General features: G+C 38.8%; 2 protein-coding genes across 19 annotated transcripts; both read left to right on the forward strand.

Annotated features, from left to right (window-relative positions):
- Nucleotides 1–55,867: 55,867 nt before the first annotated feature.
- On the forward strand, nt 55,868–183,495 carry LOC106086181 (ammonium transporter Rh type A). 2 transcript variants are annotated; one of them, XM_059370693.1, is made up of 9 exons: nt 55,868–56,720; nt 89,981–90,149; nt 100,473–100,638; nt 108,735–108,996; nt 151,185–151,375; nt 164,666–164,884; nt 171,131–171,224; nt 171,568–171,905; nt 183,231–183,495. In XM_059370693.1, exons 1-8 carry the CDS (start codon nt 56,564–56,566, stop codon nt 171,666–171,668), a joined length of 1,359 nt encoding a protein of 452 aa, XP_059226676.1. In that variant the 5' UTR covers nt 55,868–56,563; the 3' UTR covers nt 171,669–171,905; nt 183,231–183,495. The 2 variants fall into 2 exon arrangements, with proteins under 2 accessions (XP_059226676.1, XP_059226672.1); XM_059370689.1 differs by having other exon boundaries at nt 171,568–171,876.
- On the forward strand, nt 171,921–228,899 carry LOC106086182 (uncharacterized). 17 transcript variants are annotated; one of them, XM_059370731.1, is made up of 3 exons: nt 171,921–171,938; nt 200,890–201,567; nt 228,455–228,899. In XM_059370731.1, the coding sequence occupies exons 2-3, from the start codon at nt 201,316–201,318 to the stop codon at nt 228,680–228,682; spliced, it is 480 nt and encodes a 159-aa protein (XP_059226714.1). In that variant the 5' UTR covers nt 171,921–171,938; nt 200,890–201,315; the 3' UTR covers nt 228,683–228,899. The 17 variants fall into 17 exon arrangements, with proteins under 17 accessions (XP_059226714.1, XP_013106190.2, XP_013106189.2 ...); XM_013250736.2 differs by lacking the exon at nt 171,921–171,938 and adding an exon at nt 196,468–196,636; XM_013250735.2 differs by lacking the exon at nt 171,921–171,938 and adding an exon at nt 196,468–196,614.
- The last annotated feature ends 23,648 nt before the right edge of the window (nt 228,900–252,547 follow it).

Raw genomic sequence — 252,547 nt, forward strand, 5'->3', positions numbered from 1 at the left:
CACCATGTTCGCAAATGGGAAAAAAGTGTGCCTTTAGAGGTCCGCGGAAGTCAATTATAAAGTTCGAGTTACATGGGTGGTATCTTAATACCCTTCATTATTGTCCTTTCTGTGCAAATTGTGATAACTAATCCTTATAAGTGTAAATTGGCTGTATCTGAATGTGAACCGGTTTTCACCAATATTAATAGCGTTCGTCATTGGTCTAAAAAAGTGATATATGCAAATTTTCGTGATGGTTGGAAAACAAGTGCGATCCCCACCTTAGTTACAAACGAGTAAAAACGTGCTAAGAATCTTGGGTACCCACCACCATGGATTCCGTTAAAAATGTACCTTTATTAGCTGAGTTTGTATTTGAATTATTTTAGTTTCAAGAAGTCATATTGGGATATCGGTACTTAGGGGGGCCTATATCACCATATTGACCGATTCGGATAAAACATGGTACTGATGTTATAAGTCATAAGATCGGTTTTTGGGCCAAATTTCAGCCAAATCGGATGGAAATTGAGGGTTCTAAGGGCTCAAAAAGTCAAATCCGGGGATCGGTTTATATGGGAGGCTTTATCTGTTTAAAGACCGATTCTGATCGTACTTGGCATAAATGTTGGAAATCATAACTTAAATTTTTGTTTCAAATTTCAGCCAAATAGGGTGAAAATTGTGGTTTTTGAGGGCTAAAGAAGTCAAATTTGGGGATCGGTTTATATGGGGTCTATATCCAAATCTGAACCGATATGATCCATTTGTAATCCTCAACGACCTACATCAATAAGAAGTATCTGTGCAAAATTTTAAATGGCTAGCTTTACGCGTTCGGAGGAGCGCAGAGGTTAGCATGTCCGCCAATGACGCCGAACGCCTGGGTTCGAATCCCGGCGAGATCATCAGAAAAAATTTTCAGCGGTGGTTTTCCCCTCCTTATGCTGGCAACATTTGTGAGGTACTATGCCATGTAAAAACTTCTCTCCAAAGAGGTGTCGCACTGTGGCACGCCGTTCGGACTCGGCTATAAAAACGAGGCCTCTTATCATTGGGCTTAAAACTTAAATCGGACTGCACTGGAATGTTCATGGGCAAAATTTGAAATTTATTTGCTTTACACGTTCGACCTCTATCGTGATTTTGACAGACGGACGGACTGACGGATATGGCGGATCGACTCAGAATATCGAGACGATCCAGAATATATATACCTTATGTGGTCGCAAATCAATATTTCGAGGTGTAGATTAGTATACCCCCATAGGATGATGGTTATAAAAATTGTTCCACTATTTATCATTTTTCCACAAATTTTGACTTTGATGAGCCATAACTAAGCACCGAAAAGGCGTTACATCTTTTTCAAACATTAATTTCATAGGCTGATCACTTATCTATTATATGCCGTTTAAATTTCAATTCAATTATCTTATTCGGTTCAAAAGATATGATTCTGCAACGAAAAAACTTAAACCATGCGACTATGCGACGTTTGGCATAAATAACTTCTTAGACAGCTGCGAGGCTAGGAACTACCCACATTCCGGTGGAATCTTTGGGTATGGCTCTAGTGACATGTAAGGTAGGTCTTATGGATCAGGCGCGAAGAGCAAAGCATGACAGATGGTCACAAAAGGGGTGTATACACTCAAAGTTTATACTTATGTTTTTATATGCTTATGAATTATTAGTTTGAAAATCATGAATTCGTAGTCTAAAACACATGAATTGTATAACGGTTAAAAAGGCACTGAATCGAAATATAAATTCCATGAAAATTTACTAAAAAAAGATACGAAAAAAGAAAAAGATGGCGGGCTTAAATAGCTAATCTCGGCCACTTCGTTAGCAGCAGCATTCGAGTCAGCAGCAAATTGGTAAAATCAGCCTAACTCCTTGTTTAACTTTCCCCCTTTTTTTATTCCGCTCTACGGGTAACCTCTTTGACCTGGGTATATTGGTGAGGAACTGTGAGTCTGTTATCCCACAATACGTTCTGGACATCTCCCCCAGTTTTATTCAGCAGGATTAGGAACACTCCAAAATTATGTGACCTTATCTAGATTTGAAGACGTCGCTTTAGGCTCTCATTTCTTTGAGAACTTGTCCGATTTAGCGGATGTAAACATTCACAAGTTGTTGGTCTTTATAACGCGAACTGTATGGTTCAAGGGTGGGAAGTATGTTGAGACGATCAAACTTAAACGAATATTTCTAAGTGTTACAAATGGAATGACTAGATTAGTATAACCCCATCCTATGTTAAAACTATTTTTTTGATTGGCAGGGGATTTGAATCCGGGATTGCAAGTACTCAATGGCATGGGCGTCTTGTGTGCAACTTACTCCACAAAATTCTTTGTGGAAAATCCACAAAATTTAAATTATTTTGTCTAAATGCTAAAATTCGTTGAGAATTTAAAGTTGATGGTTCTTTCTTAGAGTTATTTATTTTTGTCTGCGTACCAACATCCTACCATTGGTCTTCGTTGAATGTGTTTGCTAAGCGGACGGATGGTTAGGGTGGTTCATTGATACAATCGATTTAAAAAGTAAATAACATATGTATATCTTCTATTCTATTTGCAGGACAAATCTTGGACTTTCTTCGCCATAAAGTTGGTAATTCTGGGTTCAATTCGCAATTGTTCGCAATCAAATCTTTTGATATTCCAAAGTCAGCTGTCGTCGTTGGAAAAGTTTAATGCGTAAGTTTTGGCTCGACCGTAGTCGCTTTAGGAAATATATTCTTATATTATTAAGTGAAACTAATCCTAAAGACAATACATTTTAATACCCTCTACCATAGGATGGGGGTATATTAATTTCGTCATTCTGTTGGTAACACTTCGAAATATGCATAATGCATTGTGCGGTCCGCTGGCCATGTCTAGTATCCCTGAACATACATACATCCTTACATCAGGAATAAGAAGACGAATATCAGACGAATACACACCATGAAAGTACTGATAGAATAGCGTACCAAACAACCCACATTGCGACGATGATGAAAGGAGGCAATAGAGATGGATGTCCCCAATCAACGTAGCTCCAGACATAATTTTGAAGCTCCAGCCCATACAAGTGAGATTTACTCCATTTTCGGCCTTAGATGTTAAGAAGACCAGATGTTACGAAGATCAGATGTTAATAAGATTAGACGGAGTGAAGTAATTCTTACACCGTTTAAGGAAGTTTAAAAACTTGAATGCTTCTTTCAACACTTCAAATACATGTTTAGCCCAACGGACATCGCTTTGTATTTTCATGCCCAGAACATCAAGAGCTTCTAATTGCTCAACATCTACACCGTTGATAGACGAAGATGATCGTAATGGGTCAGCGAGTCGTCTGTGTGACAACAAGCAGCACTGAGTCTTCCGTGCATTAAAATCTACTCGATTCATTCGTCCCCATTCAGAAATGGCCAGCAAATCCTGGCAGAGTGTATCGTCCATAACCCGGCTCTTGTCCTCAATCTCTCGAAAACTCGTCCCATGATCGAATGAGTATGAATGACAGAAATTACTGTCATCCGCAAATTAGTAGATCGGATTCGATGTCTGATCCAACGGATCGTTGATGAAAATAAGAAAAAGGGAAAGAACAGAGCCCTGTGGCGGTCAATTTATGCTCATTGGATGAGAACCCATCTATAACGACTCGAATAGTGCGATCTCTGAGAAAGCTCGAAATAAATCGAACGAAGCCATTACCGACACCAAATGCGACAAGCTTTGATAGTAGTGCACCGTGCCAGACCCTATCAAATGCCTTGGAGATACCCAGAGCCACAACCTTACTCTCACCAAACTGGTGGATTGAGCGACTCCAACGTTCCGACAGAATTGCCATGAGGTCGTCCGTAGAACGATTTCTGCGGAACCCGTACTGTTGGTCGCAAAGAAGGCCATTAGACTCTAAATACCTCACAAGATGGTGATTAGCCATGCTTTCCATGACCTTAGAGAGAGCGGAGCATATCGCAATTGCCCGATAATTCGCAGGGTTGTTTGCCTCACCCTTCTTGCGTATTGGCTGAACGATCGCAACCTTTCAACGCGCCGGGAAGACTCCCGCACGGTAGTCAGGGTTGAAAAGGTTACGTAATGGACGAGCGACCGTCGAAGAACACTTGCGTAAGACAAGTGTTGATATGCCATTCGGGCACGGGGATTTATTTACGTTTCGATTCTCAAGAACCGTTTTAACTCCACGAGTTCGAAAAATTATTTGGGGCATGACGTTAGATAAATTTTCGATTGAGGGGAGTGGTTGATTGCTATCCGGCAGGGAAGAGTTCCCTGCAAATATATCAGCCAACAGGTTAGCCTTATCAATCGGCTCTGTGTACGTTTGATCATCCTTAACAAGAGTTGGAATAGATGAAGAACCTTAGTACGCAGACGCTGTTCATAAAGAAATTTTTCACGCTTAAGCACATTGGCATACGATGATCTTGCCTGCTGACGCACTTCAGTATTGGCATTTTATCCAAGCGCCAGTTCCTGAATGCCACCTCTTTCGATCTGACAGCATCTCTGCATGTCTGGTTAAAGCAACTTTTGTCGTCTGATTTAGCCGTTATAGTGTTAACTGAAATAAATCTCCCCATTCCATTTAAAATTATCTTCTCAATCATTTCAGTAGTAGCATTTATATCGTCATCTAGAAAACATAGTATCCAATTAAAAAGCTGAAAGAATTCATTGAGCTCAGCCCAACGTGCTTTTTCGTATAAAAATATTGACCGCTCCGGGACTGGAAGCAATACGAAGAGCAGAATACGAAAAAGATGCTGAAACAATGCAGTGATCGGGGTTACCAAGAGGTGCAAGAGTATTAACTTCATACTTTTCAGGGTGTGAAGTTAAAAAAACGTACAGAGTTTCATTTTGATGCCCTTGGACACATGCATTATGTGTCAGTTCGTTCACTAGTTGCGCCAAACCATTGTGCGCAGCGAAAAGCTCAACGTATTGGCCCTCAGGAGTCGTATGACTCGAATGGGAAAGCCAGTAGGGGTTGTGGACATTGAAATCCTTGAAATTCTGCACAAATACTTTTTATTAGTGTAGGTAGGTTGGGATTGTAAATGGGCCAAATCGGTCCATGTTTTAATTTGGGTACCATATAAACCGATCTTGGGTCTTGATTTCTTGAGCCTCTAGAGGGCACAACTCTCGTCCGATTTGACTGAAATTTTGGACGTGGTGTGCAAAATACCATTATTGCTTGAAACAACTGTGCCTCATATGATTTAAATCGGTTCATAATCTGATATAGCTGTAATATAAACCGAACTGGGATCTTGACTTCTAGAGCCTCTAGTGGGCGCAATTTTTATCCGATTTGACTGAAATTTTGAACGTGGTGTTTTGGTATCACCTTCAACAACTGCGCTTAATATAGTTCAAATCAGTTCATAACCTAATACAGCTGCCATCAGGGACGTAGCCAGGGGGGGGCCTTCGGCTACGTTCATGATAGCACAAAATTTTAGTAAAACTCTTTAAAATGACAAAAGAGAGAAAATGTTGATCAGACCAGGACCACATTAAAATTATTTTTCTGGAGTTCAAAATTTTAATGAAATTTTTATCAAAACAAATTTTAATGAATTTTTTTTTAAACAAATTTCAATGAAATTTTTTCGAAAGACAACATTTTAGCATAATATTGTGAAAGACAGAACATCATCACTCTCTTCCTGAAGACTAAATTGTAATAATTCAGTATAACATTCTCAACAGCCCGGCCCCAAAATTTCGTTTAAATTTTTCCTAAAGACAACGTTTTTCTAAAAATTACATTTTAATGATTTTTTCTAAAGACTATTATTCAGTGATAAAGTTTCTAAAGACAAACTTTTGACTACCCCGAAAATATTTTATTAAGCCAAAATTTCAATAAAAATTATTATGCCTGATCAACGCATTTTGTGACACTAAATTTTTAATTTTATGTTCATTTAGTCATTCCGTTTCACACATCGAAATATCAATTTCCGACCCTACATAGTACATATATTTCAGATCAACGTACAATTCTAAGACGATTTAACGATGTTCGTGTGTCTGTACGTCTGTCCGTCCGTCTGTTGCAATCAACTCCACAGCCTTCAAAAATTGAGATATTGAGCTGAAATTTGGTACAGATACGTCTTTTTGATGCATGCTGGTTAAGTTCCCGAACGGGCCAAACCGGACCATATTTGAATATAGCTGCTATATAGACCGATTTTCCGAAAAAGGGTCTAATGCCCATAAATGCTTTATTTTTCATCCGGTTTCGCTGAAATTGGAAACATTGACTAGTTTTAGGCTTTCCGACAACTGACCAAATATGGTCCGTATCGGACTATATTTACATATACTTGCCATATATACCGATCTGCCGATAAAGGCCCTAAATCCCATTAAAAGCTTTATTTATTACCCGATTTCGCTGAAATTTAGAGCAGTGGGTTATTTTAACCCTCCTGACATCTTGCTCAAATATGGATCAAATCGGACTATATTTAGGTATAGCTGCCATATAACCAGATCTCCAGATAAAGGGCCTAAATTTAGATATAGCTGTCATATAGACCAAAGTGCCGATTAAGGGTCTGAAGCTCATGAAAAATTTATTTTTGTACGCGATTTTGTTGAACTTTGAAATACAAAATTCAACAGTGACTTATATTTATTAGACCACTAATCCAATTTTCACCGGATTGTGACGAAAGAGGGTTTTCATATATACCCGAGGTGGTGGGTATCCAAAGTTCGGCCAGGCCGAACTTGATGCCTTTTTACTTCTTCATTATTCTTTGTTTGCCCAAAAAGAGATACCGCGTAAAGAACTCGACAAATGCTATCCATGGTGGAGGGTACAAAAGATTCGGCCCGGCCGAACTTTGCCCGCTCTTACATGTTTTAATGTTATTGAAAGTTCCAGTTATTGAAAAATAATGTAACTCTAATGTACACGGAATGCAAAAACAATCTTAGTTATGTCAACATGCCCTATCGTTATTAATTAATTCGTTGTTTATCTATTAATTATTAATTAATTTGCTTTTAGATTTTTTTGTATCAATATACAGATTTAAACGATGCAATGGATAAACAAACAATGCAATGCAATGGATAAACAATGCAAACATAAACAAACTCCATATGTATATGCTGATCTAGCTCAGAACGAACTCTTACCAAGTCGAAAGTGCAAAGCAACAGCAAATAGCCTTAGTGTACTTTAGAAAACACACATATATGTACATAAATTTTGATTTGTTAAATTTTGTTGGATAACTGGAGTTGTTTTTGTTAAATGCGTTAATTGCTATATAATGCAAAACCATAAAAAATTGTTGTATGTATGAATATCGATGGTGGTTACAAAAACAGTTGCACCCACCTTTTTGGCAAATGTAACAGGCGCTCAGAATAGCTAGCACAGTCATTAAAGTAAATCTCATTGTATACACACACACACACACTCTTTAATGACATACATGCATGCGTACACAATGTAAGAATGATAAACATTGTTGTTGTGATATGGATGCGTAAGAAGAAACTGATACTCATGCAACAAAAACAATTTGCCAATTACTCACCGACTGTTTCTCTTCGATGAGAGATGTGACAGAGATGGGATCATTAAATGAGTCATACCTAGGGACATATTTGTCCATCTAATGATGAGAGGAGAAAAACTCAGCAGCACCAAAAATTGCCAATTGTCCACAGAACTGTTCTACTTTTTTGAAATAACATACAGAGATGTGCTGATTAAATGCGGCATTATGTTAGGTCATATTAGCATCTAATGACGAATGTAACTTATATTTTGTTGTTTATTGATCATATTTACATACTTAAAAGTTTTTTTGAACTGTAACAGCGGATTTTCTTGACTTTAATTTTTTACAAAAATATACTTATAATATTAATAAAACACTAAAAATCTTTTGTATGATAAAACAAATATTAAAAAAAAACTTTGTAATTTTTTCTTAAGTAGAACAAATGTTATGTAAGTATGCGGTTACGTGCTATTGTATTTGATTATAATCACTTAGTGTTTTCTGGGAATTTCACGAAAAACATTAGAAGATGTTTTCCAACATACTCGTCAACATACATCAGACCACCCTAATATACGAGCACCGCAGACTTTAACACTGTAGCTGCTTGTTGCTGCGTTCTGTTTGCCTGGTATTTTTGAGGTTTTCGCAAATCTTTTCTGTTTTTGCTGCTGACGGAGTTGATTTTTAAGAGAATGTGAAAATACCAAGCCATCATAAAACACATACGCTAAAAACACTTAATTAATTTGTCTAGTTTCTAGTTACAAGCTAAAAATTATGGTTGCCTGGTATTTTAAGGGGTTTGAAAGAAATTGTGCAGGCAGGCAATCATAAAATAAAGAAAGTCAATTTAATATGTATATGAATTTTATTAAAGTAGCGTACTTTCGATTATGGCTTCTTGGTATTTAAGCAGGTCCTTAATGAAATTTTTTTGTTCGATGGCCGGCCGAGTTTCGAAAAATGTTTCAAATTTATGAGAAATACCAGGAGCCCATAATATAACAGCCGGGCGGGCCTTAGCAGATCGTGTGCAGTGATGCCAAATATCAATAGGCCATCTTCTACTGGCATAGAAGTTACTAGTGAGACGATTATGGACGCCTAGTATTTTTACAGGTTTTGAATTTTTTTTTTGGCTTCACACACACAGGCGGCGGAAATTAAAAAAATAAATTGAAAATTTCAAAATTAATAAGAAAGTTTTATACAAACCACCAGGCTCCCATGGTTTAAAGAAGCACGACAGACTTAAAATTTTTTATTTATTTTGGGCAATGTTGCCAAATTTCATGTGATAAATACTACATAACATTGTTGGTGTTTTCAGTTAAATTATGGTTAGCAGGTTTCTTTTAAAAATCGCCAAAAACACAAAGTGGGTGGGCGATTCAATAAGTGAGTTCAATGGTGTAAGTATATGTTGACCGACCGACGGACTAATTTGTTTATAAGAAAAATCATGTAAATATAAAACATATACCAGGCTATCATAGACTTCAGAAGAAAGACATTTATTTCCACTATGATGGACAAGCTGCTGTGTTGCTCAATTTTAACCAATAACAAGTAACTGTTTACACTGCGGTGAGGGGTGGGATGAAAATGTATATGAATGTGTGAGTGTGTGTGATATTTGTCTCTAAAAATGTCCAAAAATACCAGGCGGCCAAAATAGAGAGTAAGGCACCTTTGCTGTCTCCCAAAATTTCAAGATTCCTCTCCTCGTTGATATTCATGCATGGGTGTGTAGTGGCAATGCAAAGTTCCATCTGGAAGCGGGTAATGGAGGGGAGGGATAGTGGTATGTGTTGTAAGTATTCTGCAAAAAATACAAGAACATAAATAATAAAACATATTAATAAAAACAATAGTAAAACTTGTCTACGGACATAGGACAAAGAAACAACAAACATTAATTTTTGAAGAAACATATTGCTAAATATATCAGGCGCTCAGAATAACAAAGCCATAGCTCGCATGGGTCATACGCATAACCATTGCAAACATACATACATGTTACCTTTTGATGAACTTTGTTGTTGTCCTACATCTTCTATTATATAAAAATGAAATTGTTGCGCTTTGTTTGTTTGTTAGTTTGTTTGTCTGTTCCGTATAGACTCAAAAACGGCTGAACCGATTTTCATGAAATTTTCACAGATGGTAGAGTTTGGGCCCCCGGTGAAAATAGGGTACTACATTTTTTGATATCCAAAGGTATCAAATCCAATATGGTATCAAATGAAAGGTATTTAAGAGTAGAGTAATTGGTATATTACTCTACATTTGGTATACAAATTTCACTCGTAATTTTCGGGAGTGTCCCCCACCCCCCAAAAAATCCCCCAACAGGACTCTTTCACCACTTTGGGCAATATGGGTATCAAATGAAGGGTATTTAAAAGTAGAATACAAATCTGACATTAAAGTTTATCTTTTGGTAAATAAAAAACAATACCAAACAGCCATGTAGGACGACCGAAAATATATTGTATTCAAATGAAAAGATGTGTCAAAGGAAACCCCCCCCAAAGGCAAAATTCGATTCGGACCATGCTTGGTTATGCTGTTGGAGTAAAAGTAATTGTGCAAAATGTCAGCCAAAATTGAATAAGAATTGAGCCCTATAGTGACTCAAGAAGTAAAATCGAGAGATCGGTTCAAATGGGAGGTATGTCAGGTTAAGGACCCATTCAGACTATATATGACAAGTATGTGGAACGTCGAAAGAAAAGTCGTTAAATAAAGTTTAGGCAAATCGCATTAGAATTGCGCCCTCTAGAGGCTCAAAGAGTCAAATTAGGAGATCGATGGGGAGATATGGGAGCTATATCAAGTTGTAAACTGGTTTGAAACATACCTAGCACAGATATTGGAAGTCATAACAAATTAACTTACACAAAATTTGAGACAAATCGGATAAGAATTGCGGCGTTCAGGGGCTTAAGAGGTCTAGATCCAAAATCGGTTTATAATGTAGCTAAATCAAAACATAGACAAATATAACCCATTTGAAATCCCATCTGACCTACACTAATAGGAAGTATTTGTGAAAAATTTCATTCGCCCAGCTTAAGCCCTTCAAAAGTTAGCGTGCTATCGACAGATGGACGGACCGACATGGCTAAATCGACTTAGAATGTTAAGACGATCAAAAATAGACATACATATATACTTTGTTGGGTCTCAGGTGAATATTTCGATGCTTTACAAACGGGTAAGCCAAAGATGCTTACACATGGGCAACGGTGACATTAGGTAGGCCGACAAAACTGGAAATACGATTGAATTCAACAATAGATAAAATTATGACAGTTGATCAGTTATAATGACATAATAGGACACTGCCGCCATACCTCCAAAGTTATGACGTTCAGTGTGATAGGAGCAGTTGCAAACCTTAACGTCATGGTGGCCGCCATTTTTAGCCAAGGAGCCTTTTTTCTCATACAAATCCAAGCAACGTGCTGATGGGCGATACTTTCCTGATATATACATAACTTAGCGAATGCAAAGAGTAATTGAAAAGAAAGTTATAATTCATATGGTGCAAAAGGAAGCACAGCGAAGCCGGCCGGGTTCGGCTAGTATATATATGTAAAAACTAATTTGTGTTTGTTTGTATGTTTGTTTGTTTGTGGGTTTGTAAATTTGTTTGTTCCGTATAGACTCAAAAACGACTGAACCGATTTCTTTCAAATTTTCACAGATTGTGGTGAGTGGTCCGGAAGGAGTAATAGGCTACATAATTCATTGACGTCGGTAGGGAGGCGGACCCTCCCCCTTACCCGTAAAGTACGACCCCAAAATAAAAGTGAACCGATCGGGACAATATGGGATTCAAATGAAAGGTATTCAAGAGTAAACTACGAATTTCATATTAAAAATTGGATCCAAGTGACTGGGGTACCGCCCGACCCCAAAACCCCATAAAATTGGTTTATTGGACGATAATGACAATTTGCGACTCGAATGAAAGGCATTTGGGAGAAGATTACGAAAATGCTCAGGAATGAGGAAAAGGCTTCTTAGTTTTTTGATATTGGAAGGGGCGGACCCTCCCCCGTTACCCCAAAAACACCACTTAAAATCAAAAGTGGACCGATAGGGACAATATGGGTATCAAATGAAAGGTATTGGGGAGTAGAATACTAATATGGTATTAAAAATTGGGATGAAGTATGCGAGGGATCGTCCAACTCCAAAAACTCTCCCAAACAAACATATTGGACGTAAATATCAATATGGAACTCAAATGAAAGGCATTCGGGACTAGACTACGAATATGACATAAAAAATTAGGTTCAAGTAATTGGGGGTCGCCTCACTCTCAAATCGGAATATAATTCGATCCTAGCTAGATGAGCTTCAAATTAAAGGTATTTGGTAGAAGATTACGAATATGACATTAAACTTTGTGTCCAAGAATCTCGGCTTTATACACCAATTATGACAATATGGGGTTAAATTCAAATATATATAACGGACCCCAATAACACCTCACACCAAACAGTTGATCAATTATAATGACCTAACATGACACTTCCGCCATACCTCCAAAGTTATGACGTTCAGTGTGGTAGGAGCAGTTGCAAACCTTAACGTCATGGTGGCCGCCATTTTTAGCCAAGGAGCCTTTTTTCCTAGACAAATCCAAGCAACGTGCTGATGGGCGATACTTTCCTGATTAAAAGTTTTACACGGTTTAATAACTAAGAGCAGTCGCCACCGCACCTAATATAAATATCAGCAAATTAGTTCTTTACCACTGAGAATCGTTTAATATGGCAGTTTGATTTGATTTAAAAAGGTTAAATTATGATTATTCAACAGGTAGCCATATAGTCAGTAATAGACTACTACCACATGATGATCAACGTTATAGGCGCTAAGCCGCTCCAAGCGAGTAGCAAAAAAGCTCTAACAGATGGGACAAATCTCAAATTCTCAGTCGTTTATATGTGTTTGCGCAAGGATCCGGGGCGACATGGAACGGAGAACTTTTAAGTTATTTTATAAACATGTTGGGTACTAAAGTCTAAACCTTTCTCTTATAGATGACAGTGCTAACATTTAGAAAAGCGTCATCTGTTTGCAAATGGATCAACTGAATGGAGACGCCACCACGAACATAGAGAGGGCAGAGTGGTAAAAATTGATCATGCAGCATTTATCTTTGTTATGGTAACCTAGCGGTCCTTAAAATAAAGAAAAATTGTTTATAGGAATTTCGTTGCGGTTGATTGCTGTATTATTTTTTGAATTTTCTCATAGATAAAAATGTATTTAGTAGAGTGCGAATATCCAAGTTTGTGCTTAACTGTTAGAGGGGAAGGCTCATCGAACGTACACTTAATCAGAGATATTGGAGAGTAGGTTACGTAACAGAGGTGGCATTTTTCTACGTTATGAAAGCGAAAGTGCAGTGGAGCGGGTTTGATTGAAAATTTAGCTCAAAGATAATAAGTCTCTTTTTTATAGTCGGGCCCAAGTGGCGTGCCGATAAGCACAGGGGAAATTCGATTCGGACCTTGTTGGTTATGCTGTTGGAGTAAAAGTAATTGTGCAAAACGTCAGCCAAAATTTAATAAGAATTGAGCCCTAAAGTGGCTCAAGAATTAAAATCGAGAGATCGGTTCATATGGGAGCTATATCAGGATAAGGACCCATTCAGACTATATTTGAAACGTATGTGGAAGGTCGTAGGAGAAGTCTTTAAAATAATGTTTAGCCAAATCGCATAAGAATTGCGCCCTTTCGAGGCTCAAAGAGTCAAATTAGGAGATCGGTTTATATGGGAGCTATATCAAGTTTTAAACTGGTTTGAAAAATACTTAGCACAGATGTTGGAAGTCATAACAAAATATCTTATACAACATTTGAGTTAGCGTGCTTTCGACAGATGGACGGACCGACATAGCTAAATCGACTTAGAATGTCAAGACGATCAAATATATACATATATAATTTGTTGGGTCCCAGATGAATATTTCGATGTTTTACAAACGGAATGACAATATTAGTTTATGATGGAGGGTACAAAAAGAAAAAACTAATTTAGTGGGTAAGCCTATGATGCTTACCCATGCGCAACGGTGACATAAGATAGGCCGACAAAACTGGAAATTCGATTGAATTTAACAATAGATAAAATTATGACAATGTGATGGGAATCAACAGCTCAGCGCCATCTGTTGAGAGATAACAATTATTTGAATAGCCAACCAAACCCGAACAAAGAAAAGGAGTGCGAGAGGAAAGGAGAGTGTGTTCAAAGTTGATCATATGATTTTCACTACTGTTTTGACAAGTTGTCTGTCCTTCGAATAAATTAAAAAGGAACTAACCTTTGACTGATTTCGGTATTAATTTTTTAACCCTCCTACCCTGGGACAAGCTTCCACAATGTCTAAAAGTTCTATAAAAACATGGCCGCAAAATATATACGTAACTTAGCGAATGCAAAGAGTAATTGAAAAGAAATTTATAATTGACATGGTGCAAAAGGAAGCGCAGCGAAGCCGGCCTGTTTCGGCTAGTATTTGTGTTTGTTTGTGTGTTTCTTTGTTTGTTGGTTTGTAAATTTGTTTGTTCCGTATAGACTCAAATTTTCACAGATTGTGGTGAGTGGTCCGGAAGGAGCAATAGGCTACATAATTCATTGATATCGGTAGGGAGGCGGACCCTCCTTCTTACCCGTAAAGTACGACCCCAAAATAAAAGTGAACCGATCGGGACAATATGGGATTCAAATGAAAGGTATTCAAGAGTAGACTACGAATTTTATATTAAAAATTGGATCCAAGTGACTGGGGTACCGCCCGACCCCAAAACCCCATAAAATTGGTTTATTGGACGATAATGACAATTTGCTACTCGAAAGGACTGAAAGGCATTTGGGAGAAGATTACGAAAATGCTCAGGAAGGAAGAAAAGGCTTCTTAGTTTGTTGATATTGGAAGGGGCGGACCCTCCCCCGTTACCCCAAAAACACCACTTAAAATCAAAAGTGGACCGATAGGGACAATATGGGTATCAAAAGAAAGGTATTGGGGAGTAGAATACTAAAATGGTATTAAAAATTGGGATGAAGTATGCGAGGGGTCGTCCAACTCCAAAAACTCTTGTAAACAAACATATTGGACGTAAATATCAATATGGAACTCAAATGAAAGGTATTCGGGACTAGACTACGAATATGACATAAAAAATTAGGTTCAAGTAATTGGGGGTCGCCTCACTCTCAAATGGGAATATAATTCGATCCTAGCTAACTAGAGCTTCAAATTAAAGGTATTTGGTAGCAGATTACGAATATGACATTAAACTTTGTGTCCAAGAATCTAGGTGGCGCTTTACCTCCCCATTAAAACAATGGGGGATCAAGTGATAGATATTTTTAATTGGAGTGCGTAATTCAAATTTGTGCTCAAGTGGCAGATAGAGTGAGGCGCCCCCCCACCAAACGGCTATATACACCAATTATGACAATATGGGGTTAAATTCAAACTATAAGGTTGTGGACTGTCTTCATTCTGCTCATATATACAACGGACCTCAATAACACCTCAAAACAGTTGATCAATTATAATGACCTAACATGACACTGCCGCCTTACCCCCAAAGTTATGACGTTCAGTGTGATAGGCGTAGCTGCAAACCAGAAGTCAAGGTTTTTTTCCTAGACAAGTCCAAACAACGTGCTGCTGGGCAACACTTTCATGTTCCAAAACTGTACATGGTTAAATCACTAAGAACTGGCGCCACCACACCTAATATAAAGACCGGCAAATTAGTTTTATACCACTGAGAATCGTTTAATATAGCTATTTGATTTGATTTAAAAAAGACTAAATGATGACTATTCAACAGATAGCCGCTTGGAGCGGCTTAGTTGTCTATAACATACTATATAGACAACTAAGCCGCTCCAAGCGAGTAGCAGCATACACAAAGGAAATCTATAGACTCATAGCATATGTTCAAAAAAGCTCTAGCAGATAGAAGAAATATCAAATTCTCAGTCGTTTATATGCGATTGTGCAAGCATCCGGGGCGACATGGAACGGAGAACTTTTAAGTTATTTTGTTAATATTTTAGGTAAACCTTTCCCTTATTGATGGCAGCACTAACATTTATATAAGCGTCATTTATTCTGTTTGCGAATGAACCAACTGAATGGAGACGCCACCACGAACAGAGAGAGGGCAGAGTGGTAAAAATTTTTCATGCAGTATTTATCTTTGTTATGGCAACCTATCGGTCCGTAAAATAAAGATCAATAAAGTATAGAAATTTCGTAGCGGTTTATTGCTACATTATTTTTGAAATTTCCCACCCTTAAATAGGTGTTTCATGTAGTTTAAGTGGCTATTTTGTCATTAAAAAAAAACATTTATTTAGTAGAGTGCGAATATCCAAGTTTGTGTTAAACTGTAAGAGTGGGCAAAGTGGGAAAAGTTCGGCAGGGCCGAATCTTACAAATAATCTACAATGCATCTCATTTGTCATTTTTTTGCCCGATATCTCTTTGTAGACAAACAAAGGATAATGGATAAAACTATTTCAGGTTATCAACCAATTCAGAACATGCTTGGTTTGGCTGTTGAAGACCATAGTAGATGTCATTGCGCAAAATGTCAGCAAAAATTGAATAAGAATTGAGCCCTATAGTGGCTTAGGAATTAAAATCGGGAGATTGGTTCATATGGGAGCTATTTCAGCTACTTCATATTTGGCACGTATGTGGAAGGTCATAGGAGAAGTCGTTAAAATTATGTTTAGCCAAATCGCATAAGAATTGCGCCCTCTAGAGGCCCAGAGAGTCAAATTAGGAGATCGGTTTATATGGGAGCTACATAACGTTTTAACCCGATTTGAAACATACATAGCACTAATGTTGGAAGTCATAACAAAATATCTTACACAAAAATTGAAATCGGAAAAGAATTGCGGCGTTTAGGGGCTTAAGAGGTTAAGATTCAAAACCGGTTTATATGGCATCTATATCAAAACAAAGACAATTATAACCCATTTAAAATTCCAACTGACCTACACTAATAGGAAGTATTTGTGCAAAATTTTATTCGCCTAGCTTAATCCCTTCGAAAATTAGCGTGCTTTCGACAGATGGACGGATCGACATGGCTAAATCGACTTAGAATGTCAAGACAATCAAAAATATACATATATACTTTGTTGGGTCTCAGATGACTATTTCGATGCTTTACAAACGGAGAAGTCGAAGATGTTTACTCATGGGCAACGGTGACATTAGATAGGCCAACAAAACTGGAAATTCGATTGAATTCACAAATAGATGGGAATCAACAGGTCAGCGCCATCTGTTGGGAGATAGAAATTATTTGAAAAAGAAATAGAGCGCGAAAGGACAGGAGAGTATGTTCAATGTTGATCATACGCTCTTCACTACTGTTTTGAAAATTTGTCTGTCCCTCGAATAAATTAAAAAGGAACTAACCTTTGACTGTATTTTTATTTTTTAACTCTCCTACCCTGGGACAACCTTCCACAATAGTCTAAAAGTTCTATAACAACATGGCTGCAAAATGTATACGTAACTTAGCGAATGCAAAGAAGAGTGATTGAAATGAAAGTTATAATTCATATGGTGTAAAAGGGAGCGCAGCGAAGCGGGCCGGATTCAGCTAGTCTTGTATATATGGGTTGCCCAAAAAGTAATTGCGGATTTTTTAAAAGAAAGTAAATGCATTTTTAATAAAACTTAGAATGACCTTTAATCAAATATACTTTTTTTACACTTTTTTCTAAAGCAAGCTAAAAGTAACAGCTGATAACTGACAGAAGAAAGAATGCAATTACAGAGTCACAGACGGCTGGACCGATTTTCTTGAAATTTTCACAAATTTTCCTCCTCAAAAACATGACCCAAAGAGGACAAATTTACGACCATATCAATAAGGGACTCAAATGAAAAGTCTTTGGAAGTTAAGCACGAATCTGATATCAATATTCGGGAAAAGGTTTCTATGCCCCCCCCCCCATCCCCATAACACCATCTAAATAGGAAGTATTTGCTGACAATTGTAATGTGGGGCTCAAATAATAGGTATTTTAGAGCAGGACATGAATTTTAAAAATATTATGAGGGCCGAGTCACTGAGTGGCCGCCCCATCGCCCAAACCTGTCATGTTTGCCGACTATGGAAATATGGGTCTCAAATGAAAGGTTTTTGGGAGTAGACCATGAATCTGATATCAACATTCGGGACTTTTGTTTTTCCTTACATGTAGGGTATAAAATTACACCACTGCTGTGGTACAGGGTATTATAACTTAGTAAATTAAATGTTTTTCGGCCAAGAGACGAAGCCTGTTGAAATTGGAAATGGGTCTAGATTTGGATATAGCTCCCATATATATGTTTGTCCGATTTGCAGTAATACTGCGATAAAATGGTCATTTATTAACAGATTTTCTCGATATTCGGCAGGAAGGATTCTCTTATGAATCTCGACATTACAGGTGAATTTCATAGAAATTGGTTTAGATTTGGATATAGCTCCCAAATATATGTTCGTCCGATTTGCAGTAATACTGCAATAAAATGATCGTTTATTAACCGATTTTCTCGAAACTTGGTTGGAAGGATTCTCTTATGACTCTTGACATTACAAGTAAATTTTATAGAAATCGGTTCAGATTTGGATATAGCTCCCATATATATGTTCGGCCGATTTGCAGTAATACAGCAATAAAATGGTCGTGTGTTAACCGATTCTTTCGAACTTCGGCATGAAGGATTTTCTTATGACTCTCAATGTTACTGTTGAATTTCATAGAAATCAGTTCAGATTTGGATATAGCTTTCATAGATATGTTCGTCCGATTTGCAGTAATAAAACAATAAAATGGTTATTTGTTAACCGATTCTCTCGAACTTTGGCAGGAAGGATTTTCCTATGACTCTCAATGTTACTGGTGAATTTCATACCCATCTTCCCGAAATTTTGTACAACGCTTTCCTCGACGACTTCCACAAAATCTATAAAGTATGGGGTCGAAATCGATTCAGATTTAGATATTGCTCCCATGTACATGTTCGTAAGATTTTGGGTAATTCGTTGTCATTTGTCAACCGTAGTTATCACATAACCCATTAAGCTATCTGAATACAAACGCCGAGGTGCATCAAAATTGGTTCAGAATTAGACATAGCCCCCCTTTTGTATTTATAGGGTATTTATAGGGTATTATAAAGTCGGCAACGCCCGAATTTTGCCTTTCCAAACTGGTTTTATTTAACATCGTCTTCTTTTCCCACTAGAACTCAACATTTTCTTTCACGAAGTTTACAAATATAATTCATCAACTTTTTCTAATCCTTTACCCTTTAGTCTAAAGTTAAAGTTTTATTCCAAATCTCCTCTCCATCCTTGGGCTAGTGTATCAATCAAACAAAAGAGTTGTGGTAGTGCGAGAGGGCTATAGGCCATAAACAAATGTCTGATTGTCGTCCAAAGTGCCAAATAAGTGGCACTCGTGGGGCAAAAATCCACTTAGGCAAAACGATCCCAATAATGCAAAGGCAGGTTCCCAGAAAAAAGAAACGGAAAGGCATCATTTTGTTAATACAACGGGGCGCCAGTTAAGCCGATTTAAAATTGACACAAAGCAGACAAAAGCCGTCGTTTAGATAAATTTACGCCCTCAAAAAAGACAATTTATTGTGCGAGGTGATTGCAGGGCTTGCCTAGGCCATAGCCTGACAATCGAATGTAAAATTGTATGTCAGTTGGAAGGCCAACGATACTGGGGTTATCATCATCATCAGGAGCAGCAGCAGCATAACCATCATCACCCTCATTGTCCTTATCCCCAAGAAAAGAGAAGAACAAAAAGAAAAAAAAACCGCCTTAAGGCTAGTTATTTTCCAAAATCACAATTTTTCTCTAGGCACATAACTTGTTCGTCTGTCCGTCTTTCTCTCTGCTGGATGTGTGGGAGTTAAAGCCTATTTCCTTAGCTTTGTTTTTTGTTCTAAGAAAATTCCTTACACAGAAGGCTAAACGATAAATCACATATTTTTTCCTATGGAGACAAAGATCCCAGGATTTTATTTTCAAGTGTTTCAATGTCCGTCTATACCACTTGGCTGTTCTTGTGACTGGGCGTCTATGCAATCGTTTGTAAAATCACCAAAATCTACTGGAAAAATATTGCAAGTGTTTTTTCCACAATCTTTAAATTGGAAGCACTCATGCAGAAATTCTCACACATTTGTAAGTCCGTTTGGGTCGATGGTTATAAATAGGAATTGGTTTTGTATTTTTTGAGTTTTTAAAGGATAGTCCGATAAAGATTGGTCGGGCGGAGACTGATTGAATGGTTTTAGGATCAGGGCTGCGAAGTCGAGTAATTTTTATTCGACTCCGACCCCGGGAAGATTGCTCAACTCCGACTTCAGATTCGACTCCAATCACCAAATTTTTAACAAATATTTTTTTCTTAAAAAATTTAAAATTAAAAAAAAAAACAATAAGAGCGTACTAAGTTCGACCGGCCGAATCTTATATACCCTCCACCATGGATCACATTTGTCGAGTTCTTGTCGCGGTAACTCTTTTTAGAAAAAAAGGGAAAAAGGATAAGAATTGTTTTGATATTGGAGATATATCAAGTAATAGTCCGATTCGGACCATAAATGAATTAAATGTTGAAGACCATAGTAGTAGTCATTGGGTAATATTTTAGTCCATTCGGATATGAATTGAGCCTTGTAGAGGCTCAAGAAACATAATCGGGAGATCGGTGCATATGGGAGCTGTATCAGGCTATAGATCGATTAAGACCACATTGAACATAGTCATGGGAGAAGCCGTTGTACAAAATTTCAACAAAATCGGATAAGAATTGCGGCCTCTAGAGGCTTAAGAAGTCAAGATCCCAATTTGAACCATACTTGGCAGAGTTGTTGGAAATCATAACAAAAAACTTTATGCAAAATTTCAGCCAAATCTGATGAAAATTGCGCCCTCTACTGGCTCAAGAAGTCAAGATCACAAATCGGTTTATATGGCAGCTATATCAAAACACGTACCGATGTAGCCCACTTACAATCCCAAGCGACCTACACTAATAAGAAGTATTTGTGCAAAACTTCAAGCGGCTAGCTTTACTGTTTCGAAAGTTAGCGCACTTTCGACAGTCGGACGAACATGGCTAGATCGACTTAAAATGTCATGACGATCAAGAATACATAAACTTTATGGGGTCTTAGACGCATATTTCGAGTTGTTACAAACGGAATGACGAAATTAGTATACCCCCCATCCTATGGTGGAGGGAATAAAAATAAAAGCCAATATGCTTTTTAATTTTTAATATTTTATAAGCATTTAGCGAAGAAAGTGAATGTTTAGTGACTTTGACACAAAACCGCACATGCTATCAAAAGTAAAGGTTAATTTTTTTGGCTATTATCTTTTTGGCAACACTGGTTTAAACAGCTCACGCACATTTAGTGTTTTGTTTCACTGTCAAACATCTTCAGTTTGGTCTATAATTTACAAACGAACAACGCTTCCAAATTATTCAATTTCATTTTCAAAATGCATGCTCTGTTAAAAAAGTTCATCGCACTCTTCTTCCATTCCATCGAAGAAGCTCATTTTTGGCTCAATGGGTACGTACATAATCAGAATTTTCGATCTTGGTGTGAAGACCAGCCAGAAGCATTCCAAGAGCTACCAATGCGTCCAGATAAAGTTACAGTTTGGTGCGGTTTATAAGCTGGTGGCATTATTGGACCGTACTTCTCCAAAGATGATGCGAATCGTACCGTATCTGTGAATAGTGAGCGCTATCTTGAGATGATGTCCAACCATTTTTTGACCAAAATGCGAGAGCTTGACTTGCATGACATGTGATTTCAACAAGACGGTGCCACTTGTCACACAACAAATCGGTCTATAACCTGATATAGCTCCCATATAAACCGATCTCCCGATTAAGCCCTCCCGATTGAGTCCTTACAAGCAGCAATTTTTGTCCAAATTGGCTGAAATTTGCAGATAGTGTTCTGTTATGACTTCTAACAACTGTACCAAGTACGATACAAATCGGTGTATAATCTGATATAGCTCCCATATAAACCGATCTCCCGATTTGACTTCTTGAGCCCTTACAAGCCGCAATTTTTGTCCGCTTTGGCTGAAATTTCGCAGATAGTGTTCTGTTATGACTCGCAACAACTGTGGTAAGTACGGTCGAAATAGGTTTACAACCGGTTTAACTTACTGAGCCCCTACAAGCCGCAATTTTTTTCGATGTAGCTGAAATTTTGCATGTCGTGTTCCGTTTTGACTTCTGACAACTGTTCCAAATACAGTTCGACTCGGTCTATAACCTGATATAGCTCTCATATGAACCGATCTCCTGATTTGATTTCTTGAGCCCTTATAAGCCGCAATTTTTGTCCGTTTTGGCTGAAATTGAACATGTAGTATTTTGTTATGACTTCTAACAAGTGCACCAAGTTCGATTTAAATCGGTTTATAACCTAGACTTCAATCAACTCACTATTTTAAATTTGAGCGAAGTTGAATAAAAGTTGCGGCTTTTAAGGACTGAAGACCCTCAATCGGCATATCGGTCTATATGACAGCTATGTCTGAATATAGTCCGTTCTAAACCATATTTGAGACGGATGGCCGGAGGCTTAAAAGGACTCTCTAATTCAAATTTAATTGAAATTGGATAATAATTGCAGATTTTATGGGCTTAATACCCTCAATCGGCAGATCGGTCTATATGGCTGCTATATGTAAATATGGTCCGATATGGGCCATATTCAGTTGGATATCGGGATAATCGGACAAAAAATGAGGTTTTTACGGGCTCAAGACCCTTAATGGGAGCGTTGAGTGCGGTGTATATGACAGCTCGGTCCAAATACAGTCAGATTTGGCCTATTTCAATTCAATATCTCTATTGTTAAAGACTGTAGTGTGATTTCAATAGGCAGACGGATGGACATGACTAGATCAACGTAGATTTTTACGCTGATCAAGAATATATATATTTATAGGGTCGGAAACGGATATTTCGATTTGTTACAAACGGAATGACTAAATGAATATACCCCCTATCCTAGGTGGTGGGTATAAAAACGTGTTTTGGTATGGAAACAAAACCATTTGATTGCTGTCAAATTTTGCTCGCGAAACAATTAAAAATGCTAGCTACATTTCCGAAAGCAGACTAGAATACAAATCCTACGTCGTGATTTTCTATCTCGTGGATCGTGATTTTCACGTGAGTCGTGAATAGCGTTTTGAGTCGTGATTCACGCTTACGCACGAATAATTTTAATTAAATCACGCTCACTCAAGTGATCGATTAGATTTGGGTCTCACTCAAGAATCACGTGATTCACGCGTGACACGACTACTCACGACTCACGTGCACACCTCTATTGCCCACCACACATCCCCGAGGTATAAGTCAATAATGCTCTTATAACGCCATTGGCTTATTTCGGGATTTATGTCTCATTTAATATTAGGGATGTGCATAAAAGGCTCCCTATATAAGGTAATATTTTACAATTACCTCTCTTCGATATGTCATCTCACTATTTCCACTTGCTTGTCAACCCTTTGTAGGAATGCAACCCTAAGACTATAGGAATTTCTTGCATATTGTGTATGTTTTCCAGATTATACATCATCATTCAAAGGCAGAGCTGTTAACTTTGCCATGTCCTGGCAGTTGGTAAAAGTACAAGTATGCCTGAAAGCATTTTCGAGTGCTTGAATATTCTGGCAAAATATTCCGGCTACTTTCGTAACCTCCATACTTTCTGTATTTGCATATTGCTGCTCAATTTTTGATGCAGACGTTTTGCAAGGCATCTTGTCATGGTTGTTTTCTCTTTCTATGACATTCAATCTGCTACTTCAAAAATACAAAAAAAAAAAAACAATAAATAGGCATTAAGTTCTGCTGGGCCGAACTTTGGATACCCACCACCTCGGGTATATATGAAAACCCCCTTTCGGCACAATCCGGTGAAAATTGGATAACTTATGCACCCAAATTTGACACGGATATTGAGTGGGCTAATAAATATAAGTCACTGTTGAATTTTGTATTTAAAATTTCAACAAAATCGGGTAATAAATAAAGCTTTTATGAGCTTCAGATCCTAAACGGCACATCGGTCTATATGACAGCTATATCAAACTACAGTCCGATCTTTACCATATTTGGATCGGATGGCGGGTGGCCTAAAACTACTTTCTGTTTCAAATTTCAGCGAAAACCGATAAAAAATAAAGCTTTTATTCGCTTCAGACCCTTTATCGGGATATCGGTCTGTATGGCAGCTATATCTAAATATAGTCCGATCCGAACCATATTTAGGACGGATGTCGGGAGAACTACGACTACCCACTGTTTCAAATTTCAGCGAAATCGCGTAATAAATAGAGCTTTTATGGGCTTCAGACCCTTTATCGGCAGATCGGTCTATATGACAGCTATATCTAAATATAGTCCGATTTGAAGCATATTTGGGTCCTATGTTAGGAGGCGTAATACTGCTCAATGTTATAAATTTCAGTGAAATCGGTTAAAAAATAAAGCTTTTATGGGCTTTAGACCCTTTATCTGGAGATCGGTCTATATGGCAGCTATACATAAATATAGTCCGATTTGATCCATATTTAGGTCGGATATCAGGAGGCTTAAGGTAGCCCTCTGTTTCAAATTTCAGCCAAATCGGGTAATAAATAAAACTTTTATGGGCTTCAGACCCTTTATCGGCAGATCGGTATATATGGCAGCTATGTATAAATAGAGTCCGATATGGACCATATTTGGGTCAGATGTCGGGAGGCCTAAAACTTCTCAATGTTTCAAATTTCAGCGAAATCTAATGAAAAATTAAGCATTTATGGTCATTAGCCCCTTTATTGGAAAATCGGTCTATATAGCAGCTATATCCAAATATGGACCGATTTGGCCCGTTCAAGAACTTAACCACCGTGCATCAAAAAGACGTATCTGTTCCAAGTTTCAGCTCAATATCTAAATTTTTGAAGGCTGTAGAGTGATTACAACAGACGGACGGACAGACACACGGACATCGTTAAATCGTCTTAGAATTTTACGACGATCCGAAATATATATACTTTGTAGGGTCGGAAATTGATATTTCGATGTGTTGCAAACGGAATAACTAAATGAATATAACCCCTATCCTACGGTGGTGGATAATAACAAAAACTATCAGAAAAGACTACATTTGAAAATACATATCGACTTTTTAATACCCTACACCACAGTCAACATGGCTGTACGTTTTATACTCTTCTCCATTGTAAAAAGGGCCAGATTAGGTCATGTTAAGTTCTCGTTATCTGCCGAATTCACTTTTTGAGCTCCTAGAGGCGGCAAATTTTGTTTAATGTAGCTGAAACTATGAACATCCATACCATATAAGATTCGAAGCGTTCCCTTACATTTTACAGCTATCATATGAATCCATCTCTCGATTTCACTTCTTGCATGGTCAATAAGCGTTACAAGCATATCGCGTTTTTTATAATATTCAATATCGGCGTAGGGTAAAAAAACAAAAACTTAAAACCATGACAATGCGCCTTAGTATGAGCAGCACAAGAAGTATGATACTTCAGTATCCTCTTCTGCCAAGCATATCATCATATCCTTCGCTTGTTTCCGTATCCGATAAACTTAAGGTAGTTTCCACACAAGCATCAATACTCTGACAGTAGTAGTTTTAGGACACTACCTCCTCCGCTCAACTCACTTTTTACTTATGTAGATAACTGTTTACATAAATATGTGAGGGTGATTCTTCTTCTATTCGGTTAGGGGGGAACAATGCTGGTGTTACTTCATGTCTGGCAAGTAACTAAGTAAATAAATAAATAAATGTAATTGTAGTGTGTGCATGCATGCATGTGTAAGTGTGGTTTGAGGACAACATTTAAATTGAAATCTTTTCGATTTCATTGAGCTTGGTTTGAAAATGGAAACATTTAAATTGGTTTGTGGCTGCAAATATTTAACATTAAATTGGCAAATAACATTCTAACTACAATCACTTCTATAAAAGTTATTATCTTGAGACACAATTGAAAAGTGCCTTTGGGTGTAAGGAAAATAATTGGGAGAATTGAAATTAAATTGTAGAGGAAGTATGTATATCAATGTGAAAAAATCGAAATCTTAGTCCAATCAATATGGTTTGGCAGAAGGTCCTTAAGCTTCTATGCCCACCACAAGCAGCATATAGCCAGAATTATATGTGAACTGCCAATTTGCCCATGAACATTTCATTAAGGAACAGTGGTAAAATTCTGACAAATCAATGATAACGAACCTCTTTGAGAGTAGTTTTTACATGGCTTCTTTGCATGGCATAGTGCCTCACAAATTGACATAGAAGGCGCTTTTAACAATGTGAAGTTGGGGTTCAAACATGGCGCTTTAGTGCACTTGAGGATTCTTGGGTTGATATCGACGCATCACTAGCTGGGAACTCCGCAGTGAGGGTTTCTATCCCCTATTTTGTGGCTTCTTTTTAATAATGGAATTCATTTTCAGGTTTTTTGAAAAGAAGAGGATAGAGGTGGGTGCCTATGAGGCTGACGCATTGACAATGGTGGATACCCGTTTCCTCACTACTATTACGGACCTCGTTATGGGGGCAATGAAGAAGCTGTCTGGGTGGCAGACGGCCGATGGACTTGTCTTAAACCCCAGAAAGACTGAAAAAGCTAAGTGTTTTCAGCAGATTCAAGAGGAGAAAGCTGGGTGTTTTCAGTAGATCTTACCGGGAAGAGGGTGAGCTGCCGCTCTCTCCAGGGGCCAAGTACTTGGGTGTTATGGTTGATCACAAACTAAGCTGGAGAGCTGCCGCCCTCTCCAGGGGCCAAGTACTTGGGTGTTATGGTTGATCACAAACTAAGCTGAAAAGGAATGTTGACGAAATGTTTAAAAGGTGAATGAATGCGCTCTACTCCTGTAGCAATTTGTTAGGAAGGAGATGTACCTTAGGCGGTGAAGATACACGTGAGTTAAGCCGATTATCACCTAGTAATGCAAATTTGCCCATGAAAATTCCACTAAGGAATAGGGGCCAAACTTCTCATCAATGAGTGCTGTCTGATTTACTTTTGAAGAAGTAAAGCTAGACGCCTGAAATTTTATACAAATACTTCCAATTTTGTAGGGCGGTTAGAATTGTAAATGGGTCATATCGGTCCATATTGAGATATATCTTCCATATAAACCAATCTCCTCTAGATAGTACAATTCTTATTCCATTTGGCTGAAAATTTGCACAGTCATAGTCACCTCAAACATACGTGCCAAATATGGTCCCAATCTGTCTTCTTCTCAATGCACTTCTTAAGTCTCTAGAGGCCGTATTTCTTATCCGATTTGACTAAAATTTAGTACAGTGACTTTTCCTATATTCTTAAACATACTGTCCATAACCTGATATAGCTCCCAATAAACCCATCTGCCGATGTTATTTCTTGAGCCTGCATAGGACGCAATTCTTATCCGATTTAGCTGAAATTGTGCACAGTAATTGTTTCTATCACCTCTAACGAACGTGCCAAATATGATCTGAATCGGTTCATAACACGGTGTAGCTCCGATTTTTGGTTTTGAGTCTCTACAGGACTCGGTTTGGTTGAAATTTTACCAATGGCATCTGCTATGGTCTCCCTCATCCAACCATGTATGACCCGATATAGGTCCGAAAGCATAGAAATTCTTAACCATTATCCTTTGTTTACCTATAAAGGATACCGGGCAAAGAACTGCTATCCATGATGGAGTCATATAAGTTTCGGCCGGTAGAACTAAGCAAGGTTCGAGTCCAGGCGTTCCGGTGGCTTCCGATTCTCATCTAGTATTGATGTCTAATGTGGAATTGAGCTCTGGATTACTGTAATCTCTGGAAGATGATTGGGTAGGTACAGGGTGCTGGTGCAGCGGTTCTGCCATCTGGAACAATGAGGTGCACTTCGAGAGGGGCGCTGAATGTCCACGCTCGACCTTAGGTCTTTCCACTTGTAAGTTGGGTGTATCGCAACGGAGATCGAAAGATGCCTTGGCGATGCCTTTCCTTGGACCAAGGAGGAGTACTCTGAGAAGGCCACTGACTGCCAGTCTCGATGTTAGGCCTCTACAAATGTATGTTGGGTGTATGCGGCGAAACGGATTATATACCAGAGAAGTCCTCCCTTGCCAACGGATTAGATGTAATTTTTCGGAAAATGGACCTCTGGGGTGGAGGAAACCCCACCGTTTCTGGGACATTCTGCATACAAGGATGGTCTTATTTGGATGGGGACACCGGGGAAAGAGTCTTTGTTGAATTCCTTGGTATCAGGGAATAAATATTACATGGGCAGTCAAGCGACGCTGCAGGCGCTGACGTCAGATCTTGTGAGACCAAGAGCGTAGGGGAGATGCAAAAGAGATTCTATGCCCCATGGCTGTCAGGCTCTGCTGGGTCCCGAGCTATCAAGGGGTGGTGAGGAACGAATGGTAAGGAATGGATCGCCGATCTGCGCATATCAGGCTACGGAATAAGTGAGCCCTCCCTTATGTGAGTTTCTTGATAAGTTGAACGCCTTCTATGATGACCACGTATTAGACTTATGCTAATACTGTGCGTTGCAGGTTGGCGAATGCCCTGTGGCGGCTGAGTATCCGGTTAAAGCTTATATTGGGACTGAGAAAGCATGGCTTAAGACTGCTGATAGGAGTCCTGGCAGGTAGTGGAACGTCAGGCCCTTGACTTCCCTCTGCGCGTAGGCAGAGGCAGACTTTTGTTAGATATGAAATGACAAAGAGGAGTTGGAGACGTTCGAGCACATTCGGTGTAAGTTCGGTGCAGTTTGCGAGGAAACGATTCAGGATATGGGTGAGCGTACAGGCGTTCGTCCTAACGTCATTCTGTAGTTTAGTACAGGCTTGAGTTAGCTGACTGAACCATTCTCTCACCAGTGAGATTTTTTTGCGTAGGTTTCATTTCATTGTCTTTTTTGCAGTCTTATACCGTCTTATGGTTTATCACCATTTTAAGAGCCAATATGGTTTCCACGCAATTCAACTTTAAACTTTTCAAGCGTTTGCTTTGCTCTTTGCTCATTTTGTCAATTTGAGGTCGATCGATTTTCCCAAGCGTTTTAATTTCCTAACGCAATACAAAACTTCGAAATCAAAAATGAAAATGGTCTGAAAGTTACATATCCTCAAGCATGAGCATAATGCCAGCCAAGCCTTTTTAGTGAATTCTCCACAAGTATTTTCTACAAAAGTTCAAATTATTTGCAGATAAACCTCAAAACCACAAAATGATTTGCCCTAAAGTATGTTTGTATGTATGTCAAGCACTACAGGTTTTGTCAACCGCAATCTAACGTACAATTTAACAAATGGCATTTAATTGAATCAAATTTAATTTTGAATTGCCAACGGATGGTTAGTTGGTTGCACAGGTTGTGTTCTCTGTTTGCTATGATGATTTTAAACGATTTTCAACCGAAATCGTGGTAAGCCTTTGGGGGCAAAAACTTAAATTGGTAGCTGGAACTTTTGCCTAAAACTATGCTATAGCTTTCCATATAATCAACTGTAAACAGTTGAAAGCAAAATAATAGCACACCACCATCCTAAGGGGCCGTTGCAAGCTAAACACTTAGTCTATGTATTATGGCAAGAAAGGACACCAATAACGGATGTCCCTGTTTTCCTTAAGGATGTAACTTAAACAATCATTAAAAGTCATCAATCATCTTTTCTTTCATTTTTATCGCTTTCTGCCACTGCTCCTGCTTGATTGCTGCTACATGTGTTTACTACCATACCGAGACTTACTGCTATCTGGGATACTTCCTTTGAGAGTGTAAAACTTTCCCTTTTATCTGCATGTCACCCAGGCCCAGGAAACGAAAGACAATTGTTTTTTCCTTCCTCTGGGCTAATAATTTATTTATGCTCTCTTAATACTCAATATTCGTTGTGTGCTTTGTTGTTTTGTCGTCGTAAAGCATGGCAATTTAAAGTAATTGCATTGCATTGATTTTTCTACTTTTTGCCTTAGAACACACACACCCACAAAATTGTTGTGCAAAGTTTGATTTTTGCCTATAAATTTTTTGCTACAGAGATTAAGTCATTATAATAAGTTGAAGGAATAATTTGGATTTTCTTTTTAAGTAAAAGAGTGCTAAGTTCGGCCGAGCCGAATATTGGGAACCCACCACCATGGATTCTACTAAAAATTTACACAAAATAAATTTTATTGAAGGGCATAATTTTATTCTACATACCAAACTTCTGTCAAACCAGCAAAAATTAAAGCTTCTAGGAACAGAACAAGGATGATCGAGAGACCGGTTTACATGGGAGCTCTATCATGTTTTAGACTGATTTGGACCGTATTTGGCACAGTTGTTGGAAGTCGTAACAGAACACTTCATGCAATATTTCAGCAAAATCGGACAAAAATTGCGGCTTGTAAACCCTCGAAAAGTCAAATCGGGAGATCGGTTTAAATGGGAGCTATATCAGGTTATAGACCGAATTGGACCATACTTGGCACAGTTATTGAAAGTCATAACAAAACACTACATGCTTAATCGGACAAAAATTGCTGCTTCCAGGGGCTCAAGGAGTCAAATCGGGAGATAAGTTTATATGGGAGCTATTTCTAAATCTGAACCGATATGGCCCATTTGTAATCAACCAACGACCTACATCAATATTTAGTATCTGCACAAAATTCCAAGCGGCTAGCTTAACGCGTTCGACCGCTATTGTGATTTCGACAGACGGACGGACGGACATGGCTAGATCGACTCCGACATCGAGACGGTCAAGAATATATATATACTATATATGGGGTCTTAGGCGAATATTTCGAGGTGTTACAAACGGAATGACTGGATTAGTATACCCCCATCCTATTGTGGGGGATAAAAAAAATCACTGTGATATAGACCGATCTCCTGATATAAAATCATGGGATCCATAAGAGACACATTTGGACCAGGAAGTTGTTTCGATACTCTCGACATCCTTTGTCGATTTGTTCTAGGTATTTTGTTATATAGGAATTCTTGTTTGAACCGTTAAGCGAATCGGAGATTAATTATTTCATTCCTGAAGAATATTTTTTAACTCATAATAGGTAGTTATTTCCGGAAAAAAAATTAAGTCGCTGCTATAGTGTTATTCATTAGGCGGTTGATGATCTGCGTCTGTGTCCAGTGTAGCCGCAGATCTAGAGCCCGGGAATAGGCTTAGAATGGATTCCAAAGACCCAACAGCTCTGGTGGTGGTATAAGGCTGTGGCATGTTGTCTGCTACTGGAGCGGCTGAGGCAGGCTCCACCAGCCGACAAACTATTAGTCTGCAGACTAGATGACTGGTCAGCAGGGTCTTATAACGAGGACACCTGGTTCGAGTCCTGACAACAAGGCTGAACCTATTTTATCTTCGCATGCCTATAATTTTCCTTGGCCTCACCTGGCAAACCAGTAAGCTCTTTAAGAGATTGGAATAGTAGAAGGCGCATCGCTCTCAGGTTTATTGACAGGCTTAGTGGAAATGATCCTAAAACTTTCACTCATAAGGAGAGAGACTCCTTTAATTGGGATTGGTGATTCACTACATGGTATACTCCAAAGGCTACACATCTAGAGTCGGAAACGGTACACCAGTCAGCCAAAAAGGTGCGGTCCCCTGGAGGGGGAACTAAGACAACATAAAGTAATATGGATCCAAGAACATTTGTTATGTTGTTGTTGTTGAAGCAGTGTTAAGTGTTCTATCTTCCGTCTGCTTGCTTCTGTTGAATATGCAGATCCAGGAACTCTGCGTCTAAGGTAGGGTGCGTCCAGAGTGTTTCCGAACGTGAAATAAAATGTTCGCCGAACTCGCCTCTCAATAAGTCCATTGTTACGCGTGCTGCGTGGCATTTGGCACCGTCTTATTGAAACCACATGCCATGCAAGTCAAGCTCTTGCATTTTGGGCAAAAAAGAGTTGGATATCATCTCACGGTTGCGCTCACCATTCACAGTTACGTTATGATTCGCATCATCTTTGAAGAAGTACGGTCCAATGATGCCACCAGCCCATAAACCGCACCAAACTATAACTATTCTGGATGCACTGATAGCTCTTTCAATGCTTCTGGCTGATCTTCACTCCGGAAATTTGGGCAAAAAAAAGTTGAATATCATTTCTAGGTGGCGCTAACCATTCTCAGTTACGTTACGATTCGCATTATCGTTGAAGAAGTAGTGAGGCCACCAGCCCATAAACCGCACCAAACTGTGACTTTTCTAGATGGTCCAACATTTGGATATCAGATTCGTTTTCTACTCCTAAATACCTTAATTTGAGCCCGGAAAATTGGTCCCGAAAGTGGGTATCAATCTTGTACTCTTCTCCCCAATACATTTGAGCCCCACAATATGTTCGACTTAGAGGTGTTTTGGGGAGTGGGGATGGTCCCCCAAACAATTAGCCCTGAATATATATCAGCATTGTTCTCTATCAAATATCTTTTATTTGAACCCCATATTGGCATTGGCCTCAAAATTGGAAATCAAATTCCATTTCTAATTTTAAATACTTTTCATTTAACCCCTTATTGCTAAAGTCAGCAAATATGTCCGGTTTGGGGTATGGGCCCGTAAAACTATCAATATCGAGATCCATTCTCTTTTTTACCAAAATTGTCATGGTGAGCAAATGGGGGTGGGACGTCCCCTAGGCAGTTGGACCCGAATTTTTATATCAGATTCGTGGTCTACTCCCAAATATCTTTCATTTGAGCCCCACATTGGAATGGCCAGCAAAAACGTCCTATATGGGTGGTGTTATGGGGGTGGTGATAGACACTTTTCAGATATCAGATTTGTCTTCTACTCGCAAATACCTTTCATTTGAGTTCCATATTGCCATGGTCGGTTAATATGTCCGATTTAGGGGCGTTTCGGGGGTTGGGGTGGTCCCCCTAACACTTAGTCCGACAATTGGGTATCAGATACGTTTTCTTATCCTAAATACCTTCATTTAAGTTCCATATTGTTATTATTGGTCTAAATATGAATTTGGTAGGTTTAAGGGTGGGGCGGCCCCCTAGGTATCCGATCCGAAACTTGGGATTTATAGGGTACTATAAGAGAGCACACATAATTTCGCTTAAATCGCACAACCCATCACCGAGATCTGGCGTTTTTGAAAATTAGGGTAAGAGGGAGGGTCCACCGCCCTTTCAGATATCAAAAAATGTATTACCCTATTTTCACCACGGGATTATTATGCACCAGCAGCAAAAATTTCATGGAAATTGGTTCAGCCGTTTTTGAGTTTATAAGGGACACACAAACTTTTATCCCCTACATCACTATTGTGGTACGGGATATTATAGATTTGTGCATTTGTTTGCAACGCTATGAAGGAGAAGAGCTAGACCCATTGATAAATATGCCGATCGACTCAGAATCACTTTCTGATTCGATTTTATCCGTCTGTGAGTCCATGTTTTCTTGTAATCAAAGTGCAGGTCATATTTGTTGTCCGATTGCCACGAAAATTTGCACATGTCACTTTTTTGGCCCAAGGACAACCGCTGTTAATTTTGGAAAAAATCGGTTAAGATTTAGATATATCTCTTATATACATCTTTCATCCGATATGGCTTCTTAAGGGCGTTGGGTGTTTTTTTTTTTGAGGTCTACATAAGTGTGCAAAATTTCATAAAAATCGGTCCAGACTTAGACATAGCTCCCATATATAAAGGGTGATTTTTTTGAGGTTAGGATTTTCATGCATTAGTATTTGACAGATCACGTGGGATTTCAGACATGGTGTCAAAGAGAAAGATGCTCAGTATGCTTTGACATTTCATCATGAATAGACTTACTAACGAGCAACGCTTGCAAATCATTGAATTTTATTACCAAAATCAGTGTTCGGTTCGAAATGTGTTCATTCACCGTAACGTTGCGTCCAACAGCATCTTTGAAAAAATACGGTCCAATGATTCCACCAGCGTAGTTTTGTAGTTTCGGTCCGATCTTTAAAATATTTTGCGCGAGGTGTTTTATTTGACGTCCTAATATGTGTAGAAAATTTCAATTTCAAATTTCATCAGTCCAGATTTAGATATAGCTCCCATATATATCTTTTATCCGATATGAGCGTTTATAAGGCTGTAGAAGCCACAATTTTTTTCCGATCTTTACAAAATTTGGCATGGGATGTTTTATTTGACGTCTTCATATGTGTAAAAAATTTCATAAAAATCGGCCTAGATTTAGATATAGCTCCCATATATATGTATCGCCCGATTTGCACTTAAATGGCCGTAGTAGCTACAATTTTTAACCGATCTGCACAAAATTTGGCACTGCCTGTTTCGTCACAAATATTAACATATCTGCACAATTTCATCAAAATCAATTTAGATGTAAATATAGCTCACACATATATACATCGCCGAAATTTGGCACGGATTGTTTTGTTACTGATCCTAACGAATCTTCAAAATTTCACTAAAATCGGTTCAGATTTGGATATAACTCCCATGTATATGTATCGTCCGATTTACACTTATAAGGCTGTAATAAGCACAATTTGTAACTGATCTACACAAAATTTGGCACGGATTGTTTTATTGCTGATCTTAACATATCTGCGAGATTTCATCAAAATCGGCTCAAATTTGGATGTAGCACCCATATATATATTTATCGCCGGATTTGCATTATATAGCCGTAGTGACAAGAATTTTCAAACGACCTGTTTGAAAGTCGGTTCAGATTTAGATATAGCCCTCATATACATGTATATTTCAATATTGCCCGAAATTATAATTGTAGGGAAGGTGTAGGGTATTATATAGTCAGCTCCGCCCGACTTTTTTTCTTACTGGTTATATATAAGAATTGTATTGTGCAACTAATTTACAACTGATATCCATTTTTTGGTGTCTATATGCGTAGCAGATTTCTTTTCGACCATTACTTTTTACTTTTACAATCAATCACCTTTACTTGGGCGGAAGGGAAATGGTTTGAATTGGGTTTTTGTTGTTATTCAATCATTAATACTGATTGATTTTTCTATTATTTGTTGTTGTTCTTGTATTTGACTTTTCTTTTGTTTTCCTTACCTCAAGCCCAAGGCACATTTTAGTACCAAAGCATGCTTAGGGAAAACAGTAGGGGTGTTACAAAGAGGGGGGCCGGCCCATTGTTTGCTTCAGGCGGGAAGGTAAACATGGATTCGTTTGCTATTGAATATTATTTTCAATTTTTTTTTTTTTTGATTTTAGGGCTTTTGTTCGCTATTTAGCATTATATATTTATATTTTTAAGTGTTTGCTGGTGAGTGTATGTTTCTAAACTCCAATAATCATCTCTCTCTCTCTCTCTCTCTCTCTCTCTTTCCATTTCAAGATCTATTTGGCAGTGGTGTGCTAATTGGAATTCAATATAAACCATTTCACACTTAAATGGTATCGTTAAAGATTGTTTTTTTTACGAGTATGTGTTTAGTATTAAATATTCATAATTCTACGCCAACGATAGTCGTATTTAGTTGCTAATCTTGTGATTTATTGTTAAATAAATAATTCAGAAATTACTTGTTGAGTTTTTGTTGCATTCGACACATATTTTTCAGCTGTACTTTAGTTTGTTGATTTTTTTCTTGCACTATGTTTGAGGTATTAATTTTAATCGCAAATGCATTTCTCTTAAATACCCAACGATTTATCTAAATGAAATATTTATTGGTGATTGAACAAAAAGAAAATCGCATTTAAGTTTTGCTTTGAATGTGGTTTTCCAAATACTGTTATGAGGTCAGATAAAAAATGTGATAGACATTTTGCCTTTAAGGAGTTTAATACAATTAAATTCGAAAATCACATACAATGTCTTTCTGTAGGGAACATTTTTCTGAAAAATGTTCTTGAGATAAAATTTCCAAGAAATACAAAAACCTTTATAGAAAACTAGCCGAACCAGGCCCGCTCCGCTGCGCCTTCTTTAACTCTCTAATATCTTTTTAGGGTGGGGACACTTCGCCTTGAATGCGGATATCGAATTCGTACCATTGAAGCCTATGATGCTGATCGCGTTAAAATCCTGGCGAGAACATGGGACAAAGCGGTGTACAATGCCATGGTCATTTAAAAAATGTATCCCAAACAGGTGTCGCACTCCGGGACGCCGTTTGGACTCGGCGATAAAAAAGGCTCTTATCATTGAGTTTAAACTTGAATCGGAAGCACTCATTGATGTGTGAGATTTTGTCCCTTCTCGATTCCTGATGGTAATGTTCTTCCTTTGGGTAATGTTCTCAAAATGGGAAGGGATGGCACCTCAGACATTTCGACTCAAATATGGATATCAAATTCGTGCTGCACTTCCAAATCTCTTTAATTTGAGCCCCATATTGCCATGGCCGGTAAATATGAACCGTTTGGAGGGTGTTTCGGGGCTGGGGCGGCCACCGGCAAGTTGGACTGAAAATAGATATCAAATTCGTTCTTTATTCCCAACGGAAATTAAGTTCTGTTTAGGGGGTGCTTTAGCGCGTACCCCAAAATACTCGGCTCCAAAATATGATATCAAATTCGTTTTCTACTCTCAAAAACCTTCCATTTGAGTCCCATATTGTCATTGTGGGTCAAATAACCCATTTAACATATCTTTAGGAGGAAAAGAGCCACCTATACTTAAGCGCAAATTTTAATGTTATATTCGTAATCTTCTCCCTAATACCTTTCATTTCTGTCCAATATAGCCATGGTCGGCTAATATGCCCATTAGGGGGTATCTTGGGGGTGGGCGACCTCCCATTACTTGGACCTAATGTTTTATGCCATATTTGTAATCTACTGCCTAATACTTTTCATTTGAGTCCCCTATTGACATGAACTTCGAAGATATCTGTTTAGATTAGTTTTGGGGTTGGTGGGGCCCGCTGGGTACTTGAACCCAAATTTTAATATCATATTCGTTTTCTGGTCTTCGATACCTTTCATTTAATACCCCACTTTCGGATATTGGTGGTGTTTTTGGGGTAAGAGGGCTGGTCCGCTTCCACCCGATATCTAAAAACTAGACAGCCTATGATTCCTTCTAGAAAAACGTACGCAATCTAGGAAAATTTTAAGAAAATCGGTTCGGCCAAGTATCATATAGTCATTATGGATCTAATGGCGTTTTTGAGGGGTGGCGTGACGGCCTATACTTCGATCTGATTTTGTATGTCCGATTCGAAATCTACTTGCGAATTCCTTTCATTTGATCCCCATATTGAAATGAACGTCCAATATGTCTGTTTTGGGGAGTTTTGGTGTTGGGGAGGTCCGTTTGGTACTTAGACTCAATTTTTAATACCATATTCGTATTCTACTCTCTAATACCTTTCATTTGATACCTATATTGTCCCGATCAGTCCACTTTTGATTTTGGGTTGTGTTTTTGGCATAAGGGGGTGGGTCCGTCTCCCTTCCGATGCCGAACATTATATAGCCTATGTTTCCTCCCAGGCCAACCTACACAATATACGAAATTTCAAGAAAATCGGTTCTGCCGGTTTTCAGTCTATACGGAACAAACAAACCGAGTCTCATATAACCGTGATTGACTAATGTGCCCATTTTGGGCATTTTTTTAAGGGTGGGGTGACCTCCTATACTTCGACATGAATTTGAAATCTAGTCCCGCATACTTTTCATTTGATACACATATTGTCCTTATAGGTCCACTTTTGATTAGGGTGCTGTTTTTGGGGTAACGGTGGAGGGTTCGCCCCCTTCCGTTATCCATAAATTATAAAGTCTATTCCTACTTCCTGACCATACTCGTAATCTACCCCCGAATACCTTTCATTTGAGTCCCATATTGTCATGATCGTCAAATAAACCTATATTAAGGGGCTTTGGGGCTGGGGCGGCCCCCCAGGTACTTGGAACCAACTATTATTGAGAAATTCGTACTCTACTCTTGAATACCTTTCATTTGAATCCCATATTGTCCCGATCGATCCACTTTTATTTTTGGGTAGTAGTTTTGGGGTAAGGGGGAGGGTCCGCACCCCTCCCGATTTAAAAAAAAATTATATAGCCTATGTTTCCTTCCAGACCAACCTACACAATCTGTAAAAATTTCAAGGTAATCGGTTCAGCCGTTTTTGAGTCTATACGGAACAAACAAACAGACCGACAAGATTTGAAAATTTCAATAAAATTTGGTGCTAAGCGAAAATTTCATTAAAATTTTGTCTATATACAAAATTTTCCGCCCGTCCGTCTGTCGAAACCACGATAGCGGTCGAACGCGTAGAGCTAGCCGCTTGAAATTTTGCACAGACTCTTTATATTGATGTAGGCCGATGGGGATTGCAAATGGACCATATCGGTTCAGATTTATATATAGCTCCCATACAAACCGATCTCCCGATTTGACTTCTTGAGCCCCTGGAAGCCACAATTTTTGTCCGATTTGGCTGAAATTTTGCACATAGTTTTCTGTTTTGACTTTCAACAACGGTGCCAAGTTGGATCCAAACCGATGAAGAACCTAATAGCTTCCATATAAACCGATCTCAGATTTGACTTCTTGAGCCCCTGGAAGCCACAATTTTTGTCCGATTTCGCTGAAATTTTGCACATAGTATTCTGTTATGACTTCCAACAACGGAGCCAAATAGGGTTAAATCGGTCCATAACCTGATATAGCTCCCATATAAGCTGATCTCCCGTTTATATGGGAGCTATATTTTGTACATGGTGTTCTGTTATGACTTTCAACAACTGTGTCAAGTACGGTTTAAATCTGTGTAACCTTATATAGATCCCATGTAAACCGATCTCTCGATTTGACTTCTTCAGCCCCTGGAAGCCGCAATTTTCATCGGATTTGGCTGAAATTTTGTGCATGGTGTTCAATCATGACTTTCAACAACTGCGCTAAGTACGGTTCAAATTGGTCAAGAACCTGATATAGCTCCTATATAAACCGATCTCCAGGTTTGACTTCTTGAGCCCTTACAAGCCGCGATTTTTATCCGATTTGGCTGAAATTTTGTATATAGTGGTCTGTTATGATTTTGTTTGCTTCATATTTATATCCATAAGCGATATTTCACTCAATTGTTTCTAAGAATGACATAAAATATTCTATATATCAGAGAACAGGGTAGGACATAGTACCCATTATCAGTACTGTATTCCAATGCACGCAACATTTTTTTTATGGAAAAGACTTTCGTCACTAAAACAATTCAATGACCTATACTCCATAGGAAACTGCATTGCTTCGTGCAGAGAAAACTTTACAAATACAGCAATAAAGCAAGCAAATATTGTTTTTTTTTTTTTTTTTAACAACGAAAATTTTGCACAATTGCTTCTTATCAACTGATATGGGTGTGAGTTCTCTTCTTTCAACCATTTCAAAAATGACATGAGCATATCTCTGAAAATTTTTTTAATGAACTTGACCTATGATTGAATTTAAAATACAAAGTTTTGTGTTAATAGAATATAAAAATAAAATTAGAAAAACGACCCTAAAAAATTTAAGCAACTGTCCCCTGCGTTGACAGTAAAAACAATTTTAAAATTTAACATACGGGAGCAGAGGCAAATGTCGAGCGTAATCAAATATTTTGATTACTTGTAAACAGAAAAAAAAACAACAAATATATATAAAAAATAAACAAAAGTTGAAACAGGGAACGATAAACGCCTAACAAAAGCGATTTAGAAATCTGCACTGTGTGTATGGAAGTGGAACAGAAATTATCTCCGGTGCTGTTGGCTGTTACAAATTGAAATACCACCAAGTTGCATATCTGTGAACAAATCACAGAACGCGATAAATAAATCAGATAATGGCGATAATGACTACACTTAGCTCTCGTAGAATGTGGACCGAAACAGTGCTGGTATATGAAAATTGCAGAGACAGACAGAGCCAACAATTTGATACTCTACATCATTCAAAATGCCATAATTGAAATCGCTTGAAATTTAAATGGGGCAAATGGATCCACGTTTTGATATAGCTGCCATATAAACCGATCTTGAGTCTTGACTTCATGAGTCTCTAGAGGGGACAATTCTCTTCCAATTTGACTCAAATATTGCACGCGGTGTTTTGGTATCACATCCAACAACTTTGCGATATATCGTTCAAATCGGCCCACGTTTTGATATAGCTGCCATATAAACCAATATTGAGACTTGACTTCTTGAGTCTCTAGAGGGGGCAATCCTTCTTCCGATTTGACTCAAATTTTGTACGCGGTGTTTTGGTATCACATCCAACAACTGTGCTAAATATGGTTCAAATCGGTTTATAACCTGATATAGCTGCCATATATCCGATTTGGCTGTAATTTAGCATGAGGTGCTTTGTTATGACTTCCAACAAATGTGCTAAGTATGGCGCAAATCGGTTCATATAAACCGATCTTGGGACTTGACTTCTTGAGCCTCTGGAGGGCGCAATGCTCGTCAAGTTTGACTGAAATTTCGCACGCGGTGTTTTGGTATTACTGCCAACAACTGTTATAAGCATATCGGTTCATAACCTGATATAGATGCCATATAAACCTATCTTGGATCATGACTTCTTGAGCCGCTGGAGGGCGCAATTCTCATCCGATTTGGCTGAAATTTTGCATGAGGTGTTTTCTTATGATTTCCAACAACGGCGTTGGTTATGGCGCAGATCGGTAAATAACCTGGTATGGCTGCCATATAAAGCGATCTGGGATCTTGAGTCTCAAGAGAGCGCAATTCTCATTCGATTTGGCACAAATTATGTACAACGCCTTCTCTCATGACCTTTAACATACGTGTCTAATATGGTCTGAATCGATCAATAGCTTGATACAGCTCCCATATAAACCGATCTCTCGATTTTGCTTCTGAAATATTACACAATGACTTCTGCAACATTCAGCCTTCAATTCATTTATGATCTGAATCAGACTATAACTTGATATAGCTCCACTAACAGCTCTTATTAATTATTCTTTGTCTGCCTTAAAAGAGATACCGCGCAAAGAACTCGACAAATGCGATCCATGGTGGAGGGTATGTAAGATTCGGCCCGGCCGGACATAGTACGCTCTTACTTGTTTAATATCAAACCGCTTCATCTCTGTACTCTAATAATGGATGTGTTCGGGAACTCAAAAATGTGTGAAAATTTGCACAAATGTTTACTGGACGTCGTTCGCGTACTTTATTTGCCAGCAGAAGAGAGCGCTAGAGAGAGCAAATTTTGACAATTTAAAAATAGAGAACCTGCAAATTTCTACTGGGACTTTTTTTGCCAGCAGAAATTTGCAACTTTGAACAGATGTTTTGTAAAGGTCAGCTGTTTTATGAAAAACAGCCGTTATATGAAAATACAAAAGGCAGAGGTAAGTAAAAAATAATAATATTGTTTATAGGTAATTATTAAATTTGTTTAATTTTTATTTACTTTTTATGAAGATTCAAGGCAAAAGCTAGTGTTCAGGTACAGAAAAATCGCCAAATGAAGTTGTAATTTTATCTCAAGTCGATTGTTCTACATTAGAAGGTAAGTGCAAAATTTGCAGAATTATTTGGAAAATCTTGAAAAAGTAAAACATTGTATCCTTCTAGACACAAAGAAAAGAGCAATTGTCGGTTTCTTAAGTGTTTTGATGGAATCATCCTCATCAGAGAGTTATGATGAAACCAACACCGTTCCTTTGAATTTGTTAATGAAGGAAGATGCTGTCATAGTATTCACTGGGTCTGGCTGAGCAGTTCAAAGTTACGCGCCGTGCGATTGAAAAAAAAATCGTGCAAATTAATCTGCCAATTGTGAACGGATATATTAAGATATGAAGAATGAAAACACAGTGCCCGTAGACGAGGCATGACCAAATAAAAAGCTCCCTTAGCCTCATATCAGTGGTCGCAGCAATTTGTCTAGCCAGAATATCAGGAAGCATTAGGTGGTTAGTCCAAGGTTCCTTTGTCAGCACACCAAGTGCTGCCGACAAGGGACTTGAGAACGTTGTTTCTACTTTTGTGTACGGTGATGGCATGCAAAGCAGTTGTAGTCCTATGCAGCCTTCGAAATGCATGTTGATGTTCGGCGAATGAAAATTGTCCAACGGAGGATCGGAAGGAGTAGTCACTCTTGCATCTTGGCCACTGATGAAAGAAGACAGATCGGTCTGTACGTCTTCCTCTTGCTCGTGTCCTTTCCAGGTTTTAGTAGCGGGAACACATTGTCCATCTTCCAAACAACGGGTACCATAATAGTGTTTAGACAGGCTGAGGACAGTTGGAATCCAGGCAGATCCAGATTCTGCAGCATCTGTGTAGAGCTTCCGTCTGGGACCAGCATCTTGCGCGACTTGGCGCCACGGATGGCATTCGTAGCTTCGTGTACTGTAAATTGTGATGGTTGTCCAGCGGCACGGAGATCACGGATACTACGAATGGCTCCCCTTCTAGCCTTGTCGTTCTCGGGTCGATAAATTTACGTTTATTCAAGAAAAATATCTCACAAATATCGCCAGCATTTTTTATTTAAAAACAATTGTTTTCCTTAGCAAGCAAATAAAAAACCAACCAAAACAAAAATCAACTGTTGTTCTGCAAATTTTCCCTGGAAGTCGTTCGCGTACTTTTGCTTGCAAATTGTTTAAAGAGATAAAATAGCACTTACTCTCCCCCAAATTTTCACTGGAAAAGTACGCGAACAGACCTAATAAAATATATATGTTTAAATTTTGATGAGTATTTCGATACAAATATTTACCTTTAATTGAACTCTTTGCCTCTTTCTGACGGATGCTTAATGCCTAAAAATTACACCGAAAATTGTGTACCATACATAATTTCACCTTCGTCATATCTCTCTATCCATGAAAAACAAATTTCTAAAAATACCATTTTAAATACAGTAATTAAAACTTTGTTAAATTTTCATGACTATAAATTTCCATAAACAAAATCATTATTGTTCTTTTGCAACAAACACATGTTTATCAGTGGCTTTGTTATAAGGAAAAACAAAATTGGCAAAATTAGAATTTTTCCTGATCTTTGACGTGTTTTCGAGCAGAATTAAATCTACAACAGATTATACGACGATAAAAACCTCATCGTTACATCACGTAAAATGTTATTTAAAAGAGGAATTGTTTAGAAAAAAGTTTCTTAAAAGAAGACACAATAAAAACATCACAAGTTTGTCTAACAAAAGATTAAATGGACCCCTCTGGTTTTGAACAGATGTTAGGGGACATAAATCTAAAGGCTCAAGGATAAAAAATAAAGTTAAAACAAACCAGTAAGGGCTAAACTCGGGCGGTGCCGGCTATATAATACCTTACACCTACGTTACAATTATAAACCAATATGTGTATATGAGAGCTATATTTAAATCTTAACCGAATTTTTTTCGAACACATCGTTTAAAAAATTGTTTTTACTACAGCAGTATAAACAAATCAGGCGATAAATATATATGGGGGCTATATCCAAATCTGAGCCGATTTAGATGAAATCTGGTAGATCTGTTTAAATCAGTAAAGAAACAATCCGTGCCAAATTGTGTACAGATCGGTTGAAAATTTTGGTTACTACGGCCATTTAAGTGCAAATCGGTTGATACAAGGGAGCTATATTCCAATCTGAACCGATACTGATGCAATCTTGCAGATATCTGTAACAAAACAGTCCATGCCAGATTTTGTGCAGATCAGTTGAAAATTGTGGTTACTACGGCCATTTAAGTACAAATCGGGCGGTACATATATACGGGAGCTATATCCAAATCTGAACCGATTTTGATGTAATTTTGCAGGTATGTTAAGATCAATAACTGCCAAATTTTGTGTAGATCGGTTGAAAATTGTAGTTACTACGGCAACAAAACAATCTGTTCCAAATTTTGTGCAGATTGGTTAAAAATTGTTGATACGGTTGATACATATATATTAGGGAGCTATATACCAATCTGAACCGATACTGATGAAATCTTGCAGATATGTTAATATCAGTAACAAAACAGTCCATGTCAGATTTTGTGCAGATCGGTTGATAATTGCGGTTACTACGGTCATTTAAGTGCTAATCGGGCGGTACATATATATGGGAGCTATAACTAAATCTGAACCGATTATTATCAAAATCAAAACTGTTTGTCCTTGGGCCAAAAAAGTAATATGTATAAAATTTCGTGATGATTGGACAACAAATACGACCTGCACTTTGATTACAAGAATACTCACAGACGGACAGACGGACATAGCTAAATGGAATCAGAAAGATTTCTGAGTCGATCGGTATTCTTATGAATGGGTCTAGCTCTTCTCCGTCTTAGCGTTGCAAACAAATACATAAAATATAATATCCCGTACTACAGTGGTGGTGTAGGGTATAAAAATTTAAATAAAATCAAAAATTACTGTATAGTAGAAACAGGGTGGGACATTGTCTTTTTTGCACTCCATTACTCGCATCATTTTTATACCCACCAGCATAGGATGGGAGTATACAAATCTAATCATTCCGTTTGTAACACCTCGAAATATTCGCCTAAGACCCCACAAAGTATATATATTCTTCATCGTCTCGACGTTCTGAGTCGAATTAGCCGTCCGTCTGTCGAAATCACGATAGAGGTCGAACGCATAAAGCTAACCGCTTGAAATTTTGCACAGATACTAAGTAATAATGTAGATCGTTGGGGATTGCAAATGTGCCATATAGGTTCAGATTTAGATATAGCTCCCATATAAACTGATCACCCGATTTGACCTCTGAGCCTCTGGAAGCCGCAATTTTTGACCTATTTGGCTTAAATTTTGCATGTATTGTTCTGTTATGACTTCCAACAACATTGCTAAGTACGGTCCAAATCGGTCTATAACCTAATATAGCTCCCATAAACACCGATCTCCCGAGTTGACTTCTTTAGCCCCTGGAAGCCGCAATTTATATCCGATTTGGCTGAAATTTTGCATGTAGTGAGTTAAGACTCCAAATCAGCAAATCGCTCTATATGGCAACTATATCTAAATATAGTTCGATTTAAACCACACTTGAGTCGGATGTCGGGAGGCTTCAAACAAATTAATATTTCAAATTTAACCGAAATCGGATAATAATTGCGGATTTCATGGGCATACGACCCTGAATCGGTAGATCGGTCTATATGGCAGCTATATGTAAATATTGACCGACATGGACAACTCACTGTTTAAAATTATATAGAAATCGTACAATGAATGCGGCTTTTACGAGCTTAAACCGGAAGATCGGTCTATATGGCAGCTATATCCAAATATAGTCCGATCTGAACCATATTTGAGTTGGTTGTCAGGAAGCTTCATACAACTCACTGTTTCAAATTAAACCAAAATCGCATAATAATTGCAGCTTTTATTGGCTTAAGATGCTCAATCGGCAGATCGGTCCATATGACAGGTATATCTACATATGGTCCGATCTGAACCAAATTTGAGTCGGATGTCAGGAAGCTTAATACAACTCACTGTTTCAAATTTCATAAAAATCGGATAATTAGTGCGCCTGTTACGGGCTTAAGACCCTGAACCGGCATATTGGTCTATATGGTCCGCTATGGGCCATATTCGGTTTGAATTTCGGAACCCGTAGTACAATTTTCTGTTTCAAATTTCAGCGAAATTGGATAAAACATGCAGCTTTTACGGGGTTAAGACCCTTAATCTCCAGATCGGTCTATATGGCAGCTATATCCAAACATAGTCCGATCGGAACTATATTTGAGTCGGATGTCTGGAGGCTTAAAACAACTCACTATTTAAAATGTCAGCGAAATCGAATTATTACGTCTTTTAAGGGCTTAAGGACCTAAATCGCTATATGGCAAATTTGAAAATTGCTAATTTTGCCCATGAACATTCCATTAGAGATATCTTTTTGAAAGGCTAGAGTTGAGGCGTTAGCGAGATTTTGCCAAAAATGTCAAAGCCCTAGATGCGCCCTTTTGGCAAGCCCTTAAATTTAGTCACCTTTGAAAATTTGTTGGGGATGCCAAATTTTCATTTGTGGTCCGATTTCCAGATTGAAAAAATTCTACGAAAAAAAACAAATTGAGATATCTCAATCATTTTTTCTGAGCTTTCCAGTTAAAAGTGTCCTTAAAAAATCAAAAACAAGTTCTGCCAGAGTTGTTTTTTACAAAAATACCCAAAATATACCTTTCGGGCAAAGAGGGTTTCAAGCATTTCTTAGAACATTTTTGTCATGGTTTTAGCGGATATATGGAGTAAAACACATGTAGGTTAGGTTAGGTTAAGTTGAAAAGAGGGTGCAGATAGTAATCTGCCCCATGCCACTATGGACATACACTTAAGTCAGTAATCGACTTGTTGCGCGCTCTAAAAACTAAGAAGTAACCTCGAAAAAAAAAATTTAAGTTAGAGATTCCGTGCTACTTACAAAATCCTTAATTGTTTTTCATATTACTCACTGTCAATGCAAACCGCATTGACATCGAGTAAAAGCGTGCTAAGTTCGGCCGGGCCGAATCTTGGGAACCCACCACCATGGATTGCATTTGTCACGTTCTTTGGCCAATATATCTTTACAGACAAACAAAGGATAATGGATAAGAATTGCAATGTTGTTTCAGCTATACCAAGTAATGATCTAATTGGATCCCTACTTGGTTTGGCCGTTGGAGACCAAAGTGCAATTTAAATTTCAGCCAAATCGGAAAAGAATTGCGCCCTATAATGGCTCGTGATATTAAATTGTGACATCTGTTTTTATATCAGGTTATGGACCGATTCAGACCATAATTAACGTATGTTAAAAGTCATACAAGAATTCGTACAGCCAAATCGGATAAGAATTGCTCCCTCTAGAGGCTCAAGAAGATCAGTTTATATTGGAGCTATATTAGGTTGTGAACCGATTTGGACCATACATACGCAGTGGTTGATGGTCAAACCAACACCTCATGCAAAACACTTCATGCATAACACTTGGTGCAAAATTTTAGCCAAAAAAAAAATTAGAATAGGTTTATATGGGAGCTATATCAGGTTATGAGCCGATTTGGACCATACTTTGCAAAGTTGTTGACGATCAAACCAAAATACTGCATGCTAAATTTCCGTCAAATCGGCTCAAGCGGCTTAAGAAGTCAATATCCGAAATCGGTTTATATGGGAGATAAATTATCAGATTATGAATCAATGTGAGACTTGGCACAGTTGTTGATGGTCAAACCGAAACACTTAGTGTTAAATTACAGTCAAACCGGATAATAATTGCGCCCTCTAGCGGCTAAAGAAGTCAAGATCCGAAATCGGTTTATAGGGGAGATATATCAGGTTATGAACCGATTTGGACCCTATTTGGCAAGTTTGTTGGAGGTCAAAACAAAACACCTCATGCAAAATTTCAGCCAAATGGGATAAGCTAAACCGGTATCGGTTGGCCTATTTACAATGCCAATGCCACTGATTAGAAGTATCAGTGCAAGTCGGTTAAAGCACCTAGCTTAACTTCATCGAAAGTAAGCATGCTTTCGACAGACGGACGGACATGGCTAGTACGAACCAGAATTTCAAGACGATCAAGAATATATATACTTTATGGGGTCCTAAATCAATGTTTCGAGGTGTTACAAACGGTACGACTATGTATACTAATCTTATACCCCCATCCTATTATGGTGGGTAAAAAAATCAATATCTTTTTGTATGTTTCTATGTTCGTATAGCCTTAGATTAACTTGCGATGTCCAGATAGTTTAAAATGATGATGTGATGATAATAGCGCATCTAATATTTCAATTTCAGAAGAGGGTTGTATTAGGGATTGCCCTGCCACTGAACAATCCAAAGCGGCATGTAGCGCGACCTCGTTATATGAGGCTCGAATGGAAGGCAGAACGAATCTGACATAAGTATATGATGTCAAGTGTTTGGGGGTCATACTGTTTCCTTAAACCACCTATCATAACATTGAGGGTTTTAAAAGTAGAGTAGGAACCTTGCTTTGAAATATGGATTCGACTTTCAGAGAGTTTTACCCCAAAAGGCACCAACGGACATGTGGCCTTACTATGGCAATATGGGGCTCAAATTCAAGGTATTTGCGAATAGAGTAGAAATTTGACATGGATATTTTGGGCTAACAATCTCAGTGGCCTCCAAACCTGCTCAAAAGGACATGTTGCCGATCACAATGGCTAAAAGTCCGCCGTATACCTAAATTGATATGGGTACGAATCCTACAAATAGTAATTGAAAATGAATAAGTAAAAAGGCATTAAGTTCGGCCGGGCCGAACTTTGGATATCCTCCACCTCGAATATATACGTAAACTTATGCCCACATACCAGCTATATCGAAATATGGCCCGGTTTGGACCAAATTCGGCACAAACATTGAGCGGTCTTATAAGTACAAGTCATTATTCAATTTTGTAAAAGCATATGATCTGAACCATATACGACATGGATGTTGAAAAGCCTAACATAAGTCACTGTCTCAAATTTCAGCGAAATATAAATGCGCCTTTTAGAGCGCTAAGATTTTAAATCGAGAAATCGGTCTTTATGGCAGCAATATTTCAATCTGGACCGATTTGGGCCAAATTGCAGAAAGTTGTTAAAGAGTCTAACACAACTCACTGTTCCAAATTTCGGCGAAATCGGACAATTAATATGCCTTTTATTTTACGATTTAGCTGGGCCAAATTGCAAAAATATGTCGAAGAACCTACCACAATTCACTGTCCCAAATTAACGCGAAATCGGGCAATAAATGCGCCTTATATGGGTCCAAAATCTTCAAACTGGAGATCGGTCTATATGGCAGCTATATCCAAATCATGATCGATCTGGGCCAAATTGCAGAAAGTTTTTGAAGAGTCTAACACAACTCACTGTTCTAAATTTCGGCGAAATTGGATAATAAATGCGCCTTTTATGGGTCCAAACCTTAAATCGAGAGATCGGTCTATATGACAGCTATATCCAAATCATGACCGATCTGGGCCAAATTGCAGAAAGTTGTTGAAGAGCCTAACACAACTCTCTATTCCAAATATCGGCAAAATCGGACAATAAATGCGCCTTTTATTTTCCGATTTAACTGGGCCAAATTGCATAAATATGTCGAAGAGCCTAACACAATTCACTGTCCCAAGATTCGGCGAAATCGGACTGTAAATGCGCCTTTTATGGGCCCAAAACCTTTAATCGAGAGACCGATCTCTATGGCACCTGTATCCAAATCTGAACCGATTTGGGCCAAATTGCAGAAAGATGTCGCGTGGCTTAACACAACTCACTGTCCCAAATTTTGGCATAATCGGATAATAAATGTGGCTTTAATGGGCCTTAGACAGTAAATATGCGGATAGGGGCTATATCAAGATATAGTCAGACATCGCGCATATTAGAAAAAACGAATATGTGTAAAGTTTAAGCTCAATATCTCTCTTCTGAAGACTGTAGCGTGATTTCTGCAACAGACAGACGGACAGACGCACGGATATGGCTCAATATCTCTATTTTTAAAGATTGTAGCGTGATTTCAACAGACAGACGGTAAGACGGACGGACATGGCTAGATCGTCTTAAATTTTTCGACGATCAAGAATATATATACTTTATAGGGTCGGAAATGGATATTTCAATGTGTTGGAAACGGAATGACAAAATGAATATACCCCCATCCTTCGGTGGTTGAGCTAAGTGCTTGTGCGGCTGCACCATCTAAACTTTTTTAAATATACACTGCATTCAACCGAAAGATATTAGCAAATTTTATAAGTCAAGATACACCCCTGAGACCTAGACGTTTAGATTATAAATATAAGTAAATTTTTATTCTGTGTATGGTAGAAGGCAAAGTGGAGCGTCCTTGGTGAGCTAGCCTAAATTAATACCTCCTATCTATTTGCAAATTTGCAATTTTTCCCATGAACATTCGACTAAGGAACAGGAGCAAACTTCTCACATATCAATGAGTGCAGTCCGATTCAAGTTTATGCTCAATGATAAAGGGCCTCCTTTTAATAGCCGAGTCCGAACGGTGTGCCGCAGTGCGACACCTCTTCGTAGAAAAGTTTTACATGGCTTAGTACCTCACAAATTTTGCCAGCATTAGGAGGAGAATACCACTACTAAAATTTTTTTCTGATGGTCTCGTTACGATTCGAACCCAGGCGTTCAGCGTCATAGGCGGACATCTTAAATCTATTAGTCGATGGTCCAAAACATACTCCCTATCAACTGTGGCATTAAAATCTCCTGGTTCAACTTTAATATCATCGTCGATTTAATATCAATGTCTTCTGAAGGACTAGGGTGCACATGAGTTTGATGTAGAAGAATTAAGTCCTTATGCGACTTTTGGCAAGCCTCTCATCCACCGTAGTCAACCTTGAGACAATATTTTTTAATTTCTGATAAAAAAAACAACAGCGAAATTCATGCTTTATATGAACAGCTTGAAAGTATTGTTGTGAAACATTTCCCAATCTCTCGCACTCCCTGTAATTTTGTAATATGGGCCGTGCGTATGCCACACCTTCTCTGCAGAGTGTTCGAATATTTCAGATGCGAATTCTCAAATCACAATTCTTAAATCGTTTGCAGGGTTCGTCGACATTAAGGGGGATCAAGTTATCCTCTTTCTTGCTTTTCAAATTTTATGGTTCATTTTTTTGTCGGCGGGTTATAGAATTAGCAGCACGTGATAGTTCACTACCTTTAACGGTTCCTTGGTATCGAACGTTCGCGTAAGCCCCAGACTTCGTAGTAGTTTTTTATTTAACCTCCAATATCTTTCTATTAATGTCGCCCATATTTACTGTTCCTGTTCATCAGGCTATTGCTACAATTCTGTGGGGTTGCTATTGAATCCATAACTTTTATCAAAACCTCTTATCGTTGAATGTGTAAAATACTCTCGTTTCTAATAACTCTTAACAAACATGCGTGATACGTCATTAATACGTTAAACAACGTAACATCTAATACGTTTTATTGTCAATTCGGGAAGATGATGGCGTGTCCTTATCACAAAGATCTCTCGTGTGCTGTTTATGTCTATGGTGACCTTGATTAATTCCATTGTTGTCATTTATAGCCAATTCGAGGCCTATTTAGAGACATGCAACTGTTCATTACACTTGTGTTCATTTAGTACACGTTCTTTGAGAAATTAAGGTCATTTTTATATAGCCTTTTTTTGTGGGAATTTAACGAGCTAACCTTGGACTACACCAAAAACCATAACAAATAAATGATTAACGCATTATCTAAACATATTTGTTATTCAATTAAATAATTTCCCTATTCCTTGCTTAGTCTAGTCTTGGCAATGGCGGCAGGAGGGAAGCGACAAGTAACATGACTATGGTGAGGATTTTGCGTTAAAACATTTATTCTTTTGTTTTTGTTACCCTGCACCCTACATTTTTAGTACAAGTCACTGTTCAATGCTGTTGAACAAAATATTGGTATTTTTGGTAGCTATATCCAAATATAGACCGATCTTAACTATACACGAAAAGCCTAACAAAAGTCACTGTGTCAAATTTCAGCGAAATTGGATAATAAATGCGTCTTTAATGGGGCCAAGTCTTTAAATCGAGAGATCGATCTATATGGCAGCTATATCCAAATCTAGACCAATCTGGACCAAATTAATCAAGGAAGGCGAAGGGCTTAACAGAACTGACCGTTTCAGGGACATCGGACAATAAATGCGCCTTTTATGGGTCCAAGACCTTAAATCGCGAAGTCGCTATATCGAAATCTGGACCGATCTGGGCCAAATTGAAGACGGGTGTCAAGTGGTTAAACACAATTCACTGTCCCAAGTTTCTTTGAATCTGTGATCGGTCTATATGGGGGCTACTTGAGGGCTATATCAATATATATTCCGATACAGCCCATCTTCCAAATAAATCAGTCTAAGGACAAAAAAGTAAAACGACATTAAGTTCGGCCGAGCCGAACTTTGGATACCCATCACCTCAGGTATATACGTAAACACCCTTTTGTCACAATCCAGAGAAAATTGGATAACTTAAGCACCCAAATTCGGCATGGACATTGAGTGGTAAAATATATAACAGTGATCTTTTTGGCAGCTATATCCAAATATAAACCTATCTGAACCATATTAAGGTCGGATATCGGGAGGTACAACTCACTGTTTCAAATTTCAGCGAAATCGGGTAATAAATATAGCTTTTATTGGCTTCAGACCCCTTATCGGCAAATCAGTATATATAGCAGCTATATCTTAATATAGTCCGATCTGTTCCACGTTTGGGTCGGATTTTGGGAGACTTAAAAAAACTCAGCTTCAAATTTCAGCGAAATCGGATAAAAACTAAAACTTTTTTGGCCTTCAGACCCTTTATCGGGAGATCGGTCTATATGACAGCTATATCTAAATATAGTCCAATCTGTACCATATTTGAGGCGGATGTTGGGAGGCTTCAAACTACGCACTGTTCCAAATTTTAGCGAATTCGGATAAAAAATGAAGCTTTTATGGGCTTTAGACCCTTTGTCGGCTAATCGGTCTATATGGCAGCTATATCTAAATAAAGTCCGGTCTAAATCATGTTCAGATAAGATGTCGGGAGGCCTTAAATCGGATAAAAAATAAAGCTTTTATGGGCTTTAGACCCTTTATCGTGAAATCGGTCTATATGGCAGCTATATCTAAATAAAGACCGACTAATACATACTTAGATCAGGTGTCGGGAGGCTTAAAACAACCTCCTGTTCCAAATTTCATCGAAATCGGGTTATAAATAAAGATTCTATGGGCTTCAGACTCTTTACCGGCAGATCGATCTATATGACAGCTATATCTAAATAAAGTCCATGTTTGGCGGATGTTGGGAGGCTTAAAACTGCGCAGTGTTCCAAATTTCAGTAAAATCGGATACAAAGTAAAGCATTTTTGGTCATTAGACCCTTTATCAGCAGATCGGTCTATATAGCAGCTATATCGGATTATGGTCCGATTTGACACGTTCAAGAACTTAACCAGCGTGCATCAAAAAGACGTTTCTGTGACAAATTTCATCTCAATATCTCAATTTTTGAAGGCTGTGGAGTGATAACGACAAACGGACGGACACACGGACATCGTTAAATCGTCTTAGAACTTTACGACGATCCGAAATATATATACTTTGTAGGGTCGGAAAATAATATTTCGATGACTAAATGAATATACCGCCTATTCTACAGTGGTCAGCATTTGTAAAAGGATAATTACCGCTAAACATTTTTTTTAGACGTTCACGCCAGAATTTGATCCCAGGCGTTCGGCAACATAGGCGGACACGCTAACCTCTGCTCCACGGTGGTTTCCACTCATAACGGAACACTGTGTGCAAGTATGTGAGGCCAACGTATCGCAGAGGTTAGCATGTCCGCCTATGACGATAAACGCCCGGATTCGAATCCTGGCCAGACGATCAGAAAAAACATTTTTCAGCGGTGGTTTTCCCCTTCATATGCTGGCGACATTTGTGAGGAACTATGCCATGTAAAAATTCCTCTCCACGCTGTTCGGACTTGGCTATAAAAATTAGGCCCCTTATCATTGAGCTTAAAATTAAATCGGACTGCACTCATTGATGTGTGTTCCACTAAGGAACAGGGACAAACTTCTTACATATCTATGAGTACAGTCCCATTCAAGTTTAAGCTCAATGATAAGGGGCCTCCTTTTTATAGTCGAGTCCGAACGGCGTGCCGCAGTGGAACACCTCTTTGGAGAGAAGTTTTACATGGCATAGTACCTCGCAAATGTTGCCAGCATTAGGAGGGGAAAACCACCGCTGAAAATTTTTTCTGATGGTCCTGCCAGGATTCGAACCGAGGCATTGAAAGTCATAGGCAGACATGCTAACTTCTGCGCTACGGTGGCCTCCAAAAGCGACAAGCTTTGATAAAAGTGCACCGTGCCAGACCCTATTAAATGCATTGGAGATGTCCAGAACCACGATCTTACTCTCACCAAACTGGATAAAGCGACTCCAACGTTCCGACACAAATGCCATTAGATCTCCCGTAGAACGATTTCTGCGGAACCCATAATGTCAATCGCTAAGAAGGCCATTGGACTCTAAGTACCTCACAAGATATCGCAATTGGACGGTAATTCGCAGGGTTGTTTGCGCCATCTATTTTAGGGATGGGCTGAATAATGATAAACCGTCCGGGCCCGGAGATTTTCCTACAAACATTTCAGCCAGTAGATTAGCCTTATCAACCGGGACAGTGAATACCTGGTCAACCTTAACAAGAGTTGGGATTGCCGATGAGATGCCCTTTACTCTTTTGATATCACATCTATATCCAATTCTGAACCGATATGAGTGTAATATGCGCACAGCGTAAAGCTATCGCGATTTCCACAGACGGACGGACGCACATGGCTAAATCGACTTGGAATGTCAAAACGATCAGGAATATATGTACTTTATGGGGTCCCTGATCAATATTGGGATGTGTTACAAACGGAATGATTAACTTATTTTACGCCCACCCTATGGTGGTGGGTATAAAAAAACCTGTGCCAAATTTAAAGCTGATCGGATGAAAATTGCGACCTGAACTTTGTAAGCAAATTAACATGAATGGACAGGTGAGACGAATCAGAGTGTTATTCTGAGACTTGACTACCGAGATCCATGTTGGAGGATATAAACGATTCGGTCGGGCCGAACTTAACATAATTTTACTTTTTATACCCATCACCGGATCGAAATATCCATTTCCGACCCTACAAAGTATATATATTCTTGATCAGCGTAAAAATCTAAGACGATCTAGACATGTCCTTCCGTCTGTCTGTTGAAATCAGACAGATTTCATCGAAATTTGGAACAGTGAGTTAAGTTAGGCCATTTGACATACTTCTGCAATATGGCACAGATCGGTCCAGATTTGGATATAGCTGCCATATAGACCGATCTCTTGGTTTTTGGTTTTGGACCCATAAAAGGCGCATTTATTGTCCGATATCGCTAAAATTTGGGACAGTGAGTTGCGTTAGGCTCTTCGACTTTCTTCTTCAATTTGGCCCAGATCAGTGCAGATATGAGTATAGCTGCCATATAGATCGATCTCTCGATTAAAGGTTTTGGGCCCATAAAAGGCGCATTTATTGCCCGATTTCGCAGAAATTTTAGACATTGCGTTGTGTGTTAGGCTCTTCGAAATTTTTCTGCAACTTGGCCCAAATCGGTTCAGATTTGGATATAGCTGTCATGCAGACCGAAATCTCGATTTAAAGTCTTGGTCCCATAAAAGGCACATTTATAATCCGATATCACTGAATTTAGGCTTATGTTAGGCTTTTCGACATCCGTGTCGTATATGGTTCAGATCGGTTTATTTTTAGATATAGCTACTAAAAAGACCAATATTTTGTTATACACAATTGAACAATGACTTATTAGTATTTGGTCCAAATCAGAACATATTTCGATATAACTGCTATGGGACATAAGGTATGCAATTTTCACCGGATTTTGATGAAAGGTGGTTTACAGATATACCCGAGGTGGTGGGTATCCAAAGTTCGGCCCGGCTGAACTTAACGCCCTTTTACTTGTTATAACTGAAACCATAATTTCAGTTTTTTGATATTTCCCTACAATAACAACCCATGTAGGGTAGTGTATCAATAGTGTCGACTTTAATCTACACAAGATTTTTTATTACTTTTTTTACTTTTTTCTCTACCAGGAATGGGTCACAATACATGAGCGATGCAATGATTACCAATTGTTCGGCATTTGGAAGCAACCAAAACAAATTGGTGATTAGTATCCATTGGTAAGTGGTAAGGACAAATGGTCAATACAAATTATTCCGTTTACCAGGCGAAAGTGAAAAAGAAACCGCGTTTGGGGAGGGCTACCCTTGATAAACAAAAAGGGAAAAATACTCAGCTATGCAAAATGTTTTGAACTAAATTGTCATTAGTCAGAGGGAGAGCAATTTATTGCAAAAAAAAAAAAAAAAAAACAAAACACAACATTCAATTTCCAAACGTCATGTGAATTCAACTTGGACTTATTAGACTAGTCATTAATTTTTCCTAAACTTTAAGAGTGCGACGAAGACTTCTAGCTCATCACCTACTACAGCGCCACCATCAACCATCCGCCATTCACCATGCTAAGTGGAAAAGCTAACGCTAGCTATCGTTGAGGCGACCGAGCAACAACACGGTCATTATAGCAGAATGCGAAGAACAAGAGCAGGCAGAAGATTTGCTGTTATCGCGCGGACGGCAGCTACAGAATTTTTGTTTCAAGTGAAAATATCGCACATACGCTACGATGAAATTCGCTTTAAAGTGTAAAAAACAAACGGCTTTTAGCGCCTGCTAAGAACAGACGTTCCATCAACGAACTCGGCACAATCCAAAAAAAAAAAAAAAAACAAATAGAAGCGATCTAAGATAAAAAACGACACGCGTTACGAAGGGTTGTGGAGCAAGGGTAATCTCTTCCCAAACAAAAAATCTTAAGAAATTATCCTGAAAATAATACTTAAAACGTGTTTTTTCCCAAAGAATACAAAAAAGTGCTGCCTTTGAATTTAAAAAAAAAAAATATAATTAAAATAAGGACAATTGAATCCTTTCATGGTGTTAAAATACTTAAAGCGGTATTTGTTTTCAATCCCCCCCTCCAAGTAAATCTCAACATAAACTTTATTCCTTAGCGAGAGATAGAGAGCCACAAAAGGAATATCATATCCTATTGCTTTGCAAGTGTTAGTTTTTGCATCTGTGTCTTAGTGTGTTTGCAATAGAAATTCATATTGAAAAAGAGATAAAGACGTTGCCACAATGCATTCATCGGTTACCAAACAAACGGGCTTCGTTGCCCTCATGATTGTTCAAATCATCTTCCTGGTCCTCTACTGGCTGTTCGTGCACTATGGCAAGGAAGCTCTGCCAATCGAAGACTCTGGATCAAATGAACAACACGATTCAAAATATCCTCGTGAGTATTGGTTTTAGTATTTTAAGTTGTTTGCCGTGTACAGGATGCTACTTTGTTGTTACTTCAGTATTATGCAAGTGTTGTGGGGGTGGTTTAAAGCAAAATAACTTAACTTCAAAAAACAGTATGGTCAGAAATCATTGCAAGAAATATTTCAGATTTTTGTGGAAAATTCTGCAAAGGAAAGTTTGTCTTTGTAAAGATAGATAAAACTTGTCTTTACAGCAAATTTCATTAAAGTTAAATTTATGTCTTCACTGTAATTTTATCCTTAAAGAAAATTTTATTGAAAATTTGCCTTTAGAGAGAATTTCATTAAAATTTTTTCTTATAGCTCATTTTATTAAAATTTTATATTTTGTATTCAAAAAGCAGTATAGCTAGAATAAGCTAAACAAAATATTTCAGATTTTCGTGGAAAATTCTGCAAAAGAAACGTTGAAATGTTGTTGTTTCATAGAAATTTTGTCTATACTGAAATTTTGTCCTTGAATATATTTTAATGAAAATTGGCCTTTAGAGAAAATTCCATTAAAGTTTTTTCTTAAATTTCATTGAAACTTTGTCTTAAGAGAAAATTTCAATGAAAAAGTCATACATTTAAATTTTGACTATATGGAAATATTCATTGAAAATTATGTATGTAGGAAAATAAGTGCTGTTAGGGGGTGCTTTGGGAGTGGGATGGCCGCTCTGACATCTCGCCCCGAATGTGGATATTAAATTTGTGATCAATTCCCAAACACTTTTCATTTGAGCCTCATATTACCTGTGCCGGTAAATAAGTAGGTGGGTGTTTTGGGTGTGGGACGAATCCACAGACACTTGGTCCTGAAAATAGACATCAATTTCGTGTTCTTCTCCCAAATACCTTTCACTTGAGCTTCATATTGCCATAGTTGGTAAATATGCCTGGTTTAGGGTGACTGTAGGGGGAGGGGCGTCTCCTTAACACTTGGTCCCAAAATAAGATATCAGATTATTTTTCTATTCTAAATTACATTTCATTTGAGTCACGTATTGTCATGAATGATCAATATATATATTGGGTTGCCCAAAAAGTAATTGCGGATTTTTTAAAAGAAAGTAAATGCATTTTTAATAAAAGTTAGAATGAACTTTAATCATATATACTTTTTTACCCTTTTTTTCTAAAGCAAGCTAAAAGTAACAGCTGATAACTGGCAGAAGAAAGAATGCAATTACAGAGTCACAAGCTGTGAAAAAATTTGTCAACGCCGACTATATGAAAAATCTGCAATTACATTTTGGGCAACCCAATATTTAAGTGGTTTTCATGGTGGGGCGGCTCCTTAGGCGCGCTATCCAAAATTTGTATACCAAATTTTTGTTTTTATACCCACCACCACAGGATGGGGTGTATACCTATTTAGTCATTGCCATATATATTCATAATCGTTGCGATATTCTAAGTCGAACTAGCCATGCATATTCGTCCGTTCATCCTTCCTTCGGTCCTTTTGTCGAATTCACGATAGCGGTCGAATGCGTAAAGCCAGCCGCTTAAAATTTTACACAGATACTTCTTATTGACGTAGATCGTTGAGGATTGCAACCAGGCCATATTGGTTCAGATTTGGATATAGCTAATAACTGTGCCTAGTACGGTCCAAATCAGCCTTTAATACAAATTCCATATAAATACATCTCTCGAACCTGGAACCCGCAATTATTTCCGCTTTTGCTAAAATTTTGTATGTACTGTTCTATTACGACTCCCAACAACTGTGCCAATTACAATCCAAAAGCAATATATAATCTGACACAGCTCCTATGTAAATCGATCTTTCGATTATTCCAGTTCAGTTCTTAGAAGCTTTAGTTTTTGCCTGGTTTGTCAGAAATTTGGTACGTAGAGTAAAATTATGCCCTTAAACTAATTTTTATACCCTCCACCATAGGATGGGAACACACAAATTCCGTCATTCTGTTTGTAACACCTCGAAATATTCATCTGCGACCCCATAAGGTATATATATGTTTTGGATCACCTCGACATTTAGAGTCTATCTAGCCATGTCCGTCCGTCTGTCGAAATCACGAAAGAGGTCGAACGATTAAAACTGGCCGCTTGAAATTTTGCACATATACTTCTTATTGATGTAGGTCGTTGGGGATTGCAAATGGGCCATATCAGTTTAAATTTGGATAAAGCCCCTACACAAACCGATTACCCGATTTGACTTCTTGAGCCCATACAAGCCTAATATTCATCCGATTTGGCTAAAATTTGAAACACGGACTTGATTTATGACGTCCTATATCCATGCCAAGTATGATCTGAATCGGTCTATAAACAGATGTAGCCCCCATATAAACCGATCCCCGGATTTGACATCTTGAGCCATTAGAAGCCTCAATTTTCATCTGATTTCATTTCATCTGAAATTTGGAACATGAACTTGAGATATGACTTCCAACATCCATACCAAGTATAATCCGAATCTATCTATTATCAGATATAGCCCCCATATAAACCGATCCCCCGATTTCAGCTGATTCTACTCAAATTTGTCCCAGGGTTGTGGGACTAATTTCTTATGACTTCCAACATTATTGCCAAGTTTTATCCGAATCGGCCAGTATGGTCAAAGGCCCCCCTAAGTACCGATATCCCAAAAAAACATTTTGGACCAAAATAATTCAAATACAATTTCTTTTAACAAGGGTACATTTTTAACCGAAACCATGGTAGTGGGTGCACAAGATTTGGTCCGCCCGAACTTAGCACATTTAATAAATTTTTCTACTTGTTTTAATAAATTTGTAGCAGAATCCATGGTGGTAAGTTCCCAAGATTCGACCTGGACTGGGTTAGGTTAGGTTGAAAAGACATGGATATACGCCTAAGCCAGTAATTGGCATACTGTGCGCTCTAAATACTAAAAAAATAACCTCGAAAAAGAAAATCTAAATTATGAATTCCGTGCTACTTACAAAATCCTTAATTATTTTCCAAGCCACACACTTATGTTGGTTCATGTCTGGCTTTGTGTCCCCACCTCAGTGACTGTATCTGTTAGAAGCGAAAGCCGAGTAATGACATAGGAAACGTCCCAACGTATTAGCACATTTTTAGGCATACTAATTTCGTCATTTCGTTTGTAACACCTCGAAATTTTCGTCTGAGACCCTATAAATTACATGTGTTCTTGATCGTCATGATATTTAAGGAGATCTAGCCATGTCCGGCTGTCTTTCCGCCCGTAGGCTGTCTGTCGAAAGCACGCTAAATTTGGAAGAATAAGAGCTTGGCGCCTACAATTTTGCACATATTCATCTATTTAGTGTAGGTTGGTTTGGATTGTAAATAAGCCATATCGGTCCATGTTTTGACTTTTTGGGCCACTAGAAAGTGCAATTCTTATCCGATTTGGCAGAAATTTTGAATGACTTCCAACGACTGTGCTAAGTATAGCTCGCTCCCATATAAGCAGATGTGGAATCTGCACTTCATGGGCCTCTAGAGGGCGCAATTATTATCCAATTTGTCTGAAGTTTCGCGTAAAGTGTTTTGTTTTGCAACAACTATGCTTGGTATGGTCCAAATCACTTCATAACCTGATATAGCACCCATATAAACCGATCTCCCGAATATAGATCGGGGCTTTTTTAGCCTCCAGAGAGCACAATTCTTATCCGATGTGGTTAAATTTTGTACAACGGCTTCTCCCATCACCTTCAACATACGCGCAAACATGATCTAAATCGATCTAAATATTGATATGTCTCCCGATTTTACTTTTTGAGCCCCTAAAAGATGCAATTCTTATCCGAGTTGGCTGAAATTTTACAAAACGATTTCTGCTATAGTCTCCGGCATTCAGTTTAATTCTGGTCCGAATGGGACCATAACTTGATATAGCTCCAATAGCTTAGCTATTCTTATCATTATCCTTTGTTCGTCTAAAAAGAGACTCCAGACAAAGAACTCGACAAATGCGATCCATGGTCAAGGGCATACAAGATTCGGCCGGTCAATCTTGGAACAATTTTGCTTGTTACTTGTAATATTACGATAAGAATGCAAACAAAACTTTGCTTGAATCGCCCCACCTATCTCCAAGGGTCCGCCCTATCAAAAAATGAAGTTCCTCATACTCAAACAAAGTGATCCAATGCTTACATTAAAATAAACTACTTTTGAATAAAGTTGACTTCATATGGCGCTAAATACATTTTCATCCGTTTTTAGTTAATGCAGATCCAAAACATAATGTCATCAAATGAACTTCGTTATGGTTCAACGTAAACGAAATGGAACTAAATTATTATTTATTCCGAGCATATGGTGAACAATTGTAAAAGATATTTTTAACTGAACACAAAACAATTGAGGGAATAAAATGTTCGAAATTTTTATTGTGTGTTAATACATGTGTATTAACTGTTTGCAAAATCTCTGCTTCTATTTCGTACAGTTTTAACTAATACGCAAGAAATAATTCATTTAATTGTAGAGGTACTATTTATTGTCATATTAATCCTTTATTTTATTTTATATATAAAAGTTTTTGGAACTTACACTTTGCTTATATAAATTATTCAATTATTAATAAACAAAAATATTCAAACTTTTAGTTTTGAATAGCTTTTTTCGCAGAAGCTTTGCAACACCATACGCCCATTATTTTATAGACTGTTGGAAGAGAAATTAAAGTGTTCACTATAAATACATAACTTTTTTCTAATATCTAATATTTACCAAGAATGGTGTACATCAGTCTGAAATTTTTAACAAAAATACATTGCGGAAGCATCTGCGTTAAAATATTCCATTGCTGCGTAAACTGTAGTTTGCATTTCAATATTAAAAGTTCCTGCGAACTAAGATAAATAAAGCCAGTAAAATAACAGAATAATGTTTGGTTTTTTAATTTCGCTGTATGTTCGGGACGCCGTAACGATTACAACCAATTTCTGCTATACCACTGCAGCATATTGAAGTTCTTCTATAATTGTATTCTGAGGCGAGAAAGGAAAACATTCTTTGAACAGAAAGAAGAGAGGGATATCATCACTCAACAAATGATTTTTTCATCATTTTGCACGTTTCAATTTTTCGCTAGTTACCGTTTACGGCTTCTCTTGGAGAGTTCGTGCATCATCTGAGAGTTGTGATTGTTTGTCCGCCTCGGGTTTGATTTGAAGCTGTTACCAGTGTGGTTATTAGTGCCCAAGTGCATGGACACGTGTGTACAAATTGAACCAGGCTGTCGCCTTTTCGTCTGCGCATGATGCTTAACTACATTTGCACATTTGTTTTATTATTACGAACTCAAGTAGTTGCCAGATAATAAAAAATACTCAACAGATACTTATGTTCGTTTCGCATGCCACCACAAAAACTAGTTACATATAACTTAAAAACCAGTAAAAGTATGCTAAGTTCGGCTGGGCCGAATATTAAATACCTTTCACCATGGATCGCATTTGTCAAGTTCTTTGCCTGGCATCTCTCTATAAGCAAACAAAGGATAATAGATAAATATTGCTATGCTATTGGAGCTTTATCAGGTTATGGACCGATTTGGACCATACTTGGTTTGGATATTGCAGACCATGGTAGAGTACATTTGAAGTCAAGATACACTCATGAGATATAGAAGTTTATGTTATAAATATAATTAAATTTTAATTCTGTGTATTGTAGAAGGCACAGCGGAGTGTGCTCGGGTGGGCTAGTTAACATTAAACTGAATCAAAGTTATGCAACTAAAAGTACATAATCGTATCTAGTAAAACATGTTAACTCATTAAAACACTGACAAACCATTTCTTTTGAGTATTAAATAGATAGTGAAGGAAAAAGGAGTAGGTTAAGCAATGTTAAATATCATATCAAAGGGACTGGCCACACTGTAGATTTTGAGAACATTAGAATACTGAGTAAAGAAAAAAGAGACCACACGCTACACACTCGAGAGAGATAATACAGCAGGGGATAGACAAAAGTATCAATACAAAGGAGGATAAAGACAATACGAAACTTCAATATTCAATAGCCACAGCCTAAACAGTAAATAATCAATAGTTCTGTGATATTGGCATATACGATTAAAGCACTGTGATTTTATATTTATTTACTATTTCTATTGAAATTATTATGTTTAAATTGTGTCTTAATGTCTAGTTTTATAATAACTTTAGGAAATAGCTGTGACATATGAAACCAAAAGTGAGATAAACCTTATGTATCAATGCGCAGGTTGGAATTAATCCAACAAAACGTTGAGAAAACTACGATAAAATAACTTTGTTTAATTCAATCAATAGTTCAATGACCAAAACAGTCCATAACAATAACTCTAAACATCTTTAAAGTTTACAACTTTTCACTTGGATCTGAAGGTTGATTTTTTAGGAGCTATAGAAAAGTTAAAAAAAAGAAACAAAACAAGTCAAAAGGCATTAAGTTTTGCCGGGCCGAACTTTGGATGCCCACCACATCTGGTATATATGTAAACCACCTTTCGTCAAAATCCGGTGAAAAATGCATACCTTATGCCCCATAGCAGCTATATCGAAATGTGTTCCGATTTGGACCAAATACTAATAAGTACAAGTCATTGTTTAGTTGTGTATAACAAACTATTGATCTTTTTTGTAGCTATATCTTAAAATAAACCGATCTAAACCATATACGACACGGATGTCAAAAAGCCTAACATAAGTTACTGTGTCAAATGTCAGTGAAATCGGATTGCAAATGCGCCTTTTATGGGCCCAAGACCTTAAATCGAGAGATCGGCCTATATGGCAGCTATATCCAAATCTGAAGCGATCTGAGCCAAATTGCAGAAAGTTGTTGAAAAACCTAACATAACTCACTGTCCCAAATTTCGGCGAAATCGGACAATAAATGCGCCTTCTATGGCCCCAAAACATTAAATCGAGAGATCGGTCTATATGGCAGCTATATCCAAATCTGAACCGATCTAATCTAAATTGCTGAAATATGTCGAAGGTCCCAACATAACTCACTATCCCAAATTTCGGCGACATCGGACAATAAATGCGCCTTTCATGGGCACAAAACCTCAAATCGAGAGATCGGTCTATATGGCAGCTATATCCAAATCTGGACTCATCTGGGTCAAATTGAAGAAGGATGTCGAAGGTCTCAGCACAACTCACAGTTCCAAATTTCGGCGACATCGGACAATAAATCGAGAGATCCGTCTATATGGCAGCCATATCCAAATCTGGACCGATCTGGGCCAAATTGAAGAAGGATGTCGAAGGGCCTAACACAACTCACTGTCCTAAATTTTAGGGCCTTTTTGCGCCTTTTATGGACGCAAGACCTTAAATCGAGAGATCGGTCCATATGGCAGCTATAGCCAAATCTGGACCGATCTGGGCCAAATTGAGGAAGAATGTCGAAGAGCCTAACACAACTCACTGTCCCCTATAATTTAATGTTTGAAGATTATTTCATGCAAATGTTGACCGTGACTCCGCCTCAAATGGTCAATCCGGTTAGTCCAATTTTGGCATACTCTTTCCAACATTTCGGTCGGTATTTCCCAAAGAAATGCTTTAAAGTGGCCTCCCAATGTGTCAATTGAACCGAGCTTGTCTGTATAGAGACGAGCTTAAGCATTGTCCAAAATCGACAATTCTGCTTATTTACGTACCCATTGAGCCAAAAATGAGCTTCGTCTATAAAATGGAAGAAGCTCGCGATGAACTTTCTTTACAGAGCACGCATTTTGATAATAAAATTCAATAATTTGCAAGAGTTGCTCGTTTGTTAGTCGATTCATGGTTAAATTATACACTGAACTTAAGATAATTGACAGTGAAATTAAACACGAAACGTGCGTGAGCTGTTTAGTGCAGTGTTGCCAAAAAGATAATAGCTAAAAGTTCACCCATTGTATAACTACGATGGTGATAAACTAGTCATTAAAATATCATTAGTTTTGCAATGTATTGGATATTCCTAAGGTATTGAATTAAACATTAAATTTGTGTTTAGTCTCCAAAAAATCATTTGACTAAGGGAAAAGCATAGGTTTTTATGTATATGTATGTATATTAAAAGATATATTTAGAAGTCAATATTTAAATTACATCAGTGGCGATGGTGAATAATATGAAAACCATGAGTGAAACAAGCACCTTCTCTCATAGTGTATTAAGTTCATTTGGGTGCATTTTGATATCAATTTATACCACATGTATGATTCTAAACGGATGTTGAAACTCAAAACCCCTATAGTTTACAATTAAGCAAACAAAAAAATTAAATAAACAAACTCTCACTGTAATCTGGATGCTGCATACCACCTGCCTCAACAGTTAAACTATTGAAGAATGCCTCTTCAGCTGGTTTAACCTCAAACTACGAACAATTATAGAAATAAACAAAGATTTATTTCTGTAACTATTAGTTTTCATTAGTAATTAAGGCCCAAAATTTTTGTTTTGACAGCCAATACTACATTTCTATATAAAAATAAGACATTGCAGAGTGAACACAGTGGGGAATGAGAGGTATGTGATATAGAGATTTTGATTGATCTCGTTTTTCTAAATTAGTGGGCAGTTATTGATATAAATGTTAGATCGTAAGAGAGTGCCTTAAATGATTGTATCGTATTTTATGTCACGACTTACCTATGTTTGTTCTGTATGTTCGATATTGATTGAAGGATTGCAAAGATCTTTGAACATCCATGTTTTTTTTTGCATAATTTTACCTAAAAAAATAAGATAGAATAATATATTTAGGCCAGTGAAACATAAACATATACAGCTTTTATTGCGAAATCGTGGGGATTCATAATCAAAGAGTGCTCTACGATTTAAATTTAGACTCAATAAACAAAGGCTAACTTTTGTACGAAGTTCGAACCAAGACCGCAGAGAAAAAATTGCCAAAACTTTTTCAATTAAAAATTTAATTGAAAATAAAATTGTTTTGAATTAAAAAATTAAATGACTCAATCATTTATATATATATATATATATATATATATATATATATATATATATATATATATATATATATATATATATATATATATATATATATACGATTTAGCTATGTCCGTCTATCTGTCTGTCTGTCCATGTTAATTTGTGTACAAACTACAGGTCGCAATTTTCATTCGATGGCCTACTGAAATTAGAAAAAATCGGCTCGGATTTGGATATAGCTGCCATATATGTTCGTCCGATTTGCGATTAGTAATGCCATAACATAGTCGCTTTTAACCGATTCTCTTGAAATTTTGTTGGAATGATTTTTTCTTTACTCTCAACATTACTGGTGAATTTCATAGAAATCAGTTCAGATTTAGATATAGCTTTCATTTATATATATCGCTCGATTTTCCCTTCTTGAGCCACTGCAAGCCCCAAGTTTTTCGGGCTATTGGGGCAAAGATGATTTATATTTAAATTTTATTTCTATTTCTTTATTAATTTCTCTTTTCTTGTCGGTCCTAATGCTCAAAGATTTTTTTGCAACAACAAAAAATTAATTTTTAGATTTGTACCATATACAGTCGATGATATAAAACTATTTAGCTAAACATGAATGATCGAATGCCGATAGTAATGTATTTTGTTGTATTTAATCATGAAATCTCTACAAACTATCTTCAACAAATAAAAGCGTGCTAAATTCGGCCGGGCCGAATATTGGTAACCCACCACCATACATTCTGCTAAAAATTTATACAAAAAAAAAATTTAGTTCAAGGGCATAATTTTATTCTAAATACCAAACTTCTGTCAAGGATGATCGAGGGACCGGTATATATAAGAACTATATTAGGTTACAGACCGATTTGGACCGTACTTGGTACAGTTGCTGGAAGTCATAACAGAACACTATATGCTCAATTTCAGCCAAATCGGACAAAAATTGCGGCTTGTAAAGGCTCAAGAAGTCAAATCGGGCGATCGGTTTATATGGGAACTTCATCAGGTTATAGTCCGATTTGGACCGTACTTAGCACAGTTGTTGAAAGTAATAGCAGAACGCTACTTCCTTAAAAGTCAAATCGGGAGATCGGTTTATACATTTGCAATCCTTAACGACCTACATCAATATTAGGTATATGTGCTAAGTGTCAAGGGGCTAGCTTTTCGCGTTCGACCACTATCGTGATTTCGACAGACGGGGAACGGATCGAGATCGAGAGCGTCGAAACGATCAAAAATATATATAAAATATATACACTTTATGGGGTCTTAGACGAATTTTTCGAGGTGTTACAAACGGAATGATTAGATTATTATACCCCCATCGCATGATGATGGTTATAAAAATGATTCTTTAAGTTTTTTCATATCTTCTTTATCTTCCATTTGGCAGAGGGAGTAGCTTTGAAACACTTATTTCTAGCTCGCTTTAATCAAAAGAAAAGCAAATTTATTGGAAAATAAATTTTTCATACCCACCACCATAGGATAGGGGATATATAGTCATTTAATCAATCCCGTTTGCAACACATCGAAATATTCATTTCCGACCCTACAAAGTATATGTATTTCCGATCGTCGTAAAATTCAAGGGCGATTTAACGATGTCCTTGTGTCTGTCCGTCAGTTATAATCACTCTACAGCCTTCAAAAATTTAGTTATTGACAATTTTAAATTTGGCACAGATATGTCTTATTGCTGCACGCATGTTAACTTCGTCAACGGGCCAAATCGGACCATATTTGGATATATCTGTCATATAGACCGATCTGCCGATTAAGGGTCTGAAGCCTATAAAAGCTTTTCTTACCCGATTTAGCTGAAATTTGAAGCAATGAGTTGTTTTATGTCTCCAGATATCCGACCTCAATATGGTTCAAATCAGACATATAGACCAATCTGCCGGTTAAGGGTCTGAAGCCCATAAAAGCTGCATTTATTACCCGATTTCGCTGTAACTTGGAACAATGAGTTATATTAAGCCTCTCGGCATTCGACCCAAATATTGTTCAGATTGAACGATATTTAGATATGGCTGTAATATAGACCGATCTGCCGGTTAAGGGTCTGAAGCCCATAAAAGCAGCATTTGTTATCCAATTTCGCTGAAATTTAAAACAATGAGTTGCTATAAGCCTCCCGTCTTCCGACCTCAATATGATTCAGATCGGACTATATTTTGATATATCTGCCATAAAAACCGATTGCCGATTAAACTGTTATTTCTATACGAATTCTCGGGACCTGAATAAAATATGATCCAGCCTAGACCCTATTTAGATATAACTATGACCATGTAAATGGAGTTATAATAAAAAAGGAATTAATATATCCAAAGTTTTTCAAGGCCGAACTTAACACGTTTTTACTTGTTCACATAAAATTTTTCTTACGTATCACACGATGTGTACAACTTTCAGAGTTGCTATCTTTGGAAATACATAAGACAATACATATCGTGTGATAGAAGCTTTACTCCGTCAGAGATCGAATAACAAATGTTTTAGATGGTTTTTCATCAAGACTATAGATTTCAGCCAATTACGGATATAATGGAGGGCAATATTTTCTAAGACGTATGTTACATATTGTTAACATACATAGAATAACGTTCCAAGCGCGTCGATCTTCTGCGTTTATTCTAAAATCTCTGACACCAAGTTACGAGGTGTCTCCCACCACTTGATCTTTCCATCGGGCTTTTGGTCTTCCCGGTTTGCGTACTTCTTCAAAAGACTTCTTTGCTTCTGAAACTTCTTCATCCATTCTGACAGCATGATCTAGCCAACACAGCCGTTGTATTTTGATGCGTGTAACTATGCTATCGTCGTCATACAGCTCATGTTTCATACGTCGTCTATATTCTTTATTAACGCAAACTGGTCAATATATTTTACGAAGAATATTTCTCTTAAATACTTCAAGCACCGCCTCATCTGCTTTCACAAGTACCCATGCCTCAGAACCTGTCGAGAGGTGGCCTTGTTTCTAAACTGCTAACTTAGTCCAAAGTAGCATCTGTTTGCCAGTATTATTCTTCGCTTTATCTCAAAACAGGTGTCATTCGTTTCGCTTACCATGGTGCCGAGGTAGATAAAGTTACGGACTATCTCAAGGTTGTGGTTCCCAACTTTCTCCATTTTCTTTATCGGCTCGGTTGTACAAGGTGTTTTGGGAGTTGAAACCATCCATTTCATCTTTTCTCCATTTACTGCCATATCCATTTTCACTGACTTTCTTCAGTTCTTTCAAAGGCTGCAGTTACTGCATCCTGTGACCGAGCTAAGAAATCGATGTCGTCGGCATAGGCGAGTAGCATGTGTTCTCTTATGAGTAGTGTGCCATATCTATTTACATCTGCATCTCGTATAATCTGTTCCAGCAGGATATTAAGAGATCACACGATTGGCTGTCTCCTTGTCTGAAACCTCGTTTGGTATTAAATGGTTCGGATAAATTCTTTCTAAGGAAAGTGTATGAGCAAGTGTCATACTACAGAGTCTTATTAATTTAGCAGGGATACCAAACTCAGACATGGCTAGAAATACCTTTGAAAGTAAATGGGTACCGAAAAGGGCTTTGTAGTCAACAAAGAGATGATAGGTGTTGATTTGTCCTTCTCGAGTCCTCTCCAGGATTTGGCGAAGTGTGAATATCTGGTTCAGGGTGGATTTACCAGGTCTAAAGCCGCATTGATCATTTATCTCATTGACTTTAGGTTTTAATCTTTCACACAGTACGCTCGAAAGTATCTTGGACGAGATTGGGAGGACACTTATTCCTCTGTAGTTGGAACATTCCGTCTTGTCTCCTTTCTTGTGTACGGGACATAGTATGCTGAGGCCCATAATACGAATCTAAATTCCAGTCCCATATCTCAATTTTTGAAAGATGTAGAGTGATAACAACTGACCGGTATATATATATATATATATATATATATATATATATCTATATATATATATATATATATATATATATATATACATATATATATATATATATATATATATATATATATATATATATATATATATATATATATATATATATATATATATATATATATATTCGGTGTAAGCAAACGGAATGACTAAATCAATATACCCACTATCCTATAGTGGTAGGTATAAAAATTCCATTGAAATTTGGTTTATAAAAAAAAAATGGTACATTGTAAAAAATTGCGCAGGTCATGACTTCCAACAGCTGGGATAAGTACGGCCTAAATCGGTCTATAACCTGATATAGCTCCCATATAAACCGATCTCCCTGATCATCCTAAGTTTGTTCCCTCTTCACCTTTTTATAAAAAACATTGCGCCTTCATATAAACGTATGTATTGTAGTATATACTTAATTTCAACGCCAAAAAACATAAAGCTATTAAAGAGCCAATATAGCCAACATCTTATCCACATCATATACTTAACAAAACGCTAGTTTGCATGTCACTCAACTAATATGAAAAAAATGTACTATTTCCCTTCCACATACTATAGAGACACGCATAAATAACTTAACTAAGACATTGTGGTGGAGCATTTGAATGTTTGCAACCCAAATAAAAATAAACAACAGTATAATAAAAATTAAATGAATTGGTAATTAATGTTGTGATACAACGACGTCACATAATTAAATTGTTGTTTGTCTGTGAAAAAAAGACGCTAGAATAAATTCCATTTTGATGGACTCACTGAGGCCATTGTAGGCTGCACGCCATAATAATAAAATTCCGCTGAAGAAATGTCTGCTGAACAAAAAACTGATAATCTCCCACAATGGATCTAAAATTCCATTCAATGGAAAATATTTTGATTTTTTTTTTTTTATTTTAATATGAAATAAGAATCATGACATGAAAAGTTTTACAAACAATGCCTGAAACCTTTCGTTTCCTTGCAAAATCTTATATATAAAAATCAATTTGTGTTTGTTTGTTTGTTTGTTTGTATGTTTGTGTGTTCCTTATAGACTCATAAACGGCTGAACCGATTTTCTTGAAATTTTCACTGATGGTGCATAATAACCCCGTGGTGAAAATAGGGTACTACATTTTTTGATATCTGAAGGGGGGGCGGACCCCATTTAGGATAAGAAAACGTATCTGATATCCAATTGTCGGACCAAGTGCTAGGGGGACCACCCCAAGCCCCAAAACACCCCTAAATCGGACATATTTACCGATCATGGCAATATGGGACTCAAATGAAAGGTATTTGCGAGTAGAATACGAATCTGATATCTAAATGTGGGAACACGTTTTCGGGGGTCCACCCCTCTCCCAAAACACCACCCAAACAGGACTTATTTACTGGCCATGGGAAAATGGGGCTTAAATAAAAGGTATTCGAATGAAGAATACGAATCTGATATCCAAATATGGGGCCAAGTGTTTGGGGGCCGCCATTCACCAAAAACATCCCCAAAAGGGGACAAATTTACGACCATAGCAATATGAGGCTCAAATGAAAGGTATTTGGGAGTAAATCACGAATTTCATATCAATATTGGAGAAAAGTGTCTATGGTGGGGTGGCCACCCCCACAACACCACCCAAATAGTAAGTATTTTCTGACTATGCAATATGAGGCCCAAACGAGAGGGTTTTTAGAGTAGAACACGAATCCAATATATATTTGTAAGGCCAACTCACTGAGTGGCCTCCCATCCCCCCCAAAACACCCCCCAAGCCGATCATGTTTGCCGAATATGCAAATATGGGGCTCAAATTAAAGATATGTGGGAGTAGACCATGTATCTGATATCAACATTAGGGGCCAACTATCTAGCGGACGTCCCACCACTATAACAACCCCCAAATATGATGTATTTGCTCACCAAGACAATTTGGGTCTAAAAGAGTGTGGAACTAAATATTTATAGTTTTTGGGGTCAATACCCCAAACCGGAAATATTTGCTGACTTTTGCAATAAGAAGTTTAAATGATATTAGAAAACGTATTTGATATCCAATTTTGAGGGCAATGGCAATATGGGGTTCAAATAAATGATATATAGATATACGAGAATACAGCACGTTGCTGATATATTTTCCGGGCTTAGAGTTTGGGGGGCCACCCCAATCCCCAAAACAGTCCTAAATCGGGCATATTTACTGACCATGTCAATGTGGAGCTTAAAGGAGAATTATTGGGGGGTAGAGCAAGAATTGATACTCACTTTCGGGACCAATTTTCTGGGGGTCTACCACTTTCCCAAAATACCCCACAAACAGCAATTTTTTAGTGACCATCGCAATATGGGGCTCAAATGAAGGTATTTGGGAGTAGAATACGAATTTGATATCCAAATGTAGGACCGTGTATTTAAGGCATCACCCCTTCTCCAAAATACCCCCCATAGGGTAAACATTTTTCGACCATGCCAATATGTGGCTCAAATAAAAGGATTTTTGAGATTAGAAAACGAATTTTATAACCTATTTTGTGGCCATGTGCTAGGGTGACGCCTCATCGTGTAAACTCCTCTAAACCAATGGCAATATGAGGTTTAAATAAATGGTATTTGAAAGAAGAGCACGATGCTGATATTTTTTCAGGGCCAAGTGCCTGGCGGACCACCTTACCCCCGAGAACACCCCTAAATCAGATATCATGAGAATATCAGGCTGGAATAAAGTATTTTAAGAATGGAGTACACCTTACATCCAAACTTAAATTCGTAGACCAATTAAGACTACAAGGGATTCAGATAAAGGCACTTATATTGTTAAACTGTTAGTCAAGCGATATACTATTTTCATAGCATGGTATTTCACTAAAAGCTCTTTAATTGTGGAAAATAAATAATCCAAGGAAAATTTTGCTCCATATAAAATAAAAGAAGGCGCAGCGGAGCGGGCCCGGTTCAGCTAGTTCTAGAATAATTTTCAAAATTTATTCTCTTTCACAGAGCTTTCAAAATATTGTGCGAACTTCCACAAGTTTAAGAAAATAATTATATATGTACTAGAAAACAGGACCATTTTTATACCCTCCACCATAGGATGGGGGTATACTAATTTCGTCATTCTATTTGTAACACCTCGAAATATGCTCTGAGACCCCATAAAGTATATATACCCTTGATCGTCATAGCATTTTAAGTCGATCTAACAATGTCAGTCCGTCTGTCTGTCGAAAGCACGCTTTCTTTACACGCTTACTTAATTTTATTAGTATAGGTCGGTTGGGATTGTAAATGGGCCAAATCGGCCCACGTTTTGATATAGCTCCCATATAAACCGATCTTGGCTGTTGACTCCTTTGGCCTCTAGAGGGCGCAATTCTCGTCCGATTTGACTGAAATGCACGCGGTGTTTTGGTATCACTTCCAACAACTGTGCTAAGTATGGTTCAAATCGGTTCATAACCTGCCATACCTGCCATATAAACCGATCTGGGGTCTTGACTTCTTCAGTTTTTAGAGAGCGCAATTCTCATCCGATTTGGCTGAAATTTTGCATGAGGTGTTTTGTTATGATTCCCAACAACTGCGCTTAGTATGGCGCAAATCGGAAAATAACCTGGTATAGCTGCCACATAAACCGATCTGGTATATTGATTCCTTAAGCCTCTAGAGGGCGCAATTTTCATCCGATTTGGCAGAAATTTGTACAACGGCTTCTCTCATGACCTTCAACATGCGTGTCTAATATGGTCTAAATCGATCTCCCGATTTTGCTTATTGAGCCCCTACAAGGCGCAATTCTTATCCGAATCGACTGTAATATTACACAATGACTTTTGCAATGTTCAGCATTCAATTCATTTATGGTCCGAATCAGACAACAACTTGATATAGCTCTACTAACATATTCTTATTCACTATTTTAAAAGGAATACCGCGCAAAGAACTCGACAAATGCGATCCATGGTGGAACGTATATAAGATTCGGCCCGGCCGAACGCTCTTACTTGTCCGTGCTATTTCGCTTGTCTCTAAATTCGGGGTTTTCTAAGGAAAACCTGATACAAGCTATACATTTTTATACCCACCCCCGAAGGATGGGGGTACATTCATTTTGCCATTTCGTTTGCAATACATCGAAATATCCATTTCCGACACTGAAAAGTGTACATATTCTTGATCAGCGTAAAAATCTAAGACGATCAGCCATGTCCGTCCGTCTGACCGTCTGTCTGTTGAAATCACGATACAGTCTTTAAAAATAGAGATATTGAGCTAAAACTTTGCACATATTCTTTTTTTGACCATAAGCAGGTTAAGTTCGAAGATGGGCGATATTGGACTATATCTTGATATAGCCCACATAAAGGCCGACCCGCCGATTTAAGTTCTTAGGCCCATAAAAGCCACATTTATTATCCGATTTTGCTGAAATTTGGGACAGTAAATTGTGTTAGGCCACTCGACTCCTTCCTCAATTTGGCCCCGATTGCTCCAGATATGGACATAGCTGCCATATAGAATTATCTCTCGATTTAAGGACTTGGGACCATAAAAGGCGCAGTTATTGTCTGATTTGGTCAAAATTTGGGACAGTGAGTTGTGTTAGGTCCTTCGATATCCTTCTTCAATTTGCCCTAGTTCGGTAAAGATTCGGTTGGAAATCATAACAAAACACCTCATGCAAAATTTCAGCCAAATCGGATTAAAACTGCACCCTTCAGCGGCTCAAGAAGTCAAGATCCAAGACCGGTTTATATGGCAGCTATATCAGGTTATGAACCAATTTGAGTCATACTTAGCAAAGTTTTTGAAAGTGATACCAAAACATCACGTTCAAAATTGCAGCCAAATCGGATAAGAATTGCGCCCGCTGAAAACTAAAGAAGTCAAGACCCCATATCGGTTTATATGGCAGCTATATCAGGTTATGATGCGATTTGAACCATACTTAGCACAGTTGTTGGAAGTAATACCAAAACACCACGTGCAAAATTTCAAATCGGACGAGAATTGCGACCTCTTGAGGCTCAAGAAATCAGGACCCAAAATTTTTATAATGCAGCTATATCAAAACATGGACCGATTTGGCCCATTCACAATTCCTATACTAATAAAAACTGTATGTGCTAAATTTCGAGTCGCTGGCTTCATCCCTTCGAAATTTAGCGTGCTTTCGACAGACAGATGGGCGGACAGACGGACGGAAATGGCTAGATCGACTTAAAATGACATGACGATAAAGAATATATATTCTTTGTGGAGTCTTAGATGCATATTTCGAGGTGTCACAACCAGAATGACAAAATTAATATACCCACATCCTATGGTGGAGGGTATAAAAATTGAGTTGAACAGCAGCGATAGCCACATGAATGAACTGGTGTTATATTTGAAAGCGTAATCTGTTAAAAACATTGTAGTCTGACTTTTGTTTCGATTTGACTTATGATGGTTTATTGTCACATTCATCACCCATTTCTTGCATGGTCCTAATCGTTTACTAATGACCGCTAACACCTGCATCAAATAAGGTTCAAACAGTTCCAAAAGAATTAAAAGTCCCCGTACAACTAATTTCCTTGTTGTGACTACTTAAGCTTACAGGGGCTTCCAAGTACTCTGTCCCTACCATCCTCAAATTGCAGTTATAAGCTGTGTAACGTTTGTTGTGGATACACTTCCAATTTTGAGAATATTCACATAGTCCCATTTGCATTTTATCCGAAACCAATTTTTTTCTTTTAGATATTCACCTTTTTTCCTTGTCGTTTTTATACCCACCACCTTAGGATAGGAGGTATATTCATTTAGTCATTCCATTTGCAAGACATCGAAATATCAATTTCCGGCCCTACAAAGTATATATATTTCGGATCGTCGTAAAATTTTAAGACGACTGAACGATGTTCGTGTGTCTGTCCGTCTATCCGTCTGTCCGTCTATCCGACTGTCCGTCTGTTGTAATCACTCTACGGCACAGATCCGTCTTTTTGATGTACGCTGGTTAAGTTCTTGAACGGGCCAAATCGGACCATATTTGGATATAGCTGCTATGTAGACCGATTTTCCGATAAAGGGTCTAATGCCCATAAACGCTTTTTTTACATCCGATTTTGCTGAAATTTTAAACAGTGAGTAGTTTTAAACCTGACCCAAATATGGTCCACCTCGAACTATATTTAAATATAGGTGCCATGTATACCGACCTGCCGATAAAGGGTCTAAGGCCCATAAAAGCTTTATTTATTACCCAATTTTGCTGAAATTAGAAGCAGTGGGTAGTCTTAATTCTCACGACATCCGTCCCAAATATGGTTCGGATCGGACTTTATTTAGATATAGCTGTCATCCAGACCGATTTCCCGATAAAGGGTCTGACGCGAATAAAAGCCTTTTTTTTATCTGATTTCGCTGAAATTTGAAACAGTAGTAGTTTTAGGCCACCCGCTATCCGATCCAAATATGGTAAAGATTGGACTGTATTTAGATATAGCTTTCATATAGACCGATGTGCCGATTAAGGGTCTGAAGCTCATAAAAGCTTTATTTATTACCCGATTTTGTTGAAATTTTAAATAAAAATTCAACAGTGACTTATATTTATTAGCCCACTCAATATCTGTGTCGGATTTGGGTGCATAAGTTATCCAATTTTCACCGGATTGTGCCGAAAGGGGGTTTTCATATATACCCGAGGTGATGGGTATCCAAAGTTCGGCCCGGCCGAACTTAATGCCTTTTTACTTGTTTTTTTTTTTTTTGTTTTTTGGTCTTTAGTAGATTTTCATCTTCGTCATAGCACTGAAGTGGAAGTATTCCATCGCCTTCTCCCCAGAGGTGGCAAAGTTGGTGTTCTGTTCTTTTGACAGAGTAAATAGCGTTTAAATGTGCGGGAAGTATTGAGATTGCGTGTTGACATTTCGTAATTTTTTAAATGGAGTTGCATTTGTGGCATAAGTGCAGTGAAATCCTTTGTGAGTGCCAAAGAATTCATTAAGAAGTGTTTGCTCGTTTAAGCGTTGCCAAGCAAGAAAATCTAGTTTTCAAGTGCTTGTGAGTCACCATGCTTAAGTGTTAAAGTGGATTGTTGAAAAAGAAATAGTAATTAAGTAATTTTTTAAAGATTCAGGGAAATTTTCGTCAAGACACCTCAGAAACTTTTGGTGGCACTAAATGAGGTCATATCACTTATGCCTTAGACCATAAAAATGAAAAAATAATAATAATTAATAAATAAGCAATTTTACACAAATTTTTTTCATGGTTTATTGAAAGGTTTGTAGGAATTTCAAGTGTTTGGCACAATTAATTGTCATGGACAAAATTAAGCCAAAATTAAGCCATTATGCCTATTTGCTGATGAAACATCTGAAGTATGCCCATTTTAGCAATTATTTTGTAATCATAATGCATAAGGCAAATATTTGTACTTATTAAGATATATGAGTTGTTGTTTTTTTTTCTTAATTCAGTGTCGAAGTCTTATACTATTAGCAAAAATTGCTCCCGAAATTCGCCACTTAATGGACATTAATATAATTAGTTCAATTATCATATCGCCGTACATATATAGGCATTAATTGTCACTCTATTAGAACATGACAAGAAATTTTGCATACTCGTACTTAGATAATGGATGAGAAATTTGCATGAGTTTAATTATAGACTTTAATAATTTTCTACATGATCTATTTTTTTTTTTTGGGTGATATTTGCAATTAAGCAATTATCAATTTAATTAGTTTGGTGATGAATAATTAAAATAGACATCAAGCGAACAAAAACTGATAGCTTTGCGAATTTTAATCCTTCATATTGAAGGAGGATTTAAGTTGGGGCGAAGGTACGTGACCAGTATAGACAAAAAGCCCACAAGGGTTTGGTGTTCTCAAGACATATGATTTTTTTATCGCCCACCGAAAATGGTGGGTCAGCAATATTAAAAGCTAGTGGCCCACATAGAGCATAGAATTCCAGGAGCTCAATAAATAAAATAGGAGGATCAGATTATGTGCGAGCTATGTATATAAAACGATGACCCTATAAATGTTCAAGTTCTCTTGCTGATAGCTTTATCGGGCAAATGCTATCAAGATATCCCTAAACAGATAGGCGGACGAACCGGCATGACTTAATGAACATGAAAACTGAACATTGTGAAACAATGTCCCGTAAAATAGAAATAAAATCGTAATACTTCGCTTTAAATAGCTTCCCTTTAAGGCTAAATATAGCACAGACATAAATTTTGATAAAAAAAAATATTTAATAATTACTTTGATGGGAGAATTCAGAATACATTGACACCAAAATGTCACATGGGATCATCTTTGACAGTCAAATCAAGATGTGTGATAACAGGCATTGAGTAAATGAATCATTAAATGGGAAACTTAAAATAACTCTTCGGGGGAGAGACGCTATTAAATTGCAATTTTTATTTTCCCATAGATATAGGGGGTTACCAATAAGAGGTTATACTTTGGTATTCAAAGAAAGATGCAATTTTTGAGATAAATAATCAGATGTTTATTTCATAACAAATAAATAATGAACAAGTGAAAAGGCACTAAGTTCGGCCGGGGCGAACTTTAGATATTCACCACCTCGAGTATATATGTAAACCCCCTTTCGTCATAATCCAGTAAAAATTGAATAACTTATGCATCCAAATTCGGCACGGACATTGTGTGCTACAAGTCACTGTTGAATTTTGTATTTATTTATATTTATATTTCAACAAAATCGGGTAATAAATAAAGCTTTTATGAGCTTCAGACCCTTAATCGGCATACTGGTCTATATGACAGCTATATCTAAATATAGTCCGATCCGAACCATATTTGGGACTGATGTCGGAAGACCTAAAACTACCCACTGTTTCAAATTTCAGCGAAATCGGGTAATAAATAAAGCTTTTATGGGCTTCAGACCCTTTATCGGGAGATCGGTCTATATGGCAGCTGTATCTAACTAAGGTCCGATCTGGACCATACTTAGGTCCTATGTTGGCAGGCCTAAAGCTACTCACTGTTTCGAATTTCCGCGAAAGAGGTTAAAAAATAAAGCTTTTATGGTCATTAGACCCTTCATCGGCAGATCGGTCTATATGGCAGCTATATCTTAAAATAGTCCGATTGAATCCATATTTAGATTAGATATCAGTAGGCTAATAATAACCCACTGTTTCAAATTTCAGTGAAATCGGGTAATAAATAAAGCAGTTATGGGCTTCAGACCCTTTATCGGCAGATCGGTATATATGACAGTTATGTCTGACTATAGTCCGATCAGAACCATATTTGGGTCATATGTCGGGAGGTCTAAAACTGCTCACTGCGAAATCATCAAATAAATAAAGCTTTTATAGGCTTCAGACCCTTTATCGGCAGATCGGTTTATATGGTAGCTATATCGAAATATGGTCCGATCTGGACCATATTTTGGTCAAATGTCGGGAGGCCTTAAACTACTCACTGTTTCAAATTTCAGGAAAATCGGATAAAAAATAAAGCATTTATGGGCATTAAACCCTTTATCGTTAGATCGGTCTATCTAGCAGCTATATCCAAATATGGTCCGATTTGGCCCGTTCAAGAACTTAACCAGCGTGCATCAAAAAGACGTATCTGTGCCAAATATCTCAATTATTGAAGGCTCTAGAGTGATTACAACAGACGGACGGACAGACACACGGACATCGTTTAATCGTCTTAGAATTACTTTGTAGGGACGGAAATTGATATTTCGATGTGTTGCAAACGGAATGACTAAATGAATATACCCCCTATCCCACGGCGGTGGGTATAAAAACCAGTAAGGAAGGTCAATAGTCGGGAGGTGCAGACTGTAAAATACCCTATACCTACCCTTTAGGTACAATGTGGGAGCTATATCGAATTCTGAACCAATTTTGGTGAACCTCGGTGGATGTTTTCAGATGGGTTATTAAACGATTTGTATAAAATTTTGAGCAAATATGTTCAATTTGTAATAGCTACGGTTGACAAATGACAACATTATTGCAAATTACCCAATTTCTAGAGATATATTTTTCAAAATTGGATGAACATATATTTGGGAGCTATATCTAAATCTGAACCGATTTCGAGCAAACTTCTCATATATCGTGATAGCCGTCGGGGAAAGCGTTGTACAAAATTTTGTCAAGATTGGTCAATGAATGTGCTTGCAGAGGGTCTAGGAGTGAAAATCGGGCGATATATATATATATGAGAGCTATATCTAAACTGAACCGATTTTCATAAAATTCATCAGTAATATCGAAACTCAAGAGAAAATTCTAGGGTCTGTATGCCTATCTGACGCTTGAACAATTCGCATCAATTAGAAATTATTTATTGGGCTTCCAAATGCAGATTAATGATAACATCAAAAGTCAAAAGAAAATTCTTCCTACCAAATTTCAAGAGAATCGCTTAACAAATGAGCACTTTGTTGCAATCATATTATTTGGTACCAAAAAGTACGAAATAGCTTATTTACTTTTACACGGAACGGAGAAGGATAAAATTAAAAAAATTTTATAAAAATGATCGATGTTTTGACAAATATACGATAAGTTGCACCAAATATGAAATGTTGAAATCCAACCAAGAGTGGAATAAAAAGTTCTTAAGTGCTGTAATTAATACTATTGAGTACTTTCTTTATAGATTGAGCTACAGATCTGAAATTTTGGATACAGGCGCATCTCGCAGTATGTACCGGACGATTTTGTTGATGTTCGCACATTTTGGCACTAAAACGTACGGATTGAGCTACAGCTCTGAAATTTGGAATACAGTTACATCTAGGCACTATGTACCGAGCGACTAGAAGATTTTTTTGATATTCCTTCATGTTGGTACTAAAATGTAGAAAGTGGTACTTTATTTACAGACTGAGCTACATCTGTGTAATTAGGGATACAGGTACATCTTGTCAGTATGTAACGGAAGACTAGAAGATTGTTTTGTACATTTAGGTACTAAAACGTAAAAATTGGTACTTTATTTACGGATTAAGCTAACGATTTCAGAATTGCGAAACAGTTACACCTTGACAGTTATTGTCGGCCGACTAGTTTTTTTTTTAATTCGTACATTTAGGCACTAAAACTTTTAAAATGTCCTTTCTATACGGATAAGGCTAAAGCTATTAAAATTGCGATACATTTACACCTTGATATTGGGTGTATCATCGGGGGCAGCAAAGCGACCGAGCAAATGATAGTATATTCATAATTTAGAGAATTGATATTGACGTAGCAACTTTTTCAAATATTTGGAATTAAAAAATAATCTTTTTATTTCTAAGGCCCTACAACAAAAAATCATTTCCTTAAAATTTTATGAACATTTAGCAAAGAAAGTTGGATTTAATGATTATACCCTACACTACTACAGTGGTATTGGGTATTATAACTTAGTGAATTTGTTTGTAATACCCAAAAGGAAGAGAGATGGACTCATTGATAAGTATTCTGATCGACTCAGACCCACTTTCTGATTCGATTTAGTTATGTCCGTCTGTCTGTCTGTCCGTCCATGTTAATAAGTGTACAAAGTACAGGTCGCAGTTTTCATCCTTCAAATTTGGTACAGACATGTTCTTCGGCCTAGAGACGAGAACCTATTGAAATTGGAAAAAATCGGTTCAGATTTCAGTAATAATGAATAGAAATGGTCATTTGTGAACTGATTCCCTCGAAATTTTGGCTTGAATAATTTTTTAATGACTCACTGCCGATTTTCACTCCTACAGCCACTGCAAACGCACTTATTGATACCTCGAGCTGTAATTTTTCCAAGGCAGCTTGATTCTTGGGTATTTTTCTTTGTTAATGCAAAGCTGGGCACTAGGTGCAGCATCAAGATCCGCTGCTGTTGTCTAGGGTTCGAAGCCATTAACACAACTTTCAAAAGAACACAACTTTGCTAATGCAAACCTGGGCACTAGATGCAGCATCAAGATCCGTTGCTGTTGTCTAGCGTTCGAAGCCATTAACACAACTTTCAAAAGATATTTGCACTGTGTTGTCAATCAGTGTAAAATTCAGCTCTGACTTTATGACCAAATGTCACCGCCGATGTGCCAGTCCTGCACACAATAGTTACCACAATTTTCAAAAAGGAAAAAAAATGGAGGTATTTTTACCAATTTCACAGTAACAAGAATTTTGGCAATTTTGAATATTGAAAAATTGTGGGGTGCCCCTCCCATAATAAAATACTGGCTACGTCCCTGATAGCAGCTATATCTAAATATTATCCGATCTGGACCATATTTAGGTGTGATGAAGGTAGGATTATGACAACTCACTATTTAAAATTTTAGCGATATCGGATAATAAATGTGCCTGTTATGGGCTTAAGACCCCTAATAGGCAGATCGGTCTATATGGCAGCTATATCTTAATATGATTTGATCTAGACCATATTCAAAACAAGAAATCGGATAATAATTGCGCCTTTTATGGGCTTAAGGAGATACATCATCAGATCGATCTATTATACAGCTCTATGAAAATATGGTCCGATCTGAACCATATTTGAGTCAGATGAAGGAAGGCTTAAAACAACTCACTGTTTCAATTTTTAACGAAATCGGATAATAAATGCGCCTGTTAGGTGAGGTTAGGTTTAAGTGGCAGTCTGCCATCAGACTAACTTGGACGTTTTCGTCCGTCCATTGTGATACCACAGGAATAGAAGAAGGAAGATGCCTTTTAGTTCCTACCGTTAAACTGGCTTCCGCCTCGACATAAGCCTACACATACGACTACAGCCCTTACCTCAGGTGACAATAATATATAGTTTCAAGCCATATTCTATAGTAGAGCTGTCTTCCTTCTGTCAATATAACTTTCATTTACCATTTTAACTCTGCTACCACACATCCCTTCATCCAACTGTCAAACCTTTTTTTTTTATCACTTATCCTTCACACATTGGCTTCATCAAAATCTAACATATTTTATACATAAAAAAATATCTATCAATTTATATAAATGGGAAAATTATGACATCAAATAGCCATTCATTATGGGCAACTAAATTAAAACAATATCCATAAGTCGATCTAGCATTCATATTCGCAAATTAATAATTTATTGCCATTTAATTACATAAAGTTGTAGTTATTAACATTTAACAGACCCTTAACAAACAATTACACCACCATTAATGTATGTGTGTACGATGTGTGCGGTGTGCTTGGCATGTCAAGAGCATGTTCTCATATTCGCCGACGAAAGTATTCGTTAATCGCCACTTAGTGATGCCCCGTTCAAGTGCTCTTAAGTGTTTGAAAATTTATGTTGCTTTGTGACAATGCAAATTAATTAATTCTAATTGTTTGTAATTTGTTACAAACAATTGAAACTATTCGCGAAAAACCAAAAACAAAAAAAGAAACGCTAAAATGTCCCCCAACCAATCATACATACAGTCCTTTCGTAGGTCTGTATGCCTATCTGACGCTTGAACAATTCACATCGATTAGAAAGTATTTATTGGGCTTCCAAATGCAGATTAATGATAGTTTATCGCTTTTGTGCCTAATGAAGGAAGGAAGGAAGGAAGATGCCTGGTGCTTGTTCTCTGTGCAAAGCGTGTGACAAATATGCGAACAATGTCACGTATATGGAAACGCACGAAACAGCGAACAAACGCCGCCGCACGCCCAGCCATTCAATAACCAAATGCTTGGGTGTCGATATGTGTGTGTGTCTCATTCGCAACATGATTAAGTCTAATTGTGCGAATTTGTGCTAAAAAGGAGATTAATTAATTTATATTTATTTTGCATTGCACGACACAAGTTGCACAATGGGATGATATAACGATGCAAAAAATTTCAAGTTTCTATGAAAATTTTGGTTTTCTTGTAATGTACCCTCCTCACCTTAATAAAACCCATCTATCACGAAGATAGGTTTTACACGGCCAAAACAGTATAGGTGTCAAATGAAGACCTATCAGAATAGTTAATGCACTCAATCCCATTGTGCATTCCAACTTTTACACAAATATAAATAGTTTCGCTTACATGCCCACATTATTACCCACACCAACTGAGATGTGTCAACATTTGCAACGCCATATCAAATTGTAATTTATTTGGCTGTTAATTTACGAGAGCGACAAACACGAATTTCCATTTTGCGCGGCGATGAGTATTAAAGTGTTAATATTTGTTAAATTGGCTATTTGAGCATTCGGCTTAAAAAGATTAAAGCCATGGCGTGCTTTACAGCAAACTATTGGTCACACCTCCATGAATTTGTGACAATACCATTTTGCATTGAAATTCAATAAATAAACTCTTAATTAAGTAATCAGCCACAAAGTCTAGCCCACAAATGGGCTAACGTTTTATTAAAGTTTTAACATGAAGTTATTTGTACATTTAATATCGTGCAATTTTTGAGCACCAAAAGTAAATCTACCAAATCCAATGAGAAAGTAAAAACCCAAAAATATTTTAACAGAAATGTTAAAAACCTCCAATTAAATCAAGTAAGAACGTGCTGAGTCCGGCCGGGACAAATCTTGGGAACCCACCACCATGATTTTTACTAAATTTTACAAAAATGAACTGAGTTAAAGGGCACATGTGCGCTTAGCGTACAAAATTAAAAACAAACAAGTAAAAGTGTGCTAAGTTCGGCCGGGCCGAATCTTATATACCCTCCACCATGGATCGCATTTGTCGAGTTCTTTTCCCGGCATCTCTTCTTAGGCAAAAAAGGATATAAGAAAAGAGTTGCTCTGCTATTAAAACGATATCAAGATATGGTCAGGTTCGGACCACAATTAAATTATGTTGGAGACCTGTGTAAAATTTCAGCCAATTCGTATAAGAATTGCGCCCATTGGGGCTCATGAAGTAAAATAGAGAGAACGATTTATATGGGATCTGTATCGGGCTATAGACCGATTCAGATCATAATAAACACGTTTGTTGATGGTGATGAGAGGATCCATCGTACAAAATTTCAGGCATATCGGATAATAATTGCGACCTCTAGGGGTCAAGAAGTCAAGATCCCAGATCGGTTTATATGGCAGCTGTATCAGGTTATGAACCGATTTGAACCTTATTTGACACAGTTGTTGAAAGTAAAAATAAAATACGTCATGCAAAATTTCAGCCAAATCGGATAGGAATTACGCCCTCTAGAAGCTCAAAAAATCAAATCCCCGGATTTGTTTATATGACAGCTATATCAGGTTATGAACCGATTTGAACCATACTTGGCACAGTTGTTGGATATAATAACAAAACACGTCGTGCAAAATTTCATTCCAATCGGATAAGAATTGTGCCCTCTAGAGGGTCAAGAAGTCAAGACCCAAGATCGGTTTATATGGTAGCTAGATCAGGTTATGGACCGATTTGAACCATACTTGGCACAGTTGTTTGGTATTATAACAAAACACGTCGTGCGAAATTCCATTCCAATCGGATGAGAATTGCGCCCTCTAGAGGGTCAAGAAGTCAAGACCCCAGATCGGTTTATATGGCAGCAATATCAGGTTATGAACCGATTTGAACCATACTTGGCACTGTTGTTGGATATAATAAGAAAACACGTCGTGCAAAATTTCATTTCAATCGGATAAGAATTGCGCACTGTAGAGGCTCAAGAAGTCAAGACCCAAGATCGGTTTATATGGCAGCTATATCAGGTTATGGACCGATTTGAACCATACTTGGCACAGTTGTTGGATATAATAACAAAACGCGTCGTGCAAAATTTCATTCCAATCGGATAAGAATTGCGCACTCTAGAGGCTCAAGAAGTCAAGACCCAAGATCGGTTTATATGGCAGCTATATCAGGTTATGGACCGATTTGAACCACACTTGGCACAGTTGTTGGATATTATAGCAAAACACGTCATGCAAAATTTCATTTCAATCGGATAAGAATTGCGCACTCTACAGGCTAAAGAAGTCAAGACCCAAGATCGGTTTATATGGCAGCTATATCAAAACCTACACTAATAAGAAGTATTTGTGCAAAATTTCAAGCGGCTAGCTTTACTCCTTCGGAAGTTAGCGTGCTTTCGACAGACAGACGGACGGACGGACGGACAGACGGACGGACATGGCTAGATCGACATAAAATGTCACGACGATCAAGAATATATATACTTTATGGGGTCTCAAACGAATATTTCGAGTAGTTACAAACAGAATGACGAAATTAGTATACCCCCCATCTTATGGTGGAGGGTATAAAAACAAGTAAAAAGACATTAAGTTCGGCCGGGCCGAACTTTGGATACCCACCACCTCGGGTATGTATGTAAAGCCCCTTTCGTCACAATCCGGTGAAAGTAAGTCACTGTTCAATTTTGTATTTCAAATGTCAACAAAATCGGGCAATAAATAAAGCTTTTATGAGCTGCAGACCCTTAATCGACATATCGGTCTATATCTAAACACAGCCCGATTTTTACCATATTTGGGTCTGACGGCGGCTGGCCTAAAACTACTTTCAGCGAAACAAATTTCAGCGAAATCGGATAAAAAATAAAGCTTTTATAGGCTTCACACTCTTTACCAGGAGATCGGTCTGTATGGCAGCTATATCTAAATACATTCCGATCCGAACCATAATTAAGATGGATTTCGGGAGACCTAAAACTACCCACTGTTTCAAATGTCAGCGAAATTGGATAAAAAATAAAGCTGTTATGGGCTTCAGACCCTTAAAAGGGAGATCGGTCTATATGGCAGCTATATCTAGATATAATCCGATCTTAACCCTTTTTTAATTCAGATGTCGGGAGTCTTAAATTAACCCACTGTTTCAAATTTCAGCAAAATCGGGTATTAAATAAAGCTTTTATGGGCTTCAGACCCTTTATCGGCAGATGGGTCTAAATGGCAGCTATATCTAAATGTAATCCGATCTGAACCATATTTCGGTCCTTTATTTCAATGTAGGACGTTGGGGATTGCAAATGGGCCATATCTTTTCAGAGTGGGATATAGCTCCTATATAAACCGATCTTCCGATTTCACTTCTTGAGCCCCTGAAAGCCATTTTTGTCCGATTTGGCTAACCCTTCCCCTTACCCTAGTATTCAGAAATGCCAGATGTCGACGATGGGTTTTGCGATTTTAGCGAAATTTTGTGTGCTTTATTTAAGTAAAAGCGTGCTAAGTTCGGCCGAGCCGAATCTAATATACCCTCCACCATTGATCGCATTTGTCGAATTCTTTCCCGGTATTTCTTTTTAGACAAACAAACGATAAAAGAAAAGAATTGCTATGCTAATTGAACTGAGTGTTAGAGACAACAATAGAAGTCTATGTGTAAAATTTCAGCGAAATCGAATAAGAATTGGACCTTTTGGGGGCTTCACAAGTAAAATAGGGAGATCGGTTTATAGGGGAGCTGTGTCAGGCTGAAGACCGATTCAGACCATATTTAACACGTATATTGAAGGTCATGGGAGAAGCCGTTGTACAAAATTTCAGCCAAATCGGTTAATAATAACGCCCTCTTGAGGCTCAAGAAGTCAAGACCCCACATCGGTTTATATGGCAGCTATGTCAGGTTATGGACCGATTTGAACCATATTTGGCACAGTTGTTGAAAGTCATAACGAAACACGTCATGCAAAATTTCAGACAAATCGGATAGGAATTGCGCCCTCTAGTGGTTCGAGAATCAAGAAGTCAAGATTCAAAATCGGTTTATATGACAGCTATATCAGGTTATAATCCGATTTAAACCATATTTGGCACAGTTATTAGAAATTAAAACAAAACATCTCATGTAAAATTTCAGCTAAATTGGATAAGGATTGCGTCCTCTAGTGGCTCAAGAAATCAAGATCCCAGATCGGTTTATATGGCAGCTATATCAAAACATGGACCGATATGGCCCATTTACAATCCCAACCGACCTACACTTATAAGAAGTATTTGTGCAAAATTTCAAGCGGATACCTTTACTCCTTCGAAAGTTAGCGTGCTTTCGACAGACAGACGGACGGACATGGCTAGATCGACATAAAATGTCACGACGATCAGGAATATATATACTTTATGGGGTCTTAGACGAATATTTCGAGGAGTTACAGACAGAATGACGAAATCAGTATACCCCCATCCTATGGTGGAGGGTATAAAAATTGATATCCAAATTACGGATGGAATCTAGGGCGGACGTCCCACTCCAAATCCTACCAAATATTTTTATAGACCAATCACGAATCTGATACACAGTTCACAGCCTGTTGTTCGTAAAGCTGTAGGCCGGTCAGACGGTCACGATGGTGCCGATGAGATAAAGAAACCCAGTTATCGAAACGCGTCCACCAGTGGGGTCATATGTCCTGCCTTGTCTGAGGAACTAAAACTCATTTAACAATATCTTCTTTGTGTGTTGCATTCGCTTGGTCATTAATCTCGACTTGAAAAACAATAAAACAAAAATCGATTCGCATGAACGGCTGTTAAAAGCCAAACAGATGAAGAAGGTGGTACAATTTTCTCTTAGGGAAAAATTTCAACGAAATTTTCTCTTAAGGCAGAATTGCAATACATTGTTTGTAGAAAGCTTATACAACAATTTATCAATATTTCTGACCCATAAAAGAAACAATAAATTTATTATTGTTTCATTTTGCCCAATTATTTATTACATGTATTTTAAATTGTTTCAGTTTTTAAACTCGTCTGTCCTATTTCAACATTTTGTATTAACAAATTTCTTCTTCGCTGGTAGTCACATTTATTTTCATTCCAAATGTGCTTCTGAGTGATCGTATCTTTTCTTCCACCTCAATGGTGGCTACTAGATAATGCCATCTCATATAGTGATAAAGCAAAGCGACTACTAGGCAGCGTATGACGCAAAGTGATCTAATGGTGAATGTTTAAATATTTTGTTGAAATGTTTGTGCTATTAAAACAAATTGACTTCGTATCAGTCGTCACTATCTCTATCAGTTTAGCTGTGAGTGCTGCAAATTATGGGCTATAAACATGAATTTATAGTGTAATGTTTATTTTTTGTTGTACTTTGTTGGAGATTAAAGCAGAAAGTGTTGAGTTTATTTGATTTCTACTCGTTAAGGAGCATGGAGTAAACAAAAGTTTAACTACAAAGAAATTAAAAATTTTTTTTTCGCTTTAGCAATTTTGAGGAACTTTGTCAAGAGTTGAATTCAATGGAAAATTTTGCCGAAATTGAATCTTATGAAGTATTTCATAGTATAGTACCAGCAGATTACATTGATTACATCGCATTGTCTTGTACCTAGTAGATATGTGTCTGTGGCTACAATGGTTTTTGGCATTGGACATTCCAACAGTTTTGTTCCTTAGGCGAAACTTTAAAAATTGTTTACCATCTGCACTCGACCGAGCTGCTCAATATACTGACTCTTTTCTTAGTTAAAACAAACAAGTAAAAGCGTGCTAAGTTCAGCCGGGCCGAATCTTGGATTCCGCTAAAATATGGGAGCTGTAGCTGGTTATAGACCTATTTGGGCCCTACTTGGCACAGTTGTTGAGAGGCATAACAGAACACTAAATGCTAAATTTAAGCCAAATCGGATAAAAATCACGGTTTGTAAGGGCTTAAGAAGTCAAATCGGAAGATCAGTTTATATGGGAGCTATATCAGGTTATAGACCGATTCGGACCGTAATTGGCACAGTTGTTTAAAATAATAACAACAAACTACGTGCTAAATTTCAGCCAAATCGGACGGACAGCCGGACGGACGGACATGGCTAAATCGACATAAAATGTTACGACGATCAAGAATATATATACTTTATGGGGTCTTAGACGAATATTTCGAGGAGTCACAAATAGAATGACGAAATCAGTATACCCCATCCTATGGTGGAGGGTATAAAAATTGATATCCAAATTACGGATGGAATCTAGGGGGGCCGCCCCACTCCAAATCCTACTAAATATTTTTATAGACCAATCACGGCAATATGGGACCCAAGTTAAAGGTATTTGGCACAGTTGTTGAAAATAATAACAACAAACTACGTGCTAAATTTCAGCCAAATCGGACCGAAAATGTGGCTTTTAAGGGCTCAATAAATCAAATCGGGAGATCGGTTTGTATGGGAGCTATATCAGGTTATAGACCGATTTAGACCGTACTAGGAACAAAGTTTGCAACATTTTTTTTCAAGCTGTTGCAAATCATTTTGTATAATTGACATGCGAAATTCTCTCTAATGATTAAACTCAATGTTTTCTATTGTTTTGAACACTTTTGACACAATTTAATTAGCATCTATCTGTACACGACATACTTTCCACGAAGCTTCATCTCTGTTGGGTGCAACATGCACGTTTATTTAAATTACTTTTGTCATTTGCAGATTTCCAGGACATCCAAGTAATGATATTTGTCGGTTTTGGCTTCCTAATGACATTTCTCAGAAAATACGGTTACAGTGCCACAGGATATACGCTGTTCCTTGCCTCCTTGGTCATACAGTGGGCAGTGCTAATGAAGGGTTTCTTCAAAATGGAAGGCGGTAAAATCGAGTAAGTCATTAACACAAGGCTAATATTTAAATTTCCAGTATTTATGATGTATTTATTGTAGAAATTTAAATTCATTTTCATTTCTAATGTTTTGTGACTATGCAATAGGAAAAATGCAATTATTTATGCTTCTTTTACTTCCATTTTGTTTTTTCCTAATCTTTGCAATGTTGAGGGAACAAAGTGAAAAGGTACAACTATAACATTTGAAAACAAACGCATTTTTTGCCATAGCCATTCATTTTGAAGTTCCTATGCTTCGATACACTAAAGTCTGGGGCAGAAATCATTGTTGCATTTTCGTGCTGCTACCTGCCCTCGAAAAGATTGTTCCAGAGCACAATTCAAGAACTAGCTGAAGTACCGACAAAACATTTATAAGTGAAATTAACTACAAATAAATGAAAAAGAAAAAAAACGAAACAAAAATACTCTAAAACAAATGGAAATGGAATGAACGAATATGTAGCTGCCATTGCTGCTACTGTTGCCACTGCCTGATGCTCCTTTGCTAGTTGCTAGAGTAGTTGTTGCCATGTGCTGCCTGGTATACAACATCAGCTAATGCAACCTTAAGTTCACGTAGAGCTTAAGCCAAGCACCATCATTGCATTGCAATGCCATACAAATGTCAGTCAGTCTTTGTCGTTATAACAATAGGATATACAGTGGTTTCAACGAAATACGCGTTCTTAGATTTACATTGATTAGGTAGCGCCTTGAAACGTGAGTTAATTCGGAGGCCAGTCTGTCACAATGTATTACCCTAGGGAGAATAAGTAAAAACGTGCTTAATTCGGCTGGGCCTAATCTTGAAAACACACAACCATGGATTCTGCTATGTCGTTACGAAACCCTACGTGCATAATTTCTGCGTTATCGGATAACAATTGCGGCTTCTAGGGGCTCAAGATGCCAAATCGGGAAATCGGTTTATGTGGAAGCTATATCGGGTTATAAACCGCTTCGGGCCATACTAAGCACAATTGTTGACAGTCGCAGCAGAATACTATGTACAAAGTTTCAGCTCAATCGAACATCAATTGCGTCTTCTAGGGGCTAAAAAAGTCCAATCGGGAGATCGGTTTATATGGGAGCTATTTGAGGTTATAGATCGATTCGAGCACGATTGTTGAAAGTCGTAACAGAAAACTACGTACAAAATTTCAGCTCAATCGGACAACAATTGCGGCTTCCAGGGGCTCAAACAAGAAAATCGGGAGATCGGTTTATATGTGAGCTAGGGACGTTGCCAATTAAATTTTTTCATATGCAAAATTTCAATAAGTAACTTGTAAAGCGAAAATTTCAATAACATACTCTCTAGAGACAAAATTTGGCTCAGGCCCGGACCCTCTAAATTATCTTTCTGAAGACAAAACTTCAAATAATTTTTTCTAAGGCGAATGGTAGCAAAGTTGTAGGGTTAGTAAAAATGTGACGTTAAGAGTGATTAATAATTTTTGCGTAGCCCAGGGGCTAGTAAGACTTTTGACAAAATACGAATTGGTAACCAACTTCCGTGCGACATAACTTAGCCGCCTACATTATGGGCAGGCGTCACAAAATATAAACGACTTATTTGGCATAAAATAAGTAAAATTTTTTTTATTATCATTGGCAACGGGATTCTAAAAGGTTTTTATTTAACAGTAATGGACAAAAGTACAGTTTTGTGTTTGTAGTTTATTGAAATAATGGCGCCGCCGTTTGGTGATTTTGATATAACGGCGTCAATAGTTTGTTTACCTGGCATGAGTTTTGTTCATCATTTCCATGTAAACATAGAAAACATGTAAAAGCGTGCTAAGTTCGGCCGGGCCGAATCTTGGGAACCCACCACCATGGATTCTGCTAAAATATGGGAGCTATATTTGGTTATAGACCGATTTGCACCGTACTTGGCACAGTTGTTGAGAGTCATAACGTACAATTTCAGCCAAATCGGATAAAAATCGCGGCTTCCAGGGACTCAAGAAGTCAAATCGGGAGATCGGTTTATATGGGAATTATATCAGGTTCTTGACCAATTAGGACCGTACGTGGCACAGTTGTTGAAAGTCATAACAGAACACTATGTATAAAATTTCAGCCAAACCGAATAAAAATTGAGGCTTCCAGGGGCTCAAGAAGTCAAATCGGAAGAACGGTTTATATGGGAGCTATATCAGGTTCTTAAACGATTTGAACCGTACTTAACACAGTTTTTGGAAGTCATAACGGAACATCACATGCAAAATTTAAGCCAAATCGGACAAGTGGCTTGTAAGGGCTCAAGAAGTCAAATCCGGAGATCGGTTTATATGGGAGCTATATCATGTTATACACCGATTCGAACCGAACTTGGCTCAAATGTTGGAAGTCATAACGGAACATTAGTTGCAAAATTTCAGCCTAATTGGATGAAAATTGAGTCTTCCAGGGGCTCAAGAAGTCACGTTGGGAGATCGCTTCATGTGCTTCAAATCTGAACCGATATGGCCCATTTGCAATCCCCAACGACCTACATCAGAATTTAGTATCTGTGCAAAATTTCAAGCGGCAAGCTTTATGCAATCGACCGCTATCGTGATTTCGACGGACAGACGGACGTACATGACGTACATCGTGAAAAAAAATTATGTAGACACTTCAATAATTTTTATACCCACCACTATCTAGTCATTCCGTTTGTCTAAGACCCCATAAAGTATATATATTCTTGTTCGTGTCACCATTCTCAGTCGATCTAGCCAACGTCTCATCATCTTCCCCGCATGCCCAACACATGCTATCACTTGCCGCACCGATTTTTGTGAGCTCGTAGTCCTTTGTGTCCCGTTATGATACCAATAGCTATACTGACATCCTTCTTACTACCTATCAGTAATAGCCTCATCTTCTCACGATGTGGATCCGCCCATAGGATTTTTGCCGTCCTACCCATAGCGGCCGTCTAAGACCCCATATGTTAGGTTAGGTTTAAGTGGCAGTCTGCCATCAGACTCACTTAGACGTTTTCGTTCATTGTGATACCACAGGAACAGAAGAAGGAATATGCCTTCTAGTTCCTACCGTTGAACCATCCATTTCGCTTTAAAAAGCCCAACAATTTGTGTATGTTCACATCCGCTAAATCAGACAGTTTCTCAAAGAAATGAGAACCTAAAGTGCAACTCCTTCTGAGTGCCAGTACGGGACACACACAAAGAAGGTGTTCTATAGTCTCTTCTTCTTCGATGTCCTCACAGCCTCTGCAAAAGTTGTTACTGGCAACGTTCTGCCATGACGGACACATTGACTGAGACGTCTGATCTAGTCAGTGATAGCAAAGCGTTAGACCACTTCAAGTCTAGATTAGGCTTCATAGGTTTCTATAGCCTCTTCTTCTTCGATGTCCTCACAGCTTCTGCAAGAGGCGTTACTGGCAACCTTCAGTCTGTCAGGATGTTTTCCGATCAGACAGTGACCTCAAATGACGGACACAATGACTGAGACGTCTGGTCTAGCCAATGACAGCAAAGCGGTAGACCTATTCAAATCTAGATTAGGCCACATAATTGTGGAATGCTCCCAGCCCCCTCTTTGTGACCATCTATCATTCGTTGTCCTTCGGGCCTGGTCTTGAAAACTTAGCTTACATGTCGCTAGAGGCATACCCACAGATTCCAGTGTCCCTGGAATATGAAGGGAAGTTCCTAGTCTCGCAAGCTCGTCCGCTTTTCAATTCCTTGGGATATCTCTGTGGCACGGCACCCAGAACAGGTGAAGTTTGAACTGTTCAGCCATCTCGTTGAGAGATCTGCGACAGTCGAGGGCGGTTTTTGTGTTTTGAAATACGTTATCCAGGGATTTAATGGCTGCCTGGCTGTCTGAGAAGATATTTATGCATATCGTCGTTAAGACGTTATATCTTAGCCATTCCACCACTTCCTTAATTGCAAAAATCTTCGCTTGATACATACTGCAGTGGTCGGGTAACCTTTTCGAGATGAGCAATTCTAGATGTTTAGAATATAATCCAAAGCCCATCTGGTCATCTAGTTTGGAACCATCCGTATAGAAGTCTATGTAACTTCTATTACCAGGGTTATCGTATTTGCAATCGGTTCTATCATGAATAATGGTACAGTCATTTTTAACAAAAAGCGGCTCAGGTAGAGTGTAATCCACACTGCCTGGAACATCGGACATTGCATCAAGGATAACACAGTGTCGGTAGCCACCACATGTCCAAAGAGAAAGCTCCCTTAGCCTGATGGCAGTGGTCGCTGCAATTTGTCTAGACACAATGTCCAGAGGCATAAGATGTAGCATTTAATTCAGTGCATCAGATGGTGTCTTCCTCAGTGCGGCTGCAAATTTTGCCCATGAACATTCCTCTAAGGAACACGGGCAAACTTCTCATATATCAATGAGTGCAGTCCGATTCAAGTTTATGCTCAATGATCAGGGCCCTCCGTTTTATAGCCGAGTCCGAACGGCGTGCCGCAGTGCGACACCTCTTTGGAGAGAAGTTTAACGTGACATAGTACCTCACAAAAGTTGCCAGCATTAGGAGGGGAAAACCACAGCCGAAAATTTGTTCTGATGGTCTCGCCAGGATTCGAACCCAGGCGTTCAGCGTCATAGGCGGACATGGTAACCTCTGCGCTACGGTGCCCTCCATATAAACCAATCTCTCGATTTGATTTCTTGAGCTCTTATAAGACGCAATTATTGTTCGATTTGGCTGAAATTTTGCACATAATCTTCGAGTGTAATGACTCCCAACAACTGTGCCAAATATGGTTCACATCGGTCAATAACCTGATATAGCTCCCATATAAACCGATCTCCCAATTTTACTTCTTGAGCCACTGGAAGTCGTAATTTTTGTCCGATTTAGCTGAAATTTTGCACCTAGTGTTCTGTTATGGCTTTCAACAACTGTACTAAATACAGTTCAAATCGGTCAATAACCTGATATGATCAGATTTTTCTGTAATTTCGCACATAGTGCTCTGTTACTTTTTCCAACAACTGTGATATAGCTCAAATATTTTAGCAGAATCCATGTCGGTGGGTTATCAAGATTCGGCCTGGCCGAAATAAGTACGTTTTTACTTGTTCACAATAACCACGGTTCTTTAAAAGTACAATGTTCATCTCTCTGTTGCGAAATGTTTAACTTGAGCTACACGAATATCAGTGAGTGACTCTGAAAAGAGTGCTGTTCCTCGTTCCAAGTTCAGCAGAGTTAACAATAAAAGGAAATATCAAAAACTCATTTGTGAAATGTAACCAGCAACAGGAATAACAATGAAACAGTCTTTCCTACACACAAACTCACACAAGCGCAAAAACACTCATATATGGTACTCGTATCAAGATACGGCAGCAATTTACGAAACTTAATGTGAAAGCTTAACTTGAAAATGTTAAAAAAACATTTAGTTTGCGCTGAGACAAAGTTTACAACTATTCAATTAGACAATTTTTCAATTAATTTTATGTTCTAGTTTAGTTTTTAATTTGCATTTCAGTATTCCATTGAATCTCGGAAAGAATAAGATACATGAGATTAAAGGAATTCTTTCGATTCTCTAACGGATATTAAAATTCGCTTAAAAAAATGAAAAACTTGATTAGTGAGTATTCATTTTGTGTACGCGTTTTCACAATAACTTCGACAGAAGCATTTGAAGCCTTCACATCATAGGTAAATAATAAGCTCACGCCAAGCATCAAGAGCGGAATGTGTCTCATCATGTTAGGTGTGTTGTATCCTCTGGCTTTTTTTTTCAGTGAAAAACAAGTAAAAATGCATTAGGTTCAGTCGGGCTGTATTTTGGAAACCCACTAACTCGAATATAGATACGAGTATTAGCCTCATTACGTCATTTTGAAAATTTCTTTCTGGATATATGGTCCGATCTGGACCAGACTCGCCAAGGACATCGAGGGGTCTAACACAATTCATTGTCTAAGAGCATAAAACGGGAGATTGGTCTATATGGTAGTTATATCCAAATATAGTCCGATCTACACCATATTAAGAATGTGAAGAGGTCTATTACAATTCACTGTACCAAAATTCAGTGAAATCGTGTGGTAAATGCAATTTTTATGGACCATAAATCTGGATCTATATCCAAATATAGTGTGTTTGTTTGTCTATCTGCCTGTCTGTCTGTCTGTTTGTTTGTTTGTTGGTTCGAATAGACTCGATAACGGCTGAAAGAAACAAAACAAATAAGAATTTTGCCCATGAACATTCTACTAAGGAACAGGGGCAAACTTCTCACATATCAATGAGTGCAGTCCGATTCAAGTTTAAGATCAATGATAAGAGGCCTCCTTTTTATAGCCGAGTCCGAACGGCGTGCCGCAGTGCGACACCTCTTTGGAGAGTAGTTTTACACCGCATAGTGCCTCACAAATGTTGCCAGCATTAGAAAGGGGAAACCACCGCTGAAAATTTTTTCTGATGGCCTCGCCAGGGTTCAAACCCAGGCGTTCAGCGTCATAGGCGGACATGGTAACCTCTGCGCTACGGTGGCCTCGGCTGAAACGATTTTCTAGAAATTTTCATAACACAGCTTACTGCGCCAAATTTCGGCCAGCTATCTATTATATAAAATTGAAAGTGCGTTTTTTTATCTGTCTGCCTGTTTGTCTGTCTGTTTGTTTGTTGGTTCTAATAGACTCGATAACGGCTGAAAGAAACAAAACAAATAAGAATTTTGCCCATGAACATTCTACTAAGGATCAGGGGCAAACTTCTCACATATCAATGAGTGCAGTCCGATTCAAGTTTAAGATCAATGATAAGGGGCCTCCTTTTTATAGCCGAGTCCAAACGGCGTGCCGCAGTGCGACACCTCTTTGGAAAGTAGTTTTACATCGCATAGTGCCTCACAAATGTTGCCAGCATTAGAAAGGGAAAACCACCGCTGAAAATTTTTTCTGATGGTCTCGCCAGGATTCAAACCCAGGCGTTCAGCGTCATAGGCGGACATGCTAACCTCTGCGCTACGGTGGCCTCGGCTGAAACGATTTTCTTGAAATTTTTACTCTGGAAGGTATAATAGGCTATACAATTTTTTGATATCGGAAGGGTGGCGGACCCTCCCCTTTACCTCAAAAGCTCCGCCCAAAAATAAACGTAGACCAATCGGGACAGTATGGGAATCAAATGAAAGGTATTCGAGAGTAGAATATCAACTTAATATTAACAAGTAAAACGTGCTAAGTTCCGAATATTGGGAACCCACCACCATGGATTCTGCTAAAATATGGGAGCTGTATCTGGTTATAAAACAATTTAGACCGTACTTAGCACAGTTGTTGGAAGTCTTAACAGAACACTATGTGCAAAATTTCAGCCAAATCGGATGAAAATTGTGGCTTCCAGTTGCTCAATAAGTCAAAACGGGATATCGGTTAATATGGGAGCTATATCAGGTTCTTGACAGATTTAGATGGTACCTGACACAGTTGTTGGAAGTCATAAAAAACACTACATGCAAATTTCGGTGGTACCTGCACAGTTGATGGTTGTCATAACAGAACACTACGTCCAAATTTCAGCCAAATTGTCAAGCCAAGAAGTCAAGTCGGGAGATCGTTTTACGTATGAGCTATATCCGAATCTGAACCGATATGGCCCGCTTGCAATCCCCAATGACCTACATCAATATTACGTATCTGTGGAAATTTTTAAGCGGCTAGCTTTACGCTATCGTTATTTCGACCGACGAACGGACGGACGGACGGACATGGCTAGATGGACTTAGGATATCGAGACAATCAAGTATATATATACTATATGGGATCAATACATTGATGTGTTACAAACGAAATGACTAGATTAGTATACCCCATCCAATGGTAGTGGGTATCAAAATTGGGTCTGGTAGCAAGGGGACGCCTTGCTACCAGACCCTTTCCCAAAAGCAGAATCCAAAAATAAAATAGGACCGATGGGGATAATATGGGACTTAAATGAAAGGTATTCGAGAATAAAGTACGAATTTGATATTAAAAATTTTTTACAAGTATGTAGGGGGCCGCACCGACCCGAAAAGCCCACTCAAGAGCATTTTGGACGATCTTGACAATATGGAATTCGATAACCCCTCCCCAATTGGGAATATTTGTCAATCATGGCTATATGGGGCACAAGCAAGGGTTATGGTATTTGAGAGTAGATAAACAAATTGTTCTGGGGAGATACATATGGTACTAAGAAACAAGTAAAAGCGTGCTAAGTTCTGCCGGGCCGAATCTTGGAAACCAACCACCATGGATTCTGATAATATTTATACAAAATAAATCTATTAGAAGGGCATTATTTTATTCCAAACTTCTGTCATATCATCAAATATAAAATCTTCCAGGAACCAAATAAGAATAATCCGGTGACCGGTTTATATGGGAGCTATATTAGGTAATAAAATGATTTGGAGCGTATTTGGCACAGTTTTTGGAAGTCTTAACAGAACACCACATGCAAAATTTCAGCTAAATCGGACAAAAATTGCGGCTTGTAAGGGCTCAAAAAGTCAAATCAGGATTTCGGTTTAAATGGGAGCTATATCAGGTTATAGACCGATTTCGACCGTACTTGACACAGATGTTGGAAGTCATAACAAAACACTACATGTCCCATTTCAGCTAAATCGGAAAAAAATTGGGCTTGTAAGAGCTCAATAAGTTAAATCGGGAGATTGGTTTATATGGGAGCTATATCAGGTTATAGACTTATTTACACCGTATTTGATAAAGTTGTTGGAAGTCGTAACAGAACACCGCATGCCAAATTTCAGCCAAATCGGACAAAAATTGTGGCTTGTAAGGGTTCAAGAATTCAAATCGGGAGATCGGTTTATATGGGAGCTGTATCTGTTTATAGACTGATTTGGACCGTACTTGACACAGTTGTTGAAAGTCATTACTGAACACTATACGCAAATTTTGTCCGATTCATATAAAGCGATCATCCGATTTGACTTCTTGAGCCCCTGGAAACCTCAATTTTCATCAAATTTGACTGAAATTTTGTACATGGTGTTTTATTATGACCTACAACAACTGTGCCAAGTACAGTCCAAACGGTCTATAACCTGATACAGCTTCCATATAAACCGATCTCTCGATGTGACTTCCTGAAATCCTCAATTTTTGTCGGATATGGCTGAAATTTTGTACATGCTGTTTTGTTATCACTTCCAACAATTGTTACGGTACGGTTTAAATCGGTCTATAACCTGATGTAGCTCCCATATAAACCGTCTCCTGATTTAATTTTTTGAGCCCTTACATGGCGCGATTTTGTATCCAATTTTGCTGAAATTTTGCATATGATGTTCTTTATGATTCTCAACAATTCGGTCTATAACCAGATATAGCTCCCATATTTTAGCAGAATCTATGGTGGTGGGTTCCCAAGATTCGGCCCGGCCGAACTTAGCACGCCTTTACTTGTTAGAGTGTCCCATTGCCCCGTTTGGTATACGTACATCCCCGTTTAAGGCATAATTCGTATTCTACTCTCAAATACCTTTCGTATGAGTTGCATATTGCCCCGTTCGGTGAAAATGCCATTTAGAACATAATTTTGGGGTGGGGCGACCCACTTAGGAAAAGCCACCAAATTTTATATATGTTTCGTATTCTACTCTTACGTACTCTTCGTTTGAGTCCCATATTATACTCTCTAGTACCTTTCGTTTGAATACCATACTGTCCCGAACGGTCTTCATGTCCGTTTGGAGCCGATATTTGGGGTGGGGCGGCCACCCTGGGACTTGACACCAAACTATGTGTAAGTGTCGTATTCTGCTTCCAATTACCTTTCATTTGATACCCATATTGCCCAATTGGTAAACATATAATTTCTAGGCGGTTTTTGGGGTGGGACGGATCTGCCGATACTTGATGTAACACATAATTTGGCATAAATTGATGCACCCACATTCGAGATCTGGCGTTTTTGAAAATGAGGGTGTGGGAGTTATGTCAGTTTGTCTTACCAATTCATGCCGCATTTGGCTTCAATGTCGACAGTTATAACAAAACCCATCACGCTACAAATCGATCAAATCTGACAATCATTGTGAATTCTAAGTACTCTATAAGACATTCTGGAGATCGATTTAAATGAAAGTTATACTTTGTTATAAAACATTTAGTCAACTATCTCCCAAATTGATTCCTCATTTGATACAATTCCTTTGCAATTCACAAATAATAACTTGATATATTCCTCCTTCCTTTGTGGTCAGTTTTAAAATTGTTCTCGTCAAACAACATGCTCCATTGAATTTCTTAACATGTCTCTTTTGTGTCTTTTCTTTGCAGGTTATCATTGGAAAATATAATTGATGCCGATATTGCTGCAGCTGTTCCTTTAATTAGCATGGGTGCACTTTTGGGTCGCATCACACCCATCCAATTATTATTCATGGCTTTATTCGAAATTGCATTGTTCGCTGTTAACGAATATGTTGCGTTGGATATCTTAAGCGTAAGTATAACCCCATTGTATTAATTTTCTTATGCAAATACCAAACACACACACACGTAAAAGCCGGAAAGGAAGGATATTCCGTTGTGAGAAGGATTGTCATAATAATAGCACTGCATGTGCACCCAAATGTATGGGCCCCAATTCTAGGCTATTTTGCATACTGATGGGCAAATGGTAGCTCATTGTTTTCAATTGTATCACATTTTGTTTATAAAGTAGCCGACATAATGTACATATAGTTTGACATATCCGCCTATAGTCCTCAAACACATGGGCACATAAAAATATATATATATGGGAGCTATATCCAAATCTGAACCGATTTCTATGAAAATCACCAGTAATATTAAGAGTCGTAAGAAAATCCTTTCCGCCGATTTTAATGAAATTCGCCAGTAATATTTAAAGTCATAAGAAAATCCTTCCTACCGAATTTCAAGAGAATCGATCAACAAATGACCATTTTATTGCTGTATTACTAGAAATTGGACTAATATATATATGGGAGCTATATCCAAATCTGAACCGATTTCTATACAATATATCAGAAAAATTTAAAGCGGTGGTTATTATCTCTTATTGCTGGCGACATTTGCTAGTTGAGATGCCATGCATGGTCTTGCAAAAAGTATTCCCCAAAGAGGTGTCGCACTGCGGCACAACGTTCGGACTCGTCTATAAAAGAAAGTCCCTTTTCATTAAGTTCAAACTTAAATCGGAAAGCACTCATTGGTGTGTGAGAAGTGTGCGCCTTCTCGGTGCCTGGGCAAATTTTTACTTTACTCCCAAATACCTTTTTTTGAGTCGTGTATTACCGTATTGGTAAATATTTTCGGTTTAGGGGATTTTCGGCGGTGGGGTGGCCACCTAGACACTTGGCCATTAAAGTAAATATATGCCTCGTGCTCTACTTTAAAATGTATTTTATATGAGTCCCATGATGGCATGATCGGTAAATAAGTTACGTTTGAGGGTGGGGTGGACCCCAGGCTCATTGTCCCGAATATGAATATCAATTTCCTACTCTACTCCAAGGAGTGGAGTGTGGCGGCTCCCCAAACACATGGCTCTTCAATTGGATATCCATGGTGATGGTTTTCCTAGATTCGTACAAAGTCATCATTAGGTTAGGTTTAAGTGGCAATATGCCATCAGACTCACTTAGGCGTTTCCGTCCATTGTGATACCACAGGAACAGAAGAAGGAAAATACCTTCTAGTTCCTACCGTTGGACCACCCAAATCGCTTTAAAAGGCCAACAAATTGCGAATTTTCACATCCGCTATATCAGACAGGTTCTCAAAGAAATGAGAACCTAAAGTGGAATTCCTTCTGACTGCCAGTGCGGGACACAGACACAGAAGGTGTTCTATAGTCTCTTCTTCCTCGATGTCCCTACAGCTTCAGCAAAAGTCGTTTTCCGATTAGACAGCGACCTCGAGTGACGGACACAATGACTGAGACGTCTGTTCTAGCCAATGACAGCAAAGCAGTAAACCTCTTCAAGTCTAGATTAGGCCATATAGTTTTGGAATACACACAGCCCCCTCTTTGGGACCTCTATCATTCGTTGTTCTTCGGGCCTGGTCCTGAAAAATAAGCTTACATGTCGCTAGAGGCATACCCACTGATTCCAGTATCCATGGAATGTGTAGGGTAGTTCCTAGTCTCGCAAACTCGTCCGATTTACAATTCCCTGGGATATCTCTGTGGCCCGGCACCCAGAACAGGTAAAGTTTGAACTGTTCAGCCATTTAGTTGAAAGATGTGCGACAGTCGAGGGCGGTTTTCGTGTTCAGAAATGCATTCTTCAGGAATTTCATGGCTGTCTGGCTGTCTGTGGGTCAACGTTATGACATTATATCTTAGTCATTCTACCACTCCCTTAACTGCAAGGATCTCCGCTTGATACACACTGCAATGGTTGGGTAACCTATTAGATATGACAAGTTCTAGATCTTTAGAGTACACCCCAAAGCCCACCTGGTCGTTTAGTTGGGAATCATCCGCATAGAAGTCGCCACATGACCAATGAGAAAGCTGCCCTAACCTCACGGCAGTGACCGCTGCAATTTGGGTAGCCGCAATGTCCAGAGGCATAAGATGTAGCATTAAAATCAGTGCATCAGAAGGTGTACTTTTGAAGCACCGTCCACTGCTTGATATGCGGTCTAAACCCCCAACTTTTGCCAATGGCTCTATTACAGGAGTATAGGGCATGAGTTGCCTTTCTTGCCCTTTCCAAAATGTTAGATTTGAAGTTCAATTTCCTGTCCAGCACAACTCCCAAGTATTTTGCGTTTTCTCTAAATGGAACATTCTCGCCACCCAAAGAGACAGGTTCCACTGTAGGCCACTTGTATCTCCTGCTGAAAAGAACGACTTCTGCCTTGCACGGATTTATACCTAGACCACTTCGGTAACCCACTTTGCTGTTGCACGTAGAGTCGTCTTTAAATCTTTAGACTTTTCAACATTGCCAGTGCCTGTATTGTCTTCCAATCGTAGTATCCATAGTTCTAATACGATTATTCGAAAAGTTGTGTCTAATTTCTAATTTCAAATGTATGTCCGTCTGCAAAAAACTTAATACATTTCGATGTTGCTATTAATTTAAATCTGTTTGACGCCCTTTGAAATGCAATCGCCTACGATTTTGTACCCTGTCAAATGCTTACCATTTCCAAAAAGTTGTGCCGTTCTACTCCACTCTACCTACCGATTTCATATGCACTAATTAGTGATTAGTACCATTAGGAGGGGATAAACACCGCTGAAAATCTTTATGATGTTCTCGCGAAGATTTAAACTCCGGCGTTCAGCGTCATATGCGGACATGCTAACCTTTGCGCTACGGTGGCCATATAAGAAATGGGCTTCCTTTAATCTCTTATGGGCGTCCACAATAGTCGATTGTTTAGATTGCACAACTGGCAGGCAGAAAGTGTGAACACAATATTCCTAGGAATGACAATGATGACTGCTCACTAATGCAGTCCACACAATAAGCCATTCGATCTAAGCCATTTCAAAGAATAATTCCAATTGGAATTTGCATTTAAAGACGACTTTAGTTTGTCACCCGAGATAATGCTGATGTCGGTAATGATAATACTAATAAATGATAATACTAATGACGGATAGTTTACAAATGTGTCCTGGTATTCGCCGGGTTACTTTTACGTCATATGCGACGTTTCTTTTATAAATAGTTGGAACCCAAGAGTCCCTTTGAATTTTTTTACCTACTCATATGTGACTGCTCATTATCAATGGTATATGTATTAATTAGATAATGCCACTTATTAAACAAGTAAAAAGGCGTTAAGTTCGGCCGGGCCGAACTTTGGATACCCACCACCTCGGGTATATATGAAAACCGCCTTTCATCAAAATTCGGTGAAAAATTCATAACTTATGTCCCATATTAGTTATATCAAAATATGTTCCGATTTGTACCAAATACTAATAAGTACAGTAGATATATCTAAAAATAATCCGATCTGAACCATATACGACACGGATGTCGAAAAGCCTAACATAAGACTTTGTCAAATTTCAGTAATATCAGATTATAAATGCGAATTTTATGGGGCCAAGACTTTGAATCAAGATAACGGTCTACATGGCAGCTATATCCAAATCTGGACCGATTTGGGCCAAGTTGCATAAAAATGTCGAAGAGCCAAACTTAAAGCACTGTCCCAAATTTCGGCGAAATCGAACAATAAATGCCTCTTTTATGGGCCCAAAACCTTAAATCGAGAGATCGGTCTATATGGCAGCTATATTCAAATCTAGACCGATCTGGGCAAAATTGAAGAAGGACGTCGAAGAGCCTAACTAAACTCACTGTCTCAAATTTCAGCGACATCAGACAATACACGCGTCTTTTATGGCCCCAAAACCTAAAACCTAGATATCGGTCTATATGGCAGCTATATCCAAAATCTGGACCGATTTGGGCCAAGTTGCAAAAGTATGTCTAGGGGCTTAATTTAACTCACTGTCCCGAATTTCGGCGACATCGGACAAAAAATTAGCATTTTATGGGCCCAAAACCTTAAATCAGGAAATCGGTCTATATGGCAGCTATATATAAATCTGAACCGATCTGGGCCAAATTGAAGACAGATATCGAAGGGCCTAAGACAACTCACTGTCCCAAACTTCAGCGAAATCGGATAATAAATGTGGCTTTTATGGGCTTAAGACCCTAAATCGGAGGATCGGTCTATATGGCAGCTATATCCAAATCTGGACCGATCTGGGCCAAATTGACGAAGGATGCCGATGGGCCTAACACAATTCACTGTCTCGAATTTCTTCAAAATCAGATAATAAATATGGCTTTTGTGGGCCTAAGACCCGAAATCGGAGGATCGGTCTATATGGCAGCTATATCCAAATCTGAACCGATCTGGTCCAAATTAACGAAGGAAGTCGAATGGCGTAACACAAATCCCTGTCCCAAATTTCAGCGAAATCGGATTATAAATGTGGCTTTTATGGGCCTAAGACCCTAAATCGTAGGATCGGTCTATATGGCAGCTATATCCAAATCTGGACCGATCTGATCCAAATTGACGAAGGATGTCGAAGGGCCTAACACAACTCACTGTCCCAAATTTCAGCAAAATCGGATAATAAATGTGGTTTTTATGGACCTAAGACCCTAAATCGGCGGATCGGTCTATATGGGGGCTATATCAAGATATAGTCCGATATAGCCCATCTTCGAACTTAACCTGCTTATGGACAAAGAAAGAATCTGTGCAAAATTTCAGCTCAATATCTCTATTTTTAAAGACTGTAGCGTGATTTCAACAGACAGACGGACGGACATGTCTACATCGTCTAAGATTTTTACGCTGATCAAGAATATATATACTTTATAGGGTCGGAAATGGATATTTCGATGTGTTGCAAACGGAATGACAAAATGAATATACCCCCATCCTTCGGTGGTGGGTATAATAATAATTTGTTCAATTAATAAAATTACACTTATTTAACACCCAATACTCCCACCTCAACTCATTCTCCTTAATAATGTGCATTCAAATATCTTTCCTACATATGGTGTATAGTAGGTTATCCCATGCTGCATATGCTTAACAATGTCTAATTATTAGAAAAGCACCTGTTTTCGTGTTTTATGGTGTCATAGCTGTTCACTCCACTATCGTCACTAATCCATTGCCAAACAGGAGACAATTATGTATTTTAGTCCTTGTTATAGGCCTCATGCCATTGGAGTTGAACTGACATGAAACATGTTATCGAAAATAGTTAATGATAAATGCATGTTTAAATGAACAATCAGACGGATAGACAGACATAATTACACACGCATGATTTGAGCATTAAAGGTGAAGACAGCGACAACACCTGCTGATATTCACATGAGAAACCCGGTAGACAAGTCGCATTTAATGGACTCACCAGAAGTGACTGGAAGCGAGGCACGAAACACACAAAAACAACTGTTTGTGCCCCAAAGCCAACATGTATAGTACATGAGTACAGGAAACGGAAACAAGGAACATAGTTGCACTTTATTGAATACACCGAACGAAATGTTTTTGGTAGCAAATCAAATTCTTCCATGTCATATTCAAAGAAATAGCATATTTTAAAGACATTTCGATAAACATTTATAAAAACCGAACTTAAATTAAATGGGGAAAAAGTGCTGTTTATGCCCTACGGTGGTTCCAGGAACATGAACAGCAGTGGAACCCAAAAACCCCTTTGGCGGACCCTTCCCCTTATCATAATATAAAGAAATGCCAGATCTCCGAAATGGGTGGTGCGGTTTAAGCGAAGTTTTGTGGTCTTTATTAAGGTAATCGGAAAACAAAAATTTGATATCTAAATTTCGGATGGCGTACCTAGGGAGCCGTCCCACCCTCAAATCCTACCAAATAGATATATTAACCAATTGCGACAACATAGGACTCAAATGAAAGGTATTTAAGATTAGAAAATTAATATGTATAAACTATTGTCGGACTTAGTGTTTGGGAGACCACCTCAACCCCCACAATACCCCTAAATCGAGCATATTTAACGACCTTGGCAATATTGGGCTGTAATAAAAGGCATTTGAGTATAGAATACGAATCTGATATCCAAATGTGGAACAAAGTGTTTAGTGGGCCGCCCTTCTCCCAAAGTACCCCCCAAAGATAACAAATTTACACCCATAGCAATATGGGTCTCAAATGAAAGGTCTTTGGGAGTGAAGCACGAAACTGATATCAATATTCGGGAAAAAGTGCCTCTGGGGCCACCCCACCCCCATAACACAACCCAAATAGGACGAATTTGCTGACCGGCACTTACACAAATGCTAATTGCCTATGATTTTCTATTGACAAGGCGAGTTGTTGGCGCCTTTATATAAATAATAAAATAATGGCCAACCTGTTCAGGAGCTTGACGAGGATCGCCACCTCCATATGAAAATATGGTTAAAACAACAACCAACTGTCTAGAGGACGTCCCACCACCATAACAACCCCCAAATAGACAATGTTGGTCCTCAAAACAGTGGAGCTAAATATTGATAGTTTTTAGGTCTCAAACCGGATATATTTGCTGACTTTTGCAATAAGGAGTTAAAATGATAGGTATTTGAGATAAAAAAACGAATTCTATATCTAATTTCGAGGCCAATGGCGATATGGGCTTCAAATAAATGATATATAGAAATATGAGAATTGAGCGCGATGCTTACATATTTTCAGGGCTAAGTGTTTGGGGGACCACCCCACAAACAGGAATTATTTACTGACCATCGCAATATGAAGGTCAAATGAAGGTATTTGGGAGTAGAATACGAATCCCATATCCAACAGTGTGACCATGTATTTGGGGGACCGCCCCTTCCTCAAAGCACCCCCCAAAGGTTACAAATTTACCAACCATACCAATATGTGGCTCAAATGAAAAGTATTTGAGATTAGAAAACGAAATTGATAATCAATTTTGGGGGCCATCTGTTTGGGGACGCCTCATTCTAAAAACTCCCCTTAAACCAATGGCAATATGGGGTTTCAATAAATTTGAGAGAAAAGCCCGATGTTGTGTTTGGGGGACCACCGAACCCCCTAATACACCCCTCTAATATATATATATATATATATATATATATATATATATATATATATATATATATATATATATATATATATATATATATATTAGGGGTGTATTAGGGGGTTCGGTGGTCCCCCAAACACAACATCGGGCTTTTCTCGTCCCCTAACACATGGCCCCCAAAATTGATTATCAATTTCGTTTTCTAATCCCAAATACTTTTTACCTCGGACCCTCCCACTGGTCATTTCGATATATATATATATATATATATATATATATATATATATCTAAATCTGATCCGATTTATTATTTATTCCAAAATCAATAGCGTTTGTCCTTGGGCCAAAAAAGTGATTTGTGCAAAATTTCGTGATGATTGGACAACAATTACGACCTGCACTTTCATTACAAGAATACATGGAATCACAGACGGACATGGCTAAATCGAATCAGAAAGTGATTCTGAGTCGATCAGTATACTTATCAATGGGTTTAGCTCTTCTCCTTCTTAGCGTTGCAAACAAATACACAGACTTCAAATAACTTGTAAAATAACTTGTGGTGTAGGTTATAAATAGGTTAGGTTACAGTGGCAGTCTATTTTCTCAACAGACTCACTTAGACAATTTTAGTCCATTGTGATACCACAGTAGAGACAGACCAGGCCTTATGTGGGAATCGCACCCTCCCGCTGGTAATTTGAACACGCTACCAACTCGGCTACTGGGGCGACCTATTAACAAATAAAATTATCCTTTTTTAAATATTTTAATTCTGAGAAATGTGGTATGCAAAACGAAAATCTTTTCTCAGTGTATCATTACTCATATGAGTAATATTGCCTTGAGGAAATTGAAACGTTTTTGTGTGTTGCAGTATTCTTATTTTCGGCTTTGTGTTCTTTTTTTCTCTCAATGTGTTTGTTAACAACTCTATGCCATATATATTTGTGTTGATCATTAAAATCCATTTTGTCTTTTATGTAGATTTGTGATGTCGGTGGTTCGATAACCGTTCATGCCTTTGGTGCTTATTTCGGTTTGGCTGTGGCCCTAATGTTGCGTCCCACCAAGGATCAAAACGATGCTGGCAAATATGAGGGAGCCAATTATATATCGGACATATTTGCCATGGTTGGCACTTTATTCCTTTGGATCTATTGGCCCAGCTTTAATTCGGTGTTAGCCGATGGCACTGGCCAAGAGCGGGCTATTGTGAACACGTATTTATCATTAGCAGCTGCAACAGGTGAGCACGTATCTGCCATTTAAGTATTTCAAAATGTGAATATCTGATATGGACACATGTACACAATATATGTACAATATCTAGTCACGGCAAGCATTGAGTACGTGTGTGTGTGTGCGTGTGTGTGCGTCTGACAATATTCTACAGTTTCACAGAAACTGCGTTAAATCCTGGTGTCTTTACCCTTGAATACAGAGATACGATACAAAGTCTCACGCGTATACCTATGCAGACATTTAAGCTGCAACAATGTGTGAAAGTACGAACGTGAGTGCAATACTTGTGCAATACAAACTGACAAGCTGACAATTTGCTTGCTGAAATGCAAAGAAACTTATCACATATTGAGCATGATATAAAATAAAAATATTTTAAAACAAGTAAGAGCGTGCTAAGTTCGGCCGAGCCAAATCTTATATACCCTTTACAATTGATCGAATTTGTAGAGTTCTATGCGCGGTATCTCTTTTTAGACAAACATAGAATATTGAATAAGAACTGCTATGGTATTGGAGCTATATCAAGTTATAGTCCGATTTGGACCATAAATGAAAGCTGAACATTGTAGAAGTCATTGTGTAATATTTCAGTTCATTCGGATAAGAATTGCGCCTTGTAGGGGCTTAAGAAGCAAAAAACGGGAGATAGGTTTATTTGGGAGCTGTATCAAGCTATTGATCGATTCAGACCATACAAGACACGCATGTTGAAGGTCATGAGAGAAGCCGTTGTACAAAATTTCAGCCAAATCGGATGAGAATTGCGCCTTCTAGAGGCTCAAGAAGTCAAGATCCCAGATCGGTTTATATGGCAGCTATATCAGGTTCTATATCGATTTACGCCATACTTGGCACAGTTATTGGAAGTTGTAACAAAACATCTCATGCAAAATTTCAGCCAAATCAGATGAGAATTGCGCGCTTAATTGGCTCAAGAAGTCAAGATCCAAGATCGGCTTATATAACAGCTATACCAGATTATGAACCGATTGGAATCATACTTGGCACAGTTGTTGAAAGTAATACCAAAACAATACGTGCAAAATTTCAGTTAAATCAGACGAGAATTGCGCCCTCTAGAGACTCAAGAAGTCAAGACCCCAGATCGGTTATATAGCAGTTATATCAAAATATGGACCGATTTAAACCATACTTAGCGTAGTTGTTGGAAGTGATACCGAAACACTACGCCCAAAATTTCAATAAAAACCGATAAGAATTGCGCCCTCTAGAGGCTCAAAAAGTCAAGATCCAAGATCGGTTTATTTGACAGCTATACCAGATTTTAAACTGATTTAAACCATACTTGGCACAGTTGTTGGATATCATAACAAAACACGTTGTGCAAAATTTCATTCCAATCGGATGAGAATTGCGCCTTCTAGAGGCTTAAGATGTCAAGACCCAAGATCGGTTTATATGGCAGCTATATCAAAACATGGACCGATATGGCCCATTTACAATCCCAACCGACCTTCACTAAGAAGTATTTGTGCAAAATTTCAAGCGGCTAGCTTTACTCCTTCGGAAGTTAGCGTGCTTTCGACAGACAGACGGACGGACAGACAGACGGACGGAAGGATAGACGGACGGACATGGCTAGATCGACATAAAATGTCGCGACGATCAAGAATATATATACTTTGTGGGGTCTCAGACGAATATTTCGAGTAGTTACAAACAGAATGACGAAATTAGTATACCCCCATCCTATGGTGGAGGGTATAACAAATTAAAAGGCATTTGGATACCCAACACCTCAGGTAAAAATGTTAACCACCTTTCGACATAATTCAGTGAAAAGTCCATAATTTGTGAACCCATATCAGCTATTTCGAAATATGGTCCGATTTGGACCTAATTCGGCGCGCACATCCAACCATATGTGGCACAGTTGTGGAAATGCCTAACATAGGTCCCAATGCCAAATTTCAGCGAAATCGAATAATGAATGCGCCTTTTATGGGCTTAAAACCTTAAATCAGCAGATAAGCCTCTATGGCAGCTATATCCAAATATAGACCAAATGGGGGCCATATTGAACACGGATGTCGGAGGGCCTTACACAGCTCACTGTGCCACATTGCCGATTTCGCTGCAATTAATACACATTTTATGGGTCCAAGACCTTAAAGCAGGAAATCGGTCTATATGACAGCTATATCCAAATATGAACCGATCTGAGCCATATTAAAAACGGGTGATGAAGAACCGAAAACAGCTCACTCTGCCAAATAAAGCAAAGCCGGATTATAAACGCACCTTTTATGGGCCCAAGACATTAAATCGGGAGATCGGTCTATATGGCAGCTACATCAAAATTTAGCCCGATTTTGTACGAATTTCTAGGGACCTAACACAACCACGGATCGCATTTGAGACGTTCTATGAATAACTTTTCAATATATTTAGAAAGATAAATCTACAGATAAAAATGGACCGCACCTATTGTAGTTTTTGTTGCAGCAGTGTGTTTTACACCAGCGATGACCAAAATGAAAATGTCACTGTATGTGTGAAATACTCTCTTAAAGTACATTTTTATACCCACCACCGAAGGATGGTGGGTATATTCGTATTGTCATTCTGTTTGCAACACATCAAAGTGTCCATTTCTGTCCCTATGAAGTATATATATTCTTTTAAAATAGAGGTATTGAGCTGATACTTTGCACAGATTCTTTTTTGGCCATAAGCAAAATAAATTCGCAGATGGGCTATATTGGACTATATCTTGGATATAGCCCCCATATAGACCGATCCACCGATTTAAGGTCCCAAGCCCATAAAAGCTACATTTATTATCTGATTTTGCTGAAATTTGGAACAGTGAGTTGTGTTAGGCCCTTCGACCTTCCTCTTCAATATGCCATACATGGGCAAGGCCCTTCAAAATTTTTCGGCAATTTGCCCTGATCGGTCCAGATTTGGATACAGCTGCCATATAGATCGGTCTTTAGATTTAAAGTCTTGGCCTCTTAAAAGGCGCATTTATAATCCCATTTCGCTAAAATTTGACACAATACTTATGTTAGCCTTTTCGACATCCGTGTTGTATATGGTACAGATCGGTCTTTATTTTGATATAGCTACCAAAAAGACCAATATTTTGTTCTACCAATTGAACAATGACTTGTACTTATTAGACTTCTAAATGCCCATCTTTTGATATAGCTGCTATGGCCGCATAAATTATGAATTTTTCCCAGGATTATGACGAAAGGTGGTTAATATATATATGCCCGAGGTGGTGGGCATCCACCACCTTAAGACCTTAAGACCTATTTTTTCCTTCATATGTCCACTAAATCCATGAAAATAATTTTTGCACCTTTACTCTACTCCCGAATACCTTTCATCTGACTCCCATACTGTGCTGATCGCTCCACTTTCTATTTTGGTCGGTACTTTTGGGGAGCTTTTGGTTCGGGTTGGCCGCCTTGGTATTTGAGACCAATTTCTATACTCACCTCCATAGGATGGGGGTATACTAATTTAGTCATTCTGTTTGTAACACCTCGAAATATTCGTCCAAGACCCCATGAAGTATATATATTATCGATTCTCTCGATGATCTAGCCATGTCCGTTCGTCCTTTCTTTCAAAATCACGATAGCGGTCGAACGCATAAAGCTAGCTACTTGAAATTTTGCACAGATATTTGCTATTGATGTAGGGTATTTGAAATTGCAAATGGACCATATCGGTTCAGATTTAGATAAAGCTCCCGTATAAACCGATCTCCCGATTTGACTTTTTAAGCCACTGGAAGCCGTGATTTTTGTTCGATGTACGAGCTGAAATTTTACATGTAGCGATCTGTTAAAACTTCCAACAACTGTGCTAAGTACGGTCCGAATCGGTTTATAATCTGATATAGCACCCATATAAACCATCTCACGATTTGACTTCTAGAGCCCCTTGAAGCTGCAATTTTTGTCCGCTTTGGCTGAAATTTGGCATGTAGTGTTCTGTTAAAACCTCCAACAACTGTGCTAAGGACGGTCCGAATCGGTTTAAAACCTGATATAGCTCCCATATAAACCATCTCCCGATTTGACTTCTTGAGCCCCTGGAAGCCACAATTTTTGTCCGATTTGGATGAAATTTTGCATTTAGTGTTCTGTTCTGACTTCCAACAACTGTGCCAAGTACGGCTCAAATTGGTCTATAACCTGATATAGCTCCCATATAAAACGATCTGACGATTTGACTTGTTGAACCCTTACTCTTATCAGAGGTTAGCATAACCGCTTATGACTCTGAACGCCTGAGTTCAAATCCCGCCTTGAACATCAACAAAATTATCAGCGATGGTTATCTCTTTACTGATGCTGGCTGCATTCGCAAAACTTTTCCCCAAAGAGGTGTCGCTCTGCGCCACGCCGTTCGGACTCGGCTATAAAAAGGAGGCCTTCACTTACATTTCATTTAAAATACGGCTTTAGTTTATACTACCACGCATTCCACTCATCATATGACAGCTTTGTCCTTGTTTTCAGTTATTTTCTACGATTATTAAGTTGAAATTTTTGTAGTTCATATGTTTTCTGTTGAAAAAATAGTTCTACTTTTGTTAAATTACCATATACCTACCAGTATACGTTTATTTTATTCCAAATTCGAATAGTGCAAAATTCTTGGAAAAGCATTGGCAGTAATTTCCCGTACATAGTTCTATTTTTTTTGTAAAAATAAATATTTAACTACAACTGAGACCAAATAGTATTTGGGTTTTATCGTTAAAAGGTGTTGAAATCTGAAAAATACACAACTCTCTAAAATTCCGTAAAATTTATTTACGATGAGAGACATTGTAAATTTAAATTTTTGGTTTCAACAATGTGATCAAACTAAGAGGACTAATTGCAATACGAGTACTACTCTAATGGGATGTAGGAAACTTTCGAAAATGTGTAAGAAGAGCTTTGTAATCGTCATTCACTTGAAAATATCCGTAGTGGATTCATTTGCTGTGATTCCTAAGCTTCCGACTACTTTCGATCTACAATTAAATATCCTCAGTTAATGTTAAAAAATGCCCTTGTTAAAGCTACATTGAGAGCAAAATAGTGATATTATCCATATCACCACAAACAAGTAAAAGCGTGCTAAGTTCGACCGGGCCGAATCTTATATACCCTCCACCATGGATCGCATTTGTCGAGTTCTTTTCCCGGCATCTCTTCTTAGGCAAAAAAGGATATAAGAAAAGAGTTGCTCTGCTATTAAAACGATATCAAGATATGGTCCGGTTCGGACCACAATTAAATTATATGTTGGAGACATGTGTAAAATTTCAGCCAATTCGTATAAGAATTGCGTCCATTGGGGCTCACGAAGTAAAATAGAGAGAACGATTTATATGGGATCTGTATCGGGCTATAGAACGATTCAGACCATTATAAACACGTTTGTTTAAGGTCATGAGAGGATCCGTCGTACAAAATTTCAGGCATATCGGATAATAATTGCGACCTCTAGGGGTCAAGAAGTCAAGATCCCAGATCGGTTTATATGGCAGCTATATCGGGTTATGAACCGATTTGAACCTTATTTGACACAGTTGTTGAAAGTAAAAATAAAATACGTCATGCAAAATTTCAGCCTAATCGGATAGGAATTGCGCCCTCTAAAAGCTCAAGAAGTCAAATCCCCAGATCTGTTTATATGACAGCTATATCAGGTTATCGACCGATTTCAACCATACTTGGCACAGTTGTTGGATATCATAACGAAATACTTCGTGCAAAAATTCATTCAAATCGGATAAGAATTGTGCCCTCTAGAGGCTCAAGAAGTCAAGACCCAAGATCGGTTTATATGGCAGCTATATCAGGTTATGAACCGATTTAAACCATACTTGGCACAGTTGTAGGGTATCATAACAAAACACGTCGTGCGAAATTCCATTCCATTCGGATAAGAATTGCGCACGCTAGAGGCTCAAGAAGTCAAGACCCAAGATCGGTTTATATGACAGCTATATCAGGTTATAGACCGATTTGAACCATACTTGGCACAGTTGTTGGATATCATAACAAAACACGTCGTGCAAAAATTCATTCCAATCGGATAAGAATTGCGCACGCTAGAGGCTCAAGAAGTCAAGACCCAAGATCGGTTTATATGGCAGCTATATCAGGTTATAGGCCGATTTGAACCATACTTGGTACAGTTGTTGGATATCATAACAAAACACGTCGTGCAAAATTTCATTCCAATCGGATAAGAATTGCGCACTCTAGAGGCTCAAGAAGTCAAGACCCAAGATCGGTTTATATGGCAGCTATATCAAAACATGGACCGATATGGCCCATTTACAATACCAACCGACCTACACTAATAAGAAGTATTTGTGCAAAATTTCAAGCGGCTAGCTTTACCCCTTCGGAAGTTAGCGTGCTTTCGACAGACAGACGGACGGACGGACGGACGGACAGACGGACGGACATGGCTAGATCGACATAAAATTTCACGACGATCAAGAATATATATACTTTATGGGGTCTTAGACGAATATTTCGAGTAGTTACAAACAGAATGACGAAATTAGTATACCCCCCATCTTATGGTGGAGGGTATAAAAATATCGTTTGGTGTAATAAAATCATTACCGACTTTATCTAGATTTGGAAGACCAGGATAGGCAAAGATCCTAATATTGAAACATCAGGCAGTGTAGTGACAGGAAAGTCAATGCAACAGGAAGTGAACGATGAGGCCATCACCTACTCCCAAGAAGTCAGTTTACTCATGATTTGGAAGACTAGGATAGGCAAGGATCTCAATATTGAAACATCAGGCAATGCAGAGACGGGAAACTCAATACAGCCTAACGAACAGGGACCCAACGATGGAACCAGCACCGACTCTCTCCAGATTTGAAAGACTGGGATTGGTAAAGATCCTAATATTGAAACATCAGGCAGTGCCGTGACAGGAATCTCAACGCAGCCTAACGAACAGGGAGTCGACGATGAGACCATCATGCACTCCCAAGAAGCCCATTTGACGAAGGACCAATGATTGAGGTAAGCCTCCACCGACAGGAGACAGCTACACATGCTCTGATGGAGAAAATCAGCAAGGGCAAGATTCATATTTAGGAGCCATGGACGATGACCTGGAAAAAAGTTTCTAGACTGACCATTTCAACTACCAATTATTCTTTCTAACACTGGTCCCCAGAAATGTCAACGTCGGATGCAACAATGATGAGACAGGGAGAGGGTGGAGCATAACTGATATCACTTTATTTGCTATTCGACACCACGACACCGCCACCCACGTGAGAGGTGCAACGGCTGGTGAGGAAGCCGAAACTGACAGGAAATGAAATACTAATAGGGTGCGATTCGAACTCTCGCCAGATTTCGTGGGGTACCAACATTAACAAGCGGGGCCTAGCCCTCACAGAATTCTTAAATACTACCGACATAATACCAATTAATAGTGATAACACCGCTACCTTTGATAATAGGATTAGGGAGAAGGTTTTAGATGTGTCAACATGGGTCTCCATGGAGCACTCCTTTTCTGACCATTGCTATATTAGGTTTAGCATCGCACGGACAGCGCCGAATCTGATAAGCTTTCGGAATAAGTTGTCAACCAACTGGACAAAATTCGAAAGATTTCTCAGAAGAAGACTTGGGCAAGATAAATTATATTGTCTAAGCATAGAAGACGTTGATGACAATGTCAACAGGATTACGTCTGCACTGGGGGTCTTACGAAGATAGTTTGAAAGGAAACCAACCCAAGAAAAACCCTGGATGACCGGGGAAATACGCAATATTGGAAAAGAGGTCTGCAGACTTTTTAAGAGAGCACGTAGTAAAAAAGCGGAAGTATATTGGGATGTGTATTACACAGTGCTCAAGGAATACAAGAAATTTACCAGATTGGCAAAACGTGCCTCCTGGAAGCTTTTCTGCGAACAGTTCGAAAGCGTTAATGATGCCGCCAAGATTCTCTCAAAAACACATTCCAAATTGAAACGTTAGTAGCCACATGGGAGCAAGAGTAAAGACAACGGAGAACATGTTGAGACTTTTGGTGAAAGCCCATTTTCCACAGGATACGACGGGACTCACAGAGACACCGGAATCTTGGAATAATGATGTTGATCGAAGGCTTATCATTACAGAATTTGTGCTATAGGAATTCTTGAAGAGCTTGAAACCATTTCAGTCTACCCGATCTGATGGAATATTTCCGGAGTTTCTACAAAAGGAGGCCGACTATCTGATGCCTCATCTGACCAATATTTTCACAGCGTGCCTAGGACTTTAAAATCTGGCAGGAGTTAAAGGTGGTATTTATACCCAAGCCCGGCAAGGCAAGTTATGCGACACCAAAGGCCTATAAATCTTAAGTCCTTTCTACTCAAAACCATAGAACGTTTTGTGGATCAAATTCAAACAGCATGCCTATGTTAAGGGAAGATCGGTGGACCGACACGCAGATTAAGTCCTTAGACCAGTACCGATTGAACCGGGTTCTTAAAGACTGGATAAACCATATGCTAAAGAACAGTTTGATGAATTGCGGGTCCAATGTCATACATATAAGGGAGAAAGTGGCAGAAGGCACGACATAGGGGGGAATTTTATCACCACTCCAATGGGTGACCACCTATTACGTATGCTGACTGAGGAGGGATTTGACCAGTAAGATGATCACATCTTACTGATCAGGGAACTGGCTGGAACAGGCTCAAAGATGTTGGGCACTATGTAGACGGGCCGTAGGCTCGAAATGAGGCCTGAAGATAGTCCACTGGATCTACAGGAGCATGATTAGACCTGTGCTATCTTACGCCTAAGCAGTTTGGTGGACTGCAATGGCGAAAAGTGCAATGTTAGGGTAATACAACAGGTTCAGAAAACATGTAGTCTTGGCATAGGCGTAGCGATGAGGACCACGCCCACTGGGGCACTGGGGACAATTCTAGATATCCGACCCATAGGCATACAGATTAACGAGCTAGCCACAGCGGCTACAAGACTTAAGGCGATGGGAGAAGGGATCGCGGTATATCGAGGCAACGTTAGGAAACCTGGAAGAAATGGAAGAGGTTTCCGATCAGAAACCTGAGGCGACACTTGAGGTCGAGTGCGAGGCACTGCTGCCTGCGGCCGTGTATAGTCGAGGCGATGTTTGGAAACTTGGAAGGAATTGAAGAGGTTTCGAATCGGATAGCTGAGACAACAATTGAGGTCGAGTGCGAGGCACTTCTGCCAGCGGCGAAGTCTAGGTTTAACGGATCCCTAGTATTGTCATCTGGAATATCATGTTACACGGATGAATCAAAGCTAGAGGACCAAATGGGCTTGGGGGTCTACTTAGAGAACCCAGGGACTGAGATCTATTTTAGACCGCCTGACCACAATACGGTCCTGCAGGTGGAGATGCGGGTGAACACGGAATGCGTGAGTTGGTGTGGTGTTAACGCAAGGACGTCGAGTATGAACATCTTTACGGACAGTAAACAGGCCATAAGGGCAATAAAAACCAGGACGGTAAGAAAACGAACAGTCTTGGAATGTAAGAAAGGGATTAACGCCTTTTCTGAGGATGGCACGATCCGCATCGTTTGGATGCCGGACCATAGCGAAGTAATTGGAAATTAAAAAACAGACGATTTGGCGGTGAAGGCCAGAGAACTGCCGTCAATAAACTTGGTTAACCCGAAGCTTTTCGGGACGACGCAGTCCGATTTAAGGGAGTGGGCGACGAATGCGCATGTAACACTGTGGAACAGCGGAGGTCAGTAGGACGGCAAAAATCCAATGGGGAGATCCAGATCGTGACAGGGCGAGGCTATTACTGGAGGTCAGTAAAGCTTTCGGTATCATAACGGGACACATAGGACTAGGAGCTAACTTATGTGAAATCAATGCGGCAAGTTATAGCATGTGTAGGGCATTCGGGGAAGATGATGAGACATTGGAGCATTTCCTATGTCATTGCCTGTTATAGGGTTCGTTAGCACTTTTAAACTGCGTGGTCTTCACTAGGGCCTGCCTAACTGATCTGTCGGCGCTTAACAACGCCACTGGCACAAAAATATGGTTTCGGCTTTGCAGGCACAACTAGGTGCCTTTGCAAAAATAACAAGTAAGAGCGTGCTAAGTTCGGCCGTGCCGACTGTATAATACCCTACACCTACCCTACAAGTACAATGTCCAATTCTGAAACAATTTTGATGGACTTTGGCGAGCAAATATGTTCAAACTGTAATAACTACGGTGGACAAATGACAACATTATTGCAAATTACCCAAAATCGACGACTACCACGATAATGTGGTAGTCGTCGAGGAAAGCGTAGTGCAAAATTTTGGTAAGATTGGTCAAACAATGCGCTTGCAGTGGCTGTTGGGATGAAAATATGGCGATATACATACATGACAGCTATATATAAATCTGGTCCGATTTCTAGGAAATTCATCAGTAATATCCAAAGTCATAAGAGAATCCCTCCTGCAAAAGAGAATCGGTTAAAAAATGAGCACTTTCTTGAAATATTTCTCAAAATCGGACGAACATATATATGGGAAATATATCTAAATCTGAACCGATTTCGATCGAACTTCTCAGATACTGCGGCAGTCCTCGAAAAAAGCGTTTTGCAAAATTTTGGTAATATGGCAATATCGACTCAGAATCACTTTCTGATTCGATTTAGCTATGTCCGTCCGTCTGTCTGTCCATGTAAATATGTGTACAAATTACAGGTCGCAGTTTTCATCCGATCATCTTTAAATTTGTACAGGCATGTTTTTTCGGTCTAGAGACAAAGCCTATTGAAATTGGAAAAAATCGGTTCAGATTTGGAGATAGCTCCCATATAGCTCCCGACATTAAAGGTGAATTTCATGGAAATCAGTGCAATATATATATATATATATATATATATATATATATATATATATATATATATAGATATATATATATATATATATATATATATATATATATATGTGAGAGCTATATCTAAATCTGAACCGATTTCCATGAAATCCACCTTTAATGTCGAGAGTAAAGACGAAATTCTTCCCGCCAAATTTCGAGACAATCCCGCCAAATCCAAATGACCATTTTATTGCATTATTACTGAAAATCGGACGAACATACATAAGGGAGCTATATCCAAATCTGAACCGACATGGACAGACAGACGGACGGACGGACAGACAGACGGACATAGCTAAATCGAATCAGAAAGTGGTTCTGACCATTTTATTGCATTATTACTGAAAATCGGACGAACATACATATGGGAGCTATATCCAAATCTGAACCGACATGGACAGACAGACGGACGGACAGACAGACGGACATAGCCAAATCGAATCAGAAAGTGGTTCTGAGTCGATCGGTATACATATCAATGGGTCTATCTTTCTTCCTTTTGGGTGTTACAAACAAATTCACTAAGTTATAATACCCTGTATCACAGTAGTGTTGTAGGTTATAAAAACTGTTATGCTATTGGAGCTATATCAAGTTATATTCCGATTAGGACCATAAATGAGTTGAATGCTGAACATTGTAGAAGTCATTGTGCAATATTTTAGTCCATTCGGATGAGAATTGCTCCTTATGGGGGCTCAATAACCAAAATCGGGAGATCGGTTTATAAGGAAGCTGTATCAAGCTATATACGACGAATTAATATCTGCACCCTCTTATCAACCTAACCTAATAACATCTGAAAGTATAGACAATTAACCGTTTTTTGTTTTTAACCCCATATTATTCTCCCTATCCATTGACTCTACTTATGCCACTATCGAAGGAAGAGCTTTTGCCTGACTTAACTTTTAACTTATTTTTTGTTATTCTACCTACAACAAGTTTGAACACACCTCAAACAACTTTCATTTAATTTAGAAACCCCCATAAATTTCATAAAACTAACCACATAAAATTGCTTTCACAAAAATTTTGATTTCAATGGGAATCAACCAAAAATAAAATTAACTTTACAAATGCATAAAGCAATGATTTAAAACACCTCCGGTCTTTAACATTGCACTATGAATCTGTTAGTATCACTGCTTGCCAACCGGCAGTGGGCCACAGACAAACTTGCAACACAATGTTGTGAAGTTAACATAGAATCAGGCATCAAGTTTTTGCCGCAGCAAAACAAAAAATCAATTAAAACCTAAAGAGTATTAAAGTTTTAGTGTAATGTAAAAACTACTTTAATTTGTATTATGGCAACCTCAACACATTAAAGTCGATATGTATCCAGGGTGTTAAACATTGAGTTTGTGCTTAGCTGTGAAGATTTGTATGGAGTGCCAAGGTTGTACAGTGGTTACCACAAACTAAAAATTTATGAAAATGCAAATTTGCCTATGAACATTCCATTAAGGAACAGGTCAAACTTCTCACATATCAATGAGTGCAGTACGATTCAAGTTTTAGCTCAATGATAAGGGACCTCCTTTTTATAGCCGAGTCCGAACGGCGCGCCGCAGTGCGACACCTTTTTTGAGAAGAAGTTTCTACATGGCATCGTACCGCACGAATGTCGCCAGAATTAGGAGGGGATAACCACCGCTGAAAATTTTATGTTGGTCTCGCCAGGATTTGAACCCAGGCGTTCAGCTTCATAGGCCAGCCACTGCGGTTATGAGACTTAGGGGATGGGAGAATGGGAGCAGGTCATACCATCGCGGTATAATCGAGGCGACGATAGGAAACCTGCAAGGAAGGGAATAGATTTCTGATGGGATACCTGAGATGAATCTTTTGGTCGAGTGCGAGGCACTGCTACCAGCGGCACAGTTTTGGACTGACGGAACTCTAGTATTGCCATCTGGAAGATTATGTTATACGGATGGATCAAGCTGGAGGACAAAGTGGGATCGTCTCGACGTTCTGAGTCGATCTAGCCATGTACATCCGTCTACCGAAATCGAACTAGCCGCTTGATATTTTGCACAGATACTTTATATTGATGTAGGTCGTTGGAGATTGTAAATGGGCCATATCGGTTCAGATTTATATATAGCTCCCCTATACACGGATCTCCTGATTTGACTTCTTGAGCCCCTGGAAGCCACATTTTTTGTCCGATTTGGCTGAAATTTTGCAAGTGGTGTTCCGTTATGACTTCCAACAAACTTTCATAAGTACGGTCCAAATCGGTCTATAACCTGATATAGCTCCCATAAACCGATCTCCCGATTTGATTTCTTAACCCCATAAAAGCTGCAATTTTTGCCCTATTTGGCTAAAATTGTGTACATAGTGCTCCGTTACGCATTCCATCAACTTTGACAAGGACGGTCGAAATTGGTCTATATGCTGATATAATTCCCATATAAACCAATCTCTCTATTTGACTTCTTGAACCCCTGAAAGCCGCAATTTTTGTCCGACTTGATTGAAATTTTGCTGGTAGTGTTCTATTATAACTTCCAACAACTGTGCCAAGTACGGTTCAAATCGGTCTAAAACTAATATAGCTCCCGTATAAACCTATCGATAGCCCGATTTGTCTTCTTGAGCCCTTATGGGCCGCAATTTTTATCCGATTTTTCTAAAATATTGTATATAGTGTACCGTTATGACTTTCAACAACGTTGACATGTACGGTCTAAATCGGTCTATGACCTGATATAGCTCCTATATAATCCGATCTCCCGAGTTAACTTCTTGAGTGCTTGCAAGCCCCATTTTTTGTTCGATTTGGCTAAAATTTTGGATGTGATGTTCTGTTACGACTTCCAACAACTGTGGCAAATATGGCTAAAATCAATCTATAACCTGATATAGCTTCCATGTAATCCGGCCTCTCGATCATCCTTGTTCGGTTTCTAGAAGTTTTAATTTTTGCTGGTTTGACAGAAGCTTGGTATATAGAATAAAATTAAGTTTAAGTTTAAGTTTATTTTTTATAAATTTTTTGCAGAATCCATAGTGGTGGGTTACCAAAATTCTGCCCGGCCGAACTTAGCACGCTTTTACTTGTTACTTGTTGGTCCTAAATCTTGGTGTTTAATATTAAATTTTAAGTTTAATAGATTATAGCCTACAAGTTTTAATGCCGAGAACCTGATAAAGAAATTTCTACAACTTGGCTAAAATACATTTTCATAACTTTTCCTCATTTCCACTGTTCACTTCAATAGTAGTTGGTTGCCACATTTGTAGAGTTTGTATGCGAAAAAATGTTACCCTTCGTTTTTGGGTGGCGCACACTCTCCTTAAGAACATTATGTTTAAAGCTACATGTATTTAAGCTTAACTTCCAGCATGTTGAGTGGTTAAACAATTTCGATGATGCTTGTTGATGGTGTTGTTGTCGTAGGTGCCTTCCTGGGAAGCTTGTAGCTGTTTTTGTTTTCGTTGTTGTAATTTGTACTATTGCCACTGGCATTGGCACCATATTGCTATTTTAACAGCAGTTTGTTGCTGTTTCTGTTGCTGCTAATGCGAATAGTTTAAATTAACACCAAAGGTGTCGTCGTTGATACTCTGAAAATGCAAACATTTTTCGTTTTCACTCGCATTTTGTTAGGTATGGCACACTCCTTTGGTGTTTCTAAAAACCACTCTATACACTAAAGCCGAAAAGAGTTTTTTTTTTTTGGATGGCCAGTCTATGAGTACCTCGATACAGGGCCATTGTATTGCCACAGGACAACATCAAGGCTTCGGTGTAGCTGTGTTTTAGGCATTTTACCGTTCATCTAAAGTATTTTCCAAAAAAAAAAAAAAAAACAGACTCTAACAGTTTGAAATCTACATTATGTTGCATTAAGTTTACATGGCAGGCGGCTTTCTGCACACAGGCAATAATGGATTGAGTAAAACCCCGGAGCTGCCTAAGTTTAATTACAACATTGATGGTAACAGCTAAAGTTGCCCCCGGGGGCTTAAAAGCGAACCAAAAGTCCAGCAGCAGCAGCAGTAGTAGCAGTACAATGGAAAGTAGCCAAACTCCATTAGGTTAGCACTAGCCACAACAACAACAGCAGCAATTTAATTGCAAATAAAACATTTCCAAAGCAACACTGAGGAGAAAAGTTACTTTTTCACGGCATTGATGACGAGTGAAGAATAAAAAAAATTTATCAAAACCTTTAGGATAGAAACTAGTGCCTGAAATGCAGGTTCGATTCTCAGCAGTAAAAAAAACAAGTAAAAGCGTGCTAAGTTCGGCCGGGCCGAATCTTATATACCCTCCACCATGGATCGCATTTGTCGAGTTCTTTTCCCGGCATCTCTTCTTAGGCAAAAAAGGATATAAGAAAAGATTTGCTCTGCTATTAGAGCGATTTCAAGATATGGTCCGGTTTGGACCACAATTAAATTATATGTTGGAGACCTGTGTAAAATGTCAGCCAATTCGAATAAGAATTGCGCCCTTTGTGAGCTCAAGAAGTAAAATAGAGAGATCGATTTATATGGGAGCTGTATCGGGCTATATACCGATTCAGACCATAATAAACACGTATGTTAATGGTCATGAGAGAATCCGTCGTACAAAATTTCAGGCAAATCGGATAATAATTGCGCCCTCTAGAGGCTCAAGAAGTCAAGACCCAAGATCGGTTTATATGACAGCTATATCAGGTTATGGACCGATTTGAACCATACTTGGCACAGTTGTTGGATATCGTAACAAAACACGTCGTGCAAAATTTCATTCCAATCGGATAAGAATTGCGCACTCTAGAGGCTCAAGAAATCAAGACCCAAGATCGGTTTATATGGCAGCTGTATCAGGTTATGGACCGATTTGAACCATACTTGACACAGTTGTTGGATGTCATAACAAAACACGTCGTGCAAAATTTCATCCCAATCGGATAAGAATTGCGCACTCTAGAGGCTCAAGAAGTCAAGACCCAAGATCGGTTTATATGGCAGCTGTATCAGGTTATGGACCGAATTGAACCATACTTGGCACAGTTGTTGGATATCGTAACAAAACACGTCGTGCAAAATTTTATTCCAATTGGATAAGAATTGCGCACTCTAGAGGCTCAAGAAGTCAAGACCCAAGATCGGTTTATATGGCAGCTGTATCAGGTTATGGGCCGATTTGAACCATACTTGGCACAGTTGTTGGATGTCATAACAAAACACGTCGTGCAAAATTTCATCCCAATCGGATAAGAATTGCGCACTCTAGAGGCTCAAGAAGTCAAGACCCAAGATCGGTTTATATGGCAGCTGTATCAGGTTATGGACCGATTTGAACCATACTTGGCACAGTTGTTGGATGTCATAACAAAACACGTCGTGCAAAATTTCATCCCAATCGGATAAGAATTGCGCACTCTAGAGGCTCAAGAAGTCAAGACCCAAGATCGGTTTATATGGCAGCTATATCAAAACATGGACCGATATGGCCCATTTACAATACCAACCGACCTACACTAATAAGAAGTATTTGTGCAAAAATTCAAGCGGCTAGCTTTACTCCTTCGGAAGTTAGCGTGCTTTCGACAGACGGACGGACGGACGGACGGACGGACGGACGGACAGACGGACGGACATGGCTAGATCGACATAAAATTTCACGACGATCAAGAATATATATACTTTATGGGGTCTCAGACGAATATTTCGAGTAGTTACAAACAGAATGACGAAATTAGTATACCCCCCATCTTATGGTGGAGGGTATAAAAACCTACTGCGATCTTTAAAAAAACTCCACACTAGAAGTTGCCAGAATGTGGATGGCTGGGGAAACTTTGAATATTTAGTTTACAAAAAACTGTTGTTAATATATGAATTTTTGAGGTTGATCTGATAACATGTTGATTCACATTTTGGGGTCAATTGGATAACGGCGTGTTTAAATTTTTCTATGAATGGATACGGATTTCCGCAGATTAGTCTTCCTATCTACAATACTCTATCGACGTAGGCTACACCAAGCTAGTAAGACATTCCTTGATAAATTATCAAAAAAATTTGACCTCCAACTTCTGCAGGCCTACAACACATATGCAAAATGCACACACGACATTTTTGCTGAATTTTTTTGCAACGTTCAAAATTTTATCTATATAATACCCTTCACCACTGAGTCTCGTACTAACTTTAATACATAGGACCTTTTTCGATATCTAGTCAGACTCTAACTTTGCAAGCTTATTGAGATATCGTATAGAATCTTGTCGACACGGGATAACACCGCACAGGCTGGAACTTTGAGCTCCGACTTGTGTAGTGTCCATCGTTATCACGGGAAGCTTAGCGGAAAGCTACCGGGCGCATCCACAGGCTGCGGTAGCTCCGTTTTTATGCGGAGTAGCTGCAAATGAGGCCGCAGGCAGTCAGCGTTTTTCGAGAGGAGAGTCTCAGTGAGGAGTCAGGTGGCACTGGCTCCTCCTTGGCGCCTTCAAATAACCAATGGCCAACTTCAACGTCTGTTCCTAGATTAGGGGCGGCTGGAGGCGACCGTCAGATCTGGGAGCAAGCAGCTCGCCACAACGAGGGATACATGTGCCCCAATTGATTTCGACCCACGCAAACGACCCGGATCTGCACCTGGAATGTCCGCACTCTTTAAAGAGAAGGTGCAGTATACGCGCTGGCGGATGTATTAGAGAAGTACAAGGATGATATTACCACAGGAAGTGCGATGGATTGGGAATGGAGTCACTACAACACCAAACGATGACTAACTATACTATAGCTGCCATAACACGAGGCATGAAGTTGGCTGTGGATTTGTGGTTAGTCGGAGACTGAAACACCTTGTCTCAAGCTTTACTCCGGTGGATGAGAGGCTAGCCACTATCCGCATTAAAGCCAAATTCTTCCACATCAGCCTTATTTGTGCCCATGCCCGAACACGAGCAGACCAAGGATATTTTCTACGAGCGCCTAGAGAGAGAATATGACCGCTGCCCAACCCATGATATTAAAATCGTTCTGGGAGATTTTAATGCAAAGGTAGGAGAGAAAAAAAGCTTTGGTCCAACTGTCGGAATATTTAGCCTCCTCCAGTCATGGGTTGAGGATGATAGATTTCGCCGCGGCAAAAAACATGGTAGTAACACCAGATTTCAACATAAAAATATTCACAAAGCCACATGGCTGTCACCCGATCAAAACACGAGGAACCAAATTGATAACGTTGTGATAGATGGAAGGCATTCATCCAAGGTGTTAGATGTACGATCGATCCGTGGAGAGAATATAGATTCGTTTCATTACCTTGTTACAGCAAAGGTTCGCACCCGTTTGAACATGGCGATGAAAGTACGATCTGACATTGCACGGAAGCTGGACATTCAAAAGGCAAAACAGATGGCGATGGCATACTCCACTCGACTGACCCAACTGCTTGATAAAAGCACTCCTTATTCCGATGATATAATGGAGCAGTGGCAAACTTTTGTCCACTCCATGGAAAATGCCGCGAAAGACGTACTTGGGTACCGTAAGCCTCCTCCAAGAAAACCATGGTACGACCAAGAGTGTCGAGATGCTACTGAAGCCAAGAATGCGCAACCCTGCAATCAGTAGCTACATAGAATAGAGCAACCCTGCAATCAGTAGCTACACGCCAGATGAAGGAGAGGTATCGGGAGAAAAGGAGCGAGGAGAAACGTCTATTCCGCAGAAAGAAAAAGAAAATAGAAAGACGTGAGTGTGAGCGAATTGAGATGTACAGTAGTGGGAATGAAGTCCTAAAATTCTACCAAAGAATTAAACATATGATGGCTTTGGTGCAGGCACATCCTCCTGCACAGATAACATGCTGAGAATATGGAAAGAACATTTTATTCAACCGCTAGTGTCCGACGTTGGCGGCGAAAAGGATACCGCAAAACCAATCAATAATGATCGTATAGAATGTTTACCTCCTAGTCAAAATGAGGTCCTAGTAGCAGTGACCCGACTAAAGAACAACAAGGTAGTAGGAGCCGACGGGTTCCCCGCTGAACTATTTAATACCGGAGGCGACACACTGATAAAGCGTATGCATCAACTTCTCTCCGCAATCTGGCTAGAAAAACCCGATGATTGCAACCTCAGCATACTATGTCCCGTACACAAGAACGGAGACAAGACGGAATGTGCCAACTACAAAAGAATAAGTCTCCTCCCCATCGCATACAAGATACTCTCGAGCGTACTGTGTGAAAGATTAAAACCTAAAGTCAATGAGATAATTGGGCCCTATCAATGCGGCTTTAGACCTGGTAAATCCATCCTGGACCAGATATTCACACTGCGCCAAATCCTGGAAAAGACCCGAGAAGGACAAATTAACTCATGCCATCTCTTTGTTGCCTACAAAACCGCTTTCGATACCCCTTTACGTTCAAAGGTATTTCAAGCCATGACTGAGTTTGGTATCCCTGCAAATTGAAGAAGACTCTGCAGGATGACACTAGCTGATACGCGTTCCTCAAAAAGAATAGAACAGAATCTCTCCGAACCATTTAATACCAAACGAGGTTTCAGACAAGGAGACAGCCTATCGTGTGATCTCTTTAATATCCTGCTGGAAAAGATTATACGAGATGCAAATGTGAATAGATATGGCACACGCATCACAAGAGAACACATGCTACTAGCCTATGCTGACGACTTCGATATCATAGGTCGGTCACCAGAAATAGTAACTGCTGCCTATGAAAGAATCAGTGAAAATGGGTCTGGCAGTAAATGGAGATAAGACGAAATTGATGGTTTCAACTCCCAAAAAGCCTTGCACAACCGAGCAGATAAAGCAAATGGAGAAAGTTGGGAAGCACAACTTTGAGACAGTCAGTAGCTTTATCTACCTCGGCACCGCCGTAACCAAAACGAATACCACCAGATTGGAGATAAAGCGAAGAATAATACTGACAAACAGATACTATTTTGGACTAAGTAAGCAGTTTAGAAACAAGGCCACCTCTTGGCAGACGAAGATTACACTATACAAGACACTGATACTGCCCGTGCTGTTATATGGTTCTGAGGCATGGGTACTTGTGAAAGCAGATGAGGCAGTGCTTGGAGTATTTGAGAGAAAGATTCTTCGTAAAATATATGGACCAGTTTGCCATAATAGAGAATATATCGGCGACGTATGAACCACGAGCTGTATGACGACGATAGCATAGTCACACACATCAAAATACAACGGCTGCGTTGGCTAGGTCATGTTGTCAGAATGGATGCAAAAGCTGCAGCAAAGAAGTCTTTTGAACGCAAACACGGTGGTACACGCAGACCGGGAAGATCAAAAGCCCGATGGAAAAATTCTGCTAAAAATTTATATAAAATAAATTACGATGAAGGACATAATTTTATTCTGCATACCAAACTATGTCAAACCAGCAAAAATAAAAGCTTCTAGGATTCGAACAAAGATAATCGAGAGACCGGTTTATATGGGAGCTATACCAGGTTATAGATCGATTTGGAGCGTATTTGGCGTAGTTGTCCGAAGTCATAACGGAACACCACATGGAAGTCATAATAGAACACTATGTGCAAAATTTCAGCCCAATCGGACAAAAATTGCGGCTTGTTAGGGCTCAAGTAGTCAAATCGGGAGATCGGTTTATATGGGAGCTATATCAGGTTGTAGACCGAATTTGACCGTACTTGGCACAGTTGTAAGGATTCGTAACAGAACGGAAAATAATACCGCTCTCTAGAGGCTCAAGAAGTCAAGATCCGAGATTGATTTATATGACAGCTCTACCAAAACATGGACCGATTTGGCCCATTTACAATCCCATCTGAACTGTACTAATAAGAAGTATTTTTGCAAAATTTCAAGCGCCTAGTTTTACTCCTTCGAAAGTTATCATGCTTTCGACAGAGAGACGGACGGACGGACAGAATTAGAGCAGTGGTGGCTACAATGAAAATAAGACTGTATGAGAGAATTACTCTCCATATTTTTTAAAATTCTCTCTTTGAATGAAAATTTACTTTTTCACAAAAAAGATTAATTTTTAAAGAAAATGCAATATTAAACAAAATTTGTAATCTTTCCTTCATTACCTAGCGCTTAGCCAAGAAATGAAAACTTGGTTTGAAAACGAAAACACAAAAACGATGCGTACACCCACGTGCATGTTCATTCGCTGTCCGAACTACGACTGAAACAAAGAGTATTAGAGTACGTGTGAATTGGGTATAAAATCTAGTGTACAGAAATTTTAATTTTGGCCACGACCGACTTAGAACGTCAAGATTTGTCAAAAATATCAGATCAATATTTCTATGAATTACAAACGGAATGACGAACTTAGTATATTCCCTCCTATGCTGGAAGGTATAAAAAAGACCTTGTGCCTATTCATCACGCCACCACGCGAGTGCTTCCCCGTAGCGCAAGCCCACACTGATTCAACTACCTCCTCCTCTTCCAGTCTACAGCTGGCCAGAATGTACTGGTGGAATATCTACCTCCGCACTGGCTATCTTCAGCAGCTCGACAAAAAACTGTGGAGGTTCCCCTCCTGGCATTTACGTCCGCCTCCTTGCCAAAAACATCGATGCACAGTGGGAAAGAATTGAAAAATTAGTCATAAATATACCGTGTGAGAACGGGTAGAGATATTTGTTTGAAATTTTAATTGGTTAGAGCTGAGATGTAAGCGAGATCGTGTTCAAAATGTCTCGGCCAAAATTTCAACATATATATGTTGAAACTCATATATCCCCAAAATCCGTGATGATAATGTGCACCACAAGCGGATTTTTTTGTCGCTTTATCCAAAAAAAGAAAATTCAAAACCGGACCACAAATGAAAATTTGGCAGCCCCAATAACTTTTCGAACTGCCGTGATGACCATCTTTATAGACCTGCCAAAAGGCGCCCGGACAACCTTGGCTCATGAAATTTTTCAAACTATCTCGATAACACCTCAGCTCCAACTATTCCAAATTTCAAAGGGATATCGCTAACATTCTTTCACTGCATATCTTTTTTTCTACTTTTTTTTGTTTTCTCTCACTGTGCGATGTGTCCGGGAACCCAGGCCAACACAACTTCATGAGCCAGGAGCCCATTCGGGGCCCTCAAACAATGCGTCTTGCACTTCGACTACAGGTTCCTTGAATCCAAGGCCTAGAGGGGCGCTGAGTTTCGAAGGTGGCAGGTCCATCCTTCGGATTTCCTTTGCGGCCAACGTAATGGCACAGATCTCTGCTCAAACGATCGTGCCCTCGCCCGGCAGTCTAACTGACATACCAATGTCGAGTGTCTTCGAGTCAATCCCTGGTCTCGTCCCTGACTTCATCCTGAAGCAATCAGTGAATACCGAGGTTTCATCCAATTCAAAACACAGCATCCGCCTTCTACTTCTCCCTCCTGGGAAAATAAATCCGGAGCTACCTATCCTAAATCGGTCTCGGCATCAGGTAGCCTGAGAGCCTTCTCAGCCTACCTCTTGCATCCATGGCCTCCAGCATAGAGCTGTGGACGTGTCTGTTTTCTGTCAGCATGCCAAGTTCACTCAGCCTGGATCGCGAATATGTATCGGGTTTTTTCAATAAGAGCGCTACAAATGTTTGTTTTTTCTTTAAATAAAACAAAATGGGTTTAGGATATCATGGATATGTTCGATTCCATTATGTATGGGACTCTATTTCTTTTGCATGGCCACTACGGGCACTCTTGCAGAAATCCAGATGCTGTACCCAATTTTCGACGGGTTTTAATCATAAATCGGCCAAAACTGCTGCAATTTCGCGTTCGATATTCGTACGTAGTTCAATAATCGGCGCTGGCTTGTTGGCAAAGACCATAGACTTCACGTAGGGCCACAGAAAATAGTCTAACGGCATCAAATCGTACGACCACGTGAGATAACACGTTCTTCAAACTTGGTTTTCTATAAAATAATTGTGACATTCGCTGTGTGGCTTGTGACGCTGTCCTGTTAGAACCACATGTCCTCCAAGTACATATCATTCAATTGAGGCCAAAAATATTCTATTGTAGCGATTCTCATTCACATTAACGTGCCGGTCTTAATCATCGCGGAAGAAGTACGGCCCAACGATGCCACCGGCCCATAAACCACACCAAACCGTAATTGTTTCGGGATGCAATGATGACTCATGGAGTTGGTGTGGAGTGCTGTCTGATCAACAACGCAAATTTTTCTAATTGACGAAGCCATTCAGACAGAAATGAGCCTCATCGCTAAAGGTGATTTTTCGATGAAAACGCTGAGGCCACTGACTCCGAATTTCGGCAATAAATTTGAATAATATCGACTCGCTGTTGGTTCGTATATCTTTCCATCATGAAATGGGAAACCTTACTGGAGAAAAATTCCAAAAAAGCGGCGTTCCGTTTGCTGTCCTTATCGGTCTACTTTTGTAGCATCCCTAAAAAACTCTGTAACTCAACAGGTTTTGAATTCAGCATCGCCTCCAGACCCGACTGCGGTATGCATCTTAAAACCATCGTGATATGGAAACCACCGTGGCGCAGAGGTAAGCATGTTCGCCTATGGCGCCGAACGTCTGGGGTCATATCCCATAAAGATCATCAGAAAAATTTATGGAGGTGGTTATCCCCATACTAATGCTGGCTACGTTAGTGAGGTATTCTGCCATGTTAAAACTTCTCTAGCAAGTGGTGTAGCTATGCGGCACGCCGTTCGGACTCAGCATAAAAAAGGGGGCCCGTATCATTGAGCTTAAACTTAAATCGTACTGTACTCATGGATATAAGAGAAGTATCTCCTGTTCCGTAATGGAATGATCATGTAAAATTTAGTTGGTAGTTAGTAGATCCCGTACGTTTTCCAAATTCCTTGGTCCGTGTACTCTTCTCCACAGCCTTTCACCATACCAGTGCTCCATATGTCAACACTGGTCTTACAATGGCCGTGTACATACAGTATATCATCTTCAGGCTAACTTCCCATTTTCTTTCGACACCTTCCCCCCGTATTCTTTTTTTCAGGACAGTTTCGAATCGGGGACTAAGAGTAGGTAGTCCGGCTGTTTTGAAAACTATAGAGTGGTCACGGCCAAAGAAGGGAGTCTGAAATCAGGTTTCTTAAATCTGCGTCTCCAGCTCCGTCTTCCTTAGGTAGGTCCTCAACCCATCTCGAAAGCCTCCACAACAAACTTCCCATAATGTCGCTGATCGTCGACAGAAATCTGCCACGAATCAATAGGACAACGTCGTCCGCATATTAATTTTCAAGCACCCGCCGTAGAAATTCAATAGGACTTTTTCAACAGGTTCCAGAGAATCGGCGAAAACACCCCTCCTTGAGACGTTGCCCTTGTCGTAGAGCTGGCAAACTAGCGATAATCGCAATATTCGATATTTTTAATAATAAATATCGATAGTATCGATATAATCTTAAATCTCCCATCAACTATATTTCAAACGAAAATGAGAAGCAAAAATCAGGAGATTGATTTATCCGGAAGCAATATAAATGACCGAGGCCGAGAAAACCCAAATGTAATGAAGTCAGTTGGAAGACATGGAAGAAATTACTGCACAAAATTGTAGCCTAATAGGATCAAAGTTGCGCCTTCTATAGGCGCAATGTATATTAAAAGATTCATTCAGTGTCGGATCGCTTTTTTTTGTTAAATTTTGCAAATAAAAACTAACTATGCTGATAGTATCGATAGGGATAATAGCAAACTATATTCAGGCAAAAAAAAAAAATCTGTAGTGCCATCGATATATTGCCAGCTCTATCTTGTCGTCGTCTTGGTTGATTCTTTGACGTTTTTATCGCAATATTTTTTAATAATCACCAAACTATTTCTCTCACTACACTGCATCTCTTTAAATCTATTATTTTAGGTGAAGCATTTATCGATACTGGTGGCTAGGTTATAGTAGTAGTGGTCGTCGTCGCATTAAACTGAGGCACCCAGAATATCGTAAAACTACCTACAAACAATCGTTAAATACTTTGGTGTGATGATGTGGCCTTTGCCTCGTCCTTTTTTATACCCACCACCATAGGATGGGGGTATACTTATTATAATATTGATCTGCGACTCCAATATATATTCTGAATCATCTCGACATTCGAAGTCGATCCATGTCCGTTCGTCTATCGAAATCACGTTTGCGGTCGAACGGGTTAAGCTAGCCGCTTGAAATTTTGCACAAATCATTGTTATTGATGTAGGTCGTGGAAGATTGCAAATCGGTTCAGATTTGGATATAGCCCCCTTATAAACCGATACCGGGATTTGATTTCTTGAACCCATAGAAGCCTCAGTGTTCATTCGAAATTTGGAACAAAGACTTGAATTATGACTTCCAACATCCATGCCAAGTATGATCTGAATCGGTCTATAAACAGATATAGCCACCATATAAACCGATCCCCGGATTTGACTTCTTAAGCCCTTAGAAGCCTCAATGTTCATCTGATTTGGCTGAAATTTGAAACAAGACTTGAGTTATGACTTCCAATATCCACAAGTATGGTCCGAATCGATCCTCGGATTTGACTTCTTGAGCCCCTATAAGCCTCAATTTTCATCAGATTTTGTTGACATTTGAAATAAAAACTTGAGACTATGACTTCCAACATCCATGCCAATTATGATCCGAATCGGCCTATAAACAGATATAGCCCCCATGTAAACCGATCCCCGGATTTGACTTCTTGAGCCCTTAGAAGCCTCAATGTTCATCTGATTTGGCTGAAATTTGAAACAAGACTTGAGTTATGACTTCCAATATCCACAAGTATGGTCCAAATCGGTCTATTACCAGATATAGCCCCCATATAAACCGATCGTCGGATTTGACTACTTCAGTCCAGATTAAGTTATTGCTCTCCTATACATCGTTCATCCCATATGGGTTTTTAAGGCTGTAGTAGCCACAATTTTGGTTCGATCTTTACAAAATATAGCACGAGATGTTTTATTTGACGTCCGAAAAAAAAATTATTTAAATTGAATCAAATGTAGATGCAGCTCCTATCTTTTATCCGATACAGCCCTTTAAGGTTGTAGTTGCCATAATATAGGTAAGAAAATCTCACAAGGTTCTATTCAATATTCCAATAAATATGCAAAATTAAAGACTGCTACAGTTCAACATAGGTTCCATGTTTTACATAGACGCGTAGGGTATTATGTAGTCGGCTCCGCCCGATTTAAACTTTTCCTTACTGGTTTTTCTTTTTTGCTTTTGTTCTCCGCATTGTTGGTTACGAAACAAAAGCAAATGTAACACAAAAACAAGATGACTTCATATGCTTGCAACAAATTGCAATACGGTTTTAGAAATGCCTTGCATTGGATTTTGTTCTTCTTTTCTAAAGCCTAGTCTATCACTATGAGAATCATCAAGGATGCCAACAAACACCATGGCAGCTACTGTCAATGTTACGGGTAATACTCTCATATGGGCTGAAGGTGTAGGTGTAGTAGATATGTGGCCAGGATTAGAGCATGCAATGACCCACTACACCCTTGGACTACCAACACACAGTTAGCCGCATTACGGTGACTACATAACAAACATGGTTTAGTGCAGGGAAAAAATTTACTTTTGGCCATGCAGAGCTTAGGTGGAAGCTATGCAGTTTGTTGTTTTTATGGAATCTGTGCAGAGGGTATGGGAAGTTAGTGCGGCTTTATTTGTAATTTGGTTTCCACAGCGATATTTACTATCAAGAGGTACTTTTTCGGCTATGACGATTGTTCAATGCAAATTGTGCTCTTTTTGCAATGTTTTACTCGAGGATGATGGACGTTTTAAGTAGTGATAATATTTGAGAAGCATTACAAATATCTATTGAAAAATCAAATAAGGGCATTAATTATCTAAATAAGCACATTCCAAAAGGGGGTTTTCCTTAAAATCGTACTTTTTGCCAATATAAACCGAAATCAAACTAACATTAAAATCATCCAACGTAAACGAATATAATGTATCCTGTGTAAGGTTACGCTATATTGCCAGTTCACAATTAGACTCCTTAAGATAATTTTGAATACCGCGATGCCACAGCAGGCCACTGTAGCGCAGAGGTTAGCATGTCCGCCTATGACGCTGAACGTCTGGGTTCGAATCCCGGCAAGACCATCAGAAACAATTTTCAGCGGTGGTTTTCCCCTCCTAATGCTGGCAACATATGTGAGGTACTTTGCCATGTAAGACTTCCCTCCAAAGAGGTGTCGCACTGCGGCATGCCGTTCGGACTCGGCTATAAAAAGGAAGCCCCTTATCATTGAGCTTAAACTTGAATCGGACTGCACTCATTGATATGTGAGAAGTTTGTCCCTGTTCCTTAGTGGAATGTTCATGGGCAAAATTTGCAAATATTTGCAATTTGACACCACAACAGCGTTAGACCAAAGCTTTTGGTGGAAATGGAAACGACCCTCGTTTTGGTATTTTTTGCTCGCTAATAACTTAGCTACAGGGATGCTTCAAAAGACACAACATTTTGGTATTTTTTCCCGAAAACATCGCATTGTCATGGACGATGAACTCCATGGGTCGACTAAACCACCAAACATAGAGTACTTCTTTGGGCAGGATTTGAAGAGCAATCATGACCAATTAAAGGAACCTTCCGCAAAAAAACTGAGGCAAAACTGAGATTAAGGAAACGGGGGGCTGGAGAGACCATATGAAGTCTCTCCCTCACCCCACTCGTGTATTGCATAGCTAAGAGGCGTGAGATCCCTTTTGTAAAGTTTACGCACATTCCAAATATCATCAATACACGCTGAACTCTCGTGCCATTTTAACACACTAAACAGATTAAAATCTGTTCATTCATTTCTTACTCATTTGCTGATCAATGTTTACACTGCCCATTGTTCAGCACAAAAGATTTTGAACAATTAAAAGCGTGCTAATTTCGGCGGGGCCGAATCTTGGGAACCCACCATCATGGATTCTGCTAAAAATTTTACAAAATAAATTAAGCAGAAGGGCATAATTTTATTCTTCATACCAAACTTTTGTCAAACCAGAAAAAATTAAAGCTTCTGGGAACTGAGCAAGGATGATGAAGAGACCGGTTTATATGGAAGCTATATCTGGTTATAGACCGGATTGGATGGTACTCGGCATTGTTATTGAGAGTCATAACAAAACACTACATGCAAAATTTCATCCAAATCAAGAAGTGGAATCGGGAGATCGGTTCAAATAGGAGCTTTATCTAAATGTGAACCGATATGACCCATTTGCAATTTCCAACGACCTACATCGATAACAAAAATCTGTACAAAATTTCAAGCGGCCAGCTTTTCGCGTTCGACCGCTAAGTGATTTCGACAGAATGACGGACATGTCTAGATTGACTTAGAACGTCGAGACGATCAAGAATATATAAACTTTCTGGGTATTAGACGAAAAAATCGAGGTGTTGCAAACGAAATGACTATATAAAATATACCCTCCTATGGTAAAATGCAAATTTGCCCATAAACATTCCATTAAGGAACTGGGGAAAACTTCTCACATATCAATGAGTGCTGTCCGATTCAATTTTAAGCTCAATGATAAGGGTCGCCGGCATTAGGAGGTGATAACCACCGCTGAAAATTTTTCTTATGCCAGGATTCGAACGCAGGCGTTCAGCGTCAAATGCAAATTGCAAATTTTGCCAATGAACATTCCACTGAGGAACAGGGACAAACTTCTCCTTTTTAAAGCCGAGTCCAAATGGCGTGCCGCAGTGCGACACCTCTTTGGAGAGAAGATTTTACATGGCATAGTACCTCACACATGTTGCCAGCATTAGGAGTGGAAAACAACCGCTGAAAATTGTTTCTGATGTTCTCGCCAGGATTCGAACCCAGGCATATAGCGTTATAGGCGGGCATGCTAATCTTTGCGCCACGGTGGCCTACTTTTAATTGGTCAAGACCTTAAGTCGAGAGATCGATTTAAATATAAATCTGGGCCGATTTCAATGAAGTTTTGCACACATGTTGGGACGTCACACTTTGTGCCAAATTTTGTAAGGATCGGATCAAAATTGTGGCTTCTACAGCTTTAAAAGGACATATCGATGAAAAGATATATATGGGAACTAAATCTGGACCGATTTCAAAGAAATTTTGCACTTATATTGGGACATCAAAAAAAACACTGTGCCAAATTTGGTAAAGATCGGACCAAAATTGTGCCTTCTACAGCCTTAGTGTTTGTCCTTGGACCAAACAAGAGACTTTTGCAAAGTTTTATGAAAATCGGACATTATGGGGTCTTAGACAAATATTTCGAGGAGTTACAGACAAAATGACGAAATTAGTATACCCCCATCCTATGGTGGAGGGCATAAAAACTAACCGTCCCTTTGATCCTTTCTATTCCAAATGTATACCTTTTTATTTCCCTTCAGTTCTCTACTGCTATTTTGAGGTGTTTTATTTGTCCATAGCTGTTTTCATTTAAATCTGTGCTTTTCCTTCTTTCCTCTTTTTTGTGAATAGAAAAACTGAACCCATTTGAACTGAAAATGAAAAAATGGCATCGCACGGTTTGCTAAATAATCCGGTTATAAACAAAGATCATTGTTTACATTTCAATGTTATTTGTTGGTCAATTCCGGGGCCCAGAGTTGGTGTTTGTGTCCCACATTAAACATTTTTGGCTTTCAATAATAAATGAATTTGCTCGTAATGGAACTGGTGTTTTGGTTATAGCAAGTGTTGCTACAGTTAGAGTTGAAGCGGAAGATAAAGCTCCTATCGGTTGTGAAGAGGGCAACAAAAATCCAACTGAATACACGTGAAAAAAAAACAAAACAAATCTTGATGACAGATGCCTATCTGTGGTGCAGAGGTAAGCATGTCCGCCAAACGCCTGAGTTAAAATCCCAGAGTGAATATCAGAAAAATTTTCAGCGGTGGTTATCTCCTACTATTGCAGGCTGAATTTGTGAGGTATCCTGCCATGTTAAAGCTTCTCTATAAAGCGGTGTCGCTAAGCGGCACACCGTTTAGGATGGGCATAAAAAGGAGGTCCCTTATTCATTGAGCTAAAATATCAATAGGACCGTACTCATTGATATGAAAGAAGTAACCCCTGTTCTCTGTTCGAAATCTCCATGGGAAATTTAGCAATAGTAGTAGTTTAGAAGATGACAGATAGACGGGAGCCATATAGAATTTTAACAATTTTATGTGAAACAATCTACATATATTCAGTACTCCTAAACGATTTTAGGCAAAAATTTCATAGGTTCTGCAAAACAAAAAATCATATTATCAGTGTATTTCTATGCCATTGAGACCAAGTAAATATTTTTGCCCTTGTTTGCCAACACATAAATGTTATGTTGGACCTGCCGCTCGAATATGGCGTTACATTATAAATTGTTATGTTTTTCGTATACAAACACCAAAAAAAAGCACACCAACACACACACCCACACACAGGAATTGCCCAAAATACCTTTTTGCTGGCAACAATTCCCACTTCTAGTTGATCCTTGCTTGGGCTCATCTCCATGGCCTGGAGTTTTGGCCATTCATTCATTCATTCATTTGTACATTCATTCGTTTGTTCGCTCACTCGCTTGTTTGTTGGTTCGTTTGTCCGTTGCCAGTGAGTGAGTGGGACGTGTTCAAAATAAATTGTACGAAATGTGTTAACGCAACTATTTGACATTTAATTAGTTTGTGAGCGGAATATCAAAATATTTTTGTTCGCATTCGCATCCACTCTAGCAAACCGACAACCAAATGGTCAACTGGTCAACAAACAACCGCCGAGCCGCTCCAATGGCCTTAACGGTTAAAGGTGACATGACCCTTGCAGGCGCCGTATATACGCCTCCTCATCATTGAGCAAATTACCGCACAGCAATGGGTTTCTGTGGTTTCATTTTGTGGCAGCGCGACACATGATATTGTTGTTGTCCATCCACAATGACCAAAGCAATAAACAGAGAATCAACAGCAGTGGCATGTTATCAGAGACGACTGATATCCTCATATGTGGCTAAAGCAATAGAATGGAGCAAAGCTGTCACAGATAGCATCGGAATAACATTTAAAGGTCCATATGAGAACAAATTTAATTTCGAAAGCAATTTTTGAAATTTGTTAACAAATGCCTTTAGTTTTGATTTTTGCGCTTGTTTTCATGGGGTCTGAAAATCTCTTAAAGGTTTTTTGTACAAAAACAATCAAAGAGGAATGGATAAAAATTGTCATGTTATTAGAGCTATATCAGGTTATGGACCGATTTGGACCATAATTGATTTGGATGTTGGAGACCATTGTAGAAGCCATTGTACAAAATTTTAGCCAACCAAAAATCTTAGTAAAAAGGCATTACGATACCCTATGGTCACAATGAACAGTTTACTATTGATCATATTTTATTGTAATACTAGCTGGACAGGACCCGCTCAGCTGTGCCTTCTTTCACTCTCTTATTTTATTTGAGGCCTATACTGGCAGGGACAGGAAACAAGTCCTTTTTGGCCTTTCTAGATATTTCACCCCAATATGGATATTATATTGGTAGAGCACCAAATCCCTTCCATTTGAGCCTTATCTTGCTATGGTCGGTAAATAAATCCCATATTATCATTATTGGTTTATATTTCCCTTTGGCGGGTTTTTAAGTTGGCGACCACCCCCCCTAGATATCCCGCATTAAATAAGGGTACCAAATTTCGCTTAAATCGCCCCACCCTTTTCCGACATCTGGCGTTTTTGAATATAGGGTGAGGGGAGGGTCCGCCCATTAAAGTTTGTATGTTAGATTTACTTCATTCTCTTGGTTTTGGTGGTGGATTGGAATTGCCAAACCCTTTGCCCCGAAAGTGAGTATCAGATTCATACTCTACTCCCCAAAACTAAATTTGAGCTGCCTACATGTGTGTGGTTTAGGGGGAGTTTGTAAAGTGAGGCGTCCATTAAATACTTGGCCACAAAATAGATATCAGATTTGAGCCCCTTTTTGTCATAATCCACAAATATGAACAGTTGGAGGAGTATGTAGGGTGGGCGGCCATCCACGCACTTAGCCCTGAAAAAAATCTCAGCATCGTGCTGATATTTGTGTCCCAATTGCCATTGGTTTAAGGGGAGTTGACCTCAAGATTGGATACCTAAATACATTGTCTACTAACAAATACCTATTATTTGAGCCTCTTATTGCCATAGTAGGTAAACACGGGCGGTTTTAAGGGAGTTAAGGGGGCGGACTCTGAAATAATATTACCGTCGGGCTAGAGCACGATTTTGTTTGAGCCCCATAATGTCAAGTATTTTGAAGGTGGCGATCGATATATTCAGAGGCTACGGGTCTCGTTCAGATCCACACTAATTAATTTTTTTGTATTGCTAATCTACATACAAAATGTGTCTATCCCAATTTGAGGGTATAGAGTGTACTCTACTACCAAAGACCTTTTATTGCAGTCCAATTCTATCCTGATCGGGCTTCATACATTTTTCTTAATTCTTTTTTTTTTTTTTTTAGAATAGGGGGAGGTGGATTGGCCTCTGACACATCCTTCCTTAACATGACAGTTTGGTATTGTTTTTATTGCAAGGAGGGGGTCGGTCCCCTCAACGCTAAGACCCAAAAGACTACTTATTTAAGTCCATTAATGTCGCGGTGTACATGTCCTGCTGAACGGCAGGACGTGACGTGGTATTTTGTGGGTGGGCCGTCCCAGACTCCGTCCCAAATGTGAATACCAGATTCGTAGTCAACTCCCACAGACATTTTATTTGATACCCATTCTGTGACGTTGGAAATTCATGGCCGTTTTTAAGGTTTTTAGGGTTCGGGAGGCCCCTTGGATCAAATTCTAACAACATATATGTTCCCAACTTCCAAACATCTTTCATTTGACACCCTTATTGTCCCAATCGGTAAATATGTCCTGCTGGGGGTTTTGTGGGGTAGGGATGCCCCCCAGACACCAGGAATACATTTTTATATCAAATTTGTACTCTACTTCTAAATAACTTTCATTTGATACCCATATTGCGCAAAGGAAAAAAAAGTCCTTTTGGGTGGTGTTTTTGGGTGTGGGGGACCCCTGGACACTAAGGGTTCTATTTTTATGCCAAGTTCGTACTCCACTCTTATTTCTACCCATATTGTCCCAATCGATAAAAATGTCCGTTCGGGTGGGTTTTGGGTTGGTTTGGGTTTGGTTAGATGAGTAAAATTGTTCCGGTCCAAAGGACCGATAGCCGCGGCAAAAGTATGGCCATTGGTTATTTAAAGCCGACAATAACTCGCCTTGTCATATCAAACATCATAAACATATTTGTGCTGCCGTTGCAGCTACTCCGTATGGAGTGGACGCGCCCATTAGTTCACAGCTAAGGTTCTGGTGACAGCAATGAACCACACACAGATCGAACCTCAATGTTCCAGCCAGTGTGGTGCTCACAACCCTACATTGAAGGTTTTTGAGACATGACATGTGCTCCATGATGGGTTGTTGCGTGATCTCAGTGTCAACCACAAACCAATTGGCTCCAGAGTCTGCGTTGCATTTCCCGACTTGGTCCAACTAATTATGCTGTTTGTGATCTCTGACCAATCTGTCAATCTGTCCCTTAAGTTCACTTTTCCTTATGTTGCCAGTGTTGTTCGCCGGACCACCCCTGACTTCAGCCGGGAAATTTGGTGTAATGGTCGGTATTCGAGCGGTAGAAATGAAACGAGCTGCTGCTTTCTAGATGATTGAGCGGAGAACCTTGCTGAGCTGTGTTCATACGAAGTGGGCGATTGTCGTCGGAATGCCTCTTTGAATTGCTCCCTGAAACCTGACCCTTCTTCTAGTTAATGTATGTTCTGCGCTCGGAGACTAAGAAGTCATTCGGTTGACGAAGCTGTATGATAATAGGAACACGGTCTAAGGAGAAGGTCCTCGCCATGTTGAGTATGCTACTGATCGGATCATATTTGGATATAGCTGCTACGGTCTTCAACTCTATAAGCTCCATTATTTGCCCGATTTTGTTTAAATTTTGAACAATTAGACAAATTTTAACGAAATTTGGTAAATCATCTAATCGTTATATGATATTTGGGTTTATCGAAAAGAATGCAAAATATTTTTATTTTCAAGTTCTTTGCCTGTTAGGTCGAATATCATTAAATTTTACAATTTTTGTTTGTTTCTCTTTCGAGACGATTTCAATGATCGGAGATTTTCTTTGCAATTGGAAAAGGTAAGCCAGAGAATGCAACACACACGTTAACCACAATAGAACGCATTTCGTAATTTGGTTACAATTTCTCAGCAGCCATATGACGATTATTCACCAGCCATTAATATAACTTCCAACAGATGCACAGAATCCATGGGAGTAGTGTAATTTATGTAGACAAAAATCTGCCATTACACAAAAAACACATGCATTGGAAAAAGCACAGCTAATAGACAAGGTTGTCGAGCGTGGTTAATGTAGTATTAATATCATAGAGGCATTTACGCAACAAATTCTGTATCCATATTCAATGATTCATTATCTTCAGGATATTTTCCTCAAACTATATAATTCCTTTACATAAAAATGGTAGCAGATGTATTATTGATAATTGTAGAGGTATTGCGAAATTAAGTGCAATACCAAAGCTGTTTGAACTTCTGGTTTCTCGTAGGATATCACCAATTATTTCATCCTATCAACATGGCTTCATTAAGGGTAGGTCGACTTTGACCAACCTGTTGGAACTGAAGTGTCATGCATATGATTGTTTTGTAAACAGATATAATTTACTCTGATTTTAGTAAGGCTTTCGATACTGTGCTGCATGATTTATTACTGTTTAAACTTGACATGATAGGTTTTCCATCTGTTCTTTTCAATTGGATAGCTTCTTATTTACAAGACCGTACACAGAAAGTTTACTTTAATTATATTCTTTCCAAGAATATAGCCGCTTATTCTGGTGTTTAACAGGGCAGCCATTTAGGTCCATTGCTGTTCGTTCTTTACTTGAATGATCTTCCATCAGTTATTCAGTCTTCAAGGATTTTAATTTTCGCAGATGATGTGAAGTTGTTTTGTAATTTGGATTTTCCTGATCGGTCACTGTGCTTGCAGATCGATCTGCACTCTCTGGTGGACTGGTAAAGTGTTAATGGCATGGCGCTTAATCTTAAGAAGTGCAAGAAGCTATCTCTTTTCAGGGTTAGACCTATTCTAGGTGACTATTATATAGGTTCTTAGAAATTGGATAACGTAGATTGCTTTACTGATCTTGGTGTTATTTTGGATTGTAGATTACGTTTTAATTTGCACATTGACCCGTGCATCAATAAGGCAAAATCGTTGTTGGGTTTTATAAAACGGTGGTCCAAGGAGTTTGTGGATCCATATGTGGCCAAGCGTTTGTTTACAAGTTTAGTCCGGCCTACATTGGAATACGGTTGTGTGATTTGGAATCCATTCTACAAGTGATATTCAGATAGATAGAGATTGAATCAGAACAGGTACAATTTATTCTTTTTGCGCTTAGGGGCTTATCATGGAATTCGGCTGAATTTCTTCAACCCTGCGAGAACCGCTTGATTATAGATTTAATAAAGGAGGCGCTTGATGCCTAGGGTCGTATTTATTGTGAAATTATTGCGTGGTCAGATTAATTTTCAATTCTTAACTGGCCGTAGGAGCGGGTGTAAGTGGCGTGGGAACGAACGAAAAAACAAAAGTACAACATACCAACATACCGCTCTTGAAGCCTTCACACCTTGTGTGGCTGATGAGAAATTGTAACCCAATTATGAAACGCGTCCCATAGTGGTCGGTGTGTGCTGCGATCTCTGGCTTTTCTTTTCCAATTGGAAAGGAAATTTAGGATCATTGAACTTTCGAAATAGAAACAAACAAAAATTTATTACAAAATATTTAACTTTTCAATTTATCTACAAAGTTTCTTCTCTTCAATTCCATACCAATTGCATGCTGTGCATCCAATTACGATATGCACCTGTTGTGGTTTTTATTTAATTTTTTCTGGCCTAATTATAGTATATGCTTTAAAATGTCATGGTTTTCTTTAAGCGCCGACAACGGCAGACAGACAAACGTCACTTTTACTAGCCTATTTATTAGCAATTCATTAAACTAGACTCTCTCCTACCCTCTGCACCAACAAAATGTGAGTAATTTCTTTATGGTTGGTGACCATTTTTGTCTGTTATACTGCCTCGGGATACAGAGACGACCATGACAAATGTTTGGACAAATATTATATGAGAATTATGTGACATTTCTATGGCAGATATGAATTTGTTGTCATCACATGTCTGTCCAACATGCCGGACACAGCATAAGGATAAAGACCATTAATCTCAACTAGACTATAGTGTTGAGTGTCAAGTGTTTTTAGGAAAATCCTTAATCATGGATCCTATTTCAAGTTTTGTATGAAAAAATGATATCATCACAACTACAAAGTATGAACATGACAGGATAATATTTTATGTCATTCGCCTAGAGAAGAGTGCATGTGTCGGGATGTTTGGAAAACTATGAGAAGGAAATTATTATATGGAAAAATGTTACATGAATTAAATAAATTTTATAAGAATGAGACTATATTTTTTGGGGTTCTTTCCGCTGATGCGGTTAACTGATTTGCCTGTACATGAATTGAAAATTAAACTGAAAATTAAACAAATGCCAGTTAGGAAAGGCAAAAGTCGTGCGCTGCCGACGGTAGAATACCTTACATCTACCCTACTAGTACAAAATGGGAGCTATATCTAATTCTGAAACGAATTCTATCAAATTCACCAGGAATACTAAGAGTCAAACCAAAGTCCTTAGATATTGTGGTAGTCGTCGAGAAAAGCGTTGTACAAAATTGGTCAATAATGAATAAAAGTCGATAGAAATATATATATGGCAGCAATATCTACATCTTAACCGATTTCTATCAAATTCACCAGAAATACTAAGAGTCATAAGAAACTTCTTAAATATTGTGGTAGTCGCCGAGAAAACGTTGTACGAAATTTTGCCAATATTGGTCACTAAATGCGCTTGCAGTGGCTCTAAGAGTTAAAATCAGGCGATATATATATATATATATATATATATATATATATATATATATATATATATATATATATATATATATATATATATATATATATATATATATATATATATATATATATATATATATATATATATATATATATATATATATATATATGTGAGAGCTATATCTAAATTTGAACCGATTTATATGAAATTCAAATAAAATATTGATAGTCAAGAAGAAATCCTTCCTGCCACATTTTGAGAGAATCGGTTTACAAATGACCATTTTACTGCAATATTTCCTAAAATCGTAGTCAAGAAAAAATCTTGCGTGCTCTGAATACAAAAAAAAAAAAAGGTAAAAGCGCGCTAAGTTCGGCCGACCGAATCTTATATACCCTCCACCATGGATCGCATTTGTCAAGTTCTTTTCCCGGCATCTCTTCTTAGGCAAAAAAAGGATATAAGAAAAGATTTGCTCTGATGTTATCAAGAAGTAAAATAGAGAGATCGATTTATATGTACAAACTACGCAATTTTCATCAGAACGTTTTCAAATTTGGCACATACATTTTTTTGTGGTGTAGAGACGAAGCCTATTGAAGTTAAAACAAATCGGTTCAGATTTGGATATAGCTCCCATATATATGTTCGTCCGATTTGCAGTAATAATGCATTAATTTTGTCATTTGTTAACCGATTCTCTCTCTCTATAGGAGCGTGATGAGACCAATACTTACTTACGCCTCAGTAGTTTGGTGGACTGCTATGGAGAAAAAGTGCAACGTTAGGACCATACAACAAGTTCAGAGAACATGTTGTCTTGGCATAGGCGGAGCGATGAGGACCTCGCCCACTAAGGCTCTAGAGACTATTCTAGATATCCGACCCATCGACATAAAAATCAAGTGTGAGATAGCCACTGCCGATATGAGACTTAAGGCGATGGGAAAAGGGATTTAGGATGGGAGCAGCTCATACCATCGCGGTTTAATCGAGGCGACGATATGAAACCTGGAAGGAAGGGAAGAGGTTTCAGATCGGATATCTGAGATGAACCTTGAGGTCGAGTGCAAGGCACTGCTGCCAGCGTTACAGTCTTGGATTGACGGGACCCTAGTATTGCCATCTGGAAGATTATATTACACGGATGGATCAAAGCTAAAGGACAGAGTGGGCCTGGGGGTCTACATTGAGAACCGAGGGACTGAGATCTGTTTTAGGCTCCCAGACCATAATACGGTCCTGCAGGCGGAGATTCGGGCGGGGCGTCAAGTGTGAACATCTTTACGGACAGTAAAATTGCCATAAGGGCAATAACAATCAGGACGGTAAAGTAACGAACTGTTTTGGAGTGTAAGAAGGAGATTAACTCCTTGTCTGATGATAGCAAAATCCGCATCGTTTGGGTGCCGGACCATAACGGAATAAGGGGGTAATAAAAGGGCAGATGAAGGCCAGAGGACTGCCGTCAATAAACTTGGGTAACTCGTAGCCTTTCGTGTCGATGCAGTCCGAGTTAAGGGCGTGGGCGACAAATGCGCCTGCAACCCTGCGGAACAGCGAAACGGCAGGTAGGACGACAAAAATCGTATGGGGGGATCCAGATCGTTAGAAGACGAGGCTATTACTGAAAGAAAGTAAGAAGGAGTTCAACATAGCTATTGGTATCATGACGGGACACATAGGCCTACGAGCTCACTTATGTAAAATCAGCGCGGCAAGTGATAGCCTGTGTGGGGCATGCGGGGAGGATGATCAGACGTTGGAGCATTTCCTCTGTCATTGCTCGGTTTTCGCGTCTAATAGATACCGGCATTTAGGTGGAGACACTATATCAGAAATGAACCACCTTAGGGTTGTGGCATGGAAAACAATTAAGGATTTTGTAAGTAGAACGGAATTCCTAAATTTGATTTTCTTTTTCGAGGTAACTTTTTATACCCACCACCATAGGATGGATGTATACTTATCCTGTCATTCCCTTTGTAACACCTCGAAATGTTTGTCTAAGACCCCATAAAGTATGCATATTCTGGATCGTCTCGACATTCCGAGTCGAACCAGTCATGTTCGTCCGTCAGTCTGTCGAAATCATGATAGCGGTCGAACGTGCAAAGCTAGCCGCTTTAAAATTTTGCACAGATACAATGCAAATGGGTAGAGATGGGTTTCTACCGGGTGAATACCCAACGCACTGTTTAAATTTCATCGAAATCGCATGAAAAATGCTCGTTTTATGGGCTATTTCGGGAGATCGGTCTATATGGCAGCTATATCCAAATATGGTCCGATCTGAACCACATTTCTGGTAATAAATGGATCTTTCATGGCCTCCATACCCTATATCGGGAGATCTGGTGGTCGGTCTAAGGGAAGGCATATCCAAATATAGTCCGATCTGAACCGCACTTCACAGAAATGAAAATGGGTCTACCGGAACTCACTGTGCCAAATTTCGTCGAAATCGGATGATTTCCAGACCAGACTTTAAGTCAGGAGATCGATATATATAGCGGCTATATAAAACTAAAATCCGATTTTATGAGATCAGAATATCAGGTTTATATACAAAGGGTTAATGATCAAAAATTGTTTGGAATTTTTTCTTACCCAAGATATCTGCAAGAATATAAATACCCAGCTTTTGGGTATAAATGGGTAAATGCTCGGGTATTTACCCAATTTACGCGGTAAATACCCAAAAGGTATTTAGGCCCGTCTCTACAACTGGGCCATATCAGTTTAGATTTGGATATAGCTCCCATATAAACCAATCTCCCGATTTGGCTGAAATTTAGCATGCGTTGTTCTGTTAAGACTTCCTACAACGGTTTTGAGTACGGTCTAAATCGGTCAAGAACCTGATATAAAAATTAAATAAATTTTTGCCTATGAACATTCCACCAAGGAACAGGGGCGAACTTGTCACTTATCAATTTGTGCAGCCCGATTCAAGTTTTAAGCTCAATGATAAGGGGCCTCCTTTTTATAGCCGAGTCCGAACGGCGTGACGCAGTGCGAGAGAAGTTTTACATGGTATAGTACCTTACAAATGTTGCCAGCATTAGGAGGGGAAAACCACCGCTGAACATTTTTCTGATGCTCTTGCGAGGATTCGAACCCAGGCGTTCAGCGTCATAGGCGGACATGCTAACCTCTGCGCTACGGTGGCCTCCAATAACCTGATATAGCTCCCATGTAAACCGATCTCCCGGTTTGACTTCTTGATCCCTAACAAGCCGCGATTTTTATCCGATTTGGCTGATATTTTATGTTGTGACTCTTAACAACTGCGCCAAGTATAGTCAAATTGGTCTATAACCAGGTATAGCTCCCATATTTTAGGAGAATGGTGGTGGGTTCCCAAGATTTGGTCTGGCCGAACTTAGCACGCTTTTACTGGTTTTTATACCCTCCACCATAAGATGGGGGGTATACTAATTTCGTCATTCTGTTTGTAACTACTCGAAATATTCGTCTGAGACCCCATAAAGTATATATATTCTTGATCGTCGCGACATTTTATGTCGATCTAGCCATGTCCGTCCGTCCGTCCGTCTGTCTGTCGAAAGCACGCTAACTTCCGAAGGAGTAAAGCTAGCCGCTTGAAATTTTGCACAAATACTTCTTATTAGTGTAGGTCGGTTGGTATTGTAAATGGGCCATATCGGTCCATAACCTAATATAGCTGCCATATAAACCGATCTTGGGTCTTGACGTCTTGAGCCTCTAGAGTGCGCAATTCTTATCCGACTTGAATGCATTTTTGCACGATGTGTTCATAACCTGATATAGCTGTCATATAAACAGATAGAGGGCGCAATTCCTATCCGATTTGGTAGAAAATTTTCATGAAGTATTTTATTCTTACTTTCAACATCTGTGTCAAAGAAGGTTCAAATCAGTTCATAACCTGATATAGCTGGCATATAAACCGATCTGGGATTATGACTTCTTGAGCCTCTAGAGGTCGCAATTATTATCCGATTTCCCTGAAATTTTGTACTACGGATCCTCTCATAATCTGAATCGGTCTATAGCCCGATACAGCTCCCATATAAATCGATCTCTCTATTTTACTTCTTGATAACATCAGAGCAAATCTTTTCTTATATCCTTTTTTTGCCTAAGAAGAGATGCCGGGAAAAGAACTTGACAAATGCGATCCATGGTGGAGGGTATATAAGATTCGGTCGGCCGAACTTAGCGCGCTTTTACTTGTTTTTTTTTTGTATTCAGAGCACGCAAGATTTTTTCTTGACTACGATTTTAGGAAATATTGCTGAATCGGTTAACAAATGACAAAATTAATGCATTATTACTGCAAATCGGACGAACATATATATGGGAGCTATATCCAAATCTGAACCGATTTGTTTTAAATTCAATAGGCTTCGTCTCTACACCACAAAAAAATGTATGTGCCAAATTTGAAAACGTTCTGATGAAAATTGCGTAGTTTGTACACGAATTAACGAATTAGCTTAATCGATTCAGCAAGTGATTCTGAGTCGATTGGTATGCTTGTCAATGGGTCTATCTCTCTTTCTTTTGGTCGTTACAAACAAATGCACTAAGATAAAACACCCTGTACCACACTAGCGGTGTAGGGTATAAAAGCAACACATATGCATCTGTTTTCCCTTAGCCACCAATAAAGTTTCCCATAACTCACTTCGTTATGACAATTTCATAATTAAGCGGCGGCTTGTGTGAAAAAGATTCCAATTCACACTTTCAACTTAAAGCCAAGCAAAAAAAAACAAAGTTTCACTTTATCATGCCAACGCCAGCGTATTTTTAGCGCTAATTAATCCGCCAATTAGAGAATGGTTAAGATAAGTTCTTTCCAAGCATTTCCGCCAAGTGTAAATGTGCAACAAGCCACATACTCAAACTGAAGAACAACACACATATGCGCCCATACATTCATACATACACATATCCATTTTAAGGAGTCACACAACTCACTCAAAACTTTTCAATTTGTATGCCAACAACAAGAAAAACAAAAAAACAAAGTAGCAGAACTTTTCAATTTTTAAATTTAATTTCTTGTTGATTTCGAATCGCTGCCTTTCGCTTCCTTCACTAACGCATCAACTTTTATCGTTTCCTTTCTTCTACCGCCCACCATCGCCTACAACTTGTATCCCCATTGTGTATTGCCTGCTGATTGCACTACCCCAATGATGATTATCTACTATCTACTCGGAACAGTTACAACATTTGTTTTATCGGCTCTTGTCAGCCACGAGAACAAATTGGATATGGTGCATGTACAGAATTCAACTCTGGCTGGAGGTGTTGCCGTTGGCACTGTCTGTAATTTGCTGATTGGAGCTCATGGGGCCATTTTAATTGGTATCATTGCTGGTACAGTGTCGGTGATGGGCTATCGTTTTATAACGGTGAGTACATTTAATTATACATTTCTCTCCGACGTATGTTTGCTTCATAAACACTACTGGTAATTTGAACAAGGTAAGATATTATAGAAAGTAGGGTTTTCCAAGAAATTTTCTCTAAAACCAAAATTTCTATGAAATTTTCTCTAAAAACAAAATTTCCATGAAATTTTCTCTAAAGACAAAATTTCCATGAAATTTTCTCTAAAGACAAAATTTCCATGAAATTTTCTCTAAGGACAAAATTTCCATGAAATTTTCTCTAGAGACAAAATTTCTATGAAATTTTCTCTAAAGACAAAATTTCCATGAAATTTTCTCTAAAGACAAAATTTCTATGAAATTTTCTCTATAGACAAAATTTCTATTAAATTTTCTCTAAAGACAAAATTTCCATGAAATTTTCTCTAAAGACAAAATTTTCATGAAATTTTCTCTAAAGACAAAATTTCCATGAAATTTTCTCTAAAGACAAAATTTCCATGAAATTTTCTCTAAAGACAAAATTTCCATGAAATTTTTTCTACAGACAAAATTTCCATAAAATTTTCTCTAAAGACAAAATTTCCATAAAATTTTTTCTAAAGACAAAATTTCCATGAAATTTTCTCTAAAGGCAAAATTTTAATTTAATTTTCTCTAAAGACAAAATTTCCATGAAATTTTCTCTAAAGACAAAATTTCTATGAAATTTTCTCTAAAGACAAAATTTCCATGAAATTTTCTCTAAAGACAAAATTTCCATGAAATTTTCTCTAAAGACAAAATTTCCATGAAATTTTCTCTAAAGACAAAATTTCCATAAATTTTCTCTAAACACAAAATTTCTATGAAATTTTCTCTAAAGACAAAATTTCTATGAAATTTCCCTTTAAGTCAAAATTGCTATTCAATTTCCCTTAAAGACAAAATTTCTATGAAATTTTCTCTAAAGACAAATTTTCCATGAAATTTTCTCTAAAGACAAAATTTCTCTGAAATGCTCTTTCAAAACAAAATTTCTATGAAATTTGCTCTAAATTTTTCTTTTTAATAGAAATATTTGGCTGTTGTATTCACGCTATTAGAGATATTGGCCTGAAATTTGCACGGATACGTACGATAAGCATTGATGCTTGATTTTGCTCATGAGTAAGTGGCCAAAGTGAATGCAGTTGCAGACTGGCACTATTTTACCCAACTTTGCAATTGAAAACTTCAATTTACTTATATACATGTAGACTTTATGAATAGTCAATGATGCGTTCAATGATTGCTTGAATAAAGCAAATCTGAAACATGTGCTCTGAACATATTCTACTATAAACTAAAAAGTATTTTAGTTATTTTGAAAACACTCATACTCTACTCTGTCTATCTAGCTCAACAGATTACACTCAAAACTACTTCCATAAAGAATTCAGTTTTCAAAATTAGAAAATGTTATCCTGTTGAACAAAAACAAAATGTCTGACAAATAATACAGCTCACGAGAGGTGTGTGTCTCATGCAAAAAATTGTGCGTAGTCAACAAAGTGCAGTAAAACTTACAACAAAAGGTTAAAATGTTCAACTGCGTGGCTAAGGTAAGGTTAGGTAAGGTTAAAAACAGGTGGTGGATATTAACCCGCCCCATGCCGCTATGGACATACATCTAAGCCATTAATGGGATTGTTGTGCGCCCTAAACAACAATTTATACAAAATAAAGTTAGTTCAAGGGCATAACTTAATTCTCCATACCAAACTACTGTCAAACCAGCAAAAATTAAAGCTTCTAGGATACGAATAAAGCTGATGGATACAAATTGCAAATTTTGCTCATGAACATTCCACTAAGTAACAAGGGCGAACTTCTCACATATCAATGAGTACAGTCCGATTCAAGTTTTAAGCTCAATGATAAGGGGCCTCCTTTTTATAGCCGAGTCCGAACGGCGTGCCGCAGTGCGACACCTCTTTGGAGAGAAGTTTTACATGGCATAGTACCTCACAAATGTTGCCAGCATTAGGAGGGGAAAATCACCGCTGAAAACGTTTACTGATGGTCTCGATAGGATTCGAACCCAGGCGTTTAACGTCATAGGCGGACATGCTAACCTCACTACGGTGGCCTCCTGATCGATAGACCGATTTATATGGCAGCTCTACCAGGTTATGGACTGATTTGGACCATAATTGGCACAGTTGTTGAGAGTCGTAACAGAACCCTGTGTTGAGCCAAATCGGATAAAAATTGTGGCTTCCATGGGCTCATGAATTCAAATCGGGAGATCGGTTTATATTGGAGCTATATCAGGGTCGTGACCGATTTGGACCGTACTTAGCACAGTTGTTAGAAGTCATAACGGGACTCTAGAAGCAAAATTTCCGCCAAGTTGGACAAAAATTATGGCTTCCAGGGCCTCAAGAATTCAAATGGGGAGATCAGTTTACATGAGAGCTATATCTAAATCTGAACAGATATGGGCAATTCGCAATCCCCAACGACCTACATCAATATTAAGTATCTGTAAAAAAAATTTCAAGCTGCTAGCTTAACGCGTTCGACCGCTATCGTGATTTCGACAGACGGACGGACATGGCTAGATCGACTCATAACGTCGATAACATAAAAAAAAAAAAAAAAAAAAAAATATATATATATATATATATATATGAAGATTTAGAGGTGTTACAGAGGTTAGCTGCCGTATAGACCGATCTCCCGCGTTAAGGTCTTGGGCCCATAAAACCTTATTTATTATCCGATTGGGCCAAAATTTGGGACAGTGAGTTATATTATGCCTTTTGACATCCTTCTTAATGTGGTCCAGATCGGCCCCGATTTGGATATAGCTGCCATATAGCGTGATATCTCGATTTAAGATATTGGGCCCACAAAAGGCGCATTTATGGTACGATTTCGCCGAAATTTGGGACAGTGAGTTGTATTAGGCCCCTCAACATTCGTCTTCTATGTTGCTCAGATCGGTCCAGATTTTAATGTAGCTGCCATATAGACTGATCTCTCGATTTAAGGTTTTGGGCCCAGACAAGGCGCTTCTATTGCCAGATGTCGCCGAAATTTGGGACAGTGAGTTGTGTTAGGCCACTCGACATCTTTCTGCAATATGGCACAGATCGGTCCAGTTTTGGATATAGCTGCCATACAGACCGATCTCTCGATTTAAGGTCTTGGACCCATAAAAGGCGCATTTATGGTACGATTTCGCCGAAATTTGGGACAGTGAGTTGCGTTAGGCCCTTCAACATTCGTCTTCAATTTGGCACAGATCGGTCCAGAAGGCGCATTTATTGTCTGATTTCGCCGAAAATAGAGACACTCAGTTGTGTTAAGCCCTTCGACATCCTTCTGCAATATGGCACGGATCGGTCCAGATTTGGATATAGCTGCCATATAGACCGATCTCTCGATTTAAGGTCTTGGGCCCAGACAAGGCGCTTCTATTGCCCGATGTCGCCGAAATTTGGGACAGTGAGATGTGTTAGTCCACTCGACATCCTTTTTTATTTCGGCCCAGATCGGTCTTATTTGGATATAGCTGCAATATAGACCGATCTCACGATTTAAGGTTTTTGGCCCATACAATGGGCCTTTATTGTCCGATTTTGCCGAAATTTGGGACCGAGAGTTGCATTAGGCCCTTCAACATTCGTCTTCAATTTGGCACAGATCGGTCCAGACTTGGATATAGCTGCCATATAGACCGATCTCTCGATTTAAAGTCTTGGCCCCAAAAAGGCACATTATAATCCGATTTCGCTAAAATTTGACACATTGACTTACATTAGTCTTTTCGACATCCGTGTCGTATGTGGTTCAGATCGGTCTACATTTGGATTTGGCTACCAAAAAGACCAATATTTCGTTCTACAAAATTAAACAATGACTTGTACTTATTAGACCATTCAATATCCGTTTGGAATTGATCCAATTCGACCATATTTCGATAAAGCTGCTATGGGGGCATAAATTATAAATTTTTCACCGTATTATGATGAAAGGTGGTTTACATATATACCCGAGATGGTGGGTATCCAAAGTTCGGCCCGGCCGAACTTAACGCCTTTTTACTTGTTTTATTTAGTGTTTTTTAATTTTCTCCCTGCTCCTATCCTCTATCCTTTCTCCAATCGCCTTTAGTCTCATTGCAGCAGTGGCTGACTAACACTTAATCTGTATGTCAATGGGTCGGATATCTAGAATAGTCTCCAGTGTCCTAGTGGTCGTGGTCCTTATTGCACTGCATATGCCAAGACAACGAGTTCGCTGAACCTGTTGTATTATCCTTAGGTTGCACTACGTGGCTTAGAACGCACAAAGATTTGGTAATGCGAGAGTGCAGGGGCTACACGTATGTCCAGGGTTCAAATCCCACTAGACTGTCTTGGTATTGCTTCCATTAAATATGAAACTGTTAATATTTTAGTCATAACACATAACACAGTCATAATTTCCATAAAAGTTTCTGTTCTAGTTTTTTTAAGATTTATCCAACATTATTTTAGTTTCGAGTGTAAATCTGCACTTTCTCCCCATGACAGAGAAAATTTTATTCCATTTTGATTTTTTAAAAATACAATAAAGAAAATGTGTAAATATTTATGTAGACCACAAGCTATAAAGATAAGCTGCCAAATTCATTCTAAAAGGGAAATTGATTTTCCTCTTTCACAAAAACCTCAATTGTTCACCAATATTTGAAATTGCCAACAATACAAACAAAAAAAAACTTGCAGAAAGGTAAAGAAATAGAAATTTAAATTAAAACTCAAATACCTCTCTTGTTTTTATTATATTGTAAAACATCCAGCTTGCACCAGCAATGTCAGAATATCTGAAAATTCAAAGCAGAAAACTGCATGCCAATTACAAGTTTATCAAACCACTCTCTAGCAACAACCAATGCAATAAATATTTAAGTTGTTTTTAAAGAAAAAATTTCATTTTATTTGGAACAACTATAAAAAGTTGTCTGCGTACAGAGTAGAGGCAAAAATTGAAACTAAACAAAAGTGCAATCAATATATTATGAGTCTTAACACCAGAATAACTTTGATGGCAATTAAAAGAACTAAATATTGAAAAAATGCCCATAACGTTTTGAGGAATCAAAATTAAATTTTTCATTTTATAGTTAATCGAATGTATGATTTTTTATACCCACCACCAAAGGGAAGGGGGTATACTACTAAACTAGTCATTCCATACGTAATACTTCGAATTATTGATCTGCTACCCCATAAAGTGTACATATTCTTGATCATCTTGACATTATAGGTCGAACATATCCATATTACTCCGTCAGTCTGTAGAAATCATGATTGCGGTCAAACGTCCAAATGTATATTTGCTTGAAATTTTGCACAGATATTTCTATTGTAAATGGTCAATATCGGTTCAAATTTGCATATAGCTCCCATGTTAGCTCATCTACCGAATTGAGATCTTGATCCCCTGAAAGCCATCATTGTTATCCAATTTGTCCGAAATTTTGCAAGTGGTGTTCATTTATGACTTTCGACAATCCAACTCATACAAGGGCTGGTGTATAAGTTTCTGCTCTTGACGTCAATATGATCAATTTGGTTCCTTACTTCTTGATCTGGGAACAACCATGTGGGCTTGTGAATTTTTATACCCACCACCATAGGATGGGGGTATACTAATCTAATCATTTCGTTTGTATGGGTGCTATATCAGGTTATAGACCGACTTGGACCGTCTTTGGCACAGTTGTTGCAAGTCACAGCAGAACATTATGTGCAAAATCTAAAGCCAAATTGGACAAGAATTGTGGCTTCCAGGGGCCCAAGAAGTCAAATCGGGAGATTGGTTTATATGGGAGCTATACAAGGTTATAGACCGATTTAAACCGTACATGACACAGTTGTTGGAAGTATTACAGAACACTACATGCTAAATTTCAGCCAAATCGGACAAAAATTGCTGCTTCCAGCGGGCTCAAGAAGTCAAATCGGAAGATCGGTTTATAAGGAAGCTACATCAGGTTATAGACCGATTCGGACCGTACTTGACACAGTTGTTGGAAGTCATAACAGAACACTATAAGCTAAATTTAAGCCACATCGGACTAAAGTTGTGACTTCCAGTAGCTCAAGAAGTCAATCGGGAGATCGGTTTATAAGGGAGCTATATCAGATTATAGACCGATTTCGACCGTACTTTACACAGTTCCTGCAAGTGACTACAGAACAGTACGTGCAAAATTTCAGCCAAATCGAACAAAAATTGTGGCTTCCAGTGGGCTCGAGAAGTCAAATCGAGAGATCGGTTTATATGGGAGCTATGTCAGGTTATAGACAAATTCGGACCGTACTTGACACAGTTGTTGAAAGTCATAACAGAACACTATCTGCAAAACTTAAGCCACATCGAACTAAAATTGTGACTTACAGTGGCTCAAGAAGTCAAATCGGAAGATCGGTTTATATAGGAGCTATATCAGGTTATAGACCAATTTCGACCATACTTAACACAGTTGTTGCAAGTCAATGCAGAACACTATGTGCAAAATTTTAGCTGTCTCAGCCAAAAACTGTGGCTTCCAGGGGCTCAAGAAGTCAAATCGAGAGATCGGTTTATATGTGTGCTATATCAAGTTCCAGACCGATTTGAACAGTACTTGGCAATGTTGGTAAAAGTTATAACAGAACAATACATGCAAAATTTCAGCCAAATCGGACAGCCAAAATTGCGGATTCCAGGGGCTCAAGATTTAAATATCGGGAGATCTGTTTATATGGGAGCTATATCCAGTCCGACGACCGACATCTATAGTTAGGTAAGTTAGGTTAGGTTAGGTTGAAAAGAGGGTGCAGATATTAATCCGCCCCATGCCACTATGGACATACACCTAAGCCAGTAATCGGCTTGTTGTGCGCTCTAAAAATTATAAAGTAACCTCTAAAAAAATTTTTAGTTAGTAATTCCGTGCTACTTACAAGATCCTTAATTGTTTTCAATACCACTCCCCTAAGTTGGTTCATATTGTGTCTACACCTAAGTGCCGGTATCTGTTGAACACGAAAGCCGGACAATGACAAAGGAAATGCTTCAACGTCTCATCATCTTCCCCGCTTGCCCTACACATGTTATCACTCGCCGCACCGATTTTACATAAGGGAGCACGTAGTCCTATGTGTCCCGTTATGATGCCAATAGCTATGCTGACCTCCTTCTTGCTTCCTTCAGTAATAGCCTCGTCTTCTCACGATCTGTATCCCTCCATTGGATTTTCGCCGTTCTACCGACCATTTCGCTGTTCCACAATGTTGCATGCGCATTCGTCGGCCACTCCCTTAACTCGGGCTGCGTCGACCCGAAAGGCTTCGGGTTAACCAAGTTTATTGACGGCAGTCCTCTGGCCTTCACCGCCAAATCGTCTGCCCTTTCATTTCCCCTTACTCCGTTATGGCCCGACATCCAAGCGATGCGGATTTTGCTATCCTCAGAGAAGGCGTTAATCTCTTTCTTACACTGCAAGACTGTTTGTGAACTTACTGTCCTTGTTGTTATTGCCCTTATGGCAATTTTACTGTCGGTAAAGATATTCTCACTCGACGTCCTCGCGTTAGCACACCACCACTTCACACATTTCGTGGTCGCCCGGATCTCCACCTGCAGGAGCGTATTATGGTCACACAGTCTAAAACATATCTCAGTCTCTGGGTTCTCAATGTAAACCCCCAGGCCCCATTCTGTCCTCTAGCTTTGATCCATCCGTGTAACATGATCCTCCAGATGGCAATACTAGGGTTTTCGTCAATCCTCTGCGCCTCTGTCAGCAGTCCCTCGCACTCGACTTCCAGGTTCATCTCAGGTTTCCGATCGGAAACCACTTTCCTTCCTTCTCGATTATACCGCGATGGTATGAGCTGCACCCATCCTCAATCCATTCTCCCATCGCCTTAAGTCTCCTAGCCGTAGTGGCTGCCTCAAACTTATACAGATTAAGTTTGGGGCAGCCACTACTCAATGGGTCGGATATCTAAAATAGTTTCCAGTGCCCTGGTAGGCGTGGTCCTTATCGCTCCGCCCATGCCAAGACAACATGTTCTCTGAACCTGTTGTATGGTCCTTATTTTGCACTTTTTCTCCATAGCAGTCCAACAAACTACTGAGGCGTAAGTAAGTATTGGTCTAATCACTATTCAGGCCCTGTTTCGAGCCTACGACTCATCTACATAGTGCCCAACATCTGTGTGCTTTCTCAATACGTTGCTGAATGTGGCACTTCCAATTAAGTTTCCTGTTCAAGATCACACCAAAGTATTTGATATTGTCAGTTATCGAAATCGTTGCGTTTAATTGGCCCACCATCGTCTTCCTCGTGAACAGGCATATTTTAGTCTTCTCTGGGTAAACATTGAGACCTCTGGGTCTAGCCCAGTCACATGCCATATGCAAGACCCATTCGGCCCTTCTGCATAGCTCGTTCAAATTCTTACCCCTTAGAAGTATTATAACATCGTCTGCGTAGCAGACGTGTTCAAATCCCTCCTCAGTCAGCATCCGTAATAGGTCATTTATGGTGGTCACCCATAGGAATGGCGATATAATGCCCCCTTGTGGCGTGCCCTGTGCCACTTTCTTCCTTTTATTTGGGTCTATAGGCCTTTGATGTCGCATAACTTCCACTGCCGGGTTTGGGTATAAACACCACTCTTGCCTCCTGCCAGGCATTCGGAGCACATGCAAGTCCTAGACATGCTGTGAAAGAAGTTAGTATATGTGCAAAATTTCAAGCGGCTAGCTTTATGCGTTCGTGAAGCTACCCGCTTGAAATTTTGCACTTATACTATTGGTTGTTGGGAATTGCAAATGGGCTGGTTCAGATTTAGATATAGCTCTCATATAAACCGATCTTCCGATTTAACTTCTTGACCCCCTGGAAGCCGCATTTTGTGTCCGATATGGCTGAACTTTTGCATGTAGTGTTCTTTTTTGACTTCCAACAACTGTGTTAGGTACGGTTTAAATCGGACTATAACATGATATAGCTCCCATATAAACCGATCTCCCGATTTGACTTCTTGAGCCCCTAGGAAGCCACAATTTTTGTCCATTTTGACTGATCATTTGCATGTAGTGTCCTTTTTTGACTTCCAACAACGTACTTTTATACGGTCTAAATCGGTCTATAATCTAATATATCTCCCATATAAACCGATCTCCCAATTTGACTTCTTGTGTCCTTGCAAGCCGAAATTTTTGTCCGATTTGGCTGAAATTTTGCATGTGGTTTTCTTTTATGATTTCCAACAACTGTTTAAGTACGGTCTATAACCTGATATAGCTCCCGTGTAAACCGACCTCACGATTTGTTTTCTTGACTTCCTGGAAGCCGCAGTTTTTGTCCGATTTTGCACGTGTTAAGTACGGTCCAAATCGATCTCTCGATCATCCTTGTTCGATTCCTAGAAGCTTTAATGTTTGCTGGTTTGACACAAGTTTGGTATGTAGAATGGCATTATGCCCTACAACTTTATTTTGTATAAATTTTTAGCAGAATCCATGGTGGTGGGTTCCCAAGATGCGGAGTGGCTGATCTTAGCGCGCTTTTACTGGTTTTGCGGTATTACAATAGACAAAAATAGTTTAAGTGAGTCTGTTTAGAAAAATAGATTGTCACTTCAACCTTATCCAACCTTATTACAATCCATTGTCTTTTGCTTAATACGACCACCTTTTGCCTTGACTACTGCTCATAGTCGGTCAAAAAACAAGTTGCAAGCTGCACGAATAATCAGTCGGTATTTCGGCTCATTCCCCTAAAATTGCTTTCTTCAGCACATCTATACTGTCATAATTTTCAATTCTTAACTTGGTTGGTTAAATTTAAATGCTGCAGTACTCATTTGAATGAGAGTCGTCACTTTTCTTGATAAAGCCAATATGCTTTGAACTAAATTACTTTGATTACCATTTAATATTAGTTGGGTGCACAAATAGTCTGAGAATGCTAGCCCCTACATCTTAACTTTAATAAATTCAATTTCAATTTCAATTCAAATACCTATCATATTTTTCAAAATCAAGAATGAAAGAACACAATTATTGCACTGCAGACCTAAAAATATAGAGGATGAGTAGGTAGATGGACTCTTTTAAAATTCCTTTGTAATTATATTTACAAACAATACAAAAACCCTGGTTATGTCCTAAGCGAAGACACAATGGCATTTCCAGCAATAAAAATTCCATTAACAAAATTCTAAATGAAATGCCCAGTTTATAAAAATGCTCTAAAAACATAATTAAGATTTTATTGTTATTTTATAGGGGCTAATTGAATTGTAATTACATTTTTAGAAATTTAAGACAAACAATTCAGGCTAGAAATGAAAACTAATGTTAACGAAGTCAACAACAAATATGTGTATTACCAACAAGTAACAAGTAAGAGCGTGCTAAGTTCGGCCGGGCCGAAACTTATATACCCTCCACCATGGATCGCATTTGTCGAGTTCTTTGCGCGGTATCTCTTTTTAGGCAAACACAGAATATGAACTGTTATGCTATTGGAGCTATATCAGCTTATAGTCCGATTCGGACCATACAAGAGTTGAATGCTGAACATTGTAGAAGTTATTGTGCATTTCATTCGGATAAGAATTGCGCTTTGTAGGGGCTCAAAAAGCAAAATCGGGAGATCAGTTTATATAGGAGCTGTATTAAGCTATAGATCGATTCAGATCACATTAGACACGAATGTTGAAAGTCATGAGAGAAGCTGTTGTACAAAATTTGTGTCAAATCGGATGAGAATTGCGCCCTCTAGAGGCTCAAGAAGGCAAGATCCCAGATCGGTTTATATGGCAGCTATATCAGGTTAAGTACTGATTTGCGCCATACTTAGCACAGTTATTGGAAGTCATAACAAAACACTTCATGCAAAATGTCTGCCTGTTCACGAGGAAGACGAAGGTGGGCCAATTTAACGCACCATGTTTCCTCAACGAAACGATTTCGATAACTGACAAGGTCAAATACTTAGGTGTGATCTAGGACAGGAAACTTAATTGGAAGTGTCACATTCAGCAGCGTACTGAGAAAGCTCACAGATGTTGGGCACTATGTAGATGAGTCGCAGGCTCGAAATGGGGCCTGAATCCGAGGATAGTCCACTGGCTCTACAGAAGCGTGATTAGACTAATACTTACTTACCCCTCAGTAGTTTGGTGGACTGCTATGGAAAAAAAATGCAACATAAGGACCATACAAAAGGTTCAGAGAACATGTTGTCTTGGCAAAGGCGGAGCGATTAGGACCACGCCCACTAGGGCACTAGAGACTATTTTAGATATCGGACCCATTGACATACAGATTAAGTGTGAGGAAGCCACTGCGGCTATGAGACTTAAGGCGATGGGAGAATGGATTGAGGATGGAACAGCTCATATCATCGCGGTATAATCGAGGCAACGATAGGAAACCTGGAAGGAAGGAAAGAGGTTGCCGGTCGGATACCTGGGACGACACTTGAGGTCGAGTGCGAGGCACTGCTGCCAGCGGCACAGTCTTGAATTGACGGAACCCTAGGAAGATCATATTACGGATGGATCAAAGCTAAAAGACAGAGTGGGCCTGGGGGTCTACATTGATATCCCAGGGACTAAATGTTTTAGACTGCCTGACCATAATACGGTCCTGCAGGAGGAGATCCAAGCGATCACGGAATGCGTAAAGTGGTGTGGTGCTAACGCGAGGACGTCGAGTGTGAACATCTTTACCGATAGTAAAATTGCCATAATGGCAATAACAACCAGGACGAACAGTCTTGCGTTGTAGGAAGGAGATTAACGCCTTCTGGCAAAATCCGCATCGTTTGGGATTGGGAAAGAGCAGACGATGAGCCATCAATAAACTTGGTTAACCCGAAGCCTTTCGGGTCGACGCAGTGCGAGTTGTGGGCGTGGCCGACGATTGCGCATGCAACATTGTGGAACAGTGAAAAGATCGTTAGGGCGGCGAAAATCCTATGGGCGGATCCAGATAGTGGATCGTGGAAAATCCACCTCGTTGGGGAGAAGTTTTTAAATGGCAAAGTACCTCACAAATGTCGCCAGCATTAGAAGGGGATTATGGATTCCAGACTGACATGGGGTTAGGATTTCATAGGCCTCAGCGAAAAGCTGGTGGCGAACCGTTGCTGCTCTTTTGATTAGCTTTGAGTTTGCAACAAGTCGTTTACTAACGCCTGTAGGGTTATGCTTCCTGTTTCTAGCCACCACCAAAGGATGGGGGTATACCAATCTAGTCATTCCGTTTTTAAGACCTCGAAATATCCGTCTAAGACCCCATAAAGTTTATAAATTCTTGATCGTCTCAACATTCTGAGTCGTTCTTGCCATGTCCGTCCGTTCGTCTATCGAAATCTCGATAGCAGTCGAATGCGTAAAGCTACGACTTCCAAAAACTGTGCCAAGTACGATCCAAATGGGTCTATAACCAGATAGATCTCCCACATAAATCGATCTCCCGATTTGCCCGATTTGTTGTTGTTTGTTGTTGTCCGATTTGGCTGAAATTTTGCATGCGCTATTCTGTTACAACTTACAACAACTGTGGCAAATACGGTATAAATCAGTGTATAACCTGATATAGCTGCCATATAAACCGAACACCCGCATTGACTTCTTGAGTCCCTACGGGCCGCAATCCTTGTCCGATTAGCCTGAAATTCGGCATGCGGTGTTCAGTTTTCATTTCAAACAGCTGTGGCACGGTCCAAATCAGTCCTTAACCTGATATAGCTCCCATATAAACCGATCTCCCGATTTGACTTTATGAGTCCTTACCAGCCGCAATGTTTGTTCAATTTGGCTGAAATTTTGTATGCGGTGTTCTGTTACGACTTCCAACAACTGTGCCAAATACGGTCAGTCTATAACATGTAAACCGGTCTCTCTATCATCCTTGTTTAAGGCCTAGAAGCTTTAACTTTTGCTGGTTTGACAGAAGTTACTTCAACTAAATTTATTTTGTATAAGTTTTTAGCAGAATCCATGGTGGTGGGTTCCCAAGATTCCGAACTTAGCACGCTTTTACTTATTGCTTTTAAAAATGTTATTACAATGTTTTTATAATGTTAGATCCCTCTATTCCCAAAACCATACAACTTAGCTAGCACATTAAAATTCTATTGCAGTTCATATACAAACAAAAATTGCCACTTCAACTGGAATAGCAAACAACCAAAATGTATTTCTAAACAAAATTTCTAATCTCTTAACGTTGTTTTTCTTCCTTTTTCTCTTTTTTGCCCCTTTTTGGGCAATATTATAGCCATTTTTAACAGCAAAATTACGTTTGCACGACACCTGTGGCGTACATAATCTCCATGGCATGCCAGCCCTAATCTCAGCCATTGCCTCGGCTATTTATGCAGCGATGGTAACCAGAGAACAATATAAATCCGATTTAGGTACTATCTTTCCGGCAATGTTAAATCAAACGGAAATCGAAGCCAGCAACACAACTGAACTCAATGCTCATATAATGGGGGTAAGTATGAGGGAAAGGATGGAGGAAAGGGTTTTGGGTGAAAAAAGAAAATACATGAAACTAACAAAGAAGTAAACAACATGCATTAAGTAAATACCAAAACAAATAATGAAATATGAGCCCATATTGGATACCCTGTTGGAAAAATTGTCATTATATAAAAAGAAACTTAAGGTAAAAAAAAATAAAAATCTTTCCAAACATTATTTTGAACACAATTTTTTTAATTTTAATATCAAGGAACTTTTATGAAATAAGAGATATAGACAGTCAAACCTGTAAACCGTTAACTAGAAACATATATATAGATATAATTAAAGTCACTTCATTATTTATTACTACTGAGGAACTATGCATTTAGATGTAATATTATCTTTAATTTTTATAATGTTAAACAGAAAACTTTGGATTTCATTACATAGATTCGTACCTGTAGTAAAAAATAGTGCACCTGACGGAATAACTGTTATTTTTATACCCAACACCATGTGATGGGAATATACTTATCTAGTCATTCCTCATAATATTGATCTACGACCCCATAAATTATATAAAAAATGTTGATCTTCTCGACATTCTGTGTCTATCTAGCCATGTTCGTCCGTCCGTCTGTCGAAATCACGATCGAACGCTTAAAGCTAGCCGCTTGAAATTTTGAGCAGATACTTCAAATTGATGTAGGACTTTAGGGATTGCAAATGGGCTATATCGGTTCAGATTTGGATATAGCCCCCCATAAAAACCTATCCCGCGATTTGATTTTTCGAGCTCCTGGAAGCCGCAATTTTTGTCCGATTTGGCTGAAATGTTGCATGTGGTGTTCTGTTCCAATTTCCATGAACTGTGCTAATAGGTCGATAACCTGATATAGCTCTCATATAAACCGATCTCCCGGTTGAAATCGGTCTATAACCTGATATAGCTCCCAAAGAAACCGATCTCCCAATTTGTCTTCTTGAGCCCCCAAAAGCCGCATACACACAGCAGATGTTCTATGGTGTCTTCTTCCTCGAACTCCTCACAATTTCTGCAAAAGTCGCTACTGGCAACCTTCAGTTCGTCAGCATGTTTTCCGTTGAGACAGTGACCAGTCAAGACTGACAATTTGACTGAGAAATCTATTCCAGCCAGCGGCAGCAAAGCGGTAAACCTCTTCAAGTCTAGATTGAGCCACATAATTTTGGAGTGTTTACAACCCCCATCTTGTGATCATCCGTCATTCGTTGGCCTTCGGGCGTGATCCTAAAAACTGAACTTACATGTCGCAGAGGCATACCCACTAGACCGTCTCATCCTATAATGGATGAACACTTTCTTTGCAAACAGATAAACGCATACCCTCCACTTTTTCCTCTTGGTTCTAATAAGCGAAATACCAAATATCATGACGATCGGTAACACGATAACACGTGCCGCAAAGGCATTCAAAATTGGAAAAAGTGTATTTTTTGGGATCCATCCATTTCGACTTAGAATTTAATTTGACTACGACGTTTAGCGTCTAAGGCGGAAATGTAAACCTTAGCGTCACGGTGGCCACCACAGGAACTGCAGAGAAGTCTTTCATATCTCACATATTAATCGATTTTGTCCGATTCAAATCTTAGCTCATCTATAGTATAGAAGGAGCTTCAAACCATTTAAGTCACCCGGACCTTATGGAATATTTCCGGCGTTAGTACAGAAGGAGGTGGACTATCTGGCGCCCCATCTAGCCTGCATTGTCACAGCGTGCCTAAGACTTGCATATACTCCGAAAGCGTGGCAGGAGGCAAGGGTAGTATTTGTACCCAAGCCCTCAAGTTATGCGACACCAATGGCTTACAGACCTATAAGCCTTACGTCCTTTCTACTCAAACCATGGACCGCATTGTGGATACCCTGATATATAGTAAGACATCCAGCGAACTGCTCAAATATAAACAGCATACTTATGTAAAGGGAAAGTCGGTGGAGAGGTTGTGCAGATATGGGGACTATATCAAGATATAGTCCATCTTTGAGCTTCACCAGGCTATGAACAATAAATGAATCTGTGCAAAATTTCAGCTCAATATCTCCAGTTTTAAAGACTGCAGCGTGATTTCAACAGACAGACAGACGGACATGGTTAGGTCGTCTTAGATTTTTACAACGATCAAAAATATATATACTTTATAGAATTAGAAATGGATATTTCGATGTGTTGCTAAAGGAATGACAAAATGAATATACCCCCATCCTTCGGTTGTGGTTATAAAAAATGTTTGGCATTAAGCCCCTAGGGGTCCGCCCACCCCAAAAATCACCCCAAACGGACATGTTGGCCGACCGAAACCCAGGCGGATCTCCTTACCCAAAATTATGTACCAAATGGACATATACACCGATGGGAATCCAACGAAAGGTATTTGAGGTATCGCACTGCAGTACCCTGTTCGGACTCGGCTATAAAAAGGAGGCCCTTTATTATTGAGCTTAAATTTGAATCGGACAGCACTCATTTATATGTGAGAAGTTTGCCCCTGTCCCTTAATGGAATGTTCATGGGCAAATTTGCAATATGAAAATTATATTAAAGTTTAAGTCAATTCGCGGGGAGTCACCCCACCCCAAAAATATGCCTCATTGGACATGTAAACCAAACGGGACAATATAGGATTCTAATGAAAGTTATTTGAAAGTTAAATACGAATACAAATAATTTTCAAATTTGGACCACGTTAAAAGGGGGTCGCAAACACTTATGAGTGTAGCGAAGCACACCGGGCCAGGTAGTCTTATATAACATGTAAGAGTTCGGCCGGGCCGAAACTTATATACCCTCCACCATGAATCGCATTTGTCGAGATCTTTGCGCGGTATCCCTTTTAAGGCCAACAAAGAATAATGAATAAGAACTGTTATGCTATTGGAGCTATATCAACTTATAGTCCGATTCGGACCATAAATGAATTGAATGTTGAAAATTGTAGAAGTCATAGTGCAATATTTCAGACCATTCGGATAAGAATTGCGCCTTGTAGGGGCTCAAGAAGCAAATCGGTAGTTCGGTTTATATGGGAGCTGTATCAAGCTATTGATCGATTCAGATCATATTGGACACGTATATAAAAGGTCATGGGAGAAGCCGTTTTACAAAATTTCTGCCAAATCGGATGAGAATTGTGGTCTCTAGAGGCTCAAGAAGTCATGATCCCAGATCGGTTTATATGGCAGCTATACCACGTTATGAACCGATTTGAATCATACTTAGCACAGTTGTTAACAGTAATACCAAAACACCGCGTGCAAAATTTCAACTAAATTGGATGAGAACTACGCCCTCTAAAAGCTAAAGAAGTCAAGACCCCAGATCGCTTTATATGGCAGGTATACCAGGTTATGAACCGATTTGAATCATACTTAGCACAGTTGTTGGAAGTGATACGAAAACACCACGTGCAAAATTTCAGTTAAATCGGATAAGAATTGCGCCTCTTGAGGGCGCAAGAAGTCAAGACCCAAGATCGGTTTATATGGCAGCTATATCAAAACATGAACCGATATAGCCCATTTATCATCCCAACTGGCAAACACCAGTAGGAAGTATTTGTGCAAAATTTCAAGCGGCTAGCTTTACTCCTTCCAAAGTTATCGTGCACTCGAAAGGCAGACGGACGTACAAGGCTAGGTCGACTTAAAATAACATGACGATCAAGAATACTTTATGGGGTCTTAGACGTATTTCGAGGTATTACAAACAGAATGATGAAATTAGTATACCCTCATCCTATGCTGGAGGGTAAAAAAATCAATTTGTGTTTGTTTGTTGGTTTGTTCGTGTGTTTCTTAAAACGGCTCAATCGATTTTCATGAAATTTTCACAGATAGTACATAATGATCCCATGGTGAAAATAGGGTACTAGTTTTTTTGATATCTGAAGGGGGGTGGACCCTCCCCCTTACCCTAATTTTCAAAAACGACAGATCTCGGTGATAGGTGGTGCGATTTAAGCGAAATTATGTGTGCTCTCTTATAGTACCCTAAAAATCCCAAATTTCGGATGGGATACCTAAGGTGGTCACCCCACCCTAAAACCTACAAAATATATATTTATATCAATCACGACAATATGGGACTCAAATGAAAGGCACTAAAGATTTGAAAGCATATCTGATATCAAATAGTCGGCGCAAGTGTTTGGAGAACCACCCCAACCCCCAAAACCCCCCTAAATAGGACATATTTACCGACCATGGCATTATGGGACTCAAATGAAAGGTATTCGCGAGTACAGTACGAATCTAATACTTCAATGTGGGACGACGTTTCTGGGGGTCCACCCCTTCCCCAAAATACCCTCCAAACAGGACTTATTTACAGATCATGGCAATATGGGGCTTAAATAAAAGGTATTTGAATGTAGAATTCGAATCGAATATCTAAATGATTAACCAAGTGTTTGGGGTGCCGCCTCTCCCCAAAAACATCCCCAAAGGGGACAAATTTACGACCAAAGCAATATGGGGCCCAAATGAAAGGTCTTTGGAAGAAAAGCACGACTCTGATATCAATATTCGGTAAAAGTGTCAATGGGGCCACCTCACCCCCACCCAAATAGGAAGTATTTGCTGACTATTGCAATATGAGGCTCAAATAAGAGGGTTTTTAGATTGGAACACGAATCCGATATATATTTTCAAGGCCAACTCACTGAGCGGCCGACCATCCCCCAAGCCGGTCATGTTTGCCGATTATGGAAATATGGGTCTCAAATTAAAGGTATTTGGGAGTAGACCACGATTCTGATATCAACATTAGGGACAATCTGTCTAGGGGACGTCCCACCACCAGAAGAACCCCCAAATAGGACGTATTTGCTCACCAATACAATTTGGGTCTTAAAAAGAGTGGAACTAAATATTTTTTGGGGCCAATACCCCAAACCGGACATATTTGCTAACTTTTGCAATAAGGAGTTAAAATGAGATTAGAACTCGAATTTGATATCCAATTTTGAGGCCAATGGCAATATGAGGTTCAAATAAATGATATATAGATAAGTCAGAATAGAGCACGTTGCTGATATATTTTACGGGCTTAGTGTTTTGGGGACCAACTCAATCCCCAAAATACCCCTAAATCGGGCATATTTACCGACCATGTCAATGTGGAGGTATTGGGGGGTAGAGCAGGAATTGATACCCACTTTCGGAACCAATTTTCTGTGGATCTACCCCTTTCCCAAAATAACAATCAAACAGCATTTTTTTACTGACCATCGCAATATGGGGCTTAAATAAAAGTATTTGGGAGTAGAATACGAATTTGATATCCAAATGTAGGACCATGTATTTGGGGCATCACCCCTTCCCCAAAACACCCCTCAAACGGTAAAAATTTTTCGACCATGCCAATATGTGGCTTAGATGAAAGGAATTGGAGATTAGAAAACGAATTTGATAACCAATTTTGGGGCCATTTGATTGGGGTTTAAATAAATAGTATTTGAAAAAAGAGCATGATGCTGATATTTTTTCAGGGCCATCCCGTTTCATCCCGAAAACACCCCTAAATCAGACATAATGAGAGTATCAGGCTGAAATTAAGTATTTTAAGAATGGAGTACACCTTACATCAAAACTTAAATTCGTAGACCAATAAAGATAAAATGGGAATCAGATAAAGGCACTTACAATGTTAAACTGTTAGTCAAGCGATATACTATTTTCGCAGCATGGTATTTCACTAAAAGCGCTTTAATTGGCGAAAATATTCCAATGAAAATTTTGTTCCATATAAAGTAAACGAAGGCGCAGCGGAGCGGGCCCGGGTCACCTAGTAAATAATCAAAATGAAAAACATTCAATGCAAATTTTATTAATATATTATTATTATGAAAACATTTCCTACAATTGGTTTTAAAAGAACATGTTTATCAAATTTTATTTCCATAGAATTGAAAAGCAAAATACTATTGCTTAGAAATTGGATTTTCATTAAGAACTATCTACAGAACTTATTAATGAGAATGGAAACGCGATAACTGGTAATTAATATTCGATATCTGTGAATTGGTAGGTGATTATTTACACTGGCCACTATTATTTGATTATATGGCTGAAACTAATGTCTGAATGCAGATTACTGATAGTACAAAATTAATATTTAAGCAGTTGAAAATTTTCTGTGTAACAAAATGGGCTGACAATTAACTTTCACATAATCATTAAAATTAATTATTTTGCTTTTTAATAATTTTTATTATCATGTTTATTTTTAAGGGCTATGAACGTAGTGCCAGTACCCAGGCAGGTTATCAACTTTTCGGTATTGCCATGACCGTGTTGGTGGCCATTGTAGGAGGTACCTTAGCAGGTGGGTGAAACTATTCTATTCTATGTTTTTCTAAGCATATTTTGCAGGAATAAAATCCCTGTTGTTTAATAAAAGATATACAATAACTTTTTCCCCCTTCTATCTCTCCCTTCCTCTGTGGTGCTTATATTGCTATGCCAACTTTCTATGGATTGGCATGGTTTCCGGTTATGCTAACATTGTGCTGCTGCAAATTCTGGGGGCCAATAACCACGAAAACTTTGTTAACTTCATCTTCCGGCCAATGTCCAATGTGTGGTCTATATTGTCGTGGTCGTTGCCTGCCTGCCTGTCTGTCTGTTCTCCCTCTATGGCTGTTTATTTTGGAATGCTGCCTACATAGGTTTAGTGTTGAAATACACAAACTTCCGCAAACTCCAAAAGGAGGAACACCATCAGGATGAACTCTATTGGGAGGTGCCCGAGGAGCGCAAGGATGAATAGTAAAGTGAAGATAAGCGAGTTATATTTACAACAAAATTACAACAACGAACAACATTATACCAGTGCCACAATAAAGGATAATAAACAGATACAATTACACTTTGCTACAAAGACACCCATCCACCCACCCACCTATTATTCATTCACTCATCGACGACGAAGCAGCAGACACCGTACAACAACTACTCACACACGCACACAGGCCAATGTAAACAATTTTTTACTCTTACACATGAGGTAACTCTGAGAGTAAATATTTGCAATATTAAAGTAAGAAAAAACATATACAAATATTTTTTTTATTTAAAAAAAAGGAATAAAAACAAATGATCGTTGGCTCTCTTCTTTAGATACATGACCATTTTAATCTATGTATCAGAGACTATAACTAGAGCTTTAACATTTCTACAGTGCAGGATGAAGGGAGCCAACAGTCCTGAAATATTTGGAAACCCAACGATTCTGTTTCGATAGTAGGTTAAACCAGAGTAGTTGTATGTGTAACTAGGGGACTAAAATACCTCGGTTCCAGTCAACCAATGATCGAGGCAATTTGTTTGAGATGTAACATGGTAGCTGTTATTATACCCACCACCATGGGATGGGAGTATATCAATCTAGTCATTCCGTTTGTAACACCTCCAAATATTGATCCAAGATCCCAAAAAGTATATACATGTTCTTGATCATCTCGACACTCCGAGTCGATCTAGCCATGTCCGTCCGTCTGTCGAAATCACGATAGCGGTCGAACGCATATAGCTAGCTGCTTGATGTAGGTCGTTGGGGATTGCAACTGGGCCATATCGGTTCAGATTTGGACATAGCTCCCATGTAAATCAATTTCCCGATTTGACTTCTTAAGCCTCTGGAAGCCACAATTTTTGTCCGATTTGGCTAACATTTTGCAGATAGTGTTCTGTCATGACTACCAAAAATTGTGGCAAGTACGGTGCATATCGGTCTACGAAGGTTGCCTTTTATTTTTGGGGATAACAGAACACAGAAACATATATTAACAGGAACATATATTAAAGGCAAAATTCGGGCGATGCTGACTTTATAATACCCTACACCTACACTAAGAGTACGATTAAACAATCGGTATCAAATTTCGAGCAAATATGTTCAAATTGTAATAAATACGGTGGACGTATGACAACATTATTACAAATTAGCCATAACCTGACGAACATATATATGGGAGCTACATCTAAATTTGAACCGATTTTGACCCAACTTCTTAGATATTGTGATGGGCATCGAAGAAAGTGTTGTGCACAATTTTGGCAATATTAGACAATATTGCGCTTGCAGTGACCCTAGAAGTGAAAATCGGGCGATATACATATGTGGCAGCTATACATAAATTTGAACCGATTTCTTTGAAATTCACAAGTCATATTAAAAGACATAAGAAAATCCTTCCTGCTAAATTTCGAAAGAATTGGTTAACAAATGAGCACTTTATTGCAATATTTCTCAAAATCGGAAGAACATATACATGGGATGTATATCTACATCTGAACCGATTTCTAGCAATTTTCTTAGATAATGTGGTAGTTGTCGGGGAAGGCGCTGTACAATAGTTTGGCAAGATTGGTCAATAAATGCGATTGCAGTGAACATGGAAGTGAAAATCGGACGATATATATTTATATATGGCAGCTATATTTAAATCTAAACCGATTTTTATGAAATTCACCAGTAATGTCGAGAGTCATTTGAAAATCCAAATGACAATTTTATTGCATTGTTACTGCAAATCGGGTGAACGTATATATGGGAGTTATTACTAAATCTGAACCGATTTCGACTAAATTTTGTAGATATTGTAGAAGTCGTCGAGGAAAGCGTTGTTCAAAGTTTTAGGAAAATTGGTCAATAAATGCGCTTGCAGTGGCTCTAGGAGTGAAAATCGGGCGATATACATATATGGTAGCTATATCTAAATCTGAACCGATTTTTATGAAATTCATCAGTAATGTCGATATAACATCTAAATCTCAACCAATTTTTCCCAATTTCAATAGGCTTCGTCTCTAGGCTGGAAAACATGCCTGTACCAAATTTGAAGACGATCGGATGAAAACGTTTGTGCACAAATTAACATGAACAGACGGACAGACAGATGGATATAGCTAAATCTAATCAGAAAGTGATTCTGAGTCTTATCAATGGGTATATCTCTCTTCCTTTTTGGGTGTTACAAACAAATTCACTAAGTTATAAAACCCTATACCACAGTAGTGGCGTCGAATAGAATCATCGAAAGTAGCTTTATTGATTTTCAAAATATTTCCCATCTACACACTATTGCATGCGTTTGAACCAATTGTCGAAGCACTTTTGCCACTCTGATTTAGGAATCTCCCAAACATGTATTCTGAACGCATCAACAGCTTCTTCAGGTGTCGAAAAACGTTGACCTCTCATTTTATTTTTTACGTATGGGAATAAAACAAGTCATATGGCGGATGACTTATAAAATCTATGTTTTGAGTGCTCAAAAATGAGTTTGTTTGAGCCGATGTGTGAGAGCTAGCAATGTCGTGGTTCAACATTTAATTCCATTTTTTTGGGCGAGATGAATATTTTAAGTTACTACAAACAACACAAATAGCGATCGTATGTCAAAACGTTTTGTGTACGTATTACCTCAAAAATGTCAACGATTGAGCAGATTGCAACACAAGAGTTGTCCAATCCCGAAATATAAAAATCAACCGTATTCTTTATGGGGTCTAAGACGAATATTTCAAGATGTTACAAACGGAATGACGAAATTAGCAAATCGATAACCTATGGTGGAAAGGGTATTATGGGAATTTTCTTGAAAGAACTAAGGCAGAATTAATTTTTATTTTTTCAGGTTACTTTTATCTGGAAAATTCAAAAAGAAACCCGTAAAAATGCTTTAAGTTCGGCCGGGCCGAACTTTGGATACCCACCACCTCGGATATATATGTAAAGCACCCTTCGTCATAATACCGTGAAAAATGTATAAATTACGCTCCCATAGCAGCCAAACCAAAAAATTGTCCGATTTGGATCAAATTCGACACTGACATTGAGTGGTCTAATAAGTACAAGTCATTGTTCAATTTTGTAGAACAAGATATTGGTCTTTTTGGTAGCCATACCCAAATATAGACCGATTTGAACCATTTACGGCACTGATGTGTCAAATTTTACCGAAATCGGATTATAAATGTGCCTTTTATGGGGCCAAAACCTTAAATCGAGAGATCGGTCTGTGAGGCAGCCAAATCCAAGTCTGGACCGATCTGGGCCAAATTGCAGAAAGTTGTCAAAGAGCCTATTGCAACCCACTTTTCCACATTTCGGCGAAATCGGACAATAAAAGCGCCTTTTATGGGCCCAAGACTTTAAATCGAGAGAATGGTCTATATGGCAGCTATATCCAAATCTGGACCGATCTGTACCATATTGCAGAAAGACAATTTCAGGACAACTCACTGTACCGCAATTCGGCGACATCGGACAATAAATGCGCCTTTTATGGACCCAAAAGCCATACCCAAATATAGACCGATTTGAACAATATACGGCACTGATGTGTCAAATTTTACCGAAATCGGATTATAAATGTGCCTTTTATGGGGCCAAAACCTTAAATCGAGAGATCGGCCTGTACGGCAGCTATATCCAAATCTGGAGCGATCTGGGCCAAATTGCAGAACGTTGTCAAAGAGCCTATTGCAACTCACTGTCCCACATTTCGGCGAAATCGGACAATAAAAGTGCCTTTTATGAGCCCAAGACTTTAAATCGAGAGATCGGTCTATATAGCAGCTATATCCAAATCTAGACCGATCTGAGTCAAGTTGAAGATGGACGTCGAAGGACCTAACATAACTCACCGTCCCAAATGATGGCTTAATCGGACAATAAATGCGTCTTCTATGGGCCCAAGACCATAAATCGAGAGATCGGTCTATATGGCAGCTATATCCCAATCTGGACCGATCTGAATCATAAACAACACGGATGTCGAAAAGCCTAATACAACTCACTGTTCTAAATTTCGGCGACATCGGACAATAAATACGCCTTTTATGAACCCAAGACTTTAAATCGAGATATTGGTCTATATGCCAGCTATATCGATCTGGACCGATTTAGACTAAATTGCAGAAAGATCTCGAGGGGCCTAATATAACTCACTGTACCATATTTCGACGACATCGGACAAAAAAAAGTACCTTTTATGGGCCCATGGCCTTAAATCGAGAGATCGGTCTATATGGCACCTATTTACATCCAAATCTGGACCGATCTGAGCCAAATTGAAGTAGAATGTCGAAGGGACTAACACAACTCACTGTCCCAAATTTCAGCAAAATCGGATAATAAATGTGGCTTTTATGGGTCTAAGACCCTAAATCGGCGGGTCTGTCTATATGGGGCCTAATCAAGATATAGTCCGATATTGTCCATCTTCGAACCTAACCTGCTTATGGACAAAAAAGAATCTGTGCAAAGTTTCAGCTTATTATCTCTATTTTTAAAGACTGTAGCGTGATTTCAATAGACAAACAGACAGGCGGGCGGACATGGCTAAATCGTCTAAGATTTTTATGGTGATCAAGAATATTTATACTTTATAGGGTCGGAAATGGATATTTCAATGTGTTGCAAACGGAATGTAAAAAAATTAATATACCCGCATCCTTCGGTGGTGGGTATAACAGGACTATTAAGATAACCCTTTTTTTTCTTTTATTCTTACAATTCTCTCAATCTTTATTTTCGTTTTCTGAAAATTGCTATCGTAAAATAACATCGTTTATCGCAAACTACAGCCTATCTCGGACGATATCCAAAAAAAAAGACGTTAATGGCCTGCCAAGAGGTGGCCAGACCACCTAAGGCTTTAAAATTTTGCATATGATCTCGTTAACACTTCAGCTCTAGCCATTTCGGTCGTTCTCAAAACGGCAGATTTCTGCTAGTTTTTGTTCGGTTCTATTCCACTGTGCGGCGTGCCGCAGTGCGACACTTTTTTGGTAAAAAGTTTTAACATAGCATAGAATATCACAAATGTCGCCAGCATTGAGAGGGGATAACCACTGCTGAATAGTTTTTCTAATGTTCTCTGGTGGCCTTCCGCAAATATGATCCATATTTGAGTATAACTATGGCCATAGTAGTGAAGTTATATTGAACAAGGATAATAAATATATCCATGGTGATGGCTATCTTCTTCTTTTCTTTTTATACCCACCACCATAGAATGGAGGCATACTAATCTAGTCATTCTGTTTGTAACACCTCGAACTACTGCATTCTGCATTGCATCGATGTTCTGAGTCGATATAGCCATGTCCGTCCGTCCGTCTATCGTAATCACGCGTAAAGGTAGCCGCTTCAAATTTCGCACAGATATAAATGGGCCATATCGGTTCAGATTTAGCTCCTATATAAACCGATATCCCGATTTGAATTCTTGAGCTCCTGGAAGCCGCAATTATGGTCAAATTTGGCTGAAATAACTTCCAGCAACTGTGCCAAGTAAGGCTCTAAGCGGTCCATTACCTGATATAGCTTTTATATAAACCGATCTCCCGATTTGACTTCTTAAGCCCTTACAAGCCGCAATTTTTGTCCGATTTTGCTGATATTTTGCATGCGATGTTCTATTACGACTTCCAGAAAACTGCCAAGTACGGTCCAAATCAGTCTATAACCAGATATAGCTCCCATGTAAACCGGTCTCTCGATTCCTAGAAGCTTTAATTTTTGCTGGTTTGACACAAGTTTGGTACGTAGAATAAAATTATGCCCTTCAACTAAATTTAGTTTGTATAAATTTTTAGCAGAATGCATGGTGGTGGGTTCCCAAGATTATTTGTTATACCCTACACCACCACTGTGGTACAGGGTATTATATATTTGTGGGTTCCCAAGATTCGGCCCGGCCGAACTTAGCACGCTTTTACTTGTTATACCCTACACCACCACTGTGGTACAGGGTTTTATAAGTTTGTGGATTTGCTTGCAACGCTAAGAAGGAGAAGAGCTAAACATATTGCTAAGTATACCGATCGGCTGAGATTCACTTCCTGATTCAATTTAGCTATGTCCGTCTGTCTGTCTATCTGTCTGTATTTTTGTCATTAAGGTAGAGGTCGCATTTATTGTCCGATTGCCATGAAATTTTGCATATGTCACTTCTTTTGGCCAAAGAAGACGAATGCTATTGATTTTGAAAAAAAATCGGTTCAGATTTAGATATAGTTCCCATATATATCTTTCATCCGAAATGGAATTTCAAGGTTGGAGAAGCCTCAATTTCAATCCGATCTTTACAAAATTTCGTACGAGCTGTTTTATTTGACGTCTACATATATGTGCATAATTACGTCAAAATCGGTCCAGATTTAGATAAAGCTCCCATATGTAAACTTTCATCCGATATGGAATTTTAAGGCTGTAGCAGCCACAATTTTGGTCCGATCTTTACAAAATTTAGCATGAGACGTTTAATTTGGCATCCCAAGAGGGGGTCAAAATTTTGATAATTTCGGTCCTAATTTAGATATAGCTCCCATATATATATATATATATATATATATATATATATATATATATATATATATATATATATATATATATATATATATATATATATATATATATTGTCGTGCGATTTACAGTAATATTGCAATCAAAAGGCCATTTGTTAATCGATTTTCTCGAAATATGGCAGCAAGGATGTTCTCTTGCTTCTCGACGTTATAGACGAATTTTATAGAAATCGGTTCCGATTTAGATATAGCCGTTATAAATGTATTTCGTTAGATTTTCACTTCTAGAGGCACTGCAAGAGCATTTTTTGACCAATCTTGCCAAAATTTTGCGCAACGTTTTTCTCGACGTCTCATATATATATATATATATATGTATATATATATATATATATATATATATATATATATATATATATATATATATATATATATATATATATATATATATATATATATATATATATATATATATATATATATATATATATATATATATATACGATATGGACTTGTAAGGCAGTAAAATCCACAATTTTTTCAGATCTCTCCCAGATTTAGATATTGCTCCCATATATATGTTTTATCTGATATGACTTTTTAAAGCTGTAGAAATCCACAGATTTTGTTCTATCGTAAAAAAATCTTACAAGGATCTATTCAAAATTTCGAAAGGTGTGAAAATTTAAGTCTAACTAGAGTTGGAGATAAGTCATATATATTAAAACCAGTAAGGAAAGCCAAATTTCGGGCGGTGCTGACATTATAATACCCTACACCTACCCTATCGGTACACAGTGGGAGCTATGTTTAATTCTGAACCAATTTTGATGGACCTCGCCGGATGTTTTCAGATGGGTTATTAAACAATTCGTATGACATTTCAAGCAAATATGTTCAAACTGTAACAACTACGGTTCGCAAATGACAATATTTTTAAAAATTCCCTAAATTTGATAATGTGGCACTCGTCGAGAAAAACGTTGCGCAAAATTTTGGCAAGATTGGTCAAAAAATGCTCTTGCAGTGCCTCTAGAAGTGAAAATCTAACGAAATACATTTATAACGGCTATATCTAAATCGGAACCGATTTCTATAAAATTCGTCTATAACGTCGAGAAGCAAGAGAACATCCTTGCTGCCATATTTCGAGAAAATCGATTAACAAATGGCCTTTTGATTGCAATATTACTGTAAATCGCACGACAATATATATATATGAGCTATGTCTAAATCTGAACCGATTTCGAGCAAACTTTATAGACATTGTGGAAGTTATCGTGGAAAGCGTTTTACAAAATTTTGGGAAGATTTGTCAATAAATGCGCTTGCAGTGACTCTAGGAGTAAAAATCGGGCGATATATATACATGAGAGCTTTATCTAAATCTGAACCGATTTCCACCAGTAATATCGAGAGTCATTAGATAATCCTTTCAGACAAATTTCGAGAGAATCGGATAACAAATGACAATTTTATTGCATTTTTACTGCAAATCGGACGAACATATATTTGGGAGCTATATCCAAATTTGAACCGATTTCTATGAAATTCACCCAAAGAGTCGGGAGTCATAAGAAAACCCTTCCTGCCAAATTTCGAGAGAATCGGTTTAAAAATGACCATTTTATTGCAGTGTTGCTGAAAATCGGACAAACATATATATGGAAGCTACATCGAAATCTGAACCGATTTTTTCCAATTTCAATAGCCTCCATCTCTAGGGTGAAAAACATGCCCATACCAAATTTGAGGACGATCGGATGTAAATTGCGACCTGTAGTTTGTACACAAATTAATATGGACAGACGGACAGACAGACAAACAGACAGACAGACGGAAAGCTAAATCCAATCAGAAAGTAATTCTGAGTCGATCGGTACACCTATCAATGGGTCTATCTCTCTTCCTTTTGGGTGTTACAAACTAATTTACTATGTTATAATACCTTGTACCACAGTATTGGTGTAGGGTATAAGTAGTACGTCGACTGGGTGGCGTAGGGTATTATATAGTCGGCTTCGCCCGACTTTTGCCTTTCCTTATTGGTTTTCATATATTAAAGATTGTCCATATTCATTATATTTTTGTTAGTCATTCTTTGCGAAACGAAGATGGGCTATATCGGACTATATCTTAATATAGCCCCCATATAGACCGATTTGCCGATTTAAGGTCTTAGGCCCATTAAAGTCACATTAATTGTTGATTAAAAATTGATTTTGCTGAAATTTGGGACAGTAAGTTGTGTTAGGAAGCCACCGTAGTGCAGAGATTAGCATGTCCGCCTGGGTTCGAAACCTGGCGAGACCATCAGAAAAAAATTTTCAGCGGTGGTTTTCCCCTCCTAATGCTGGCAACATTTGTGAGGTACTATGCCATTTGAACTTCTCTCCAAAGAGGTGTCGCACTGCGGCACGCCGTTCGGACTCGACTATAAAAAGCAGACCCCTTATCATTGAGCTTAAACTTGAATCGGACTGCACTCATTGATATGTGAGAAGTTTGCCCCTGTTTCTTAGTGGAATGTTCATGGGCAAAATTTGCATTTGAGTCGTGTTAGGTCCTTCGACTTTTTTTTCAATTTGGCCCAGATCGGTCCAGATTTGGATATACCTGTCATATAGACCAATATTTCGATTTAAGGTCTTGGGCCCCTAAAAGGTGCATTTTTGTCTGATTTCGCCGAAACTTGAGACAGTGAGTTGTGCCAGGCCGCTCGACATCCTTCTTCAATTTTGCCCAGATAGGTCAAGATTTGGATATAGCTACCATATAGACCAATTACTTGATTCAAATTCTTGGGCCCATAAAAGGCGCATTTATTGTCCGATTTTGCCCAAAATTTGGGACAGTGAGTTGTGTTAGGCCCTTCGACATCTTTTTGCAATATGGCGCGGATCGGTCCAGATTTGGATATAGCTGTCATATAGACCGATCTCTTCATTTAAGGTCTTGGCCCCATAAAAGGATCATTTGTTATCCGATTTCCATGAAATTTGACACAGTGACTTATGTCAGCCTTTTCGGCATCCCGGTCCTAAATTGTCCAGATCGGTCTGTATTTGGATATAGCTGGCAAAAAGACAGATATTGAACCAGCATTGAACAGTGACTTGTATTTATTAGACCACTCAATGTCCGTGCCGAATTTGGTCCAAATGGGACGATATTTCAGTATAGCTGCAGTGGATGCATAAATAATCTATTTTTCACCGGATTATGACGAAAGGTGGTTTACATATATACCAGAGGGGGTGAGTATCCAAAGTTCGGCCCGGCCAAACCTAAAGCCTTTTTACTTGTTTTTCATATATCTAAGGTTGTCCATATTCAACATATTATTGTTAGTCTACATTGCAAAACTCACTGGCGTATGAAGATCGGCCTTGAAAACTAATGCAAGTTTTTGGCTTAATGCCAGTCATTCGGTATATTTTTGCACATTATAAGCTACGAGTGATTTTTGGCCTATGTCTATAAACTGCGAAAAACATTCTATAGGATGCCAATGTGTTGGTGTAGCAAAATTCACATCTCTTTCAATGACTACGGAGTCATCGAATATGCATTACTTCAAATCATGGCGATAATTCTTAAACATTTTGAAAGAGCGTTATCTACACCCATGCCATATTACATTCTCCAAAAAGAAATAGTCCTGATTGAACAAAAATTCAATTAATCATCGCACCCTTTGGTGCGTGCGTGCTAGCTATGGCACAAAGTCGCGGTTCAAATTGTTATACCCTCCACCATAGGATGGGGGTATACTAATTTCGTCATTCTGTTTGTAACACCTCAAAATGTTCCTCCGAGACCCCATAAAGTATGAATATTTTTGATCGTCATGATATTTTAAATCGATCTAGCCATGTCCGTCCGTCCGTCTGTCGAAAGCACGCTAACTTTCAAAGGAGTAAATCTAGCCGCTTGAAATTTTTCATTAATACTTCTTATTAGTGTAGGTGGGTTGAGAATGTAAATATACTATATCGGTCCATGTTTTGACATAGCTGCCAGATATACCGATCTTGGATCTTGACTTCCTGAGTCATTAGAGGGCTCAATTCTCACCCGATTTGACTGAAATTTTGCATGAGGTGTTTTGTTATGATTTCCAATAACTGTACTTAGTGTGCTTCAAATCGGTACATAACGTGATATAGCTCTTGTGTAAACCGATCTGGGGTCTTGACTTCTTGAGCCTCTAGAGGGCGCAATTCCGATCCGAATATCCGATTTGGCTGAAATTTAGCATGAGGTGTTTTGCTACGAGTTCCAATATCTGTGCTAAGTATGGTTAAAATTGGTCCATAACCTGATATAGCTGCCATATAAACTGATCTTGAATCTTGACTTCTTGAGCTCCTAGAGACCGCAATTCTTATCCGATTTTGCAGGAAGTGTTTTATTATGACTTCCAACAGTTGCGCCAAATATAGTTTTAATTGGCTGAAATTTTGTATAACGACGTCTCTCATGACCTTCAACATATGTGTCAATTGTGGTCTGAATCGGTCTATAGTCTGATACAGCTCCTATATAAACCGGTCTCCCTATTTTGCTTCCTGAGCCGCTAAAGGGCACAATTTTTATTCGAATTGGCTGAAATTGTACACAACGACTTCTACTATGGTCTTCAACATTCAGTTCAATTATGGTCCGGACCATCGGACCATAAGTTGATATATCTTCAATATCATAGCAAATGCGATCCATGGTGGAGGGTATATAAGTTTCGGCCAGGCCGAACTTAGCACGCTTTTACTTTTTAAGTCTGTCTCTTTTCAGAACTCCACTAGAAGCTTACCTGTAATATGTTGGATTAAGTGCCTCAGTGTTTTTTTTTTTCTCCAAATATTGCAAATATTTGAAATAATTTGTAACAATCACTCTCAATTGTACCCCATGTAAACTTACTTACATACGCTTATACACAAATCCTTTTAGCACATTTTCATTATTTATCAATAACTTATTTTGTGCTTTTATTATTTTTTTTTTTTAGAGCACAAGGCGAGCTTATTTACACACAACTGTGGTCTGTATGAGTGTTCACATGTTTATCGAATATTTTCTGTTGGTATTTGTTTTCGATCAAATGTTTAAGTTTCACAACAAAAACTCACTTATACACGTACTCATACACACGCACACACAGAAACTGAGAACACAAAATCGATTTTATATTACTTTTGTTCAATTTAATTTAAAATACCGTTCAGTTTTAGAATTTATGAATAAAAAAAAATGAGTTTTATTTGCAAAATAAATTTACACCATTTTGTGGCTTCATTCGTTTTATTTTTGGTATGGCATTATGATGTTGGGAATTGTTTTTAATTTATTTTGTTGATTGTTTTGGTTTTTTGCTGTTGTAACACTTATTTCAGCCCTATGCTATGCTACATTTAGAAGAGTGTTAATCAAACAAATAGGATGATTGTTTTATTGACACTCAATTGTATAGAAAATGTAGAACTACATCATATAGAATTGGATTAAATTAGCTCTGAATGTAGTATTTGAATTGAATGTGAAATATGTTTTAGGCTAGGCAAGAGATTGACCAGCAATGGGAAATAATCAGAAATGTGGAATTTATTTTAAAGATGAAATTTGAGAAAAATGTTTTTTTTTTTTTGGAAAAAAGCCACTAAAACAAGTAAAAGCGTGCTAAAAATGAATACAAAATAAATTAAGTTAAAGGGCATAAGTTTATTCTACATACCAAACTAGCAAAAATTAAAGCTTCTTGGAACCGAACAAGGATGATCGTGAGACCAGTTCACATGGGAGCTATATCAGGTTGTAGACCGACTTGGACCATACTTGACACAGTTGTTGAAAGTCATAACAAAACACGACATGCTCAAATTCAGCCAAATCGGACACAGTTGTTGGAAGTCGTAAAAAACATCACGTGCAAACTTTTAGCCAAATTGGACAAAAATTGTGGCTTCCAGGGAATCCAGACGCGAAATCGAGAGATTGGTTTATGTGGGAGCTTACAGAGCGATTTCAACCGTACTTGACACAGTTGTTGGAAGTCGTAACAGAACACTATACGCCAAATTTTAGCCAAATCGGACAAAAATTGCGGCTTCAAGAGGCTCAAGTAAAATCGGGAGTTAGCGATATATGGGAGCTAAAGCAAGTTATAGACCGATTTGGACCGTACCTCGCACTGTTGTTGGAGTCCAATCGGATAACAATTGCAGGTTCTAGGGGCTAAATATATAAAATCCGAAGATCAGTTTATACAGAGTGATTTCTTAGCTATAATGAGTATATATTTTGGCAACACTGGTTTAAACAGCTCACTCACGTTTCGTGTTTTGTATCACTGTCAAACATCTTCAGTTTGGTCTAAATTTAACCTGGAATCGTCTTACAAACGAATAACGCTTGCAAATTATTGAATTTTTTTATCAAAATGCGTGCTCTGTTAAGAAAGTTCACCGCGCGCTTTTTCCATTTTATGGTCAATTTAATCGACCCACTGAAGCAGCTATTCGGCCTATTTTGACTCTGCTATTCAACAATGTGGAAAATTTTGTGAAGATTTAGGTGTGAAGCCTTTCAAAATACAGCTGGTGCAAGAATTGAAGCCGAATTACCTACAGCAACGCAAAATTTTTTTGGTGAATGGGCTCTTGGAAAGTTTATCGAATATCCACTTTGTTTTATCGAAAAATTGTGTTTAGCGACGAAGCTCATTTTTGGCTCAATGGGTACGTAAATAAGCAAAATTTTCGATTTTGGAGTGAAGATCAGCCAGAAGCATTGCAAGAGCTACCAATACATTAAGAAAATGTCACAGTTGGGTGCGGTTGATGAGATGGTGGCTCCATTGGAACGTAACTCTTTAAAGATGATGCGAATCGTAACGTAACTGTGGGATGGTGAGCGCTTATTGAAAAGGATGCCAAGTTCATTGTATGTGCCTCAGAAATTCTTGTGTTTTTTTTTACCAGGCAGCTATTTGTCTGTTGATCTAATAATTTTTGTCACTGGACATACCGGAATTTTTCGAGTTTACCATCTGCACTCGACCGAGCTGGTCAATATAGTGACTGCTCTTTGCCAGGTCAATACCAATAAGTAAAAAGGCGTTAAGTTTAGCCGGGCCGAACTTTGGATACCCACCACATAGGATATATATTTAAACCACCTTTCGTCATAGTTTGGTGAAAAATGCATTATTTATGCCCCCATAGCAGCTACATCGAAATATGGTCCGATTTGGACCATTGAATGGTCCAATAAGTGCAAGGCATTGTTCAATTTTGTAGAACAAAATATTGGTCTTTTTGATAACTACAATATATCCAAATATAGACCGATGTAAACCATATACGACAAGGATGTCGAAAAGCATAACAAAAGTCACTGTGTTAAATTTCAGCGAAATCGGGTTATTAATTAACAAGACTTCAAAGCGAGAGATCGGTCTATATGGCAGCAATATCCAAATCTGAATCGATCTGGGCCAAATTAAAGAGGAATGTTGAAGGGCCTTACAAAACTCACTGTCCCACATTTCGGTGAAATCGGACAATAAATGCGCCTTTTATGGGGCCAAGACCTTAAATCGGGAGATCGGTCAATATGACAGCTATATTCAAATCTGAACCAATCTGGGCCATCTTCAAGAAGGATGTCGATAGGCTTAACACAACTCACTGTCCCAAATTTCGGAGAAATGGGACAAAAAGTGCAACTTTTAAGGGCCCAAGACCCTAAATTGAGAGATCGGTCTATATGGCAGCTATATTCAAATCTGAACCGATATGGGCCATATTGCAGAAATACGTCGACGGGAATAACTTAACTCACTGCCCCAAATTTCGGTGACATCGGACAATAAATGCACCTTTTATGGGTCCAAGACCCTAAATCGAGAGATCGGTCTATATAGCAGTTATATCCAAATCTGGACCGATCTGGGCCAAATTGGTGAAGGATATCGACTGGCCTAACACAACTCACTGTACAAAATTTCAGCAAAGTCGGATAATAAGTGAGGCTTTTATCGGCCTAAGACCTTAAATTGGCGAATCGGTCTATACGGCAGCTATATCCAAATCTGGACCGATCTTGACCAAATTGGAGAAGGATGTCGACTGGCCTAACAAAACTCACTGTACCAAATTTCAGCAAAGTCGGATAATAAATGTGGCTTTTATCGGCCTAAGACCTTAAATCGGCGATAGGTCTATATGACAGCTATATCCAAATCTGGACCGATCTGAGCCAAATTGAAGTAGGATGTCAAGGCGCCCAACACAACTCACTGTCCCAAATTTCAGCAAAATCGAATAATAAATGTGGCTTTTATGGGCCTAAGACCCATATCGGTCTATACGAGGGCTATACCAAGATATAGTCCGATATAGCCCATCCTTGAATTTGTGCTAAGTTTCAGCTCAATATCTTTAGTTTTGAAGACTGTCGCGTGATTTCAATAGACAGACGGTGAGACTGGCGGACAGAAGAACGGACAATCCTAGATCGTCTTAGATTTTTACGACGATCAAGAATATATATATTGTACTTTGTAGGGTCGGAAATGGATATTTTGATGTTTTGCTAACGGAATGACAAAATGAATATAACCTACACCTTCGGTGGTGGGTATAAAAAGGAAATAATATTGTGGATACTCACTCTTTCTCTCTAGTAGGGGAGACACAAGAGAATAATAATTGGTCCCGTACACGAATAATCGTTTGCGGCTTTCGACGAACTTTTGCAATTAAAAAGCTTTTGGTTTTACAAAAGAAGAAACGTCCTTTTACCGTAGGCGAAGCTGCTAAATGGTATACAATAAACAATGTTAGTTACGTTCAATGATGCTACGTTTATGGCTTACTTTTGATATGTTGAAGCGAACAGTTACACCGTTACAATAAAAGAAAAACTTCGTGATAAAAGTATTTTGTTTGTCGTAAAGAAGTCCCAAACGTTTTAATTTTTTTATGTGTGGATATAAAAAATATGAACAACAACATAAGATGCATTTGCTTATTTGGTATTTCGTTAACTTGCTTCAGATAATCCCTCATTCTTTGGTGAAGGTTATACAAGAAACTGATAGGAGTTTCAAAATTGTAAGTCATTCTGAGCAACACCAAGAAGTTTTGAGATTTCATTATAATTGGATAGCATAGGTTGTTAGCTGATACTGGCAGTCAGTAACAAATGCACTAAGACCATTTTCAAAGCCTCCATTAAGAATCGAATTCATGACCCTGCACAGGTAAAACGACTCTAGCCGCTACAATCTCACCATAACTATCCGAAATATTTAAGTCTTTCGCTGCCTGCATCAATTTTAACCCCACCGCCATGATTTAAATGATTAAATTAAATTCGATTTTTAACTTTTTCTCAATAATGTTTTTTTTTAATTTTTTCCATACATGAGCACACACAAAGAATTAATTGGTAATTATGTTAATATATGCTCCAATGTTTTATTATTTAAATTATACAATGGCCACAATACACCACATGACACATTGTTGTACATTGTTGTACTGTATGCGTATCGAACCATTGACCAGCTATAAATTAACGTAATTGTTAATTTTGTTTTATTTAAATCATTTCAGTCATCCGCCCGTAACTGAGGTGCGAATGTGGAATTCAAACAACAGCAATACACCGCCATTGATTTGGTATCCGGCCTATATACGTCAGGTCAATACGGCCCTTAGGTTTCAAAGTAATGGATCACTGTACCGCAGAGACAGAGATCAATGAAGAGATGAGATGCAATCAATGACTGTGGCTGAATGGAAACTTTATTGACAATATTAAAATTAAATAATTAAAATATATGTAGATTTGTAGAAAATATATGTAGACTTTCACAAAGTAGATAGTACTAAATTTTGTAGTGAAGAAAATTAAGAAAATAAAAAATGTGGCATGACAAGTACAATAAAAAGTGCCATAAGGAATAGTGTTTCATTAGACATTCTAAAATCCAACAACACATCGAAATTGTTTTGTAACACCCCTAATCTTGTCATTACGAAGGATATATATTTTCTTGGTAGCCCTGATATTTATATACGCCTAGCCCTGTCCTTCCGTTCGGCTCTTGGAAGCATGCGAACTTTCGCAGAAACAAGCTAGCCACTGGAATTTTTGCGCAACTACTTGTTCTTAATGTTGATTCGGGTCGGTTGCTATAATAAATAGCCATAATACCCGTATATCCCATCAAGCCTAGACTTCTTGAGAACCTAGAATTTTGAACTATGATTTCTGTAAGGACTTCCAACTGCTTCGCCAAATCTGAAAATCAACCTTACTTACTTTAATTGGCTTTGATAGAACATTTGTTTCACTAGCCAAACGTAGAAAAGCGTTCCAATCGCCTCGACCTTTGCGCTCATTCTAAAATCTCAAACGCCAAGATTTGAGGTGTCTTCCACCAATTGATCTTTCCTTCGGGCTTTTGATCGTCCCGGTTTGCGTGTAACATTGTGTTTGCCTTCAAAAGACTTCTTTGCTGGAGCTTCTTCATCTATTCTGACAACATCACCTAGCCAACGCAGCCGTTGTATTTTGATACGTGTAACAATGCTATCGTCGTCAAACAGCTCGTGGTTCGCACGTCGCCTATATTCTCCATTATCGCAAACTGGTCCATATATTTTACGAAGAGTCTTACTCTCAAATACTCCAAGCACTGCCTCATCTGCTTTCACAAGTACCCATGCTTCTTTCTTGCGCACAGTACAAAGTATGCTAATGTTCCAATCATCGGGTTCGCGTTGTTATAGCCAGATTGCGCAGACAAGCAGATGCATACACCTTACCAGCGTGTCGCCTCCGGTCCTAAATAGTTCAGCGGGTAACCCGTCGGCTCCTGCTGCCTTGTTGTTCTTCAGTTGGGTTACAGCTACTTGGGCCTCATTCTCACTACGAGGTAGCCATTCTATACCATCATCAGAGATTGGTTCTGCGGCATCCTCTTCGCCGCCCTCTTCGCCGCTCTCTTCGCCGCCCTCGTCAGACACTAGCAGTTGGGTAAAATGTTATTTACATGTCCTCAGCATGCTATCTGTGTCAGTTACCAGATTTCCTTCTTTGTGTCTGCAGGAGCATGTGCCTGCATCACTATAGCTGCCATAAAGACCGATATCTCAATTTAAAGTTGTAGGCCCATGTATGATGTCGCCGAAGTTGGGGACAGTGAGTTGCCTTACGGCCTTTGTCATCCTTCTTCAATTGGCCCAGGTTGGTCCACATTTGGATATAGTTACCACATAGACCGATATCTCGCTTTAGGGTATTGGGCCCATAAAGGCCTATATTGGTCTATAAAAGGCCGTCCCGGTTTGCGTGTAACATTGTGTTTGCCTTCAAAAGACTTCTTTGCTGGAGCTTCTTCATCTATTCTAACAACATCACCTAGCCAACGCAGCCGTTGTATTTTGATACGTGTAACTATGCTATCGTCGTCAAACAGCTCGTGGTTCGCACGTCGCCTATATTCTCCATTATCGCAAACTGGTCCATATATTTTACGAAGAGTCTTACTCTCAAATACCCCAACACTGCCTCATCTGCTTTCACAAGTACCCATGCTTCCTTTCTTGTGCACAGTACAAAGTATGCAAATGTTCCAATCATCGGGTTCGCGTTCTTATAGCCAGATTGCGCAGACAAGCTGATGCATACACCTTACCAGCGTATCGCCTCCGGTCCTAAATAGTTCAGCGGGTAACCCGTCGGCTCCTGCTGCCTTGTTGTTCTTCAGTTGGGTTACAGCTACTTGGGCCTCATTCTGACTACGAGGTAGCCATTCTATACCATCATCAGAGATTGGTTCTGCGGCATCCTCTTCGCCGCCCTCGTCGGACACCAGCAGTTGGGTAAAATGTTATTTACATATCCTTAGCATGCTATCTGTGTCAGTTAACAGATTTCCTTCTTTGTGTCTGCAGGAGCATGTGCCTGCATCACTATAGCTGCCATAAAGACCGATCTCTCGATTTAAAGTTGTAGGCCCATGTATGATGTCGCCGAAGTTTGGGACAGTGAGTTGCGTTACGGCCTTTGTCATCCATCTTCAATTGGCCCAGGTTGGTCCACATTTGGATATAGCTGCCACATAGACCGATCTCTCGCTTTAGGGTATGGGGCCCATAAAAGCCTATATTGGCCTATAAAAGGCGCATTTTTATTCCGATTTCGCCGAAATTTGGGACAGTGAATTGTGGCAAGCCCTTCAACATTACTCCTTATTTTGGCTCAGATCAGTTTAGATTGGGATATAGCTGCCATATAGACCGATCTCTCGATTTAAGGTATTATGCCCATTTAAGGCGCATGTATTGTCCGATTTCGCGGACATATGGGACAGTGAGTTATGTTAGCCGCTCGACATATTTCTGCAATTTTGCCCAGATCAGTCCAGATTTGGATATAGCTGCCATATAGACCGATATCTCGATTTAAAGTATTAGACCTATAAAAGGTGCATTAATTGTCCGGTTTCGTCGATATTTGTGACAGTGAGTTATATTAGTCCACTCAATATCCTTCTTCATTTTGGCCCAGATCGGTCTATATTTGGAAAAAGCTGCCAATCACTCGGATTAAGGTATTAGGCCCATTTAAGTCGCATGTATTGTCCGATTTCGCCGAAATTTGGGACAGTGAGTTGTGTTAGTCCACTCGACATCCTTTTTTATTTCGGCCCAGATCGGTCTTTATTTGGATATAGCTGCCATATAGACCGATCTCACGATTTAAGGTTTTTGGCCCATACAATGGGCCTTTATTGTCCGATTTTGCCGAAATTTGGGACCGTGAGTTGTGTTAGACTTTTCAACATCCGTGTCGAATATGGTTCAGATCGGACCCTATTTCGATGTAGCCACTATGGGGGCATAAATTATGCATTTTACCGGATTATGACGAAAGGTGGTTTACATATATACCCGAGGTGGTGGGTATCAAAAGTTCGGCCCAGCCGAACTTAACGTCGTGTTGCATCTCGACACTCTTGGTCGTACCATGGGTTTCTTGGAGAGGCTTCCGGTATCCAAGTGCGGATTACGCGGCATTTTCCATGAAGTCGGGAATAGTTTGCCATTGTGCCATTATATCATTGAAACAAGGAGTGCTTTCATCAAGCAGTTGGGTCACTCGAGTGGAGTAAGCCGTTGCCTTATGTTGTGTTTGTAGCTTATCAATGTCCAATTTCCGTGCAGTGTCAGATCAAACTTTCCTCGCTGTGTTCAAACGGGTGCGAAACTTTACAGCAACAAGCTTATAATCCGAATCCGAATATTCGCTCCACAGATCGATCGTACATCTAACACGCTGGATGAATGCCTTCCATCTATTGTGTGTGTTTTGATCAGGTGACAGCCATGCGGCTTCGTGAATATTTTAATGCTGAAACTACCATGTTTTTTGCCGCGGCGAAATCTATCAGCCTCAATCCATTATCGGAAGTTATCTCGTGGAGGCTAAACTTTCCGATTGTTGGACCAAAGATGCCTCCCTTTCCTATCTTCGCATTAAATTCTCCCAGAACGATTTTAATATCATGGGAGGGGCAGCGGTCATATTCTCCTTTTCCGTTTGCGTGGGTCATCAACGTAAGGGGGTATCCGTTGTTACTATTCCATTGTTTCTCATAGCGATTCTCATAGTTTTCTGGCCCAGCGCCAACCGCATGGGTTTTGTGACATCACACTTGTATCCCTCGTAGTCGCGAACTGCTTACTCCAAGATCCGACGCTCGCCTTCAGCCGCCCCTAACCTGGGAATAGACGCTGATGTTGGCCATTGATTATTTGAAGGCGCCAATAACTCGCCTTGTCATCTCGAGTATCATTGGCACTTAGTATTTAATAAAGTGCCAGTGCCAACTGATTCCTTATTGAGATTCTCCTCTCAAAAATCGCTGACTGCCCGTGGCCGCATTTGCAGCTACCCCGCATAAACATGAAGCTTACCACCATTCTCAACCTACGGACGCGCCCGGTAGCTTTCAGCTAAGCTTCCCGTCATAACGATGGACACCATACAAGTCGGAGTTCAAAATTTCAGCCTGTGTGGTGCTCATAGTTATCCCGGAAATCAATACTTAACCCAATTTTGCACCCATTTCAAACCGATTTTGTTTCTTGAGAAACAGCTCATGGGCAAAATTAACAATTCCTTCATGTATACACATTGATTCAAAATGAAACATTGACACATTGAAACATAAAAATGAATACTTTTTAGCTGAAAGCAAAATATTTCCAGTTGCTAGGAAACCATCAGAAAAGTTTTATGCCATTTTATTACCGTTTGCTTACAATTTGAAATAGACCATTTGACATTAACCTCCTCATATGGCAGATTCAGTTTGCACTTTTGTATTCAATTAGCATTGATTAGGTGTGAAAATCTTCACACATAACATTATTGACAAACATTAAATTAGCACTTGTACTTTAAAAGCAATTAGGGCACATAGCTGGTAAAAGGAACGACATATTGCGAAAACATCAGAATCGAGGTGATGATTTAGAGAGTTATGTAATGGCAGCAAAGAAATAAACAACAAGTAAAAGCGTGCTAAGGTAGGCCGGACCGAATCTTACATACGCTTCCTCCACCATGGATCGCATTTGTCGAGTTCTTTTAACGGTATCTCTTTTTAGGCAAACAAAGGATAAAAGTAAAGAATTGCTATGGTATTGGAATCGGACCATAAGTTGATATATGAATTGAATGTTGGAGGCCATAGTAGAAGTTATTGTGTAAAATTTCACCCAAAATCGGATAAGAATTGCGACCTCTAGTGGCTCAAGAAGTCAAGATTCAAGATTGGTTTATATGGCAGCTATATCAGGTTATGGACCAATTTGAATCATACTTAGCACAGTTGTTGGAAGTCATAAGGAAATACGTTATGCTGAATTTCAGCCAAATTAAATAAGAATTGTGACCTCTAGTGACTCAAGAAATCAAGATTCATGATCGGTTTAGATGGCAGCAATTTCAGGTTATGAACCGATTTAAACCGTACTCAACACAGTTGTTGGTAGTCATAACAAAACACTTCATGCCGAATTTCAGCCAAATCGGATAGGAATTGCGCCCTCTAGAGGCTTAAGAAGTCAAGACGCCAGATCGGTTTATATGACAGCTATATCACGTTATGGACCAATTTCTACCATACTTAGCACAGATGTTGGAAGTCATACCTAAACACGTCATGCCAAATTTCAGCCAAATTGGATAATAATTGTGCCCTCTAGTGGTTCAAGAAGTCAAGTTCCAAGATCGGTTTATATGGCAGCTATATAAAATATGGACCGATATGGCCCATTTACCACGGAGGCCACGGTAGCGCAGAGGTTAGCATGTCCGCCTATGACGCTGAACGCCTGGGTTCGAATCCTGGTGAGATCATTAGAAAAATATTTTCAGAGGTGGTTTTCCCCTTCTAATGCTGGCAACATTTGTGAGGTACTATGCCATGTAAAACTTCTCTCCAAAGAGGTGTCTCACTGCGGCACGCCGTTTGGACTCGGTTATAAAAAGAAGGCCCTTATCATTGAGCTTCAACTTGAATCGGACTGCACTCATTGATATGTGAGAAGTTTAGCCCTGTTCCTTAGTGGAATATTCATGGGCTAAGTCCGGACGGACGGACGGATATGGCTAGATCGACTTTAAATGTCATGTGGATCAAAAATATTTCAATGAGTTACAAACAGAATGGCGCATCCTATGGTGGAGGGTATAAAAATAAATCAGAAGTATTCAACATGCAACCGATTTACATACACATCAAGAACTTGTAAATTAGCAATTTTGAAGCAACCGATTACTATAGTCGACCTAAAAAACCGAAAACTCGATTATCAAAAACCGAACTGATCATCCCTTATAATGGCGACTGCAAACACGGACCTTCCATTGTCAAAGTATATACAACCAATCATTTCTTGTAATTAAAAGGCTAAAAATGACTCAATCTGATATTGCATTTCAAAGAAACCAAGCCCCTTGGTTTTTCAACACCTCTTCTGTTATATGCTAACCAACAAAAAAAGACTATACCCACCTAAAATTTAAAATATGCATATCGTATCGATTCATTCATCGAAAGCAGTGTTGGCACAAAACAAAACATTTGATATCCTAAAGCTGCTTAATCCCCCCACACTACTCGTGAGGGTCACTAACAGGTGTCATCAGCGCATAGAATGGTTGTGCATATATGTATGTACATATCTGATGACACTTGAATACATTATCAATGAGTGTTCTCCAAATGCCGCAGCGATGCATGTGAATTGTGTGCTGTGAAAAGAAGAACCTCAATTAAAAGAAAATGCAATAACACTCAAATAATTGAGTGCCAACATGTAATGGGACAACCAAAAAAGCAAAGAAGAATTCTAATGATTCTAATGCATTAACAAATAAAATCCACAGCAATAGCAGTAGGGGGGATACAGTGGGGTGCAAAATTTTAAGTAAAATAAACACTCTGTTGTTTTTTTTACCTCAGCTGCCATTCGAAAGAATTTTATGGGAGCGTATTTGTTATATCTTTATTCAAACTTGTTACGTATACGCACCCGTGCTGACGAAAGAATAAATATCACTTATACGCCACGTAGTTGTAAGAATCGAAGAACATAATAAAGGGAGGACCGTTCGAAGTTTTAATTTATTTTGATTAATTTTTCCCACTTTTTTACATTTTCGAATTCCAAAGAAATGATTTTCAAAAAAAAAACCAAACCTATTTAATTTGACCGTACCGAACTTTTGATACCCACCACAATGGATACAATTATTACACTTTTCATACCCACAACCATAGGATGAAGCCTATACTTATATAGTCCTTCCATTTGTAACATCGTGAAATATTGATCTGCGACTCCATAAAGTATATAAATTCTTGATCGTCCAAATTTCAGTGAAATTGGCCTGTTATGGTCTTAAGAGCAGGGCTGCGGAGTGGTTCAGATCGGTCCATATTTGGATATAGCCGCCAAACAGTCCAAAATCAAACCAAAACTGAACATTGAATTGTATTTATTAAACCACTCAATTTCCGTGCTGTATTTGGTCCAAATCGGAACCATATTTGAATATAGATACTATGGGTGCAAAAACAATGCATTTCAATATATACCCGAGGTGGTGGGTATCCAAAGTTCGGCCCGGTCGAACTTAATCCCTTTTAACTAGTGTTTTATACCCACCACCAAAGAATGGTGTCATTCCGTTTGCAATATATCGAAATATCCATTACCGAAGAATATATATTCCTGATCGTCGTAAACATCTAAGACGATCTAGCCATTTCCGTCCGTCTGTTGAAATCAATCTGCAGTCTTTAAAAATAGAGATATTAAGCTGGAACTTTGCACAGATTTTTTTTTTTTTTTTTTTTTTGTTAATAGGCAGGTTAATTTCGAAGATGGGCTAGATCGGACTATATCTAAAAGCCAATTTGAAATTTGAGACAGTGAGTTGTCTTAGACCACTCAACATCCTTCTTCAATTTGGTCTGGATCGGTTCAGATTTGGATACAGCTGCCGATTTCTTCATTACTGGTAATCAATTTTTGATCTTCAGTGTTGAAAACACACAATAACTTTTTTACATTAGGGCAAGCCGAATAATTTATTTAATTTTTTTTTTTTTTTTGGTTTTATATTTTCTGTTTATAGTTTATGGATTTCCTCAAAAACTCAACACAACATAAACTCTTTCTTATTTTCCTTTTTAGGTTTTTATAACAATGTTTTCCATAATATCTCTCTTTAGGGAATTAAATAAATGAAAATATTCTCTTTATTGTGTATATAGATGAACAGATTTACACACACTCACTCTGACATACTAAACCATTCGTAATATAACGCTACATTTGAAAGATAATGAGAGACAATAAAATACCCCCCAGCTCAACAACAATGTACTCTATAAAATGCCCCTCGGTATCATCATCACCGCAGAGTTCACTACAATAGTAACATCGACAGAAATAAGAAAACCAACAACAATGCGACACCTACTAGGGCTATTGATTACAGTACTCGAGTGCTTTTCAGTGCTAAATCGCGGTTGCACTCGACAACGAATCGCGTTCGCTCATGTGAGAGTTTTTGGGTATTTTTTGTTTTTCTTTTTTGTTTTTGTTGAGACGACAGGCAGTGATTTTTATTTCATTCAGAGCCATTGTTGTTGGTTTTAGTTCTAAAAGCTAATTTGACGTGAACGGTTTTATTTGTGCAGTGAATTCGTTTGGCTTTTTTGTTCGTTTGACGCTTTGAGATATTTTGCATGCGGGTATTGGGTGGGTGTGTGTCTGCCGCACTACAGTGTGTATTGTGTGAGTGTGTGGCTGTGTTCATGTGCGTTTACATTGAATGTGTGTTTGCAGAAAAATTCCATGGTTGCCTGTTCGACCGGCATCTCGAATTTCAAGCGCTAAAGTGGTGAAAAGTGTCATTTTCGATTTCGCACAAAATATTATCACCCAAAACCAAAACAAAAATGTGATATTCTTATGTGTGTGTGGTCAATGAGGAATTTTGACCAATATTTTGAAAAAAGAAATGTTATTGTGTGGTGTTTTGGTTTTTGTTTTTCTACTGATGATTGTCTATATTAAGACTCTCATTTCTTTAAAGGTTAAAACCGTTTCGACACTTTGCTAGGCATTTGTGGTAAGGACCAAGAATGATAGAATGAAGGTTTTTGAGATGCAGCCACGTAGTTTCGTAGCTTGTCTAGGGATTTAGTTACGATCATCAACAACGATCTAATACTGAGCAAACCAAGCTATGCGGCATAGAGCCTTCTATACTTATTACTCAAAATACTCGTACCAAGTACAAGTGGATATCATTGTAAGGAGTCGAATTGCAACAAACCTATGTCAAAAGAGGATTGGTGAAAATTTTGTCTTTAGAGAAAGTTTCAAAGAAAGACAAAATTTCTATGAAATTATCACTAAAAACAAAATTTCCAAATTTGGGGAGATCTTCGCGATACTGAAGGCCTTGTAGATGAAGGCCTTGAGCTGCGGCCCCATCAGACTGTAACGATATACGTGACCAGTCAAGCGACGCTGAACGATTTGGCGTTAGACGCGTGGAAAGCTGTCAGGCTCTGGTGGATCCCAGGACATCAAGGTGAGACGGGAAACGAAGTAGCCCATAAATGAGTCCTTCATTGTGCGAGCTTCCTGGTAGGTTCGACGCTTTCTACGATGATTGTGCTGTAGCTTGTAGGGTGTCGATGACCCATGTAGTTAGGGAACTACTCCTGTCGCAACTCGATAGGAAGCAGTAGTAGAAGCACTAGATACCGCGCTCGTTCGGTCAATTCTCACCTATGGATATCTGGTGTGGCACAAGGCACACGTTCCCTCCGCAAGATGATCGAAAGTGGAGAGGGTACCGCGGGAGTGCCAGGAAATTGCCCCGAGAGAAGATGCCACTCTCGATCTTATGCCTATGCACCCATATGTTGAATGTGTGGCAACAAAGATTACCATAAGACTGCGAAAGTCAGATACATGGCGCTCCTTAAACTTAGGACATGTTTTTGTTCTGCAGGTGTTGGTGATGCTGTGTGGCGGCATGCTACAAGCGGCGCGACTGATTATATACCAGAGGAATCCTTCCTTATTGATGGGTTGGACGTCGTTATCCCGAAGAGGGATATTTGGGCCAGAGGCATCCCACCTTTCACGAGACCCTCTGTATGCACGTATGTTAAGGATATTAGGAGGCTTAAATCCACTCACTATTTTAAATTACAGCGAATTTGGATAATACTTGGGCTTTTATGGACTTAAGACCCTCAATCGGCAGATCGGTCTATATGGCAGCTATATCTGAATATAGATCGAACTGAACCATATTTGAGACACATATCGGAAAGCCTTAATTAACTCACTATTTAAAATTACAGCGAAATCAGATAATAATTGCGGCTTTTATGGGCTTAAGACCGCGAATCGGTAGATCGGCCCGATATGAGCCATACTTGGTTTGAGTATCGGGGCCTTTACTACAACTTTCAGTTTCAAGTTTCATCAAAATCGGACAAAAATGCGGCTTTAACGGGCTCAAGACCCTATATCGCCACACCGATCTATATTGCAGCTATGTCGAAATATAGTCCGATTTTGCCCATTCAAGAACTTAATCTGCTCATAGAATTACTACGAGCCTGTGAAAAATTTCAAATCAATATCTCAATTTTTGAACACTGTAGCGTGATAACAATTGATGGACACACGGATTGACAGACACACGGACACAATTTAATCACCTAAGAATTTTTCGACGATCCGAAATATATATACTTTGTAGGGTTGGAAATGGATATTTTGATGTGTTGCAAACGGAAAGACTAAATGAATACACCCCCTATTCTATGGTGGTGGGTATAAAAAAAGGCAGCTACCCTGTATGACCAGAGTTAGATTCTCTTAAACACTAAAAAGAACGTTCAAAATTGAACCTAGGTTAAATAATTCATAAAGATAAATACTTTCAATCTGAACCCTTCCAACATTTCATGTAATGGCCCATATATGAGGCATTCTCTGAGAAAAACACTTAAAAAATATTTAAAACAAATTGGAGCCTTTGGCCATATCATATGAAAGATTTATATGGGAGCTACATGTAAGATTTATATGGGAGCTACATGTAAAGGCAGGAACTATTAGGTATCTTCCTTCTCCTGTTTCTGTAGTATCAGTCTGTAGTATAAGTCTTAGTGAGTCTGATGTTAGACTGCCACTTAAACCTTACCTAGCTACATGCATTGCTTCTATGCATGGCATAGTACCTTACTAATGTCTCTAGAATTGGGAGGGGACCAAAAATATGAACCGAATTCTATAAAATTCACAAGTACTGCCTCGAGTCATAAGGGAACCCCTTGTGCAATTTCGTGGAAATCGGTAAACACATGACGACGTTATACAATCGGACGAACATTGGGAAAATTGGGCTGAGCTGATTAATTAATTTGTATGTCATACATATGTGGCTATCCCAAAATGTGCTTTACAGGGTAGATAGATGATGAAATGAGCAACATTTTCAGTTAAATTTAAAACAAGTAAGAGAGTGCAAAGTTCGGCCGGGCCGAATCTTCTATACCCTCCACCATGGATCGCATTTGTCGAGTTCTGTGCGCGGTATAACTTTTTAGGCAAGCAAAGAACATTGAATAAGAATATGCTATTGTGTAATATTTCAGTGCATTCGGATAAGAATTACGCCTTGTAGGGGCTCAAGAAGCAAAATCGGGAGAGCGGTTTATATGGGAGCTGTATCAAGCTATTGATCGATTCAGACCATATTAGACGCGTATGGTCACGAAGGTCATGAGAGAAGCTGTAGTACAAAATTTCTTCCAAATCGTATGAGAATTGCGCGCTCATGAGGCTCAAGAAGTCAAGATCCCAGATCGGTTTATATGGCAGCTATAACAGGTTATGTACCGATTTTCGCCATACCTACCACAGTTATTGGAAGTCATAACAAAACACTTCATGCAAAGTTTCAGCCAAATCGGATGAGAATTGCGCCCTCTAGCGGATCAGGAAATCAAGATCCAAGATTGGTTTATATGACAGCTATAGCAGGTTATGAATCGATTTGCAAACTACGTGCAAAATTTCAGTCAAATCGGACAAAAATTGCGACCTCTAGAGGCTCTAGAGGTTTAAAAAGTCAAGACCCAAGATCGGTATATAGGGCAGCTATATCAAAACATGGACCGATTTGAACTATACATAGCGCAGTTGCTGAAAGTGATACCAAAACACCACGTGCAAATTTTCAGTCAAATTGGACAAGAATTGCTCCCTCTAGAGGCTCAAGAAGTCAAGACCCAATATCGGTTTATATGGCAGCTATATCAAAACATGGACCGATAGGGCCCATTTACAATCTCAACCGACCTACACTAATAAAAGGTATTTGTGCAAAATTTCAAACTGCTAGCTTAACTCCTTCGACAGTTAGCGTGCTTTCGACAGGCAGACGGACGTATAGGGCTAGATCGAACTAAAATTACGTGACAATATATATACAACAATATATATACTTTATGAGGTATATATTTCGAGGTGTTACAAACAGAATTACGAAATTAGTATACCTCCACTTTATGGTGGAGGTTATAAAAATCGAAGGGAACACAAAAGGTTACAAATTTCATACATCTTTTTTTCCCTTTTTTATGAAAAAAAAAATTAATTTTATGATAGATAATATTAAATTTAGGAAATTCTGCAGAAAAAACTCTTTGGACGTTTTTGAATCCATTCATTTGTTTTAAAGTTGTAGAGGTTCCTAAATTATTTTGTTAAAGAGTATGAATCCTGACAGTATGGCAACCCTGCATTATGCGCTTTCTTTAGTTTTTACATGCACTAAAACATATAATTGCCAAAAAAAAAACTAGCACTTTGTTTTTAAGTGGCTTTTTCCCCAAGAATCCCTCATATGCTTCAATGTCTCATGAAATTTAAGTTATTGCAATTAAAATGTCAAAATTATTGTAACCTTATCCAATGATAAGCATTTTGTGATTATGATTCCCTGAATAAAACAATTTTATGGTGACATTTCAGGATGAATAAGAAATCACACAGGCCAATTATTGCATTCGATGCTTGCACATATTCATGCCTTACTCAACACATTACAAAATTCATGAAGCATTGAAAAACATTGACAGAAAACTATGACAAACAAACATAAAAACCGCAATGCATCATAAAAATGAAAATTGTAATTTGCTGGCGAAAATTATTATTTAACAAATAAATGAAAATGTCAATGTGATAGCTGGCCGCATACGAATGCAGCAATAACTGATAAAAGGCAAGAGCAAAAAAACCAAACAACAACGAATGCCAAAGTGCTCAATGCTTATTGAGCTCACAACAAAAATAAAATCACACATATATTTAAATAAATTTGCTGAGAAACCACCCCAAAACTACAAAAAAAAACAACAACAAATGGTCGAGTTCAATTCAACCCGGTAGGCCAATATGACACCAGATATAACTAACAAAACGAAAGCTACCACCGCTACTGTGGCAGCGGTAGCAGGCACAACATCGTTAGCAGCTGGAAGAACAATAAAATCATCAGGCCCCACTGCCACATCTAGCATATCACCATTGTCCCCATCAACGCGGTCAACGTCATCCATAAAGCGACATCTGTTGACAATCGAAAAGTTACGAAATCGTGTGCGTCAAATATTAAAATGTGTAATAAATTTGCACATTGATATTCTGGTAAGTGGCCTATTATGATATACTAATTTCGTCATTCTGTTTGTAACACCTCAAAATATGCGTCTGAGAACCCATAAAGTATATATATTCTTGATCGTCATGTCATTTTAATCGATCTAGCCATGTCTGTCTGTCCGTCTGTCTGACGAGAGCACGCTAACTTTCGAAGGAGTAAAGCTAGCCGCTTGAAATTTTGCACAAATACTTTTTATTAGTGTAGGTCGGTTGGGATTGTAAATGGGCCAATTTGGCCCATGTTTTGCTATAGCTGTCATATAAACCGATCATGGGTCATGACATCTTGAGCCTCTAGACGACGCATTTCTTTTCCGATTTGACTGAAAAATTGGACGTGGTGTTTTGGTATCACTTCCAACAACTGTGCTAAGTATGGTTCAAATCGGTTCATATTTTGATATAGCTGCCATATTAACCGATCTTGGGTCTTGACTTCTTGAACCTCTAGAGGGCGCAATTCTCATCCAATTTGTCACGTGGTGTTTTGGTGTCACATCCAATAACCGTGCAAAGGATGGTTCAAATCGGTCCGTGTTTTGATATAGCTGCCATATAAACCGATCTTGGGTCTTGATTTCTTGAGCCTTTAGAGGGAGCAATTCTTATCCGATTTGACTGAAAATTGGCATGAGGTGTTTTGTTATGACTTCCAATAACTGTGCTAAGTATGGCGCAAATCGGTGCATAACCTTATATAGCTGCCATATAAACCGATCTGGGATCTTAACTTCTTGAGCCTCTAGAGGGCCCAATTCTCATCCAATTTGGCAGAAATTTTGTACTACGGCTTCCCTCATGACCTTCAATCGATCAATAGCTTGATAAAAACCGATCTCCTGATTTCCATATTAAGCCAAAAAATTAAAACCATTAAAGTCATATGGGTGACATCACATTCGAAAAGTAGATCACCAATCAAAATGCACAAAAGTGGTCTTATACGATTTCAGAGTTTCTCTAAATCATAAACAAAGTTAGATAGGAGCACAGGAGCCTACCGTAGCGCTGACGTTAGCATGTCTGCCTATGACGCTGAACGCCTGGGTTCAAATCCTGGCAGGCACATTCGAAAATTTTTGCTAACGCTGGCGACATATGTGAGGTACTTTGCCATGTAAAAAGTCCGTTCGGACTCGAGTATAAAAAGGAGGTCCCTTATCATTGATCGTAAATAATGAGAAGTAGCTGCAAATACAGCCGCGAGAAGTCAACAGTTTCGTGAGAAGAGTCTCAATGAGAGGTCGGATGGCACTGACTCTTATTTAAATACTGAGTGCCTATGTAGCGCGGAGGTTAGCATGTCTACCTATGACGCTAAACGCCTGAGTTTGAATTCGGGAGAACATCAGAAAAACTTTCAGCGGTGGTTATCCCCTCTTAATGCTGGCGACATTTGGGAGGTACTGTACGATTTGGTATGGCATCCATGTAAAAACTTCTCCACCAAGAGGTTTCACATTGCGGCACGCCGTTCGGAATCGGCTTTAAAAAAGAGGCTCCCTATCAATAAGCTTAAATTTGAATCGGACAACACTCATTTATAGAAATGCGTCCCTGTTCATTAATGGAATGTTCATGGGCAAAACTTAAATTTTTTTGCCCATGGCCAACATCAGCATCTTCTTCCAGGTAAGGAGCGCCTGGAAGTGGGCGTAGGATCTTATAACAAGCGGCTCGGGACAATAAGGGATACATGTGCGATCCGACACAATCCAAGCGGTTGGAATGCTAGGTTAGTAACCCGCACCCGGAAAACCAATAAGAGAATCAAACAATAATAACAAGTAAAAAAGGAAATCGACCGGGCCCACCAACTCGGATATATGTATAAATAAATATTATCCACCTTCCGTCATAATCCGGTGAAAACTGCATCATTTGTGAGCCCATAGTAGCTATATCGAAACATGGTCCGATTTGGACCAAACTCTCGGCACCGATTTGAACCGATCTCCACTATATTCGTGAATGATATGTAAGAATCTTATACAATTTAATGTACCAAATTCCAGCAAAATCGGTTCAAAAGAGCCTTTTATGGGCCCAAGAAGATTAATCGGATTGTCGGTATAGAAGGAATGTCGAGAGGCATACCGCACTTCATTCTGCCAAATTTCAGCGTAACCAAATTATAAATGCACCTTTTTTGGGCCTAAGACCTTAAATAGTGAAATCGATACATATGGTAGCTTTATTCAAATACAGACCGATCTGGACCATATTAAACACGGACGTAGAGGCGCTTAACACATTTACTGTGCCAAATTAGAGCAAATTCTAATATTAAACCATGCTTTTATGGGACCAAAAACTTCGGTTACCGTTATAGATGGCAGCCAAGGGTAGGCTATCAAACCCGGTATTAAAAATTGGGTCCAAGTACCCAGAAAGTGACCCTAACCCCAAAACTTCTAAAAGAAGACAAATTGAAAGTCCATATCAATATGGGTCTCAAATGAAAAATATTCGGGAGTAGATTACGAATCTGCCATACAAAATCAGGTCGATGCATAAAGGGTCTATCGACCCTCCAAATGGGCATATTAGCCAAACACGACTATATGGAACTCGGTTTGTTTGTTTGTTCCGTATAGGTTCAAAAACGGCAGAACCGATTTTCCAGACATATTCACAGATTGTGTAGGTTGGTCCGTAAGGAAACAAAGGCTATATAGTTTTTCGATGTCGGAAGGGGGCGCCCCTTACCCCAAAAACACCATCCAAAATCAAAAGTGGACCGATCGGAACAATATGGGTATCAAATGAAAGGTATTTTTAAAAAAATCTGTACACAACACAAACTGGGGGAAAAACTTATGGTCGTTTCATAAAAAGATAGCCGGAACATAAAAAGTTAACTTAGTGAATGCAAGGAAGTAGAATTGAAAAGAAAGTTATATTTCATAAAGTGTAAAAAAACGCGCAGCGGAGCGGACCAGGTTCAGCTTGTATTCTATAAATATTAAATTTAGCTCACGCCAGGGCCACCTCAGAGTTTTTTTTTTTCACTGTTCAATATAGAACAAACTATTGGTTTTTTTGGCAGCTATATCCAAATATATCTGAACCATATAGGACACGGATGCCGAAAAGCCTAACATACGTCACTGAGTCAAATTTCAGCGAAATCGAACAATAAATGCGCTATTTATTGGCCAAAGGCCTTAAATCGAGAGATCGATCTGTATGGCAGCAAATTTCCAAATCTGAACCGATCTGGGCCAAGTTGAACAAGGATATGGATGGGCCTTACATAATTCACTGTCCCAAATTTCAGCAAAATCGTACAATAAATGTGCCTCTTATGGGCCCAAGTTCTTAAATCGAGAGATTGGTTGTTGTTGTTGTTGTTGTTGTAGCAGTTTATTGTGTTCTATCTTTTGTCTGCTTGGTTCTGTTGAGTGTCAAGACCCAGGAACTCTGCGACTAAGATGGGGTGCGTCCACAGAGATCTGGGTCGAGTGGGTCTGGCCGGGCAGTTAAACAGGTGACGTGTATCGTGCGGTCCCTGGTTACAATCGGGACATACATCTTGCACGTCGGCATCAATCCTAGCTCTGTGGGAATTGAGGCGGCTGCATCTGCCGGAACGTAATTGAGCAAGAACTACTCTGGTTTGCCGGGGGAGGTCGATTTCTTCGGGTGCAATGGGTGGCGGTCATTCTCCAAGGACTACATTCACCCGGTAGCCAATTACCGCATCTGCTACGGTGTCTGCATGAATGTTGTTTAGACCCGCTTGATATGCCGCTTGATCTAGAAGTTCTCTCTTGTAGCGCTTAACCTAGACATTTAGATCTACCTTCAGGCTTCTGGGCGGTGGATATCTATCCACAAGATGATGATTTGGATGGTTTCTGCGATAATAGCCCAAAAGGTATTGCTTAGACAGCATGTAGTTATGTCTTCGCACTGGTAGGATCTTTGTCTCCTGAGGAGGTGGTCCACAAGAGAACTGAGGAGACAGCCCGTCGCAGTTCGGAGGGCGGCATTCTGACAGATCTGAATATTATTCCACTGCGTGTGACAAAGTTGACGAGACCACACTGGCGCTGCATAACTTGCCATAGACCGGCCAATTGCTTTGTACGTGGTCAACAAGGTTTCTTTGTCTGCACCCCAAGTGCTGCCAGCCCTTGACTTGAGGACCTTGTTTCTACTTTTGACTTTATCGCAGATTGCTGTGGCATGTGGGGAGAATGTGTAAGAGCTGTCAAATGTGACGCCAAGTATTTTAGGACACTTGATGGTCGGAATAATTTCTCCATCGACCATCACAGTCAGCTCAGTATTCACCTCACGCGTATTTGTAGTGAAAAATGTGGCTGAACATTTGGTGGCGGATCTTCAGATTTCTTGCAACGAAATATGAGGCAAGCTCGTTGAGGTAGACGTTCAACCTATCGCATATGTCATCAATGGGTGCGGGCCTGATGCCATGATCGTACAATCGTCCGCATATGATACGATCTCTATGTCGTCTGGAGGGGGTGGAATGGAGGATAGGTAGAGGTTAAACAGTGCCGGAGATATCACCCCACCTTGGGGAACTCTCTGTTTCCCAATTCCACAAATGACTGGCGACCACACAGATAATTCGCGACCCATCGTTTCAGGCCTGGCTGCAGGGACGTGTTGGCGATGTCCTCAAATAATTTAGCATGGCTGACCGTGTCGAATGCCTTCGATAGGTCCAGTGCCACGAGGACCGTCCTATCACATGGCCTGGGCTGATTGAAATGTGTGCGGTGATGGTATGCAAAGCTGTTGTTGTGCTGGGCAGTCTTCGAAGTCCATGTTGATGCTAGGCGAATGGAAATTCTCCTACGAGGCTCGGGAGGAGTAATGCCTTAAGCGTATTTGCCACTGGTGAGAGAAGGGAGATCGGTCTGTACGACTCCCCCAAACTTGGGTCTTTTCCAGGCTTCAGTAACGGGATCACTCTGCTCATTTTCTAGACATCGGGAATTATAAGAGTGTTAAGTGGTAAGGTACTCAACTCCAGGTGAATCCAGATTCTTCAACATCAATGTAGAGATTCCATCGGGGCCCAACGTCTTAGATGATTTGGCGCCACGGATGACATTCGTAACTTCGCTGTAAATTGTGATGGCTGTTCATCTCGGCTCGAAGACCACGAATACGGCGAATGTCTCTCCTCCTTGCCCTGTCTCTCTCGGGATGCACAATAAATTGTCGGTTGAACAACCTGGCGCATCTCTTTGGATCAGCCACGGTTATTTCGCCAAAAGTGACTGAGGTCCTGTCATCCCGTCTACCGGGGTTCGAGAGTGACTTAGCAGGATTACAACCTGGCCATTAATCGGGACACAGCTACCAACCGGCGGTATGTACACGTTGTATAGCTCTATCTCGGCAGTACCAGACCTGACTGCTATCCCCATGCATTCCATGTAGGGGTTATTAGCGCCATGCGCAAGCGAGAAAGTTCTATATTGCACGGAATGGTGTATTACGAAGGCCAATCCCCCACCTCCATTCCTTGAGCGATCCTTACATAGCACATTATAACCGTGACAACTGTGCAAGCTGCAGGTGTTGGTCAGCTTTGTCTCCTGGATCGCTGCGACCGATATGCTCTTCCGACTCACAAAGTCTACGATCTCATCGATCTTGCCACGCAGTCCGTTGCAGTTTAACTGCAATAACGATACACTTCCCGGCACTGGCCTGGCAATAGTAGGGCTAGGGTGCTGTCGTTGCATAAATTGCCGTACGGGAGAGGTCGGGCGGGTCACATAGTCCGACGACGAGGACGCCGAAGGCGACGCTTGTGACCCACTGCTGATTCGATCTAGCCAAGTCCGTTCGTCCGTCCGTCTGCCGCTTGAAATTTTGCACAGATACTAAATATTGATGTAGGTCGTTGGCTCCCATATAAACCGATCTCCCAATTTGATTTCCTGAGCCCCTGCAAGCCGCAATTATTATCCGATTGAACTGAAATTTTGCGAGTTGTGCTTTGTTATGACTTCCATCAACTTTGCTAAGTGTTGTCCAAATCAGTCAAGAACCTGATAAAGCTCCCATATTAAGCGCTTAAGAAAAAATGTGTGGGTGAAAAGTACTAGGCAGATATTGCAGGATGTGCGATATCTGTAATGGTGATACCAGTAATGGCGTCACAATACCACCAAACGGTGACGAACCATACTATAGCTGCCATGGTACGAGGCATAAATTTGGCAGTGGATTTGTGGTTTGTCGGAGATTTAAACACTATGTCTCCAGGTTTACTCCGGCGGATGAGAGGCTAACCGTAATCCGCATAAAGTCCATATTCTTCAACATCAGCCTTATTTGTGCCCATGCCAAATATATTTTTGTCGAGAGAGAATACGACCGCTGCCTCGTCCATGGTATACAAATCGTTTTGGAAGATTTTAATGCGAGGATAGGTAAGGAGAATATCTTTAGTCTATAAAGTTCGATAAAGGATTGAGGATTATAGACCTTGCCGCGGTGACAAACATAGTAGGACGTAGCCAAGGGGCTTTCGGGCCCAAATACCCGCCCCACTTCCAAACTCCTAAATTTTTAATGTGAGCTTATATTGTTCTATAGTTTTAAACTAAAATTAAATCTTGGCTACGTCCCTGGTTAGCAACACCAAATTTCAACATAAAAAATTCACAAAGCCACATGGTTTTCTCCAAATCAAGAGGTAAGGAAGCAAATCGACTACCCTGTCATGGAGGAAAGGCATTCAACCAACGTGTTAGATTTATGATCGATCCGAGAATAAAACATAGACCCAACTGCTTGATGAAAGCACTCCTTGTCCCGATGATATAACGGCACAGTACATTTCTTTACGTAAGGGATCAGACTTCGAAATGTATTACAAGACAAGACTTCATAACTTTATAAACTAAGTAACTACATGTGGTTTCGGTTTGACACTAAAACGGGGGCACTACTAAAGCAGGGGTAGCGAAGCGCACCGGGAATCTGGTACATACATATATAGGACTAAAAGTGTTGTGGTTTGTTGTTTGTATGTTGCGTAGAGACTCAAAAACGATTGAACCGACTTTTCTGAAATTTTCACACAGTGGACTACCGGTGAAAACAGGATTCCTCATTTGATATTCAAAGAGGGGGCCACACCTTTCCCCTTACCGAGATCTGAAATGGGTGACCCGATTACAGCGATTTTTTGCATACTTATGATAACCCAACAACTCAAATTTGTTATATAAACTTGGGGTCAGCATCTTGGGAGATCACCTCACTACAAAACTCACCCAAACGGACATATTTATCGATTGGGATTGGGGATTGGGTATCAAATGATAGGTATTTAAAAGTAAAGTATGAATCTGATATAAAACTTGGGCTCATCTTATAGGTCCAAGTCATCTTAGGACTGAGATGACTTCACACCTAATAGTATCTAATGAGATTTCTTTATCGAAACTATGGTGTCATAATATGTTTGGTGTTGCGGAATCTTCTGGCTATACTTTTCCATTGCAAAAAATTCTTCGATCATTAAGCTCGTCTCGAAAAAGTAATAAAATGAGAACTATGAAATGAAAATGATCTTCGTGTTAACAGGGAAACAACTTGAGGAAAAAATGTTTTTATATATCTAACATCTTTTACACTTAAAGAGATATCCTCGAAATAAAAGAATGAACTGTTTTTTGCACAAACCAGAACATAATTTTGTAGGACCGCATCTGGTTAACACGTTGTCTACAACTATATCCGATATCAACAACATTTGAAGGATAAGCTAAGAATGCATTTTACATAACTAAAACACATACCACAATGAACATAAATATGTGTGGGCATTGGCTGATCGATTTAATTTTTGGCCCATTGAACTGCGATACAATAATTTTGATCGAAACTTGGTTCCATGTCAATAGCAGAACCCATCGACAACTTCTCACTCCATGTACCTATAACGTTTTCCAGATGGTATCACCAGAAACTTTCATAAGTGATATCAACTATGTATTCCAACTTCTATAATGTAAGCATAGTCTGTACACAAACGTTGGCTTAGTCAAATATAAATCTTATTTTACTTGTTTTATTTAAAATCCTTACTCATACAAAAAACAGTCTTACGATTGATTACTACCAACATGTAGTCACTATTTACAGTTAACCCGTGTCCTATTTTCATACATGTAATTTATGCAATGGATCATATGTACAACAAAAGACATCTATAACTTTTTGTTCAATTGCATTGGTCAAAGTTTGCGTTAATGCCCATTTTGCCAGGCCGGCAAAATGTCTCTGTTATTTGGTGCAAATTGAAACATACAAATTTCCTCTTGACATTTTTATTTAAAAGCATTATTCGCAATTTTAGTTTGCGTTTTGTGCAAATATTTACCCATGGAAATTTTACACCCGCACACAAAAACCATATGAAAAATCCATACTTACATTCTCTGTATGGGCGAATTCATTCCGGCAGTGCATCATGCACTGAAGCAAACACCACAGGATTCAAAAGGACAATACTTATGGGCTGGCAGGTGAACATCGTCCTACAATCAATACAAAAACAAACAGTATCAGTAGAGAAAGTTATATGCAATGCAAACGCACTTTTTTGTAATTAAAAAATTTATATGATTCAACAGAAATGATAATGGATTTCATTAAATGTTTTTTTTTTTGCTTCAATTTGCTATTATTTAATAAACATTATATGCGACTAAGGTAAATAGCGTGACCCACAAATATTTTGATTATTAGTGGGGGCGACGACATTTTTTGTAGACGAATAAAACAGATTATTATTAAATGTTCCAATAGCATTAAAATCATTTTTTTCGGTGAATTATAAACGCAAAGTGTCACAAAAGCAACAAAAATATATCTTATTATACCCTCCACCATAAAATGGGGGTATACTAATTTCGTCATTCTGTTTGTAAGTATTCGAAATATTCGTCTGAGACCCCATAAAGTATATTTATTCTTGATCGTCGCAACATTTTTTATCGATCTGGCAATATCCGTCCGTCTGTCCGTCCATCCGTCTGTCTGTCGAAAGCACGCTAACTTCCAAAGGAGTAAAGCTAGCCGTTTGAAATTTTGCACAAATACTTCTTATTAATGTAGGTCGGTTAATATTGTAAATGGGCCATATCGGTCCATGTTTTGATATAGCTGCCATATAAACCGATCTTGGGTCTTGACTTCTTGGGTCTCTTATTCTTATCCGATTGGGATGAAATTTTGCACGACGTGTTTTGTTATGATATCCAATAACTATGCCAAGTATGGTTCAAATCGGTCTATAACCTGATATAGCTGTCATATAAACCGATCTTGGGTCTTGACTTCTTCAGCCTCTAGAGTGCGCAATACTTAACCGATTGAAATGAAATTTTGCACTTGTTATTTTGTTATGATATCCAACAACTGTGCCAAGTATGGTTCAAATCCGATCAGAACCTGATATATCTGTCATATGATATAGCTGTCATATAAACTGCCATATGGCCGATCTGGGATCTTGACTTTCTTGAGCCTCTGGAGGTCGCAATTATTATCCGATTTGAATGAAATTTTGTGCGACGTATTCTCTCATGACCATCAACATACGTGTTTATTATGGTCTGAATCGGTCTATAGCCCGATACAGCTCCCATATAAATCGATCTGTCTATTTTACTTCTTGAGCCCCCAAAAGGATGCAATTCTTATTCGAATTGGCTGACATTTTACACAGGTCTCCAACATATAATTTAATTGTGTTCCAAACCGGAACATATCTTGACATCGCTCTAATAGCAGAGCAAATCTTTTCTTATATCCTTTTTTTGTCAAAGAAGAAATACCGGGAAAAGAACTCGACAAATGCGATCCATGGTGGAGGGTATAAAAGATTCGGCCCGGCCGAACTTAGCACACTTTTACTTGTTTTTTATATAAAACAAACTGAACGGGGCCCGCTGCGCTGCGCCTTATTTTATTTTATATGGAACAAAATTATCCTTTGAATATTTATATTAACAATAAAAGAGCTTTTAATGACTTACCATGCTATGAAAATAGTATGTGTGTATATCGCTCGAGCAACAGTACAACAATATATATGCCTTATCTGAATCCCATATGATCTATATTGGTGTCTGAATTCTCTCAGAGAGTTTAAGGTCGTTTAAGTTTGGATGCTTGATGTACCCCATTCTTAGAAGACTTCTATATGGATACTGGGAAGGATCCGTAAAAAATTGCTGCTTGTGGGGTATTTTGGGAAAGGGATACACCCCCAGAAAATTGGTCCCGCAAGTTGGTATCAATTCTTGCTCTGTCCCCCCAATACCTTTTATTGAAGACCCACATTGACACGGTCGGTAAATATGCCCGATTTAGGGGTGTTTGGAAAATATGTCAGGAACGTGCTCTATTCTCATATATCGATATATCATTTATGTGAACCCCATATTGGAATTGACCTCAAAATTGGATATCAAATACCATTCATTTAAAGCCCTTATTGCAAAAGGCAGCAAATATGTCCGGTTTGGGGTATCGGCCCTAAAAACTATGAATGTTGAGCTCCACTGTCTTGAAGACCCAAATTGTCTTGGTGGGCAAATACTTCCTATTTGGGGGTTGTTATGGTGGTGGGACGTCACCTAGACAGTTGTTCCCTAAAGTTGATATCAGATTCATGGTCTGCTCCCAACTACCTTTCATTTGAGCCCCATTTTTCCATAGTCGGCAAACATGATCGGTTTGGGGGTGTTTTGGGCGATGGGGCGGACACTTTGGAAATATATATCAGATTCGTGTTCTACTCTAAAAAACCTCATATTGCTATGGTCAGCAAATACGTCCTATATGGATGGTGTAATGGGGGTGGGGTGGCCCCATACACACTATTTCTCGAATATTGATATCAGATTCGTGATTTACTCCCAAAGACCTTTAATTTGAACCCTATATTACTATTGAAGTAAATTTCTCCTCTTTGGGGGTTGTTTTTGGAAGGGGCGGCATCCCAAACACTTGGCCCCACAACTGGATACCAGATTCGTATTCTACAATCAAATACCTTTTATTTAAGCCCTTTGGGCTTTGGGAAAGGGGAGTACCCCCAGAAACTTTGTCCCAAATTTGGATATCAGATTCGTATTTTATTCGCAAATACCTTTCATTTGAGTCCCATATTGCCATGGTCGGTAAATATGTTCGATTTAGGGGTGTTTTGGGGGTTGGGGTGGTCCCCCAAACACTTAGTCTGACAACTGGATATCAGATACGTTTTCAAATCTTACATACCTTTCATTTGAATCCCATATTGCCGTGATTGGTCCATATATATTTGGTAAGTTTTGGGGTTGGGGCGGCCGACCTGGGTACTCTATCCGAAATTTGGATACCAAATTTTTGCTTTTAGGTTACTATAAGAGAGCACACAAAATTTGGGTTAAATTATGGTAAGGGGAAGGGTCCGCCCCCTTCAGATATTAAAAATTTAGTACCCTTTTTTCACCACGGGATCATTATGCACCATCTGTGAAAATTTCAAGGAAATCGGTTCCGCCGTTTCTGAGTCTGTAAGGAACACAAAAAACAAACAAACAAACTGGAAAACAAACACAAATTTATTTTTATATATAAGATTTTATTTATCTTTAATAAATAATCGTATTGATCAAAATTCGTCTGGAAATATCCAGAAACAATTCATAGTCAAAATTCCCTTAGGAAAAGGTACTAAAACTACCCTTTCCCTTCGAAAAGGGTACTAAAACTAACGTTTCCTTAGGAAAGGGTACTCAAACTACCGTTTCCTTAGGAAAGAGTACTAACACTACCTTTCCTTTAGGAAAGGGTATTAATACTACCTTTTCTCTTAGGAAAGGGTACTGAAACTACCCGTTCTATAAGGAAAAAATACAAAACTACCCTTTCTCTAAAGAAAGGGTACTTAATCTAACCTTTCCTTAAGGAAGGGGTACAAAAACTACCGTTTCCATTAGGAAAGAATACTTCAAGTTTTTCTCTTAGGAAAAAGTACGTAAACTACTCTTTCCCTGATGAAAAGGATTTAAAACTATCCTTTTCCTTAGGAAAGGGTACTAAAACTACCTTTTTTCCTTGGGAAAGGGTACAAAAACTAAATTTTCACTCAGAAAAGGGAACTAAAACTACCCTTTTTCTTGAAAAAAGGGTACCAAAAATACCCTATTTCTTAGGAAAGTGTACTACAACTACCCTTTTTGTAGGAAATGGTACACTAACTAAATTTTAACTTAGGAACAGGTAGTAAAATTACACCTTCCCTTAGGAAAGGGTACTAAAACTACCCTTTTCCTAAGGAAAATGCTTTTTCTCTTGGGAAAGAGTACTAAAATACACTTTCCCCTGGAAAAGAGTACTAAAACTACCCTTTGCTTTACGAAAGGGCAATAAACGACCATTTCCCTTAGGAAAGGGTACTTAAATTAAGATTTTCCAAAAAAATGGTACTGAAACTAAATTTGTACTTAGGAAAGCGCACTTTGCTTTTCTAAGAAAAGGGTACTAAAACTAAATGTTCACTTAGAAAAACTACCCTTTTCCTTAGGAAAGGGTACCAAAACAACACTTTTCCTTAGGAAAGGTTACTAAAACCACCATTTCCTTAGGAAAGTGTACTAAAACCACCATTTTCCTTAGGAAAGCGTACTAAAACTAAATTTTCACTTAGGAAAGGGTACTAAACCTACTCTTTCCCTTAGGAAAGTTTACTAAAACTACCCTTTCCCTCGAGATAGAGTACTACGACTACACTCTCCCTTGGAAAGGAGTACTAAAACTACCCTTCGTTTTAAGAAGGGGTAATAAAACTTCTCTTTCCAATAGGAAAGTGTACTAAAACTACCATTTCCCTTAGGAAAAGGTACTAACTACCCTTTCCCTTAGGAAAGGGTACTAAAACTAACATTTCCCTGAGGAGAGGGTATTAAAACTACCCTTCCCCTAGGAAGTGGTATTAAAACTACCCTTTCCCTAAGGAAAGTGTACTAAAACTACCCTTTCCTTAGGAAAGAGTACTAAAACCACCATTTTCCTTAGGAAAGCGTACTAAAACTAAATTTTCACTTAGGAAAGGGTACTAAACCTACTCTTTCCCTTAGGAAAGTTTACTAAAACTACCCTTTCCCTCGAGATAGAGTACTACGACTACACTCTCCCTTGGAAAGGAGTACTAAAACTACCCTTCGTTTTAAGAAGGGGTAATAAAACTTCTCTTTCCAATAGGAAAGTGTACTAAAACTACCATTTCCCTTAGGAAAAGGTACTAACTACCCTTTCCCTTAGGAAAGGGTACTAAAACTAACATTTCCCTGAGGAGAGGGTATTAAAACTACCCTTCCCCTAGGAAGTGGTATTAAAACTACCCTTTCCCTAAGGAAAGTGTACTAAAACTACCCTTTCCTTAGGAAAGAGTACTAAAACCACCTTTTCCCTTACAAAAGGGTACTAAAACTGCCCTTTTCCTTAGAAAAGGGTACTAAAACTACCCTTTCCTTTCGAAAAGGTACTAAAACTACCCTTTCCCTTAGGAAAGGGTACTTACACTAACCATTTCTTTAAGGAACCCTTTCCTAAGGATTGTTTTAGTACCCTTAGGAAAGGGTACTAAAACAACCCTTTCCCTCAGGAAAGTAAAAGTAAAATAGTTTGTCTAAAAACAAATCGAATTGCACTATCCATAAGATCAAAAAAGTTGGTTCTTAATGGCATGTTTAATTCATGTTTCATTGTTTGATTGTAAAACAAAATGGGAAACAAAATGTTTCAAATAAATGTTTCTAATGAGAAAATCAAGATTGTACAAATTTGACATATTTTGGGAAAAAATTATGAAATAATTTTGAGGTAAATATTTGACAAATCTGAACGTAGTCTAACATAAGATATTGATCAAATTTACCTATTTTTTTTTTTAGTTTTGAAACAAAATGATCATCTCAGTGGAAAAAATTCGATAACATTTTTCGGATAATAATTGCGGCTTTGCTTAAGATCCGAACTCAGAAGATCAGTCTATATAGCAGCTATATAAAAATATGGTCCGATCTGGACCATATTCTAGTTGGATGGCGGAAGGCTTAAAGCAACTCACTTTTTCAAATTTGAGCAAAATCGGATAATAAGTGCGGCTTTTATGGGCATTAGACCCTAAATCAGCAGATCGGTCTATATGGCAGCAAAGCCAAAATATAGTCCGATCTGAATCATATTTGGGTCGGATGACGGGAGGGTTAAAACAATTCACTGATTAAAAATTCAGCAAAATCGAGTAACAAATAAAGCTTTTATCGACTTAAGGTCCTGAATCGGCAAATCGGTTTCTATGGCAGCTATATCTGATCTGAACCATATTCGGGTCGGACTTCGGGAGACTTAAAACAACTCACTTTTTCAACTTCCGGCGGAATGGGGAAATTAACGCTGCTTTTATGTGAGTAGGAGCAGTTTATATGGCAGCTTTATCTAAATATAGTCCAATCTGGACTATATTCGGAACGCGGAAGGCTTAAACCAGTTGACTGTTTCAAATTTTGCGAAATTGGGTAATAAATGCGCTCGCTATGGACTTAAAACCCTAAATCGGTATATCGTGCTATATGGCTGGTATATGTAAACATGGCACGATATAAACCATATTCCGGTCGCGCTCAGGTCCCTAGTACAACTCACTTCTTTAAATTCCAGCGAAATCGAACAAAAAATTCGACTTTTATTGGCATTAGACCCTAAATTGGCAGATGGGGCTATAAAGCAGCTATATCCAAATATGTTCCGATATTGACCATTCACGAGCTTAGCCTGCATATGGAAAAAATACAGGTCTGTGCCAAATTTCAGCTCAATATCTTAATTTTTTAAAGCTGTAGCGTAATTACAACAGACGGATGAACAGACGGACAGACACACGGACACCACTAAATCGTCTTAGAATTTTACGACGGTGAAGAATATAACTTGTTGGGTCAAAAATGGATATTTCGATGTGTTGCAAACGGAATGAACAAATGAATATACCACCTATACCATGGTGGTGGATACAAAAGGTGGTTATTACCACAAAATATGGTTAGCAATGAACCATTAGTAAGAAACCGGGTAATTTTGGTAAAAAGCTGTTTTTCAAAAAACCAAAAATTTACTATTTTTAAGAAACTGAGTATATTAATATCCGTTTCCGTATTAAAATATCCGTTTCTCTTGAAAAAAGTTGCTAAGACCGCTGTTTTCCTTAGGATTGGGTATCAGATCCACAAAAATAAGTTTGCTGATATCAGCAGATACTGTCTGCTGGTTTGAATTAAAAATCCCTTTAAGGAAACAGTTTAAAAATTTTTAAGCTACTCCTTTTTAGACCATTTTCCCAGTATCTGGAAAACCTCAGTTCTCTATTAACTATTCGTTCAGTATAAAAGCTAATTCGTTTGGAAGATTCTTCACAATGTGTTTTTTTTTTCTATTTCTCAAATGTTTATTCTTGTATGCTTTGGTTGAACCCAAGGCAAAAACACTAATTCTCCTTCCATGTTTGAAATGCACGCCTAATAGGGTCAATGCGACATGTTATGGGCTTGAAATTTGTCTGCTTAACTAAGGCTGCATATGAAAACATATTTTCGCCCCCTTTTTTGTTTCGTGTGGATTTCATTTTCATTTTTCGTGTTGTCATTTATTTGAAGACATCATCATATGTTGGCAGATTGAGGCCAAGTGCAATTTAACGAAACTATTACAAAAGTAGGTGGGGAAAAATGACGATGACAATGTGTTCCAAATTTTTGCATGAAGTATGAATTAGTTTTTGGAATGAATCATAATTTTGTTCGGCACAATTTCAGCAACACTCAAATAAAAGCTTTAAGAAAATTTTTATGCCCTAAGCTAAAGACATTTACTTGCAATGCCAAGAGGGAAAAGAATTAGGCACATTGTTAAGTACACCTTCAAATTCATAATTATTTCTTGTTTCCATTTAGATATGTCCATGTGTCCGTGTGCATCAAATTATACGATTGACATAAAAATTTGCCCATATTTCTTTTTTGCCAGGCATGTTATTAATTTTGGAGAAAATCGTTTAAGATTTAGATATAGCTTCAAAGTAAATAAATTTGGATTCGCAAAGTTTATTGATGCCAATATCCTCGTTCTTAACGCGAGTTGTTTGACTTTTTCTACCTCCTTACTTTGTATACGCTCTGGCATACAAATGGTGCGGATTGTACCATACCGACGACATATACGAGTTATAACTTACTTTACTTCAATTGGCTTTGACAGAAAATATATTTCACTAGCCGAACCTGGAATAGCATTCCAAGCGCCTCGATCTTCTGCGCTCATTCTAAAATCTCTGACAAAAAATTTTCGAGGTGTCTCCCACCACTTGATCTTTCCATCGGGCTTTTGGTCGTACCGGTTTGCATGTACCACCGTGTTCGCCTTCAAAAGTCTTTGCTGAAGCCTCTTCATCCATTCTGACAACATGACCTAGCCAACGCAGCCGCAGTGTTTTGATACGTGTCTATCGTCGTCATACAGCTCGTGGAGAATATGGCCGCCGTATGAAGCCTATATTCTCCATTAACGCAAACTGGTCCATATATATTTCACGAAGAATATTTCTCTCAAATACTCTAAGCACTGCCTCATCTGCTTTCACAAGTACCCATGCTTCAGAACCATATAACAGCACGGGTAGTATCAGTGTCTTGTATAGTGTAATCTTCGCCTGTCGAGAGGTGGCCTTGTTTCCAAACTGCTTACTTAGTCCAAAGTAGCATCTGTTTGCCAGTATTATTCATCGCTTAATCTCAAAACTGGTGTCATTCGTTTCGGTTACGGCGTTGCCAAAGTAGATAAAGTTGCTGACTATCTCAAAGTTGTGGTTCCCGTCCATTTCGTCTTATCTCCATTTACTGCCAGACCCATTTTCACTGAGTCTCTTTCGATTCTTTCAAAGGCTGCAATTGCTACTGCCGGTGCCTGACCTATGATATCGATGTCGTCGCCATAGGCGAGTAGCATTTGTAGTGTGCCACATCTGAATCTCATATAATCTTCTCCAGCAGAATATTATAGAGATCACAAGATAAGCTGTCCCCTTGTCAAAAACCTCTTATGGCATTTTTGATTATAGCTGCTATATAGGCCAATCTCCAGATGCAAGGTCTTGGGCCCATAAAAGGTACATTTATAAGATCTCTCGACATTTATGCTGAGTATAATTCAGATCGGGCATACTTTGTTATATAGCTAACTAGCTGACCAGGGCCCGCTCCGCTGCGCCTTCTTTTTCTTTATATGGAACAAAATGTTCCTTGGAATATTTATTTTTGACAATTAAAGAGCTTGTAGTGAAATACCATGCTACGAATATAGTATATCGCTTGACTAATTGTTTAACAATATAAGTGCCTTTGTCCGTATCCCATATGATCTTTATTGATATACGAATTTTAGTTTGGATGTAAGGTGTACTCCATTCATAACATACTTCATTTCAGCACGAAAGTGGTTATCAATTCTTGCTCTACCCCCAAAAACCTTTCATTTAAGCTCCACTCCACTCGCTTCAATCGCACCACCCATCTCCGAGATCTGGCGTTTCTGAAAATTAGGGTAAGGGGGAGGGTCCGCCTCCCCTTCAGGTATCAAAAAATGTATTACCCTTTTTTCACCACGGGGTCATTATGCACCATCTGTATGCAAGAAAATCGGTTCAGCCGTTTCTGAGTCTATAGGGAACACACAAACAAACAAACAAACCTACAAACAAACACAAATTGATTTTTATATATAAGATATATAACGACATAACTCATTTATGATTTTTAAGAAATTTTAAGAAAAATGTAAATATATTACACATATCCCGTAGCGCAGAGGTTAGCATACCCGCCTATGACGCTGAACGCCTGGGTTCGAATCCTGGCGAGATAATTAGAAAAAAATTTTGAGTGGTGGTTTTTCCCTCCTAATGCTGATAACATTTGTGAGGTACTATGCCATTTAAAACTTCTCTCCAAAGAGGTGTCGCACTGCGGCACGCCGTTCGGACTTGGCTTTAAAACGGAGGCCTCTTATCATTGAGCTTAAAACTTGAATCGGACTGCACTCATTGATATGTGAAAAGTGTGCCCGTGTTCCTTATTGGAATGTTCATGGGCCAAATTTGCATTTTGCATATCCTGTAGGGCAAATCCACACCTTGCACTACGGTACCGATAGTAAAATAGGGTATAACAATAATCTCACTTGAGTATTATAATTCAAACACAAGTGATAGGTGTTTACATATCAAAATCGAGTGGCTGGCTTGGAGTTGAATGGAATGTCGTAAAATATCAATTTGTTCTACATAACCCCTTTTCGTGTGTTTGATGAGTAGGCAAAGGCGTGTGTGCAACATGAAGCATGCCGAGCATGGAAACAAAAATTCAGTGTGTTTTTTACATATTCACATGGGCCATAATAGTAAAGCTAATCATAATAGCAAATAAGCGTGTATTAAATACGCTTACAACATTATGCAAACATTTATGTTTATGTATATTAGGATGTGCAGAAAAATGTTAAGTTAAAATAATTTTAGGACAATGGGGTTCTATAGCAGCGAAAGACCAAAACTTTTGGTGTGAATACCAGTCACTACCCCTGCACTGCTTATCCAAGGGCGATATCAACTCAGCTACTGATTTTGACAATATTTTATTTGAACAACAAATCGATAACTTAATACAAAATTCACCCACATAGAATTCCCCTCATCCCAATACACATTTGCCCAGCCAAACAGTGAATGACGAATACCAACGCTTTTACAAAGAAGGCCGGTTGTTATAGAGACCATAATGTGGGTAATTTGACATATGTATGAATAAACCTGAAAATGACATTGTAAGTGGAGCATTTGATTAGATTTTCTTTGCAAGAATTTCGGTTTTGTACAGGAAATTCTCCAAATGATGTCAATGGGAATTTAGCTGGAATGCCGCAAAATATGGCAATCAAACGATTGTCGCACACGACATGTTCATATTCAATCTGTATGACATTGGTATGTGTTAAAACTTAGATCAAAAGATTTTTATAAAGGGTTGAGTAATTCTCTAGTTGTAATCTTGTTAATGTAAAATGTTAAAAATTTGGTCTGATATTAAGTATTAAATAAACGCTTGTAAGTAGAAGCGTGCTAAGTTTCGACGGGCCGAATCTTTGGAACCCATCACCATGGACTCTGCTAAAAATTTATACAAACTAAATTTAGTTGATGGGCATAAATATACCCTCCACCATAGAATGGAGGCATAACAAGTAAAAGCGTGCTAAGTTCGGCCGGCCCGAATCTTATATACCCTCCACCATGGGTCGCATTTGTCGAGCTCTTTTCCTGGCATCTCTTCTTAGACAAAACGAGATATGGTCCGATTCGGACCACAATTAAATTATATGTTGGAGATATGTGTAAAATGCTAGCCAATTCGAATAAGAATTGCGCCCTTTGGGGGCTCAAGAAGTAAAATAGAGAGATCGATTTATATGGGAGCTGTATCAGGGACCGATTCAGAACATAATAAACACGTATGCTGATAGTCATGAGAGGATCCGTCGAACAAAATTTCAGGCGAATCGGATAATAATTGCGACCTCTAGCGGCTCAAGAAGTCAAGATCCCAGATCGGTTTATATGGCAGCTATATCAGGTTATGCACCGATTTGAACCTTATTTGGCACAGTTGTTGAAAGTCATAATAAAATACGTCATGCAAAATTTTAGCCAAATCGGATAGGAATTGCGCCCTCTAGAATCTCAAGAAGTCAAGTCCCCAGATCGGTTTATATGACAGGTATATCGGGTTATGAACCGATTTAAACCATACTCGGCACAGTTGTTGGATATCATAACAAAATATTTCGTGCAAAATTTCATTCAAATCGGATAAGAATTGCACCCTCTAGTGGCTCAAGAAGTCAAGATTCAAGATCGGTTTATATGGCAGCTATATCAGGTTATTGACCGATTTGAACCTAACTTAGCACAGTTTTTGAAAGTCATAGCGAAATGCGTCGTGCAAAATTTCATTCAAACCGGATAAGAATTGCACCCTACAGAGGCTCAAGGAGTCAAGACCCAAGATCGGTTTGTATGGCAGCTATATCCGTCTTCTATCCGTCCGTCCGTCTGTCTATCGAAAGCACGGAGGAGGAAAGCTAGGTGCTTGAAATTTTGCACAAATACATTTTATCAGTGCGGTTGATTGGGATTGTAAATAGGCCAAATCGGTCCATGTTTTGGTATAGCCATATAAACCGCTCTCGGATCTTGATTTCTTGAGCCACTAGAGGGCGTAATTATTTTCCTATTTGGCTGAAATTTTGCATGAAGTATTTTGCTTTAACTTCTAACAGCTCTGCCTAGTATAGGGTGATTTTTTTGGGGTAAGGATTTTCATGCATTAGTATTTGACAGATCACGTGGGATTTCAGACATGGTGTCAAAGAGAAAGATGCTCAGTATGCTTTGACATTTCATCATGAATAGACTTACTAACGAGCAACGCTTGCAAATCATTGAATTTTATTACCAAAATCAGTGTTCGAACAAGGATAATCGAGACTGATTTGGAATGTACATGACACAGTTGTTGGAAGTCTTAACACAACACCGCATGCAAAATTTCAGATAAATCGGTCAAAAGTTGCGGCTTGTAAGGACTCAAGAAGTCAAATCGGCAGATTGCTTTATATGAGAGCTATACCAGGCTATAGACCGATTTTAGTACAGTTGTTGGTAGCCATAACAGAACACTATGTGCAAAAGTTTAGCCAAATCGGACAAAATATGTGGCTTCCAGGAGCTCAAGAAGTCAAATTGGGAGATCAGTTTATATGGGAGCTATATCAGGTTATGGACCGATTTGTACCGTGGTTGGCGCAATTATTGAAAGTCATATCAAAACACCACTTGCGAAATTTAAGCCAAATCAGACAAAAATTGCGGCTGCCAGGGGCTCAAGAAATCAAATCGGGAGACCGGTTTATAAGGGAGCTATATCATGTTATAGACCGATTTGGACCGTAATTGACACAGTTGTTAGAGGTCATAACAGAACACTATGTGCAAATTTTCATCCAAATCGTACAAAAATTACGGCTTGTAAGGCTCAAGAAAAAGGAACTGCCAACTGCACAAGGTATAGACATAATGGTCAAGCGAATCACGACGGGCCGGAATGACTCGCTTGTGTCAGCACGTCCTTGTGCCAAGCCAAGGTGCAAACAGCTACCGCCATGGTGAACCCCAGAGCTGGTTGGTCTAAGGAAGGCCTGCAGAAAACTTTTCAACAGAGCGAAAGCCACAAGAGCACCACACGATTGGGACATCTATAACGCTGAGCTAAGAAAATATAAGGGGGAGCTGATAAAGGCCCAGAACAAATCCTGGGTAGAATTCTGCAGATTCTAGGAAGATTCTTTCCTCGAAACCTATTACGTTAATACACATTTCCCGGGAAATTCTCCAATGGACAACGTGGCGCCAGGAGAAATTGTCGCTGGTATGCAATCGTCAGAGATTATTAGGGAATTTGTGTCTGAGCCGAAAATCCTTTGGGTGACAAGAAGTTTTGGCTCCTTTAAGTTGCCTTAACTGCTGATGTATCACCAGTTGAATTACAAGCTGTGTCTGATAGACTAGTTCTTTAGCTTAGGAAGATATACTCTGCTTGTATCAGTATGTCATATATACCTTTGAGATGGAGGGGCACAAAGGTAATTTTCATTCCAAAAGCAGGAAAACCTTACCATACGAAGAAAATAAATTTTCGTTCTACTGTCATCCTTCATGCTGAAGACTCTTGAGTGATTGATAGAAACATATCTTAGGGCAAATATCCCTGGAGATCGCATGACGCGGCAGCAGCATGCATATAGTAAAGACAAATCTACTGAAACAGCCTTTCACGACCTAGTCGGTCACATAGAGGGTTCTCTCGCTGTCAAGGAATATACATTGGTAGCATTTCTTGACATTGATGGTGCTTTCAATAATGCAAAACCGACTTCAATCATGTAGGAGTTGGAGTTTCTAGACATCAACCCTACCGTAATAATGATTATTACTAACTTACTAAAAGACGCATTATGGTAGGCTTGGATCTGTGGATCTAAAAATATGGGTCAGAAGAAAAACACCTTAAGGAGATGTACTGTCTCCTCTAACTTTGGAATATAGCCATTAACAATACAGTATTGTCTCTGGAAGAAAAAGGCGTAAAAGTGGCAATTGCCGTTAGGGGAAAGTTTCCCAGCACTCAAAGAGATATACTTCAGGAAGCTCTACGTGCAACAGCGAATTGGGCTTCCGAAAGTGGTCTAGGTATAAATCCGTGCAAGACAAAAGTAATTCTTTTCAGCAGGAGACACAAATCACCTACAGTCCCTGTCTCCTTGGAAGGGGAGAATGTTCCATTTACAGAAAGCGCAAAATACCTGGGTGTTTTGCTGGATAGGAAATTGAATTTCAAATCCAACATTTTGGAAAGGGCAAGAAAGGCAACTCTTTCCCTATACACCTGCAATAGAGCCATTGGCAAAAGCTGGGGGGGTTTAGACCGCGTGTCATGCATTGGGTATGTATTGCGGTTGTCAGACCTATAATGCTATATGGTGTTGTGATCTGGTGGACGGCGCTTCGAAAGTTCGCCTAATGTTCAATACTTAACCGGATCGAAAGGATGACTTGTTTGTGCATCACAGCCGCACTGCACGGTCGACACCATCTAATGCACTGAATTTATTGCAACGCATAATGCCTCTGGACATTGTGTCTAGACAAATTGCTGCGACTACTGCCGTGAGGCTAAAGGAGCTTTATCTTTAGTCACGTGGCGGCCACGGACACTGTATTATCCTTGATACAATATCCGATGTTGCAGGCAGTGTGGATTACACCTTACCTTAGCCGCTTTTTGATAAAAAAAACACTGTACCATTATTCCTGATAGAACCGATTGGAACTACGATATCCCCGGTAATAGAAGTTACATAGACTTCTATACAGATGGTTCCAAACTAGACGACCAGGTGGGCTTTGAGTTGTACTCTAAACATCTAGAATTGATCATATCGAAAAGGTTACCCGACCACTGCAGTGTGTATCAAGCGGATATCCTTGCAATTAAGGAAGTGGAAGTAGAATGGCTAAGATATAATGTCATAGCGACGACTGGCATAAATATCTTCTAAGACAACCAGTATTTCTGAATACAAAAACCGCCCTCGATTGTCGCAGATCTCTCAATGAGATGGCTGAACAGTTCAAAATTCACCTGTTCACATTTCTTTGAGAATCTGTCAGAATTAGCGGATATGAACATTCGCAAGTGGTTGGGCTTTTTGAAGCGATCTGGATGGTTCAACGGTAGGAACTCGAAGGCATCTTCTTTCTTCTGTTGCTGTGGTAACACAATGGATGAAAACGTTTAAGTGAGTCTGAGAGCAGACTGCCACTTAAACCTAACCTAAGGCTCAAAAAGTCAAATCGGCAGATCGGTTTATATTCTAGCTATATCAGGTTATAGTCCGATTTCGACCTTACTTAGTACAGTTGTTGGATGTCAAAACAGAACACTTTGTGCAAAATTTTAAGCAAATCGGATGAAAATTGCGACTTCCAGGGGCTAAGAAGTCAAATCGGCAGATCGGTTTATATCTAAATCTGAATCGATATAGCCCAATCCTCATTGACCTGCATCAATAATAAGTATCTGTGCAAAATTTCAAGTGGCTAGCTTTACGCGTTCGACCGCTATCGTGATTTCGACAGACGGACGGACAGTCGCACCGACGGACATGGCTAGATCGACGTCGAGACGATCAAGAATATATATACTTTATAGGGTCTTAGAAGAATATTTCGAGGAAAGACTATATTAGTATACCCCCATTTTATGGTGGTGGGTATATAATCGAGAGGGCAGAAGAATATGCTTTGCTTCCGTGCCAATTGTCGAATGAAAATCTTTTAATGGATGCCGGACTGATAGGATTCTCTTGTCAACCGTCGATCGAAGACTGACCGAAGAGTTTCGCTTAGAGGTCACAGAGCACGATAGATAACCAGAAAATGTGTGTGCACAAGAAAGTCGCGCAAATAATCAATCCAGCAATTGCTTTGTTCATCTTAGGAGTACATCTCAGAACATCAGAAAACATTTTCAGGGGTGGTTATCTCCTCCAAATTCTGGCGACATTTTTGAGACACTTGGCCATGTAAAAACTTCTCCCAATGAAGGTGTAGCTATGCGGCACGCCGTTCGAAGTCAGCTATAAAAATGAGGCCCCTTATTATTGAGCTTAAACTTGAATCGGACAGCACTCATTGACATTTGAAAAGATTACCCCTGTTCCTTAATGGAATGTTTATGGGCAAATTAGCAATTTTTTGATCTGAATGGGGAGACTATAATAACCTAATCGCAGTCATTAATGCATAGACCCGTAAAACCTCTGGTTGACCGAGTAGAACATTTGGTGGGTATAAAATGTACTCTTTTGGTGACATTTTCTCTAAAGACAAAACGTCAGTGAAATTTTTTCTAAAGTTAAAATTTAAGTGAAATTTTCTCTACTGTCCTACTCGATAGACAGTGTTGGGGGGCTTAAGCCAGGATGGTATCGGGCTTTTGGCTGCTGTGGCTTTCGCAGGATAATCGAAATGGTACTGAGTACCGCGGCAGTTCTGATCTCTCAAGCAAGTAGGAATGCTGCATTAGAGAAATGAAGTCATGCTCAATCTAGTAGACTTTCATCTTAATGGAATACTTTGGGTTGTGCGGCAACGAAAATCGCTCTTAATCGAAAAGAGTTGGAAATCTTTTATTCCTCAAACTTTTGGCACGCTTCGGTAAGAAAGTCGTGAAATCGTTGACGTTGGCTATGGCTTGTGGATACCCCTCCTTACTCTGGATCTTCTATTGGTTGCCCAAAAAGTAATTGCGGATTTTTTAAAAGAAAATAAGTGGTTTGAGCTGGTTCACCATGCTTGGACCATGATCGTTTTCGACTAACGTTGTTGTAAACAATCCATTTTTCATCTCCAGTTATGATTCGTTTTAAAAACGGATCGAATTCATTGCGTTTAAGGTACATATTACAAGCGTTGATTCGGTTGGTTAAATGAAATTATTTCAATACATGTGGTACCCAAATATCAAGCTTTTTCACCAGTCCAAGACTTTTTATGTGATAATGAACGGTTGATTTTGGTATATTTAACTTCTCTCCTATCACACGCTTAGTTACATGACGATCCAATTCGATTAATGCTTTGATTTGGTCATCATCAACTTCATTTGGCCGACCGAAAAATCTGCAATTACCTTTTGGGCAACCCAATATATACACGGATAGGCTCTAATCGGATGGGAGTTTCGGGGCAAGGGTCTACATTGGGAGTAATACTATGGGCCTCTGGGCGAATGTTTCAGACGAAGGTCTGCGATGCAGGAGAGCCTGCCCGAACGAACTGTCACAATATATTAAGACATTCAGGTGGTGTTGAAGCTCCGTAGTCATGCAATGTAAGGTCAACACTGAATACACTCATGGAAATTTGTAAGTAAAAACAGCAAAAATGTGTGCTGAAACAACAGAAAGTCTGCTGAAATGGGACAGCAGTAATTTGTTGCTAAAACATCAAAAATTTTCTGCTGATTTAAAATTTAAAAAAGTTTAAAATATCTCAAAAATGTAGTAAATATTTTAACAAAATTTATATTTCATCCTGTTTTTTTTTAAATTTTGCAACCATATTAAAATTTAAATTTAAAATTTTTTCTAATTTTATACAATTTGCTAATTTTTGATCGAATTTAAATAACAGCAAACAGAATAACTACTACTACAATATTATCTTTATGCTTTTACACAAAAAAAAGTATGCCTAAAATTGGCAATTTTTTTGTATTAATATACAGCAAATGCCTCAATTGTTGTTAAGAAGTTCACAAATTTTGAATGGAATTAATTAAGTTGCCAACGGCTACTTCGAACTAAGGGGACGGCTTTTAGCTACTGCTTGAAGAAGGCCATCAAAGGGCAGCCTGAGGCGGCTGGCAAGCTTCTTATCCTGGGACTGAAACCACTTATCTTGGGGCTAAGAAACCTTGACCTCAAACTGCTGATAGTAGTCGAACTTAAGCATGGTCTTTGGCGACAAGCAGAAGTTAGAGACGGTCAAGCACCTTTGCATCACTGTCTCGAAATTGTGGGGAGAAGACACTTGATCATGGGTAAACATCTCTTTTCATGAATGGTCTCCATTCAGGCATTTAGCCATTTCGTCATTTTATCCCGGCTTGAACATAAGAAAAATTTTCAACCGTGGTTATCCTCTTACTAATGCTGGCAACGTTTGTGAGGTATCCTGCCATGTTAAAACTTAAACTTTAAGCGGACTCCACTTACTGATATGAGAGAAGTAACCTCTGTTCCGTAAAGGAATGTTCATGGAAAATTAAGTTAGTAGTTTAGTTAGAAATGGCTGACTGGAGAGGGCCAAGCACCTTTTATGTCACTTTAATATGGATGAGCATCTCTTTTTGGTCTCTTCCTGGTCTTCCTCCAGTCTTTTTAACTTCATGCCTTTCTGCACTACTGAGGAGAATTGACATGACGTACTGGTCGAGACTCTTACAGATGAGTTCTCCATTGTGATCTTCTTAGTGGTTTTTGTGTATTGGTTTCCCTCTATATATAAACATATTTTTCTTATTTTCTCTCTTCTAGACCTATTACTTTAAAAATTACTTTCTCTTTCTTATCTGCATTTCAGGTAATCGAGTCCAATGTTAATCAACTCATAGACGATGTCAAAGAGCTAAATGCTGATCTAATGGAATGCCAGCGTCTAGATAATCTGATACAAACGCTTCGAGACTACAATGGACCTACCATTTGCCACGAATGGCCCTTCCCTTTGGTCAATCAAGGGACCATTGATGAAGCTGACCTAGCACAATCATTGAATTCTAAAGAACTGCTCCCACCCACAGCAAAGTGAAAACGATTCCATATATTCGCCCAACGATAAAAGACACAGTAGTATTTCATGATAAACAAAAAAAAAAAAAGATTATATATGTCTAGTGTAGATTTTTCTTATTCCTTTGTATAGACTGGTATTTTTATCTTACTTTTTTAATTTTAATTGTTTGTATAAAAAACAAAAACTCAAATAAAGTACGAGCATAGTATCTTAGCATGTGTAAATAAGCAAACATCACATAAGACTTGTTTGATTGCAATAGAAAAACAAAAGCCAGTGGGGTATCTTTAAAAAGTTGTGATGGACATGAAATGCTGTGAAAAACAATGCTACACGAATGGCTACAATAATGTGTTTTGTACATTCAATACCAAGTCCAAGAACAAATGGAAGATACATTTCAACAGTGAAAGTATTGTACGTAACACAATGTATAGATGTTTAAAGTATCATAATGACGTGAAAATCTCTGTATGCTTTCATCATAATAGGTAAGCGATACAAAGGTTTGTTCAAGGGTTTCCATGAACAATGAATAAGTATATTAAAAAAAAAACATATTTTTAAACAAGTAACATAGGTGCGGACTAAAATAAGACAAAGTCGGCTTTAGGGTATACTACATCGCAGTGAATATATTTGTATACACAGATAAAAATAATTTTGAAAACTTACAACTTTAGGCGAAAAATCAACGACAAAATTTGTTAATTTTCTTGAAACAATTTATTTTGAATCTTAACGACGCAAAGCAAAAATTTGTTGTTGAAAGGCATCGCAAGCCAACATTTAGGTTAGGTTGAATTGAAAAGAGGGGTGCGAATATTAATCCGCCCCATGCCACTATGGACATACACCTATTATAGTTATCGGTTTGTTAAGCGCTCTAACTAAGAACAAGTAAAATAGTGCTAAGTTCGGCCGGACTGAATCTTATATACCCTCCACCATGAATCGCATTTATCAAGTTCTTTGAATTAGTATTTCAATATATATATGAGGTACATCATGTTATCAAAGGATATGGACCGTATTTCATATGACTGTTAGAAGTCAATTACCTTTTCCAAAATTTTAAGCAAATTGAGTAAAATTGCGCCCTCCGGTGGCCCGGAGTGTTAAATTGGGATATTTATATGGTAGCTATATCAGGTTATGAAACGATTAAGACCATACTTGTCATAGTTGTTGGAAGACGAAACAAAACAGTTCATGCTAAATTTTAGTTAAATCAGTATTTGAGCTCTCTAGCGGCTCAAGAAGTCAAGACCCGAGATTGGTTTATATGGTTGCTATATCAAGTTATCAACAGATTTAGACCATACTTGGCACAATTGTTGGAAGTCATATCAAAACGACATATGCAAAATTTCAACCATAGTGGATATGAATTGCGCCCTCTAGAAGCTCAAGAAGTCTAATCGTGCGATCAGTTTATATGGCGGCTATATCAGTTTATTGACTGATTTAGACCATACTTGGCACAGTTGTTGGAAGACATTGCTCAACGATATGTACAAATTTCAGCCAAATCGGATAACAATTACGTCCTCTAGAAACTCATGAGGTCCAATCGATTTGGATTTGGATCGTACTTGGCACAATTGTTGGAAGTAAAATAACAGAACACTACATGCTCAATTTCAGCCAAATCGGACAAAAATTGTGGTTTCCAGGGGCTCATGAAGTCTAATGGGGAGATCGGTTTATATGGGAGCTATATCAGATTATAGGCCGATTCGGACCGTACTTGGCACAGTTATTGGAAGTCGTAACAGAACACTATCTGCAAACCTTTAGATAAATCGGACAAAACATGAGGCTTCCAGAGGTTCAAAAAATTAAATCGGGAGATCGGTTTGTATAGGAGCCATAACAGATTATTGACCGATTCGGACCGTACTAGACTCAGTTGCTGGAAGTCATAATAGAACACTATCTGCACTATTTAGCCACATCGGACAAAAGTTGCGGCTTCCAGGGGCTCAAGAAGTTAAATCGAGAGATCGGTTTATATGGGAACTATATCTAAATATGAACCGATATGGCCAATTTGCAATCCCCAACGACCTACATCAATCCTAAGTTTCTGTGCAAAATTTCTAGCGGCTAGCTTTATGCGTTCGACCGCTATCATGATTTCGACAGACGGAGGGACGGACATGGCTAGATCGATGCAGAACTTCGAGGCGGTCAAGAATATATATACTTTATGGGGTCTTAGTCGACCTCCAATTCCATTCATGACGAGTATGATCAGAATCGGTTCATAAACAGATATAGCCCCCATATAAACCGATAGCCGGGTTTGACTTGAGCCCTTAGAAGCCTCAATTTTAAGCCGATTTGGCTGAAATTTGAAACAAAGACCTAAGTATTAACTTCCAACATCTATGCGAAGTACGACCCGAGTCGGTCTATAAACAGATATAGCCCCCATATAAACCGATCCACGAATTTGACTTCTTCAATCCTTAGAAGCCAAAATGTTCACTTGATTTGGCCCAAAACCCTATCTTATGACTTATGACAACATCAGTGCCAAGTTTTATCCGAATCGGTCAATATGGTGATATAGGCCCCCCTATGTACCGACATCACGATATGAATTTTTGAGACCAAAATAACTGACACACAAGCTCGGTTAATAAGGGTACATTTTTGGCGGAATCCATGGTGGTGGGTACCCAAGATTCGACACGGCCAAAGTTAGCACCTTTTTACTTGTTAAAGACTTTAGCGTGATTTCAACAGGCGGACGGACAGTCGCACGGACATCGTTAAATCGCCTTAGAATTTTACGACGATCCGAAATATATACTCTATAGGGTCGGAAATGGATATTTCGACGTGTTGCAAACGGAATGGCAAAATATACCCCCATTCTTCGGTTATGGGTATAAAAAAGGTATTTTAGAAATCGGACCACATATGAAGAGATCACAGCCCGAAATTGTTAAAATTTCGAGGTGGCCAACTTTAGGTATCTGCCAAGAGGCGGCCGGATCATCTAGAGCCCTGAAATTTTGGAACGTGAACTCAATAACACCTCAGTTCTAAGCGTTTCAAATTTCAAAGAGTTATCTCTATCCGTTTTCAAATAACATATTTATACCCTATACCACTAATGTGGTACATGTTATTACGAGTATAATTTAGTGAATTTGTTAGACCCATTGGTAAGTATGCCGATCGACTCAGAATCACTTTCTGAATCGATTTAGCAATGTCCGTTTGTCCATGTTAATTTGTGTACAAAGTACAGGTCGCAATTTTCGTCCGATTGTCTTCAAATTTGGTACAGACATGTTTTTCGGCCGAGAGACAATGCTAAGTGAAATAGGAAAAAATCGGTTCAGATTTAGATATAGCACCGATATTTATGTTCATCCGATTTGCAGTAATAATGCAATAAAATGGTCATTTGTTAACCGATTCTCTTGAAATTTGTTAGAAACTATTTTTTCTTGATCCTCAACATTAGCGGTGAATTTCATATAAATCGGTTCAGATTAAAATATAGCTCCCACGTATATGTTCATCCGATTTTGGGTAATTTGCAATAATGTTGTGATTTGTCAATAGCAGTTAATCCAGTTCGAACATACTTGCTCGAAATGTGACAGGGATTGTTTAATAAACTATCTGAAAACCGAAGTCCATAAAAATTGATTCAGAATAAGATACTGCTCCCACTTTGTACTTATAGGGTAGGTGTAGAGTATATACAATCGGCACCGCCCGACTTTTGCCTTTTCTTACTGGTTTTTACTAGTTTTTTCTGATTCTATCCCAATGTGCATTATTCTTTAGAATTTGCAGTAGATTTTAACCCTGGGAAATCAACCCTTTACATGAAGTTATTGGCCAAAACTTCCAACTTCGTTTGGTAAATGAAAGTTCTCTGCCACTTTATACCCGTTAAAGTTTCATGCAGACGGAAAGTTTCACTATGGATATACATTGTTCTTTTTGGATACCCAACAACATGCTTCAATATATCCCTGAGATGGGTATCCAAAGCCTGGGCTGGGTATCCAAAGCGTTTTTATTTCTTTTGTCTGGTTATTAATTTATATGTTCCGTATAGACTCCATCCTGTGATGAAAACAGGGTGCATAATTTTTCGATTCATAAGAAACCAAATTTAATGTAAATTTGAAATAGGTTTATTCGACAGTTCTATAAAGGAAATTTGTCAAATAAACATATTTCAAATCTACATTAAGTTTTGTGAATACCGGTGTTAATTTTTACAAATTTGGTTTTTTAGGTAAGGGGGAAGGCCCTAAATGTTTATTGAATTTTTGGATGAAATTAATTTAATTAAGGACAAAATCACCATATACAAGAGTTTTTGGTATGTTTCTATTAACATCACTCTAAACATTCCATACTGTTGCCAACTTTTCAAACAAAAGAGTATCATTTGTGGTGCATATGAGATATACGTTTCAGTAAATGCTTAGATTTCCAAACCACATAAACCCATACGATTGTGGTACCAAAAAGTTTTAATCGTTAATACCTGTCCAAAATGAGGAGAGGAAGGCAAAACAATTTGATATGTACAGAGATTTTTCATTTTATCATGAAAAGCAAACAATCTCTTTCATCCATGAATAAAATATTTGTGGGAACCAAACACAAGCGAATAGTACAGAACAAAGTTGAAATTATTTCGAAACTTGTATGTTTATTCCTAACAAAGCTCATTCTCTGGAATTCTGAATATGTCAGCAAAACAAATAATGATGATATGGGAAAATAAGGATAAACCTTTGAAACTGACCAAGATTAAGTGATGTGGACTTTTTAATGCATGCGAGGATAGATAGGACTGCATATTATGGACAAATTACTTCATATTCTGTAAGGTAAATATTTGATTTGTTTAAGTTAATACTCCAAAAATTAAATTGCTATCATGCTAGAACAAATATTACCTTGGTAAGAGACTTATTAAAGGAAAATGGCAAGGAAATTAAACTTTAGGAAAAAGAAATATTATGAGCTGCAAGTATAGAGGGGACATGTTAATGCTGTGCTTTGCGTCAGCAGAATGTATTGCTGCCGTCAAAAAGCTTGTTGAAAGTATTCACTGCCTGTTGCTCAACTACCTTAGAATGTTGAACATTCAACAGCTCACAAAGGCCGTCGCCTTTCACCAATTTGTGGGCAGCAAGTTAGCCACAGAATACATTTTAAAGTCTAAAGCAAGCAAAACCAAGGTATGATTGCAGGTTTTCCACCAGGTAAGAGAAAGAAAAACAAGCAAAAAGGCGTTAAGTTCGGCCGGGTCGAACTTTGGGTATATATGTAAACCTCGGGTATATATGTAAACCGCCTTTCGTCACAATCCGATGAAAATTGGATAACTTATGCACCCAATTCGGCACGGACATTGAGTGGTCTTATAAATATAAGTCACTGCAAAATTTTGTATTTCAAATTTCAAAAAAATTGGGGAACAAACAAAGCTTTTATGAGCTTCAGCCCCTTAACCAGCATATCGGTCTATATGACAGCTATATCTAAAAACAGACATATTTTTAACATATTTGGGTCGGATGGCGGGAGGCCTAATATATATATATATATATATATAGGGTGATTTTTTTGAGGTTAGGATTTTCATGCATTAGTATTTGACAGATCACGTGGGATTTCAGACATGGTGTCAAAGAGAAAGATGCTCAGTATGCTTTGACATTTCATCATGAATAGACTTACTAACGAGCAACGCTTGCAAATCATTGAATTTTATTACCAAAATCAGTGTTCGGTTCGAAATGTGTTCATTCACCGTTCAGCGATGAGGCTCATTTCTGGTTGAATGGCTACGTAAATAAGCAAAATTGCCGCATTTGGAGTGAAGAGCAACCAGAAGCCGTTCAAGAACTGCCCATGCATCCCGAAAAATGCACTGTTTGGTGTGGTTTGTACGCTGGCGGAATCATTGGACCGTATTTTTTCAAAGATGCTGTTGGACGCAACGTTACGGTGAATGAACACATTTCGAACCGAACACTGATTTTGGTAATAAAATTCAATGATTTGCAAGCGTTGCTCGTTAGTAAGTCTATTCATGATGAAATGTCAAAGCATACTGAGCATCTTTCTCCTTGACACCATGTCTGAAATCCCACGTGATCTGTCAAATACGAATGCATGAAAATCCTAACCTCAAAAAAATCACCCTTTATATATATATATTAGGCCTATATATATATATATATATATATATATATATATATATATATATATATATATATATATATATATATATATATATATATATATATATATATATATATATATATATATATATATATATATATAATCGGATGCGAATCGGATGAAAAAAATGTGTTGCAAACGGAATAACTAAATAAATATACCCCCTATCCTACAGTGGTTGATATAACAAGTAAAAGAGTACTAAGTTCGGCCTGCCCGAAAAATTTATACAAACTAAATTTAGTTGAAGGACATAATTTTATTCTACATATTCGTACCAAACTCTCATCAATCCAGTAAAAATTAAAGCTTCTAAGAACCGAACAACGATAATCGAGAGACCGGTTTATTTGGTTATAGACCGATTTGGACCATACTTGGCACAGTTGTTGGAAGTCGTAACAGAACATGTCAACCAAATCGGAAAAAAAATTGCGGCTTGTGAGGACTCAAAAGATGCGGATCGAGCCCTCCTCAGAGAAGGCGTTAATCTCCTTCTTACACTCCAAGATTGTTCGTGATCTGACCGTCCTGGTTGTTATTGGCCTGAAGGTCAATTTACTGTCCGTAAAGATATTAACACTCAGCGTCCTCACGTTAATACCACACCACCTCAAGGTATACCAAAAGCTATACTGAACTCATTCTTACTTTCTCTCAGTATGAGCCTCGCCTTCACACGATCCGAATCTCCCCATAGGATTTTCGTCGTCCTACCGACCGTTTCGCTGTTGTACAGTGTTTAATGTGCGTTCGTCGTCCATTCCTGTAACTCGGACTGCGTCGATCCGAAAGGCTTCTAAAATCTTCGGGCCTTCACGGTAAATTCGTCTGCTCTTTCCTCCTCAGAGAAGGCGTTAATCTCCTTCGTACACTCCAAGATTGTTCGTGACCTTACCATCCTGGTTGTTATTGGCCTGAAGGTCAGTTTACTGTCCGTAAAGATATTCACACTCAACGTCCTCGCGTTTACACCACATCATATCATGCAGTCCGTAATAGCATGGGTCTCAACCTGCAGGCCCGTATTATGGTCAGGCAGCCTAAACCAGATCTCAGTCCCTGGGTTCTCAATGTAGACACCCATGACCACTCTGTACTCTAGCTTTGATCCATCTGTGTAGCACGATCTTCTAGATAGCAATATCAGAGTTCCGTCAATCCAAGACTGTGCCGCTGGCAGTAGTACTTCGCACTCTACTTCAAGTGTCGTCTCAGGTATCCGATCGAAAACCTCTTCCATTCCTTCCATGTTTCCTATGGACGCCTCTATAACACCACGATGGTATAATCTGCTCTTACCTTTTATCCAGTCTCCCATCGCCTTAAGGCTCATAGCCGCATCATACTTAATCTTTGTGCCCATGGGTCGGATATTTAAAAAAGTATCCAGTGCTCTAGTTAGTGTGGTCCTCATCGCTCCGCCTATGCCAAGACATAAAGATTTGTGAACATAACGAAGAACTTTTTCTCCATCGCAATCCCCCAAACTACCGAGGCAAATAATCACGCTCCTGTAGATCCAGTGAACTTTCCTCAGATTAAGGTTCCATATCGAGCCTACGGCCCGTCTTCATAGTGTCCAACTTCTGGGAGCCTCCTTGGTACGCTCCTGAATGTAACACTTCAAATTTTTTTACACTCCACCATAGGGTGGAGGTGTACGAATTTCATCATTCCGTTTGTAACGCCACGAAATACGCGTCTAAGACCCCATAAAGAACATATGCATATTTAGGACGGGTCAACATTTTGCTTTTAATCATATGAAATTTTGCATATGTTGTTTTGGGATGACTTCCAACAACTGTGCACAGTATGGGCTAAATCAGTCCATAACCTGATAAATCTGCCGTCTAAACTGACTTCCCGATCAGATTTCTTTAGCCTCTAGATGGCACAATTCTTACCCAATTCGGTTGAAATTTTGCGCATGTAGTTTGGGCATAACTTCCAGCAAGTATGGTGTAAATCAGTGTAACTTTCTGAGCCTCTTATATTATAACTCGATTTGCCTGCAATTTCGGAGGTGGTTTTTCAATGACTTTTAACAGCCATGGCAAGTACGGTTCACATCGGTCAATAACTTGACATAACTCATATATATTTGAAAAAAATCATTCAAAGAACTTGACAAATGCCATCCATGGTAAAGGGCGTATAAAATTCGGTCCTGCGCACAAAAGCCGATTACTGGCTTAGGTCCATGTCCATGGTGGCACGGGGCGGATGATGTTGTTGTAGCCAGCCATTCTCCCATATGTGGAGATAGCGATCCTCGTCACATTCCTAGGTGAGAAAGCTTGTTCCGGTCCAGGGGACCGATCGCCTGTGGACCGTCATGACCATTGGTTATTTAAAGCCACCAATTACTCGCCATGTCATATCGAGTATCCACTCGGTATTAAGGCAAGGACCGGTACCGCCGGCTTCTCTCTGAGACTCTCCACTCGATATCGCTGGTTGTCCGCGACTTCAATTACAGTTACTCCGTATACCAAGCATCCCACAATCCACAATCTGTGGACGCGGATTAATACCCTCAGTGCCAGTCACATTCAGATCGTTTGTGTTAGAACGATGAGAGATGGATGCTGCAATAGTCCTTCGCCGTGTTGGGATTAATTTTAGCCGATTTAGAGATAAAAATCAATTCGACCCTACTCCATACCCACAGTAAGTAGAGCCATGTCAAGTTAGCGCTGAATTTTTTTCTATCCATGGCATTTTAATGTCATAGTGGCAGGAGAGTTCTGATCTGTGCCGCAGATTTTAACGACTGCAAGCTGCGTACCTCCAATAGTATCATATCTTTCTCCCGAATGACCCCATATGATCTCCGAAAGACAGGTACTTTCGCAGCCCTCATCATCATATATATTCGTTTAAATGGCCAAATTTAGTTTAAATGTCTTAAGTAGTTGCGCGTTGCCCTCATTACGACTTGTCATCTAGCTTAACCTTACACCATCTTTACGGAGAAAGAAACTGCAGAGCCTGCAGTTTTCAGATTTCTATCTCAACCATCTGAACTCACTAAAAGAGAGGTAGCCATATTTCATTAATTGCATTTCCATAAATAAAAAACTGAATAAATTGATTTATTTGCAAATAGAAATTGGCAACTTTCAAAGATTGATTAAGCACTTTTCATTTATAACATTGTCTGAACTAATAGAAAGATATCCTTTTAAACTCATACCATTGGTTTTTTTTTCTCAACATTAAATATTTTTTGCTGTACTATGGTCAAAATGATTAATAGTCATATAAAACATAGACCAAAAAAAAAAGTCTCCATTTGACATGAAGGCTGAAAAAAATCGTAGAAAAAATATATAAAGTGCATAATATGATTAATGTTGAATAATAATATTATTAATAATATTTATATTGATTATGCGTAAATAAAAAATAAACAACTCTGTTTATTTTATGTTTATTATTTTTACTGCAGATTTAAAGCAATTTCAATTTCTATTAGTTTGTTATGCAGAAAAACAAAAATTTAAATAAGCACATCTATCACATTAGGATGGTTTTATGTCAAAGGGAAAAAATCGATGTCGATTTTGTTTTTGACGGCTACCCCCTAAAATGTTTAATTTTGTTAGATTTTAAGATTCCCAAAATTTAAGCACAATTGGAAGATGTTAACATGTGCTGCTGGTGCCTTCAAGGTTTTGACAATCTCGAACGATTTTTTGGCTATTGTTTTAAAACCACCCCAATGTACACTTGTGTACATATGTGCAAGAGTACATGTTTATAAACCTCCGTATGTTATGGGACGCTCCACAATTCAAAAGGTAATGAAAACTCTTAGAAAACAAGTAAAAGGGCATTAAGTTCGGCCGGGTCCAACATTGGATACCCACCATGCATATAAAGGGTGATTTTTTAGCTGTTATCTTTTGACTGGTTAAAACAGCTCATGCATGTTTCGTGTTCTATTTCACTGTCAAACACCCTCAGCTGGGTCCATAATTTAACCATTAATCGTCTTACAAATGAACAACGCTTGCGAATTATTGAAATTTATTATCAAAATGCGTGCTCTTGTTAAAAAAGTTAATCGCGCGCCTTTTCCATTTTACGATGAAGCTCATTTTTGGCTCAATGGGTACGTAAATAAGCAGAATTTTCGATTTTGAAGCGAAGATCAGCCAGAAATATTGCAACAGCTACCAATTCATCCACAAAAAGTCACAGTTTGGTGGGGTTTATGGGCTGGTAGCATCATTGGTCCGTTCTTCTTCAAAGAAGATGCAAATGGTAACGTAACTTTGGAATGACGGTTTATGGGCTGTTGGCATCATTGGACCGTTCTTCTTCAAAGATGATACGAATCGTAACGTAACTGTGAATGGTGAGCGCTAAAGTGAGATGATATCCAATTTTTTTTGCCCAAAATTCAAGAGCTTTACTTACATGACATGTGGTTTCAACAAGACGGTGCCACATGCCACACAGCACGCGTAACAATGGACTTATTGAGAGGCAAGTTCGGTGAACATTTTATTTTACTCTCGGAACCGGTCAATTGGCCGCCTAGATCGTGCAATTTTACGACTTCAGACTATTTATTGGTACTTAGAGGGTATTATATAGTCGGCACTGCCCGTCTTTTGCCTTTCCTTACTTGTTTTAACATCAAAACGGAAAATCGATTAACCTATCTAAATGATTCAATAATTTATTTATTTAAAATATTTCATTTTCAATTATTCGAAAGGTCAGAAATAATCGATTAATCGAATAACGATTTAATGTTCATTTGTAAATCGATTCTCTCGAACTTTGGCAGGAAGGATTTTCTTACGACTCTCAATATTAGTGGTGAATTTCATAGAAATCAGTTCAGATTTGAATATAGCTCCCATATATATGTTCGTCCGATTTGCAATAATACAGCAATAAAATAGTCATTTGTTAACGTATTCTCTCGAAATTTGGCAAGAAAGATTTTCTTATGACTTTCGATATTAGTGGTGAATTTCAAAGAAATCGGTTCAGATTAAGATATAGCTCTCATATATATATATAGCCCGATTTTCACTCCTACACCCACTGCAAGCGCATTTATTGACCAATCTTCCCAAAATTTTGTACAACGCTTTCCTCGACGACTTTCACAATATCCATAAAGTCTGATCGAAATCGATTTAGATATAGCTCCCACATATATGTTCGTCACATTTTTGGGTAATTTTTTGTCATTTGTCAACCGTAGTTATTACATTTTGAACATATTTGCTTTGCTCGAAATTTGATACAGTAATTTTAATAACCTATATGAATAAATCCGTCGAGGTCCATCAAAACTGGTTCAGAATTAGATATAGCCCCACTCTTGTATTTGTAGGGTGGGTGTAGGGTATTATAAAGTCGGCACCGCCCGACTTTTGCTTTTCCTTACTGTTTTTCATTAAACTTTTTTTAGAAAATTCGGCGTAAAAAATATGAATTTCGTATACAGAAAACAATTTTTAAGAGTGGTGGAGGGTATAAAAAGCCTCCACCATAGAATGGGGGAATACTAATTTGGTTACTCCGTTTGTAACACCTCTAAATATGCGTCTAAGACCCCATAAAGTATATATATTCATTACATTTTAAGTCGGTCGAACCATGTCCATCCGTCTGTCCGTCCGTCTGTCTAAAGCACGCTAACTTTCGAAGGAGTAAAGCTAGGCGCTTGAAATTTTGCAAAAAAAAATACTTCTTATAAGTGTAGGTCTTATAAGTAAATGGGCCAAATCGGTCTATATCTTTATATAGCTGTCATATAAACCGATCTTGGGTCATGAGCTTCTAGAGGGCGCAATTCTTATCCGATTTGGGTGAAATTTTGCATAACGTGTTTCGTTATGACTTCCGACAACTGTGCTAAGTACGGTTCAAATCGGTCCATAACCTGATATAGCCGCCATCTAAACCGATCTTGGGTCTTGACTTGTGAAGCTTCTAGAGGGCGCAATTCTTATACGATTTGGCCGAAATTTTGCATGAAGTGTTTTATTTTCACTTCCAACAACTGTGACAAGTGTGGTCTAAAATAGTCAATATCGTGATATAGCCCACATATAAACCGATCCCCCGATTAGACTGCTTGGGCTTCTAGTGGGCGCAATTCTTATCCAACGTGCTTGAAATTTTACGTATGTCGTTTTGGTATGACTTCCAACAACTGTCCCAAGTATGGTCTAAATCGATCTCCTAGTTTGACCTTTTGAGCCTCTGGAAGGCGCTATTATTACTCGATTTGTCTGTAATTTTGGAGGTGGTGTTTTTCTATGGCTGGTGTTTTCCTATTTGAAGAAGTCATTCAAAGAACTTGACAAATGCGATCTATGGTGGAGGGTATATAAGATTCGGCCCGGCCGAACTTAGCACGCTTTTACTTCTTTTAATTTACACTTATTACAGTACAGCAGTACTTATTAATTTATTTCATCATAAAGAAGATAATGTGACTAGGATAGAGGATGCGTCCAAGACTACCAAACATGAGATAATCAGTTCAATACTCTGCGACACCAAAATTATTAAAATTTGTTTCTAAGAGTTACAGTAGAGTGACAGAGGAAAATCGGAGAGTAGCAATAAAACAAACGAGTCAAAGCAGCGCGAGCCGAACAAAGATAGCAAAAACGAAGCAGAGCACATGCGTTGGCTGGATGGCTTTTTGGTTGGTTTGATGGTTTTTTGCCTTGCTTGTTGTTGTTGTTATATGTTGGCTTGCAAAGAGTGCCTTGCAACAACAAATTTGTACTTTGGGTCGTTGAGATTCCAAATAAGTTATTGCAGAAAAATTAACAACTTTCGTAGTTGTTTTTTTTGACCAAAGTTGCTGTCTTTCAAAATTATTTTTATCTGTGTAGGCATCAATAGGTAAAAATCGTTCGAACTGCAGCCACAGTAAAAATATAAAAAAAAAAAGTTGTGGCCTAAACCCCCAAACTTCTACCTATCGAGTAAAGCGCATTTAGTCCTTTTATGACCCTAGAAGAGAGCGACAGCTCTATCCTTCCAGGGAAGCAAATTGCAAATTTGTCCATGAACATTCCATTAAGGAACAGGGGCAAATATCAGTGAGCGCTGTCCGATTCAAGTTTAATCTACTTTTTATAGCCGAGTCCGAACGGCGTATCGCAGTGAAATTTGGCACAGATACGTCTTTTTGATGCACGCTGGTTAAGTTCTTGAACGGACCAAATCGGACAATATTTGGGTATAGCTGCTACATAGACCTATCTGCCAATAAAGGGTCTAATGCCTGTCATATAGACAGCCATCCCGGTAAGGGGTCTGAAGCCCATAAAAGCTTTATTTTTTACTCGATTTCGCTGAAATTTGAAACGGTGAATAGTTTTGGGTCTCTCAACAACCGACCAAAATATGGTTCGGATCGGACTATATTTAGATATAGCTGTCATATAGACCGATCTGCCGATAAAGGGTTGAAGCCCATAAAGTTTTATTTTTTATCCGATTTCGCGGAAATTTAAAACAGTGAGTATTTTTAAGCCTGCCCACATCTGACCCAAATATGTTTTAGATTGAACTAAATAAAGATATAGTTGCCATATAGAACGGTCTGCCGTTTAAGGGTCTGGAACCCATAAAAGCTGCATTTATTACCCAATTTCGCTGAAATTTTAATCAGTAAGTTGTTTTAAGCCACCCAACCCAAATTTGGCAAAGATCGGACTGTATTTAAATATTGCTGACATATAGTCCGAATTGCCGATGAGGGGTCTGAAGCTCATAAAAGCTTTATTCATTACCCGATTTCGCTGAAATTTGAAATAGTGAGTTGTTTTAAGCCTCCCGACTTCCGACCCAAATATCCTTGTCCTATATGGTTCAGGTGGGTTTATATCTGGATAAAGCTGCTAAAAAGACCAATTTGTTCTACAAAATTAAACAGTGACACATATATATATTTGTTAGACCTTGCATAAGTTATTCAATTTTCCCCGGATTATGACGAAAGGGAGTTTACATATATGCCCGAGGTGGTGGGTATCCAAAGTTCGTCCCGGCCGAACTTAATGCCTTTTAACTTGTTTTGGCATAGTACCTCATAATTGCCGCAAGCATTAGGAGGGGATAAACATGTGATATTCTCAGTGTCATAAGCGGAAATGTTAACTTCTGCGCTACGGAGGCCTCCTCCGGGGAAGGTCGCCTGAAAACACCAAACTCTTGGTAAAAAGTATCAGCTCAGCCTTTTTGGGGCTATGCAAAGCAAATTGTTCTTCGGCCGCGAGGTCCGCAATGGTAGAAAGAAAGTGGTCATCCACTTAGTCATAAAACAATTTCTTCAAATTTCCATTGACATGGAAAGACCCAAATTAATGAAATTTATTAAACGTATAACAACATAACATGGAACAATTCTCAGTGTTGACTCCCATTGTACAGCACGCCTGTCTGCATAAATTCTACTCAGAATACAGAGGCAAACTGCATGAAAACACACATACAGATTAAGTCGGGTGTTTTTTTCCATAAAAATCACAATAAACAGTGATGCCAGCACTCAGTCTTTGTTTTATATTAAAAACGACACAAACAATATGGACATTGACTTCAGTGACACCACCAAGTATCACAATACCACCAAACCCAGCCAGTGCAGAGTCCCTGTGAAGCAAATGTCCAGCTGCAACAAGGGCATACACAGCTCCAATACCCACTATCACCGCCCAGCGAACTCCAAACGAACAAAGCCCAGTGATAGCGATAACCCAGTGGATTCTTATTTTACATGATTAATTATTAATACACGATGAAACACGCGGATGAATATGTAGCACTGTGAATTGTTGTCAGTTATTACTTACATACGAGTACATGTGTATATGTACGATGTGTGCAACTGCATTCACATACACTAGCTGCTGGGCCTCCTTGATGTGAACAACACAACATGCTGGGCTATGTTGATAATGGAAAAAGACAATCATTTAATGGTTTATGGTACACTTTTATTGTGCGGTTTATGCCCCATAGACACTCCGTGACCTCAGGAACATCACCACTGGCCGAAGTTGGAAAACAGCTCAGCAGATGCTTTCCTCACTTGGCAGCATTCTTGACATTCTGAAACGATGAATTGTGTCTTGGCAACCGTTCCACTCCATCGCTTGCATATCTTCTCATTTTATTCCATTTCATTATTTTTGTCAACAGCGTTTTTGTGGCCATTCCGATGGTCAGTTGAATTGATGGTCAAGTAACCAAAATGACAAAATGATAGGGAAAATGGCATCAATGTGAAAACTGTCGACAATGAGTGATGTTGACATGGTAAAGTGATGCTATGAGAAGTGTTCACTTGGAAATCTGTTAAAAAAAAGGGTTTTTTGGTCAAGTGATGTGATAGAACATTTTTTGGATAATAGTTTGAAGCAGTGAGGCATATGAATAATGGACAAGCTTATGATAACCCAAATACACGACTTTTTCTGGGCATAGGCCTAAAGCAGTAGAGTTCGAAAGTGATATTCGTATTTGGGACAAGCGTCAGGGATTTTCCCAGCCTCCCGAAAAAAATACTATCAAAACTGTAAGTAGGCAGTCAAGAACGTTTTCACTGCTCATTAAAACCTGTTTTAATGGGTCAATCATCTGTTTTTCTTTAATAAAACCAGCTGGCCCATAAATCCGGTCTTAATGAGCAGTGTTCACGTACTCTTTGGGACGACAAAATAGCATTTCAATGAATTTGTTTCGAAGTAATGTACAAATCTTACATGCCAATTTAAATAAAAGATGATCCACACGAAAAAAAAAAACAAGTAAAAGCGCGCTAAGTTCGGCCGGGCCGAATCTTATATACCCTCCACCATGGATCGCATTTGTCGAGTTCTTTTCCCGGCAACTCTTTTTAGGCAAAACAGGATATAAGAAAAGATTTGCTCTGCTATTAGAGCGATATCAAGATATGGTCCGGTTTGAACCACAATAAAATTATATGTTGGAGACCTGTGTAAAATGTCAGCCAATTCGATTAAGAATTGCGCCCTTTGTGGGCGCAAGAAGTAAAATAGAGAGATCGATTTATATGGGAGCTGTATCGGCCTATAGACCCATTCAGACCATAATAAACATGAGAGAATCCGTCGTACAAAATTTCAGGCAAATCGGATAATAATTGCGACCTCTAGAGGCTCAAGAAGTCAAGATCCCAGATCGGTTTATATGGCAGCTATATCAGGTTATGAACCGACTTGTACTTTATTTGACATAGTTGTTGAAAGTAACAATAAAAAACGTCTTGCGAAATTTCAGCCAAATCGGATAGAAATTGAGCCCTCTAGAAGCTCAAGAAGTCAAGTCCCCAGATCTGTTTATATGACAGCTATTTCAGGTTATGAACCGATTTGAACCATATTTGGCACAGTTGTTGGATATCATAACAAAATACTACGTGCCAAAATTCATTCAAACTGGATAAGAATTGCGCCCTCTAGAGGCTCAAGAAGTCAAGACCCAAGATCGGTTTATATGGCAGCTATATCAGGTTATGAACCGACTTGTACTTTATTTGACATAGTTGTTGAAAGTAACAATAAAAAACGTCTTGCGAAATTTCAGCCAAATCGGATAGAAATTGAGCCCTCTAGAAGCTCAAGAAGTCAAGTCCCCAGATCTGTTTATATGACAGCTATTTCAGGTTATGAACCGATTTGAACCATATTTGGCACAGTTATTGGATATCATAACAAAACACGTCGTGCAGAATTTCATTCCAATCTGATTAGAATTGCGCACTCTAGAGGCTCAAGAAGTCAAGACCCAAGATCGGTTTATATGGCAGCTATATCAGGTTATGGACCGATTTAAACCATACTTGGCACAGTTGTTGGCTATCATAACAAAACACGTCGTGCAAAATTTCATCCCAATCGGATAAGAATTGCGCACTCTAGAGGCTCAAGAAGTCAAGAACCAAGATCGGTTTATATGGCAGCTATATCAGGTTATGGACCGATTTGAACCATACTTGGCAGACTTATTGGATATCATAACAAAACACGTTGTGCAAAAGTTCATTCCAATCGGGTAAGAATTGCGCACTCTAGAGGCTCAAGAAGTCAAGATCCCAGATCGGTTTATATGGCAGCTATATCAGGTTATGGACCGATTTGAACCATACTATCATATCATACAACACAGTTGTTGGATATAAGAACTGCGCACTCTATAGGCTCAAGAAGTCAAGACCCAAGAAGTCAAGACCCAAGATCGGTTTATATGGCAGATATATCAAAACATGGACCGATATGGCCCATTTACAATACCAACCGACCTACACTAATAAGAAGTATTTGTGCAAAATTTCTAGCGGCTAGCTTTACTCCTTCGGAAGTTAGCGTGCTTTCGACAGACAGACGGACGGACGGACGGACAGACGGACGGACATGGCTAGATCGACATAGAATGTCGCGACGATCGAGAATATATATACTTTATGGGGTCTCAGACGAATATTTCGAGTAGTTACAAACAGAATGACGAAATTAGTATACCCCCCATCTTATGGTGGAGGGTATAAAAAGTAAAAGCGTGCTACGTTCGGCTGGGCCGAATCTTGTAACACTCCACCATGGATCGCATTTGTCAAGTTCCTTCGCCGGTATCTCTTTATAGACAAATAAAGGATAATGGAAAGATAATGTATGCAAAGGATAATGGATAAGAATTCCTATGTTATTCGGGCCATACTTGGTTTGGATATTGGAGATCATAGTAAAATCCAATCTGCAAAATTTCAGACAAATCGGATAAAAATTCCGACCAGTAGTGGCTCAAGAAATAAATTGGGAGAACAGTTCATGAATCGATTCAGACCATATTTGGCAAGTATGTTGAAAGTCATAGGAGACGTCGTTGTGCAAAATTTCAGCCAAATTGGATAGGAAATGCGGTCTCTAGGGCCTCAAGAAGTGCAATCAGGAGATCAGTTTATATGGGAGCTACATGAAGTTCTGAACCGATTAAAACCATCTTGGCACGGTTGTTAGAAATCATTACAAAAAACCTCATGCGAAATTTCAGCCGTATCGGATAAAAATTGTGAGGCTCAAGAAATCAAGATCAGAAATCGGTTTATATGGCAGCTATGCCAAAGCATGGACCGATATGGCCCGTTTACAATCCCAACCGACCTACACTTCTCCTTCGAAAGTTATCGTGCTTTCGACAGATGGATACATCGTTTTGTTATGACTACCAACAACTGTGGCAAGTATGGTCTAAATCGGTTCATAATCTGATATAGCTGTCATAAAAATCGATCTGGGATCTTGAACTCCAGAGCCTCTAGAGTGCGCAAATATTATCGGATTTAGCTGAAATGATGCATGACTTTACACTTACAACAACTGGGCCAAGTATGGTCCACATCGGTTCATAATCTGATATAGCTGCCATGTAAACCGGATTCGGATCTTGACTTCTTAAGCCTCTAGAGGGCGCAGTTCCTATCTGATAAGACTGAAATTTTGCATTTAGCGTTTTGTTATAACTTCCTACAACTGTGCCAAGTATGGTCTAAATCAGTTCATAATCTGATATAGTTGTCATATAAACCAATGTTGGATCTTGACTTCTTGAGCCTCTAGAGGGCCCAGTTCTTATACGATTCAGCTGAAATTTTGCTCAATGACTTCCACTATGGTCTCCAACATCCAAACCAAGTATGGCCCGAATTGGTCAATAACCTTGTATAGCTTAAATAGCATGGCAAATTTTACCCGCCATCCTTTGTTTACCTATAAAGAGATACCGGGCAAAAAACTCTCCAAATTCGATCCATGGTGGAGGGCACTGAATGGTGGTTGTTTTTCAAAATTATCTACTCAACAGCAACTTGTTCGTACTACTCTATCGTCGGTGTCTCGCTCTTCAGTTGTCTTGAAATACAACATCATGTAGGTTCAGCGTTCACAAGTTCAGCAAAAACTGTCACCAATAAATGGTTTTGTGCAGACCTTTGATTTGCACCTATATGTTGGACGTGTGGCAACAAAGATCGCCATGAGACTGAGCGAGGCAGGTACCAGAAAATAGCAGCAAGCCACCTTAAACATAAGTGCTCATGGTAGACATGCATTGAATGGCAAGCTTGTTAGTTTATACCAGCAGTCGTTGTTGCCGCTTTTAACTCTCAACGTCTAAAACATAAAAAACTCCTATAAGATCGTTGAGCTATTGTGAGTTTTTTCGCTGATGAGCATAAAATGATTGCTGGTCGTATTTTACATGTTTAGCAATATTGACAAGGGCTCACATTAACCATAACTGAATAGAACACACACACACACACACACATCTACCGTTCAAAGTTATGAAAGCTGAAATTAATTTGCGTCCATTATAATGGCTTGGGTAAATGAAAAAATGGAAAAAAGTCTGTCACTTTTGAACAGACGGAGACAGGCAGCAAGTACGTCACTGATAAAATGAATTGTAATCCAAAAATAAAAAACAAGTAAAATCGTGCTAAGTTCGGCCGGGCCGAATCTTTTATACCCTCCATGGATCGCATTTGTCGAGTTCTTTTCCCGGCATTTCTTCTTAGGCAAAAAAGGATATAAGAAAAGATTTGCTCTGCTATAAGATCGATGTCAAGATATGGTCCGGTTTGGAACACAATTAAATTATATGTTGAAGACCTGTGTAAAATGTCAGCCAATTCGAATAAGAATTGCGCCATTTGGGGGCGCAAGAAGTAAAATAGAGAGATCGATTTATATGGGAGCTGTATCGGGCTATAGACCGACGATTTGGAACACAATTAAATTATATGTTGGAGACCTGTGTAAAATGTCAGCCAATTCGAATAAGAATTGCGCCCTTTGGGGCGCAAGAAGTAAAATAGAGAGATCGATTTATATGGGAGCTGTATCGGCCTATAGACCGATTCAGACCATAATAAACACGTATGTTGATGGTCATGAGAGGATCCATCGTACAAAATTTCGGGCAAATCGGATAATAATTGCGACCTCTAGAGGCTCAAGAAGTCAAGAACCAAGATCGGTTTATATGGCAGCTATATCAGGTTATGGACCGATTTGAACCATACTTGGCACAGTTGTTGGATATCATAACAAAACACGTGGTTCAAAATTTCATTCTAATAGGATAAGAATTGCGCACTCTAGAGACTCAAGAAGTCAAGACCCAAGATCGGTTTATATGACAGCTATACCAGGTTATATGCCGATTTGAACTATACTTAGCACAGTTGTTAGAAGTGATACTAAAACACTATGTGGAAAATTTCAGTCAAATCGGATGAGAATTGCGCCCTCTAGAGGCTCAATAAGTCAAGACCCATGATCGGTTTATATGGCAGCTATAACAAAACATGGACCGATATGACCCATTTACAACACCAACCGACCTACACTAATAAAAAGTATTTGTGCAAAATTTCAAGCGGCTAGCTTTACTCCTTCGGAAGTTAGCGTGCTTTCGACAGACAGACGGACGGACGAACGGACATGGCTAGATCGACATAAAATGTCGCGGCGATCAAGAATATATATACTTTATGGGGTCTCTGACGAATATTTCGAGTAGTTACAAACAGAATGGCGAAATTAGTATACCCCCCATCTTATGGTGGAGGGTATAAAAACAACGGAGTATATCTATGCCACTTAACAAAAGGATGTCTCATTCCTCTGCTTGCTTTCATATAACGCTCATCCGAGTGCTGTTCATTTGCAAGCAACACACGATGTCCGTCGACCAAATTGAAAGTCACATCCACGGAACGACTTCTAAAACGTTCGCGCACCTCTCACTCTATTGTATTTGTGCGTGTATTTCTAGCTAGCTTTTTTTATGTGGCATACGATACAGACAATTGCCTTAGCCAAAATACATGGCCAATTTAGGCCATTCTTCTGTTTTGCGAGGGGATGGTGATGTCGCGTGACGGCATGCCAAGGGAGTTCTTCCTTGTTAATGGGTTGGAAGTCATTTCCCAAAAAGGGATTTCTGGGTTGGGAGCTCCACGCCCTACCCGCAACCCTTAATCTTAAAGACTTTTGGACGGGTGCGGCGTCTTTCAGGCGTTGCTCTACGCACTCCTGAAGGCACTGGAGACAATGTTGATGCGGGAGCGTAGGCCCGATCAAACTGTCACGATAGACGTGGACCAAGCGGCACTGAAGGCTCTGGTGTCGAGCCGCGTGAGTTCAAAATTTGTTAGAAGATGTAAGAGCTTCTTCGAACCATGGGAAATACTTTCAAACTCTGCTGGTACCCAGAACTGGTCATTGCAACGTCAGGTCTTTGACGGTCGAGCACCTGTTTTGTCACTGCCCCGCCATTCCGAGGAGAAGACACAGGATAATGGTTGAAGACCTCTTTCCGAGCCTGGATTCCCTACAGACTCTTAGCCATTCTGGAGCCATTGTCATTCTGAAGTTCAGGAGAGGTCCGAATTGGCTGATTGAATCATACTCTCGGCGGTGAGTTTGTTCTCCTTATTTTATGCATTGATTTCGTTTTTCTGTCCTTATTTGCTGTCTTGCGTCGTTCTGTGGTGTATGCTTATCTATTTTTCTCCTCCTTTTCTCTTCTACTTTCATCTAGGGTGAACAGTATGGACCTAAGGTCTCCGAGTGAAGCAGCTAGGAAGCGAGGGTGCTAGTCGCGTGCCCTCCAATCTAACCTAACCCAGACCAATCATGACAATATGAAACTCAAATGAAAGGTATTTGAGTGTAGAAAACGAACGTAATGTCCAATTTAGGGGCCAAGTGTTTGAGAGGCCGCCTCACCCCCACATCCCTAACAAATTTAACGACCGTGGCAATATGGGGATCAAATGAAAGGCATTTTAGAGTGAAAAAAGGCGCATTGGACCCGGTATAGTTAGAACCTTATAAAGTCGTAGATAAATATTTCTTTCTTCATTAAAATCTTTATTGTCTTAATGAAGTTTCCAGAATCATGAGATTTCTCTACCATCATCTCTATCCGTCAGCAAGCAAAATTTTTCATATTTAATAGGCCAACAAAGGAAAAAGCCAAACCAAACCAAATGGGATATCTAACATGTGTATGTATAGTTTGCTATTGTATGAAACGGAATGGTATTTTACATTGGGCTTAAATGTCTGGGAATTTCTTTTGCCGGTTTTGCGGCACATACATACATACATATGCAATGAAGCAGCGAATGAATGATGACTGACTATTGGCTGGTTGGTGGGTTGGTTCGTTCGTATAGCAACCGTATACGGACCACAGTCAAATAAACAAACTAATAAAAAAAAGAACGGGCTAAAGTCGGGCGAAGACGACTTTATACTACCTTGCACCTTCCCTATAAGTGCAAAGTGGGAGCTATATCTAATTCTGAACCAATTTTGATGGACCTCGGCGGATGTTTTCAGATGGGTTACTAAACAACCCGTATCAAATTTCGAGCAAATATGTTCAAACTGTAATAACTACTGCAGGCATCGAGGAAAGCGTTGTACAAAATTTTGGCAGGATTGGTCAATAAATGCGCTTGCAGTGGCTCTAGAAGTAAAAATCAGGTAATACACATATATGGCAGCTATATCTAAATCTGAACCGATTTCTATGAAATTCACCAGAATTATTAAGAGTCATAAGAAAATAAAAAAATTTCAAGAGAATCGGTTAAGTAATGAGCACTTTATTGCAATATTTCTCAAAATTGGACGAACATATATATGGGAGCTATATCTAAATCTGAACAGATTTCGATCAAACTTCTTAGATATTTTGATATTCATCGATATATATATAGCTCTCATATATATATATATATATATATATATATATATATATATATATATATATATATATATATATATATATATATATATATATATATGAGATCTATATGTAAATGTGAACCGATTTCACGATTAATTTTCCCAAGAGAAAACCCTTCCTACCAAATTTCGAGAGAATTGGTTACCAAATGACCATTTTATTGCATTATTACTGAAAATCGGACGAACATTTATATGGGAGCTATATCCAAATCTGAACCGATTTTTTCCAATTTCAAAAGGCTTCGTCTTTGGGCTTGGACATGCATTTACCAATTTTAAAGGCGATCGGAAGAAAATTAACATGGACAGACAGGCAGAAAGTGATTCTAAGTCGATCCGTATGCTTAACAATGGATCTATCTCTCTTCCTTCTGGGTGTTACAAACAAATGCACTAAGTTATAATACCCTGTGCCACAGTAGCAGTGTAGGGTATATACATACATAAATCCTAGCTTACAACCATACAGACAAACACAGCACTCGGCCAATTTGAAAGTCTATATTGTGAATACAGGTACCTCTGTACGACTGCACAGTCAGAGAGACATGAGTATTCAACAGAAATATTGGCAATTGCCACTACAAGGAGACAATCACCGAAAACCCCAAATAATACCCAAAAGGAATGTTGTGTGTGTTGGACTATCAATGAGGAAAAACTGAAGGAAAAATACCAAACGAAAAATAGAAAACTCAACGTATAGAGAGAAAGCCAGTGAAGGAAAGAAAAAAAATTACAAAAATTAGCAAACATTGAGGAGCAATTTTAAAACCAAAATCCCTAAACATTT

Source organism: Stomoxys calcitrans, chromosome 1 (assembly GCF_963082655.1).
Source record: "Stomoxys calcitrans chromosome 1, idStoCalc2.1, whole genome shotgun sequence".
In the NCBI taxonomy this organism is placed as follows: Eukaryota; Metazoa; Arthropoda; class Insecta; order Diptera; family Muscidae; genus Stomoxys; species Stomoxys calcitrans.

Excerpts from the sequence above, each read along its gene's own strand:
- LOC106086181 (XM_059370693.1), top strand. The coding sequence starts at position 56,564 with ATGCATTCATCGGTTACCAAACAAACGGGCTTCGTTGCCCTCATGATT. Across the intron at positions 90,150-100,472 it reads ATGGAAGGCGGTAAAATCGA|GTTATCATTGGAAAATATAA; the intron begins GTAAGTCATTAA and ends TTTTCTTTGCAG. Across the intron at positions 164,885-171,130 it reads TCAATGCTCATATAATGGGG|GGCTATGAACGTAGTGCCAG; the intron begins GTAAGTATGAGG and ends TTTATTTTTAAG.
- LOC106086182 (XM_059370731.1), top strand. The coding sequence starts at position 201,316 with ATGACACCAGATATAACTAACAAAACGAAAGCTACCACCGCTACTGTG. Across the intron at positions 201,568-228,454 it reads ATTTGCACATTGATATTCTG|GTAATCGAGTCCAATGTTAA; the intron begins GTAAGTGGCCTA and ends TCTGCATTTCAG.